This window comes from Stomoxys calcitrans, chromosome 1, assembly GCF_963082655.1.
Source record: "Stomoxys calcitrans chromosome 1, idStoCalc2.1, whole genome shotgun sequence".
Classification (NCBI taxonomy): Eukaryota; Metazoa; Arthropoda; class Insecta; order Diptera; family Muscidae; genus Stomoxys; species Stomoxys calcitrans.
In genome coordinates, this window is record NC_081552.1 from 118,721,660 (window position 1) to 118,952,192 (window position 230,533).

Consider the following 230,533-nt stretch of genomic DNA (forward strand, 5'->3'; position numbering starts at 1 on the left):
TTAAGGGGCAAACTAACATCGTGATTATTTTTTAAAGCCAAAATTTCAATAAAATATTGCATTTTGCGACACTACATTTTGCATAAACATTTAGCTGCCCCTAACAACATTTTCTTAATAGTTTTTCTATAGACAAATCTCAATAAATATTTTAAAAGAAACAATTTAACACATTACGGCTGATCCACGATTCCGTTGTCCGACTTTAATAAAATTTTATGTATTAATAATTTAGATAGTTTATGTTGACGTGGCAATTCTTTCAAATATTTTGAGATTGAAAAGTTTTTGAAAAAATAAATTCCAAGCCTCTACAACAACAAACATCAACATCTTAATATTTTATGACCATTTTGCAAAGAAAGCTGGATTTAATGATTTTGGCATAAAATCACACCTACTGTAAAAAGAAGTAGGATTATTGCTATAAATAAATTTTTTTAATATAGAAACCATCAAATGCAACAAGACATTAAAATGGAGTCCAGTAATCCCACTCCTAAGAATTTTGAGAAATTTTTTCTTTTGATTTTTGGGATATAATAAATTGCCTACATTCGACAAGCCAATTTTTCCCCAAAACATGATAGGAAAAATTGTTGTAACTGGTTTCGATCGTTCAATTTACGCCGATCAAAATTTCATTGCGATACCTCTTTCTAAGCTTGAGCTAGAATTTGTCTAAGGCAGCTCTATTCTTGGTTATTTTTTGTCGTTAATGGGTTAATGCAATTTTTGTAAAGGACAAATGACAATGTATTTTTTTAAAAAATAACAATTTTTTGATTGTTTTAAGCGAAAAGTTATTAAAAATTTCTGTAAGAACTTTCTTGCAAAAAATGTTTGTTTTACACAGAAAGTTAGTTTGCCTAAACATTTATTATCTACAAAAAGTAATGGTAAAAATATTCATTTTCACTGTGAAACACGAACTTAATACCCATTTTAAGTGAGGAAATATGTTAAAATAATATAAGTCAGCAGACTTTTATCTATGAGAACAAGTGTTATATTACACTTACGTTTGTCGCTAGGTAATATGACTTCAAATAGTTGGCAAAGAAAGAATTTTTGCTTACAGGTGTAATAATGTAGAAATCCCTTAGTGTTTCTGATTTTTAGTTTTACCACCTATTCTTATTTTACATCCAATAAATTAGGAAGTCTTGAGAACTTCTAAAGACCTGATTGATATTATAAACATATATGTACGAAAATAGTTGGATGCAATTTTTACCGGACATATTTTCTATCAAAAGCGGATTTTCGATCGATTTTAATTAAGTTCAAAGAAAAAATTAACGACATCTTTAAAGCAGAATGTAGATGGTTCTTCGTAAAAATTGGTAAAATTTTACTTTTTGAAATATTTAACATTTGTAGTTGCTTAATGACCAACACAAACAATAACGTGTTTAAATCATAAAGAGAAATCATTGAGAGCAAAAATGAGCGCAAATGAAACAAGTAAAAGCGTGCTAAGTTCGGCCGGGCCGAATCTTATATACCCTCCACCATGGATCGCATTTGTCGATTTTTTTTTCCCGGCATCTCTTCTTAAGCAAAACGGGATATAAGAAAAGATTTGCTCTGCTATTAGAGCGATATCAAGATAGGGTCCGGTTTGGACCACAATTAAATTATATGTTGGAGACCTGTGTAAAATGTCAGCCAATTCGAATAAGAATTGCACCCTTTGGGGGCTCAAGAAGTAAAATAGAGAGATCGATTTATATGGGAGCTGTATCGGGCTACAGACCGATTCAGACCATAATAAACACGTATGTTGATGGTCATGAGAGAATCCGCCATACAAAATTTCAGGCAAATCGGATAATAATTGCGACCTCTAGAGGCTCAAGAATTGAGGATCCCAGAACGGTTTATATGACAGCTATATCAGGTTATGAACCGATTTGAACCATACTTGGCACAGTTGTTGGATATCATAACAAAACACGTCGTGCCAAAATTCATTCAAATCGGATAAGAATTGCGCCCTCCAGAGGCTCAAGAAGTCAAGACCCAAGATCGGTTTATATGGCAGCTATATCAGGTTATGAACCAATTTGAACCATATTTGGCACAGTTGTTGGATATCATAACAAAACACGTCGTGCAAAATTTCCTTCCATTCGGATAAGAATTGCGCACTCTAGAGGCTCAAGAAGTCAAAACCCCAGATTGGTGTATATGGCAGCTATATCAGGCTATGGACCGATTTGAACCATACGTGGCACAGTTGTTGGATATAATATCAAAACACGTCGTGCAAAATTTCGTTCCAATCGGATAAGAATTGCGCACTCTAGAGGCTCAAGAAGTCAAGACCCAAGATCGGTTTATATGGCAGCTATATCAGGTTATAAACCGATTTGAACCATACTTGGCACAGTTGTTGGATGTCATAACAAAACACGTCGTGCAAAATTTCATCCCAATCGGATAAGAATTGCGCACTCTAGAGGCTCAAGAAGTCAAGACCCAAGATCGGTTTATATGGCAGCTATATCAAAACATGGACCGATATGGCCCATTTACAATACCAACTGACCTACACTAATAAGAAGTATTTGTGCAAAATTTCAAGCGGCTAGCTTTACTCCTTCGCAAGTTAGCGTGCTTTCGACAGACAGACAGACGGACGGACGGACGAACGGACAGACGGACGGACATGGCTAGATCGACATAAAATTTCACGACGATCAAGAATAGATATACTTTATGGGGTCTCAGACGAATATTTCGAGTAGTTACAATCAGAATGACGAAATTAGTATACCCATGGTGGATCTTATGGTGGAGGGTATAAAAAGATAAAATTTTTGTGATTGTTTTAAGCGAAAAGTTATTAAAAATGTCTGTAAGAACTTTCTTGCAAAAAATTTTTGTTTTACACAGAAAGTTAGCTTGCTTCAAAATTTGTTATCTACAAAAAGTAATGTTAAAAATATTAATTTTCACTGTGAAACACGAACTTAATACCCACTTTAAGTGAGGAAATATATTAAAATAATATAAGTCAGCAGACTTTTATCTATGAGAACAAGTGTTATATTACACTTACGTTTGTCGCTAGGTAATATGACATCAAATAGTTGGCAAAGAAAGAATTTTTGCTTACAGGTGCAATAATGTAGAAATCCCTTAGTGTTTCTGATTTTTAGTTTTACCACCTATTCCTATTTTACCTCCAATAAATTAGAAAGTCTTGAGGACTTCTAAAGACCTGATTGATATTATAAACATATACGAAAATAGTTGGATGCAATTTTTACCGGACATATTTTCTATCAAAAGCGGATTTTCGATCGATTTTAATTAAGTTCAAAGAAAAAATTAACGACATCATTAAAGCAGAATGTAGATGGTTCTTCGTAAAAATTGGTAAAATTTTACTTTTTGAAATATTTAACATTTGTAGTTGCTGAATGACCGACACAAACAATAACGTGTTTAAATCATAAAGAGAAATCATTGAGAGCAAAAATGAGCGCAAATGAAAAAATTTCATCAAAATACTAAAGCTGATTTGCCGAAACTTTCATTAAAAAACTAAGATATTCGCAAAGATATTCACACTTTGAAAGATTAGGATCGGCCTATAAATAGTGTGTTGGCAATCAGGACAAAATTCAGCTCTGACTTTATGACCAAATGTTACCACCGATGGGTCAGTCCATTCATCCAATAGCGACCACAATTTTGAAAAAAATTTGTTTTTGTTATCTTTACCAATTTCACAGTAACAGAAAAATGTTAACAATTTTCAAAAAAAAGTGGGGTGCCCTCTCCCCTTCCCCCAAATAAAATCCTCGCTACGTCCCTGATTCCAGGAATTTCTACGGAAGCTGAAAAGAGAATCAGATCTTCCGAAGAACATAACACTGCCAAGACGCTGAAGAAGAAAAAGAGCTCCACGCTTTCAAATACTCTGTGAAGTCCAATCCAGCCCCCGCAATGGAGACGCCAGACAGTGTCCTTCGGAGTGAAACAATGTCGCAACTGAAACGAAGAAAGCGCACACGGCCCCTGAGTCTTAATGGAGGCCTATGACTTCCATAAGCATGCCACAGCCATCACGGAAGGGAAAGATGGTCGCTGAGAAAGGTAAGTTTTCGCCCTCTAACACCGAAATAGCAAGGAAGCACAACAGAGATTAGCTAACTTATGCAGTCATCGATATCGGCTGCGCATTCGGAAGGATTCCACAAGATTGTCCCAGGTGAGAATTTTGTAGACGAACGAACACATGTTGAATTCTGAAGGGGGTCCATCCATACGAATTATGAGCTGCGAGTATAGAGGGGACATCTATTGAAACCGTCAGAAAGCTATTTGGATGTATCCACCCTCCCTGGAACGCGAAGCTTGACCTTGTGAGAAAGATGGACATCCTACAGCTCACAAAGGCTGTCGTCTTTATCAAGCATGTGGGCGGCGAAATCGCGACGGAACGGATGATGGAAGTCCTAAACAAGTAAAACCAAGATTTAATCGTGGAGAAATGGAGGTTTTCCACAGGGAGGAAGGAACTCCCCTTGTGGTGGGCACTAATCTAGTCTCCGTGACAAATTTGGGGAAAACTAAAGGCATGGCGTACTACGGGCTATGGCCGTGTTTTCCAAGATTGGGAAGACTAGAATAGGCAAATGTCCTCATATTGAGCCATCAAGGTGGAGTGACGGGACACTCAATGCCGCCTAATGGACAGGGGCCGACGACAGGACAATCACCGACTCTCACAATATTGGGAAGACTACACTCATAGAAAAAAGTTTGCTGAAAATAGCTAACACTGTCTGTTGACTATTAATAGTTAATTTTGCTGCTATTTTAGCAGTAGTTATGCTATTACAGCGTAGTACTGCAATTTCAGAGTAGCAGGCTTACTGCTGAAAAGTCTGTTGTTTGCTAAAAATGACTACTCCTTAATTCTGAAGGGGATGTTAGAAGAAACAATAGAACACATATGTAAAAGTGTGTCTCAGTGGAAGGTTATAATCACCATTGAAGGCATACTTTCCATAACCTTTGTTCTTTAAATTTAGATACAGTCATGTGCACATTAGTAGAGCAATAACAAGAAATGCGATATAGCTCAGCCACATTTCGAAATGTATACCAATAACTGGATTAGGTAGCTTCCCTACAGTAATATTTCACAAAATAAAATAATCTCTTCCAACAAAATTTTCAAAAAAAATTAAAAAATGCCTAAAGTAATCAAAACAAGTAATTGGCAAACATAAAAAGTAGCACACATTTTTTATTCAGTCGACTTGTGTACTCAAAACCGCAGATTTTGTTAGAGCAGCCCTACGTTTGGCGAAACAACAGTATTGTGTGCTTTTCCATTTTCAGCAGAATACTTTCTCGAGATTAGGAAGACTAGAATGGATAAAGATCCTTATGCTGAAACATCAGGAAGTGCAGTGACAACGAAGTCAATGCCGCCGGAAGTCGACAATGAGACCATAACCCACTCCTAATAACATCAGGAAGCGCAGGGACGGTAGACTCAATACAGCCTAACGAACACGGACAAGATGATGAAACCATTATCGACTTTCCCAAGTTTTGGAAGACTAGGATTTGCAAAGATCCTAATATTAAAACATCAGGCAGTGCAGTGACGAGATATTCAATGCAGTCTAAAGAAAAGGGAGCAGACGATGAGATCATCACCTACTCCCAAGATGCCCATCTACTGGAGGACCAATGATTGAGGTAATTCAGATAAACCTCCATCGGAGCGAGACTGCGACACATGTCAGCCAATTCGAAACAGCGAAACAGTCGGTAGGACGGCGAAAATTTTATTAGGTGATCCGGATCGTGAGAAGACGAGGCTATTACTGAAAGGAAGTAAGAAGGAAGTCAGTAAAGATTTTGGTATCATAACGGGACAAATAGGACTACGAGCTCATTTATACAAAATCGGTGCGGTAAGTGATAGCATGTGTGGGGCATATGGGGATGATGATGAGACGTTGGAGGTTACTTTTTAGTTTTTAGAGCGCACAACAAGCCGATTACTGGCTTAGGTGTTTGTCATAGTGGCATGGGGCGGATTAATATCTGCACCATCTCGTCAACCTAACCTATCCTAACCCAAAATTGTCATTCAATAGTAAATCAATGATCAAGAATGAATTGTATTCCCTTTCTCGCATATGCAATGCGAAAAGAAGTGCGAATGAGTCAAATATACACTCATAGAAGAAGTTTGCTGAAAATAGCAAACACAGTCCGCTGACTATTAGTTGTTAATTTTGCTTCCATTTGTCAGTAGTTCTGCTATTACAGCAGTAGTTCTGCAATTTCAGAGTAGCAAGCCTAGTAATAAAAACAAGCAACGGGCAAACAAAAAAAAAAATGCATAATATTTTTTCAAAATATTTTTGTACTTAAAACCGCATATTTTGTTTGATAATTTAGCTGACCGAAATGTTTGCTAATACGGCAGATTATGTTTGGTGAAACAGCAAAAATGTCTGCTTTCCCATTTTCAGCAGACAAAAACTGCTGTTTTAACAAACATTTTTGCTGTTTTGAATAACAAATTTGGTGGAGTGTATGTCTAGCTTCTATCACATACAGACACAAAGTGGCGAGGCTAGACAAAAAAAATACCAGAGTGTAACTATATATCCATAATATATAATTTATTTATGTATAATTCTTAAGTAAAACAAAATAATAGTGAAAAATGTTCCATTAAAATAGTGTAAAACAAAAAAATCAGAAAGTGAACAAATATAATGGATAAATTTAAAACGCAACAAATGGAGGACATTGTAGAATATAAACGTCGCATTTGTAAACATTATCTTATTTTATTGAACCCAAGCCGAATTGGGCCCGCTCCGCTACGCCTTCTTTAACTCTCTAATATCTTTTTAGGGTGGGGACACTTCGCCCTGAATGCATATATCGAATTCGTGCCATTGTAGCCTATGATTCTGAACGCGTTCGAATCCGGCGAGAACATCGAACAAAGCGGTGTTTATCCCCTCTTAATGTTGGCAACATTTGCGAGGCACAATGCTATGCATGGTCATTTAAAAAATTTTCCCCAAAGAAGCGTCGCACTGCTGGGCGCCGTTCGGACTCGGCTATAAAAAAGGTCCCTTATCATTGAGTTTAAACTTGAATCGGAAAGCACTCATTGATGTGTGAGAATTTGCCCCTTCTCGGTTCCTGGTGTAATGTTCTTCCTTAGGGTAATGTTCTCATTAGAGGAGGGATCGCACCTCAGATATTTCGACTAAAATATGAATATCGATTTAGGGGGAACAACCCCAACCCCCAAGGTTGGGGTTGTCCCCCAAACACCTAGTCCGACAATTGGATATCACATACGTTTTCTAATCTTAAAAACCTTTCATTTGAGTACAATCGATGATTGATCTATATATATATATATTTGGTAAGTTTTGGGGTGGGGCGGCCCCCCTAGGTACCCCATCAAAAATTTGGATACCAAATTTTTGTTTTTAGGTTTCTATAAGAGAGCAAAATTTGGCTTAAATCGCACCACCCATTTCCGAGATCCGGCGTTTCTGAAAGTTAGGGTAAGTGGGAGGGTCCACGCTAAAATTTGAATTATTAATATGAAATGAAATATTTTAAGAATTTGGAAACACAATTTTAAGCCCCTGTAATGATTACACAGATTAATTTACATTTTAAAATTCCATAATTCACAATACAATATTTAAGGCAATTGATACGGAGTTCGTAGTGATTAAGGGACGAAAAGTCTAGAAGAAATTTGTTATTCATTTGCCTTTAACCGTAGAATTTAGCACAGTGAAATATTATTTAAAGCATTTGAAAATGTTCTTTTTGAGTTTTTGATTTTCTTCCAAAAAAAATCTTTTATCAATTAAAAATATTTTGCGAATAATGATTTCCTTATGTGTTATGTACGAAAATCTTTAATGAAATTCGACGAGTCTAATTGCATGTTTACAAAAGTTGGTGTTTCATAGAAAAATACCCATGTTTCTTACGATTACTTTTTTGAAAAACTACTAAAATCTCACTGATGACATAACACTTTTACTTAAATTTTATCATAAACAATGCCCTTATGAAAGAAATCAGAAAGTCTTTAATTATTTGAAGTCTTAACTCAGCAGACTTTTATCTATAAGAGCAAGTTTTATATTACACTAACGTTTGCCGCTAGATCATTTGACATCAATTAGTGGGCAAAGAAAGAAAAAAGTTTACAACTGCAATTACGTAGAAATCTCTTCGTGTTTCTGATTTTTAGTTTTACCACATTTTCTTATTTTATCACTCATAAATTAGGAAAACTTTAGGACTTATTGTATAAAGACATGATGGGAATTATAAGCCTATACGACAATAGTTGGATGCATCCGGACATATTTTCCATCAAAAACGGATTTTCGATCGTTTTTATTTAAGTTGGAAGAAGCAATTAGAGACATCATTTAAACAGCATGTAGATGGTTCTTCGCAAAAATGGGTCAACATTTATTTTTTGAAATATTTAGCAGTTATAGTTGCTTAAGGTTTTCAGTTTGTTTGCGCAAAATTTTATGGAAATAAAGTCATTTAAAACTAACAGACCGAAACAAACAATAACCTGTGAAATCATAAAACCAGTTTGAGAGCAAAAATGAGCGCAAATGAAAAAATTTCATCTAAATACTGAAACTGATTAGCAGAAACTTTCACTATAAAACTGAGATACACTCAAAGACAACCACATTTTGAAGGCTTTGAAAGATTAGGATCGGCCTATTCTGCTCTGACTTAATGGCCAAATGTCGCCGCCGATGGGTTACTTCCTGCATCCAATAGCGAACACAATTTTCAACAAGTAAAAGCGTGCTAAGTTCGGCCGGGCCGAATCTTATATACCCTCCACCATGGATCGCATTTGTCGAGTTCTTTTCCCGGCATCTCTTCTTAGGCAAAAAAAAAAGGATATAAGAAAAGATTTGCTCTGGTATTAGAGCGATATCAAGATATGGTCCGGTTCGGACCACAATTAAATTATATGTTGGAGACCTGTGTAAAATGTCATCCAATTCGAATAAGATTTGCGCCCTTTGGGGGCTCAAGAAGTAAAATAGAGAGATCGATTTATATGGGAGCTGTATCGGCCTATAGACCGATTCAGACCATAATAAACCCGTATGTTAACGATCATGAGAGAATCCGTCGTACAAAATTTCAGGCAAATCGGATAATAATTGCGACCTCTAGAGGCTCAAGAAGTCAAGATCCCAGATCGGTTTATATGGCAGCTATATCAGGTTATGAACCGACTTGTACTTTATTTGACATAGTTGTTAAAAGTAACAATAAAAAACGTCTTGCGAAATTTCAGCCAAATCGGATAGAAATTGCGCCCTCTAGAAGCTCAAGAAGTCAAGTCCCCAGATCTGTTTATATGACAGCTTTATCAGGTTATTAACCGATTTGAACCATAGTTGGCACAAATGTTGGGTATCATAACAAAATACTACGTGCCAAAATTCATTCAAATTGGATAAGAATTGCGCCCTCTAGAGGCTCAAGAATTCAAGACCCAAGATCGGTTTATATGACAGCTATATAAGGTTATGAACCGATTTGAACCATACTTGGCACAGTTGTTGGATATCATAACAAAACACGTCGTACAAAATTTTATTCCAATCGGATAAGAATTGCGCACTCTAGAGGCTCAAGAAGTCAAGACCCCAGATCGGTTTATATGGCAGCTATATCAGGTTATAGACCGATTTGAACCATACTTTGCACAGTTGTTGGATATCACAACAAAACACGTCGTGCGAAATGTCATTCCAATCGGATGAGAATTGCGCACTCTAGAGGCTCAAGAAGTCAAGACCCAAGATCGGTTTATATGACAGCTATATCAGGTTATAAACCGATTTGAACCATACTTGGCACAGTTGTTGGATGTCATAACAAAACACGTCGTGCAAAATTTCATCCCAATCGGATAAGAATTGCGCACTCTAGAGGCTCAAGAAGTCAAGACCCAAGATCGGTTTATATGGCAGCTATATCAAAACATGGACCGATATGGCCCATTTACAATACCAGCCGACCTACACTTATAAGAAGTATTTGTGCAAAATTTCAAGCGGCTAGCTTTACTCCTTCGGAAGTTAGCGTGCTTTCGACAGACAGACGGACGGACGGACGGACAGACGGACGGACATGGCTAGATCGACATAAAATTTCACGACGATCAAGAATATATATACTTTATGGGGTCTCAGACGAATATTTCGAGTAGTTACAATCAGAATGACGAAATTAGTATACCCCCCATCTTATGGTGGAGGGTATAAAAAAAATTGGGGTTTTTTTTAATTTCACAGTAAAAGGAGTATTTTGGCAATATTCGATTTTGAAAAAATGTGGGGTGGGCTCCCCAAAATAAATTCTTGGCTACGTCCCTGCCTGGGACCACTATGTTAAAAATATATATTTTTAAGCAATTTATTTCACGTTTTAACCACAATAAAGAAATAAAGAGTTTTTTATTAATGTAAAAAATATTAATTATCTTATAAATAAAATTTAATTTGTGTTTCTTTGTTTGTTTGTATGCCCTTACCCCTTAAAAGTACTACCCAAAAATAAAAGTGTACCGATCGGGACAATATGGGATTCAAATGAAAAGTATTCAAACCCAACTCCAAAACTCCTCTAAACAGGGAGGTCGCCCACCCCCAAATACCCCCAAATGGGCATATTAGCCTACCATGACTTTATGGGACTCAAATGAAAGGTATTAGGGAGTAGATAACGAATATGACATTATAATTTGCGTTCAAGTCTAGGTGGCGCTTTCCTCCTAAAGATACATCAAATGGGTTATTTGACCCATTATGACAATATGAAAGATATTTGAGAGTAGAAAACGAATTTGATATCCAATTTTGGAGCCAAGTGTTTTGGGGTACGCCGTAAAGCTCACCCTAAACTGATCTTTATTTCCGTTGGGAATAAAGAACGACTTTGATATCTATTTTCAGTGCAAACTGCCGGTGGCCGCCCCAGCCCCAAAACAATATGGGGCTCAATATGGGGATTTGGAAGTGCAGCACGAATATGATATCCATATTTGAGTCGAAATGTCTGAGGTGCCATCCCTCCTCTAATGAGAACATTACCACGAGGAACCGAGAAGGGGCAAATTCTCACACATCAATGAGTGCTTTCCGATTCAAGTTTAAACTCAATGATAAGGGAACTTTTTCATAGCCGAGTCCGAACGGCGTTCCGCAGTGCGACACCTTTTTGAGGAAAATTTTTTAAATGACCATGCATGGCATTGTACCTCGCAAATGTCGCCAACATTAAGAGGGGATAAACACCGCTTTGTTCGATGTTCTCGTCAGGGGTCGAACGCATTCAGCGTCACAGGCTACAATGGCATGAATTCGATATCCGTATTCAGTGCGAAGTGTTCCCACCCTAAAAAGATATAAGAGAGTTAAAGAAGGCGCGGTGGAGCGGGCCCGGTTCGGCTAGTTTATTTATACATGTTAGCATTGGTTGCTAATTTATCATGGATGTTGTTATTGATTTTAGGTAATGGCATTTGTACTACAATTAAATTTAAAGATAGCGTTGATATTTTCCGTACAAGTGGACTGTATTCCTTTGTTTTTAGACAAAAGTCTCCTCTGATGGGATGAATGACTGCAGTTTTGTATAATATGTTGGATAGAGATGACATTTCCACATTTTTTTACGTTTATTGTCAGCGTCCCTATTGAGTAGATGTTGGTGAGTTCCAATCGTATGTCCCATACGAAGCCGGGAGAGTACGTATTTTGTTTTTATCGATGAGTGTAGGATACAATGGTTTATCGTAAGTTATGTTTACTCCAGAGTAATGGTGATGTGATGAATTTTTTTAGGTTCGTAACAAAATGATTTCAGAACACTGTTCTGATAAATGATTTAATGTCTTCTTTTTCCACCCATGGGTCTGCGATCTTTTATCAGAACTCTGTTTTGATAAAAGATTTAATGTCTTCTTTTTCCACCAATGGGTCTGCGATTTGAGGTGCGGTGCATGCGTATATGGATGCATTATCAGCATGCATATTCCCAACTATTCCTACTTTCCCCGGAATTCATACTAGTTTAACTTTTTCCTCATGTTTAGTTAAAATATCTCGTATTTTATTTACACAATTCCAGTATGTATTGGAGATTTTAAGGATAGCTTTTATCACTGACAGACTGCCTGAGAAAATTATTATTTTCTTTTTAGTTGGCTTAATAAATTGCAAGGCGCAAAGAATACCAGGGGTCTCTGCAGTGAAAATAACTGAACGTGGTTTTTGTTCCTAGTAAAAGTCCAGAGTTGTCAACTACAGCTGTTGTTATTCTTTGAAACGTAGGAAAACCGAAACTGCCAATCCCTATATCTGTTCACCAGATCAAAGTAAAATTGCTTGTAAATTTCTATTGGAGAGTCATTCTTTGCTTATTGAGAGAAAGAAACATCGCAGTTGGTTTCCGAAAACATCCACGATGGGAAGAGTAAAGGACATTTGGTGAGGCTTTCTCGAAATTCAATGATGTTGTAGTGTATTTATTTTAATAACTTTCAAATAAATTGGTTTATTGAGTTAATAATCACTTTAATTGGATTTTTGAACTTATCGTAAATCCAAACTGTAAAACTGTCAATCAATAATACAAATTCCCTCATAGGGCCGGTATTAGTAAATTTTTTAATTGAATGTACGAATTTCTTACTTAAACATAGTTTTTCATTTTTTCTGTGCCTTGGCGTATATGTATTAAACAATATAATATCAATATATAGCTGATAGCTTTTGTAGCTAAATGTGGGTATTAAGTTCCTTTTTCTCAGTGAAATTCCCATGCTCTTCACGATTACCTCAATCAAACACTACAAAAATCTCACTGATAACCTAATAATTTTATTAAAATTTTATCATCAATAATGAGGGAATGCCCTAATAAATAAAATTAGCAAATTTGCTGCAATATCTATTATCTAAAAAATGTTATTTAATTAAATTAATTTTCACTTTAAAACCAGGGCTGTAGAGTTGAGGAATTTTGACTCGGCTCCAACTTCGGGAAGATTACTCAACTCCGGAGTCGGCTGCGAACACTTAATTTTTTAACAACATTTTTATACCCTCCACCATAAGATGGGGGGTATACTAATTTCGTCATTCTGTTTGTAACTACTCGAAATATTCGTCTGAGACTCCATAAAGTATATATATTCTTGATCGTCGCGACATTTTATGTCGATCTAGCCATGTCCGTCCGTCCGTCTGTCTGTCGAAAGCACGCTAACTTCCGAAGGAGTAAAGCTAGCCAAATACTACTTATTAGTGTAGGTCGGTTGGTATTGTAAATGGGCCATATCGGTCCATGTTTTGATATAGCTGCCATATAAACCGATCTTGGGTCTTGACTACTTGAGCGTCTGGAGTGCGCAATTCTTATCCGATTGGAATGAAATTTTGCACGACGTGTTTTGTTACGATATCCAACAACTGTGCCAAGTATGGTTCAAATCGGTTCATAACCTGATATAGCTGCCATATAAACCGATCTTGGGTCTTGACTTCTTGAGCCTCTAGAGTGCTCAATTCTTTTTCGATTGGAATGAAATTTTGCACGACGTGTTTTGTTATGATATCCAATAACTGTACCAAATATGGTTCAAATCGGTTCATAAACAGATATAGCTGCCATATAAACCGATCTGGGATCTTGACTTCTTGAGCCTCCAAAGGTCGCATATCTTGATATTGCTCTAATAGCAGAGCAAGTCTTTTCTTATAGCCTTTTTATGCCTAAGAAGATAAGCCGGGAAAAGAACTTGACAAATGCGATCCATAGTGGAGGGTATGTAAGATTCGGCCCGGCCGAACTTAGCACGCTTTTACTTGTTAAAAACAAAATTGAAAATTAAAAAAATCGTTTTAGCATTTCAGAATGCTTTCAAGATAAAAGAATTACTTTCTTAATATATTACGACCATTTAACGAAGAAAAGTGAATTTTAATGGCATTGGCAATAAACCGCACCTTTTTGCAAAAGTAGTAGGCTTATCGCCATCAATTTATTTTTTAATAAAAAAAACATCAAATGCAAAAAGACTTTAAAATGGTTTTCAGGAATCTCACTCCCCGAGTAAAAAAATTAATATGGTTAGATCCAAAGATATAATTATATCTGGTGCTATATAAAATAATATCTGGCAGTAGATATAATTTGATATGAGGCTAGATATAATTATATCTGGCTTATATAATTATATCCAAAAAGATATGCTATATATAACTAAAGGGTAACTTTTAAGCTATTATCTTTTTTGCAACACTGGTTTAAACCACTCATGCACGTTTCGTGTTTTGCTACACTGTCAAACATCTTCAGTTTGGTCTATACTTTAATCATGAATCGTCTTACAAACGAACAACGCCTGCAAATTATTGAATTTTATTATCAAAATGCGTGCTCTGTTAAGAAAGTTTATCGCGCGCTTCTTCCATTTTACGACGAAGATCATTTTTGGTTTAATGGGTACGTAAAAAGCACAATTGTCGATTTTGGAGTGCCAGAAGCATTGCAAGAACTAGGTTAGGTTAGTTTGAAAAGAGGGTGCAGACATCAATCCGCCCCATGCCACTATAGACATACACCTAAGCCAGCAATCGGCTTGTTGTACGCTCTTAATATAAACAAATAAAAGCGTGCTAAGTTCGGCCGGGCCGAATCTTACATACCCTCCACCATGGATCGCATTTGCCGAGTTCTTCTCCCGGCATCTCTTCTTAGGCAAAAAAGGATAAAAAAAGATTTGCTCTGCTATTATTATATTATTACATGTTGGAGACCTGTGTAAAATGTCAGCCAATTCGAATAAGAATTGCGCCATTTGGGGGCTCAAGAATTAAAATAGAGAGATCGATTTATATGGGAGCTGTATCGGGCTATAGACCGATTCAGATCATAATAAACACGTATGTTGACATGAGAGGATCCGTAGTACATAATTTCATTCCAATCGGATAAGAATTGCGCACTCTAGAGGCTCAAGAAGTCAAGACCCCAGATCGGTTTATATGGCAGCTATATCAGGTTATGGACCGATTTGTACCATTCTTAGCAAAGTTGTTGGATATCATAACAAAACACGTCGTTCAAAATTTCATTCCAATCGGATAAGAATTGAGCACTCTAGAGGCTCAAGAAGTCAAGACCCATGATCGGTTTATATGGCAGCTATATCAAAACATGGACCGATATGGCCCATTTACAATACCAACCGACCTACACTAAAAAGAAGTATTTGTGCAAAATTTCAAGCGGCTAGCTTTACTCCTTCGGAAGTTAGCGTGCTTTCGACAAACAGACGGACGGCAGTCCTCTGGCCTTCACTGCCAAATCGTATGTCCTTTCATTCACCCTTACTCCGTTAGGCCCGGCACGATGCGGATTTTGCCTTCCTCAGAGAAGGCGTTAATCTCCTTCTTACACTGCAAGACTGTTCATGACCTTATAGTCCTGGTTGTTATTGCTCTTATGGCAATTTGACTGTCCGTAAAGATATTCACACTCGACGTCTTCGCGTTAGCACCACACCTCCTCACGCATTCCATGATCGCCTGGGCAACAGCCTACAGGACCGTATTATGGTCAGACAGTCTAAAACAGATCTTAGTCCCCGGGTTCTCAATGTAAATCCCCAGGTCCACTCTGTCCTCTAGCTTTGATCCATCCGTGTAACATGATCCTCCATATGGCGATACTAGGGTTCCGTCAATCCAAGACCTTGCCGCTGGCAGCAGTCTCTCGCACTCGACCTCAAGGATCATCTCAAGAAACTTCTTTCCTTTCTTCCAGGTCTCCTATTGTCGCCTCGATTATGCCGCGATGATCTGAGTTGCTTCCATACTCAATCCATTCTCCCGTCGCCTTAAGTTTCATAACCGCAGTGGCTGCCTCACACTTAATCTGTATGTCAATGGGTCGGATATCTAGAAAAGTCGCCAGTGCCCTAGTGGGCGTGGTCCTCATCGCTCCGCCTATGCGAAGACAACATGTTCTCTGAACCTGTTGAATGGTCCTTATGTTACACTTTTTCTCCATAACAGTCCACCAAACTACTGAGGCGTATGTAAGAATTGGTCTAATCGCGATCCTGTAAAGCCAGTGATAGTCCACTGGCTCGGACCGGGACCAGTCTATAATGATCGGGTCCACCCGGTACTGGTCTGAGGATTGGATCAGTGTGTCGGTCCGGACATTGTTAAAAGCCCGCTCGATATCAATGAATACCGCCAGTGTGTACCTTTTGGCATCGAAGGTTTCTTCTATTTTATGCACAACCTCGTGCAGGGCTGTCTTCACCGACCTTTCCTTGACATAGACATGCTGTTTGTATTTAAGCAGTTCGCTGGATGTCCTACTCCTTATCATGGTGTCCATGGTTTTGCGTAGAACGGACGTAAGGCTTACAGGTCTGTAAGCCTTTGCTGTCGCATAACTTACCTCGCCGCGCTTGGGTATAAATACCACCCTTGCATCCCGCCAGGCTTTCGGAATATATGTATTATAATATTAGCCAGATGGGGTACCAGATAATCTGAATCTTTCTGTAGTAACGCCGGAAATATTCCATCAGTTCCGTGTGACTTAAATGGTTTGAAGCTCCTCAAGGATTCCTTCACCATGAATTCCGTAATTATAAACCTTCGATCAATATCATTATTCCAAGTTTCCAAAATGGGTTTTCATCAAAAGCCTCAACATGTCTTCCGTTGTCTTTGCTCTTACTCCCATGTTGTCTACTAAAGTTTCAGTTTGGACGTGGGTTTTTTAAAGAGAACCTTTCTTATTTTGGCGGCGTCATTAACAATAACGACTTGTGCGCAGAAAAGCTTACAGGAGACACATTTTGCCGCTCTGGTTAACTTATTGTATTCCTTGAGCCGTGTGTAATACTCATCCCAATAAACTTCCGCTTTTTTACGACGAGCTCTGTTAAAAAGTCTGGGGACCTCTTTCCCAATATTACGAATCTCCCCGTTCATCCAGGGCATTTGGTCGTCTTGTTATTCAACGCTAAGATCCTGTAAAAATGTTCGCATTGTTCTTTTGAATTGCCCTTTTTTGACCGGTTTATTGACTTCCACTACGTGTACATAGAAAAAATAATTGCTAATTCTGTTTAACTGAAACAAGACGATATCCTTTCAAAGTAAGGCAACATATTAAATATGCAAATGTTGAATGTGTAATAAAGACTGTGTCTTGTAAGGACAACGACGGTGCTCCGAAAGTCATTAACGGAGTATCATCAGATTTAACTGACTTTGAACCATTTCCAAGTAATGTTATAATCTTCGAATCAGAATATGCCCCTTCTGAAGTAGAATTTATAAAACAACATTTTATGTCCCAAGGGGAATTTCATGATCTCGTTCGGAATTTCAAATTGTCGATAAGACAAGAAAATTTAAACATTACATTTCGCCAGACCGAGCAAACTAGTTTGTTTGGATCACTTTTCAACGAAAGCACTGAAAATAGCAATTTGGTCTACTGCAACGATGCGAATGTATTGTTTGAACAACTTGGATATAGCCATGTTCCAGAAGACTGGCGATTATTTATTGGCGGTTGAACAAAAAGTAATATAAACATTTTTATAAAGTTATTTATATATATATATATATATATATATATGTATATATATATATATATATATATATATATGTATATATATATATATATATATATATATATATATATATATATATATATATATATATATATATATATATATATATTTTAACATCTATTTCCGGTGCTTTTGCAGAATGTTGGATCACTTCCTTCGGTACCATTGGTTTACGCTACAAACATCAAAGAATCATATGACAGTATGTCTCTAAATAGGATACACTACACAGAAGTGGCTAATTGTGACTCATTTCAAAGTATTAACAATTTTGAATGGCTTGCACGGTGGTAACACGAAGTATTCTTACTATTTTTGTGAATGGGAGAGCCAAGACTCTTTTAAACATTACGTATAAAATATACATTTTACCTTACGTTTTACCTATAAAATATTTATAAAAAGCAAATTAATTTTAAATCATCAGGTATCTTTATAGGTCCCCAAATACGGAAATTGGTAAAAGATGAAATATTCTGTTGTATGATGAAGAAAAAAGGCATGGAATGGTCTTGCTTTAGTGTGCAAAAATTTTCTTGCAAACACAAAAAAGTGAAAATTATGAGCAGATAGTAAAAAACATGCTGTCGGCTTACCATACAATGGGTTGCAAAGTGTCAATAAAATGACACTATCTGCATGCTTTTTTGGAAAGGTTTCCAGACAGACAGACGGACGGACATGGCTAGATCGACATAAAATGTCGCGACGATCAAGAATATATCTACGTTATGGGATGTCAGACGAATATTTCGAGTAGTTACAAACAGAATGACGAAATTAGTACACCCCCCATCCTATGGTGGAGGGTATAAAAATAAAATCAGTATGCTTTCTTACTACTGCTAGTCCTTAAAGCACAATACTTACAGCGAAGTTTATAAAAAAACAACAGAGAAATACAAAATATTTTAAAATAAACAAGTAAAAGCGTGCTAAGTTCGGCCGGGCCGAATCTTATATACCCTCCACCATGGAGCGCATTTGTCAGTTCTTTTCCAGGCATCTCTTCTTAGGCAAAAAATGATATAACAAAAGATTTGTTCTGCTATTGGAGCGATATCAAGATATGCTCCGGTTTAGACCACAATTAAATTATATGTTGCAGACCTGTGTAAAATATCAGCCAATTCGAATAAGAACTGCGCCCTTTGGGGGCTCAAAAAGTGAAATAGAGAGATCAATTTATATGGGAGCTGTATCGGGCTATAGACCGATTCAGGCCATAATAAACACGTATGTTGATGGTCATGAGAGGATCCGTCGTACAAAATTTCAGGCAAATCGGATAAGAATTGCGCTCTTCAGAGGCCGAAGAAGTCAAGACCCAAGATCGGTTTATATGGCAGCTATATCAGGTTATGAACCGACTTGTACTTTATTTGACATAGTTGTTAAAAGTAACAATAAAAAACGTCTTGCGAAATTTCAGCCAAATCGGATAGAAATTGCGCCCTCTAGAAGCTCAAGAAGTCAAGTCCCCAGATCTGTTTATATGACAGCTTTATCAGGTTATTAACCGATTTGAACCATAGTTGGCATAAATGTTGGGTATCATAACAAAATACTACGTGCCAAAATTCATTCAAATTGGATAAGAATTGCGCCCTCTAGAGGCTCAAGAAGTCAAGACCCAAGATCGGTTTATATGACAGCTATATAAGGTTATAGGCCGATTTGAACCATACTTGGCACAGTTGTTGGATATCGTAACAAAACACGTTGTGCAAAATTTCATTCCAATCGGATAAGAATTGGGCACTCTAGAGGCTCAAGAAGTCAAGACCCAAGATCGGTTTATATGACAGCTATAACAGGTTATGGACCGATGTGAACCATACATAGCACAGTTGTTAGAAGTGATGGTAAAACACTATGTGCAAAATTTCTGTCAAATCGGATGAGAATTGCGCACTCTAGAGGCTCAAGAAGTCAAGACCCAAGATCGGTTTGTATGGCAGCTATATCAGGTTATAGACCGATTTGAACCACACTCGGCACAGTTATTGGATATCATAACAAAACACGTCGTGCAAAATTTCATCCCAATCGGATAAGAATTGCGCACTCTAGAGGCTCAAGAATTCAAGACCCAAGATCGGTTTATATGGCAGCTATATCAAAACATCTACCGATATGGCCCATTTACAATACCAACCGACCTACACTAAAAAGAAGTATTTGGGCAAAATTTCAAGCGGCTAGCTTTGCTCCTTCGGAAGTTAGCGTGCTTTCGACAGACAGACGGACGGACGGACATGGCTAGATCGACTTAAAATGTCGCGACGATCAAAATTATATATACTTTATGGAGTCACAGACGAATATTTCGAGTAGTTACAAACAGAATGACGAAATTAGTGTACCCCCATCCTATGGTGGAGGGTATAAAAACCCAAAAAGTTAAAACACAAACAATTGCATAGGTCATCTATATTATTATACCCTCCACCATAAGATGGGGGGTATACTAATTTCGTCATTCTGATTGTAACTACTCGAAATATTCGTCTGAGACCCTATAAAGTATATATATTCTTGATCGTCGTGAAATTTTATGTCGATCTAGCCATGTCCGTCCGTCTGTCTGTCGAAAGCACGCTAACTTCCGAAGGAGTAAAGCTAGCCGCTTGAAATTTTGCACAAATACTTCTTATTAGTGTAGGTCGGTTGGTATTGTAAATGGGCCATATCGGTCCATGTTTTGATATAGCTGCCATATAAACCGATCTTGGGTCTTGACTTCTTGAGCCTCTAGAGTGCGCAATTCTTATCCGATTGGAATGAAATTCTGCACAACGTTTTTCGTTATTATATCCAAAAATTGTGCCATGTATAATTCAAATCGGTCCATAACCTGATATAGCTGCCATATAAACCGATCTGGGGTCTTGACTTCTTGAGCCTCTAGAGTGCGCAATTCCTATCCGATTGGAATGAAATTTTGCACGACGTGTTTTGTTATGATATCCAACAACTGTGCGAAGTATGGTTCAAATCGGACCATAACCTTATATAGCTGTCATATAAACCGATCTTGGGTCATGACTTCTTGAGCCTCTAGAGTGCGCAATTCTTACCCAATTGGGATGAAATTTTGCACGAAGTGTTTTGTTATAATATTCAACAACTGTGCCAAGTATTATTCACATCAGTCCATAACCTGATATACCTGCCATATAAACCAATCTTGGGTCTTGACTTCTTGAGCCTCTAGAGTGCGCAATTCTTATCCGATTGGGATGAAATTTTGCACGACGTGTTTTGTTATGACATCCAACAACTGTGCCAAGTATGGTTCAAATCGGTCTATAACCTGATATAGCTGCCATATAAACCGATATTGGGTCTTGATTTCTTGAGCCTCTAGAGTGCGCAATTCTCATCCGATTGGAATGACATTTCGCACGACGTGTTTTGTTGTGATATCCAACAACTGTGCAAAGTATGGTTCAAATCGGTCTATAACCTGATATAGCTGCCATATAAACCGATCTGGGGTCTTGACTTCTTGAGCCTCTAGAGTGCGCAATTCTTATCCGATTGGAATGAAATTTTGCACGACGTGTTTTGTTACGATATCCAACAACTGTGCCAAGTATGGTTCAAATCGGTCCATAACCTTATATAGCTGTCATATAAACCGATCTTGGGTCTTGACTTCTTGAGCCTCTAGAGGGCGCAATTCTTATCCAATTTGAATGAATTTTGGCACGTAGTATTTTGTTATGATACCCAACATTTGTGCCAACTATGGTTCAAATCGGTTAATAACCTGATAAAGCTGTCATATAAACAGATCTGGGGACTTGACTTCTTGAGCTTCTAGAGGGCTCAATTTCTATCCGATTTGGCTGAAATTTCGCAAGACGTTTTTTATTGTTACTTTTAACAAATATGTCAAAGTACAAGTCGGTTCATAACCTGATATAGCTGCCATATAAACCGATCTAGGATCTTGACTTCTTGAGCCTCTAGAGGTCGCAATTATTATCCGATTTGCCTGAAATTTTGTACGACGGATTCTCTCATGATCATTAACATTCGTGTTTATTATGGTCTGAATCGGTCTATAGGCCGATACAGCTCCCATATAAATCGGTCTCTCTATTTTACTTCTTGAGCCCCCAAAGGGCGCAAATCTTATTCGAATTGGATGACATTTTACACAGGTCTCCAACATATAATTTAATTGTGGTTCGAACCGGACCATATCTTGATATCGCTCTTATAGCAGAGCAAATCTTTTCTTATATCCTTTTTTTGCCTAAGAAGAGATGCCGGGAAAAGAACTCGAGAAATGCGATCCATGGTGGAGGGTATATAAGATTCGGCCCGGCCGAACTTAGCACGCTTTTACTTGTTTTTATTATTTTATTGTTACTATCCATTTTGGAGAGCTTATTTAATTTCCTTTTTCACAATAGTATCTTTTAAGCAGAATATAGACCGAGGAAAATATTGTTTTGTGTTTTTAGTGCGTTTTTTCATATTACAGCCACTGAAACTTAGCTGTAACCTATTTAAAAGATCCTGTTGTGACTTTCCAAAGAGTCATAGAATTCTGTTGTGAAACACAAATTCGAAATTTTTTGTATCACGGTAAGTGATTGGTAAATAAGGCATACGTTGAGCATATTTTTAATTGCACAAATTTCAAATTTTGCACATGAACATTCCACTAAGGAACAGTGGATTTAAATTAATATTTAATAGCATAAATTGTGTATTGACCAAGATTATATTGTGCTCACTTTCACACATATGTTATGCGAGAAGAAGTGCAAAAAAGTCAAATATATGTCCAGCTTCTATCACACAGACACAAAGTAGGGTGGCAAGACAAAAAAAATATCAAGAAAATTATAAGTGTGGTTTTTATTTCTACATTAATTATTTTTTTTTTATAATTTTAAAGTTAAACAAATTTATTGTGAAACAAGTAAAAGCGTGCTAAGTTCGGCCGGGCCTAATCTTATATACCCTCCACCATGGATCGCATTTGTCGAGTTCTTTTCGCGGCATCTCTTTTTAGGCAAAAAAGGAAAAAAGAAAAGATTTGCTCTGCTATGAGAGCGATATCAAGATAGGGTCCGGTTTGGACCACAATTAAATTATATGTTGGAGACCTGTATAAAATATCAGCCAATTCGAATAAGAATTGCGCCCTTTGGGGGCTCAAGAAGTAAAATAGAGAGATCGATTTATATGGGAGATGTATCGGTCTATAAACCGATTCAGACCATAATAAACACGTATGTTGATGGTCAAGAGAGGATCTGTCGTACAAAATTTTAGGCAAATCGGATAATAATTGCGGAAGTCAAGATCCCAGATCGGTTTATATGGCAGCTATATCAGGTTATGAACCGATTTAAACCTTATTTGACACAGTTGTTGAAAGAAAAAATAAAAAATGTCATGCAAAATTTCAGCCAAATCAGATAGGAATTGCGCCCTCTAGAAGCTCAAGAAGTCAAGTACCCAGATCTGTTTATATACGACAGCTGTATCAGGTTATGGACCGATTTAAACCATACCTAGCACAATTGTTGGATATCATAACAAAATACGTCGTGCAAAATTTCATTCCAATCGGATAAGATTTGCGCCTTCTAGAGGTTCAAGAAGTCAAGACCCAAGATCGGTTTATATGGCAGCTATATCAAAACATGGACCGATATGGCCCATTTACAATACCAACCGACCTACACTTATAAGAAGTATTTGTGCAAAATTTCAAGCGGCTAGCTCTACTCCTTCGGAGGTTAGCGTGCTTTCGACAGACAGACGGACGGACATGGCTAGATCGACATAAAATTTCGCGACGATCAAGAATATTTATACTTTATGGGGTCTCAGGCGAATATTTCGAGTAGTTACAAACAGAATGACGAAATTAGTATACCCCCCATCCTATGGTGGAGGGTATAAAAATTAGATCTATATTGCATGGTATTCCACGCAAAATGCTAAGATTGGTACTTATAAAGATTCAATTTAATTATGCACATCTTATATATAACAAGTAAAAGCGTGCTAAGTTCGGCCGGGCCGAATCTTATATACCCTCCACCATGGATCGCATTTGTCGAGTTCTTTTCTCGGCATCTCTTCTTAGGCAAAAAAAGGATATAAGAAACGATTTGCTCTGCTAATAGAGCGATATTAAGATATGGTCCGGTTTGGACCACAACTAAATTATATTTATGTTGGTGACCTGTGTAAAATATCAGCCAATTCGAATAAGAATTGCGCTCTTTGTGGGCTCAAGAAGTAAAATAGAGAGATCGATTTATATGGGAGCTGTATCGGACTATAGAGCGATTCAGACCGTAATAAACACGTATGTTAATGGTCATGAGAGAATCCGTCGTACAAAATTTCAGGCAAATCGGATAATAATTGCGACCTCTACAGGCTCAAGAAGTCAAGATCCCAGATCGGTTTATATGACAGCTATATCAGGTTATGAACCGATTTGAACCATATTTGGCACAGTTGTAGGATATCGTAACAAAACACGTTGTGCAAAATTTCATTCCAATCGGATAAGAATTGCGCCCTCTAGAGGCTCAAGAAGTCAAGACCCAAGATCGGTTTATATGACAGCTATATCAGGCTATGGACCGATATAAACCATACTTAGCACAGTTGTTGGATATCATAACAAAACACGTTGTGCAAAATTTCATTCCAATCGGATAAGAATTGCGCACTCTAGAGGCTCAAGAAGCAAGACCCAAGATCGGTTTATATGGCAGCTATATCAGGTTATGGACCGATTGGAACCATACTTGGCACAGTTGTTGGATATCATAGCAAAACACGTCGTGCAAAATTTCATCCCAATCGGATAAGAATTGCGCACTCTAGAGGCTCAAGAAGTCAAGACCCAAGATCGGTTTATATGGCAGCTATATCAAAACATGGACCGATATGGCCCATTTACAATACCAACCGACCTACACTAATAAGAAGTATTTGTGCAAAATTTCAAGCGGCTAGCTTTACTCCTTCGGAAGTTAGCGTGCTTTCGACAGACCGACGGACGGACTGACAGATGGACGGACGGACATGGCTAGATCGACATAAAATGTCACGACGATCAAGAATATATATACTTTATGGGGTCTCAGACGAATATTTCGAGTAGTAACAATCAGAATGACGAAATTAGTATACCCCCCATCTTATGGTGGAGGGTATAAAAATCAATTTGTGTTTGTTTGTCAGTTTGTTTGTATGTTTGTGTGTTCCTTATAGACTCAGAAACGGCTGAACCGATTTTCTTGAAAGATGGTGCATAATGATCCCGTGGTGAAAATAGGGTACTAAATTTTATGATATTTATTTATTTTATTTTATTCTATTTATTTCATTTCATGCAATGCGAAGCCATCAGGCCTATAAATAATCACACTATGCATAAGATGTACTTTTTCTAACATAAGTTAAAAAACTACTCAATTAAAAATAAAAAACTTAAAAACTTAGAAAATGGAAAACATTTTTAACCTATGTAACACTTACTGAATCTAGATAAAACTAAATAACAAATAAAAAACAAATTACTAATAATTATAAGCAGAAACTGATTAAGAAAATCCTTCTCAAAAAAGATCAACGTAATAAATTAAAAAAAGGATTAAAGCATAATAAAAAGTAATACTTAAACCAAAATATACAAAAAAATCACAATAAAACAAATTATCATGAATTATAAACAAAACAGCTTGAAAAAAAAATAATTAAAAAAGATCACTTAACAATAAAAAAGAATTAAACAAAATAGAAAAAAATAAGTAATACTAAAATCAATAAATAAATAAATTACCAATAACACGCACGATAAAAACAATCCGTTAAAGTTGTTGACAATTTGACACAAAAATTAAAAGCGCTGAAAGTGTAGACGAAGACAATTTGATTAAGATCTTTTTGAAAAACTAAAATTTTTTAAATCCGTAGGCAACGAGTTGTATTGTACAAACGTACAACTCTTACAAAAAAAGTACTACTCAAAAAGTTATCTACCCACGGAAGAGCCAACTGATTAGTTCTGGTATCGGATGATTTTTTTGAGGTTAGGATTTTCATGCATTAGGATTTGACAGATCACGTAGGATTTCAGACATGGTGTCAAAGAGAAAGATGCTCAGTATGCTTTGACATTTCATCATGAATAGACTTACTAACGAGCAACGCTTGCAAATCACTGAATTTTATTACCAAAATCAGTGTTCGGTTCGAAATGTGTTCATTCACCGTAACGTTGCGTCCAACAGCATCTTTGAAAAAATACGGTCCAATGATTCCACCAGCGTACAAACCACACCAAACAGTGCATTTTTCGGGATGCATGGGCAGTTCTTGAACGGCTTCTGGTTGCTCTTCACTCCAAATGCGGCAATTTTGCTTATTTACGTAGCCATTCAACCAGAAATGAGCCTCATCGCTGAACAAAATTTGTCAAAATTTGAACACATTTCGAACCGAACACTGATTTTGGTAATAAAATTCAATGATTTGCAAGCGTTGCTCGTTAGTAAGTCTATTCATGATGAAATGTCAAAGCATACTGAGCATCTTTCTCTTTGACACCATGTCTGAAATCCCACGTGATCTGTCAAATACTAATGCATGAAAATCCTAACCTCAAAAAAATCACCCTTTAGAATGACAAACATTAAATTCATTAACAAGAACAAGAAAAATGGGAGACCGACATTTCAATAACTTAAAAAGAAACAAAAGCAAACGATAATTAACATAAGACGGGAAATCACAATCGAGAAAACGACACACATAGGGCGTTATATCAACACGACGACCTACACCGTAAACAAAACGAATCATATTGTCAAAAGCGACCTGAATACGATGCATGCTCCCTTGCGACGTACTGGAGTACACCTCCAGACCTAATACTGAACCCTGAGGAACACCGCTTCATACAGAAAGAACACTATTATATTTACCATCAACACAAACAAACTAGCTCCTACCTGTAAGATACGAGCATAACAATGTACATGCACTGGTCGAAAACTTATAAACGGACTTTAATTTACTAAGAAGAAGGCCATAATCCACTCTGTCAAATGCCTTTTCCAAATCTAAAGACAATAGCACGCAAAATCGTGATCCACCCATGTTTGACCGGATAAAATATCTCAAATCCAATAACAATGAGGCTGTACTCCTACCTCGCCTAAATCCACACTGGGCATCACCAATAAAACGATTATTTTCCAAATATCCAGATATTTGACATTTAATTACATGCTCGACAGTCTTAGAACAAATAGGTAAAATAGAAATCGGACGGAACTCCTTCAGAGCGTGATAAGACTGTTTTTCCCAACGGGCACTATTTTAGCTAATTTCCAATCGAACGGAAAAGAAGAAGTTAACAAAATAGAATTTACAAGATGTAACAGATGACAAGACACAAGAGGATAGACTTTCTTAAGAAATTTTAATGAGAAACCATCTACACCTGCTGCATTGGACTTAATGGCAGAAAATGCCTTATCCAACTCCAGCAAAACCATTATGTCATACTCCCCGAGAGAACTGCTTTGGGATCCAATTGGTTTCTATTAAAGGTTGTATTCAAATCCTCCACATTCAAATCACAATCATACGACTTGCAACTGCTAAGTCCATTGGATTTTAACAACGACCATAACTGCTTTGTGCTTCTATTGCCCTCAAACTGCAGTACATTCGCTTCCCTTCTAACTTTTCTTGTAACAGATTTTGCTTTATTCCTGGCTCTACAAAAAATTCGGTACTTAACATTGGATCCATTCTCCAAGAAAGATTTAAAAGCCAAATCTCGAAGAGATAGATGATATGAAATGAGGGGATTGCTAAACTAATCCTCACTCCTAGTCCTTATCACCCCTTTTTATAGGAAACGCATTATGGATAGACCTAAGACAGCTACTAAAACTACTACATAGAAAATCAACGTCACTAGTGGAATACAAAGCGGAAAAATCAGTAGACGAAACAATTTCCTGCAAATCATCACAACTCAAAGCATTATAATCAACATATTCAAAGAACTGCAAAACATTAGGGACTGAAACGTTAAGGGATACGAAAATAAACGCATGATCCGATAAACTGGGACAAACAACCTGGTGAGAAACACAGACACAACTACGATCACTTACAAGAACAAAGTCGAATAAAGAAGTAGAATTATGTACAGCACTAAAATGAGTAGGTATAGAGTTGTGGACAATTGAAACATTAAGCCACCTACAACTTTCGCGCACACTATGAGAAGACGACAGATCAAAAAGATTATTATCAAAACATCAGCAACTTCACTATCAAATACCCGGAAATTTCCCCGCGGAAGATATACAACACCAACAAGAACATTTCTAGAACCAAGTAAAAGTTCTACAAACAAACATTCAACAATCCCATATTGACTACCATTATAAACAACTTTGTACTTAATAGACTTAGAGACAAACAAAGCCACACCCCCACCTCTCACACACGGATGATCATTTCTGCAACAAGAATATCCCGAAATTTCAAATCGACTCGACGGTATACTTGGTTTTAGCCAAGTTTCGGAAACACCTACTACACTTAACAAACTGTCATCGCACGTAATATTACCTAAGTTGCAAGTATTCATAACTAATAACGCTATCACGGCTCAATGAAAAATTAATTGCTAATACAAAAAAACAATACAAAATAATAACAAGTAAAAGCGTGCTAAGTTCGGCCGGGCCGAATCTTATATACCCTCCACCATGGATCGCATTTGTCGAGTTCTTTTCCCGGCATCTCTTCTTAGGCAAAAAAAAGGATATAAGAAAAGATTTGCTCTGCTATTAGAGCGAGACCTGGAGACCTGTGTAAAATGTCAGCCAATTCGAATAAGAATTGCGCTCTTTGTGAGCTCAAAAAGTAAAATAAAGAGATCGATTTATATGGGAGCTGTATCGGGCTATAGACCGATTCAGACCATAATAAACACGTATGTTGATGGTCATGAAAGAATCCGTCGTACAAAATTTCAGGCAAATCGGATAGAAATTGCGACCTCTAGAGGCTCAAGAAGTCAAGATCCCATATCGGTTTATATGGCAGCTATATCAGGTTATGAACCGACTTGTACTTTATTTGACACAGTTGTTGAAAGTAACAATCAAAAACGTCTTGCGAAATTTCAGCCAAATCGGATAGGAATTGCGCCCTCTAGAAGCTCAAGAAGTCAAATCCCCAGATCTGTTTATATGACAGCTATATCAGGTTATGAACCGATTTGAACCATACTTGGCACAGTTGTTGGATATCATAACGAAATACTTCGTGCAAAAATTCATTCAAATTGGATAAGAATTGCGCCCTCTAGAGGCTCAAGAAGTCAAGACCCAAGATCGGTTTATATGACAGCTATATAAGGTTATGGACCGATTTGAACCATACTTGGCACAGTTGTTGAATATCGTAACAAAACACGTCGTGCAAAATTTCATTCCAATCGGATAAGAATTGCGCACTCTAGAGGCTCAAGAAGTCAAGACCCAAGATCGGTTTATATGGCAGCTATATCAGGTTATGAACCGATTTGAACCATACTTTGCATAGTTGTTGGATATAATAACGAAACACGTCGTGCAAAATTTCATTCCAATCGGATAAGAATTGCCCACTCTAGAGGCTCAAGAAGTCAAGACCCAAGATCGGTTCATATGGCAGCTATATCAAAACATGGACCGATATGGCCCATTTACAATACCAAGCGACCTACACTAATAAGAAGTATTTGTGCAAAATTTCAAGCGGCTAGCTTTACTCCTTCGAAAGTTAGCGTGCTTTCGACAGACAGACGGACGGACGGACGGACAGACGGACGGACATGGCTAGATCGACATAAAATTTCACGACGATCAAGAATATATATACTTTATGGGGTCTCAGACGAATATTTCGAGTAGTTACAATCAGAATGACGAAATTAGTATACCCCCCATCTTATGGTGGAGGGTATAAAAATAAAAGACTAGTACGCACGAGATCCATTTGTAATGGTGCTAGCCACATTTCCATTAGAATTGATCACATTCAGTCGCACTCACTGTTTTAACGTCACCATTTAGAAACGTAAGGCACACCTTGGGAATATCTCCATTTATAAAGACGTATCTCAATATTCGCTGTTGTGAACGCAGCTTACGACATTTAAAAACAAGGTTAGAGGCAGGTGCGGTAAGATGATCATTTAAATACACACGGGAATCAACCACGCCACCAATTACATCGTTTAGCCTGATCGAGTTAAGCCTAGAATAGTTCGCCATAATCAAATCCCTGGTATGAACGGAATTGAACTTGACCAGCACCATCCTACCACCGGAAATATAACAGCAATGATTAATATCACTGGGGGCAACCAGCACTCCGCACAAGCGGGCAATTTGTGTCACTGGCTCACGCAGATTTGTAATTGATCTCGGCATGCCACTAATAAGAATATCCGCTCGATTGAGACGTCTTTGCTGAACCAAATTAAACTGCTCCAACTGCCGTATCCTCTCACACAGCCTAGCATCAACATTGGCAATATTTTGCTGACAAACAAGAACATCCGATTTGACTTTCTGAATTGAAGCAATAAACTCACTTAGAAAGGAAGCAACAACACCATCCACCATTGTTTGAAAATCCTGCAAACATTTCTACATCTGCTCATCAAATTTTTGTTTCATGGACTCAACAAAGTCATCAAAAAGCCCACGAATACAACTAAGACGATCATCTGCTGCTTGCTCAGACGGGCCAACACGTATACTCTGCAAACCAGTAAGGAGACCAAGCGCACCACTCTGAGAATGCACGGCGTCAACAGAAATAAATTGACTGCTATTGAATAATGTTGTCCCCAAAACGCTGGAATTACCGACACCACTGGAACGCGCATCAGCGGCACTATCATTAGGAAATTGACTGCTATTGGGTAATGCACCCCTCAAAACGGTGGAATTAGCAACACAACTGGAACGCGCATAATTGACTTTATCACCACTGCACTTCTTACAGGTGAACTGCAACAACTTGTTTGTTTTTATTTCGTTACTAGAAATATTGACGCACTTAGTGTGGAAATAATTGGGGCAGCCAGAACACCCAATACTGTAAACACCATGAGTGATGATTTTGCCACAAACAGGACACTTCCAGGTTTTAGGAATAGCATGTTTAACAGGTGCAGGAGCCACGATTCAAAGGCGAACAATGGCAAAACAAATCAAATGAAATGCCGGGAAAACGAGGCAACACACAGCAACAACAACAAGAGCGCAGAGAGACGGGAACAAAAAACCACGAAATAAATGTGGTATCCAAGTACGAGATGCAATTAGCTTATTAGGCAGATGACAGCAGTGCAAAAATTTCGTAGATCGGACTACGATGCACTACTTTATTTTAATATTTAATTAATTTTTCACGGAACTCAATAAAAACACATAGCTTTTCATGATTATCGATAATCGGGAGGGGGCGGACCCTCCCTCTTACCCTAATTTTCAGAAACACCAGATCTAGGAGATGGGTGGTGCGATTTAAGCGAAATTTTGTGTGCTCTTATATAGTAGCCTAAAAATAAAAATTTGGTATCCAAATTTCGGGTTCCTAGGGGGGCCGCCCTACCCTAAAATCTTTCAAACATATACTTAGACCTATCACGACAATATGGGACTCAAATGAAAAGTATTTAGGATAAGAAAACGTATCTGATATCCAATTGTCGGACCAAGTGTTGGGGGACCACCCCAACCCCCAAAACACCCCTAAATCGGACATATTTCCCGTCCATGGCAATATGGGACTCAAATGAAAGGTATTTGCGAGAAGAATACGAATCTAATATCCAAATGTGGACCACGTTACTGGGGTCCACCCCTTCCCCAAAACACCCCGCAAACAGGTCTTATTTACTGACCATGGGAATATGGGCTTAAATAAAAGGTATTTGAGTGTAGAATTAGAATCTGATATTCAAATATGGGTCCAAGTGTTTAGGGGGTCGCCTCACCCCAAAAACAACCCCCAAAGGGGACAAATTTACGACCATAGCAATATGGGGCTCAAATGAAAGGTCTTTGGGAGTAAAGCACGAATCTGATATCAATATTCGGGAAAAGTGTCTATGGGGCCACCCAACCCCCACAACACCACCCAAATAGGAAGTATTTTCCAGCTATTGCAATATGAGGCTCAAATAAGAGGGTTTTTAGAGTAGAACACGAATCCGATATATATTTTCAAGGCCAACTCACTGAGTGACCGCCCATCCCACAAATCACCTCCAAGCCGGTCATGTTTGCCGACTATGGAAATATGGGGCTCAAACTAAAGGTGTTTGGGAGTAGACCACGTATCTGATATCAACATTAGGGACCAATTGTCTAGGGGACGTCCCACCACCATAACAACCCCCAATAGGACGTATTTGCTCACCAAGAAAATTTGGGTCTTAAAGAGAGTGGAACTAGATATTTATAGCTTTTAGGGCCAATACCCCAAACCGAACATATTTGCTGACTTTTGCAATAAGGAGTTTAAATGAAATTATAAAACGAATTTGATATCCAATTTCAAGGCAAATGGCAATATGGGGTTCAAATAAATGGTACATAGATATATGAGAATAGAGCACGTTGCTGATATATTTTTCCGGGGACCACCCCAATCCCCAAAACAACCATAGATCGAGCATTTTTACCGACCATGTGAATGTGGGGCTTAAATGAAAGGAATTGGGGGAGTAGAGAAAGAATTGATACACACTTTCGGGACCAATTTTCTGGGGGTCTACCCCATTCCCAAAATTCCCTACAAGCAGCAATTTTTTACTGACCATCGCAATATGGGGCTCAAATAAATGAATGTGGGAGTAGAATACGAATTTGATATCCAAATGTAGGACCATGTATTTAGGACTTCGCCCCTTCCTCAAAACAATCCCAAACGGTAACAATTTTTCGACCATGCCAATATGTCTCTCAAATGAAAGGTATTTGAGATTAGAAAACGACTTTGATAACCAATGTTGGGGCCATGTGTTTGGGGGACGCCTCTTCCTGTAAACTCCCCTTAAACCAATAGCAATATGGGTTTAAATTAAATGGTATTTGAAAAAAGAGCACGATGCTGATATTTTTTTAGGGCCAAGTGTCTGGGGGACCTTATCACCCCCGAAAACACCCCTAAAACAGATATCATGAGAATATCGGGCTGAAATTAAGTATTTTAAGAATGAAGTAGACCTTACATCCAACCTCAAATTCGTAGACCAATAAAGATCATATGGGATTCAGATAAAGGCACTTATATAGTTAAACTGTTAGTTAAACGATATACTATTTTCGTAGCATGGTATTTCACTAAAAGCTCTTTGACGAAATTAAATATTGCAAGGAAAATTTTGTTCCATATAAAATAAAAGAAAGCGCAGCGGAGCGGTGTATGTATATAAATTATACTGTTTATAATACTCTTTACAGACAGTGTCGGCAACAAGGAAGAGAGGTTTAAAATGAAATCGACCATTTTTCTTTTTTTAGAATCTTGAGACCATTGAGAAAAAATTTAATCCAATGAAATAAAAAGTTTTTTATTATTAAAACCGTAAAACCATTATTTGAAAGAAATGGCAAATTTCAAGTAAATTGGTTAATTGAGTTAGTTACCACTCTAATTGCATTTTTGAGCAAAATTGTAAATCAATAATACAAATTCCTTTATAGGTCCGATTTCAGCGATTTTCTTATTTGAATGTACAAATTTCTTAATTGAACATAGTTTTTAATCTTTTCTGTGTTGGCTTCAAAAGTTTATGTTTAATATTGCAAAAACGTTTCACTCTAAGAAGTTAGTTAGAAAAATCAAAGAAATATGTTGGAGTAACAACAGATAGTTTCCTGGAAACGGAAAAGCAACAATTTTTTTGCAAACATTTTCTGCTGTTTTCCTATGTTAAATGCCATAAATACGTTGAGAAGTTGTATATTTCACCTTCAGCCCTATTCTGAATAAGAATTCCCTAGGAGTTTTTCCAATATTCAGAATGACAATTTCTGGGAGGTTTTTCTCTACTCCCTAATTCTGAACACACTTCGAAAAAGGCAAATATTTTCCATGGGAAAAGGAGGTATTCTTAACCGAAACAAAAAGGTGAATTTGGGAAAAATCCCCCAAACAAATGGAAGGAAGTTGGAACAAAAAATTATGAATTTAATTGTTTTTGTAATAAAAAAAGAAACCAGTTTTAACTATTTACGAACAATGTATTACTTACTTTACTTTAATTGGCTATGACAGAATGTTTGTTCGACTAGCCGAACGTAGTATATTCTCCATTATCACAAACTGGTCCATATATTTTACGAAGAATCTTTCTCTCAAATACTTCAAGCACTGCCTCATCTGCTTTCACAAGTACCCATGCCTCAGAACCATATAAAAGCTCGGGTAGTATCATTGTCTTGTATAGTGTAATCTTCGTCTATCGAGAGATGGCCTTGTTTCTAAACAGCTTACTTAGTCCAAAGTAGCATCTTTTTGCCAGTATTATTCTCCGCTTAATCTCAAAACTGGTGTCATTCGTTTCGGTTATGGCGGTGCCGAGGTAGATAAAGTTACGGACTATCTCAAAGTTGTGGTTCCTAATTTTCTCCATTTCCTTTATCTGCTCGGTTGTATTTACCTGGTATAAATCCGCATTGATAGGGCCCAATTATCTCATTGACTTAAGATTTTAATCTTTTACACAGTACGCTTGAGAATATCTTGTATGCGATGGGGAGGAGACTTATTCCTCTGTAGTTGGCACATTCCGTCTTGTCGCCTTTCTTGCGTACGGGACGTAGTATGCTGAGGTTCCAATCATCCGGTATGTGTTCTTCTAGCCAGATTGCGCAGATAAACTGATGCATACACCTTATCAGCGTATTGCCTCCGGTCTTAAATAGTTCAGCGGGTAACCCGTCGGCTCCTGGTGCCTTGTTGCTCTTTAGTCTGGTCACTGCTACTTTGACCTCATTCTGACTAGGAGTTAACATTCTATAGCCTTTTCTTGGGCTGATTTCCTTTCTCGAAGAGGACAACTATCTTCGAAGGACCCCACCAATACAGTCGTAATCCCGTTGACATTTTCGTCAATGTCTTCTTTGCTTGAACAATCTAAATTATCTTGTCCAAGTCTTCTTCTGAGTAGCCTTCCAAATTTTGTCCAGTTGGTTTTCAACTTATTCCTGAAGCTTATCGGATTCGGCGCTGGCCGTACTATTCTAAACCTAATGTAGCGATGGTCTGAGAAAGAGTGTCCCATGGAGACCCTCCAATCCTGAATCTCATCGTTCAGATTTTCTGAACATATCGTCACATCTAGTACCTTCTCCCTAATCCTATTAACAAAGGTAGCGGTGTTACCAATATTAAGTGTTATTAGGTCGTTAGTATTCAAGAACTCTGCCAGTGCTTGGCTCCGCTTATTAGTGTTGGTACTACCCCACGAAATGTGAGAGTTCGCATCGCACCCTATTAGTACCTCGTTTCCTGTCTGTTTTGCTTTCCTCACCAGCCGTTGCAGCTTCGACGTGGGTGGCGGTGTCGGAGAGTAGAAAGGAAAATAAAGTGATGCCACGTATGCTCCACCATCTCCCTGTCTCACCACTGTTGCATCCGACGTTGATAACTCTGGGGAAAATATATAATTCAAATTTTTATGACAAATAACGCAGGTCCTCGGCCGAGTACCAGTGTAAGCATAGAATAATTGGTAGTTGATATGGTTCAGTCCAGAAACTTTGTTCTAGGTCGTCCATGGCTCCTGAATTAAGGCAATATGAATCTTGCCCTTACTGATTTGCTCCATCAGAGCGATTGTAGCAGTCTCGCTCCGGTGGAGGTTTATCTGGATAACCTCAATCATTGGGCGTTCAACAGATGGGCTTCTTGGGAGTAGATGATGATCTCATCGTACGCTTCCTGTTCTTTAGACTGCATTGACTTACCTGTCACTGTCCTACCCTAAACGAAATTTTCGTTACCGGTACCGTTACCGAAAATTTCGTTTGGTGGTACGCAGCTCAAATGAAATTTTCTTTGCGTAACAGGGTGACATAATGGGCATTGGTGAATTTCGCAAGAGGTTCATACAAAGTTTTATAATTTTTTTTATTATTTACTCGGGATATTTTGGCTGAAACGTTTCAGAATAACATCGTCCATAAGTTCACGACGGATCATTCGACAAAAATCATCGCTGGAGGGCTGTGGCAAGATATTTTCATTTACAGGTAGTGGCAGTTCCCCAACAACAAAATATTGATTGCACCATTTGTCAAAATCAGTGATTCACTAATCTGATTTTGTGTATGTTCCCAGTTCGCGCCATTTTTCGTTGTTTGGATGTGTTATAGTTCTAAACTACAATGCACACACACAACCAAAACTCGTTGACAGACAGAGCATTTCGCGAGAAAAAATTATACTCAACCGTTTACGGTACACTACCTAGTAATTATGTCACGGGCTGTGGCAAGACAAATTTAACAGGCAGAGCAGTTGGCCAACAATAAAAAATCGAGTGCACTATCTGTCAAAATTAGTGATTAGTGCAACCCTAGTCGCGTCGTTTTCGTTGTTTGTGTGTGTTAGAGTTCTTTACTATAATACGCACACACAACCAAAACTCGTTGACGTATAGTGCACTTCGCGAGAAAAAAATTTACTCAGCTGTTTGCTGTACACTACCTTGGTCAATATGTCTTGGGCTGTGGCATAAGGTGACACCACATATCCCGAGGAGATTTTATATTTTTTGGAGCCACCAGGTCATATGCAACTTTTTTGAGTGAGTGCATGAACCCAAATTTACAGACCGAAAAGTACTGTAGCGAGTGTTGTACTGATAGATGAAGTAATAGGTTTATCGTGAACCTTGAAGTCATCCAAAAGTCATGAGAAAGCAATATATATCTGTCAAATAAACCTATTTCAAAGCTTCATTAAGTTTTGTGAATACGGCCGAAAGGCTTTACTCACGTGGTAACATGCTGCAGTGGTCATATAACATTAATGTGGAACTCATTTTGGAAATTTAATGCAAATTATAAGTTCAGGCGATAACATTTTCTACCAGACCTGAATAACAAAAAAGTCATAATTAAGTTTTTGTTATTTGATATATGAATCGCAAAAGAACCGAATATGTGTGTTAAATATATTTGAATATAAAAAAAAGTTTATAGAGTAATGAAATAAGGTTAAATTGTTAAAAAAAAAAATGGAAATACACCGAAGGAAATAGGACATAAAAAAAACAAAACTATCTACATATAAATGTACAATCTCTATTCATGAAAGTATATGTATACATAAGAAAGGGCGCAATTATAATAATTAAATCTATTTTATATGTATTCCCTAAATAGCCCTATTTCTCTTCTACAATTATCAAGACTAGGTTAAAATATATAGGTTAAGCTTCAACAATGTGTTTTTTGGTAGATTTAATAACTTACAATATATTTTGAATTTCTAAAATTAAAAATGATTGCTTCTCATACTTTAATATGATGAAATGAGTAATTGCCAGGAGGTTAATTAAACTTGGGATATTTCCAAAAGAAGATATAATGGCAAGAAAATACCGTGGAGGATTGCGAAGTAATTAGGGGCAGGAAGCCATTGAGATAGACCATCTAGACCTCACAGATTGGAAGTATAAGTATTATATTTAAACTGAGCGGTCAGAAGGTACATATTAATTTACATCCGTTTCCATTTTTTGTTTGACATTCTAAATTTTAACTTTTAAACATGGTACGAAAAGTAATTAAGTGTGCAGGAAGGAGAACCTCCCCATCTGGCGAATTAAGCCGCAGCCAAGACCTTAGTACCATTTCCGCTTAGCAGAAAGGACTGTTACAAATATTGCGGCCAACACTCGAGCATTTAAATTTTTTCAACTCCTATAACCCAAGTTTTATAAAAAGGTTGGTACTATTTTGGTTTTCGCGGTGAAACTCCATATAAAAATATAAGCGGAAAATATTGATGAAATGTGTGTTTCGTTATAACTAGTTTTTTTAATCTAGGGAAAATTTACATTTTAAGTCGCCCAAGAAGAGCACAATCACAGTCGCTGTGCAATAAGTCGTTTTCTTATGTGAAATAAACGGATCGCCAAACTTCTATTTGTAACTAAGTGTTTGTTAGTGTTAGTGATCTTGCTCACATGTACTTACTGGGGGTGAAAAACAATTTGCTATATGTGAATGCCAAAATAAGACAGAATTTGTATATAAATATCAATAAATACATACACTTCTAAAATAAATAAAAAATGTTCCTTTCATAGCAAGCTATTGCAATAAATCTGTTCGAAGTAACAACGATTTTGAAAGCTAGTGTTTTGCCTTTGGTCTTGCAATTACAACAACATTATTTTGAAACAAGTGGAAGATGCTGGCAAAGGCTTTTGGAAATTTATGCTTATTTCTCTTAAACCAATGAGAATACTACAAAATTTAATTACATTTCCAAATAAAAACTGCACTCGTTTCTTTTTAAATAGTTTTGTGTTTCATTATTTATAAATTTCGAAGGGTTGGGTTTTGGTTGAAATTACAACAACATATGTATATGAATTTCAAAACGGTCCACACAATCACATTTGTTTGTTCACATGCACCGCATGCAGGCAACATTTTTGCCAAAAAAAAAAAAAAAACAAATGCGGTAACCTTGTCAAACCACAGAAAGAACGATTTTGGGAAATTTTTCCCCCAAAAAAAAACCTAGCACCAGCCTTAAGACTATATTTTGTTTATCGGTATTAGAGGTAGAGAACATTCGATAGCACTATCGATGGCGGCCAAGACATTTTCGATAATGCCAATCGATACTATCGTCACTAAGTTAAATTTGCGCGATAATTTGTGGCTCTTGCTATATATATATATATATATATATATATATATATATATATATATATATATATATATATTGTGAAAAAATTAACTGATAAAGTGATGCTACAATAAAGGAAAATTGTTATTATTTTGACTATATGTTGAATTTAAGGTAAACGTAGGAGCTCCCTCATAATCATTGTATCAGGCGCGGAAAGGCAGGTATGCGATTGCAGAACCACGGAATCGGAGAAAGATTTTACGACCGAGAAACGAACACAAATAGAAAGGTAAAATGTCACAAATATGGAAATACTTTAAACGGTGAGATGACAAAACATTTGCAAAGTGCATTAACTGCGGAAAGGAGTACAAAACTAGCGAAAATACTTCAAACTTGCACGATCCTCTGAGGAGATGCCAATCTGGCTTGGAAATGCATGTTTCAGATTCTATCACTCCAGCTATTTCTGCGGTTCCTGACAACATCGCATCGACAAGCAGCAGTTGTAGATCCAAATCCTCAAAACGGCAGATCGGGTTATATGGTAGCTATATGTTAATATGGCCCGATTCGAACCATATTCGTTACGAATGTCGATGGCCCTTTCCAAATTTCAGAGCAATCGGATATTTGGTTCGGATATCGGGGGCCATATCGCTGCGTCTAATTTCAGCAAAATAGGACAACAAATACGCCCGATATGGGCTTAAGACCCTAAATTGGCCTATATGGCAACTATATCCTATTTATGATCCGGCCTTCACCGTATTTAGTTTGAATACTGACAGCCTTGTAGAACTGGCTGTGTCAAATTCCAGCTAAATTGGATAACACATACGGCTTTTATGGACTTAAGACCCTAAATCGGCAATCCGATCTATAAGGCAACTATATTCAAATATGGTACAATCTCCATCATACATAGTTTGGATTTTGGGGGCCTTGGTAAAACTTGCTATGTCAAATTTCAGCAAAACTTTACAACAAATGCTGCTTTTAGGGCCTTAATACCCTAAATTGGCAGATCGGTTTATGAGGTAGCTATATTCAAATATAGTCCGATAAAGACCGTTGATGAACTTAAACTGCGTTTAGAAAACATACGGGTCTGTGCCAAATGTCAGTTAAATATCTCAATTTTTGAGTGATTTAAAACAGATGGACATACACACGAACATCGCTTAATCGTCTTAGAGTTTTACGACGATCAGAAATATATACTTTGTAGGGTCGGAATGGATTTTTCGATGTGTTGCAAACGCAATGACTACATGCATATACCTCCTATCCTATGGTGTTAGGTATAAAAAATCTTTAAGTACAAACCAACAACAAAACAAATATGTATATCATTGTGGACGGGCTATCGTCAACTATCGATGGTTGTATAATTACTATCGTCGACTATCGATGGCGCCTACAATCGATAGTTCTCCACCTCTTATCGATATCCCAGAAGGCGGTATTGAGTAGATACGCAAATGCATTCGCAGTATAGAACTACCAATCAATTAAAATGGCATTGCAACCGGAAAGGAATTATATATAAGGGCTATATAGCTAAATAATATTTGTTCCTCTTCGAAAGCAACACTCATTGGCTTTTTAAATGTAACTTTTTAGTTTAAATGTAAGTTAATACTTACCTTCAAACCTTAACCTATGACTCATGAAGGAGATAAATTGTTCAGTTTAAGATAAATACTTTATTATATACTTTTATGAGAAAATAAACTTTATTTAGTATATTAAAATACTTTTGGTTTTTAATAAATTAATTTTCTAATTCTAATTATTTCTAAATAAAACAAGTAAAAAGGCGTTAAATTCGGCCGGGCCGAACTTTTGGATACCCGCCACCTCGGGTATATATGTAAACCACTTTTCGCCAAAATCCGGTGAAAATTGCATACCTTATGTCCCATAGCAGTTATATCGAAATTTGTTCCGATTTGGACCAAATACTAATAAGTACAAGTCACTGTTCAATTGTGTATAACAAAATATTGGTCTTTTTGGTAGCTATATCTAAAAATAAAAATGTCAAATTTCAGTGAAATCGGATTATAAATGCGTCTTTTATGGGGTCAAGACTTCAAATCGAGATATCAGTCTACATGGCAGCTATATCCAAATCTGGACCGATTTCGGCCAAGGTGCAGAAAAATTTCGAAAAGCCTAACACAACGCACTGTCCCAAATCTCGGCGAAATCGGACAATAAATGCGCTATTTGTGGGCACAAAACCCTTAATCGAGAGATCAGTCTATATGGCAGCTATATTCAAATCTAGACCGATCTGAGCCAAATTGCAGAAGTATGTCGAGGGGCTTAACTTAGCTCACTGTCCCAAATTTCGGCGACAGTGGACAATAATTGCGCCTTTTATGGGCCCAAAGCTTTAAATCGAGAGATCGGTGTATATGGCAGCAATATTGAAATCTGGACCGATCTGAACCAAATTGAAGGATAAAGTCGAACTTCATAGCACAACTCACTGTCCTAAATTTCGGCGACATCGGACAATAAATGCGCCTTTTATGGGCCCAAAACCTTAAATCGAGAGACCGGTCTATATGGCAGCTATATTCAAATCTGAACCGATCTGAGCCAAATTGAAGGATGAAGTCGAACTTCCTAGCACAACTCACTGTCCTAAATTTCGGCGACATCGGGCAATAAATGCGCCTTTTATGGGCCTAAGAACCTAAATCTGAGGATCGGTCTATATTACAGCTATATCCAAATCTGTACCGATCTAAGCCAAATTGACGAAAAATGTCGAAGGGCCTAACACAACTTACTGTCCCAAATTTCAGCTAAATCGGATAATAAATGTGGCTTTTATGGGCCTAAGACCCTAAATCTGAGGATCGGTCTATATGGCAGCTATATCCAAATCTGACAGATCTTCGCAAAATTAACGTTGGACGTTCGGGGGCCTAACACAACTCTTTGTCCCAAATTTCAGCAAAATCGGATAATAAATGTGCTTTTTATGGGTTTAAGACCCTAAATCGGCCGATCGGTCTATATGGGGGCTATATCAAGATATAGTCCGATATAGCCCATCTTCGAACTTAACGTGCTTATGGACAAAAAAAGAATATGTGCAAAACTTCAGCTCAATATCTCTATTTTTAAAGAATGTAGCGTGATTTCAACAGACAGACGGACGGACATGTCTAGATCGTCTTCGATTTTTACGCTGATCAAGAATATATATACATACTTTATAGGATTGGAAATGAATATTTCGATGTGTAGCAAAAGGAACGACAAAATGAATATGCCCTCATCCTTTAAACAGATTTCCAACACATTTTTACATGTTTTACCTTCTGGCAAGACGCATTCAGTCCAAATTATAAATAACTGAAAAGAATATTATTATTTTTATACCCTCCACCATAGGATGGGGGGTATACTAATTTCGTCATTCTGTTTGTAACTACTCGAAATATTCGTCTGAGACCCCATAAAGTATATATATTCTTGATCGTCGCGACATTTTATGTCGATCTAATTCTTATCCGATTGAATGAAATTTTGCACGACGTGTTTTGTTATGATATCCAATAATTGTGCCAAGTATGGTTTAAATAGTTTCATAACCTGATATAGCTGCCATATAAACCGATCTTGGGTCTTGACTTCTTGAGCCTCTAGAGTGCGCAATTCTTATCCGATTGAATGAAATTTTGCACGACGTGTTTTGTTATCATATCCAACAATTATGCCAAATATGGTTCAAATCGGTTCATAACCTGATATAGCTGTCATATAAACCGATCTTGGGTCTTGACTTCTTAAGACTCTAGATTGCGCAATTCTTATCCGATTGGGATGAAATTTTGCACGACGTGTTTTGTTATGATATCCAACAATTGTGCCAAATCGGTCAATAACTTAATATAGCTGCCATATAAACCGATCGTGGGTCTTGACTTCTTGAGCCTCTAGAGGGCGCAATTCTTATCCGATTTTTGCACGAAGTATTTTGTTATGATATCCAACAAATGTGTTAAGTATGGTTCAAATCGGTCCATAACCTGATATAGCTGTCATATAAAAAGGTCTAGGGATTTGACTTCTTAAGCTTCTAGAGGGCGAAATTCCTATCCGATTTGGCTAAAATTTCGCATGACGTTTTTTATTCTTACTTTCAACAACTGTGTCATATAAGGTTCAAATCGGTTCATAACCCGATATAGCTGCCATATAAACCGATCTGGGATCTTGACTTTTTGACTTCTTGAGCCTCTAGAGGTCGCAATTATTATCCGATTTGCCTGAAATTTTGTACGACGGATCCTCTCATGACCATCAATATACGTGTTAATTATGGTCTGAATCGGTATATAGCCCGATACAGCTCCCATATTAATCGATCTCTCCATTTTACTTCTTGAGCCCCCAAAGGGCGCAATTCTTATTCGAATTGGCTGACATTTTACACAGGTCTCCAACATATAATTTAATTGTGGTCCAAACCGGACCATATCTTGATATCGCTCTAATAGCAGAGCAAATCTTTTCTTATATCCTGTTTTGCCTAAGAAGAGATGCCGGGAAAAGAACTCGACAAATGCGATCCATGGTGAAGGGTATATAAGATTCGGCCCGGTCGAACTTAGCACGCTTTTACTTGTTTTTTTTTTCTATTTTAGTACAAAAAGCAGAAGGGCAAAACCAAACACATACAACTATAAAAGAACAAAGTGACAACTTATCTATTTGTTTCATATATTAAGAATAACCACATAGAAAGATCAGAAATTATTAAATTGCCAATATACAAGTCAACTATTTTTTTCTCGCTCCATTATACTTGCTACATATGTATATATAGCTATATATTCAAATTGGATTATAACTCTCTCTCTCTCTCTCTGACTTTATTTACAATGACTAGTAACGACACGAATGCTTTAGCTACTGATCACCGAGCCGGATAGCAACCAGGAATTATCCTACTTTTGGTATGGTGAGTTTTACTAATGCTGACACATTTAATGCGGCAAAATCCGACCGTTATGTTGCTACAGGTACAGGTTCTTTACCCAATAATATTTTTTCGGATCCGACTTACCATACCAATCACGATATGGACAATTCAGTAGCGTCAGGAGAAGGGAATGATAAAACTGTTATTGAGTCAGACAGTTGGACACCATTGGCGACAGGTCCACGGACCTACTCTTCCCCGGAATCGGGTAGTCCAACAACTAGACCCCAATACAGCAGCATAACTGCTGGAGAGGTGAGAATGGAATTCTCTAGGACGAATCAACGAAATAGAATCCCAACTCTCAAGGAGAATACAATTTTGAATGCACGAATGAACAGTGATGATGTTCCAAGCGTAAGAGACTAAATAAACGCTTCAGTTAGGGTAGCTCGGTCAAACTCATTAAAGAAATTGGAGGACAGACTTGCTGCTGTGATACCTCAAGTAGTTATGAGTTCGATAGACTCAATGAGGAACTTATCCCTAAACGGTACTCAGGATCGAATTAGGACCGAACCCTCCTAGACCGAGCCAGAATTTTGATATCGAACCGGCGACTGTTGACTATCAGGTCAATATGATCAACCCAGTAGTTTTAGGGAACCGTATTTTGACAGTATTTGGGATAGTTTGATATACAATTTCATGTTTCTCATTTCATTTCAGAAAGTGTCGACATTTATATATCTGAGATTATGAAACTTAAGAACCATATGAGGGTCCCTATTCATGAATACAAGATTGTTTGTATTGTCAAGAACAATTTGAAAGAGGGATTAGTGCAACTCATATACGCCAAGAACATTGAGACACCAGATAAACTTTTGGAGGAGTGTAAGAGGACAGAGGCGAGAATTGCCATAGGTTTATTGTATCCTCAGTGCCCAATACAGGCGGGTACATGAAATTGATTATGAACCAACATGAGATAGATGACATATTTGAAAGGATTGAGGCACTGCTGAACGTGTTCCAACGTGTGCGTTGGAACTGCATAGCGTATTCTGCTATAAATGTGGATTCGTCGAAGTGGCGTCACCCAAATCGGATTGAAAGCCGAAAGGATTTAAATCCTGTATAAGGACAGCTGATGGCAAAGAACAATAAATTGTGGGCAAGATTATAGTGGATATACAATATTTTATCACCACGATAAAATAAGGAAGATGACGTTATATTTGGTTCCGAATTTGAAACAATGCTTTAAAATTTTTTAAAGCATGTGATACTTGCGAGAAAATCGTGAAGTTGGAGGAGGATAACAATATACATGTACTAACGTAAGAACAGAGCTTGATCTCGGAGAATGTCAAACAGTCATTTCGCTGCTACACCAAATACGGCTTGAGAAAAACTCCAAAAAATTAGGTATTAACCTGTGATTTGTATTTGTATTTCATTATGATAAAACCCATACAAAAGACAGTGTCTTATATAAAGCATGGGTTAGTAAATTGATAAATACAATTAGTTCAACAAGTTTTCAATTAAATAAAACAATAATTGGTACAAAATAATTAACAATTTAAGCAAAGTTACTGATACAATATTTAAGTAAAAAAAGGTTAAAACAATTTTTTTTTAAAGAAGAAAAAGAAACTTTAAAGGAAAATTAACAATTCAATCAAAGTTACTGAAAAAATAAATTAATAAATAGTTATAAAAAAACAAATAATGAATTAAAGTGAAAATAGACGTATAGCATTAACAAAGAACTGTTGTTTAGATACACGATATTGATGACGTATTTGTATTACTTGTTTACCTCTTGTAGAGTTGGCAAAACGCAATACAGAAGCCAGATATGAATTATTATATATAAATTATCTTGTGGATCATTTGCAACGAGCGTATCTTAAGGAACGAGTTAAATGAGACACCATATACTTGTCTGGCAAAGTCAAATACCCGGTCTCTTCTACGCAAACCAAAAATGTATCTAACGACATCGTTTAAGGCCATGTGCAATTTATTCCTATAAGGTTCATCACAACCGTAAAAAACCTCGCAAGAGTATAATAGTTTGGGCAGAATAAATGTCCTAGCCAAAAGCATTCTTATTGACAAAGGGGTATACTGTCGACTCATATATACATAAGTTTCGTAAAACGCCGTAGGTCGTGCCCACTGTCATACTGACATGATTCTTCCATGAAAGTCTATCATCAAACTCCAAACCAAGGTTTCTTGTAGATGAAACAATCTCAATTGGGGCTCCAGCAATTGCCACATCAAGATTGGGCGGCATTGTCACCCGATTCCTACCAATTACAAGGCACTTCGACTTTGTTGGATTTAGAACTACTCCGTTGGCGTTTGCCCATGTGTTTATCCTATCCAAGTCATTATTAAATCGAAGTACGCCATCGATCAGCCTCTCCGGGGAGGAGCTCATATACAGCTGTACGTCGTCGGCATACATATGAATACCACAGTTGCGCAACTGTCCAGGAGGGTCATTGCTATATACGGAAAAAAGGAGTGGTCCCAATACAGACCCCTGTGGAACACCTCTTGAGACTGGAAGATAACTAGAACACCGGCTATCAACACATACCGATTAGCTTCTATTCGAAAGATAGGAATATATAAGATCCGTTGTTCTTTCAGAAAATTTAAATAAATGTTTCAGTTTAAGGAAAAGCATATTGGGATCAACGGAATCAAATGCTTTCGAATGATCTAAAAGAACAAGAAAGGTATCTTTATAGCTGTCAATATCACTCTTTACATCTTCAACTACTTTCAAAAGTGCAGTAGTGCATCTGTGCTTTGGCCGGAAACCAGATTGAAAATCTGTTAGCAGCAAATTATTCGCAATATATTCAGATATTTTCCGGTTGACTAGAGTCTCAAATATCTTAGAGACGCATGGAAGTATTGCTATTGGCCTAAATTCCTGGTTATTTTTCGTATTGGGACTATCCTTGCCCGTTTCCAAGACTGTGGATAGCAACTCCTTAAAATAATATTGTTAAAAAGATGGCACATATACGGAAGAATAAAGGGTAGAATTATCCTAAAAATCTTGGGTCAATACCATCAGAACCAATGGCATTAGACTTAATCGATTCTACAGCGCTAACGATATCGCTTTGTTCAAAACGCTCAAGACCAAAACGTAGGTCTGGTGAGGTGTTGAAAATAGGGGTGTCGATAATTGATCATATAACTTTACATCAGTCTTGGAACTTACGAAGAACAAGTCAATAAGAGTCTCTGTTGTCGTTGTATAGTGTGTGGCAGTATTGGAATTCACAACATGCAACCCTATTGATTGCATGCTCCCCGCCAAATGTGTCTCTTCAAGCACATTACTATTAAAGTCACCAGTGACTATAATATCATTATAATGACAGTTTATATCCTCAAGTCTCTTCACCAAGTCATCATATTGCACTCTATTATTCGGACGGTATACAGCCACAACCGGAACTTTCTACGCAAACAGTGCAATTTGGCCGTGCAAGAGTTATTGTATGATGAGCTGTATCGAAAGCAGAGGTTGAATGTTATCAAAGTAGCAATGTGGAGTGGAACAATAGGGTAACTTTGTTCATGAAGCCGAACAAAAACTGACTGGGTCTGGATGCAAGGGAATTGAAGAATGTCACCCACAAAGGATGCATAGCTCTTCCCAAATATTAAAAAAAATTGTTTTGGGATTGCTGGGGCAGGTAAACTGAGACCTAATCAAGGCACTGTCGGATGCAACCGTAGATTCATCAACGATTTCTCTACTTCGACAGCACCACTGACAGACACTTTGGAAAATACACCAGAATTGAGAAATACGCCCCAGGCTTTGGATTCGTTTGAAAAATTTAAACTTGTTTTGGTATCTAGTCCGAATTTTGCTAAACCAATCTTTGTTCAGTGTGACGCTTGTTGGCGCTGTTCTGTCAAAGGGATGATGACGATGAGGAACATCTTATTGTATGTTCCTCTAATAAATTGACAGCGCGCAAAGAAATTATTCGACCACTGAAAAAGATTGTTGTCTTGTCATGGCTATTGAAAGATTCAGACAATATATAGAATTTACAGTCATCACCGATCACTCAAGTCTGCAGTGGCTAATGAAGCAGAAGGACCTCAATGGACGACTTGCTATATGGAGTCTAAAGCTCCAAGCATATAGGTTCACGATTGAGCACCGAAAAAGTACGAGGAATAGATTCACGATTGAGCACCGAAAAAGTACCTGATTGCTATTAACGTTAATTCTATTATTAATTTCGATTCGTGTGCGTATATTCGTGTGTTTACATGAGCAGAGAATATGCGAGAAAGAAGATAATTAGGAAAATGCAAACGAAAACCTGTCATCTTAATACTGTCAAACCTGGCCTGCTGTTAACAGCTGTTCGCGTGAAACCACCTTTTTAAATCAGATGATACCGAAGATAAATAAGATATTACCAAGAATCGAGTGTGCGATCGACAGTACATGCCTCAACGGGTACATTTCCATATTTTGCCCTTACAGGCTACAATATGATAACGCATGCAAAAACTGCATACAGAATATTGAGGAAATTAAATGCGCTAAACGACGATGAAAAGTTGAGCTTACCTGTATCTGACAGAATGCATATTATACATCAGAAAGTTAGTAGGAAAAATGCATGGAGCGTACGAGCGAAGCACAAGGTCATACAATAGGAGGTGCCGCATAGTGACATTCAAGCTAGGTCCGGAAGTCTATAGGGAAAATTTTGTGCAAAGTAATTTTGCAAAAGGATTTAATGCTAAACTATGTAGGCCTTGGTTGAATCGTAGAAATAGATGGACCCTAGGAAACGGCTAAAAAGAGGTGGAAACTCTGAAGGGAGCTCTAACAGGGAGTATTCATGCTCAACAACTTAAACAATAATGTGGGATTACAATACATATGATGATAACAAATTTCTCACCAAATATCATAGAATATACTGCACTGTAGATGATCGCGATGGAGTTCTTCATCGGCAAAGGCTGCCGATACAACAACGACATGCACTTATCCGTCTTTCATTTCCGAAACAACTCTGTAGATTATATGAAAAGGGTGGTAGGAAAGGAGAAAGATGGCAACCCTTGTCGTGAGTAGTCAAGTTTTTCGTTAGTCTCCTTAACCGCCAGTGAAATATACAAAATAAATTTTAAACAGCGTTAAAATCTTGTTTGAACTTTACTACTATATTAAATCAAAGGCAAGTTAAAACATATATTGGAAAAATGCAAAAAAAAACAAGCAGACAAGTATAGAATGTGATAATTGCAACAAAATTTTCCATGTAAAGGTTGGTACTATATTCGGTTTTCGCGGCGAAACTCCATATGAAAAATGAGCTGAAATTATTGACGAATAGTGTTCTTTTCGCTATAACTTGTTTTTACATTTCACGACGCCCAAAAAGAGCACAACAACTGTCGCTGCTAAACAAGTCGTTTTCTTATGAAAAACATAAATTATATCTAAATTTTTGTTAGTGATCTTTCTCACATATACTTTCTCGGGGTGGAACAAAAATATTATTTGTGCATAAATAAGAAACTGTTTGTGTATAAATATAAAAATATAAATAAATATACTTCTAAAATAAATAAAAAATAAATGTTTCTTTCATAACAAACCATAACTACTGCAATAAATCTGTACGAAGTAATAACGGTTGTGAAAAAAGTTTTGTGCCTTTGGTCTTGCTATAACAACAACATTATTTATATACAAGTGGAAAGTTGTGCTTATTTAACTTATACCAATGAAAATACTACAAAATCTTATTATTTTTACAAATAAAACTGAATTCGTTTCTTTTTAAATAGTTTTGTGTTTCATTATTTATTTATTTCGAAAGGGTGGGTTTTGGTTGAAATTGCAACAACATATATGAGTTTGAGTACGGTCCAAGCCCTTACATTTGTGTGTAAACATGTACGTGAGCAGCTGATAAATTGGTTGGTGCCATATTAATTCTTGGCCAAAGAAACCCAAAAAGTCAAATGCGGAAACCTTGTCAAACCACCGAAAGAACGATTTAGGAAAATAAACGCATATTTTGAAAATCAGAAACCCAGAAACGAAGTTTCCAATTGTAAAATATACATCCAAATACGCAAAATCACAGTTGATGGCTAAAAACCAAAACTTAAGGAAAATTATGAAACTAAAAAAGATTATGTCAATAAATATTTATGTCGTGGAACATTTGATCTTTTTAACTATGCCAAAACACTCAAAACAGTTGGTTTTCGTTCGGTTTGTAAAGTTGGCAAAAGAGTTTTCGCCAGAAGAAGCGAACTTTCAAACCTAAGGGTGATAAGAAGTGAAGAGGATGTAAACAAACTTTTGGCTGAAGCAACAATTTATCAAGCACAACACCGAAGATCCCGGCAGTTGCAGAAAAATGTTGAAGTGGAATCAGATAATGAGTGTGAATCCCCATCTTAACGTTTGTGGTATTTAAGCAAATTTCTTTAATTATAATTTCTTCAAATCTAAACGAATTTAATAATGTATTAATAACCCAAAGCAGAAACTTTTTTGAAATCATTTCTATAAATGTCAGAAGCATTCCTTCTATCACAAAGTTTAACAAAATTACAAGTACAAATTTTTCTCATGAACATTCCACTAAACTTCTCACATATCAATGAATACAGTCCGATCCAAGTTTAAGTTCAATGATAAGGGGCCTCCTTTTTATAGCCGAGTCCGAATGGCGAGCCGCAGTGCGACACCTCTTTGGAAAGAAGTTTTACATGGCATAGTACCTCACAAATGTTGCCAGCATTAGGAGGGGAAAACCACCGCTGCAAATGTATTCTGATGGTCCCGCCAGGATTCGAACCCAGGCGTTCAGCGTCAAAGGCGGACACGCTTACCTCTGCGCTACGGTGGCCAAAACTAAAGTCCTTTTATCAAAATTTTGTAAATTACCTTCCGTTATAGCATTGCAAGAAACTTGGTATGATAATGACGATGTAGATATTTACATTATTCACGCTTACATTTCTATTAATTGTTGTCGTTTTGACGGATATGGTGGCACTACTTTTTTTATTAGCAAAGGAACTGTGTAAAGGTTGGTACTATATTCGGTTTTCGCGGTGAAACTCCTTATAAAAAAATAAGCGGAATATATTAACGAATAGTGTTCATTTCGCTATAACTTGTTTTTTCTACTAGGGAAAATGTACATTTCACGACCCCCAAGAAGAGCACAATCGTTTTCTTATGTAAAATAAACGCTATCGCCAAACTTTTAATTGTAACTAAGTGCTTGTTAGCGTTGGTGATCTCGCTCACATGTACTTACTGGCTAAATATATTCATTTCCAGATAATGTACCGCAAACGGCTGAGTAAAATATTTTTCGCGTAGTACACTGTCAACGAATTTTTATAAGGATCGGTTGTGTGTGTGCCTTATAGTTAAAAGCCATAACACACACAAACAAAAAAATGGAGCGAACTGGTAACATACTCAAAATCAGAGTTGCTCCAAACAATGATTTTGACAGATAGTGCCCTCTGTTTTTCGTTGTTGGCCTACTGCTCCTACATTTAAATGAATTTATCTTGCTTACTGGGGGTGGAAAACAATTTGTTATATGTGTTATACATTGAAAAGCTTCAGACACAACAAATGGCAGCGGCATACTTCACTCGACTGACCCAACTGCTTGATGAAAGCACTCCTTGTTCCGATGATATAATGTCGCAGTGGCAAACTATTGCCCACTCCATGGAAAATGTCGCGAAATCCGTACTTGGGTACCGAAAGCCTCCTCCAAAAAACCCATGGTACGACCAAGAGTGTCGAGGTGCTACTGAAGCCAAGAATGCGGGATATAGAGCAACCATGCAATCAGTATCAACGCGCCAGATGAAGGAGAGGTATCGGGAGAAAAGGAGAGAGGAGAAACGTCTATTCCGCAGAAAGAAAAAGGAAATGGAAAGACGTGAGTGCGAGCGAATTGAGATGTACAGGAGTCAGAATGAAGTCCGGAAATTCTACCAAAGAATTAAACACCAAACCGATGGCTTTGGTGCAGGCACATCCTCCTGCAGAGACAAAGAAGGAAATCTGGTAACTGACACAGACAACATGATGAGGATATGGAAAGAACATTTTACCCAACTGCTAGTGTCCGATGTTGGCGGCGAAGAGGATACCGCAGAACCAATCCCTGATGATGGTATAGAATGTTTACCTCCTAGTCAGAATGAGGTCCAAGTAGCAGTAACCCGACTAAAGAACAACAAGGCAGCACGAGTCGACGGGTTACCCGCTGAACTATTTAAGACCGGAGGCGACAGGCTGATAAGGCGTATGCATCAGCTTATCTGCGCAATCTGGCTAGAAGAACGCATACCCGATGATTGGAACCTCAGCATACTATGTCCCGTACACAAGAAAGGAGACAAGACGGAATGTGCCAACTACAGAGGAATAAGTCTCCTCCCCATCGCATACAAGATACTCTCGAGCGTACTGTGTGAAAGATTAAAACCTAAAGTCAATGAGATAATTGGGCCCTATCAATGCGGCTTTAGACCAGGTAAATCTACCCTAGACCAGATATTCACACTGCGCCAAATCCTGGAAAAGACCCGAGAAGGACAAATCAACACCTACCACCTCTTTGTTGACTACAAAGCCGCCTTTGATACTCCTTTACGTTCAAAGATATTTCAAGCCATGTCTGAGTTTGGTATCCCTGCGAAATTAATAAGACTCTGCAGGATGACACTTGCTGATACGCGTTCCTCAGTAAGAATAGGAAAGAATCTCTCCGAACCATTTAATACCAAACGAGGTTTCAGACAAGGAGACAGCGTCTCGTGTGATCTCTTTAATATCCTGCTAGAAAAGATTATACGAGATGCAGAAGTGAATAGATATGGCACACTAATCACAAGAGAGCACATGCTACTCGCCTATGCCGACGATATCGATATCATAGGTCGGTCACCGGAAGTAGTAACTGCAGCCTTTGAAAGAATCGAAAGAGAGTCAGTGAAAATGGGTCTGGCAGTAAATGGAGATAAGACGAAATGGATGGTTTCCACTCCCAAAAAGCCTTGTACAACCGAGCAGATAAAGAAAATGGAGAAAGTTGGGAACCACAACTTTGAGATAGTCAGTAACTTTATCTACCTCGGCACCGCCGTAACTGAAACGAATGACACCTGTTTTAAGATAAAGCGAAGAATAATACTGGCAAACAGATGCTACTTTGGACTAAGTAAGCAGTTTAGAAACAAGGCCACCTCTCGACGGACGAAGACTACACTTTACAAGACACTGATACTACCCGTGCTGTTATATGGTTCTGAAGCATGGGTACTTGTGAAACCATATGAGGCAGTGCTTGGAGTATTTGAGAGAAAGATTCTTCGTAAAATATATGGACCAGTTTGCGTTAACGGAGAGTATAGGCGACGTATGAACCACGAGCTGTATGACGACGATAGCATAGTTACACGCATCAAAATACAACGGCTGCGTTGGCTAGGTCATGTTGTCAGAATGGATGAAGAAGCTGCAGCAAAGATGTCTTTTGAAGGCAAACACGGTGGTACACGCAAACCGGGAAGACCAAAAGCCCGATGGAAAGATCAAGTTGTGGGAGACACCTCGAAACTTGGTGTCAGAGATTTTAAAATGAGCGCAAAAGATCGAGGCGCTTGGTACGCTATTCTACGTTCGGCTAGTGGAAGAAATATTCTGTCATAGCCAATTAAAGTAAAGTAAAAGATCTTGGATAAGAAACTTAATTGGAAGTATCACATTCAGGAGCATACTAAGAAGGCTCACAGATGTTCGGCAATATGTAGACAGGCCGTAGGCTTGAAATAGGTCCCGAATTCGAGGATAGTCCACCACAACACTTCCTTACGCCTCAGTAGAATGATGGACTGCTATGGAGAATAAGTGAAACGTACGGACCATACATTAGGCTCAGAGAACATGTTGTCTTGGCATAGGCGGAGCGATGAGGACCACGCCTATTAGGGCACTGAAGACTATTTTAGATATCCGAGCTATTCACCTACAGATCAAGTGGATCAAAGCTAGAGGACAGAGTGGGCCTGGAGGTCTACATTGAGAACCCATGGACTGAGGTCTGTTTTACACTGCCTGACCACAATACGGCCTGCAGGCGGTGATCAGGGCGATCACGGAATGCGTGAGGTGGTGTGAACATCATCACCAGTAGTATAAGTTGGTATATACAAATTCACATTAATTACTTCTTAATTGGGGTCAAATCATGATGTTAAAAAACTGTCATTGATATGGAAATTATGTAGCCATTTTTTGTTAGGGGAACCTCATTGTACATTGATCTCTATGCTATGTCACCCTTTCTTGTTGTGGGATCCTCATTATGTTCTTATAAAACTGTCATTGATATGGAAATTATGTAGACCTTTTTTGTTAGGGGATCCTCATTGTACATTGATCTCTTTGTATGCTAGGGAGGATTCGGCCTAGCCCTTTTTTTCATTCCAATCGGATAAGAATTGCGCACTCCAGAAGCTCTAGAAGTCAAGACCCAAGATCGGTTTATACGGCAGCTATATCAAAACATGGACCGATATGGCCCATTTACAATACCAATCAAACCAAACATTCTCTTTTTTCTGCCTTGCCGCTGTTTACATCTTTACAAAACACAAGAAATGCGCAATACCCACAGGATTCATAGCATACAGTGAGGGTCACACTCAATGAATTTTTATAACTCCATAATTGACGAACCAAATAGTTTCAATCCCACTTATCAGTGAAATCAACACCATCCCTAATTAAAAATAACACCCAGAACTAAAAACGTAGTATCCCAAATTCCTAATCGAAATAGCAGCTTACATAAGTTCGAATCCCCCATTCCCCTTACAAAAAAGTGCTACATAGTTTCCATATCAATGACAGTTTTATAACAACATGATGAGGATCCCACAACAAAAAGGGCGAGGCCGAATCCTCCCTAGAATACAAAGAGATCAATGTACAATGAGGATCCCCTAACAAAAAAGGTCTACATAATTTCCATATCAATGACAGTTTTATAACAACATAATGAGGATCCCACAACAAGAAAGGGTGACATAGCATAGAGATCAATGTACAATGAGGTTCCCCTAAGAAAAAAGGGCTACATAATTTCCATATCAATGACAGTTTTTTAACAACATGATTTGACCCCAATTAAGAAGTAATTAATGTGAATTTGTATATACCAAATTGTACTACTATCACCGGACAGTCAAATTGCCATAAGGGCAATAACAACCAGGACGGTAAGGTCACGAACAGTCTTGCAGTGTAAGAAGGAGATTAACGCCTTCTCTGAGGATGGCAAAATCCGTATTGTTTGGATGCGGGCCATAACGTAGTACGGGGGATTTAGCACTAAAGGGCAGAGGACTGCCTTCAACAAACTTGGTTAACCCGAAGCCTTTCGGGTCGATGCAGTCCTCGTTAAGGCCGTGGGCGACGAACGCAACAAAACTGCGAAACAGTCGGTAGGACGGCGAAAATATTATTAGGTGATCCGGATCGTGAGAAGACGAGGCTATTACTGAAAGGAAGTAAGAAGGAAGTCAGTATAGATTTTGGTATCATAACGGGACAAATAGGACTACGAGCTCATTTATGCAAAATCGGTGCGGTAAGTGAAAGCATGTGTGGGGCATATGGGGATGATGATGAGACGTTGGAGGTTACTTTTTAGTTTTTAGAGCGCACAACAAGCCGATTACTGGCTTAGGTGTTTGTCCATAGTGGCATGGGGCGGATTAATATCCGCACCATCTTGTCAACCTAACCTATCCTAACCCAAAATTGTCATTCAATAGTAAATCAATGATCAAGAATGAATTGTATTCCCTTTCTCGCATATGCAATGCGAAAAGAAGTGCGAATGAGTCAAATATACACTCATAGAAAAAGTTTGCTGAAAATAGCAAACACTGTCCGCTGACTATTAGTTGTTAATTTTGCTTCCATTTGTCAGTAGTTCTGCTATTACAGCAGTAGTTCTGCAATTTCAGAGTAGCAAGCCTAGTAATAAAAACAAGCAACGGGCAAACAAAAAAAATTGCATAGTATTTTTTCAGCAGATTTTTGTACTTAAAACCGCATATTTTGTTTGATAATTTAGCTGACCGAAATGTTTGCTAATACGGCAGATTATGTTTGGTGAAACAGCAATAATGTCTGCTTTCCCATTTTCAGCAGACAAAAACTGCAAACATTTTTGCTGTTTTGAATAACAAATTTGGTTGAGTGTATGTCTAGCTTCTATCACATACAGACACAAAGTGGCGAGGCTAGACAAAAAATACCAGAGTGTAACTATTTATCCATAATATATAATTTATTTATGTATAATTCTTAAGTAAAACAAAATAATTAGGAAGTGAACAAATAGAATGGATAAATTCAAAACGCAACAAATGGAGGATATTGTAGAATATAAACGTCGCATTTGTAAACATTATCTTATTTTATTGAACACAAGCCGAATTGGGCCCGCTCCGCTGCGCCTTCTTTAACTCTCTAATATCTTTTTAGGGTGGGGACACTTCGCCCTGAATGCGGATATCGAATTCGTGCCATTGTAGCCTATGATTCTAAACGCGTTCGAATCCGGCGAGAACATCGAACAAAGCAGTGTTTATCCCCTCTTAATGTTGGCAACATTTGGGAGGTACAATGCTATGCATGGTCATTTAAAAAATTTTCCCCAAAGAGGCGTCGCACTGCTGGACGCCGTTCGGACTCGGCTATAAAAAAGGTTCCTTATCATTGAGTTTAAACTTGAATCGGAAAGCACTCATTGATGTGTGAGAATTTGCCCCTTCTCGGTTCCTGGTGGTAATGTTCCCTTATTTATATGGTACTATGTCCGTTTTTCGCGACATTTTTTCGTGATTACTTTTTATACCCTCCACCATAAGATGGGGGGTATACTAATTTCGTCATTCTGTTTGTAACTACTCGAAATATTCGTCTGAGACCCCATAAAGTATATATATTCTTGATCGTCGTGAAATTTTATGTCGATCTAGCCATGTCCGTCCGTCTGTCCGTCCGTCCGTCCGTTTGTCTGTCGAAAGCACGCTAACTTTCGAAGGAGTAAAGCTAGCCGCTTGAAATTTTGCACAAATACTTCTTATTAGTGTAAGTGAGTTGGTATTGTAAATGGGCCATATCGGTCCATGTTTTGATATAGCTGCCATATAAACCGATCTTGGCTCTTGACTTCTTGAGCCTCTAGCGTGCGCAATTCTTATCCGATTGGAATGAAATTTTACACGGCGTGTTTTGCTATGATATCCAACAACCGTGCCAAGTATGGTTCAAATCGGTCCATAACCTGATATAGCTGCCATATAAATCGATCTTGGGTCTTGACTTCTTGAGCCTCTAGCGTGCGCAATTCTTATCCGATTGGGATGAAATTTTGCACGAAGTGTTTTGTTATGATATTCAACAACAGTGCCAAGTATGGTTCAAATCGGTTCATAACCTGATATAGCTACCATATAAACCGATCTTGGGTCTTGATTTCTTGACCCTCTAGAGGGCGCAATTCTTATCTGATTGGAATGAAATTTCGCACGTCGTGTTTTGTTATGATACCCAACAACTGTGCCATGTTTGGTTCAAATCGGTCCATAACCTGATATAGCTACCATATAAACCGATCTTGGGTCTTGACTTCTTGACCCTCTAGAGGGCACAATTCTTATCCGATTTGAATGAATTTTTGCACGAAGTATTTCGTTATGATATCCAACAACTGTGCCAAGTATGGTTCAAATCGGTTCATAACCTGATATAGCTATCATATAAACAGATCTGGGGATTTGATTTCTTGAGCTTCTGGAGGGCGCAATTCCTATCCGATTTGGCTGAAATTTTGCATGACGTATTTTATTTTTACTTTCAAAAACTGTGTCAAATAAGGTTCAAATCGGTTCATAACCTGATATAGCTGCCATATAAACCGATCTGGGATCTTGACTTCTTGACCCCTAGAGGTCGCAATTATTATCCGATATGCCTGAAATTTTGTACGATGGATCCTCTCATGACCATCAACAAACGTGTTTATTATGGTCTGAATCGGTCTATAGCCCGATACAGATCCCATATAAATCGTTCTCTCTATTTTACTTCGTGAGTCCCAATGGGCGCAATTCTTATACGAATTGGCTGAAATTTTACACAGGTCTCCAACATATAATTTGATTGTGGTCCGAACCGGACCATATCTTGATATCGTTTTAATAGCAGAGCAACTCTTTTCTTATATCCTTTTTTGCCTAAGAAGAGATGCCGGGAAAAGAACTCGACAAATGCGATCCATGGTGGAGGGTATATAAGATTCGGCCCGGCCGAACTTAGCACGCTTTTACTTGTTTTAGATAATAGATTTTGAAACATAAAAAAAAACTTGCTGATTTAATTCTGTACGACATTCCCTCATTAAGGCTGGTACTACGTTCTTTTTTACGGAAAAAATTCCGAAAATCGTTCTTTCGGTGTTTCGACAAGGTTGATTTTTTTGGGTTTCTTTGGCCAAAATATTGCCACTTACATATAAAAAATAATATGGCATCAAAAAATGTATCAGCTGCTTATGAGCATGTGTACACACAAATGTGAGTGTATGGGTCGTACTGAGATTCATGTATGTTTTTGTAATTTCAACCAAACACAAAACAATAGACAAATGCAGAATTTATTTGTTAAAATAATTAGATTTTGTAGTATTTTCACTGTTATAAGTTAAATGAGCACAACTTTCCAAAGCCATTGTCAGCATGTTCCACTTTTATCCAAATATTGTTGTTGTAATGCAAATGCAAATTTTGCCCATGAACATTTCAATAAGAAACAGGGGCAAACTTCTCACATATCAATGAGTGCTGTTCGATTCAAGTTTAAGCTCAATGATAAGGGACCTCCTTTTTATAGCCGAGTCCGAACGGCGTGCCGCAGTGCGACACCACTTTGGAGAGAACTTTTACATGACATAGTACCTCCCAAATGTTGCCAGCATTAGGAGGGGAAAACCACCGCTGAAAATTTTTTCTGATGGTCTCGCCAGGATTTGAACCCAGGCGTTCAGCGTCATAGGCGGACATGCTAACCTCTGCGCTACAGTGGCCTTCATTGTTGTTGTAATTGCAAGACCAAAAGCACAACACATTCTTTCACAAACCTTATTATTTCGTACAGATTGATTGAGTTGCATGTTGTGAAAGATATATTTTTTTTTCTTTCGAGTATATTTACCTATATTAAAAAAATAATTTCTTATTTATGCATCCACAAACACTTTATTTTTTTTTTTCAACCAGAGTAAATACATGTGAGCAACATCACCAACATTAACTAACACCCAGTTACAACTAGAAGTTTGTCGATCGCGTTTATTTTAGAAAATTACTTGTTGGACAGCGACTGTGGTTGTGCTCTCAATGGACGTCCCAAAATGTAAATTTACCCTAGATGAAAAAACAAGTTATGATAGTTTCGTCATTTCATTCGTCACATTTCAATAAATTTTTTCGTTTATTCTTTTTATATGGGGTTTCAACGCGAAACCCGAATATAGTTCCGGCCTATAAACGAAACACTACACCAAGAAAGAGAAGCCAAATCAATTATGGAAACAATAAAATACGTATGTGAAAATTGTGATGGTGAAGATTTCAAATTTTCCACACAGATGATTTGTTATTGCCACGAAAACAACCACATAAAGCCGTAAAACGACTGTTGTGGCGTGTGTATGTCCCTATAACCTTCTAGTCAACTATGATACAACTCTGTAATTAATAGGCAGAACATAGTCAAGTAACAATTTGACATACCATTAACTTCTTTTTTTATTGTTACTTTTTTATATTGACCTTTGTTGTTGTTGTTGCTGTAGCAGTTTATTGTGTTCTATCTTTCGTCTGCTTGAATCTGTTGAGTGTCAAGACCCAGGAACTCCGCGACTAATATGGGGTGCGTCCACAGGGATCTGGGTCTGAGTCAAGTGGGTCTGGCCGGGCAGTTAAACAGGTTACATGTATCGTGCGGTCCCTGGTTACAATCGGGACATACATCTTGCACGTCGGCATCAATCCTAGGTCTGTGGGAATTGAGGCGGCTGCATCTGCCGGAACGTAATTGGGCCAGAACCACTCTGGTTTGCCGGGGGAGGTCGATTTCTTCAGGTGCAATGGGTGGCGGTCGTTCTCCAAGGACTACATTCACCCGGTAGCCAATTACCGTGTCTGCATGAATGTTGTTCGGACCCGCTTGATATGCCGCTTGATCTAGAGGTTCTCTCTTGTAGCGCTGAACCTCACGCTCTAGATCGTGTAGATCTACCTTAAGGCTTCTGGGCGGTGGGTATCTATCCACAAGATGATGATTTGGATGATTTCTGCGATAACAGCCCAAAAGGTATTGCTTAGACAGCATGTAGTTATGTCTTCGCACTGGTAGGATCTTTGTCTCCTGATGGAGGTGGTCCACATGAGAACTGAGGAGACAGCCCGTCGCAGTTCGGAGGGCGGCATTCTGACAGATCTGAATATTATTCCACTGCGTGTCACAAAGTTGACGAGACCACTGGCGCTGCATAACTTACCACAGACCGGCCAATTGCTTTCTACGTGGTCAACAAGGTTTCTTTGTCTGCACCCCAAGTGCTGCCAGCGAGTGACTTGAGGACCTTGTTTCTACTTTTGACTTTATTGCAGATTGCTGTGGCATGTGGGGAGAAAGTGTAGGAGCTGTCAAATGTGACGCCAAGTATTTTGGGACACTTGATGGTCGGAATCATTTCTCCATCGACCATCACAGTCAGCTCAGTATTCACCTCAGCGTATTTGTAGTGAACAATGTTGGTGAAGATTTGGTGGCGGATATCTTTAGATTTCTTGCAGCGAAATATGAGGCAAGCTCGTTGAGGTAGACGTTCAACCTATCGCAGATGTGATCAATGGGTGGGGGGCCTGATGCCATGATCGTACAATAGTCCGCATATGATACGATCTCTATGCCGTCTGGAGGGGGTGGAATGGAGGATAGGTAGAGGTTAAACAGAGCCGGAGATATCACCCCACCATGGGGAACTCCCTGTTTCACTCTACGGTGTTCCGACTTCTTATCCCTAAATTCCACAAATTACTGGCGACCACACAGATAATTCGGGACCCATCGTTTCAGGCCTGGCTGGAGGGACGTGTTGACGATGTCCTCCAATAATATGGCATGGCTGACCGTGTCGAATGCCTTCGATAGGTCCAGTTCCATGAGGACCGTGGCACTGGATCAACTGACCTGGGTTGATTGAAGCCACGGCAAGTGTGTGTGGTGATGGCATGCTAAGCTGTTGTTGTGCTGTGCAGTCTCCGAAAACCATGTTGATGCTCGGCGAATGGAAATTCTCCTACGAGGCTCGGGAGAAGTAACTCCTCAAGCGTCTGCAAGTACCCCTGCTTGCGCCGGGAAATTGGGTCGCACTTGGGGTATTCGACCGGCTGGCATAAAGCGAGCGGCTGCTGCGTTGATGATGTCTCGGAATTTCCTCTCGGCCACAAGCACATCAGAGGGGGGTGGCAGTTCATTGAAGCGCCGATTGGTATACTCTCTGAAGCCAGTCCAATCGGCCTTCTTATAATTGATAAACGTACGGCGCTCAGAGGTTATGAAGTCGGGTGGTCGCTCGATGGCGAGAATTATGGGGAGGTGGTCTGACCCCAAAGAGATGACAGCTTGCCAGGAGACGTCCCTCAGGAGATCAGGGGATGCAATTGAGATGTCTGGCGAGCTGCTGCACCTCCTCGTAATGCTAGTGGGGGCATTCTCAATCACCGTGCAAAACGTGGAGCCTTCAATCTGCTCTGCCAAAGCTGGTCGTTACCTAGGGGAGAATTCCATGACGTGTGATGCGCATTAAAATCCCCAGAACCAGACGATTATGGCCAGATAGCAACCCACTTTGTCGGGGTTGTAAGCCTGGCCATTAATCGGGACACAGCTACCAACCGGCTGTATATACACGTTGTATATATCTATCTCGGCAGTACCAGACCTTACTGCTACCTCCATACATTCCATGTAGGGATAGATAGGTCTATACTGCACGGAATGGTGTATAACTAAGGCCAATCCCTCACCTCCATTCCTTGAGCGATCCTTACGTAGCACATTGTAACCGTGACAACTGTGCAAGCTGCAGGTGTTGGTCAGCTTTGTCTCCTGGATCGCTGCGAACGATATGCTTTTCCGACTCATAAAGTCTACGATCTCATCGATCTTGCCACGAAGTCCGTTGCAGTTTAACTGCAAGAACGATACACTTCCCGGCACTGGCCTGGCAATGGTAGGGCTAGGATGCTGTCGTTGCATAAATTGCCGTACGGGAGAGGTGGGTGGGGGGGGGGGGGGGGGGGGTCTGCACATAGTCCGACGGCGACGCTTGTGAACCACTGCTGGCTATGTTCGCACAGCACCTTGCGACATAGCCAGTATGTCTATACTCCCGTAGTGAAGTTAGGCCAGACAAGAACGGAAATGTGCCCACTCCATGCACCGGTTACACCTCACCGACACCGACCGATGATGGAGGCGGTTTTGGCAAACCGAACAGAACCAGGATCCGGGGTTCTTTCCAATCCCGTCACGGACCAGAAGCGTGCGGAGAAGGCACTCCGGGATGTGCCTCTCCCATGACGAAAAAAGACGAACACGTACACTGAGGCGGCAGCCCTTGCCGATGAGGATTCCATCGGGTCAATCCGGTACGTACAACCGGCTGCCATGGGATTGACCTTTAATTGAATTGTATCGACCTTTAATTAAAACGTTTGCCAAATCACTGCTTGGGTCGCACATCAATTATATTTTGTGAACTTCTGTTTAGATTGTAATCCAAAAAAAAAACAAGTGTATGCAATTGAATAATATTTTGAAATTAAATTAAATGAAATTAAATATTTCAATTAAATAAATCTTACAGATTTTAGCCTGAATTGCGACGGCTAAATTTGCTGTTCTAAACTGAGCTGAAAATACGTTTTTTACTGGTAAGACACATGGTCTAACAACGACCATGCATTTTTCCTTTTTCAATTTCTCGAAACTTTTATAATTTGCAAAAAATAAACCTGAATATAAAAAATACAACCAGCGCTCAGCATTTGGTTTTCCAAGAATTTTGTTTTTATTCAAACAACACACATCAATGTTTGACATTAGGAAATTTGTCAAATTAAAAAAATTGTACTTATCTGTTCGCATGACTTTACCTTTAAGTTCTTGTACCATGAGCATATCCGTTGATTAAGGCAACCACCTTGCTACCGACTACCGATTCATGGCCGAGAATTAAAATGGATATTAAACAAGGGTACCAACTACTGATACTGGTACGAAGTTGAGGTACTCTAGTACTCATGTTTTAGTCAGCTTTGTATTTGTTTTGCAAAATCAACATGAATGTTGGAAAAAAGAATAAAATTATGTGAAAACTTTTAAAAATATAACGTGAGAGCAATTAAGATGTTTTCCCTTATAGACTTTGGCATTGAAACTAATTTTTGTTAACTACTATCTATGAAATTGACATCGGTGTGGAATTGTGTATGTTTATGTACACAACATCGAAAGACATAAAGACGAAAAATTACAATTAATTGTCATTTCTTCAATTAAGCCGTGTCTGGTAAATAAAGTCATTCAACAAATATAACCAGATATTTACATACGCGAACATTGAGAAAGCACTTTTATAGATTTTTGGTTGTGTGTATCAAGGGTTGTTTAACATTAGGTGGGGTCGGTTCTTTTAAATCTGTGTTCTCATAATTGTGTTGCTTTTGAATAACCGACCTCGCCTCACCCATATTGCATCATAACATGGACTATACGAGTGCCTTGCTATTATAATTACATGTGCGTATGTGCTTTTGTTTGTGAATACGTTCTTCCGTTTACTGTCTGCTTTTCGTTCATCAACTCTTGCATATGAAAGACTAGTATGTGTGTGCGTGCGTTGTGACCTATGAATATTTAAATGATAACGTTTTTCCACCGGTTATATTTTGGTCTACGAAGGACTTCTTAATTTGAATTTATATACCTTCGTGCCTAGTGACAATAATTATTTGCCTACAGACGTCATCTCCTCATTTACAACCCCCTTAAAAAATGTTAAGTCTATAATGGTAAAAAATATTTTAAGAAATTTTTAAATTTGATGTGACCAAATATTTTAAATATGTCAGATTTGTTTATCAAATAATGCGCCACAATATATCGAAAGATTATAGGGTAAGTGCTCCATAAGCTGCTATCACACTATCGTCCCCGTCTAAAGGACCGATCGCCGCGGAAACAGGTTGGCCATTGGTTATTTAAAGACGCCAATAACCCGCCTTGTCATATCGAGAATCATAGGCACTCAGTATTTGTGCAAGAGCCGGTGCCGCCCGGCTTCTCACTGAGACTCTCCGCTCGATGCGACTGATTGTCCGAGACTGCCGTTGCAGCTACTCCGTATGGAGTATTCCTCGCAGCTAAGCTTCTCGTGACAGCCTGTGTGGTGCTCACAGCTATCCCGTGCCGGGGAGAAAAAGATTTAATATGGGCTTGCTTGCTGTCATCCGCCTGACAACAAAAATAGCTGATTTCTTTATGTTTTTTTTCAGAAGATATAGAGAAAGCTACAATCGAATTTCAAATGTAAGCTTCATTCGTATCACACTTTGTGTGCAACTTTCAAAAATGCAAAATTTTCCATGTCATAAGATGCACGTGTGAGAGAAAGAAAATGGTCAAAAGTAGTAACAAGGTCCTCAGGTCACTTGCCGGCAACACTTGAGATGCTGACAAGGAAAACTTGTTGACCTTGTACAAAACACTTGGCCGGTATGTGGTAAGTTCTGTAGCGCTAGTGCGGTTTCGTCAGCTACTTGACACGTAGTGGAATATTCAAAACTGTCAGAATGCCGCTTTTCTAACTGCGAGGGGCTGTCTCCTCAGTTCTCACGTGGACAACCTCCATCAGGAGATAAAGATCTCACCCATGCAAAGACATGACTACATGCTGTCCACAAAATAATTTCCGGGCTTTGTGTCCCGATTGCGACCTGGGGTCACACGACACATGTCACCTGTTTAACTGCCCAGCCAGACAAACTCAACTTGCCCCACGGGATATCTATGAGCATCACGTAGGCCGGAACTTTAAGCTCCAATCTGTGTGGTGCTCTTCGTTATCACGAAAGGCTTAGCTTGCGTCTTCTGAAATGCTCTATACGGAGTAGCGCAACTGCAGTCGCGGACAATCAGCGGTATCGAGTGGAGAGGTGGAACCGGTTCTTGCTTCAATACTGATTGCCTATGATGCTCGATGCGACAAGGCGAGTATTTCCGTTCTTTGAGCAGCTAGAGTCACTGTTGCTGTATTCTATTGCCATAGATTTTATTTAGTCATATTTTAAAATCTTTGCTTTCGTGGTTCCCTGACAATATGCTTTTTATGATTATTTATTTTTTTACGTAGGGAATAGTGCGTTAGATTTTTTTTTACTTTTTCTATGTTTAAGATTTTTTATTTTTATTAATGTTTGAAAAATTCACCAGTTCGATTGCATGTTCATGTATTTAAATTCTAAATATTTATATATAGTGTTTTTTTTTATTTTGTTTATTGAAACTTCCGGACCCTCCCCATTACCCTAATTTTCAGAAACGTCAGATCTTATAGATGTGTGGGTCGATTTAAGCGAATTTGCTCCCTTTTAGTAACCTAAAACCAAAAATTTGGATGGGGTACCTAGGGGGGCCACCACATCCCAACAATCCACCAAATATATTTATAGACTAATCATGAAAATATGGGACTCAAATGAAAAGTAATTGAGAGTGGAAAACGAATCTGATATTCAAATATGGAGTCAAGTGGTTGAAGGCCGCCCTACCCCCAAACACCCCTAAATCGGATATATTTACCGACTATGGCAATATGGGGCTCAAATAAAAGGTATTTATAAGTAGAGCACGAAATTAATTTCCACTTTCGGTACCAAGTTTCTAGGCGTCCCGCCCTTCCCTACAACATCCCCCAAACAGGACTTATTTACTGACCATGGCAATATAAGACTTAAATAAAATATATTTCAGAGTAGAATACAATTTGGGTCTCAAAGAGAGTGATTGTTGATAGTTTTTAGGGCGCACCCCCAAACCGGCCATATGTGCTGATTATTGCAATAAGGGGCTCAAATGAAAGGCATTTGACATTAGAAAACAAATTTGATTTCCTTTTTTGGTGCCAAGTAGAGCATGAAGCTGATAGTTTTTCTGAGCTTAGTGTCTGGGGGACCACCCCACACCCAAATACCCCTAATTCGGACATAAATATTTACCGACCATGGTAATATTTGGGTCAAATAAAATGTATTTGGGAGTAGAGCATGAAATATAAATTGATACCCGCATTCGGGACCAAGTTTCTGGGGGTCAACACCACCCTCTATCCACATGAGAGTATCCGGCTCAAATTAAGTTTTTTTGTTGTTGTAAAGTGGAGTACATCTAACATCGAAACTTGATGACCCTTAACCCTCTGAGCGAATTCATAGACCAATAAATATCATATGGAATTCAAATAACGGTATTTATATTTTTTGTTTGGTTCTCTTTCGAGACGAGCTCAATGATCGGAGATTTGCCAACACATGCATTGGGAAAAGTACAGCTAATAGACAGGGTTGTTGAGCGTGATTAATGATTTCATGAATATAGTTAATAATATATGTAAATGTTATGAAAAAGACAACGCAGACAACGCAGACAACGACTGTTTGAGACGTCCGCATAACTATAAAGTTTTTGTTTGTGTTTTTTTCTCATTTAGATATATCATATCTTGAAAATGCATGCATGCATGCGATATATCGATGAATACAATTTGGGTCTCAAAGAGAGTGATTGTTGATAGTTTTTAGGGCGCACCCCCAAACCGGCCATATGTGCTGATTATTGCAATAAGGGGCTCAAATGAAAGGCATTTGACATTAGAAAACAAATTTGATTTCCTTTTTTGGTGCCAAGTAGAGCATGAAGCTGATAGTTTTTCTGAGCTTAGTGTCTGGGGGACCACCCCACACCCAAATACCCCTAATTCGGACATAAATATTTACCGACCATGGTAATATTTGGGTCAAATAAAATGTATTTGGGAGTAGAGCATGAAATATAAATTGATACCCGCATTCGGGACCAAGTTTCTGGGGGTCAACACCACCCTCTATCCACATGAGAGTATCCGGCTCAAATTAAGTTTTTTTGTTGTTGTAAAGTGGAGTACATCTAACATCGAAACTTGATGACCCTTAACCCTCTGAGCGAATTCATAGACCAATAAATATCATATGGAATTCAAATAACGGTATTTATATTTTTTGTTTGGTTCTCTTTCGAGACGAGCTCAATGATCGGAGATTTGCCAACACATGCATTGGGAAAAGTACAGCTAATAGACAGGGTTGTTGAGCGTGATTAATGATTTCATGAATATAGTTAATAATATATGTAAATGTTATGAAAAAGACAACGCAGACAACGACTGTTTGAGACGTCCGCATAACTATAAAGTTTTTGTTTGTGTTTTTTTCTCATTTAGATATATCATATCTTGAAAATGCATGCATGCATGCGATATATCGATGCATTAAAAATAAATAATAGAGAAAAGAGAAACCCCAGAAAAACGTCGAGCTTTAATTAAAAACAACAATATTGATTTTCATAAATGTTACGAAAGAATTTTATAAACGTTATAAAAGTTGTTCATTAATATCATTAGAACTTTTCATAAATTAAATGTTTGATTTTCATAAGTGTTATGATGTTTAATTAATCCCATATATTTGAGATTTCCTTTCATAAATGTCATGACAAAATCATAGAGGTGTTTTCGCAATAAGGCCCTTAAAGCAATAGTGTGTGTTGCAATGTCGCTTTACTTTTCCACTTGCAAAAGCAAATCTCCGATCATTGAGCTGATCTTGAAAGAGAAACAAACACAAATTGTAATATTTAATGATCTTCGCCCTAAAGCCTAGTACCGACTTCGATTTTTTATACGAAAATCTGTTGTTGTTGTTGTAGCAGTGTGTTGTACACTGAGGCGGCAGCCCTTGCCGATGAAGGACTTCATCGGGTCAATCCGGTACGTACAACCGGCTGCCATGGGATTGACGAAAATCTGTGAAAACGCACTATAAAAAATGGTAACGAAGATAATGCGAAACATTCCGTACAAGTGGTACTGAGTTCTATGAGCAAAATATTATTGGGTTGCCCAAAAAGTATTTGCGGATTTTTTAAAAGAAAGTAAATGCATTTTTAATAAAACTTAGCATAAACTTTAATCAAATATACTTTTTTACACTTTTTTTCTAAAGCAAGCTAAAATTAATAGCTGATAACTGACAGAAGAAAGAATGCAATTACAGAGTCACAAGCTGTGAAAAAATTTGTCAACGCCGACTATATGAAAAATCCGCAATTACTTTTTGGGCAACCCAATAGTAATAGTAGTAGTTGCAAGTGTAATTAAATGCTCACGAAATGGGCCGAATCAATTTTGCTTCAATGCTGTTGTTTTTGTTGTGTTTTGTTGTTGACTTTTGTTTGTGTTCTGATAAAGAAAAGAGTACGTCGGATTTCCCAATAATTTAATAGGCATTTTCGCTGTGAATGAAGTGAGTACTAGGCTTAACAGGCAAAAACTTGAAAAAGAAAAAATTCGGCAGAGCCCGGCCGGGACTCGAACCTGGGCACACGGAGCAACAGCGAGAGCCGTGGCTTTCGTCTAGCGTTCGAAACCATCAATACAACCATCAGACGCACATAATCTTGTACGTACCAAGGAGGTAGTGTAATTTGTGCAGACAGAAATTTGGCATTATACAAAAACACATGCATTGGGAAAAGTACAGCTAATAGATAGGATTGTCGAGCGTGATTAATGTGGTTATTTGTATCATAGAGGTACAAATTAAAGTAGGTACAACTACAACATACCAACGTACGACCCTTGAAGCGTTCACACCTTATATGACTGATGAGTAATTGTAACCCAATTACGGAACGCTTCCCATAGTGGTTGGTGTGTGTTGCAATCTCTGGTTTCCCTTTTCCATTTGCAAAAGCAAATCTCCGATCATTGAGGTCGTCTCGAATAGAAACAAACAAAAATTGTAAAACTTGAAATAAAGGTATTTATATTGTTATACTGTTAGTTAAGCGATATACATTTACTATTTTCGTAGCAGCTCTTTAATTGTCGAAAATAAATATTCAAAGGATAATTTTGTTCCATAATGTTACAGAAGGCGCAGCGGAGTAGGCCCGGTTCGGCTAGTAAATAAATAAATATAAATATCCATCATGTTCCCACGGCGATCGATCGTATAGACCGGAACGACGAGGATCGACCTCTCCACATGCAAATGTGGCTACGACGCTAACAACAACAACCCACTCGACTCAGACCCAGGTCCCTTTGGACGCACCCAGTTTAGACATTGATATTCAACGGAACTGAGCAGACAAATGATAGAACACAATACACTGTTACAATAAAACAACAAAAATGGTTATGATATTAATGATTTTGTCATGACATTTATGAAACAAAATCTGAAATATATGGGATCAATGAAACATCATAACATTTATGCAATTCAAACATTTAATTTATGAAAAGTTCTGATGACATTAATGAACAACTATTATATCAATAGTATGTCGTATTAACCTGTGGTGGAGAGACGTTCATTTATGTCATTTCAAAAGCAGGGAAACCGTAGCACACGAAGGCGAAAGATTTTCATCCCATTAGTATGTCATCCTTTAGGCGGAGTACTCTAGAAAGGTTGAAGAAGCATATCTCAGGGCAATGATCCCTAGAGATCGCCTGCCTCGGCAACAGCGTGAATATAATAACAGCTAGTCCACTGAAACAGCCCTTAACGACTTAGAGGGTTCTCTCACTGTCAAGCAATCTACAATGGCAGAATTTCTTAACATTAAAGTGCTTTCAATAATGGTCAACCGATGTCAATCATGAAGGAACTGGAGTTTCTAGACATCAACACTACTGTAAGAAAGTTTATTAATAACTAACTAAAGGATGCATTACGGTTGACTTGGGACGTGTTGTTGTTTTATCCTCATTCGCATGTGGAGGTGGCGATCCTCGTAAAGCTCCTGTAGGTGAGCAAGCTCGTTTCGGTCCAAATGACCCATCGCCGCGGGAACAAAGAGGCCATTGGTTATTTAAAGGCGCCAATTACTCTACTTGTCACATCGAGCAACATAGGCAATCAGTATTTATGCAGGAGACAGTGCATGGCCTCTCACTGAGACTCTCCACTCGATAACGCTGATAGTCCGTGGTCGCGATTGCAGCTACTCGGTATAAAGCAATCCGAAGGTCAACGAATGACAGATGGTCAGAAAGTTGGAGTTGTTAACACTCCAAAATTATGTGTTCCAATCTAGACTTGAAGAGGTCTTCCGCTTTGTTGTCGCTGGTTAGAACAGACGTTTCAGTCATTATGTCCGTTATGACAGGTCACTGTCTGATCGGTCAACATGCTGACAGACTGAAGGTTGCAACCAACAGCTTCTGGAGAAATTGTGAGTACGTCCAGAAAGAAGAGACTATAGAAGATCTGCTGTGTTGCAATACCATGGCAGCCGGTTGTACGCATCGGATTGACCCGATGGAGTCCTTTATCGGCAAGAGTGTATTGGTTCGTCCTTTTTTCGTCATGGAAGGGAAACATCCTGGAAAGCCTTCTCCGCGACCTTCTTGTCCTTGGCGGAATTGAAAAGAACGCCGGACCCTAGTTCTGGTTGGTTTGTCACAACCGCCTGCGTCATCGGTCGGTGTCCGTGAGGTTTAACCTGTGGAGGTGGCGATCCTCGTCTAGCTCCTATAGGTGAGCAAGCTCGTTCCGGTCCAAAGGACCAATCGCCGCGAGAACATGAAGGTTATTTAAAGGCGTCAGTATTTTAGCAAGAGCCGGTGCCGCCCGGCTTCTCACTGAGACTCTCCACTCGTTACCGCTGATTGTCCGCGACTGCAATTGCAGCTACTCCGTATGAAGAATTCCACTATCCGCAACCTGTAGTCGCGCCCGGTAGGTCGCAGTTAAGCTTCTCGTGACAACAATGAACACCACACAAATCGGAGCTCAAAGTTCCAGCTTGTGTTGTGCTCATAGTTATCCCGTGCCGGGAGGTGTAACCAGTGCATGGAGTGGGTTCATTTCCGATCTTGCGCTGGCCTTACGTCACTACGGGAGTGTAATCGCACTGAATATGTTGCAAGGTGCTGTGCGTACCTAGACAGCAGTGGGTCACAACCGTCGTCCTCGTCTTCGGACTATGTGACCTCTCCGACCTCCCCCATGCGACAATAAACGCGACAGCGCACCATAGCCCCAACATTGCCGGGCCAATGCCGGGTATAGTATCATACTTGCAATTGAATTGAATCGGACTCCGAGGCAAGATCGTCGAGATCATATGAGTCGCAAAATCATATCAGTTGCAGCTATCCAGGAGGCAAAGCTGATCAACAACAGCAACCTGCACAGTTCTCACGCTTACAAAGTGCTACGTAAGGAACAATTGACTACTAAACCAATGATCAGCCCCTGAGTTGGAAATTAATGAACAGATTTTACGCAACCTGTTCCGGGTTTCAGGGATCAGAGTAAACGCAAGAAGAATTAGAATGGTACGAGAGCTCCGGCGTGCATTGCAGATATTTGGGATCTGTTTAAACTTAAAAAAACGAATCTTACTCCTCTCAAGGGTTTGAAGGAAGGCACGGTGTGGTGGAAGAGAAACTTCATGTCATGAAATCGGTTCAGAAATGCTGTCACAAGTAACAAAATAAGAGAGTCCAGCCCCTGCGAAAATTTCAAAAACAAATTTGTAAGTCAAATTACTTCTACACTATAAAAGATATCCCTCACATTTAGGACTGGTTTTTGTAGGTCTTTTTAAACACTTTCCAGCAAAAATTTGAAAATCAGATCATAAATGCGCTATAAAATTTTATGAAGACATCTCTATCCGTTCCAAAATGACAGACTTATTACCACTCATTTTTTTCCCATTCCACTGTGCGTCGTCATACAGCTCGTGATTTAAACGACGTCTGTATTCTCCATTAGCCCAAACTGGCCCACATATTTAACGAAGAATCTCTATCAAAAACTCTAAGCACTGAGTCATCTGCTTTCACAACTACACACGCCTCGGCACCATATAACACCACGGGTAGTATCAGTGTCCTGTATAGTGTTATCTTCGTCTGTCGAGAGGTGGCCTTGTTTCTAAACCGCATACTTAATCCAATGTTTGCTAGGATTATTCTCCGCTTTATTTCAACACTGGTGTCGTTCGTTTCGGTTACGGCGGTGCCTATGTAGATAAAATTACTGACTATCTCAAAGTTGTGGTTCCCAACTTTCTCCATTTTTTTTCTATTTTTTTTTTCTACATTTACTGCCAGACCCATTTTCACTGACTCTCTTTAGATTCTTTCAAAGACTGCAGTTACTACTTCCGGTGACCGCCTCATGATATCGATGTCGTCGGCATAGGCGATTAGCATGTGTTCTCTTGTAATTAGTTGTTGTTGTTGTAGCAGTTTATTGTGTACTATCTTTCGTCTGCTTGATTCTGTTGAGTGTCAAGACCCAGGAACTCCGCGACTAAGATGGGGTGCGTCCACAGGGATCTGGGTCTGAGTCGAGTGGGTCTGGCCGGGCAGTTAAACAGGTGACGTGTATCGTGCGGTCCCTGGTTACAATCGGGACATACATCTTGCACGTCGGCATCAATCCTAGCTCTGTGGGAGTTGAGGTGGCTGCATCTGCCGGAACGTAATTGAGCCAGAACCACTCTGGTTTGCCGGGGGAGGTCGATTTCTTCGGGTGCAATGGGTGGCGGTCGTTCTCCAAGGACTACATTCACCCGGTAGCCAATTAACGCGTCTGCTACCGTGTCTGCATGAATGTTGTTCAGACCCGCTTGATATGCCGCTTGATCTAGAGGTTCTCTCTTGTAGCGCTGGACCTCACGCTCTAGATCGTGTAGATCTACCTTAAGGCTTCTGGGCGGTGGGTATCTATCCACAAGATGATGATTTGGATGGTCTCTGCGATAACAGCCCAAAAGGTATTGCTTAGACAGCATGTAGTTATGTCTTCGCACTGGTAGGATCTTTGTCTCCTGATGGAGGTGGTCCACATGAGAACTGAGGAGACAGCCCGTCGTAGTTCGGAGGGCGGCATTCTGACAGATCTGAATATTATTCCACTGCGTGTCACAAAGTTGACGTGACCACACTGGCGCTGCATAACTTACCATAGACCGGCCAATTGCTTTGTACGTGGTCAACAAGGTTTCTTTGTCTGCACCCCAAGTGCTGCCAGCAAGTGACTTGAGTACCTTGTTTCTACTTTTGACCTTATCACAAATTGCTGTGGCATGTGGTGAGAATGTGTAAGAGCTGTCAAATGTGACGGCATGTATTTTGGAACACTTGATAGTCGGAATCATTTCTCCATCGACCATCACAGTCAATTCAGTATTCACTGTATTTGTAGTGAACAATGTGGCTGAAGATTTGGTGGCAGATATCTTCAGATTTCTTGCAGCGAAATATGAGGCAAGTTCGTTGAGGTAGACGTTCAACCTATCGCAGATGTCAACAATGGGTGGGGGCCTGATGCCATGATCGTACAATCGTCCGCATATGATACGATCTCTATGCCGTCTGGAGGGGTGTTGTGCTATGCAGTCTTCGAAATCCATGTTGATGCTCGGCGAATGGAAATTCTCCTACGAGGCTTGGGAGGAGTAATGCCTCAAGCGTCTTTGCCACTGGTGAGAGAAGGGATATCGGTCTGTACGACTCCCCCAAACTCGGGTCCTTTTCAGGCTTCAATAGCGGGATCACTCTGCCCATTTTCCAGACATCGGGAACTATAAGAGTGTTCAAAGACAGGTTGAGAATAGAAGTAAGGTACTCAATTCCAGGTAAATCAAGATTCTACAACATCAATGTAGAGATTCCATCGGGGCCCAACGCCTTGGATGATTTGGCACCACGGATGACATTCGTAACTTCGCCCAAGGTAAATTGTGATGGCTGTCAATCGGCTCGGAGACCACGGATATCACTCTCGGGATGCACAAAAAATTCGGTTGAACAACCTGGTGCATCTCTTCGGTTCAGTCATGGTTACTTCGCCAAAAGTGACTAAGATCCTGTCATCCCGCCTACCGGGGTTCGAGAATGACTTAACAGTAGACCACAGTTTGCCTAAACCGGTGCCAAAGTTATATTGATCCAAGTGTTCCAGCCACAAATTCCGCTTATGTTCGTTGACTATCCTGTTTATTTCCAGATTCAGCTTACTGATTCTGGGGTTAGTGGGGTCCATGCCACGAATCCCATCACGCTCGTCTGCGAGTACCACTGCTTGCGCTGGGAAATTGGGTCGCATTGGGGTATTCGACCCAGTGGTATAAAGATAGCGGCTGCTGCGTTAATGATGTTTCGGAATTTCCTCTCGGCAACCAGCATATCAGAGGGGATGGCAGTACACTGAAGCGGCGATTGGCATACTCTCTAAAGCCAGCCTAATCGGCCTTCTTATGATTGATAAACGTCCGGCGCTCAGAGGTTATGAAGTCATGTGGTCGGCCGGTGGTGAGGTTTATGAGGAGGTGGTATGACCCCAAAGAGATGACGGCTTGCCAGGATACGTACTCAGGAGATCGGGGATGCAATGGAAATGTCTGGCATCCTCATTCACCGTGCAAAACGTGGAGCCTTCAATCTGCTCTGCCAAAGCTATGCCACGCTGGTCGTTACCTAGGGGAGAATGCCATTAAGTGTGATGCGCATTATGTCGGGGCTGTAAGCTTGGCCATTAGTTGGGACACAGCTACCAACCGTCGGTATTTACACGTTGTATTACTCTATCTCGGCAATAACGAACCTGACTGCTATACCCATTCACTCCATGTAGGGGTCACTGGATTGCTGCGACCAATATGCTCTTCCGACTCATAAAATTCACAATCTCATCGATCCGTCACGGAGACCGTTGCAGTTTAGTTGCAAAAATGATACACGCTTGTGACCCACTGCTGGCTATGTTCGCACAGCACCTTGCAACATATCCAGTATCCTGCCATGCAATCCCATGGCGGCCGGCAAACATACTATACCATCATCAGGGATTGGTTCTGTGTATCCTCTTCCTCTACATCTCAATTCGCTCACACTCACGTCTTTCCATTTCCTTTTTCATTCTGCGGAATAGACGTTTCTCTTCTCTCCTTTTCTCAGGTATCGATACCCGATAGCTGAATCTGGAAATTAACAGGGTAGTCAACGAACATAAGCGCAATTTGTGGCTGGAACTCTTGGAGCAATGTAACTTAGGCACCGGCTTATGCAAGCTGTGGTCTACTGTTAAGTCACTCTCGAACCCCGGTAAGCGGGATGCCAGAACCTCAGTCACTTTTGGCGACGTTACCATGACTGATCCGAAGAGATGCGCCAGGTTGTTTAACCGTCAATTTTTTGTGCATCCCGAGAGTGACGGGGCAAGGTGGTGAGCCATTCGCCGTATTCGTGGTCTTCGAGCCGATGGACAGCCATCACAATTTACCGTGGGCGAGGTTACAAATGTCATCCGTGGCGCCAAACATCCAAGGCGTTGGGATCCGACGAAATCTCTACACTGATGCTGAAGAGTCTGGATTTACCTGGAGTCTAGTACCTTACTACTGTCCTCAACCTGTATATGAACACTATAGAAAATGAGCAGAGTGATTCCGCTATTGAAGCCTGGAAAGGACCCGAGTTTGGGGGAATCGTACAGACCGATCTCCCTTCTCTCACCAATCAACATGGATTCCGAATACTGCACAGTATAGCACTTTGCATGTCATCAACGCACAAATTTGCCGTGGCTTCAATCAGCCAATGCGGTCCTCGGCACTGGACCTATCGAAGGCGTTTGACACGGTCAGACATGCAAAACTATTTGAGGACATCGCCAACACATCCCTCTAGCCAGGCCTGAAACGATGGGTTAAACATCAACGAACTTGCCTCATATTTCGCTGCAAGAAATCTGAAGATATCTGCCACAAAATCTTCAGCCATATTCTTCACTACAAATACGCGTAAGGTGAATGCCGAGCTGACTGTGATGGTCGATAGAGAAATGATTCCGACCATCAAGTGTCCCAAAATACTTGGTGTCTCATTTGACAGTTCCTAAACATTCTCCCCACATGCCACAGCAATTTGCTATAAGGTCAAAAATAGAAACAAGGTCCTCAAGCCACTCGCTGGCAGCACTTAGGGTGCAGACAAAGAAAACTTGAGCAGGTAGAAAGCAATTGGCCTGTCTGTGGTAAGTTATACAGTGTCAGATCTGTGACACGCAGTGGAATAATATTCAGATCTGTCAGAATGCTGCCATTCGAACTGCGACGGGCTGTCTCAGTTCTCATGTGAACCACCTCCATTAGGAGACAAAGATCCTACCAGTGCCAAGACATAACTATATGATATCTAAGCAATAGCTTTTGGGCTGTTATCGCAGAGACTATCCAAATCATCATCTTGTGGATATGTTTCCACCGCCCAGATCTAGAGCGTGAGGTTTAGCGCTACAAGAGAGAACCTCTGGATCATGCGGCACAGTATCAGATGCGGTAAATAGATACTGGGTGAATGTCGTCCTTGGAGAACGACCGGAAGAAAATGACCTCCCCCGACAAACCAGAGTAGTTCTGGCTCGATTACGTTCCTGCATATGCAGCCGCCTCAATTCTTATAGAGCAAGGATTGATGCAGACGTGCAAGATGTATGTCCCGATTGTTACCGGGGACCACACGACACACGTCACTTGTTTAACTGCCAAGCCAGACCCACTCGACTCAGGCCCAGATCCTTCTGGACGCATCCCATCATAGTCGCAGAGTTCCTGGATCTGGACACTCAACAGAATCAAGCAGACGAAAGATAGAACACAACAAACTGCTATAACAACAACAACAACCCGGCACGGGATAGCACTACACAGACTGGGACACTGAGATCCGATTTGTGCGGGGTTCATTGCTGTGACGAGAAGCTTAGCTGCGAGCTACCGGGTGCGTCCACAGGTTACGGATAGTGGAATGCTCTATTCGGAGTAGCTGCAACGGCAGTCGCGGACAATCAGCGGTATCGAGCGGTGAATCTCAGTGAGAGGCCGGGCGGTACCGGCTCTTGTATAAGTACTGAGTGCCTATGATGCTCGATATGGCAAGGCGAGTAATTGGCGCCTTTAAGTAACCAACGGCTACCTTGTACCCGCGGCGTTCGGTACTTGGTACCGGAACGGGCTTGCTCACATACAGGAGCTTGACGAGGGCAGCGATCCTCCACATGAATATGTAGCTATAACAATAACAGATTTTGCGGCATTTTCAATGTAGTGGGCAATGGATTGTCACTGGGCCTTTATCTCATCTGGAGAAGGATTGCTTTCATCAATCAGTTGCGTCTGTCGCGTGGAGTATGCCGTTGCCACCTGTTGTGCTTGCAGCTTTGTCCAGCTTCGGTGCAGTGTCAGATCGTAAGTTTCTCGCCACACTAAGATGGGTGCGAACCTTTGCTGCAACAAGGTAATGATCCCAATCGATGTTTGCCCCTCGGATCGATCGCACATCTAACACATTGGTGGAATGCCTTCCATCTATCAAAACATGATCTTATTGGTTTCTCGTTATGGTTGTTGTACCCCATTTTCATGAGGAGGTGGCGATTCTCGTCAAGCTCACTTTACGAACGATCGCCGCGGAAACATGATGGCCATTGGTTATTTAAAGGCGCCAATAACTCGCATTGTCGTATCGATCATCATAGGCACTCAGTATTTAAGCAAGAGCCGGTGCCATCCGGCCTCACACTGAGACTCCACTCGATGACTCTGATTGTCCACGACTGCAGTTGCAGCTTTTCCGTATGGAGCATTTTACTATCCGCAACCTGTGAACGCGCCCGGTAGCTCCCAGCTAAGCTTCTCGTGATAACGAAGAACACTACACAGATTGGAGCTCAAAGTTCCAGCCTGTGTCATGCTCATAGCTATCCCGTGCCGGGCTTGCGGGCTTGGTTTCTCGTGTTTTGATCTGGTGACAGCCGTGTGGCCGTGTGTCTCCTTCGATGTTGGAATCTGGTGCTGCTAATTACCATCATCTTTGCCGTGGTGAAGTCTATTAGCCTTAATCCATTATCGGAAGTTTCTTCGTGTAGACTTAATTTTCCGACTGTTTGAAGATATTTTCCTTACCCTTTTTTCGCATTAAAATCTTCCAGAACGATTTTAATATCATGGGCGTTACAGCGGTCGTAATCCCTTTTTAGACGCTCCTAGAAAATATTCTTGGTCTGTTCGTCGTTATCTTCCATCGGGGCATGGGCAGATATGGCTGATGTTGAAGAATTTGGCCGTTATGCGGACTGTGGCTAGCCCATTATTCACAGTTGTAAACTTGGAGGCAAGGTGTTTCATTCTCCCACTAACCACAAATCCACCGCCAAATGCATACCTCGTCTCATGGCAACTGTAATATAAAGCGTCACCATTCGTTGTTGTTGTGGAACCCTTCCCGAGCCATCGCACTTTCTGTATGGCAGTAATGTCTGCCATGTACTCCAATACATCCGCCAGCGCGTGCATTGCACCCTCTTTATAAAGACTGCGAACATTCCAGATGCAGATACGCAAATCATGAGAGCGATCCGTTTTTCTTTTTCGTGTTTTAGAGTATATATTCATATATTTATTAATCAAAAATCGCCCACCCGGGCTTTACATTGATAGATTGGAACATTTTCAGGTTTTTATAATACAAAAATCAATATTAAAATCTAATATAATACTAACACTAAAATAAATAATTAACAAATTTATTGAATGTAAAAAAAATAGTTTTTTTTTTTTTTAATTAGTAACATAGTCTAACGTACAATTATCCGTTCAAACACCAAGAAAAAGCAGCAAATGTGAGATATTATCAGTGAATCAATGAATTCAATTGAGTTGCCTATAAGAAATGTTGGATTAGCTTAGACTTAAAAGTTTGTTGACTTACATACTGAGATGTTTTTAAGACTAGCAGGAAGGGTATTCCATAGCATAGACAAGCGAATTACAAATGATCTTTCAAATATAACATGATTGAAACTTTCAAAACGAATTTGCGAGTTCCGGGTTGAATGCAAGAATTGAAAGTAAGGAAGAAGGTAACTGGGTTCACGGTACTTAAGGATATTGAATATAATATTGAGAAAATGCTCAAAAGAACATCCAAGTAATTGTTTCGCAAAATATTAGTAGTCTCGTCTACAACAACGACCGTAAACAGACTGTAGTATGCTGTGGAAACACTTCTGAAGCCTAAGCACATTAGTCCTATTGGATCCGGAATATACCTCAGCACCATACAATATATGAGGCATCAGCAACGAATGAGCCAGCATATATTTTATTTGTGTGGGTAAAATAACATTGAAATTGTAGAGCTTTTTAAGTATAAAGTTTAGTTTGGAGCAGATTTGTGCAATGTGCAAGGAGAATACAATATCCGAATCAATTACAAAGCCCAATGAGGTCATAGTATCCGTCGATGTGACAACAATATTTTGAGGAGAGTATTGATGACGTGATCTATTGAATGCAACGCATTTTGTTTTACCAATGTTAATTGTTAAGTTATTTAACCAAGCCCATTGACAAACTCGTCCAATATCTTCATGAAGGTTCGAAATGTAACTTTCTAACGTACCGGAGTCAATTGTACTTAACAACTTAAAATCATCGGCATATATTGCTAAGTCTACATGTTGTAACATAGAGCATAAACAAAACAGGTCCCAAGACAGAACCTAAGGGTACACCAGTAGAAATAGAATTAACATTAGAAACACGATCATGGCAGACTACATACTGCGAGCGATTTGACAAACATGACATAAGAAGTCTACAAGAAGTATGTGACAAATTGAAATCGTTAAAGAGTTTTAAAAAAAGAATGTCATGGTCAACAGAATCGAAAGCTTTGCTGAGGTCAAGTGCGGCAAGAATACAGGGATTGCCTTTATCAACAGCACGTCTGATCTCATCAGTAAGTTTGACCATAAGAGATGTGGTACTGTGGTGTTTTCTAAAACCCGATTGACAAGGTTCAATCAATGAAAAACGATTAAGATGATCCACAAGTTGATCCCTTATTATTAGTTCAAATGCCTTCGATAATGCTGGAAGAATAGAGATTGGACGAAAATCAGAACAACTTTGACCGGTAGTGTCTTTTTTCCGTAGGGAAGTAACTCTAGCTAGTTTCCATGCAACAGGAAAGACATTCGTCATTAGGATAGTATTAAAAAAATTTAGTATATGCTGCTGAATATAAGGTAAGATTAACTTAATAAATCGAATAGGTATACCATCGGTTCCCAAAGCATTCGACTTAATTCTAAACATTGCACATCGTAATTCGTCCGGATATATATTTCTAAAATTAAGGTGTTACGGCTATCAAAGTAAGTACTATTTATTTGGCTAAAATCAGGTACGTAGTTTGAAGTAAAATAATTATTCAACAAAACAACTGTGATATAGATCACAGTTGCTATCACATATAACTGAATCAAGACTGCCGGTAGAGCGTATTTTAGACCACAATTCTCTCGAATCTGTGGAACCAGCAAAAAAACGAGCACCATAGGAGCGTTTAACCCTTCTTATAGTATTACGAGCCATAGCCTTGTATCTCTTATGCCGCAAGTCATTACTGGCAGAGAGTTCTTCAATAGAAGAGCGATATGCCAAATAGCCGCACATCATTATTATTGTACTATTCTGGTTTGCCATATCTAATTATTTTCGTTTTCTCAGCAACATGCCTGTTAAACCAAATATAGAGTTTTTCAGTAAATTGACAAAAAGTCAGTAAGCAATATATCGTTTACCAAACTTTCTAAATATATTGGCAAAGCTGTAATCACGAAGAGATTTGAAAAAAGTATTACTGCTGGTAGGCAGTCGATATTGCAAAAGCATGAATGCATGTTTAGAATTAAGTGCGGGAATGTTGAACTGGCTGCTCTCAATCACGGAGGCGGTGCAACTAACAAGTGTGTTATCAATAAGAGTTTCGAACTAAATCGTAGTGCGTAGGAATGTTGTTGTGGAGGACGGAAAGATTGCAGCGAGTTAATGATAGTTTAAGACGTAAATACTTTCTAGAATCTAAGTTATCACAGTTAAAGTCTCCTAAAATTATAACATTAGAGTATCTATCAACGATATCAGAAATCACATTTTCTAAAGCATCTAAATCTCCATTCGGCAAATATATAGCTCCCACAATTAATTCATCCATTCCAGAATTGATTCTTAAAACCAAGCCTTCACAATGCCTAGGCTGAGAGGATGACAAGAGAACTTTTGCATTAAGATCTTTTGAAACATACATGCTAACAGCTTAGTAGGTACATAAGGCTTCAGCCATGTCTCAGCTACACCTATAATGCTAAGATAACCACTGCTAAGTAAATTATTTATCTCGCCAAATTTTGAAGAGTAACGGGAAGGTTTCAAAGATTGTGCATTGAAAAAGCCGATGTTCAAGAGGTTCCGATTAGAGCAAAATTGTCCTAAAAATGAGTCATCACTGATAATCTCACCGATGCAATTAGCTGCCATCATAGTGTCCGTCCAGAAAAGTGTGCGTTAGAACTAAAGTTAAAAAGATTATTAAAAGCAGTAAAGAAAATGAGACAAAAAGGCAACTCTGCCGTATACACCTGCAAGAGAGCCATTGGCAAAAGTTGGGGGTTAAGACCGCACGTCACGCACTGGGTATATACAGCAGTTGTCAGACCTTTAATGCTATATGATGTTGTGGTCTGGTGGACGGCACCTCAAAAGTCCACCTACTGTTCAATAGTCAACCGGATCCAAAGGATGGCTTGTTTGTGCATCACAGCCTGAATTTAATTCTATACCTAATGCCCCTGGACATTGTGGCTAGACAAATTGCTGCGACAACTGCTGTGAGGCTAAGAGAGCTTCCTCTCTGTGTTATCCTTGATACAATTTCCGATGTTTCAGGCAGTGTGGATTACACCCTGCCTGAGCCGCTTTTTGATAAAATGTAATTTGTAATTCATTGACACCCGTACAACTAGAACATATGTTCTTAAGATTATAGTACGGGAGTTTAATCCTTTTAAAGTTAACAATGTTGAGACAAAGTATAAATAAATAAATATAAAAGTAAAAAATTAAAATATAGTTAGAGAAACTTAAAACTAATAAAACGGAAATAGGATTTCAATTTGAGTAAAAAAACAAAAATATAAATTATATTGTTATAAATAATTTACCTTTTACAAATCAATATTAGACAACATATTTATTTTAAACAAGCCTTAACTAGAATCCCTAAAGTGATCTAGTAATTTACCTTTGAAAGATACAGTGCTACTGATAGTTTGAAGGTCATGTGGGAGAGAGTTCCAAAGCTGATCGGCGAATATGAATATATGCCATTGAGAGATTAAGCTACGGTGTATCATTGGTATCAATTTACTTTCTCGGTTCGACCTTGCAAATCTAATTCTCTCAAATATTGTAAAAGAGATGGTGCTTGTGTATATATTATCTTATGGAAAAAGGTCAAAGACCTCATGAGCAACACGTCATGAAATGATCCACCATATAAAGATCTGGAGTAGTGGAATGTGAAGTCACAGCGACGAAGACCACATACATAGCGTACTACACTTTTGTAGAACGTGTCGATCTTCCGGCTGCTTCGAGAATCGCAGTTAGCAAATAGTTCACAACCGTAGAGAAGGCTGGGTATAATATATGACTTTGCCAACAGTATTCTTATCCAAAGAGGCCCAAAGCGAGCGAAGCTTAGAATGTCCTTGACCAACAGCAGCATTAATATGGTCTGTCCATGACAAGGTACTGTTGAATGTCACCCCCAAGTTCTTCGCACGAGCCACGATCTCTGACTAGCCACAACAACAACAGGGTCGCAAGTGTTACGTGAAACCCTTTTCTTAATAACCATGCACTTGGACTTTAGGGGATTAAGGCACAAACTATTAGCATTTGCCCATTCATAAATCTGAGACAGGTCATGGTTCAGCATCCCGACATGGTCTTCTGGATATTCCTTAGGACTACTTATATAGACCTGCACATCATACGCATACATGTGGGCCTTGCAATATGAGAGCTGGTCGTTGCTATATTAAGAAAATAGAATAGGACCCAGAATTGATCCCTGGGGCACTCCTCGAATAACAGGCAAGGGACTAGAAACAGCTTCCTTCCTTAGACCAACCAGCTCTGGGGTCAATCATGGATGAATAAGACTCCTCCCTTCTAAGAATTTCAAAGCTGTAGGACAGAAAAATTAAATCATGTTTAGAGAAGCACGATGCGGAGAGTTGGTCATACAAGGAAACATTTGAAATCTCATTTACAAATAGCAAATCTAGAAGGGTGCTGTAACTGGGCGAAAAATGAGTCGGCATGGATGTGTTGGTCGGTAATAAGCCCAATGAAGACGTTTGCACGGTGAGATCTGTGTCCAAAAGGATATTAGAATTAAATCACCTGCTATAATGACTTCCGAGTAGGTAATAGTGAGGTGTTCCATTACTTCCATAATTGGTCCCATGTCAATGTTGTTGTTTGGCCACTAGACACAACCAACTAACAGCTTTCTATCCACAGCAGATATTTCGATGAACACATATTCAATGCTATCATCACCTTCCAATCTAGCACACATGCGAGTCTTTTAATTTCGGACATAAATCGCTGTGCCGCCTCCTCTGCGTAGTCTATCAGCCCTGAAGACCGTATACCCTTCAAGATTAATGAAAGAGTCAGGAGTTGTCTCTTTCAGCCAAGTCTCCGATACTAAGTCATCCGATCTAAGTTCATCAATCTTATTATTCAAGCTTTGGGCGTCAATGTGACAAATCCTCAAACCACTCCGTTGCCCTTTCAGAATTCTAATCATATTCGCCGTCAAGTCCCTAGCGGAATGGTTAGCTAGACCACCATTTTTTAGGATCAAATTACAAATTCTACCATCAGTATCGCTGCATAGGACTAAATGATCACAATTAATGTTATAAAAGGTGTTGAGTTGATGAATGGCTAAGGTATAATGTCATAACGACGATTGGCATAAATATGTTCACAGACAGCCAGGCAGCCCGCAGAACGATCTCTCAACGAGATGGCTGAACAGTTCAAAATTCACTTGTTCTGAGTGCCGGGCCACAGAGGTATCCCAGGGAATTGTAAAGCGGACGAGCTTAGGTAGACAAGGAACTACATTACACTTCCCGGGGAAACTGAAAACTGTGAGTTTGCCTCTAGCGACATGTAACATAAGTTTTCGGGATTAGGCCCGAAGGGCAACGAATGATAGATGGTCACAAAGAGGGGGCTGTGAGCACTCCAAAGCTACGTGGCCTAATCTAGACTTGAAGAGGTTTATCGCTTTGCTGTCACTGGCGAGAACAGACGTCTCAGTCATTGTGTCCGTCATGACAGGTCACTGTCTAATCGGAAAACATGCTGACAGACGGAAGGTTGCCAATAACGACTTTTGCAGGAGCTGTGAGGTCATCGAAGGAGAATAGACTTTAGAACACCTTCAGTGTGTTAGAAGGAGTTTCACTTTAGGTTCTCATTTCTTTGAGAACCTGTCTGATTTAGCGGATGTTCAAGTTATTGGGCTTTTTAAAGCGATCTGGATGGTTCAACGGTAGGAAGAAGGATCACAATGGACGAATGCGTCTAAGTGAGTCTAATGGCAGATAGTCACTTAAACCTAACCTAAGATAAAAATGCTTGGTTCTTGATATTAGTCACCAAAAAATCCTGTTGAAGCGTTCAGTAACAAAATTTTGGAGGTTTGGAAAAAGTGCTTCGACAATTGTTTTGACGGCATGCAAAAGTGTATAAATCATACTGAAGGATACTTTGAAAAACAAGAAAACCATGTTTAAGGAACAACTTCTTTAACCACGAGGTGGAAACGCCTCACACTATGGTTGATGTTGTTCTATCTTCTTGCTTTACTTTTCCATTGCATAGTAAGAAAATTCTTCAATCATTGAGCTCGTCTCGAAAGAAACAGAAATGAAAATTATAACATAGAATTATCTTAGTCTTAACAGGCAAAAAACTTAAGAAAACATTAAAAATTATATTTTCATAATAAGGCCAGAAATTTATATAGCAACCCTCGTACATATAGAAAGTAAAACTCACATATGTCACATCATACCAATTGTTAACACCAACAACCACAGAATCCCATGGCAGCAGATAGTGCGTATCGGATTGTCCCGGTGAAGTTCATCATCGGCAATGGCTGCCGCCTCAGTGTACAACACATTGCTACAACAACAACCAACATATATATTTTAGGATTACTGATGTAAATATATTACTCGCTGGGAGACAAATGTTTTTGTTTATTCTTCAAGACAAATGTCAGATGCACCTTGCCTCAAAATTTCAGGCGAATACAATTGCAAATAACAGTGTTATAACGATTTCAAAAAAGGCCTATGCCAAGTTTCTTACTTCTCGTGTAAAGAAACAAAAAATCGAGTTAGGCCCTTTTTATATTAAGCCATCCATATGTATTTCTACTCCAAAACCAATGTTTGTATTTTGGGATTTAAAATGGAATGAAATAAATAATTTTGTGAAATAGCACTGAAAGAACAAAATTCAGTTATTTGTAGTGTAAGGTTACCAAATGACAAAGTTGATGTGATCAGATCCAACTATATCTAGCATCACATACAATTGGATCCAACTATATCAAATTGGATTCAATTTTATTCAAATTTTGTCCCACATATATACTCATTCAATTATATATAATAATATCTAATTGGGTCAGCATGTATATAATTGCAATATAAAGGGTGATTTTTTTGAGGTTAGGATTTTCATGCATTAGTATTTGACAGATCACGTGGGATTTCAGACATGGTGTCAAAGAGAAAGATGCTCAGTATGCTTTGACATTTCATCATGAATAGACTTCCTAACGAGCAACGCTTGCAAATCATTGAATTTTATTACCAAAATCAGTGTTCGGTTCGAAATGTGTTCAAATTTTGACAAATTTTGTTCAGCGATGAGGCTCATTTCTGGTTGAATGGCTACGTAAATAAGCAAAATTGCCGCATTTGGAGTGAAGAGCAACCAGAAGCCGTTCAAGAACTGCCCATGCATCCCGAAAAATGCACTGTTTGGTGTGGTTTGTACGCTGGTGGAATCATTGGACCGTATTTTTTCAAAGATGCTGTTGGACGCAACGTTACGGTGAATGAACACATTTCGAACCGAACACTGATTTTGGTAATAGAATTCAATGATTTGCAAGCGTTGCTCGTTAGTAAGTCTATTCACGATGAAATGTCAAAGCATACTGAGCATCTTTCTCTTTGACACCATGTCTGAAATCCCACGTGATCTGTCAAATACTAATGCATGAAAATCCTAACCTCAAAAAAATCACCCTTTAATTGGATCTTAGGCTATTTAAAAAATAAACAGCCAGTCGTTAGACTAATGAATCAGGAAGAGACGGATAAACAAGAGGGATGCACAGTTCGTCCCCAGCCTTTATGTAAAGGTCGTGTTTCCGATTCAGATTCAAACAGCGACAGTGTCAATGAAACAGTCAAGTGAAACAAAAAGCTAAGGAGCTGCCCTCTTACGCCGAAGTGGCAATGAAGCACAACAGAGATGAGATGACTTATGCAGTCATCGATATCGGCTGTACATCCGTTAGGATTCCACCAGATCGTCGGTCCAAGGTGAAGCATTTGGTAAACGAACGGGTTATCGAACATGTGTTAAACTTTGAAGGGGGTCCGTCCATACGCATGCTGAGCTGCTAGTATAGAGGGGACACCTTAACGCTGCGCTTTGCACCAGCGGAATGTATTGATACCGTCCAAAAGCTCGTTGAAAGTATCCACACTCCCTGGGCGCAAAGATCGACCTTGTGAAAAAGATGGACATCCCACAGCTCATTTGGAATTTGTACGTTTGTGTACATTATGCACGTTTACCTAATTGAAGGTTTGCCTTTATCCGAAGTTCCATAGCTCCAGCTCAATCCGTAACGAAAATACCATTATGTTCATTCAATTATCTAAATGTACGAATTTCAGAAAACATTTTCTAGAAGCCTCATATATACTGTCAAGATGTACCTGTATCCCAAAATTCAGACCGTAACACTATATAGGTTTTAGTAACACTATATACGTTTCAGAAAGTAACAGTATATACGCTTTAGTACCTAAATATATGCATTTCAAAAAATCTTCTAGTCGCCCGATATATTCTGTCAAGGTGCAACTATATCCAAAATGTCAGAGCTCTAGCTCAATCTGACAATAAAGTACCATTTTGTATGTTTTAGCACCCAAATGTACTATTTTCAAAAAATCTTCTAGCAGCCCGATATATTCCCAAATACAGAGATCTAGCTCAATCCGCAAAGAAAGTACCATTTTATATGTTTTAGTACCTATATGTACGAATTTCAATTTTTAGCTATTATCTTTTTGGCAACGCTGGTTTAAACAGCTCACGCATGTTTCGTGTTTTGTTTCACTGTCAAACATCTTCAGTTTGGTCAATAATATAACCAAACGAACAACGCTTGCAAATTATTGAATTTTTTTTTATCAAAATGCGTGTTCTGTTAAGATAGTTCCTCTTGGACATTAAACCACTAACAAGCTTATGTAGAGTGCGAACTGAAGAAAATATCGCAGCTGTATCGGCAAACGTTAATGATGAGCTGTATCTGCAAACGAACATCAAATATAGAGTCGTCGCCGTTCGCAGCAATTGGGCCTCTGTAAATCAAAAACCTGGATAATTTTGCGGAAGGATTTAGGTGTGAAGCCTTTCAAAATACAGCTGGTGTAGGAATTGAAGCCGAACGACCTACCGCAACGTAGAATTTTTGGTGAATGGGCTTTCCGAAAGAACTCCGAAATTCGGCAAAAATGATTGTTTTTGCGAAATAAGGGGAGAAGATAGACAAATTATGAAAAATAGTACTGGAAACGGGAGAATGCGTACGTTTAGTACCGCATTTGGTACTGTTTAGCACTTTCTTTATGGATTGAACTAGAGCTCTGAAATTTAATATGTAGGTACAACTAGGAAATATATGTTGGGTAACTAAATGTTTTTTTTTTTTTGCAAATCGTACATTTTGGTACCAAAAAGTACGAAGTTGCTTTTTATACCCTCCATCATAGGATGGGGGGTATACTAATTTCGTCATTTTGTCCGTCCGTCCGTCTGTCTGTCGAAAGCACGCTAACTTCCGAAGGAGTAAAGCTAGCCACTTGAAATTTTGCGCAATTACTTCTTATTAGTGTAGGTCAGTTGGTATTGTAAATGGGCCATATCGGTCCATGTTTTGATATAGCTGCCATATAAACCGATTTTGGGTCTTGACTTCTTGAGCTTCTAGAGTGCGCAATTCACATCCGATTGGAATGAAATTTTGCCCGACGTGTTTTGTTATGATATTCAATAATTGTGCCAAGTATGGTTCAAATCGGTACATAATCTAATATAGCTGTCTTATAAACCGATCTTGGGTCTTGACTTCTTGAGCCTCTAGAGGGCGCAATTCTTATCCGATTTGAATGAAAGTTTCACGACGTGTTTCGATATGACTTCCAACAACTGTGCCAAGTATGGTTTAAATCGGTCCATGACCTGATATAGCTGTCATATAAACCTATCTGGGGACTTGACTTCTTGAGCTTCTAGAGGGCGCAATTCCTATCCGACTTGGCTGAAATTTTGAAATTTTTTTTTCGGTTTATATGGGATCTTGATCTTATAGCCTCTAGAGGTCGCAATTATTATCGCATGACCATTAACATACGTGTTTGTTATGGTCTGAATCGGTCTATAGCCTGATACAGCTTCCATATAAATCGATCTCTCTATTTTACTTCTTGAGCCCCAAAAGTGCCCAATTCTTATTCGAATTGGCTGACATTTTACACTGGTCTCCAACATATAATTTAATTGTGGTCCGAACTGGACCATATCTTGATATCGCTCTAATAAAAAATTTTCTTTATAAAATGTAATTGAAATTGAATCTTTTTCAATTAAACAATAACGAATAAGACCACTAATTTTTTTTGGTGTTGTCACTCACTTCGTTCGTCATTTCATTAGAATCATCTGAGTTTATAGAGCTGTTTTCATTGAATGGCGATCGAATCTAGTAACAAAAAGAAAAAATGTTAGTGGTCTAGGCAGTAAGTGCTTTGGATCATTTTTAACGGAATCGGAACATTTTTTAGACCCGGCAACAACAATTTCCGGTTTTGAAAAAGCATTGCCGCTAAAAATTTTGATAAATACATTTTATATCTAGAAGATAAAACTTCCCAACAAACAGGCTTTCGACTACCTTTTTTTAAGTTTCTAGATACAATTCTAATCTTCTTAATGATCAAAATATTAATATTAATGGCATAACGGCTTCTTTTGCATCGATCTAATTATAACATATTCAAGATAAATGTTTTACTGCTGGGCTTACTTCCCAATGCATGTAATTAATAAAGTTACTCCCTCGCTACTCTTTCTTTTATAGTGCGGAAAATTAAAAAAATAATTGGATCAATCAAAAAATTAATTTGATCATTTAAAAAGATAAATGGATCAATTAAAAAATTAATTGGATCAATTAAAAAATCAATTAAAAAATTAATTGGAAATTTCAATATTTTTCAATAATTTTTGTTAATAGAATATCCAATCTTTTAAACTGAAAATTTTTTGATTCACCTTTTTCAAAAATTTGGATTGATATTATCATTTTCGTGATTGTTGCAGTTTCATTTAAAAAATTAATTGGATCAATTAATTTCGTGAATAAAACCGATTTTTATTTCTTTCTGTGTACTATACGATTATCCGTAACTAGAAAGGTTTTATTTTTTGTGTTGCGTCTCTCAATATTTTTGTTTTGGTTCTAAGGCATTTGTTAAAAAGTTTTCAGATCGTCCTAAGGAATTTGCTATAAATGTAAAGGTTTTTCCTTCCTTTCGAAGCTGCTGAAATAGGTGTCTTTCTACGTCACTGCTATGACGTCCACGACCCATCTAACACTGTTTTAATTTAATTGAAATTTATTGCCAATTAAGTTGATTTCACTTAAATACTTACTTTTGTAAGTATTTATTTTTATTTTTGGCGCGGTCTATTTCACAGGCCACGTCAAAACTTCTCTACAATTGTTACTATAATCGTTTTCACTAGTGCGATTTTTATCTCTCGATTTTAGGTCTTGGGACCATAAAAGGCGCATTTCTTGTCTGATGTCGCCGAAATTTGGGACAGTGAGTTAAGTTAGGCCCCTCGATCTTCCTGGAACATGGCACAGATCAATCTAGATTTGGATATTGCTGTCATATAGACCGATCTCTCGATATAAGGTTTTGGGTCCATAAAAGGCGCATTTATTGTCCGCATTCGCCGAAATTTGGGACAGCAGATATTGTCGATTTTGGAGTGAAGATCAGCCAGAAGCATTGCAAGAGCTACCAATGCATCCAGAAAAATTCACAGTTTGTTGCGGTTTATAGGCTGGTGGCATCATTGGACCGTACTTCTTCAAAGATGATGCGAATCGTAACGTTACTGTGAATGGTGAGCGCTATCGTGAGATGATATCCAACTTTTTTCGCCCAAAATGAAAGAGCTTGCCTTGCATGACATGTAATTTTAACAAGACGGTGCCACATGCCACACAGCACACGTAGCAACACAGAAAAAAACAATAAAAACCGAAACTCCCTCACAAACAGTTTTTCGATTACCTTTTTAAGTTTCTAGACGCAATTATTATCTTATTAATGACCAAAATATGCATATTAAGGGCATAACGAAATCTTTAGTATCGGTTAAAACATACTCCAGATAAATGTATGTAATTCATAAGTTACTGTCTACTTTTATAATTCGAGAAATAATATTTTCCGTTTCATTTTTGGAAATACCCCCAGAGAGCTTTTGTTTCTAAGGAGTAATCATACACCCAAACATAAACTCGCATAAATTCGCAATGCATGTAATTCATAAGTTACTGTCTACTTTTATAATTCGAGAAATAATATTTTCCGTTTCATTTTTGGAAATACCCCCAGAGAGCTTTTGTTTCTAAGGAGTAATCATACACCCAAACATAAACTTCAAATTCGGGTTCCAGGAGGTTTTCATATGTGAACTATGTTGTGTCGAAATCGATGTTACACAATATACATATACAATATTTCAAAAATTCTAATAATTTTTATACCCACCACCGAAGGATGGAGGTACATTCATTTTGTCATTCCGTTTGCAACACATCGAAATATCCATTTCCGATCCTATAAAGTATATATATTCTTGATCAGCGTAAAAATATAAGACGATCTAGCCATGTCCGTCTGTGTGTTGAAATCGCTCTACAGTCTTTAAAAATAGAGATATTGAGCTGAAACTTTGCACAGATTCTTTTTTTTTTTATCCATAAGCAGGTTAAGTTTGAAGATGGGCTATACTGGACTATATCTTGATATAGCCCCCATATAGACTGATCCGCCGATTTTGGGTCTAAGGCCCATAAAATCCGATTATCCGATTTTGCTAAAATTTGGGACAGTGAGTTGTGTTAGACCCTTCGACATATTTTTTTCAATTTGGCCCAGATCGGTCCAGATTTGGATATAGCTGTCATATAGACCGATCCGCCGATTTAGGGCCTTAGGCCCATAAAAGGCGCATTTATTGTCCGATGTCGCCGAAATTTGGGACAGTGAGTTGTGTTAGGCTCTTCGACATCCTTCTTCAATTTGGCTCAGATCGGTCCAGATTTGGCTATAGCTGCCATATAGACCGATCTCTCCATTTGAGGTTTTGAGGCCATAGAAAGCGCATTCATTGTTCGATTTCGCCGAAATTTAGGACAGTGAGTTGTGTTAGGCTCTTCGACATTTTTCTGCAACTTGGTCCAAATCGGTCGGTCTGGATATAGCTGACATATAGACCGATCTCTCGATTTAAAATCTTGGCCCCATAAAAGGCTCATTCATAATCCGATTTCACTGAAATTTGACGCAGTGAATTATGTTAGGCTTTTCGACATCTGCATCGTATATGGTTCAGATTGGTTTATTTTTAGATATAGCTACTAAATACACAATTGAACAATAACTTGTACATATTAGTATTTGGTCCAAATCGGAGAATATTTGGATGGGGGTGCATAAGGTATGAATTTTTCACCGAATTTTTACGAAAGGTGGTTTACGTATATACCCGAGGTGGTGGGTATTCAATGTTCGGCCCGGTAGAATTTAACGCCTATTTACGTGTTTTAATTGGATCAATTAAAGAATTAAATGAAAATGTAAAAGATTTTCAATCATTATTTTAATTGAATATGAAATTTTTTTTTTAATCAACTGTCTTTTTCAAAAACTGTGATGGATATTAACATTTTCGTGATTGAAGCAGTTTTAATTAAAAAGTTAATTGGATCGATTAATTTCATTGTAACTGATTTTTATTCTGTGTGGAGCACTGTCGAGGAACAGGGAATTTACGATGAGACAAAAATTTTAATTTAAACCCAAATGGACGATTTATACAAATTTTTCATTGAGTCGAATCTCTATAAAATAAAAAAATTTCAATGTCTTCATGTCGTCAATTTAAGTTTAGTTAACATAAACATTTGTGAAGTATTAAAGTAGAATATACATTTGTACAGCGGTTGTTAATAATCGTGACATTGATTTGACACAGTTAAGTCTGGTTAACACAACTTTGCGATTAGAAATGGGCTTGGCCATTGGTTTAAGAAAATATAAAACATTGCTTGGTTATTTATTATCCTTGTTCAGTATCATTTGTGCATTGTGTGAACGGTGACAAACCCCTGTCCGCATTAATAGTTGAGTAGAACACGATAAATGGCATGAGGTATACGTCAGCATGTTTCTTATTATTTTCGTGCTTTTTGTTGTTTCTTTTTTCGGAAAGCACTCATTGATGTGTGAAAATTCCCCCCTTCTCGGTTCCTGGTGGTAATGATCTTCCTTAGGGCATCTCAGATATTACGACTCAAATATGGATATAAAATTCGTGCTGCGCCTTCAAATCCCTTTAATTTGAGCCCCATATTCCCACGGCCGGTAAATATGAACCGTTTGGAGGGTGTTTTGGGTTGGGACGGCCACCGGCACTTTGCACTGAAATTAGATATCAAATTCGTTCTTTATTCCCAACGGAAATGAATTTCAGTTTAGGGGGTGCTTTAGGGCGTACCCCAAAACACTTGGCTCTAAATTGGATGTCAAATTCTTTTTCTACTCTCAAATACCTTTCATTTGAGATCCATATTGGCATAATGGGTTATATAACCCTTTTGACGTATCTTTAGGAGGAAAAGCGCCACCTAGACTTGAACGCAACTTGGACCCAAATTTTAATTCCATATTCGTTTTCTGGTCTCCAATACTTTTCATTTGATATCCTTATTGTGCCTGTCTGACCACTTTCGGGTATGGGAGGGTCCACCTCCACCCGATATCTAAAAATTATATAGCCTATGTTTCCTTCCTGACAAACGTACACAATCTATGAAAATTTTAAGAAAATCGGTTCAGCCAAGTATGATATAGTTATAATGGGTCTAATGGCGTTTTTGAAGGTTGGCGTGACCCCCTATACTTCGATCTGATTTTGTGTGCCAGATTCGATATCTACTCTCGAATACCTTCATTTGAGCCCCATATTGAAATGAACGTCTAATATGTCTGTTTGGGGGGAATTTTGGGGTTGGGGCGGCCCGATGGGTACTTAGACTCAAATTTTTATAACACATTCGTATTATAGTCTCCAATACCTTTCATTTGACACATATATTGTCCCGATCGGTCCACTTTTGATTTTGGTTTGTGTTTTATATTATATAGCCTATGTTTCCTTCCAGACCAACCTACACAATATGCTTTTCATTTGATATCCATATTGTCCTTATCGGCCCACTTTTGATTTTGGGTGGTGTTTTTGGGGTAACGGTGTAGGGTCCGCCCCTTCCGTTATCAATACATTATTAAGCCTATTCCTACTTCCTGACCATATTCGTAATCTACTCCCGAATACCTTTATTTGAGTCCCATATTGTCATGACCGTCAAATAAACCTATTTAAAGGGGTTTTGGGGCTGGGCGGCCCCCCATGTACTTGGACCCAACTTTTACTATGAAATTCGTACTCTACTCTTGTATACCTTTCATTTGTCATTTGGGGTAAGGTATAATTCAAAATATTATATAGCCTATGCTTCCTTCCAGACCAGCCTACACAATCTGTAAAAATTTCAAGGTAATCGGTTCAGCCGTTTTTGAGTCTAACGAAACAAAAAAAAAATTAAATATCAAAAAAAAAAATTAGAAGTGTAGTTTTTACTCTACATAAAATTAAATTTTTTTATAAGATTTCAAAGTAAAATTTATTGTGAAAAATGTTGAGCTGAAATAGTGTAATGCAGAAAAATTTCGGACAATCGGATGGAGAAATATGTAGAATGTAAATGTGGTATTTACAAATACATATCCTATACATAAAAATCAATTTGTGTTTATTTGTAGGTTTGTTTGTTTGTGTGTTCCTTATAGACTCTGAAACGGCTGAACCGGTTTTCTTGAAATTTTCACAGATGGTACATATTGACCCCGTGGTGAAAATAGGGTACTATATTTTCTGATATTTGCAGGGGGTGCGGACCCTCCTCCTTACCATAATTTTCAGAAACGCCAGATCTCGGAGATGTTGCTCTCATATAGTACCCTAAAACTAAAAATTTGGTATCCAAATTTTGGATGGGGTACCTAGGGGGGCTGCCCCACCCTAAAACCTACCGAACATATATTTACACCAATCACGACAATATGGGACTTAAATGAAAGGTATTTAGGATAAGAAAACGTATCTGATATCCAATTTACTGACCATGGGAATATGGGGCTTAAATAAAAGGTATTTGAATGCAGAATACGAATCTGATATCCAAATATAAGATCAAGTGTTTGGGGGGCCGCCTCTCACCAAAAACATCCCCCAAAGGGGAGAAATTTACGACCATAGCAATATGGGGCTCAAATGAAAGGTCTTTGGGAGTAAAGCACGAATTTGATATCAATATTCGGGAAAATTGATATCAAACAACACCACCCAAATAGTAAGTATTTTCTGACTATTGCAAAATGAGGCTCAAATAAGAGGGGTTTTAAAGTGGAACACGAACCCGATATATATTTTCAAGGCCAACTCACTGAGCGGCCGCCCATCCCTCAAAACACCCCCCAAGCTTGCCATGTATGGGGCTCAAATTAAAGGTATGTGGGAGTATACCACGTATCTGATATCAATATTAGGGGCCAACTGTCTAGCGGACGTCCCACCACCATAACCTAATTTGAGATTAGAAAACGAATTCGAAAACCTATTTTGGGGTCATGCGTTTGGGGGACGCCTCATCCTGTAAACTCCTCTTCAGCCGATGGCAATATGGGGTTTAAATAAATGGTATTTGAGACAAGAGCACGATGCTGATATTTTTCAGGGCCAAGTATCTGGGGGACCACCTCTCCTCCGAAAACATCACTAAATCAGACATCATGAGAATATCGGGCTGAAATGAAGTATTTTAAGAATGGAGTACACCTTACATTCAAACTTAAAGTCGTAGACCAATAAAGATCATATGGGATTCACATAAAGGCACTTATATTGTTAAACTGTTAGTCAAGCGATATACTATTTTCGTAGCATGGTATTTCATTAAAATATCTTTAATTTTCGAAAATAAATATTCCAAGGAAACTTTTGTTCCATATAAAGTAAAAGAAGGCGCAGCGGAGCGGGCCCGATTCAGCTAGTTATTAATATTATCTTAAATTAATGTGGCCCTTCCCGTTCGTGCTCCCGATTTTAGTTTTAGTGCCCATAAAGACAGCGTTTATTACCCGCTGAAATTTTGCACAGTGACCTTTGGTAGGCTTTTCGACATTTGTGCTATATATAGCTTAGATCTGTGTATTTGGTTATAGCTGCCATGTTTTACAAACTTGAACAGAGTGAATTGTTTTTATTAGACCACTTGACGTCCGTGCCGAGTTTGGTCCAAATCGGACCATATTTCGATATAGCTGCTATGGGTTCATTAATGATGCATATCTCATCAGATTGTGGCGAAAGGTGGTTAACACACATATATACCCAGTTTCTGGGTTTCCAAAGTTCAGCCCGGCCGAACTTAATACCTTTTTACTTGTTTACTCTAATGCCTTTCATTTGATTTCCATATTGTCATGATTGATCTATGTATATATCAATTTGGCGGTTTTTGGGGGTGTTGACCCTAGGCACCCCACAGGCACAATGGATACCAAATTTTTGTATTTAGGTTAAATAAGAGTGAAAAAAATTGGTTTGACCAATTTGAATCCAATTGGAATACATGGAAAAGGTTGTGTCTTTAACGCGAGTTATTTTACGGTATGGGGAAGACAAAGCAGAAACCCTCTCTTCTTCTTTCTTACGCTCTTTGCCTATAGCAAGCTATTGTATTCATACAATTAACTGATGATTCAATAAAAAGCAACAATAATTTGCTGGGTTCAGCCATTTCAAAGTCTTCTGTATTTTTTTATATCTAAATGTAAAAATTTCGTAAAATCCTTTCTTATCTCACGTCTAGAACCCAAGACTAACATTTGTGCAAAATTTCATAACTTTAGCTATAGACATTTGGGCTGGGCGCAGATTAGTCAGTCATCAGTCAGTCAATTACGCGACTCTTTTGTATATAGAGACTAGCATCTCGAGGACTTTCAAAAACATAGGTAGTCACACCGTTTATAAGATTATGAAGTTTGGAAATAAATGCGTATAAAATTTCAGAAATCTGTCCGCTTTTGTAAAGAAAGTACCAAATAGTACCAAGAATAACAATAAACCAGTCAGTCGCCCAATATTTATTGTCAAGGTATCAATGAATCCCAATTTTTAGCGCTTTAGCTCAATTCGTAAAGTACCATTTTGTACGTTTTAGTACCTAAATGTACGATTTTGAATAATCTTCTGGTCACCCAAAATTTATAGTCAAGGTTGAACCATCTAGATCGCTTTAAAAAGCCCAATAACTTGCGAATGTTCACATCCGCTAAATCAGACCTAAAGTGGAACTCCTTCTGACTGCTAGTACGGGAGTCTCTTCTTCTTCGATGTCCTCACAGCTTCTGCAAAAGTCGTTGCTGGCAACCTTCAGTCTGTCAGCATGTTTTCCGATTAGACAGTGACCTGTCATGACGAAGACAATGACTGAGACGTCTGTTCTAGCCAGTGACAGCAAAGCGCTAGACCTCTTCAAGTCTTAATTAGGCCACATAGTTTTGGAATGCTCACAGCCCCCTCTTTGTGACTATTTATCATTCATTGTCCTTCGGGCCTGGTCCTGAAAACTTAGCTTCCATGTCGCTAGAGGCATACCCACAGATTCCAGTATCCCTGGAATGTGTAGGGTAGTTCCTAGTTTCGCAAGCTCATCCGCTTTACAATTCCCTGGGATACCTCTGTGGCTCGGCACCCAGAACAGGTGAATTTCAAACTGTTCAGCCATCTCGTTGAGAGATCTGCGACAGTTGAGGGCGGTTTTTGTGTTCAGAAATACGTTCTCCAGGGAATTAATGACTGCCTGGCTGTCTGAGAAGATATTTATGCCAATCGTCGTTATGACATTATTTCTTAGTCATTCCACCACTTCCTTAATCGCAAGGATCTTCGCTTGATACACACATTAGGGGTCGGGGAACCTTTTCGATAAGACCAGTTCTATATCTATATAAGAGCACACTCCAAAGCCCACCTGCTCGTTTAGTTTGGAACCATCCGTATAGAAGTCTGTAACTTCTATTACCAGGGATATCGTAGTTCCAATTGTTTCTATCATAATTTTTTCAAAATCGAAAATTGCCAAAAATTTTTTTACTGTAAAATTGGTAAAGATACGTCAATTTTTTTTGAAAATTGTGGTAGCTATTGATGCAGGAACTGACACATCGGCGGTGACATTTGGTCATAAAGTCAGGGCTGAATTTTACACTGATTGCCAACACAGTGCAAATATATTTTGGACGCTGTATTAATGGCTTCTATCGATATACTACGGCAACGGTTCTTGCTGCTGCTCCGTGTGCCCAGGTTCGCATTAACAATGAAAAATCTCAAGAATAAAGCTGCCTTAGAAAAATTCTAGCTCGAGTTATATTTTTATATCCCAAAAATCATACGAAAAAATTTCTCAAAATCCTTAGGAGTGAAATTTCTATAATCCGTTTTAATATCTTGTTGCATTTGATGGTTTCTATTAACAAAATAAATTTATGGCAATAATGCTACTTCTTTTGACTGCAGGTTCTATTTTATGCGAAATATTGGGTTGCCCAAAAAGTAATTGCGGATTTTTTAAAAGAAAGTAAATGCATTTTTAATAAAACTTAGAATGAACTTTAATCAAATATACTTTTTTTAACCTTTTTTCTAAAGCAAGCTAAAAGTAACAGCTGATAACTGACAGAAGAAAGAATGCAATTACAGAGTCACAAGCTGTAAAAAAATTTTTCAACGCCGACTATATGAAAAATCCGCAATTACTTTTTGGGCAACCCAATATTTCGTACTTTTTGGTACCAAAATATATAATTTGTTAAAAATTACTTAGTCGGCCAACAAATATTTCTTAGTAGAATCTACTTGTTAAATTTCAGAGCTGTAGTTCAATCCGTAAAGAAAGTATGAAATTGTACCAAATTCGGTACTAAACGTACGTTTTTTCCGTTTCCATTACTATTTTTCATATTTTTTCTATCTACCCCCTTTATTTCGCAACAACAATAATTTAAACCAAATTTCGAAGTTCTATCTCTACCCTAAATGTACATAAATTCCAAAATTCAAAGCTCTAACTCATTTAACAAACAAGGTACCAAAAAGTACCAATTGCCGTACTAAACGTACCATTTTTCCCCACATCCGGTACTATTTTGAGAAATTTTTGTTACGTAATCTTATTTTTTGAGCCCAATCACTTTAATTTGAGCCCAAAATCATAATCGCACTTTTAAGTACCTGAACATACGAATATCACAAAACCCCGTTTTATCGCGCACCTACGACCCAAGACCCACATTCGTGCCAAATTTCATGACTCTAGCTTTAGCCGTTTGGGCTGGGCGTTGATCAGTTAGCCAATCACGCGTCTCTTATATATAGAGATAAAATTTAATTTAATTTAAAATCGGACAACGGAATCGAGGATCAGGCGTAATAGGTTACAATTTTTTGTTTAAAAATAGTTATTGAAATTTGTCTATAGAAAAAATTTTAGGAAAATGTTTGGGACAGATAAGCATAATAAAAAGTCTTTAAAAATAATAATGCAAAATTTTAATTTTGGTTTTAAAAATTAATCTTGAGGTTAGGTTGTCTTTAGAAAGTTTTTCGCTGAAAGTTAATCCTTAATAAAAATTCATTAAATGTAGTCTTTAGAAAAAGTTTGATATTTTTTTTACATAAAAATTTTGTCTTAAGAAAAAATGTAAAATAATTTTTTTTATAAAAATTTTGTCTTTAGAAAAAATTTTTAAGAAATGTCTTAAAAAATAATTTCGAGAGGGCTAAAATTTTGTCATAAGAGAATATTACGCTGAAATTTTGTCTCTAGATAAATATTGAATTTTTTTGGAAAAAATTACATTACATTTTTTTTACTTAGAATTTCATTAAAATTTTGTCCTTAAGAAAAATAATTTTAAGGCGTCCCATAGCCTCAGCAAAATATTGTTTTTGAAGAATATTATAAATATAAAATTTTGTCATTATACCCAGGCCCGAGGATCCCAACCCCCTGGCTACGTCCCTGAACTACGGTATAAAACCAATGGCCAATGGCTCCCTTGCAGGTGTATAGGGCAGAATTGCCTTTCTTGCCCTTTCCAAAATGTTGGATTTGAAGTTCAATTTCCTGTCCAGCAAAACACCCAGTTTATTTGCGCTTGCTGTAAATGGAACATTCTCTCCTCCCAAGGAGATAGGTGCCACTGAACTCAACTTGTATTTCCTGCTGAAAATAACTACTTCTGTCTTGCAGGAATTTATACCTATACCACTTTCGATAGCCCACTTCGCTGTTGCACGTAGAGCTTTCTTAATTATATCTCTTAAAGTGCTGGGAAACTTTCTGCTAACCGCAATTGCCACGTCATCAGCATACTCTTTTCTTCCAGAGGCAATAATATAGTTTTAATGGCTTTATTCCAAAGTAGAGGAGACAGTACACCTCCTGGAGGTGTTCGTCTGCTGACGCATCTTTCTAGATCCACAAATCCCAATCCAGCCGCAATGCATTTTTAGTAAGTAAGTTATTAGTAAACTATATTACGGTAGAGTTGATGCCTAGAAACTCCAACTTCTTCAAGATTGACGTCGGTATTACGTACGTATGCTACCATTGTATATTCCTTGCAGCCGACTAGGTCGTGAGGGCATGTTTCAGTGGATTTGCCTTTAGTGTATGCATGCTGTTGCTGCGACAGGCGATCTTCAGCGATCTTTGCCCCAAGATATGTTTCTATCAACCTCTCAAGAGTCTTCAGTATAAGGGATGACAGACTAATAGGACGAAAATCATTCGCCTTCGTGTGGTAAGGTTTACCTGCTTTCGGAATGAAAATGAGCTTCGTGTTTCTCCATCCCACAGGATACAAGAAGAGTATATCTCCCTAATCCAAGGAACCAATCAATCAGACCTAGCTTGTAATTCAACCGATGATACATCATCAGGGTCTGGCGATTTAAAAAAGAGTCGAAACTTCTTATCGGCCAAAGGATTTTCGGCTCAGACACAATTTTGCCAATAACCTCCGACGAATGCATACCAGTGACAACCTCTTCTGGTGCCACGTTGTCCGTTGGAGAATTTTCCCAGAAATGTGTATCAACGAGTAGTTCTAATGTTTCTTCACTGACATTCACATATATTCTATGACTTCTGAATGTTACCTTCCGTAATAGGTTTCGAGGACAGAATCTTCCTTAGCCTAGTGACCTCAGATGTATAACTCACGGAGCTGCTGAATTCTACCCAGGATTTGTTCCAAGCCTTTCTCAGCTCGCATTGTATGTTCTTAGCTCATAGATGTCCTAATCGTGGGGTGCTCTTGTGGTTTTTGCTCTGTTGAAGAGTTTTCTGCAGTCCTTCCTTAGACCAATCAGCTCTGGGGTCCACCATGGCGGTCGCTGTTTGTCCCCTGGCTGGGCACTAGGACATGCAGACCCAAGCGATTCATTCAGGGCCTTCGTGATCCGCTTGACCATTATGTCCATATTCTGCGCAGTTGCCACTTTCTTTTCTGGTCCAGAAGGGATAGACGTGCAGAATTTGTGCCGAAATTTATCTTAATCTGCCTTTCTTCTGCTTAGCCGAGGGAGCACTTCTGCAGTATTTTCTCCAAGGCTGGAACTAATATAACGATGATCAGAGAAGCTGTTGTCATCCAACACTTCCCAGTCGCATATTCTTGCCCTTATTTCCTCCGATACAAAGGCAATATGTAGTACCTCCTGCCAGTTCCTGGTAGTGAAGGTCGGTTTATCTCCTTTATTACAAATCGCCAAATTGCAATTTATAATATATTCGATAAGCAGCTCACTCCTTTCATTGACATCCGAACTTCCCCATATGTGGTGATGTGCATTAAAATCTTTTGCTACAATGAGGCTCTTCTTTCCTACATAAGCGGCTTCAACCAGCAAGTCTCAAGGCGGCATCTCTGAATCATGTGGCATGTATAGGAGAACCTGCCAGTAATGACATTTATTTATTTCAAGGCCGGCTACTACTGAATCTTTCCACCAGGAGTTCATCTTCACAAGATTCGTTAGATTTTGTCATGATGAGCTTCCGTCCGCATCCAAGGCAGGTGAGAAAGTAGTGGAACCACTCTTCCTCAAGACACGGAACACTTACGGTTTGGACGATTCCTCCTTAGATGCTTCACTAGCTGCTGCTGTTGAAGTACTATTTGAGTTCCGTCCTCCCCGCTGGCGCACACTTTGAGCCCATCCCAACCGGATTACCCACCCACACAGGGCTTGTCGGGTCGCGTTTCGATGCCTTCCGCTCCTGTTTCGATCGTGGCACGGGGATTTTCAGCCTCTTGGAATCCGCCAGACTTAAGCGATGTGGTCGATAGTTCCTCAGTCAAGTGTTCAGCAACAACTTCTCTGTCGCCTCCTGATTCTCCAACCCCACCGCTTCTATAGACTTTCAGTTTCAACTTGTTGAATCCGTAGGATACAACTGCTTCAGACTGGTTGAAGTCTGCGAGACATTTTGAGTTTAGTACGAATACTGCTTGTCTTCGGTCACCATCAGCCTCATCCAAACTACCAGTTGGTGGTTGAACGATTGGGATTACATTCCCTTAGTCTTCCAAGTATAGATACAGGATCTGAGGGAATCCTTGGTAACCAAGCATGCGCCATTGGTCGACAAGGAATATCGTCCTTCTTGACTAAATCTAGTGCTGCAGCTGGCCAGATTTCAACAATCGTTTTCAGGGCGCAACGATACATTTTATTTGAGCGTTGATACCCGAAGGCAATTAGTTTAGGCACCAGCCTGCATCGTCAAAAACTGGAGGAAATCCAGGAAATTCCGCAAGGACATCGAAGTATACTGATGACAGTCCATTGACTATCCCACTCCAATTATTCCTAGATATGCAGCCCTGTTCTTGTCCCTTGTCGACAACTGCCATCACCAAACTGTCCCTAGCGACATTAGCAATGGTTGTTGGACCCATCTTACTATTGTTCGCCCCAGTTCTTTTCGGCAAGGGATGCCCTCCAGGTGACCGTAATCTTTTGGCTGGCTGCGGTGCAGTTTGTGGTAGCCTGTGCAGCGAATTCACTAGCCCAACTTAGGGAGTCTCTCTCCTTATTAGTGGAGTCTAAGGATCATTCGCACCAAGCTTCTCAATAAACCTGAGATGCGTATTCTATCATTCCATACTCTCAAAGAGCGTGTTGGTTTGCCGGCGAAGGCCGATGGTCTTAGGAAATTATAGGCATGCGAAGATAGAATACGTTCGGCCTTGTCCTTAAGACTCGAACCAAAAGCCCCTGCTGACCAGTCGTCTGGCGGCTTGTGGAGCCTGGAGCAGCTGCTCCACCAGTAGAGGCTAAAGTAACTGGCAACATTCTATGGCCTGATACCACCACCAAGCCTACTTCCGGGCTTTATATCTGCCGCTCCACTGAAAACACACGCAGATCATCACCCGCCTAATGGATACCACTATCGTAGCTATCCTTGAGTGACTTCAATTTTTCTTTCTAAAATAACCTATTACGAGTTACAGAAAAATTCGTGCGGAGTGAAATAACAAATCGTCCGCTCCACTCAATGTCTCTCTCAAATAAGAGTAGTTTGGTACTAGCTTTAATACCAAACTGGTGTTGAAGTCAATACCAATATGTTGGTGGGTTTTGGACCAAACCGTTGTTGTTTTTAGTACTAAACCTTTATTGAATATTGAACCAGCTATATCAAGTTAATGTCCGATTCCGAAGAGCTATATCAAGTTAAAATCCGATTCCGGTATCAAGAAGCAAAATCGGAAGATCGGTTTATATGGGAGCTGTATCAAGCTATAGATCGATTCAGACCATATTACACACGTATATTGAAGACCATGGGAGAAGCCGTCGTAAAAAATTTGTGCCAAATGGAATGAGAATTGCGCTCTCTTGAGGCTCAAGAACTCAAGATCCCAAATCGGTTTATATGGCAGCTATATCAGGTTATGTTCCGATTCGCGCCATACTAATCACAGTTATTGGAAGTCATATCAAAACACCTCCTGCAAAATTTTAGCCAAATCGGATGAGAATTGCGCCCTCTAGCTGCTCAAGAAGTCAAGATCCAAGATAGATTTATGTGCCACCTATACCAGGTTATGGACCGATTTGGACCATACTTAGCACAGCTGTTGGAAGTGATATCAAACCGCTACGTGCAAAATTTCAGGCAAATCGGACGAGAATTGCGCCCTCTAGAGGCTCAAAAATCAGACCCAAGATCGGTTTATATGAAGCTATATCGAAACATTGACCGATTTGGCCCATTTACAATCCCAACCGACCAACACTAGTAAGAAGTATTTGTATAAAATTTCAAGCGGCTAGCTATACTCCTTCGTGCATTCGACAGACAGACTAACGGACGGATGGACATGGTTGGTTCGACTTAAAATGTCACGACGATCAAGAATATATACATTTTTTGTGGTCTTAGACGCATATTTCGAGGTGTTAAAAACAGAATGACGAAATTAGTATACCCCCATCCTATGATGGAGGGTATAATAATGTTACACCGTGACCAACTTCGATTGGATTGTGTGCAGCAATTGATTCCATATCCATTGATTTCTAGAAGTGGTTTTTATATGAATACACCAACACAGCACCGTTTACAACATAAAAGACTTTATCTTGTTTTTGATATAAATAATGTCCATTTAGTTTGTACTATTTCAACTTTCACCGACATGTTCGAACACGTTTTTCGCACAAAAATCGTATTAAAACATTTTGTTAAATTAAAACAAATATTTTATAATGGCGTCAATATTTTAAGTACAATGCTAAACAACACTTTAGACGCTAAGTGAAGAATACAAATGTGACCCCGTCAATTCCTAATAGCCTACTTCGTTTGATATTAAATTGATGCCCAATGGTGTTAAAAATATTTACCAGTAACGCGAATAAAATTTTTCCTATCAGTGTATTCCAAATTTAATAGTCCGAAAAAAACGTACGTACGTTGTAGAACTATAATTGACGAATTAAAAAAAATCTAGCTGGACAATATTTATTGTCAAGGTGTACCTGTAGCCTTACTTGCAGACCTCTAGGTCAGTTTGTTTTGAGCTGTAGCTCAGTCTGTACAGAAAGTACCATTTTGTACGTTCTAGTACCAAAATGTACGAATATCAAAAAAAAATCTTCTAGTCATCCGATACACACCGCCGAGATGTATCTATATACCAGATTTCAGAGCTGTAGCTAAGTCTGTAAACAAAGTACCATTTTGTACGTTTTCGTACCAAAATGTACGAATATCAACAAAATCTTCTAGTCGCCTGGTACATACTGCCAAGATGTGCCAAATTTCAGAGCTGTACCTCAATCTATAATAAAAGTACCATATAGTAACAATTACAGTACTTAAGTACTTTTTCTTCCACTCCATGTACGATTTCAGCATTTCGTATTTGGTACAACTTATCGTATTTTTGTCTATACTACGATCATTTTTACCAAAATATTTAATTTTATCCGTCTCGGTTCACTGAAAAAGTGAATAAACTATTTCGTAGTTTTTGCTACCAAAATGTACGATTTGAGAAAAAATCACTGATTCAGCCAACATATGTTTCCTAGTTGAACCAACATGTTAAATTTCAGAGTCTAGTTCAAACCGTGAAGAAAGTACGAAGTGGTACCAAATACAGTACAAAAAGTACGTTTCCAATACTATTTTTCATGTTTTTTCTGTCTACCGCCTTTATTTCGCAACAACAACCATTTAAGCCAAATTTCGAAGTTTTAGCTCTACCCGTTCGCCCTATGCAAAATTAAAGTATTTCATACCTTTTTGGTACTTTTTAGTTCTTAAATGTTCAAAAGTCCAAAAACTCATTTGACCTCCCAATTTATGTTGCCATAGTGGTCCTAAGTTCTACAATTCAAAACTCTAACTTAATTACCAAAAAAGTTACAAAAAAATACCAATTGCGGTACTATTTCTCCCACTTTCTGTACGATTTAGGGAAACTTTTGTCACCAAATCTTATCTCTGACACGTTCATTAATTTGAGCCGAAGAGCATTCATTCTCCTAGCCCTATCCGTTCGCCCTTCGCAAGTAGTACCCATTTTCGTACTATTTAGTAGCTTAACGTACGAATATCACCAAACCTGGCCTTATCTCGCGTCTCCGACCCAAGACCACCATTCATATAAACTTTCATAAATAAAGCTTTAGCCTTTTGGGCTAAGTAGTGATCAGTCAGTCAGTCAATCACGCGTCTCTTTTATATATAGAGACTAGAGTCCCGGTAGTCCGTTTCACTACCCAAAAATCTAGCTAGTCACTCATTTTACAAGATAATGAATTTTTGTAATAAATGCGCATAAAATTTCAGAAATCTGTCCGCTTTTGTAAAGAAAGTACCAAGAATAACAATACATCGGAAAAATCATAAAATCAAAAGTCACCAAATATATATTGTCAAGGTACAAATGAATCTCAATTTTGAGCGCCTTAGTTTAATTTGTAAAGATAGTACTATTTGAATGCTTTATTAACTCAATGTACGATAAAAAAAAAATCTCCTGGTCGTCCAAAATTTGTAGTCAAGATGTAGCTCTATCCCAATTTTGAGAGCTTAAGATCACTCTGTAAAGAATGTTTATATTGTATGTTTTAATGCCTAAATGCACGAATGAAAAACAAACCTTCTAACCGCCCAATATTTACTGTCAATGTGTATACGTATCCTAATTTTGAGTGCTTTACATCAATTTGTAAACCATGTACCATTGTTCACCAAAATTTTATAGTCAAGGTGTACTTGTTTCCCAATTTTGAGAGCTTTAGCTCACTCCGTTAAGAAAGTACCATTTTGTACGTTTGTATACCTAAATATACGAATAAAAAATTTCTTCTAGTTGCCCAATATATTCTTTCAAGGTACTTATTACACCACAATTATTGGGTTGCCCAAAAAGTAATTGTCGGTAATATAGTAGTAATATAGTCGGCGTTGACAAATTTTTTCAACGGCTTGTGACTCTGTAATTGCATTCTTTCTTCTGTCAGTTATCAGCTGTTACTTTTAGCATGCTTTAGAAAAAATGTGCGCGAAATTTTGTTTACATTTTTTTGTTTGGCGTCAATTTTAATATGGGTACCACATGTATTGAAAGAAATTCATTTAACAAACCGAAACAACGCTTGTGATATGCACCTTAAACGCAATGAATTCGATCCGTTTTTAAAACGAATCATAACTGGAGATGAAAAATGGATTGTTTACAACAACGTTAGTCGAAAACGATCATGGTCCAAGCATGGTGAACCAGCTTAAACCACTTCAAAGTCTGATATCCACCAAAAGAAGGTGATGCTGTCTGTTTAGTGAGATTGGAAGGGTGTGGTATATTTTGAGCTGCTTCCAAGGAACCAAACGATTAATTCGGATGTGTACTGTCAACAATTGGACAAATTGAATACAGCCATCAAGGAGAAGCGACCAGAATTGGTCAATCGTAAAGGTGTCATATTCCACCAGGACAACGCTAGACCGCACACATCTTTGGTCACTCGCCAAAAACTGAGTGAGCTTGGCTGGGAACTTTTGATGCATCCACCATATAGCCCTGACCTTGCACCATCAGACTACCATTTATTTCGATCTTTGCAGAAATCCTGAAATGGTAAAACTTTCGGCAATGATGAGGCTATAAAATCGCACTTGGTTCAGTTTTTTGCAGATAAAGGCCAGAAGTTCTATGAGCGTGGAATACTAAATTTGCCAGGAAGATGGCAAAAGTTTATCGAACAAAATGGCAATTATATATTTGATTAAAGTTCATTCTAAGTTTTATTAAAAATGCATTTACTTTCTTTTAAAAAATCCGCAATTACTTTTTAGGCAACCCAATAGTACGTTTTTTCCACATGTCGTATTTTTGTCAAGACTGCGATTATGTTTGTCAAATTGCTTAATTTTATCAGTCCCCTTTTTGTTGTAAGCGAAGATAAGCTATTTCGTTCTATTTTGCACTTTTTGATACCAAAATGTAAGAATTTTGAATGGATCATTAAGTCACCCATTATATATTTCCTTCTTGTGGCTACATGCCAAATTTCAAACTTCTAGATCCATCTGCAGGAAAAGTACCAAAAGGTACCAAAATGTACAATTGTGAATAGGTTATTTTGCGACCCATCATATTTTTCGTAGTTGTACCTCCATGCCAAATTTCAGACCTCAAGCTCCATCTGAAGAAAAAGTATCAAAATGTTCGAAATGTTAAAAATTCATTTAGTCGTCCATCATATATTTCTAAGTTTTATCTACGTGCCATATTTCGGACCTCAAGTTTCATCTGAACAGAAAGTACCATAATGTACGAATTGTAAAAAGACCATAGTCACCCATCGCCACATTTTTCCTAGCTGTACCTGCATCGCAAATTTCAGACCTCTAGCTTTTGGTACCAAAATGTTCGAATTTTGAATAGATCGTTTAGTCACCCATCATATATTTCCTAGTTGTACCCACATGCCAAATTTCAGATCTCTAGCTCCATATGTAAAGAAAGTAAACGCACTATTTCTCCCACTTCCGGTACGCCTGTCCAAAAATTTTTTATCAAGTCTTCTTTTTTTGGGACGCTCTTTAATTTGATCCCAAGAACAAAATTCAAGCTTTTTCCGTTCGCGCAGGGCAAATATGTACCATTTCGTACTTTCTGGTTCTTTTTAGTACCTAAACGTGCGAATATCACCAAACCCAGTCTTATCTCGCGCCTCCGACCCAGGACCAATATTCGTGCAAAATTTCATGATTTTAGTTAGGGCAAGGCAGTGATCAGTCCGTCACGCAACTCTTTCATATACATAGAAGATGTACTAACATAAACCCGGTTGCTTCGCTGCTAACGATGGTACTCACTTCCAATGATACTCACTTCCTCAATGTGAAGGTGTAACTGTATTGGAATTTTTAGAGATTTAGCCTTATCCTTAGGTTAGGTTAAAAAGAGGGTGCGGATATTAATCCGCCCATTCCACATATGGACACACACCTAAGCCAGCCTAATCCGTAACGAAAATAAAATTTGTACGTTTTAGTGGCCAAATGTATGAATTTCAAAAAAAAAACTCTAGTCGCTCGATATATACTGTCAAGGTGTAACTGTTTCCCAATTTTGTGAGGCCTACTTTAGTAGTAGCCAGCCTTGAAATAAATAAGACTCCTTACTGGCTGAGTTCCCTATATATGGCACACGATTCAGAGATGCCGTCTTCAAACCTTAAGGTGGTGGTTGAAGCCGCTTCTATAGAGTAGAAGAGCCTTATTGTAGGAAGTGATGCTAATGCACATCACCAGATATGGGGAAGTTCGGATGACAATGAAAGGGGTGGGCTGCTTATCGAATATATATTATAAGTTGCAACCAGGCGATTTGTAATAAAGGGGATAAACCGACCTTCACTACCAGGAACAGGAAGGAGTTACTAGATATTACCATTGTATCGGAAGATATAAGCGTAGAAATATGCGACTGGGAAGTGTTGGATGACCACAGCTTCTCTGATCATCGTTATATTAGTTTCAGCCTTAGAGAAAAAAAGTGGTCCCTCGGCTATGCAAAAGAAAGGCGGATTAAGATAAATTTCGGCACAAATTCTGCACGTCTATCCCTTCTGGACCTGAAAAGGAAATGGAAACTGCGAAGGATATAGACATAATGGTCAAACGGATCACAAAGGTGCTGAATGACTCGCTTGTGTCAGCATGTCCTAGTGCCAAGCCAGGGGGCAAACAGCAACCGCCATGGCGGACACCAGAGCTGATTGGTCTAAGGAAGGACTGCAGAAAACTCTTCAAGAGAGCAAAAGCCACAAGAGTACCAAACGATTGGACACTGGATCTACTCGTTGATACACATTTCTGGGAAAATTCTCCAAAGGACAACGTTGCGCCAGAAGAAGTTGTCACTGATATGCATTCGTCGGAGGTTATAGGGGAAATTGTGTCTAAGTCAAAAATTCTTTGGGCGATAAGAAGTTTCGACTCCTTTAAGTCGCCTGGCTCTAATGATGTATCACCGGTTGAATTACAAGCTGTGTCTGATAGACTGGTACCTTGGCTCAGGGAGATATACTCTACTTGTATCAGCATACCTATGGGATGGAGAGAAGAAAAGAAGAAAACCTTACCACACGAAGGCGAATGATTTTCGTCCTATTTATCTGTCATCCTTTATGCTGAAGACTCTTGAGAGTTTGATAGAAACATATCTTAGGGCAAAATCTCTGTCGCGGCAGCGGCATGCATATAATAAAGGCAAATCCACTGAAACAGCCCTTCACGAACCAGTCGGCTACATAGAGGGTTCTCTCGCTGTCAAGGAATATATAATGGTAGCATTTTTTGACATTGAAGGTGCTTTCAATAATGTAAAACCGACGTCAATCATGAAGCAGTTGGAGTTTTTAGGCAAAACCACTACCGTACGAAATTTTATTAAAAACTTACTTACTAAATGGAATATAGCCATTAACAATATATTATTGTCTCTGGAAGAACAAGGCGAAAAAGTGGTGGCGTATGCTGATGACGTGGCAATTGCGGTTAGTGTAAAGTTTCCCAGAACTCTTAAGAGATATACTTCAGGAACAGGAACGTGCAACAGAAAAGTGGGCTACCGAAAGTGGTCTAGTTATAAATTTGTGCAAGACAGAAGCAGTTCTTTTCTGCAGGAGATACAAGTTGCCTACAGTGGCACCTGTCACCTTGTGAGGAGAGAATGTTACATTTACAGAAAGCGCAAAATACCTGAGTGTTTTGCTGGACAAGAAATTGAATTTTAAATCCAGCATTTTGGAAAGGGCAAGAAAGGCAACTCTTGCCCTTTATACCAAGAGAGCAATTGGCAAAAGTTGGGGGTTTAGACTGCGTGTGATGCATTGGGTATATAACGCAATTGTCAGACCTATAATGCTATATGGTGTTGTGGTTTGGTGGATGGCGCTTCAAAAGTCCACCTACTGGTCAATACTTAATCGGACCCAAAGGATGGCTTGTTTGTGCATCACAGCCGCACTGAGGACGACACCGTCCGATGCACTGAATTTAATGCTACATTTAATGCCTCTCGACATTGTGGCTAGACAAATTGTAGTGACCACTGCCGTGAGGCTAACAGAGCTTTATCTTTGGTCATGTGGCGGCTACGGACACTGTGTTATCCTTGATACAATATCCGATGTTCCAGGCAGTGCGGATTACATCCTATCTGAGCCGCTCTTTCATAAAAATTACTGTGCCACTATTTCTGATAGAACCGTTCCAATCGCTAACAGAAGTAACATAGACTTCTATACGGATGGTTTCAAACTAGACGGCCAGGTGGGCTTTGGGGTGTACTCTAGAGATCTAGAACTGGTCATATCGAAGTATCGAAGATACACGTCCACTGCAGCGTGTATCAAGCGGAGATCCTTGCAATTGGCATAAATTCCTTCTCAGACAACCAGGCAGCCGTTTAATACCTGGAGAACGTATATCTGAATACAAAAACCTCCCTCGACTGTCGCAGATCTCTCAAGGAGATGGCTGAGCAGTTCAAAATTCATCTGTTCTGGGTGCCGGGCCACAGAGGTATCCCAGGGAATGTTAAAGCGGTCGAGCTTGCGAGACTAGGAACTACCCTACACATTCCAGGGATACTGAAATCTGTGGGTATGCCTATAGCGACATGGAAGCTAAGTTTTCATGACCAGGCCCGAATGACAACGAATGATAGATGGTCACAAAGAGGGGGGCTGTGAGCATTCCAAAACTATGTGGCCTAATTTAGACTTGAAGAGGTCTACCACTTTTCTGTCACTGGCGAGAACAGACGTCTCAGTCATTGTGTCCGTCATGACAGATCACTGTCTAAAAGGAAAACATACTGACAGACAGTAGGCTGCCAGCAACGACCTTTGCAGAAGCTGTGAGGACATCGAAGAAGAAGATACTGTGTGTGTGTGTCTCGCATTACCAGTCAGAAGGTGTACCTGTATCCCAAATTTCAGAGCTGTAGCTCATTCTGTAAAGAAAGTACCATGTTGTACGTTTTAGTACCAACATTTAATATAATCTTTTAGTCGCCCAATATATACTGCCATGGTGTAACTGTATCGCAATTTTGAGAGCTTTAGCTCAATCCGTAGAGAAGATACCATTTTTTATGTTCAAATACCTAGATGTACGAATTTCAAAATATCTCATAGCTCAATATATACTGTCAAACTGTACCTGTATCCCAAATTTCAAAGCTCTAGCTTAATCTATAGAGAAAGAACCAATTACAGCACTTAAGAACGTTTTCTTCCACTCCTAGTATGATTTCAGCATTTCGTATTTGATACATCTTATCGCTATTTCGTACTATTTACCTCTTTTTGGTATCGAAGTGTACGATTGTGACAAAATTATTGAGCCACCCAACACACATTTCCTAGTTCTACCTAAATTTAAAATTTCAATCCGTAAGAAAAGTGCTAAATGGTTCCAAATGCGGTATTAAACGAGCGTTTTCTGCCGTTTCCAGTACTATTTTTAATTTTTTATGTCTATCCCCTTTATTTTGCAACAAAAATAATTTATGCCAAATTTCTAACCGTTCGCCTAGTGCAAAGTTCTCCTATTTGTACCTTTTTGGTACCTTAATGTACTTATTTCCATATATGGTCTCATATAGTCTCCCAACTAAGGTTGTCGAAGTGTACCTATTTACCAAAATTCATAGCTCTAGCTCAATCCGCAAAAAAAGTACCAAATAGTACCAATTGCAGCACTAACTGCACTCCCACTTCCGGTACCATGTTGAGCATTTTTTTTCACCAAATTTTATTTTTTCGAGATGCTTTTTAATTTGAGCCCAATAACATTTTTCTAGCCCTTCCCGTTCGCCCTGGGCAAATAGTCTAAATTTTCGTACTATTTGGTACTTTTTAGTACCTTAACGTACAAATATCACTAAATCCCGCCTTATCTCGTGTGTACGTCCTAAGATCAACATTCTTGCAAGATTTTAGGATTCTTACTTCAGCCGTTTGGGCTGGGCAGTGAAAAGTCAGTCAATCACGCGTTTCTTTTATATCCCAGACAAATAAATGTATGTGAGAATATATTGTAACTCAAAACTCACGATACAGCTCCACCTATATGTCAAATTTAAAATCACAATAAAGAAAACCTAGTACAAAAAATTCCTAATACAAAAGAAATAAAAACCAAATACAAATACTGAAAAATTGTAATATAAAAAGAATTAAATAGTAATAAATATTAAAAAAGTTAAAAGAAAAATGGATGTCGAATTTAATTCAAAACTCAATAGAAGAAATTGACTCTGGCCAACTGGGAAAAGTGGACTAAACTGATTAACAGGAAATATAAAATGGACTACGCTTCCGAATCTATGCAATTTGGAGCCCTAAGTATTAAGGAAATAAAGGTATTGGCAATTTTCCCTTAAAATGTCCCATTTTTCAGTAAATGGCCCACTGTAACCAACTGGGAAATAGTGGGCTAAAACCGTCTACAGAAAATATAATATGGACCACGCTTTTTCCGAATCTATTCAATTTGGAGCCTTAAGTAATAAAGAACCTTGCGGTCAACTAAGAAATAGTGGGCTAAAACTTTACAGGAAATATAATGTGGACCACGCCAATTGAAGACCTATGTGTTAAAGAAACCAAGATGTTGACCAAAACTTGATAAAACATTACCAAATTGACCTTCAGTTTTAACTTGTTGAATCCGTAGGATGCAACTCCTTCAGACTTATTAAGTTTTGCGACAGCCGGCAAGAACAGGTTCTCGCAGAAAGTAATCGGAAGGTGAAAAAACAAAAGTGAGCCATTTTCATCTCAAATTAGTCTATTTGTTAAATTTTTGAAATTGCGTTTATCTTCACCATATAATTTTTTTTTGCGGCCAGGATGGGAAAATGCTTTACACATGCATTTGTTAGTAAAAACAGCAAAAATGTTTGCTGTAATAGCAGAAAGTCAGCTGAAGATGGGACAGTAATAATTTGTTGCTAAAACAGCAAACATTTTTTGCTGTTTTCAAATGGTAGAAGTTCAAATAGCGCCAAAATTGTAAATATTAAAAAAAATTATATTCTATCTTATCTTTCACTTTTATATTACAACAAACAAAATTTTCCTTGCAATATTCAATTTCGTCAAAGAGCTTTTAGTGAAATACCATGCTACGCAAATAGTATATCGCTTGACTAACAGTTTAACAATATAAGTGCCTTTATCTGAATCCCATATGATCTTTATTGGTCTACGAATTTAATTTTAGATGTAAGGTGTACTCCATTCTTAAAATACTTTATTTCAGCCCGATATTCTCATGTTATCTGATTTAGGGGTGAGGTTATCCCCCAGACACTCGGCTGCCATTGGCTTAGGGGAGTTTTCAGGATGAGGCGTCCCCCAAACACATGGGCCCAAAATAGGTTATCAAATTCATTTTCTAATCTTAAATACCTTTCATTTGATCCACATATTGGCATGGTCGTATAATTTTTATCCTTTGGGGGGTGTTTTGGGAAAGGGGTGATGCCCTAAATACATGGTCCTACATTTGGATATCAAATTCGTATTCTACTCCCACATACCTTTATTTGAGCCCCATATTGCGATGGTTAGTAAAAAATAGCTGTTTGTGGGGTATTTTGGGAAAGGGGTAGACCCCCAAAAAATTGGTCCCGAAAGTGTGTATCAATTCTTGCTCTACCCCCCCAATTCCTTTCATTTAAGCCCCACATTGGCATGGTCGGTAAATATGACCGATTTAGGGGTGTTTTGGGGATTGGGGTGGTCCCCGGGAAAATATATCAGCAACCCCATATTGCCATTAGCCTTAAAATTGGATATCAATTTCGTTTTCTAATCTCATTTAAACTCCTGATTGCAAAAGTCAGCAAATATGTTTGGTTTGGGGTTTTGGCCCTAAAAACTATAAATATCTAGTTCCACTCTCTTTAAGACCCAAATTGTCTTGGTGAGCAAATACATCATATTTGGGGGTTGTTATGGTGGTGGGACGTCCCTTAGACAATTGGCCCTAATGTTAATATCAGATACGTGGTCTACTCCCAAACACCTTTAGTTTGAGCCCCATATGTCCATAGTCGGCAAACATGACCGGCTTGGGGGTGTTTTGTGGGATGGCCTTGAAAATATATATCGGATTCGTGTTCTACTCTAAAAACCCTCTTATTTGAGGCTCATATTGCAATAGTCAGCAAATACTTCCTATTTGGGTGGTGTTGTGGGGGTTGGGTGGCCCCATAGACACTTTTCCCGATTCGTGCTTTGCTGCCAAAGACCTTTGATTTGAGCCCCATATTGATATGATCGTAAATTTGTACCCTTTGGGGGATGTTTTTGGGGAGAGGCGACCCCCTAAATACTTGGTCTCATATTTGGATATCAGATTCGAATTCTGCAATCAAATACATTTTATTTAAGCCCCATATTCCCATGGTCAGTAAATAAGACCTGTTTGGGGTGTTTTGGGGAAGGGGTGGACCCCCAGTAACGTGGTCCCACATTTGGATATTAGATTCGTATTCTACTCGCGAACACCTTTTATTTGAGTCCCATATTGCCATGGACGGTAAATATGTCCGATTTAGGGGTGTTTTGGGGGTTGGGGTGGTCCCCCTAACACTTGGTCCGACAATTGGATATCTGATAAGTTATCTAATCTTAATTACCTTTCATTTGAGTCCCATATTGTCGTGATTGGTTTAAGTATATGTTTGAAAGATTTGGGGTAGGGCGGCCCCCCTAGGTACCCGAAATTTGGATCCCAAATTTTTATTTTTAGGGTACTAAATAAGAGCACACAAAATTTCGCTTAAATCGCACCACCCATCTCCGAGATCTGGTGTTTCTGAAAATTAGGGTAAGAGGGAGGGTCCGCCCCCCCTTCGAATATGAAAAAATGTAGTACCCTTTTTTCACCACGCACCATCTGTGAAAATTTCAAGAAAATCGGTTCAGCCGTTTCTGAGTCTATAAGGAACACACAAACAAACACAAATTAATGTTTATATATAAGATTACAACAAATAACATTTTTTCCAATTTTCTACAATTTGATAATTGTTGAACGAATTTAAATATCAATAATCCCACCTCGGAACCGCTTTCTTATTACTTTGAGGTAGACCCCATATCTGGTGAATATCCATATCATCTTCGATGTGTCTGTGTCCAGACCTCCGCATTTATACTCTATCCATCTCCATCCAGCATCTTCTGGACTATTATCGCAGGGAAAGCGTTGCCAATCGCTATTTCCAATTGCCTATGTCTTTCAACCTAGCTCTCGTAGTGGGAGAATGTGTGTTCCACATAGTCTGAAAATTATACAATAGCTCCTCATAAATACACTTGCTAGAGGAGTATTTTCCCATACCATGCAGGTAAAAGAGGATGGTATTGCATGTCTCTATTAAGAGCCTGCGCCTGCTCGGGAGAGACCCACCTATTGTATGTTTGCCATCAGTCGACTGAGTTGCGCCGGTTTCTTCGCGGCCTTTGTTGTCACGTCCAGGATATGCTCTGCATGAGTCGTTTTGTATCCAGTCGGATCCCTAGATATTTGACCGATCTCTTGGTCTTCACCAGTATTTCCTCGTTAGGAGTAGCAACTTGGTCTTCTGCATCGAAAGTTCAAAACCGTGGTTGTCCAGCCAGTATTTGCGCTTACCATCAACTGCCGTAGTTTGCGCTCTGCACCTTTCATGTCTCTTGCCGTGATGACAGTAGCGATGCACGTAATCATACGATCACTACAATACGCTCATAACTTATAATAAAGATATTATTAATCAAACACAGCTTTTAATTTTAGCAGAAATAAATATTACGCGCGATGAGAATGCACTGTACGAAATGGATGGTTTCAATTCCTCTTTTTCAATAGAGGTATTTTGGGCTTTCAGTAAATGGAATATTCTCTCCTCCCAAGAAGACAGATGCCACTGTGGGTAGCTTGTGTCTCCTGCTTAAAACAAAAACTTCCCTATTAGATGGATTTACGCCAAGACCACTTTCGGTAGCCCACTTCGCTGTCTTACGTAGAACTTCCTGAAGTATATCTCTAAGAGTGCTGGGAAACTTTCGCCTAACCCCAATAGCCACTTCATCAGTATACGTATACAATAACATATTGTTAATGGCTATATTCCAAAGTAGAGGAGACAGTACTCCTCCTTGAGATGTTCCTCTGGCGACCCATTTTTTAAGATCTACAGATCCCAGGCCTGCCGTAATGCATCTTTTAGTAAGTAGGTTAGGCTTGTAGCTTGTTAGCTTGTAATTCAACCGGTGATTCGTCATCAGGGCCTGGCGACTTAAGGGAGTTGAAACTTCTTATCGCCCAAAGGATTTTCGGCTCAGACACAATTTCCCCCATATCCTCCACTGACAACTTCTTCCGGCGCCACGTTGTCCGTTGAAAAGTTTCCCGGAAAAGGTGTATCAATGAGTAGTTCTAGTGTTTTCTCACTGACATTGTCCATCCATTATCTGACTTCTGAATATATCCCACCGAAATAGGTCTCGAAAACAGAATCTTCCTTAGCCTAGGGGCCTTAGATGTATCCTCCGAGGTGTAGAATTCCGCCCACGATTTGTTCTGAGCCTTTCTCCGCTCGCATTGTATGTTTTTTAGCTCAGTCTTATAGACGTCCCAATCGTGTGGTGCACTTGTAGCATTCGCCCTGTTGAAGAGTTTTCTGCAGCTCTTCTTTAGACACCACGGCGATCGCTGTGTGCGCCTCTGTTTGACTATAGGACATGCAGACACAATTGAGTCATTCAGGGCCTTCAGGATCCGCTTGAGCATTATGTCTATGTCCTCCGCAGTTTTCGCTTTCTTTTCTGGTCTAGAAGGGATAGTCGTGCAGAATGTGTGCCGCAATTTATACCAATCCGGCTTTCTTCTGTTTTCTCCAAGGCTGAAACTAATATAACGATGATCAGAGAAGCTGTGGTCATCCAACACTTCCCAGTCATACATCCTTTCGCTTACATCTTCCGATACAAATGTAATATCTAGTACCGCCTGCCTCTTCCTTGTAATAAAGGTCGGTGTATTCTATTTATTACAAATCGTTAGATCGCAACTTATAATATATTCGATAAGCAGGTCACCCCTTTCGTTGGTTTCCGAACTTCCCCATATCTAGTGATGTGCATTAGCAGCTCTTCGTACAATGAGGCACTTTTCCCTGCAGAAGCGGCTTCAACCAGCAACTTAAGGCTTGAAGGCGGCATCTCTGAATCGTGTGCCATATACAGAGAAACCAGCCCGTAATGACGCCTACTTCTGAATCTTCGGAGCTTAGCGGCGGATGTTTTAATCCAGGAATTCTTAGACCACGAACCATTCCTCTATACAACCATGGTTCCTGGATAAGAACCACGTCAAGTCCCCCTGCCATCAGAAGAACCTTTAGTGCCGCCGAAGCGGCATTGCAGAAACCGGACTATAGTCAGGATTAAGAATTTGGACCGCTGTTGCTCCTCGTCTCCTGAGTCCGCGAGGAGTTCACAAGATTCGTTCTGGTCATGATGAGTTTCCTTACGCATTTACTGGACACTGGACACTTGCGGTGTGGACAATTCTTTTGTAGATTCTTCATCAGCGCCTTTTATTGTTACAACCTTTTAAAGAGCATATTGGTTTGCCAGAAAAGGCCGATAGCCTATAGTGAAGCCTGGCGCAGCCGACCAGTGGAGGTTTAAGTGGCAGACAACATGCTACGGCCTGATACCACTTCCGCAGCTGTTGGGTCTTTAGAGTCTATTCCAAGCCTGCTCCTATGCTCTAGATCTGTTGCTCCACTGGAAACAGACGCTTACCTTGGGTGACTTCAAATTTGGCCCGAAAAAAGCAACCTGTTACGAGTTAAGACGTCCGCTCTACTCAGCGGTCCAATCAAACACATCTAAAGTGATCCCATTAATAAAAGATACAGATTGTTCCTTTTTATTAAATGGATCAAACAATGCTAATGACTTGTTTTATAAAATATATAATAATTTCCATACCATATATGAAAAATCTAAATACAATGCATGATTCAACGATGAAATTGTCAAATGCTGCCAAACAACAGACAGTTTACATAAAACAGGCCTTCGCTGCCAAATCTTCTGCTCTTTCATTCCCCCTTATTCCGTTATGGCCCGGTACCCAAACTATGCGGGTTTTGCCATCGTCAGAGAAGGCCTTAATCTCCTTTGTACACTGCAAGACTGTTCGTGACCTTACCGTCCTAGTTGTTATTGCCCTTATGGCAATTTTACTGTCGGTAAAGATGTTCACACTCGACGTCCTCGCGATAACACCACACCAACTCCCGCATTCCGTGATAGCCCGGTTCTCTGATGCAGGACCGTATTATGATCAGGAAGTCTAAAACAGACCCCAGGCCCACTCTGTCCTCTAGCTTTAATCCATCCGTGTAATATGATCTTCCAGATGGCAATGCTAGGGGTTCGTTAGTCCAAGACTGTGCCGCTGGGAGCATTGCCTCGAACTCGACCTCAAGTGTCGTCTCAGGTATCCGATCACAAACTTTTTCCCTTCCTTCCAGGTATCCTACCGTCGCCTCGATTATACAGTGATGGTATGAGCTGCTCCCATCCTCAATCCATTCTCCAATGGCCTTAAGTCTCATAGCCGTAGTGCCTGCCTCACACTTTATCTGTATGCCAATGGGTCGAATATCTAGAATAATCTTCAGTGTCCTAGTGGGGGTGGTCCTCATCGCTCCACCTATGCCAAGACATGGTTCCTGAACCTGAACATGTCCACCAAACTACTGAGTAAGTAAGCATTGGTTTTATCACACTCCTGTTGAGCCAGTGGACTATCCTCGGATTCAGGCCCCATTTCTAGCCTACGGCCCGTCTACATAGAGCGCAATATCTGTGAGCCTTCACAGTACGCTCCTGAATGTGACACTTTGTTTCCTATTCAAGATCACTCTTAAGTATTTGGCCTTGTCAGATATCGAACTCGTTTTATTGAGGAAATGTGGTGTGTCAAATTGGCCCACCTTCGTCTACCTCGTGTACAGGCTTATTTCAGTCTTCTCTGGGTTAACATTGAGACCCTTGCGTCTAGCCCAGTCATATGACATATTTCTCTATCAGAGCGTGAGTACCTGTTTATCTGGATGACCTCAATCATTGGTCCTCCATTAGATGGGCTTCTTAGGAGTGGATGATGGTCATCGTCTGCTCGCTGTTCTTTAGGCTGCATTGAGTTTCCCGTCACTGCACTGCCTGATGTTTTTATATTAGGTTCTTTGCCTATCCTAGTCTCCCGGATCTTATGAAAGTCGGTAATGGTTCCATCAACTGGTACCTGTTTGTTATGCTGTATTACGTCCGTGCACTACCTAATGTTCCAATATTAGGATCTTTGCCTATACTAGTGTTCCAAATCTTGAGTAAATGGGCTTCTTTAGAGTAGGTTATGGTCTCATCGTCATCGTCTCTGTCACCGCACTGCCTGATGTTTCAGCATTAGGATCTATATCCATCCAAGTCTTCCTTATCTCGAAAAAGTCGTTGATGGTTCCGTCGTCGGGTACCTGTTCGTAAGGCTGTGTTTGGTCTCTCGCCCTTGCACTGCCTGATGTTTTAGTATTAGGATCGTTAATGAAAACCGCCGTGAACTGTGAGATGTCCATCTTTCTTACAGGGTCGAGCTTTGCAACCCAGGATACTTCCAACGAGCTTCTTGACGGTATCAATACATTCCGCTGACGCAAAGCGCAGCGTTAAGATGTCCCCTCTATATACTCCCAGCACATAATTCGTATATGTGGACCACCTTCAGAGTCAACACATGTTCGTTGACCTGTTCGTTTACCAAATGCCTCACCTGGGACCGACGATCTGTTGGAATCCTACCGGATGCACTGCTGATATCGATGACTGTATAAGTCATCTCATCTCTGTTGCGCTTCCTCGCCACACCGGCGTAAGAGAGCGGCTCCTTACCTTTTTCAGCGACCATCTTCCCGTTCCGTGGCCGTGCGCGCTTCCTTCGTTTCTGTTCCGACTAGACACATGAGTGATATAAAAATAATATTTCTTAATTTTGACAGAATTCGTCAACCATGCAAACTTTTAACTGGCGAAACACTTATCGAGAGCTGTGAGACAAGCATAAAATTAGTCGAAACGTACAAAAATTTAGGCGTACACAATGAGCATAACAAAAAAGCTGTATAAATGCATATTTTTCATTGGTATAATCTCAGCTGAGGCATGGAATTACCGCTTGAGGAAAAGCAAAAGATTGTCGAATACTGCAAATGCACCAAAATAGAGAAGTTAAACTTTTTAATAAAATTAGAATTAAGGTGAATACATCAAGAAATCCACAAAACACAAACAACACGAAAAACACAACAACAACGAAGTCTTGAATCCCTAGAAATATTCAACGTCGATGGAATTTACAACACAACAATAGCTCGCGAATTTTTCAATAACTCTACCTTTTTAAAACCTATAAGCCACAGTCGAAACACACGCAGGAATGTACAAAATACCAAAATATTCAAACGATTACGGAAAATTTTCGTTGGAGGTCACCATATCCAACTTTTTAAATAAACATTAGCTGTGTCCGTTTCAGTATTTAATAAAAACATAATATACTGGTGATTATACTCCACTGTAATCTTTCCATGTGATGTCCTCGGACGTAAGGTTGAAGTCCGGTATAGTGCCATCGCACCCGGGTCGCTTTAAGGTTGGTACGTTTCCATTGTTTACAACGAGTAAACCAGCTCGTCTTCCTTTTGAATTGGTCGTTGGCATGATCCATTGTACCGCTCTAGAGTTGAAATCGCCAGCAACTATTTAAGGCCCTTGTAATCTTCGCATTGTGTCTTCGAACTCATCAAGTTTTTCTTGGAATGCGTCGATACTGTCACTAATCAACAAGGTGAAGTGATCCATCTGCACCCAAGTGTACCGCTGTTTTTGGTGAGATGTCATTGCGGTCTGGAATCCAGATAGCAGCTGTATTCGTGGGATTTTCTTGCTAGAATCCTTGATTTCTTCCTAGAATATTGTTCGCTTATACCTATAATGTCGGCACGTGCGACCTTTACCCCTGTGTATGTTGGCCTGTAGTATTCTGAGCCTCCTTTACATATTCCTGAACCAGGGCCTTTTCCGCTGCATACAGCTTTTCAGAGGGTTAGTGTACTCCTTCATCGTGTGTCCACTCATGCCACATTTATTACATAGTCCTATTTCTTTTCTATCGGGTCCCTTGCATTACCACTGTAGATGTCCTGCTCCAAAGCACCTGAAGCAGCGTTTTTCTTATTCCGATCTTTCAGCCGCCAGTTCGTCATTCCGATCAGGTTTTCAGCAACTCATTGGCGCAGATAGCTGGTAGGAGACGAATGCCCTTTTCTGCTCTTCAGCTGTTGTTCCGGTTGCCTTGATCACTGCGTCGGCGATCTCTTCGGCGGTGGAGAGGGAATCCAGGTCGCTGATCTTTATTGTCGCCTTAAGCTTTAGGTCTTGTACGTCTGCAGCCTCCTTAAGAATGCCCTTGAGCGACTCACAGAACACCTGCTTAGTCCCACCTCTGCCCATCACGAAAAGAATATCAACCGTTTTTGTCTTCTGGAAGGAGCGGATGTCCAGATACACATATATCCTTACAGACTAATGTAAATATACATATATACAAACAACATTGATATTTAATTAGGATTTAAGTACAGTACAATTTTTCTTTTTGTCTTCAGTAAGATCAAAAAGACGATAATATTTGTTAAAATCTAAACAAATACGACGAAAAGGATCATTATTTGCAAAATCGCTTTGATTATATTGAATATTAGGCAGTTGAAAATTTCTCGTCGGTCTTGAAGGAACGTTAATATTAAGTAATATTAAGCCGGCTCAACAAAAATTCGGACTTCAAATTCACGTGTAAAACATTTGAAATGAAAGTTATATTCAACATTTTCCTGCGGCTACTGAGAGTAGGGAGCTTCACTAAATTTAATCTAAACGTATAGGAAGGAAGTGTTTGATAATTCCAACCAGGATTACGAAGATAAGATAGTAGAAGTAGTATGAATAGTATGAACCGGGTCCCAAATAACGGATCCATATTCAAGTGTACTTCGAACAAGGGAAATATATAAGTTCTTAGTAACTGAAGGATCATCAAATTCTTTACTCCATCTTTTCATAAATCCAAGAGAACTAAAAGATTTATTCACCATCATAGAAATATATTGTCTAAAATTCAATTTACGATCTAAGAGGAACGCAAGTGTTGCGTTCTTTACAAAGACATTAATTAAGATTTCGAGATATTTAGTTCCATTTAATTTACATTACACCACAAACAAAAGTTATCAAGATCGAGTTGTAACAATTCCTGCTCAGAAGGAACACAGAGCAATTGGAAAATTTTGACGTCATCAGCATACATTAAGATTGAAGAATTTTTAATAACACAAGGTTAATCGTTTATAAGCAGATTTAAAAGAATTGGACCCAGATGATTGCCCTGTGGAACACCGGATTTCACAATAATTGACTTATAAAAAGAATCACCGAAGTGTAAATTCTAAACACGGCCAGATATGTAAAAACTAACCCAATTTAATATAATAATACAGAAGAAACCCCGATTTTACCGAGCTTACACAAAAGTAGGCCATGATTGACTTTATCGAACGCCTTACTGAAGTCGGTATATATAGTATCATTCTGTTTCCTTTGCCTAAATCCGTCATTGACAAAAGTTACTAACTGTAAATCATTTGTAACAGTTGATCGAGCCTTACGAAACCCGTGTTGCGCATCTGAATAAAATGAAGAAACTTGATGGGAGATGTTATCAGTCATAATATTTTCAAGAAGTTATGGTATAGTACTTAACTTTGCAATGTCTCTATAGTTTGATTCATCGAACCTTTAACCACATTTAAATAGGGGAATAATATAGGATTTCTTCCATAGTTCAGGTACAAGACCTAATTTTAAAAGTCTATTGAAAATCCCGGTTAAAGTAAATTTAAGGTGGTCAACACAAAATTTAAGTACACTAGCGGGTACCCCGTCAGGGCCTGGTTTAAAAGAGCATTTTAGAGATTTCAAGTTCTTAGAAACGGTATCAATAGTTATTCGAGGCATACTTATTAAAGAGGATTGAAGAATCTCGTACGGATATTCAGAGTTGATATCATACATTTTATCAGAATATGTCGAGGTAAAAAAGTTTGCAAAAAGTTGCAAATTTCTTTATTTCCTTTGGCGATTAGTTTAAGGGTGTTAGGAAGAGTGCTACATCTTCGCTTGGAATTAAGAAACTTATTAAATTTTTTTGGATTTGATTTTATGCTCCTGCTAGAAATTGAATACATGGAAAAATCCATAGGAGAACCAGGCATTTTATATTTCTTAAATAACTTGTTTTTCTATTCTTAAGTTTGGCAAGTTTTAAAGTATTCCAAGGAGGTCCAGTTAAAGTCCGTTTTGAGATTTTGGGAACAGAACTAGAAAAACATGTAAACAACGTATCATAAAAATTACGCAAAAACTCATTGAGATTATTAGATTTTAATACATTGGATAAAAGACCATTAAATTTTACATAATCTGCTTCTGTAGGAAAAAAGTAGGCTCTATCGGTTTTGGCCACTTGCCTCTTAGGTTTATGAAGAGATGGAAAAAATATTTTTGTATAAATAGTTGGGTGAATCTTGTCTTCTGGTAAGACTAAAGGATTACAAGAATTTATGCAAACATCATGAGGTTGATTAACAAAAATGATATCTAATAATTTGTTCCGAGTATTGGATAAACGATACACTTGAAATATACCATAATTAAGCAAAGGTTCAATTTGATCACTTCTAACAACATTAACAACAACAGGTATGAAAACATTGCTATCAATCTGTTGATTCCACGAAATTGATGGTAAATTAGAGGGTTTCGATAACTGAAAAACAGATACAGATATTATAGCAGATAAATGACTCTCATAAATAGTAGAAGAAAAATTTGGTGAAATGTAGGAGCTGTAACAAATAAAAAATAATTCTTTATAAGTACTTTCACTGCTAATAATTCAATATTATCAATATTAGGTAAGTGAATTATTTCAGAAGTAAATTCTAAAGAAATTGCGATCAAAACTCCTCCTCCGGTTTTTTTATACCCACCACCGACGGATGGGGGTATATTAATTTTGTCATTCTGTTTGCAACACATCGAAATATCCATTTCCGACCCCATAAAGTATATATATTCTTGATCAGCGTAAAAATCTAAGACGATCTAGACATGTCCGTCCGTCTGTCTGTTGAAATCACGCTACAGTCTTCAAAAATAGAGATATTGAGCTGAAACTTTGCACAGATTCTTTTTTTGTCCATAAGCAGATTAAGTTCGAAGATGGGCTATATCGGACTATATCTTGATATAGCCCCCATATAGACCGATCCGCCGATTTAGGATCTTAGGCCAATAAAAGTCACGTTTATTATCCGATTTTGCTGAAATTTGGGACAGTGAGTTGTCTTAGGCCCTTCGACATCCTCCGCCAATTTGGCTCAGATCGGTCCACATTTGGATATAGCTGCCATATAGACCGATCCTCCAATTTAGGGTCTTAGGCCCATAAAAGTCACTTTTATTATCGCATTTTGCTGATATTTGGGACAGTGAGTTATCTTGGGCCCTTCAACGTCCTTCGTCAATTTGGCCCAGATCGGTCCAGATTTGGATATAGCTGCCATATAGACCGATCCCCCGATTTAGGGTCATAGGCCCATAAAAGCCACATTTATTATCCGATTGTGCTGAAATTTGGGACAGTACGTTGTCTAGGCCCTTCGACATCCTCCGTCAATATGGCTCTGATCGGTTCAGATTTGGATATAGCTGACCGATCTCTCGGTTTTAGGTTTTGGGGCCATAAAATGCGCATTTATTGTCCGATGATGCCGAAATTTGGGACAAAGAGCTAAGTTAAGCCCCTCCACATATTTCTGCAATTTGTTATAGATCGATCAAGATTTGCATATAGCTGCCATATGGACGGATCTCTCGATTTAAAGTTTTGGCCCCAAAAAGGCGCACTTTTAATCCGATTTCACTGAAATTTGACAGACTGACATATGTTATGCGTTTCGATATTCTTGTCTTATATAGTTCAGATCGGTTTATTTTTATATCTAACTACTAAAAGACAAATATTTTGATATATACAATTGAACAATGACTTTTACTTTTTAGTATTTGGTTCAAATCGGAACATATATTGATATAGCTGCTTTGGGGCATAAGGTATGAGTTTTGCACCGGATTTTGACGAAAGGTGGTCTACATATATACCCGAGGTGGTGGGTATCCAAAGTTCGGCCCGGCCGAACTTAACGGCTTTTTACTTGTTTTGACTTACTATTATGGTCACATCGAAGAATTTGGTGTTTTGAACATAAAATTTCAGAGTTTTTAATATTACATTTGAGCCAAGTTTCAGTAAAAATTATGTCATAATAAAAACAAAAACTATTAGTGTATAAGGAAGATAATTTGGAGTTAAGCCCTCATTCACATTCTGTCAAACAGATAAAAAATCTTTAGGTGGAGTAATTTTTTTGGAGCTTCAATTGAGGATGAAGGTAAAACTAAAAAATCAGATTGGGTTCACTTTATAAAAGAATTCGTGATTAACGGTTCTAGGTGGCCGGAAAGTTGGACTCACCACGTATTCAAAAACGCCTTCAAACCAATATTTTAAATGAGGCCATTCTACGCTTCTCAGCAAATTGGAATTTTATAACTTCAACATCAACATTTTTGTTCAGTTTCCATTTTACGTACGATATGATTTCATCAGATAATGTTTCACCAACAAAACGCGAAGCAAAATAGTCTTTTTCGGTACAAGAATTTTTAGCTGTCCATTAAAGTTAGATGTTCCGGGAGTTGTAGATGGTATTGTCCCAGGTGATGTAGCAGGAGAATAAAATATGTTTCGCAAACTTTTCAACAACATTATCAAGTTCATTGCTTATGACCTCAAATTCAAGCGTTGTATTCTTAAAAAATGTGAAAAATTCCAACTCCAACGAAGTTCTTTATCCTCAAGTAAGTTGTTTACAGTGCGGGCGGCTAACCCTACGCACTTCGAATAATATAAGGATAAACAAAGCCAGCATGAAACCATGGATTCGGTTTAATTATCAATTTTGCAGTTCGACTTGGAGCAACTCATTATTACATTTAACCCTAGTGGGGTTAAAGTAGCATAGGTGAATAAAAGCGGCTTTTCGAGACAGCAAACAAATAACAAAAAAGCTTAGCGTGTTCAACAACCTCTGGTGTGGTGAGTAGAGTAGAGTTGACAAATGTAAAATAGACACAAAGCAACAACGATGACGACAGCAATGACAGTATTACAACAACACCGGAGTAAGACAATGTTTCGATGAATTGTTCAAGAGAGTACATTGACAAATAAGCTCTCACCATTGATAATAAAGAACAAACAGCAAATAAAAAAACACAATTAGCGAAGAAATTATGAAAAATAGTTCTTACCGCTGTCAAAGATTTGTGAAACACAATGAAAGACTAATGTTTTTATCTTTTGAGCTGGTTTTTAGCAACATTTAATTTATTAAACAACAGATATAGATGAGAACATTATACGGTTTCGCCTAAGGTCCCTTTGGGCTTTATTATCACGGCCTCCGATCGCTGCCTAAGTTTCCGAACGCGCTTTTCGCCGCGGAGTCCTCTTTGTCGGGCTTCTTCCTTTCGGCCGTTTTCGCTGGTGGTCTCGTTTCTACAGCTTTGTCCTTCTTCTTGCCATCTTCTTGACGTGTCATTCTATGTCGTGGGAGTGTGCTGTTCTTGTGCTGCTTAGCTCCTTCTGATTCTCTGCGGTTTTCAATTTCTGCGGTAGTTTTCTATTCCAATTTCTGCAGTAGTTTCCTCTACCTCTGACATACCTGCTGATATTTTTCAGCCTTCCTGTGGCCTGAACTTTCCTTTCGAAGGATTTTCTTGCACTTACCAAACGCTTCTTCTTCTGAGAGTTGCATCTTCAAAATTAACTCTTGTCTAAGAGAATTGGTGCTGTTCTGGCATACCTCTGCCCGAAGGTGTGTGAAGAATTCACCGGTAATCGGTGTACTTTCCATCTCCATTCAATGATAGTTTCCATCTTCTCTGCTGCTGAGTTGGTAGGTGTCTCCAGTTGGATTGGGTCCCAACTTAGAGCCGTTATCTATGGCTGAAAATGTAGTCACCCTTTAAATTGACCCCGAAGGTGTCTTTGCAAGCAGTTAGGTCCTGGCGAGGGTTGACGCATGTCCTTATGAGTACTTGCGTCGAGAGCCAGGTCGGGCATTAATCTGGCTATTTTATCAACAGAACCGACGCACATAACCAACTTAATGGTTACGAAACACAGAGCGTTCTTTAAGCCCTGCTAGGGGTTTAGCGGGACGGAGGCAACGTTGGCATTAGCCTGAAAGCCATTTTGTGAAGGATGTCATTCCCTCTTACTCAGGTAACAGAATACCACATCTGTCAGCCCGTAGCATCAATCTAAATCCGTTATCAAATCCATAAATCCGGAATCCATAGCGCATCATACCCAAATTGCATCTATCTGTAGAGCATCCCTGTGGTTGGACAACTTAGACAACTAGACGGCATACTTTCGCCATGTCACCTTCCCTTTCTGTAGGATGACCTCGGTCTCTGCCGCTCGTTTTCACAGCTGACCTATAGGTCATTCAGCTATCTGCCACCTGCTGAGCCCGGTAGTAACCTGAGCTCGGCCTTTCGATTCCCATGCAGTTACAAAATGATTATTTGCGGGTAGTAAAGTGCAAATTTGCCCATGAACATTACATTAAGGAACAGGGGCAAACTTCTTACATACCAAAGAGTGCTGTCCGATTCAAGTTTAAGCTCGATGATAATAATTCCTTGTGGCTTGATGTCTGTCCGTTCCCAGTTCGCTGATATTGCCATCTCCCTCAGAAGCTGCTTCAGCCGGACTTTCAATGAACCATCTAGAATGCTGAAGAGGTCCACTGACTTCAGAACTATACATATCTGGAACTTTCAAGAAGACAAATGCTCAGCTCCACCTAATTAAAATCGTCCATCATTTTCTTCTTCGTAAATTTTCGAGCAAAGTATGAAATTGCCTTTAGGGTTGGTACTCAATTCGTCCTTTCACTTGAACAACTGTCAAGCTCTATATAAAAAAAAAACGTATAAGTTAAAAACATGTGAAATAAATAAATACCCTTTTTACGCTAATGGCTTAAAAACAATGAATCCCAGTGTAATCTCTATATTTTATATATAAAAATCAATTTGTGTTTGTTTGTGTGTTCCTTATAGACTCAGAAACGGCTGAACCGATTTTCTTAAAATTTTCACAGATGGTGGATAATGCTCCCGTGATGAAAATATGGTACTACATTTTTTGATATCTGAAGGGGGGCGGACCCTCCCCCTTACCCTAATTTTCAGAAACGCCAGATCTCAGAGATGAGTCGTGCGATTTAAGCGAAATTTTGTATGCTCTCAGATAGTAACCTAAAAATAAAAATTTGGTATCCAAATTTCGGATGGGGTACCTAGGGGGGCCGCCCCATCCTAAAATTTTCCAAACATATATTTAGACCAATCACGACAATATAGGACTCAAATGAAAGGTATTTAGGATAAGAAAACGTATCTGATATCCCATATTGCCATGGCCGACCATGGCAATATGGGACACAAATGAAAGGTATTTGCGAGTAGAATACGAATTTAATATCCAAATGAGGTACCACGTTTATGAGGGTCCCTCCCCGAAACACCTCCCAAACAGGACTACTGACCATGGGAATATGGGCTTAAATAAAAGGTATTTGAGTGTAGAATTAGAATCTGATATCCAAATGTGGGACCAAGTGTTTGGGGGGCCGCCTCTTCCTAAAAACATCCCCCAAAGCGGACAAATTTACGACCATAGCAATATGGGACTCAAATGAAAGGTCTTTGGGAGTAAAGCGCGAATCTGATATCAATATTCGGGAATAGTGTCTATGGGGCCACCCCACCCTCACGACACCACCCAAATAGGAAGTAGTTGCTGACTATTGCAATATGAGGCTCAAATAAGAGGGTTTATAGAGTAGAACACGAATCCGACATATATTTTCAAGGTCAACCCACTGAGTGGCCGGCCTACTTCCAAACCGGTCATGTTTGCCGACTATTGAAATATGGGGCCAAATTAAAGGTATTTAAGGCTAGACCTCGTATCTGATCGACTTAAAATGACACGACGATCAAGAATATATATACTTTATGGGGTCTTAGACGCATATTCCGAGGTGTTACAAACAGAACGACGAAATTAGTATACCCCCATCCTATCGTGGAGGGTATAAAAAGACTAAATGATGACTATTCAATAGGTAGTCATATGGTATGGTGGTTGTCTATGAATGACTATTCATAGACAACCACCACATGATGATCCACTCCAAGCGTGTAGCACTTACATTTAAATTGGCGTCATCTGGCAGTCTTCAATGGATTTGTTTGATCCAATTGGATTTAGTTGATCCAATTAAAAAAATGCCAACATAAACAAAGAGAGGGCAGAGTGGTCAAAATTAATCATCAGCATGTATCTTTGTTATCGTTCCTTTGAATAAAGAAAAATAAAATATAGGAATTTCGTTGCGGTTGTTTGCGGTATTATTTGTTAACTTTCCCACCCAGACGGTGCCAATCTTTGTAATAGAAAAAATATAAATATATAAATACAAACAATTTTTATAGGAAAAAAAATTTAGCAGAAAAATCTTATTAAATAAGGGGCGGACCCTCCCCCTTACCCTAATTTTCAGGCCAGATCTCGGTGATGGGTGGTGCGATTTAAGCGAAATTTTGTGTGCTCTCTTAAAATTACCTGCAAATAAAAATTTTGGATGGGGTACCTAGTGGGGCAGCCCCACTCCTACCAAATATATATACCTACCAAACATATATATATATATATACCTACCAAACATATATATATATATATACCTACCAAATATATGTATCTACCAAATATATATATAGACCAATCATGACAATATGGGACTCAAATGAAAGGTATTTAAAAGTACAAAACGTATCTGCTATCCAATTGTAGGACTAAGTGTTTGGGGGACCACGCCAACCCCCAAAACACCCCTATATCGGATATATTTACCGTCCTTGGCAATATGTGACTCAAATGAGAGGTATTTGCGAGTAGAATACGAATTTGGTATCCAAAAGTGGGACTAAGTTTCTGGGGGTGCACCCCTTACGCAAAACACCCCCCAAACAGGACTTACTTACTGATCATGACAATATGGTTCTCAAATAAAAGGTGTTTAAGTGTAGAATACGAATCTGATATCCAAATGTGGGGCCAAGTGTATAGGGGCAGCGCCCTCCAAAAACAACCCCAAAGAGGACAAATTTGCTACAGTAGCAATATGGGGCTCAAATGAAAGGTCTTTGGGAGTAAAGCACGAATCTGATATCAATATTCGGCAAAAGTGTGTATGGGGCCACCCCACCCCCATGACACCACCCATATAGGACGTATTTGCTGACCACTCCAATATGGGGCTGTCATAAGAAGTATTTTAGAGTAGAACACAAATCTGCTATGTATTTTCAGGGCCAAGTCACTGAACGCCCCATCCCCCGAAACCGGTCATGTTGCTGACTATGGAAATATTGGGCTCAAATGATAGGTATTTGGGAGTAGACCACGAATCTGATATCACCACTCGGGATCAGCTGCCTAGGGGAGGACGCCTCATCCCGTAAACTGCCCTTAAACCAATGGCAATATGGGGTTTAAAGAAATGGTATTTTAGAGAAGAGAACGATGCTGATATTTTTTTCTGGCCCAAGAGTCTAAGGGTCCACCTCACCTCCGAAAACACCCCTAATTCGGACATCATGACAATATCGAGCTGAAATAAAGATTTTTAATAATGGAGTATATCTAACACCCAATCGTTAATGACCCCAAACCCTGCGAGCGAATTCATAGACCAGTAAAGATCATATGGGATTCAGATAAAGGCATTCATATTTTTATGCTTTTGCGATATGCATATATTATTTTCGTAGCATGGTATTTCACTAAAAGCTCTTTAATTTGCGAAAATAAATATCCAAAGATAATTTTGTTTCATATAAAGTAAAAGAAGGCGCAGCGGAGTGAACCCGGTTCAGCTAGTATGAACATAAGATTGAGTTAGTACAAAAAAATTCTTGTAATTATGTTTAAAAAAATTACGATATTTTGTTAAAATGTTTCGCAACGATTCCGAAAGCTGAACAGAACACTCTGCTTTATGGAACAAACAAATATTTAACTGTTCTATTAACCGAATTTCATGTGGTATTAGAGTTTTGCCCGATGTTTGCCTTTATTCGACACATTTTGAATCTGTCGAATTTCCAAATCAACATTTAAAAAAATTGACTTTAAAAACAATTGAGCAAATCATGGAAAAATTCAAGACAGGTTACTCAAGGGTGTCCAGCTCATGGACTAACTAAAACAGATGTGTACATTTGATTTCAAATTGGGTTATATCCCGACAAATTTCGTTTTCAAATTCTGTTAAGGACACCATTAGATCTGCTCATAGAGTTTTGCCAATCCTTGAATTTGTATAAGCCAGGGTAATTCAATTCCTTAATTGTTGACAAAAAATAGATTATGATGACAATAAAGTGCCGATTAGCGAGTTGACAAACATTAACAGCATACTAACACATGTAAGAATGCACAAATAAACGCTCGTACATACGCACATCAATGCACAAACGGATGAACACAAAATAAAAATTATTTTGGGTGAGAGATTAATAAAGCCGCGAAGGCAGTTAGCCCTCTAGCTCTACTCAAAAATTCTAGCGTCAAAGTATTCTACATCCAAGAACAGAACAAGGTAGTATGAGTTGTGTTATATGTACAAGCAAACATGTTGGGTTAATTTTTTATGTGACTTCCTCAGTTTGATTGTGGTGGCCATCGTGAATACATGTTAAGCAGCAGCAAACGGGTCGCGCTGTCACAAAATTAAATTCAAAAGTATGACGTTAACTTTTCAGCGCTTGAAATAGGGCGTTGCTTGAGTTATGACCAACTAAATGTGTTCAGTTTTAGACAGAAGTTATTTTTGAATAATTCTCTTTATGCTTCGTTACAGATTTGAAAATCGATGGTAAAATGGTGAAAATATTACAGGCCTACAATTTTGCTAAGCAAAATACTTTTGCTTTGAACGGTGAAATATTATCGGCGACTCTAATTGATTCGAATCGGATAGCCATAAGCAGCGCTGAGCAGTTTATTGAAATCTATGATATTATCGATAGGCAACGAACAGCAGAAGAGCAGGAACCAGTTGCAATACTGCCACCTGCACCTGAAGCAAACGCTCAATCGTCTTCGGGAAGTTCCGGGCAAGTAACAACAGACAGCAATGATGAGAAATCTCCAAACAAATTCACTTTGGCAACGGTTGGAGAAGTTGTCAACCTCATATATTGTGAAGCAGGTTAATATATGGATTTACATATGTTTCGCCAAACGTAACTCAATTTCTCCACTACATTAAATACATTTCAGGAAAATACCTGTTAACATTAGAAAAGGAAACCGTAGGCAGTCCAGTACATGCAACGACATCGAGTATCAGTTGCACCAGCAGCAGTAACAATGCAGCAGTGTATACGGAAGATGACACTAAAATGTTTGTGAGAATTTACGCAAACTTTTGGAAATTCCCCGAGTCTAAGCTGATTGATTTGCCCATAACAATAAGGATTGCATCAATGACCACACCAAAAGCACCCTTAGTGAAAAGCATCGATGTCATTGAATTACCATTACGCAGTCCACCGGATTTAATACAATGTTGTCAGGTAAATACAAGATACATAACTACCCGAGTACAAAAAAAAGATATGGTCAGATCCAAATATATCTCGGATAAGATATAGTTGGATCAAATTATGGTTTCAAATGGATCTACCATATCCAATTATATATAGTTATATCTAATGCTATATATAACTATATCTGGTAGTAGATATAATATGGATATGGGGCCAGCTTTAATTATACCCAAAAAGATATGCTATATACAAATATATCTGACCTTGGATATAATTATATCTGGCCTTAGATATAATTATATCTTGAGCTTCATATAAGTATTTTTTGCGCTACAAATAACTGACTTTTGTTCCTTCAGTGTTTTAACGTAGAAATGTTTATATTTTATTTTAAATTATGTAGGATATAATATATTCACATTAGTAATCCTAAAGTATTAGGCCTTTTACTAACAAGGTTTCCAGTTCTAAAAACATGAGATATTTAGTTGTTGTTGTAGCAGTTTATTGTGTTCTATCTTTCGTCTGCTTGGTTCTGTTCAAGACCCAGGAACTCTGCGACTAAGATGGGGTGCGTCCACAGGGATCTGGGTCTGAGTCGAGTGGGTCTGGCCGGGCAATTAAACAGGTGAAGTGTATCGTGCGGTCCCTCGTTACAATCGGGACATACATCTTGCACGTCGGCATCAATCCTAGCTCTATGGGAATTGAGGCGGCTGCATCTGCCGGAACGTAATAGAGCCAGAACCACTCTGGTTTGCCGGGGGAGGTCGATTTCTTCGGGTGCAATGGGTGGCGGTCGTTCTCCAAGGACTTCATTCACCCGGTAGCCAATTACCGCATCTGCTACCGTGTCTGCATGAATGTTGTTTAGACCTGCTTGATATGTCGCTTGATCTAGAGGTTCTCTCTTGTAGCGCTGAACCTCACGCTCTAGATCATGTAGATCTACCTTAAGGCTTCTGGGCGGTGTATATCTATCCACAAGATGATGATTTGGATGGTCTCTGCGATAACAGCCCAAAAGGTATTGCTCAGACAGCATGTAGAATAGTTATGTCTTCGCACTGGTAGGATCTTTGTCTCCTGATCGAGGTGGTCCACATGAGAACTGAGGAGACAGCCCGTCGCAGTTCGGAGGACGGCATTCTGACATATCTGAATATTATTCCCCTGCGTGTCACAAAGTTGACGAGACCACACTGGCGCTGCATAACTTACCCCAGACCGGCCAATTGCTTTGTACGTGCTCAACAAGGTTTCTTTGTCTGCCCCCAAATATGAGGCAAGTTCGTTGAGGTAGACGTTCAACCTATCGCAGACGTCATCAATGGGTGGAGGCCTGAAGCCATGATCGTACAATCGTCGGCATGTGATACGACCTCTCGGGTGGAATGGACGATAGGTGGAGGTTAAACAGTGCCGGAGATATTATTCCACCTTGGGGAACTCCCTGTTTCACTCTACGGTGCTTCGACTTCTTATCCCTAAATTCCACAAATGACTGGAGACCACACAGATAATTCGCGACCCATCGTTTCAGGCCAGGCTGGATGGACGTGTTGGCGATGTCCTCAAATAATTTGGCATGGTTGACCGTGTCGAATGCCTTCGATAGGTCCAGTCAGTGCCACGAAGACCGTCCTATCACATGGCCTTCGCTAACTGAAGCCACGGCAAATGTGTGCGGTGATGGCATGCATAGCTGTTGTTGTGCTGTGCAGTCTTCGAAATCCATGTTGATGCTCGGCGAATGGAAATTCTCCTACGAGGCTCGGGAGGAGTAATGCCTCAAGCGTCTTTGCCACTGGTGAGAGAAGGGAGATCGGTCTGTACGAATCCCCCAAACTCGGGTATTTTCCAGGCTTCAGTAGCCGGATCACTCTGCCTCCCAGACATCGGAAACTATAAGAGTGTTCAAAGACAGGTTGAGGACAGTGGTAAGGTACTCAACTCCAGGTGAATCCAGATTCTTCAACATCAATATAGAGATTCCGTCGGGGCCCAACGCCTTAGATGATTTGGCGCCACAGAGACATTGGAAACTTCGCCCACGGTAAATTGTAATGGCTGTTCATCGGCTCCGAGACCACGAATACGGCGAGGCTCTCCTCCTTACCCTGTCTCTCTCGGGATGCACAATAAATTGAGGGTTGAACAACCTGGCGCATCTCTTCGGATCAGTCACGGTTATTTCGCCAAAAGTGGCTAAGGTCCTGTCATCCCGTCTACCAGGGTTCGAGAGTGACTTAACTGTGGACCACAGTTTGCCTACACCGGTGCCTAAGTTACATTGATCCAAGTGTTTTAGCCACAAATTCCGCTTATGTTCATTGACTACCCTGTTTTTTTCAGATTCAGCTCGCTGATTCTGGGATTAGCGGGGTCCATACCACGAATCATATCACGCTCGTCTGCGAGTACCACTGCTTGCGCCGGAAAATTGGTTCACACTTGGGGTATCCGACCGGCTGGTATAAAGCGAGCGGCTGCTGCGTTCACTTAAGCTGCGATTATTATACTCTCTGAAGCCAGCCCAATCAGCCTTCTTATGATTAATAAACGTCCGGCTCTCAGAGGTTATGAAGTCGGGTGGTCGGTCGATGGTGAGAATTATGGGGAGGTGGTCTGACCACAAAGAGATGACAGCTTGCCAGGATACGTCACTCAGGAGATCAGGGGATGCAATTGAAATGTCTGGCGAGCTGCTGCACCTCCTCGTAATCCTAGTGGGGGCATCTTCGTTCACCGTGCAAAACGTGGAGCTTTCAATCTGCTTTGCCAAAGCTATGCCACGCTGGTCGTTACCTAGGGGAGAATGCCATTAAGTGTCATGCGCATTAAGGTCCTCTAGAACCAGACCATTATGGCCAGATAGCAACCCACTTATGTCGGAGTTGTAAGCCTGGCCATTAATAGGCACAGCTACCAACCGGCGGTATGTACACATTGTATAGCTCTATCTCGGCAGTACCCGACCTGACTGCTATCCCCATACATTCCATGTAGGGGTCACTAGCGCCATGCGCAGGCGAGATAGGTCTATATTGCACGGAATGGTGTATTACGAAGGCCAATCCCCCACCTCCATTCCTTGAGCGATCCTTACGTAGCACATTGTAACCGTGACAACTGTGCAAGCTGCAGGTGTTGGTCAGCTTCGTCTCCTGGATCGCTGCGACCACTATGCTCTTCCGATTCATAAAGTCCACAAAGTCGATCTTGCCACGAAGTCGCAAGATCGATGAGCAGTTGCAGTTTAACTGCAGAAAGATACACTTCCCGGCACTGGCCTGGCAATATTTGGGCTGAGATGCTGCCGTTGCGTAAATTGCCGTACGGAAGAGGTCGAGGGGTCACATAGTCCAACGACGAGGACGCACGACAACGATTGTGACCCACTGCTGCCTATGTTCGCACAGCACCTTGCGACATAACCAGTATGACTATACTCCCGTAGTGAAGTGAGGCCAGAGCAAGATCGGAAATGTACCCACTCCATGCACCGGTTACACATCACCGATACCGACCGATAATGGAGGCGTTTCTGGCAAACCGAACAGAACCAGAGTCCGGGGTTCTTTTCAATCTTGGCACGGACCAGAAGCGTGCGGAGAAGGCACTACGGAATGTGCCTCTCCCATGATGAAAAAGACGAACACGTACACTGAGGCGGCAGCCCTTGCCGATGAGAATTCCATCGGGTCAATCCGGTGCGTACAACCGGCTGCCATGGGATTGTGAGATATTTGGTGTTAACAATTAGTAATATGTGATATAAGGGTTTTTATTCCAAAATGTAATATGGTTACAGAATGTAAAATACTAAAAATATTTTTAAAAATTGTAATAACATTTGTTTGTTTGTTTGTGGATTTGTAAATTAGTTTGTTCCGTATGGCTAAACCGATTTCTTTGAAATTTTCACGGATTGTAGGGAGTGGTCCGGAAGGAGCAACCTCAAAAGTACCACCCAAAAATTAAAGTAGACCGATCGGGACAATATGGGACTAAAATGAAAGGTATTTAATTATACGAATATGGTATGAAAACTTGAGTTCAAGTATCCAAGGGGTCGCCCAATCCCAAAAACTGTTCCAAACAGACATTTTGGACGTACATATCAATATACGACTCAAATGAAAGGTATTCGGGAGTAGCCTACGAATATGGCATAAAAAATGGGGTCTAAGTAATTGATGGTCGCCCCATCCCCTATAAGCCCCCAAAATGGGAATATTACTCGATCATAGATTGATGAAAATCAAATGAAAGGCATTTGAGAGCAGATATCGAATATGACATTAAACTTTGTGTCCAAGAATTAAGGTGGTACTTAACCTCCTAAAATCGCCTCCAATAAGTTATTTCACCCATTAAAACAATGGGGAATCAAATGATAGAGATAGATGAGTAGAGTGCGTCATTCAAACATGTGCTCAAGTGGCAGACGGGGTGTGGCGAACAACCCTCATATAGGCGCCCTGCACCAAACGGCTGTATACACCAATCATGACAACATGGGGTTAAATTAAAGGTATAAGGTTGTTAACTGCGAATCTGATATCATTATTCTGCTCATATATCTAGCGTACCACCTCACCCCTAAACAGTCAATAAATCTAATAACCTAACAGGACAGTGTGTGATTTAGTTAATGTGTGCGGACATAAATAAATGTAGACCGCCACACCCCCAAAATGATGACGTTCAGCGTGATGCTAAGGTTGCAACCATTTTTAGCTCATCGATAGACAAGACCAAACGACTTGCTGCTGGGCAAAAATTTTTTCTTCTAAATGGTAAAAATCTAGGCGTAGCACACCACTGTGGTACAGGGTATTATAGATTTGTGCATTTGTTTGCAACGCTAAGAAGGAGAAGAGTTAGACCCACCGATAGGTATACGGATCGGCTTCGCATTTGTTGTCCGATTTTCACAAAGTAGTGCATAAGTCTCGATTTTTGGTCCAAGGACGAACGCTACTGATTTTGAAAAAATCGGTCCAGATTTAGATATAGCTCCCATATATATCTTTCATCCGATGTGCCCTTTTAAAGCTGTAGAAGCCACAAGTTTGGTCCTATCCTTACAAAATTTGGCACAAAGTGTTTTTTTGTGCAAAATAGGTGTGCGAAATTTCTTTGAAATCAGTCCAGATTTAGATATAGCTCCCATACATATCTCTCGTCCGATATGCCCTTTTATACAATTTTGGACGTCCCAATAGGTGTGCAAAATTTCATTAAAACCGGTACAGATTTAGATATAGCTTCCATGTATAACTTTCATCCGATTTGACCTATTAAGGCTGTAGAAGGCAAAATTTTAGTCCGATCTAATTTGCCAGAAGCGCGTTTTGTGACGTCCCAATATGTGTGCAAAATTTCATTAGAATCGGATCAGATTTATATATTGTTCCTTTATATATTCTTCATCGGATATGCCCCTTTAAAGCTGTAGTAGCCACAATTTAGGTCACATCCTTACAAAATTTTGCAGGAAATGTTTTATTTGACGTCGCACTATATGCTAAAAATGTCATCAAAATCGAACCAGATTTAGGTAAAGTTCCCATATATATCTTTTATCAGTTTCGATTTTTAAGGTTGTAGTAACTACAATTTTTGTCCGATCTCAACAAAATTGTTCATAAGATGTTTTAATTGACGTCCCAATACGTGTGCAAAATTTCATCAAAATCGAATCAGATTTAGATAAAACTCCCATATATATCTTTTATGCGTTCGACTTTTAAGGCTGTAAAAGCCACCATTTTCGTACCATCGTTCAGGTATGCTAAAATGTATTAAAGTCTGGTTAAGTGGAACTCTGGTCTGGAAGGAAACATAGGCTATATAATTTTTTGATATCGGAAGAGGGTGGACTCTCCCCCGTACCCCAAAAAAAAATCGTATTCAGGAGTACGAATTTCATATTAAAAATTGGGTCCAAGTAACTGGGGGGCCGCCCCAACCCGAAAAACAACCTTAAATAGGTTTATTAGACGAGCATGATAATATAGGACTCAATTGAAAGGTATTCGGGAGTGGATTACGAATATGGTTAGGAAGAAGGAATAGGCTTTATATTTCGTTGATATCGGAAGGCGGACCCTCCCACGTTACCCCAAAAACAACACCCATAATCAAAAGTGGACCGATAGGGCAATATGGATTACAAACGAAAGGTATTGAAAAAAAAAAAATACGAATATGGTATTAAAAATTGGGGCAAAGTTCCAAGGAAGTCGCCCTAACCCCAAAATTGACAAATTGAACGTCCATATCAATATGAGGCTTAAATGAAAGGTACTCGGGAGTAGATTACGAATCTTGCGTACAAAGTCAGATCGAAGTGTAGGGGGTTAATCCACCCCCCAAAAAAACGCAATCCCCCCAATTTGAGAATAGAAAACGAATTTGATATCTAATTTTGGAGCCATCAATGAGTGATTTCCGATTCAGGTTGAGCTTATCAATGATAAGGGAGCTTTTTTATAGCCGAGTCCTAACGGCATGCCGCAGTACGACACCTCTTTGGGGAGAATATTTTACATGACAATGCATGGTAAATGTCGCCAGCATTAAGGGGAGATTACCACCGCTTTAAATTTTGTCTGATGTTCTCGCCAGGATTTGAACGTTCTCCGTTCTCTTTAATGGCTGCCTCTCGTTAATGGCTGTCTAAGAAGATATTTATGTCAATTGTCGTTATGACAATGTATTTTAGCCATTCCAACATTTCCTTAATTGCAAGGATCTCCGCTTGAAACACACTGCAGTGTATACAACCCAAAGCCCACTTGGTCAATTAGTTTGGAGCCATCCGTATAGGAGTCTATGTAACTTCTGTTACCAGGGATATCGTAGTTCCAATCGGTTCTATCAGGAAAGTGGTACAGAACTTTGTATCAGTTAGGGTGTAATTAACACTGCCTGGAACATCGGATATTGTATCACGAATAACACAGTGTCCGTAACTGCTACATGACCAATGAGAAAGCTCCCTTAACCTCACGGCAGTGGTCGCATCAATTTGTCTAAACAAGACATCCTTTGGATCCGGTTAAGTATTGAGCAATAGATGGATTTTTGAAGCGCCGTCCATCAGACCACAACACTGTATAGCATAATAGGTCTGACAACTGCAGTATATACCTAATGCACGACACGCGGTTTAAATCCTCACCTTTTGCCAATGGCTCTCTTGCAGGTGTATAGGGCAAGAATGGCCTTTTTTGCCCTTTCCAAAATGTTGGATTTGAAGTTCATTTTTCTGTCCAGCGAAACACCCAGGTATTTTGCGTTTTCTGGAAATGGAACATTCTCTCCACCCAAGGATATAGATGCCGCTGTAGGCAGCTTGTATCTCCTGCTGAAAAGAACTACTTCTATCTTGCACGGATTTATACCTAGACCACTTTCGGTGGCCAACTTCGATGTTGCACGTTTACACCTTTTTCTTCCAAAGACAATAATATATTGTTAATGGCTATATTCCAAAGTACACCTTCTGCAGGTGTTCCTCTGCTGACCCATCTTTTTAGATCCATAGATTCTCAGCCTGCCGTAATGCATCTTAAAAACTCCAACTCCTCTATGATTAACGTCAGCTTTACAGTATTGAAAGCACCTTCAATGTCAAGAAATCCTACCATTATATATTCCTTGGCAGCGAGAGAACCCTCTATATAGGCAACTAGGTCGTGAAGAGCGGTTTCAGTGGAGTTGCCTTTCCTATATACATGTTGCTGCCGCGACAGGCAATCTCCAGGGATTTTTGCTCTATGATGTATTTCTATCAACCTCTCAAGAGTCTTCAGCATAAAGGATGACAGACTGATAGGACGAAACTCTTTCGCCTTCGTGTGGTTTGGTTTTTCTGCTTTCGGAATGAAAATGGCCTTCGTATCCCTCCATCCCATAGGTATATATGACATGCTGGTACACGAGGAACCAATCTTATCGCCCCAAGGATTTTCGGCTCAGACACATTTTCCCTTATAAACTCCGACGAATGCATACCAGCGACACCCGCTTCTGGCGCCACGTTTTCGGTGGGAGAATTTGCTGGGAAATGTGTATCAACGAGTAGTTCTAGTGTTTCCTCACTAGACATTGTCCATCCATTATCTGACTTCTGAATATAAGTACCCACCGTAATAGGTCTCGATGGGAGAATCTTCCTTAGCCTAGAGGCCTCAGATGTACGAGGAGCTGCCTTTCTAAGCTCGCCCTTATATTTTCTTAGCTCATCCTTATAGATGACCCAATCGTGTGTTGCTGTTGGCTTTTGCTCTGTTGAAGAGTTTTCTGCAGTCCTCTCTTAGACCAACCAGCTCTAGCGTCCACCATGGCGGTCGCTGTTTGCCGCTTGGATAGGCACTAGGACATGCTGGCACAAGCGATTCATTCAGGGCCTTCGTGATCCGCTTGACCATTATGTCCATATTCTGCGCAGTTGCCACTTCCATTTCTGGTCCATGCAGAATTTGTGCTGAAATTTATCCCAATCCGCCTTTCTTCGGTTTAGCCGAGGGGGCACTTCTGCAGTATTTTCTCCAAGGTTGAAACTAATACAACGATGATCAGAGAAGCTATGGTCACCCAACACTTCCCAGTCGCATATTCTTGCGCTTATATCTTTCGATACAAAGGTAATATCACTCCTGGTAGTGAAGGTCGGTTTATCCCCTTTATTACAAATCGCCTGGTTGCAACTTATAATATATATTCGATAAGCAGCCCACCCCTTTCATTGTCATCCGAACTTCCCCATATCTGGTGATTTGCATTAGCATCTTACAATGAGGCCCCTTTTCCCTGCATAAGCGGCTTCAACCAGCAACTTAAGGCTTGAAGGAGCCATCTCTGAATCGTCCAGCCGGGAATCCAGCCAGTAATGAGACTTATTTATTTCAAGGCTGGCTACTACTGAATCTTCAGTGCTTTGCGACAGAGTAAGAAAAACCTTTAGACTACTCTTTGAAAGAATACAGGCTCTGTGTTTCCCATTCCCCGTACCCTTGTGTAGTTTCAATCCCGGAATTCTTAGTCCTCGAACCATTCCTCCACACACCCATGGTTCTTGGATAAGAACCACGTCAAATCTCCCTGCCATCAGGACGACCTTTATTGCCGCCGAAGCGGCCTTACAATGGTGGAGATTTATCTGTAGAAACCGGACCATAGTCAAGATTCAGAACTTCCACCACTGTTGTGTTGGCCTCGTCTTCTGATTCCGCCAGAATTTCATCCTCACAAGATTCGTTAGATCTTGTCATGATAAGCTTCCACACATAGAAAAAATTAAAAACATGGTTCAATTAGGAAATTTGTACATTCAATTGAAAAATTCTCTGAAATTTGACCTATAAACGAATTTGTATTATTGTAAAGTCCAATTATAGCAGTTATTTACTCAATAATCCAATTTATTTCAATGTAGTCCCTTCTCTCAAATAACGTTATTATTATTAGTATTTTATTTTTTTGAGAGATAAATAAAAAAAACGCTTTTTATTTTTTTTGATATTTTTTTCTATTTACGCCACTATGTGTCTGTCTATGATAGAAACTAGACATACAGCGGTCAAAAAAAGTATTCATCATTCAATGTTTTTTTTTAATAAGTCTACAAAAGACAATTGGAATAAAAACATATTAAACTAATGATGCAGTAGTGCTTGTGTGATATATATGTACACAATTTCATTGTTTTTAAAGAAAAAAATAGTATTTATTGGAACAAAAAGGGCCATTTTACAGCTGAACACAAAAAATTAAACAAAAAAAAGTATTCATCATTGCAAAAAAATAAATAACATAATTTAAAAAAATTAACACTTTGTTATTCGACCACCGCGTCTTATAACTTCTTTTAAACGGTTTGACATCGATTGGACTAATTTAGCGGTTATATTTTGGTCTATATTAGTCCATTCCTCCATTATCACCTGTTGCATTTGACTCTTGCTCGAAAAATTGCGCGTTCTCAATTTGCGTTCGAGATGTTCCCAAAGATGTTCAATTGGGTTCAAGTCGGGACTTTGAGGAGGAGTTTTAATGACTTTGGGGCAGTTATACAGCATCCACATCTTGGTATTTAAAGCAGAATGTTTGGGGTCATTATCTTGATAATATTGAAAGTTATTACCAAGCCCAAGTTTTACAGCACTATCTTTTAAATTCCTCTTTAAAATGTCAATGTAATACTTATGATCCATTACTCCATTAATAATTTCAAGATTTCCCGCTCCTGAAGCCGCCATACACCCCCAAACCATTAAACCACCTCCACCATGTTTTACAGTAGCAACTGTGTTTCGTTCTTCAAGCTCTGTATTTGGTTTTCTGTACACTATGACCTTTCCATCGCACCCAAAAAGATTAAACTTGCTCTCGTCTGCAAAAATGACTGTTTTCCAAAATGATTCGGGCTGTTTTACATACATTTTTGCGAAGTTTAGCCTTTTCACTCGGTTTATTTTATTTATAAAGGGCTTCTTACGTGCAGTTCTTCCTCTGTAACTATGCCTTTTGAGTGTATTTCGAATTGTTTGTGTAGTAACTTCCTTCCCTAAATATTCCATAGTGTTTTTACGAAGAATGGTCGCATTTGTCTTCGGAGTTTTCTGAACTTGCCGCACTAGCCAACGCACATCTCCAACTGAAAGTGCTTTTGGTCGACCAGATCTTGGTTTATTGTCAACAGTTTTCGTTTCTGTCCACTTTCTGATGATGGATTGTATAGTAGATCGTGGTCTATTTAATATTTCACTGATCGTTTTTTGAGTTAAACCATTCCTGTGGTGTTTTATTATCAAAACTTTTACCTCATCAGAAACCTCGTTTTGCTTACGACCCATTTTGACAAAAACTATATTTTCAATGAAATTAAATATTTGCTGTCAAGGGCAAAGCCTCCTTTACTAAATAAAACAGAAAAGGGGGATTCCCAAATAATATTTGAATTTGACTTTGATGATAGCACATCAATGATGAATACTTTTTTTGTTCTGTTTTTGGTGTTATTATATAAAATTGCATTTTTTGCGCTAATTAAATTTATTTTTTGAATTTATTTTAAAACATATTACGAAAAATAAACTATTGCATAAAACTGCATTATTTGTTTACTTTAAATTTTCTTCAATTACCCAAAATAAGTGAATTTATTATCAATTTTGCTAATGATGAATACTTTTTTTGACCGCTGTACATATATTTATATATTGAGAGATAAATAAAAAAAAACGCTTTTTATTTTTTTTTGATATTTTTTTCTATTTACGCCACTATGTGTCTGTCTATGATAGAAACTAGACATATATTTGTCTCATTCGCAATTCTTCGCATTAGGAAATAGGTACTCACCATTTGTATTATTAAATAAGAATTTAATTCGTACAAATAAACATATGTTTAACGTATGCCTTTTTAACCAATCACTTGCCATGATACAAAAAAAATAAGTCACTACATGTTTGAGTCAATACCATGTTCAATCGGTCAAATTGAGTGGAACCACTCTTCCTCAGGACACTTACGGCGTGGACGATTCCTGCTTAGATGCTTCACTAGCTGCTGCTTTCGAAGTACTTTTTGAGTCCCGTTCTAACCCGCTGGCGCACCACTTGAGCCCAGTCCAACTGGATGACCCACCCACACAGGGCTTGTCGGGTCCAGTTTCGATGGCTTCCCCTCCTGTCTCGATTGTGGCAGGGGGATCAGCCTCATCCAATCTTCCAGTCGGTGGTTGAAAGATTGGGATTACAATCCCTTAGTCTTCCAAGCCTTTGGTCGAGAAGGAAAATATTACTTCTTGATTAAATCTAGTGCTGCACCTGGCCATATCTCACCAATATTTTTTAGCGCACAACGATACATTTCAATGGAGCGTTGATCGCCGAAGGCAATTAGTCTATATAGGCCCATACCAACCTACATCGTCACAAACTGGAGGAGACCCAGGAAATTCTTCAAGGATATCGGAGTGTACTGATGATAGTCCATGGACTATCCCACTCCAAATATTCCTAGATATGCAGCCCTGTTCTACTCCCTTGTTGACAACTGCCATCACCAAACTGTCCCTAGCGACATAAGCAAAGGTTCTTGGACCCATCTTACTATTGTTCGCCCTAGTTCTTTTAGGCATGAGAATCCCTCCAGGTGACCGCAGCCTTTTGGCTGACTGCGGTGCAGTTTCCGAATCTAGACGTGTAGTTTTTGGGGTAGCCTATGCAGCAAATTCCCTAGCCCAATTTAGGGAGTCTCTCTCCCTATTAGTGAGAGTCTTAGGATCATTCGCACCAAGTCTCTCAATAAACCTGAGAGCGATGCATCTTCTATTACTCCAACCTCTTAAAGAGCGTGTTGATTTGCCGGGAAAGGCCGATGGCCTAGGCAAATTATAGGCTTGCGAAAAAAGAATAGGTTTTGCCTTGTCCTTAAGACTCGAACCAGGTGTCTCCGTCAAAAGCTCCGTCGTCTGTCGGCTAGTGGAGCCTGGAGCAGCCGCTCCACCAGTCGAGGTTTCAGTAGCAGACAACATGCTACGGCCTGATACCGCCACCGTAGGTCTTAGGTGTCTATTAAAAGCCTACGCCGGGGCTCTAGATCTGCGGCTTCACTGGAAACAGACGCAGATACCACCTAATGGATACCACTATCGTAGCTACCCTTGAATGACTTTACTTTATTTATCCAAAATAATGACCTCTTACGAGTTACAGGAAAATTCTTGCGGACCGGAAAACCTCTGCTCCACTAAACGGTTCAAACAAAAATAATCAGGCTTAGCTTAAGCAAGCAAAGAAAATTTTTTGATACATCATACATAGAGTGCTTTCCTTGATTGGTACCGTTAATAAAAACAAGTAAGAGCGTGCCATGTTCGGCCGGGCCGAATCTTATATACCCCCACCATGGTCGCATCTGTCGAGTTCTTTGCGCAGTTTCTGTTTTAAGGCAAACAAAGCATAATTAATAAGGACGGAGGAGTAGCTATATCAAGTTATAGTCCGATTCGGGGCTCAAGAAGCTAAATCGGGAGATCGGTTTATATGGGAGCTGTATCAAGCTATTGATCGATTCTGAGCATAATAAACACGTATGTTGAAACCCATGGAAGGAGCCGTTGTACAAAATTTGTGCCAAATCGGATGAGAATTGCGTTCTCTAGAGGTTCAAGAAGTCAATACCCAAGATCGGTTTATATGGCAGCTATATCAGGCTATGGACCGATTAGGACCATACTACGCACAGTTGTTGGAAGTGATATCAAAACACTATGTGCAAAATTTCAGTTAAATCGGACAAGAATTGCGTCCTCTAGAGGCTCAAGAAGTCAAGACCCAAGATCGGTTTATATGGTAGCTATATCAAAACATGGATCGATGAAGGAGCCGTTGTACAAAATTTGTGCCAAATCGGAAGAGAATTGCGCCCTCTAGAGGCTCAAGAAGCCAATACCCAAGATCGGTTTATATGGCAGCTATATCAGGCTATGGACCGATTAGGACCATACTACGCACAGTTGTTGGAAGTGATATCAAAACACCATGTGCAAAATTTCAGTTAAATCGGACAAGAATTGCGTCCTCTAGAGGCTCAAGAAGTCAAGACCCAAGATCGGTTTATATGGTAGCTATATCAAAACATGGATCGATTTGGCCTATTTACAATCCCAACCGACCTACACTAATAAGTAGTATTTGTGCAAAATTTCAAGCGGCTAGCTCCTAAAAAGTTTTGTGGAAATACAACAACATCCCTAAGCAGTGGCAGTAATGTGTCGATTGAATGTGAACGAAACCACGAAAATAAATTCCTCTGCTATCCCAGCCAGTGATTTTAGTTGAAAATAAAAGCGAAGCACCATCGTCAACAGAAAAACAGCAACGGGCCAACATCATGAACAGAACAACTACATCAATGAACCACGAAAAAAAAGCAGCAGCAAAGGCAGCATCAACAATTAAATATCTAAGAAGCCTAAAATCAACAACAGCATTTAGAAACCCCAAATTAAACTTAAATTCTAATCTTATATGAAACTAGCTGACCCGGGGAACGCTCCGCTGCGCCTTCTTTTACTTTATATGGAACAAAATTTTGCTTGGAATATTTATTTTCGACAATTAAAGAGCTTTTAGTGAAATACCATGCTACGAAAATAGTATATCGTTCAACTAACAGTTTAACTATATAAGTGCCTTTATCTGAATCCCATATGATCTTTATTGGTCTACGAATTTGAGTTTGGATGTGAGGTCTACTTCTTTCTTAAAATACTTTATTTCAGCCCGATATTCTCATGATATCTGTTTTAGGGGTGTTTTCGGGGGTGATAAGGTCCCCCAGACACTTGGCCCTAAAAAATATCAGCATCGTGCTCTTTTTTCAAATACCATTTAATTTAAACCCATATTGCCATTGGTTTAAGGGGAGTTTACAGGAAGAGGCGTCCCCCAAACACATGGCCCCAACAATGGTTATCAAAGTCGTTTTCTAATCTCAAATACCTTTCATTTGAGAGACATATTGGCATGGTCGAAAAATTGTTACCGTTTGGGATTGTTTTGGGGAAGGGGCGATGTCCTAAATACATGGTCCTACATTTGGATATCAAATTCGTATTCTACTCCCAAATACCTTTATTTGAGCCCCATATTGCGATAGTCAGAAAAAAATTGCTGCTTGTAGGGAATTTTAGGAATGGGGTAGACCTACAGGAAAATATATCTGCAACGTTCTGTATTGTCATCTTATATATAAAAATCAATGTGTGTTTGTTTGTAGGTTTGTTTGTTTGTTTGTATGTTTGTGTGTTCCTTTTAGAATCAGAAACGGCTGAACCAATTTTCTTGAAATCTTCACAGAAGGGGGGGGCGGACCCTCCCCCTTACCCTAATTTTCAGAAACGCCAGATCTCGGAGATGGGTGGTGCGATTTAAGCGAAATTTTGTGTGCTCTCATATAGTACCCTAAAAATAAAAATTTGGTGTCCAAATTTCGGATGGGGTATCTAGGGGGGGGGGGGCGCCCCACCCTAAAACCTACCAAACATATATTTACACCAATCACGGCAATATGGGACTCAAATGAAAGGTATTTAGGATAAGAAAATTTATCTGATATTCATTTGTCGAACCAAGTGCTAGGGGGACCACCCCTACCCACAAAACACCCCTAAATCGGACATATTTACCGACCATGGCAATATGGGACTGAAATGAAAGGTATTTGCGAGTAGAATACGAATCTGATGGACCCCTTCCCCAAAACACCCCCCAAACATGACTTATTTACTGACCACGGGAATATGGGTCCTAAATAAAAGGTATTTGAGTGTATAATTCGAATCTGATATCCAAATATGGGACGAAGTGTTTGGGGGGCAGCCTCTCCCCAAAAACATTCCCCAAAGGGTACAAATTTACGACCATAGCAATATGGGGCTCAAATGAAAGGTCTTTGGGAGTAAAGCATGAATCTGATATCAATATTTGGGAAAAGTGTCTGTGGGGCCACACCACCCCCACAACACCACCCAAATAGTAAGTATTTGCAGGCTTTTGCAATATGAGGCTCAAATAAGAGGGTTTTTGAAGTGGAACACGAATCCGATATATATTTTCAAGGCCCACTCACTGAGTGGCCGCCCATCCCCCAAAACACCCCCCAAGCCGGTCAAGTTTCCCGACTATGGAAATATGGGGCTTAAATTAAAGGTATTTGGGAGTAGACCACGTATCTGATATCAACAATAGGGACCAACTGTCTAGGGGACGTCCCACCACCATAACAACCCCCAATAGGACGTATTTGCTCACCAAGACAATTTAGGTCGTAAAGAGAGTGGAACTTATTATTAATAGTTTTTAGGGCCAATACCACAAACCGGACATATTTACTGACTTTTGCAATAAGGAGTTTTAATGAGATTTGAAAACGAATTTGATATACAATTTTGAGGCCAATGGCAATATGGGGTTCAAATAAATGATATATAGATATATGAGAATAGAGCACGTTAAGGTAATAAACTTCTGTCCCACCCATTTCGACGGAGACAAAATAGTAGAAATTGTTTTTGAACTGATTCTATCAAATCAGAATGAATATTGTAGTACGGATCTCATACCACTGAACCGTACTCGAGATTACTTCTCGTCACAGAGAAATCGTTATGTTCTTTACTCCAGCGTTTCATGATGCCAAGAGCACTACGTGCTTTGTTTACTACCATTAAGATGTGTTGACGGAAGTTTAAGCGTTGATCTAGAAGAAATCCAAGGTCTTTAAAGCTATAGACTACTTCAAGTTGATTGGAACCCAAAAAGTAGCTAGTTTTAAGAGAGGTTATTCTTGAAAATGATATGTGTTTGCATTTGGAAATATTAAGTTCCATAAAGTTCTGGTTGCACCATTCGTAAAGAGTATCAAGGTCATACTGAAAATAACACTGTTCATCAGAGTCTCTCGTTGATCTGAAAATCTTTACATCATCTGCATACATCAAAATATTCGAGTGCTTTAAAGCAAAAGGGAGATCGTTTATGAACAAACAAAACAACACAGGGGCAAGAGACAATAATTGATTTGGAAACTGCCGTACCAAATTTAACTCTTTAAGTACGTCCAGTCAGATATGATCCGATCCACTTTAGTAAAGATGGATTGAAACCAATAAGATCTATTTTTCTTAACAGAAGGTTGTGGTTGACTTTATTAAATGCTTTACTAAAATCGGTATATATAGTATCCGTTTGGTAGCGTTCCCTAAAGCCATCGTTGACTAAACAAGTAAATTCTAAAATATTTGTTATCCTCGATTTCGATTTCCGGAACCCATGTTGGTAGGAAGACAATATAGAAGAGACTTGATGTGAAATAGTGTCAGTCATAATTTTCTCTAATAGCTTCGGAATTTCATTAAAAATTGAAATGCCCCTGTAATTAGATACCTCATTGCGATTTCCGGCTTTAAATAATGGTCTTATATAAGATTGCTTCCACAATTCCGGCAGATATCCATGCTTTAATGAACTGTTGAAAAGTGTACAAAGGTGATACGAAAGTTCGAGAGCGCAATGCTTTAAAATGTTCCATGGAATTCCATCTGGACCGGGATTAAAAGTTATCTACAGTGACCTTAAATTATCAAGTACTACGTTTTCGCCAATCTCTGACACGTCTATAAAAGCTGAATTGTTGATTGTGTATGGATATGTTCCACATAAATCAAAATAATTATCTGAGTAGGTAGTGCTAAAAAAGTCAGCATAGATGTCGGCAATGCCTGAATCGTTATCAGCTACTTTAGCTTTATATCTAAGAAAATTCGGTAAACTATTACAACGGCGCTTTGAATTCACAAATTTGTAGAAGGATTTAGGATTGATTTCAATTGATTTCTAATTTTATTCAAATAACTATCATACGCCAATTTGTTTTCTTTATTATATTCGCATCTTGTTAATGAATACATCGAAAAGTCAGACGTTGACCCTGAGCGTTTAAACCTTTTGTATAATTTATTCTTCTTGTGGGATAGGGTATAAGTAATTTGAGTGTCGGATGATATCTATACTCAGGACTTACAACCGGATCATTAGAACTTAAACATAGCTCAGATTTTTGATTGACGACAACAAGATCGAGTAATTTAGAAAATGAATTGTTTATGTAATTAATTTTAAAAAGACCAAAATTTAACAATATGCCGATGCATTCATTAGAAATGCCATTTGGTATCACGGGTATTAAATCATTTGACTCGGACGAATGAATCCAGTTAATTTGAGGAAGATTAAAATCACCAAGGGCAATCAATGTGTCTCTTGGTTGAGACGACTGAAATGCTGATTGGATTGTAGATACGTGTTTTAAATAAATATCCTCACATGAAGAGGGTGGGACGTAAGAACATGAAATAAATATTGAATCATTTTTCAAAAATATTTTTACGGCTACAAATTCAATATCCAAGGAAGATTCCACTATTATTTCTTCAGAAGGAAATTCAGTGGAGACCGCTATTAGCACACCACCGCCAGATTTTTTCATTTTATCGTTCCGATCACGCCTATATATTTGATATTTGGAATGTAATATTTCAGAATCGTATATCTTAGTCTGAAGCCAAGTTTCAGTAAAAGCGATGATATGATAATCGAAAATAAAGCTATCTGAGTAAAGAGACGACGGTTTTGTATTTAACCCTCTAACATTTTGATATACTAGAGAAATGTAATCAGCTGCAAATGATAAATTCAGTTTTTTGGCATAATTTCAAGGTTAGAATTAGTTGGGAGGTAAACAACATCGGATCGAGGCGTATCCTTAAAGATATATTCTCGGATAAATGCCTAAGCGGGCCAAAAATCAGGTTTTAAAACGACTTCAAAAATGTCTTCTGGAACAATGATTCGGAAAGAAGCTTTGCTACGCCTTTCATGGTACTTAAATTTGTAAACACTCAATTCGACATCAATGTCAATCTTTGATTTTATATAAAATAACATGTCGTAAGTGGAAGTTTCAGCAGCGAATTTCGCTGCAAAAATCGCTTTCTTATTCGGGGCAACTTTAAGTGGTTTAGGAGTCGTAGTTGGTAGTTTGAGTGTAGCCTGTGGAGTGTAAAATGTTGTTGTTCCAGACGGTAAGGCAGAGGCACTAGGAGCACTTGATGAAGCAGCTGTGTTCGATGGAGTCAATAGGCCAGAAGGCGGCAGAGTATTAAGTCACGTGTAGTCGGCGACTAAACTGGTTAATGGTTGTTGACCCGTTGGAATTTCAATATTAGATGGAACTGCGTTATATTAGGATTCAATGGTTTTTTTCTTTTACGCATTGAATCGATGCGTGATTGCAGAAAATTCTCCAGGCATGATGCATTTTCAAAAACTGTTTTGTATCTTGCAAATTTTTCCATTAAGGCGACGAGTTCATTATATAGTTTTAGGGATATATGGTAAATTTAGTCGCAATTGTTTTAGGTCGCAATAAATGTTTACTGAAAAGCTCTGTTCATTAAAATTAAAACAAGGAAACTCTCTATTTATTTGTGAGAGGATTACATCAGTTTCACTCTTTTATTGGTTGTTGTTGTTGTTGTTGTAGCAGTTTATTGTGTTCTATCTTTCGTCTGCTTGATTCTGTTGAGTGTCAAGACCCAGGAACTCCGCGACTAAGATGGGGTGCGTCCACAGGGATCTGAGTTTGAGTCGAGTGGGTCTGGCCGGGCAGTTAAACAGGTGACGTGTATCGTACGGTCCCTGGTTACAATCGGGACATACATCTTGCACGTCGGCATCAATCCTAGATCTGTGGGAATTGAGGCGGCTGCATCAGCCGGAACGTAATTGAGCCAGACCCGCTTGATATGCCGCTTGATCTAGAGGTTCTCTCTTGTAGCGCTGAACCTCACGCTCTTTGTCTCCTGATGGAGGTGGTCCACATGAGAACTGAGGAGACAGCCCGTCGCAGTTCGGAGGGCGGCATTCTGACAGATCTGAATATTATTCCATTGCGTGTCACAAAGTTGACGTGACCACACTGGCGCTGCATAACTTACCACAGACCGGCCAATTGCTTTGTACGTGGTCAACAAGGTTTCTTTGTCTGCACCCCAAGTGCTGCCAGCGAGTGACTTGAGGACCTTGTTTCTACTTTTGACTTTATTGCAGATTGCTGTGGCATGTGGGGAGAAAGTGTAGGAGCTGTCAAATGTGACGCCAAGTATTTTGGGACACTTGATGGTCGGAATCATTTCTCCATTACAGTCAGCTCAGTATTCACCTCACTCGTATTTGTAGTGAACAGTGTGGCTGAAGATTTGGTGGCGGATATCTTAAGATTTCTTGCAGCGAAGTATGAGGCAAGCTCGTTAAGGTAGACGTTCAACCTATCGCAGATGTCGTCAATGGATGGGGGGCCTGATGCCATGATCGTACAATCGTCCGCATATGATACGATCTCTATGCCGTCTGGAGGGGGTGGGATGGAGGATAGGTAGAGGTTAAAAGGTTGGTGTTATTGTTTTGTTTGTAGTCTTCTTTTTCAACTTTGCAAAAACTTGATATGCATTTTTGTTTTTGATTTATGTCTTCTAATGCACTTTTCAATATATTCAACGCAAGAAATGTGTCACCAGATCGATTCAAAATCGTGTTTTTATTTTTATTCGTAGTGATCACAACTGAAACTATGAAAGATTGCGTTTTTAATGCGAGCTTTAAAAGAAAAGAAAAGAAGCTTTAAATATTTCCACGTTGCTGATATATTTTGCGAGCTTAGTGTTTGGGCGACCACCCCAATCCCCAAAACACCCCTAAATCGGGCATATTTACCGACCATGACAATGTGGGCCTAAATGGAAAGTATTGGGGGTAGAGTAAGAATTGATACCCATTTTCGGAACCAATTTTCTGGGGGTCTACCCCTTTCCCAAAATACCCCACACTGGCAATTTTTTAGTGACCATCGCAATATGGGGCTCAAATAAAGGTATTTGGGAGTAGAATACGAATTTGATATCCAAATGTAGGACCAAGTATTTAGGGCATCACCCCTTTCCCAAAACACCCCTAAAGGAAACAAATTTTTCGACCATGCCAATATATGGCTCAAATGAAAGGTATTTGAGATTAGAAAACGAATTTGATAACCTATTTTGGGGCCATGTGTTTGGGGGACGCCTCATCCTGTAAACTCCTCTTAAGCCAATGGCAATATGGGGTTTAAATAAATGGTATTTAAGAGAAGAGCACGATGCTGATATTTTTTCAGGGCCAAGTATCTGGCGGACCACCTCTCCCCCGAAGACACCACTAAATCAGACATCATGAGAATATCGGGCTGAAATGAAGTATTTTAAGAATGGAGTACACCTTACATCCAAACTTAAATTCGTTGACCAATAAAGATCATATGGGATTCGGACAAAGGCACTTATTGTATATTGTGAAACAATTAGTCAAGCGATATACTATATTCGTAGCATGGTATTTCATTAAAAGCTCTTTAATTATCGAAAATAAATATTCCAAGGCAAATTTTGTTCCATATAAAGTAAAAGAAGGCGCAGCGGAGCGGGCCCAGGTCAGCTAGTACTTTATATATTTTTGTTTTATTTCTGTAATTTATGTTCTAATGTTTTGTAGTTAAAATATTTACCCTTTTAAATCAATTTTTAAATTTAACATTTTTATTTTTACCAAGCCTTATCTACACTTCATATATATTGGGTTGCCCAAGAAGTAATTGCGGATTTTTCATATAGTCGGCGTTGACAAATTTTTTCACAGCTTGTGACTCTGTAATTGCATTCTTTCTTCTGTCAGTTATCAGCTGTTACTTTTAGCTTGCTTTAGAAAAAAAGTGTAAAAAAAGTATATTTGATTAAAGTTCATTCTAAGTTTTATTAAAAATGCTTTTACTTTCTTTTAAAAAATCCGCAATTACTTTTTGGGCAACCCAATATATATATATATATACATACACATATATATAACAATACTTGATGATTTTGTATTCTTTGTATATAAACCTGACCTGCTAATCTCATAAAATCGGAATTTACGTTATATATAGCCGCTATATAGACCGATCTCCTGACTAAAGGTCTTGAGGCAATAAATTGGTAATTTTTCATCCGATTTCGATGAAGCTTAACCGTTCACACTAATTGCTATGTTTTAGAATTTGCATTTTTTCACACTCCATAAATACAAATATAAATACAAATCCCATGGCAGCCGGTTGTACGTACCGGATTGACCCGATGGAATCCTTCATCGGCAAGGGCTGCCGCCTCGGTGTACAACACACTGCTACAACAACAACAACAACAAATATTATCGTGCACTGTTGTTGAGATTTATTTTTCTTGCTTTATCTGTAAAATTTTATTTACTTTATAATTTTGTGGGAAAATATAAGATTTTTATTTTTGACATTATTCAGGGCTGTGTGTTTATTTAGCATAATTTAGGCATTTATTTGGGCTCACATGCTTTGAATGACTGGTTACTGTGGCAAACATGTTGCTTTGCCCTTATAAATTGTAAAGGAAAAACGAGTCGTTTTCAGAGAAGTTAATTTGTTACGTTTTTTACCACTTTTAAAGTGTTTAGGGAAGGCGATACATTTTATCACTACTTTAAATTATATTGTTTGCTTCTACACTTTTATTTTTAAATTGAATATAACTTGTACACTTCTGTTTTTAAAATTTCAGACTTCTGGAAATATTATTGTAAGTAGCAAGGAAAGAATTTATCTCTATGAATACACCCAATGCGTTCACGAGAGTACTCAGCCGCGATTTAAATACATTGACTTTTTGCCATTTAAATTCTTTGTCAATCTAAACTTTATACCGCTGAGATTGAATTTGGCTGAAAATGTCATTGCTTGCATGAATAACCGTTATTGCGTTGCATTCCGTGTAATCGATGTTCTTGCTAGCAATGTTTCCACAGCTGGCGATGGTGGGGTAGGCGGAACAATGATGTATGGTGAAGACTACGATATGGAAAACAATGTGGAAATCGATGCTGAGGAGGTTGCATTGAATTCAGAATCAAGTTTGGCTAGCAAAACTAGTGATGGCCCCTCAACACACAGTCATAACAGTTTTGAGACCGATTCATTGGAAACGAGTGCCAGCGGTCGTCCCTTAAATGGATTTCCCGGTAGGACGCCCATTGATTTTAACGTAGCTCGCATGGTTAATTCGGCATGTGGACGCGAATTTGAGGTGGAGTTAAAGTCACAGTGGGAACAAAATGACGCTGATGGTAACAATGGAAAACCTAACATAACATATGACACCCAGGAAATAATAATAATTCCAACCAAAGCTAACGAAATAAAAATAAAGTTAGTAAATGAGGCTAAAGCTATGAATGTCCAGGTATTTGTTTTTTTTTTTATCCGAAGAGCAAGTATTTTTCTTTCGATAGGATAAGATTAATCTTACTAATCTTTAACTTGACCCATTAACACAATCGATTCGGTAGATGCCATTAGACCATAGAGAAAGTTTCATGATTATCTTTTCAATTTAAAACATACCCTTACAGATTAATAACAGCGTATTTAGAAATTGATAAAACCTAGGAATTTAAATCTTGCTCTACGAAAATAGAACAGTAAATTATTTTTAATTTATTTTGAATTTTGCATCGTTTTTCTATATTACTTTTCAAGCGTATTTCAAGCAATGGCAAAATTGTATCTGCCTACAGTGAAGAAAACACGGTACAATATGACATTCGCAAGCTGCTTCAAATTTGTATGAAAACATCGGAGAGTGGTGGGGGCCGAGTCGTTGATATATTACGATGCATGGATCTGAAGGCTATTTATCAACGCAACGATAACGAAACGGATGAAATTGTTGACCCCGAATACGATATGGGTAATCAACAGATACCTGGTGCTATAACGACATCCAAACACATCAATCGACGAACTTTGAAATCTCACAAGCATCAGAGCTGCATTGGTTTTGCCCTGCTTGTGGCCAGTAGTGTCGACGGTTATTTGTATACATTTTGTGCTCAGGGCAAGTGGTACAATGAAAATGAGAAACCAATAGCCACTTACTCCTTCACTGCCCCCGTTCTGCATGTACACATAAACGATTATGTCATCTATGCCATTACAACAGAGTCTGTGGAAACACATACATCACGGATTGGACACAAGCTATTTAACAATCGATTCGAGTACCCATCTTTGGCAGAACTATTCCCCGAGGAGTCCAGTCCTGATGTAAATGCACCCATTGCTGTAGTGGGTCTATCCTCTTTTGTGCATGTACAGTATGTTTGTGTGAATCGCAACAACGTTGTGCTAATTAGCAACGGTGCTTTGGCCTCCAACTCCAGCTCTGCTGAGACGTCTGCGAAGCGCCGTAGCACTGGAGAAGGCAAACGTAATATAGCTGCTCGTATCATTGCAGAGGCTAAAGCCAAACATAGTCTCTTGCGGCATAGTCATGCGAATCAACCTTCTGTTACAAACGAGTGGACCTTGTATAACCTTGAAGTGCCTGCTGTAGAACAAGTGATTTTGGATTTAGAACTAATTGCTGAAACATATCGATCGGCCAGTAGCTCTAACTTTTATGATCTCATGGAGGAGGCCCATGTTATGCTGCGAATGAGTACTTCATTACAATTTGAGAAGCTGAATGAAGACCGGGAATCTCTATTGGGAGGCAAATTTAAGGACAACTGTCGCAAATTGGCAGATTTTTCGATCAGATCGAAAAAGAAAGAAATTTATATGCAAGCATCAGGATTTTATAAAATGTGCAACCTGCAGTTGTCGGAAATTTATGCCAACTATATCAATAATTTTCTATACTTGGACGAGGAAAACGTAGAAATGGTTCATTCACCCATCACTCCTGGCGATGATTCTTCCGCCACCATTGAACCTCAACAGCTTGCGGGGCTTATTTATACTGTCAAATTGTTTCTAATGAATTTGGGAACAAATCGCTTGAATGCCTCGTTTTTAAATCAGCTTGTAAAGCCTTTCTTTACGCCAAGTCGTGTTGTCAAACAAGGATTTACCCAGGTGCCGCTCTCGTTAGAGTTTTTAAATCTATTTATCAAATATTCTCCCGGTGAACTACCGCATATCATGTTGGGTTCTCCAGTTGTTGCCGACTCGATTAGTGGTGAAATTATAAACTATTTAAAGTTTTTAGACAACTTGTAAGCATGGTCCTATAAAATAATGTTCAATTATGATGTCTACCAAATTTCTCTTTTAATCGTAGAAGCCCTGAGGACAACTTATTATTTGCAGTAACGGCCGCCCGTATGTCGAATTACATACTAGCACAAGATGTAATCTCCCGCACAAATAGGCACGATTTAGCTGTGGCTCTAATCAAGTACAAAAATGTTATGTTCGATGATACCACAACTTTGTACCAGAAACAAAAGCGTAATAACACGAGTGACTATATTTGTAGCTCTCAAAAGCCTGTGCCAGCAAACCCCTGCAACAAACAGGTGAAACCTAAATCCTCGCAAAATATTGGTCAAAGTAATGAGGTGATTTCATTCTCCGACTTCACTGAAGCTATCTTGTTGGCAACCGAGAAAAGTGACTTGATTGAAGCGATAAGCGATGTTTTTATACATGCGTTATGTGTGGAACGTAGCATTACATTGGAGATGGTGTTGACGCTATTTTTAAATTATATAGCCTCACATATAGGCCAAAAAGGCTATCAAACCTCGCAAAAAGTCTTTGTTAATATTCTACAGGTAAATCGCGAGTTGCCATTTTCTCTATATGCAATTATCAATAAGCCCCACATACCTTACTTGTAGGTTTACTACTATGATATATTCGATGTGAGTCCCTTGAATACTGCCCAAGACGGGCCCAGCAATAATACACCTCCTCAGACAGACGACGAATATGAGGAAGGTGATCGCGACAGTGAGTCTATTGGAAATTCCAGCGGCGAAAGTAACTCAGTGCCTACATCTTCCGCGGAAGAAATGCGAAACTCTGGGCATTGCAATCGTATAGTGTACGATCAGTTACAGGATCAACAGTCGCCCTTCAAACGAAATTTAAATACCTCGCCTTCGCTTCTCACAACTGATGAGCAGCAAAATGAAACCGAGATAAATAGCAAAGGTTTGAAAATATTGTTTCGCATGTATATGGGCCGTCTCAGGGCGCTGAGCGATTTGATTACAGACCTACAATCTGCTGATGTTGAGCAGCAATCGTTAAATGAAGATTTTCTTAATTTACGTATGGAGTGCATTGCTTTTATGATAAGACATTTGTTGGAAATGAGGCTTCAGCAACAACATCTGAACACAAGCAAAATGAATCTTCTGTACTATGGAAAGACGGGAAACACATCTGGACGTATGGAGCCGAAATCGTTAAATCTATTATTTTTACCCGATTACAAACTAAATGGGGAAGAATTTGATCGACACATTAAATCGTTTGTACGTCCCATACCATGCTTATTGGAGAGGCCACAGTACCTTAATCGGTTACCCCCCTTTAGGCGGGGTGATTTCAGCTACCCCAATATTGATGAGGGCGAGACGGATGTGCGTTTTGTTGGCTGGCACAATGAGTTACTTACACTAACACTAAAAATTCAGGTACGCTTTTCCCATTATTTCTGGTTATGCTTTGTCGTTATATACCTTTTAATGTACGTTTATTTGCATTTCAGTCGTTATTGGCTTCATCGAAAATCGAAGTTGATATAATTGAAGAATTTATTGCTTTTGTGCAGGAGACTCCAAATCTCTTGGGAATCGACAGTTTTTTGGTCATAATATTGCCAAAGAATTTGGCCATCAACTACATGTTAAATTTTTGTCCAGAGTATTTGTGGCAATATGGAAAGGTAAGTTATATAAAGCATAAGCTTTTTATTTTATTCATTCTTCCGCTGAGTCGTCAAGCGTTACCGATATGGTAAATGCAAATTTGCCGTCACAAATGAGTGCTGTCTGATTCAAGTTTATGCTTAATCATAATTTGACAACGAACCTTCCATTATGAAACTTGGGGGAAACTTCTTACGTATCTATCAATCGGTGCTGTGCGATTCAAGTTTTAAGCTCAAAATTTCTAGACGATTCCGAACGGCATGCCGCAAGGCGAAGAAGTATTTACATGACATAGAACCTTACAAATGTTGGCAGCATCAGGAGGGGACAACCACCACTGAAAATGTTGTCTCATGTTCTCGGATTCGAAATCAGGCGTTCAGTCTCTTACGCGGACATGCTAAACGCTGTGTCACGGTGCTCTCCAACCTTCCTTAAGCCAAGAACTAAGTTCATTCGCACGAAAATTGTTTACGAGGTCTGATAAATAAATAACCGTTATTTTCAAATTTCATGAGATATGTATGTTCGATTTTCGCTTTTTTTCTGTTATGTTGGTACACATGTCTGTCATATATGTTGGTATTATCAGACATTCTAGGTTGTCAGTTTGTTTTGACAGATAAAAAAGTTGGCCGTACTTTGGTGTGCTCTTCGATGTTTTACTTTTCGTCGCCCTGCTGACCGTTTCGCTGTTACACGCGCGTTCGTAGCCACCCAAACGATGCGGATCGTGCCATTCTCAAAGAAGGTGTTTATCTCCTTCTTACACACCAAGACTGTTCGTTAATGTACCGTCCTGGTATTTATTGCCCTTATGGCCAGTTTACTGTCCGTAAAGTTGTTCACACTCGACGTCCTCGCGCTAACACCACACCACCTTACGCATTCCGTAATTGTTGTTGTTGTGTTCTTTCTTTCATTTGATTGTTGTTGTTGTTGTAGCCATATTTTCAAGTGGGGGTGGCGATCCTCGTCAAGCTCCAACGGGTGAGCAAACTCGTTCCGGTCCAAAGGACCGATCGTCTGCTTAATTCTGCTGAGTATCCAGATCCAGGAACTCTGTGACTACGATGGGTGCGTCCAGAGGCATCTGAGTCGAGTAGGTCTGGCTGGGCAGTTAAACAGGCGACGTGTGGTCCCTGGTCACAATCGGGACATACATCTTGCACGTCTGCATCAATCCTTGCTCTATGAGAATTGAGGCGGCTGTATCTGCCGGAACGTAATTGAGCCAGAACTACTCTGGTTTGCCGGGGGAGGTCAATTTCTTCAGGTGCAATAAGAGGGCAGTCGTTCTCCAAGGACGACATTCTCTCGGTAGCTATTTACCGCATCTGTTACCGTGTCTGCATGAATGTTGTCTAGACCCGCTTGATCTAGAGCTTCTCTCTTGTAGCGCCGAACCTCGCGCTCTAGATCATGGTGATCTACCGTAAGACTTCTGGGCGGTGGATACCTATCCACAAGATGATGATTTGGATGGTTTCTGCGATAACAGCCCAAAAGATATTTATTAGACAGCATGTAGTTATGTCTTCGCACTGGTTGGCGATGTCCTCAAATAGTTTGGCTTGGCTGACCATGTCGAATGCCTTCGATAGGTCCAGTGCCAGGAGAACCGTCCAATCACATGGCCTGGGCTGATATTGAAGCCACGGCAAATGTGTGCGTTGATGGCATGCAAAGCAGTTGTTGTGCTATGCAGTCTTCGAAATCCATGTTAATGCTCGGCGAATGGAAATTCTCGTACGAGGCTCCGGAAGAGTAATGCCTTAAGCGTCTTTGCTGCTGGTGAGAGAAAGGAGATCGGTCTGTACGACTTCCCCGAACTCGGGTCGTTTCCAGGCTTCAGTAGCGGGATCACTCTGCCCATTTTTCAGACATCAGGAACTATAAGAGTGTTCAAAGACATGTTGGGTACAGTAGAAAGGTACTCAACTCCAGGTAAATCCAGATTCTTCAGCATCAATGTAGAGATTACGTCGGGGCCCAACGCCTTAGATGATTTGGCAACACGGATGACATTCGTAACCTCGCCTACGGTAAATTGTGATGGCTGTCCATCGGCCCGGAGACCACGGATACGACGAATGTCTCTCCTTGTCCTGTCATTCTCGGGATGCACATTATTTACATTATTGCATTATTTACACTTATGTTTTTATTACTGCAATGCGTATTCACGCAGCCGAACAACGAATGATCAGCAGCCGAACCACAAATTATCAGATATTGAACTCATAATGACAGCTGTTGGTCCGTTTGTCAGTGTTTTGGTTTTTCTTACAAAGAGATGGTCAATACACCCAATACACCCAGAATAGTCACTTTTTAGGTCCTTTTGTACGATCGTTTGTAGAGATTTCAAGATTTACAACAACAAAATACATTACTGTCGGAATTCTATCATTCATGTTTCGCTAATTAGTTTCTCATAATCGTGCGAGTCACTAAATCTGCACTCAAGGAAGTTGAAAACAATCTCAGGCGATATCAATTTTTACTCTTATTAGTGTCTCGGTACGGGAGAAAACGTGTCACTTGGTGATATATACCCATGAGTGACTAAATAGGGACTAAAAAAAGTGTAAAATTCGATTATCAACGTCATTAATAAAAATATTTTTTTTCCTAATGTTTTTTACCTGTTAGAGTAAGGTTTAATTTTATTTGTCTTTCAAATTTATTTCTTTTTCTAATCGAGATTAATAGTCGAAGATTGTATTTGCAATAATTTTCTCTGACTGGGATTTGAACAGCCAACCTTACGATTGTAAGGCATATGCTATCCCTCTGTGCTACGGGCCTTTCTTCATTACAGAAGGCTAAGTAAACATACATTGTCTTGTGTTGAGTTTTTTGAGTTAACGCCCAAAACAACAACAAAAAATCTATTGTTAAATTTGTAACAATAACAATTGATTATGAGCAACTAATTAGCGAAACATGAATGATAGAATTCCGATAGTAATGTATTTTGTTGTTTTAAATCATGAAATCTCTACAAACTATCATACAAAAGGAAAAGTGATAATTTTGGGAGGGAGTGAGAAAGTCACTTCCAAATGTTTGGAGGGAACAATCAAGGTTCTTGTTCTTATTTTTGATCAGTTTCAGTTCATTTTAATAACAAGTGATAGTAACACGTGTTTTTTTTTAATTAATAAATTTGGAAACATGGAAACGAAAGGAAAGGAAATATGCATATCTGAAAGAAAAATAATTATTAAATTGTGGAAAGAATTTAATATTCTTCTGTCCTGCGCGTAATTAATAATTACAAAGAATCCGGCATTATAACTTGAAAGCCTCGGCCTGGGCGTCCAAAAAAATTATCCGTTAGAGAAGAGCGCAAAGTGATTAATATGGCAAGCAACAACCCTCGTATAACATCAACCAAAATTGTTGAAAATATTAAAACAATGTTTAAACAAGACTTTAAATCGAGAGCTCGGTCCATATGGCAGCTATATGGAAATCTTGATCGATCTAGACCAAATTGCAGAAATATGTGGAGGGGCTTAACTTAGCTCTTTGTCTCAAATTTCGGCATCATCGGACAATAAATGCGCCTTTTATGGCCCCAAAACCTAAAACCGAGAGATCGGTCTATATGGCAGCTATAACCAAATCTGAACCGATCTTAGCCATATTGACGGAGGATGTCGATGTCGGTCTATATGGCAGCTATATCCAAATGTGGACCGATCTGAGCCAAATTGACGGAGGGTATCGAAGGGCCTAAGACAACTCACTGTCCCAAATTTCAACAAAATCGGATAATAAATGTGGCTTTTATTGGCCTAAGATCCTAAATCGGCGGATCGGTCTATATGGGGGCTATATCAAGATATAGTCCGATATAGCCCATCTTCGAACTTAACCTGCTTATGGACAAAAAAAGAATCTGTGCAAAGTTTCAGCTCAATATCTCTATTTTTGAAGACTGTAGCGTGATTTCAACAGACAGACGGACAGACGGACGGACATGTCTAGATCGTCTTAGATTTTTACGCTGATCATGAATATATATACTTTATAGGGTCGGAAATGGAAATTTCGATGTGTTGCAAACGGAATGACAAAATTAATATACCCCCATCCGTCGGTGGTGGGTATAAAAAAGCATCTGTGCCGAAACTGCCAATAAAATATTACATAGAGCTGGATTTCATGGAAGAGTTGCTCGAAGAAATCCGTATATTTCAGTAATAAACAGACAAAAGCGGATTGCATTCGCTAATACTTTCATCAATAAGCCTCCTAAATTCTGGAAACAAATTATTTTCTCCGACGAGAGCAAATTCTGTATTTTTGGCATTAAAGGTCGACAAATAGTGTGGCGCAAGTCCGGGACTGAGCTGGAAGAACAAAATTTAGTTGGAACGGTGAAGCACGGTGGTGGTGGAGATATGATGTGGGGGTGTATAGCTGCTAGTGGAGTGGGTCAATTAGAATTTATTGAGTCCAAAATGGATAAATGGGCTTATCTCAATATTTTGAAACCAAGTGCTGCTAAACTAGGGTAAGCAACGACATTTTGGTACCAACAAGATAACGATCCAAAGCATACATCGGAGGTTGTTAGGCTTTGGCTTCTATATAACACTCCAAAGCAGCTTAACACACCACCCCAACCACCAGATCTCAACCCCATTGAGCATCTTTGGGATCTATTGGCGAAAAAAATTCGTCAGCGCATTATAACCAGCAAGGAGATGTTACGAAGTGTCATGGAGGCAGAATGGGCAAAAATAACGTCTGAGGAAATACAGAAGTTGGTAAACTCCATGCCAAATAGACTAAGTGCAGTCTTAAAACAATGCTACCAAATATTAGGAATGTGTTAATATGTTTTTATTTTGTGTTTAAATAACTCTTTTTGTTTATTTTTAATTACTGAACGCAGACTTTGTGGTGCTTATATTTAATTGTTATCATATTTAAATCGCTCTAGAGTGAAAGTGCTTAGCCAATTTTAGAATTTTGTTTTTGTTTTTTAGTGTTAGGAATGTGAAGAAAAAAACTTTTATGATTCTTTAACCAATCATAAAAGTTTGTCAGGTGAACGCAGACTTTATGGGCTGTGTATGTATGTAAACCACCTTTCATCAAAATCCGGTGAAAATTGCATACCATATGTCCCATAGCAGTTATATCAAAATATATTCCGATTTGGACCAAATACTCATAAGTACAAGTTATTGTTCAATTGTGTATAACAAAATATTGGTCTTTTTAGTAGCTATATCTAAAAACAGACCGATCTGAACCATAAACGACTTGGATATCGAAAAGCCTAACATAAGTCACTGTGTCAAATTTCAGTGAAATCGGATTATAAATGCGCCTTTTATGGGGCCAAGACTTTAAATCGAGATATCGGCCTACATGGCAGCTATATCCAAATCTGGACCGATTTTGGTTAAGTTGCAGAAAAATGTCGAAGAGCCTAACCAAACTCACTGTCTCAAATTTCAGCGAAATCGGACAGTAAATGCGCCTTTTATGGGCCGAAAACCTTAAATCGAGAGATCGGTCTATATGGCAGCTATATTCAAATCTGGGCCAAATTGAGGAAGGACGTCGAAGAGCCTAACACAACTCGCTGTCCCAAATTTCTGCGATTTCGGACAATAAATGCGCTTTTTGTGGCCCCAAAACCTAAAACCGAGAGATCGGTCTATATGGCAGCCATATCCAAATCTGAACCGATCAGGGCTAAATTGAAGAAAGACGTCGAAGGGTCTTAGACAACTCACTGTCTCAAATTTCAGCGATATCGGACAATAAATGCTCCTTTTATGGCCCCAAAACCTAAAACTGAGAGATTGGTCTATATGGCAGCTATATCCAAATCTGGACTGATCTAGGCCAAATTGATGAAGGATGTTGAAGGGCCTAACACAACTCACTGCCCCAAATTTAAGCAAAATCGGGTAAAAAATGTGGCTTTTACGGGCCTAAGACCCTAAACCGGAGGATCGGTCTATAAGGCAGCTATATCCAAATCTGGACCGATCTGGGCCAAATTAAAGAAGGATGTCAAATTGCCTAACGCAACTCACTGTCCCAAATTTCAGCAAAATCGGATAATAAATGTGGCTTTTATCCAAATTTGAACCGATCTGGGCCAAATTGAGGAATGATGTCGAAGGGCCTAACACAACTCACTTTCCCAAATTTGAGCAAAATCGGATAATAAATGTGGCTTTTATGGGCCTAAGACCCTAAATCGGAGGATCGGTCTATATGGCAGCTATATCCAAATCTGAACCGATCTATGCCAAATTGATGAATGACGTCGAAGGGCCTAACGCAACTCACGGTCCCAAATTTCAGCAAAATCGGATAATAAATGTTGTTTTTTTTTGGGCCTAAAACCCTTAATCGGCGGATCGGTCTATATGGGGGCTATATCAAGATATAGTCCGATATAGCCCATCTTCGAACTTTATACCTCTATTTTTAAAGACTGTAGCGTGATTTCAACAGACAGACGGACGGACATGTCTAGATAGTCTTGGATTTTTACGCTGATCAAGAATATATTGTATATACTTTATAGGGTCGGAAATGGATATTTCGATGTGTTGCAAACGGAATGACAAAATGAATATACCCCCATCCTTCGGTGGTGGGTGTAAAAATCCAAACATTATTTGTTTCTAATTAATTAGTGTATCACATTTAAAAAATTTGAACCATTTTTTGCTTTTTAGAAGTCTTCTCATATATTGTTTTACAATAGTTTAGGTTTGTTAGTTATTAACACATTAACTCAATATCAGATTCACCAAGAATTTTTAATAATTTATCATTTTCAATTTTACTCGTCTTCACGAACCCAAACATATTTCCAGTTAACATCTTTCCCCGTTTTTCTTTGCTACCCATAATAAACGACGTTTATATGCAGCCAGCTGATCATTCATCCTATGGATTCTACTTTGTGCCTATTGCTTTTGTCCATCACTTCTCTCTCTTTGCGAAGAGAGCAAAACTCGACCACTACTTTATTTTTACTTTTATTTTGAATAAATTCTCAATCTCTCTCTGACTATTCCCCACATTAAGTTTAGAAGCATTTTTTCGATTATTTCTCTCATTGTTAAGGTTGTTTATCTCATATTTCTTCCTATTAGTTTTTGTTCCAATTTGTTTATTGTTGTTTCCATTTCATTTATCTTTTGCTCTTTTTCATTATTTTGTAACTGTGACTCAGACACTTGGCTGTTTAAATTCAAAAGATTTTCATTTATAAGTGTTAGTGTGTCTTGTTGACTCTACAGCTGAGCGTTGATAGATGCAAGCTGCGCAGCAATTGTTGACATGTTTTGGATCATCACTTGCATTACATTGTCCTGATTGTTGGATTTTGTTTTTAGATGAGTGAGGATGGTGATGGATAAAGAGACATATCATCATCGTCATTTCTTGTTTTCTTCTGACCATCATTCTCTGTTGTTGATATTATAATTTTGTATGCAGTATTCAAAGAAGTTTTTCTCTCTCTGCACATTGGCACTTCCAAGCTGCTTTTTTGGCTGCATTGATACTCGCGTATGACGATTGCTGTAGCGAGCAACATGGGGTAAGTGGAAATGTGAATTGCAATCGCAATAAATCATATGAAAATGTATTTGCAAGGAAATCGATTGTAAATCAAGTTTTGGTAAGGAAGCATATAATGCAACCACTTCGTCTGAAGGAAGGAGAATCCGTTCCAGAGCATATAATAAAAATTTTAAAATCTTGTGAGAAATTTGAAGAAGGCGGGTGCTGATGTTTCGGACAGTGATGTTCTTACCCAATTATTGATGACGTTGCCTGAAAAATTGACCCGTTGTTAACAGATTTCGAAGCATAGACGAATCGTTTGAAAAATGGTGAAAGAAAGGCTGTTATTGGAGGAAACCAGCATTTGCAGGAAAAAATACTTCAAAAATAAATTTCCATGTCGCCGTTATAAGTGCAATAAAATTGGTCATAAGGCTCATGAGTGTCGGCAAACTGATGCTCACAGTGCTGTAAAGAGTAGCAAGTCCCAGCAAAATGTTATAGGCAATATGTGCTTTATGGCAGATGCTGGTATGTCAAACGGTAAGTCCTGTCTGAAGTTTAGTCTAGATGCCGGCGCAAGTGACCAATTGGTATATGAAAGGAAATGAACAAATTGTTACAGCACACTCACGAGCCTCTATGAAGATAATCTTCTTATCGAAAACGGTGAAGCACATCTCTAAGGTTGATACAAATCGATTATGGCACAAACGATATACTCCCATTGGTGCACCACACAGGCTGGAATATTGAGCTTCGATTTGTGTGGTGTTTATTGCTGTCATGAGAAGTTTAGCTGCAAGCTATCGGGCGCGTCCACTGGTTGCGGATAGTGGAATGCCCCATATGGAGTAGATGCAACGGCATTTGCGAACAATCAGCGGTATCGAGCGGAGAGTCTCAGTGAGAGGACGGGCGGTATCGGCTCTTGCACAAATACTGAGTGCCTATGATGCACGATATGACAAGGCGAGTTATTGGCAAATTCAAATAACCAATGGCCATCCTGTTCCTGCGGCGATCGGTCCTTTGAACCGGAACGAGCTTGCTCATCTACAGGTTGACTCACCTACTGCTTGGCGAGAATCGCCAACTCGACATGAACAACAACCACAATAGCAATTAAATTGATTGTTGAAGATGAGGCTGTTGGAGGCCACGAAGCTTTTAGCGAAAACGATGATGCTGATGAACACAATGCTGCTGTTGAAGATGATCCTGTTGGTGAAGGAGATGCTGCTGGTGAAGAAGAGGACACTAGGATCGAAATTAGTAATAACAATATTTCGGAAATGGTCAGAAGAAGCGAAAAACAACGTAAACCGCCAAGTAAGTTTTTGGGAGTTACGATGGGATACTCAGCGTATAACGACGATTGTGTTGGTCCTAGTCACCTCGAAAGTTACGGTTACGACCTGACGCCGAAAAACGGCAGGAAGCAATAAGAGCAGAATTGGAATGAATGACAAGAAACAAGGTTTGGAACATTTAAAAACCTGAAAACGCAGAAATTTTAAAATCAAAGTGATTTTCAAAATAAAAAGTGATGAAGAGGGATGTTCATTGAGGTACAAAGCTCGCTTGGTCGTATAGGCATTTCTCCAACGCCAAACTTGCACCAGTTCGAATTGTATTGGCCATTGCAGTTAACAGACGACTGGTTCTTTACCAAGTGGATGTAAAAACTGTTTTTCTACACGGTGAATTAAAAGAAACAAAATATCTGAAGGCACCAGAAGAAGTGTTCATAAAGAGCGGAATGGCTTGTCGTCTTCTAAAATCACTTTACGGATTGCAGCAAGAACCAAGATTCTGGGATGAAACTTTTTATCAATATTTAGTTACTCTGGGGTTCGTCCGATCTAAACATGGTTATTGCCTCTATGTGAAATTTGACTATAATGGAATTATGTATGTTATCCTGTACGTCGACGATTTATTAATTGCTGAAACAAGCGCAAAACTCAATGAACATTTTATTTCGCAATTTGAAAGGGAACTCGAATCATCGGAACGTAGGCCGCTAGAAATTTTTTTAAAAATTAAGTTGTCGCAAAAAGCCTGTGTATCTCGTAATTTTTAGAAATTCGCTATGCAAAATGTAACCCTGAGAAAACACAAGGGGAAAAATTATTGAGATTAGCTTAAAATACTGAAAAACAAATTGTCAACAAACCTTATAGAGAATTACTCGGAAGTCTTATGTAGGGTATCTTGGTAGGTTCCAAGAACATACCTCTGGTGAACATTAGCAAGTAGTCAAAATTATACTACGATATCTGGAGGGGACAATAATGATAAAACTTGTATATGAAAGGAAAAAGAATTAAGATCTACTGGTTGGTTAAACCGATGCTGATTGGGCAGGTGATGACGTAGACAAAAAGTCAGGGGAAAGTATTCGATGGTATGCTATAGATCAGATATTTGCTATAATGTTGGTTCCAAGAACATTTCACTGATGATCATTGGCAAGCAACAAAAGAATACTACAATATCTGAACGGGACAATAACGACGAAACTTGTATATGAAAAAGACAATTAAGATCCACTGGTTGTTTATGCCGATGATGATTGGGCAAGCGATGAAGTAGAAAGAAAGTCAGTCAGCGGGTACATCTTTAAGGTCTTTTGTTGCACTGTTTCATGGGCCAGCAGAAAGCAACAAACTGTTGCAATTTCTTCAAGTGAAGCAGAATATGTATCTTTAGGAGCCGCTGTCCCATAAGCAATCTGGGTTCGTGGTTTCTTGCAACATTTTAAAGTAATCGAGTGATACTATATGAAGATAACCGCGGTTGTATCTGTATGACATCAAATATTGAAACAATTGAATTAAAAAATATAGATATTAAGCATCACTTTATACGTGATTATATTGAAAGTATGTATATTGGAACATGCAACCAATTGGCAGACAATTGTACGAAATCCTTACATAGTTTTACATTTTCTAAATTGTTGAGATTCTATTGCTGGATATTTTTTGAATATAGACCATTTTGCTCAATGCTTTCTATTCAAAGAATAGCACAACAAATAACTCTCGAAAGTAAGGCAAACTGTGTGATGTTGCTAAAAAGCATTTGATCGGCTACCCGTACCGCGATTTCTGATTCGCCACGAATTTTCATCAGCGGGATTCGTCAAATGGATCATGGTGCTTTACATACCAAACCAATTAGAGGAGGTTGTAAGGCAGGTAATTGATTTGATTTTATTAAATATAAATGTTTTTAATTATAAACATAATCTTATACGCTTTAAAATATATTTTTTTATTTCTCTTTCTATCAATTAAGCAATATCCGCTCGAAATTTTGCAACAATGTTTTCTATATATAAGATAAAACTCGCATGTAAACAGTTTTATATTAAATTTTACATTTGCATCGTTTTCAATTAAAATTTAATTGTGCAATTAAAAAATTAATTGAAATTTCAAAACATTCAATAATTGTTTTCAAGGGGTCTATTAAAAATTTATTGCAAATTTAAAAAATCTTCAATCATAATTTTCTTAATTGGCAATTTTTACAACCTATCAATATTTCAATTTTCAAAAACTGTGATTGATGTTATCATTGTTGTGATTTAAGCAGTTTCAATTAAAAAATTAATTGGCTCCATTATTTCGTGATTGAAATCGATTTAAATTTTTATACCCTCCACCATAGGATGGGGGGTATACTAATTTCGTTATTCTGTTTGTAACTACTCGAAATATTCGTCTGAGACCCCATAAAGTATATATATTCTTGATCGTCGCGATATTTTATGTCGATCTAGCTATGTCAGTCCGTCCGTCCGGCTGTATATCGAAAGCACGCTAAATTCCGAAGGAGTAAAGCGAGCCGCTTGAAATTTTGCACAAATACTTCTTATTAGTGTAGGTCGGTTGGTATTGTAAATGGGCCATATCAGTCCATGTTTTGATATAGCTGCCATATAATCCGATCTTGGGTCTTGACTTCTTGAGCCTCTAGAGTGCGCACTTCTTATCCGATTGGAATGAAAATTTGCACGACGTGTTTTGTTATGATATCCAACAACTGTGCCAAGTATAGTTCAAATCGGTCCATAACCTGATATAGCTGTCATATAAACCGATCTTGGGTCTTGACTTCTTGAGCCTCTAGAGGACGCAATTCTTATCCGATTTGAATGAATTTTTGCACGAAGTATTTTGTTATGATACCCAATAACTGTGCCATGTGTCAAGTATGGTTCTAATCGGTTCATAACCTGATATAGCTGATATATAAATAGATCTGGGAACTTGACTTCTTGAGCTTCTAGAGGGCGCAATTCCTATCCAATTTGGCTGAAATTTTGCATAACGTATTTTATTCCTACTTTCAACAACTGTGTCAAATAAGATTTAAATCGGTCCATGACCTGATAAAGCTGTCATATAAACCGATCTTGAGTCTTGATTTCTTGGGCCTCTAGAGGACGCAATTATTTTCCGATTTGCCTGAAATTTTGTACGACAGATCCTCTCATGACCATCAACATACGTGTTTATTATGGTCTGAATCGGTCTATAGCCTGATACAGCTCCCATATAAATCGATCTCTCTATTTTACTTATTGAGCCCCCAAAGGGCGTAATTCTTATTCGAATTGGCTGACATTTTACACAGGTCTCCAACATATAATTGAATTGTGGTCCGAACCAGACCATATCTTGATATCGCTCTAATAGGAGAGCAAATCTTTTCTTTTATCCTTTTTTTGCCTAAAAAGAGATCCCGGGAAAAGAACTCGACAAGAACGAGATACATGGTGGAGGGTATAAAAGATTCGGCGCGGCCGGAACTATCTTCCAGCCAGAATGTTCAGACAAAATGATGCATACATCTTCATGATCATATCATACATCAATGTTTCGCCGTCGATCTTAAATAGCTCAGATGACAATCCATTGGATTTGATGTCTGCTATGTTGATCTCTTTCTAGCTACACAGAAAGAATTTGGTTTCCATTACTACATTAATTAGGTAAGTTTAGGTTTAAGTGGCAGTCTGCCTTCAGACTCACTTAGAAACTGAGAAATAAGATTCCCTCTAGTTCCTACCGTTAACCCTCCAGATCGTTTTAAAAATCCCAACAACTTGTCACAGGATAGTCCGAGTGGTATTAGGCTTCGCACAAATAATTAAACGTGGATTCCAATAATACTTTAATGCGGTGAATGGCTTTTAATTAAGATTAAGTTAATAAAGCTACAATACATTAGTTTCACAATGACCATGCAAACATGGTCATGACTCGACTCTATACGCAGAACTCTCTTCCTGTCGGTTGGTTTCAAATATGACAGTACAGCGTTACATAAACGCAGTGTTGCCTAAATCGTAGTTGAAAGCTCGGCCAATCCTGATCGTCAATGAAGTGCAATTCGGGGGCGATCTGGCACCAACGCTTCATCTTATCGGGGCTGACTTCCGTGAACTTATTTGCATAACCGGACTATCTTTTACAATATAGCGGTTGTTCTGAAGTACGCGAAAAATAACGAATGTACAATAAGAAACCCTTCGTCGTATACTGCCCATTGTAGATTATGCAAATCTACATCCCAATCCTTCGGTTCGTTCTCAGCAGTTCGTAGATCCGAATAGATAACCTGAATGGCGCGTTCCACCTCTCCATTACCCCTCGGTGTCCGTACAGCTGTCTTTATGTGCCGTATATCGTTTTTGTTACAATAATCTTTAAAGTTCTGGTGAAAGCGGTACCGTTATCTGAGACCTTGCATCGGGCTAACCTGAAATAACTTCGACATTCGTTAACGAGAGCATAATCGAGTATAAGCTGTTCGAAATCCACTTGAGAGCTCCGGAGCAAATAGAATTGTTTCTTGAAGTATATACAGCGGTCAAAAAAAGTATTCATCATTCAATGTTTTTTTTTAATAAGTCTACAAAAGACAATTGGAATAAAAACATATTAAACTAATGATGCAGTAGTGATTGTGTGATATATATGTACACAATTTCATTGTTTTTAAAGAAAAAAATAGTATTTATTGGAACAAAAAGGGCCATTTTACAGCTGAACACAAAAAATTAAACAAAAAAAGTATTCATCATTGCAAAAAAACAAAAAAATAAATAACATAATTTAAAAAAATTAATACTTTGTTATTCGACCACCGCGTCTTATAACTTCTTTTAAACGGTTTGACATCGATTGGACTAATTTAGCGGTTATATTTTGGTCTATATTAGTCCATTCCTCCATTATCACCTGTTGCATTTGACTCTTGCTCGAAAAATTGCGCGTTCTCAATTTGCGTTCGAGATGTTCCCAAAGATGTTCAATTGGGTTCAAGTCGGGACTTTGAGGAGGAGTTTTAATGACTTTGGGGCAGTTATACAGCATCCACATCTTGGTATTTAAAGCAGAATGTTTGGGGTCATTATCTTGATAATATTGAAAGTTATTACCAAGCCCAAGTTTTACAGCACTATCTTTTAAATTCCTCTTTAAAATGTCAGTGAAATACTTATGATCCATTACTCCATTAATAATTTCAAGATTTCCCGCTCCTGAAGCCGCCATACACCCCCAAACCATTAAACCACCTCCACCATGTTTTACAGTAGCAACTGTGTTTCGTTCTTCAAGCTCTGTATTTGGTTTTCTGTACACTATGACCTTTCCATCGCACCCAAAAAGATTAAACTTGCTCTCGTCTGCAAAAATGACTGTTTTCCAAAATGATTCGGGCTGTTTTACATACATTTTTGCGAAGTTTAGCCTTTTCACTCGGTTTATTTTATTTATAAAGGGCTTCTTACGTGCAGTTCTTCCTCTGTAACTATGCCTTTTGAGTGTATTTCGAATTGTTTGTGTAGTAACTTCCTTCCCTAAATATTCCATAGTGTTTTTACGAAGAATGGTCGCATTTGTCTTCGGAGTTTTCTGAACTTGCCGCACTAGCCAACGCACATCTCCAACTGAAAGTGCTTTTGGTCGACCAGATCTTGGTTTATTGTCAACAGTTTTCGTTTCTGTCCACTTTCTGATGATGGATTGTATAGTAGATCGTGGTCTATTTAATATTTCACTGATAGTTTTTTGAGTTAAACCATTCCTGTGGTGTTTTATTATCAAAACTTTTACCTCATCAGAAACCTCGTTTTGCTTACGACCCATTTTGACAAAAACTATATTTTCAATGAAATTAAATATTTGCTGTCAAGGGCAAAGCCTCCTTTACTAAATAAAACAGAAAAGGGGGATTCCCAAATAATATTTGAATTTGACTTTGATGATAGCACATCAATGATGAATACTTTTTTTGTTCTGTTTTTGGTGTTATTATATAAAATTGCATTTTTTGCGCTAATTAAATTTATTTTTTGAATTTATTTTAAAACATATTACGAAAAATAAACTATTGCATAAAACTGCATTATTTGTTTACTTTAAATTTTCTTCAATTACCCAAAATAAGTGAATTTATTATCAATTTTGCTAATGATGAATATTTTTTTTGACCGCTGTAGTTAAAATAAAAGTAAAAATGTAAGTCTTTGAATGTAGTTATAATATGAAATAAATAAAAACATACTTTTTCGTATAGAGGAAAAATTAATGCAAACTAAATGGACTACAAAAGGTTTGAATGACTCAACTCATGGTTATCCGAATTTGGCATGAAAAAAATCCCAATTTCTAAATAGTCAAGGGAAGGCAACATCTAAAGAACAAATGATGTCAAATCTTGGAAAAATTTAGAAAACGGCCATGGTGGACATGAGCCCTTTGAAGTTTTGGTCAAAGTCAAATCAATCAAAGTAAAACTAATTTATTATCGTTATAACATGTTGGCCGCTGTTTTGGAGCCGTGGGCAAGCATATATTTCGGTCGCAGACCATGGACGTACCAACAAAAAAAATTCAGCACCACCACAACAAAACTCGGTACCGTCACAACAACACTCGGCATCGTGGTTTAGCACATGTAAACCAAGAATGGCAAAAAAAAAATCATGTTCCGTACTTCATTTGGTCCACAAAGTGGCGGTCCAATTCGCCACATGCCAATATGACAGGCTTTTTTATTTAGGCCACTTTGTGAGCAAGGTAAGGACTAAAAAATACCCGTATGTATGCGCTGAAGAAATACGTTGTACCGGCAGATTACATTCGTGCTGCTTGTAATTCGTTTCTTTAACGACTCAGAACAAATGTGAATGGAAAAATTGGTCATATCGCGCAAAAGTGAATGGGTTCAACATTATTTCCACATAATTCCGTACTTTGAATAAAATATATTTTCACACCAAAAATGTGGTCGTTTGTCAGCTACCCGGTAAATCTAAATAACATGCATTTGTTATTCTTAATATAAATGTTTTATTTAGATCACTTTTATTTGTCATTTCTCTGCGAATACGCACAAAGTTATTGTCCTCTTTAGAATCAGAGGACGACAAGCACAACAAAAGCAATGTATTTTCGATACGACAGTTTTCGAGTGCGGTAATACATCCGATTCGATACGTGACGAAATCTCCTTCGATACAAAAGGGCACTCGATCACGTATGCGGTAATTCGGCCCCTAGTTGCAGGTTGAATAGATATATTCCTTTTCAAGTCCGGGTCGTTGTTACCATTCACAATGTGTCGTGCAATAGCAGAATCGCGTACATTCTAAAATAGTACTCCTGCAGAGTTTCATTAGGATGGCGTGTCGTTTGAGATATCTTAATGTTAATGTCTGCTGCGCTTTCGACATGAGCAAAATCTACAAGAAATTTGGCAGTAAATTGTTACCATGTTAAAAATACTTGCTATAGCGAATCGACCCAATATTTCGTAAGTTCCTGCATTTTCTGTTGAACGGCAAATGTTAATGCCTGGTCGCTCCAACCACATGCTGCCCTCAATTTTTCGATTCTTTTCACAAATTGGGATGAATTCAACGATTCATCCGCAGCTGGATTAAAATCTGGTAACAGACATATAATATCCTTGACGTGTCCATAAGGGTTGTTTTGCACAAAAGTATTCGTGGTATTTATTTGACGTGATGATTGAACAGTCATAGCGTAGTGGTACACAATCTTGCACACAAAACGTTGGTCGTGTTCCAGAAACGTTTGGTACACTCGTTGTTGGAATATTTACATATTCGTTCGCCTGTGTATAGTCCTGCCGCATGTCATAATGTACTGCTGCATAAATCGTTTGTCCCGTTTGGTGATATACTCGTGGTACACCTAACATATATTGATGGCTATAAACTTGTCGTGTAACGTTGTCTGTCGTCGGGAAGTATTGTTAGTATCCGCGTGATGTCGATGGTAACATCCCCATATGAGATGTCGTTGTTACCCTAATACTTCCATTTGATACACAAACTGGATAATCGTATGACACACTCGGTAGTACCAACCCCGTCTGAACTATCGTTGGTACTACAACATTTCCACTAGAAGTTGACGTTGCCGCTGGCCGTATGCCGTTGACCAAATTACTTACTGGTGGTCGTGATAAGGCGCAAGATGGCTCAAAATCGGCTAATCTTTAATCGTCCATTTGTACCCTCATGCTCGTTATAAGATCCTCCATATCTCGTATTTGTTTCACCATGTCACCTGCATTGTTGTTCTGGTTCTTATTTCCAGACGTTGAAATGCCCAGCTTCCTGCATTTCGCCTGCAGTTGCTTCACGGTGAGGCTCCGAACATTTTCCATGTTTTTCTCGATAAATCTTCGTGACGCTTTTCTTGGAAAATGCATCCCACTTCTGAGATGTCACAGGATAGTCCCAATGGGATAAGGCTTCGCAGAAATAAAAAAACGTTGACTCCAATAATACTTCAATACAGTGAATGGGTTTTATTTAAGATTAATTAAACTAAAATACTTTAATTTCACAATGACCAAGCAAACGTGTTCATGACTCGACTCTCTACGCAGAACTCTTTTCCTCTTCTTTTCGGCGGTTGGTTTGAAATATGACAGTACAGCGTTGCACAAACGCAGTGTTGCCTAAATCGTAGTTGACAAGCTTGCAATTGTTCACATCCGCTTAATCAGACAAGTTCTCAAAGAAATGAGAACCTAAATTGGAACTCCTACCAATGCGGGACACACACACAGCAGATGTTCCGTAGTTTCTTCTTCCTCCACGTTCTCACAGCTTCTGCTAAAGTAGTTACTTGCAACCTTCAGTCATCATCATGTTATCCAATCAGGTAGTCAACCGTCATGACGGACGCAATGACTGAGACGCCTGTTGTAGCCAGTGACTGCAAAGCGGTAGCCTTCTTCAAATTAAGATTAGGCCACATAGTTTTGGAATGCTCACTGCCTCCTCTTTGTGACCATCTATCATTCGTTGTCCTTCGGGCCACGAATGATAGCTGGCCCGCCTTTCTTTTGTTTAGCCGAAGAACCACTTCTGCAGCATCCTCTCCAAGGCTGAAACTAATATATAGATGATTAGAGAAGCTGTGTTCATCCAACACTTCCCAGTCGTATATCCTACCGCTTATATCCTTCGATACAAAGGTAACATCTAGCACCTTCTGCCAAATTGAAACTTATTATACAATATATGGGATAAGCAGTTCACCCCTTTCGTTGATATCCGCTTCTAACTATCCGCTAACTTCCCCATATCTGATTGTTGTTGTTGTAGCCACATGTGTATATGTAGACGTGGCGATCCTCGTCTAGCTACTATTGGTAAACATGGTGGTCATTGGGTATTTAAAAGCGCCGATAACTCGCCTTGTCTGATCGAGCATCTTAGACACTCATTATTTATGCAAGAGCCGGTGCCGCCCGACCTTTCACTGAAACTCTCCTCTCGATACCGCTGATTGTCCGCGACTGCAATTGCAGCTACTCCGTATGAAGCATTCCACTATCCGCAATTTATGGATGCTGGAGTTGGTTCGTGTCTGGTATTGTGTCCCCACTTAAGTGCCGGTGTCTGTTAGCCGCGAAACCGGGCAATGACATAGGAAATGCGCCAATGTGTCATTATCTTCCCGGAATGCCCATGCTATCACTTGCCGCACCGATTTTGCATAAGTGAGCTCGTAGTCCTGTGTCCTGTTATGATACCAATCTAGATTTCCCCATAGGATTTTCGTCGTCCTACCGACCGTTTCACTGTTCATCGGTGTTACATGGGCGTTCGTCGCTCACACCCTTAACTCGGACGGTGTCGACCCGAAAGTCTTCGAGTTAACCAAATTTAATGACGGTCTGCCCTTTCATTCCCCCTTACTCCGCTATTGCCCGGCAACCCAAAATATGTGGATCGTGGCATCTTCAGAGACGGCGCCAATCTCCTAGACTAGACCTAGACTCCAAGACTATTTGTGGCCTTACCTTCCTGGTTTTTATTGCCCTGAAGGCTATTTAGTGTCCCTAAAGATGTTCGCACTCGACATCCTCGCGTGAAGACCACACCACCACACTCATTCCGTGATCGCCCTGGTCCCCGCTTGCAGGACCATATTATGGTCAGGCAGCTAAATGTATACTCTCAGGCCCACTCTGTTCTCTAGCTTTGATCCATTTGTGTAGCATGATCACCCAGATGGCAATACCAGATTTCCGTCAATCCATAACTGTGCCTCTGACAGCAGTGTTTCGCACTCGACCTCAAGTGTCATCTCAGGTATCCGAAACCTCTTCTATTCCAACCAGGTTTCCTATCGTTGCCTCGATTACACCGTGATGGTATGATCCACTTCTATCGTCTATCCATTCTTCCATCGCCTAAGTCTCATAGCTGCAATGACTGTCCCACACTTAATCTGTATGTCTATGGGTCGGATATCTAGAAAAGTATCCATTGTCCTAGTGGGACATTTTCTTTGAAGCTGTTGTATTATCCTTACATTGTGCTTTTTCCCCATCGTCTGCGTAGCAGACGGGTACAAGAAAGATTCCAAGAGGCAAATTTTTACACTCTGATGATTTTATTGTATTCCTTCAGTGTATAATACATATCACAATAAACTTCAGCTTTTTTACGGCGTGCTCTATTATAAAGTCTGCAAACCTTTTTCCCAATATTGTGAATCTCTCCATCATCCAAGGTTTTTCTTGGGCTGATTTCCTTTCTTGATGAGGAAAACTATCTTCGCAAGACCCCACTATTGCAGTCGTTATCCTGTTGACATTCTCGTCAATGTCTTCTATTCTTGGATTCTGATTTGTCTTCCAAATTTTGTCCAGTTGGTTTTCAAATTATTACGGAAGCTTATCGGATTCGGAGCTGGTCGTGCTTTTCTAAACCTAATGTGGGGATGTTCTGAGTAAGAGTGCTCCATAGAGACCCTTCAATACTTAACCTCATCAATAAGTTTTTCCGAACATATTGTCACATCTGAAATCTCCTTCCTAATCCTATTAACAACGGTAGCGGTGTTACCAATATTAAGTGTTATTAGGTTGTTAGTATTCAAGAATTCTGCCAGGGCTTGGCCCCGCTTATTAATGTTGGTACTACCCTACGAAATTTGGTTAGAGTTCGCATCGCATTAGCTGTTGCAGCTCCGACGTGGGCGTGCTACTTGAGAGTGGGTGGGTAAATGGGCGACTTGGGAGTAGGTGACGGTCTCATCGTCGGCTCCCTGTTCGTAAGACTGCATTGAAGATCCTGTCACCGTCCTGCCTTATGTTTCATTGTTGCAAATTTCATTAGGTGGTATTGACTGTCCTGTCATGGCTCAATATGAGGATATTTGCCTATCCTAGTCTTCCCAATCTTGAAAAACACGCCCTTTGTCCCGTAGTACGCCATGCTTTTAGTCATAGCCAAACTTGTCACGGAGACTCGATCAATGCCACCCACAAGGAGAGTTCCTTCCTTTTTCTCCTCCCTGTGGAAGACCTCCCATTTCTCCACGACCAACTCTTGATTTTGCTTGTTTAAGACTTCCATCATGCGTTCCGTCGCGATTACGCCGCCCTCACCCTTGATGAAGCCCTTCGCCTTTGTGAGCAGTGGGATGTCCATCGTTCTCGCAATGGTTGGATAGTTTGTAGTCACGCATCTAATAGGGGTATCCTCACCATAACCCATATTTAGCGGTATTTCGATGTGTAACCAGGTCATCACATGATGCTTCATATCCAGGTTAACACCGAATGCAATCATTAAAATGAGTAGAATCACTCCTTCGTAGGACACGCCCATCTTAAATTCTCCACCTAAATGCATGGGTAGTAGATTATGCTAGGACTAGTGGTGGTGCGTGAAGATCTAGCGAAAATACACGCTTTTTGTTAGCCCCGCGCACCACTTGATATGTATAGGGATATCATTGAATGCTGTATTAGCAAACATATAACAAAATCTGCTGTTTTGAGTACACAAGTCTGCTGAAAAGAAATTAGTATGCTACTTTGTTTGGTTGCCTGTTACTTGTTTTGATAATTTAGGCATTTTTTTTAGAATTTGTTTAGAAATTTTGTTGGAAGAGATGATTTTAATTTGTGGAATATTAGTGTAAAGAATCTATCTAATCCATCCGTAGGTATACATTTCGAAATATGGCTACTAATGTGCACATGACTGGTATGGCCTTTTGTAGACAGACTTTTCAACATTAAGCCTGCTACTCTGAAATTGCACTACTCCTGCTGTAATAGCAGAACTATTGCTACAATAGTCCCGAATACCATTGATGAAGGTCTCATTCTTCATACGGTCAACCAATTAATGATTTTCTATGATTTCTCTGTTGCAAAATCCTGTAGCGTCTCGTTTGATTTCTGCACTCGACCTCTCGATTCCATTCTGTAGATGTCTTGCATGTGTTCTCCAGTATTTACGTTGAAGTGACGCTATAATTTCGCTATAGTTGTTTCTAGAGGGAGCGGGAATACTTTGTATTACCTCGGCAGCACTTTCCTTTGATACCAGCAAGAGTTCAATTGCCATGTCGTTGTGATTTTATGAATTTCGGGAAGCGAGAGTCTCGAACTGGAACTTAAATACATCAAAGGCTTTTAATCCATCTTACGTGGGAGTTTTGACTTTAGTGGCGCTGTCGATAATGCGCAATGAACCACCATTGATTTCCATTTCCGAAATTTTCTTCGTTTTTCTTTACCCTTCCACGCTTTCCACTCTTCTTTTCATAATTCTCGTTCAGATTGGTGGAGTTTTCTAAGAATTTTGCATCAAATTTTTCGGCCAGAATTGTGGAATTATCATCCATAATTTTCTTAGAATTTTTTCCATCTTACGGGAATTTTCTTCCATCTTACGAGAATTTTCTTCAATTTTTTTTAATATCGGTTAGCATTGTTGCGACACTCACACCACTTGCAGCTACTTCCGAAACATCATCACTTATCGATATCACCCTTACTGTCGAAAGGCCATGGTCAAAATGAGAATGCAACATACAGAACGGATTGCCTCATACGGAATAGGAACTGTGCCTATTTGGACGAACAGGCTTAAGCGGGGGGTAGTGTTAAATTTGGGGTTTATTAGTTTTAAGGTCCCTTTAGTTTAATTTCTGTTATTTTAAATTTCAAATTGTAACAGTTTTCTTATTACGTCATCAGACATTGTTTCTAGTATTTCCTAAATTTTTTTGTTCTTTGTTTTTATTCTCTTAGTCGTTATAATATCTGTTGTGTTGCTTTCGTTTGGCTCCACCCCTTACCTACTCAATAGATGTATGTGTAGGTGTGTTGCCTGTCAATCATGTTATCATGTTATGTTATGTTACACTGGTCAGCTTAAGCAGAGTTCAATAGAGGACTAATCGCGAAATTACCAGATTGCGTATTCTCGAAACATCGATGTTGCCAGCAAGAGGTATGTAAGGCAGTGGCACAGCGCAACATGAGTGAGTCTTATCTGAGAGGCGTATTGTAAACGTTTCAGCGAACAGCAGTTAGCGAATTGTAAAGCAAATAAGTAGATCAATAAATCATTGCTAAGTAAAATAATTGTAAACGAATTGGAAGTAAAACATCTGCAGTAAAAACGTAACAATATTCTTGATCGTCTTGACATTCTAAGTCGATTTAGCCATGTCCATCCGTCTGTCCGTCGAAAACTCGCCAACTTTCGAAGGAGTAAAGCTAGGTGCTTGAAATTTTGCGTAAATACTTGTTATTAGTGCAGGTCGTTTTGGTTGGAAATGGGCTAAATTGATTCATGTTTTGATACAGCTGCCTTACAAACCGATATCCCGGTTAGATTTCTTGAGCCTCTAGCGGGCGCAATTCTTATCCGATTTGGCTGAAATTTTGTATGAGGTTTAAATTGGTTCATATCTTGATATAGCTGCCAATAAAGCGATCTCGGATCTTGATTTCTAGAGCCTTAAGAGGGCGCAACTTTTATCCGATTTGGCAGGCCTTACCACCTTCAACATACGAGCCAAATATGATTTGAATCGATCCATAACCTGATATAGGAGATCCCATATACAACGATTTTTGGATTTAATAGGGCGCAATTTTTCACAATGACTTCTGCAGTGATGAGACAGGGAGACGGTGGAGGATACCTGACATCACTTTATCTACCTCTGGACTCTCCGACACTGCCACTTACGTCGGAGCTGCAACGGTTGGTGAGGAAAGCAAAACTGTCAGGAAATGAGGATCAAATAGGGTGCGATGCGAACTCTCACCACATTTCGTGGGGTAGTACCAACGGGGCCAAGCCCTGGCAGAGTTCTTGAATACTAACGATCTAATTAAACTGAATATTGCTACCTTCGTTAATAGGATTAGGAAGGAGGTTTTAAATGTGACAATATGTTTGGAAAACCTAATCGATTGGATTGGAAGGTCTTCATGGAGCATTCTTTCTCAGACCATCGCTACATTAGGTTAAGAATAGCGCGGCCATCGCCGAATCCGATAAACTTCCGTAATAAGTTGAAAATCAACTAGCAAAAAATCGGAAAACTACTCAGAAGAAGACTTGGGTAAGACAATTTAGATTGTCCACGCATAGAAGACATTGACGAAAATGTCAACAGGATTACGACTGCACTGGTGGGGTCCTTCGAAGATAGTTGCCCTCTTCGGGAAAGGAAATCAGCCCAAAAGAAACCCTGGATGACCGGGGAGATTCTCAATATTGGGAAAGAGGTCCGCAGACTTTTTTAACAGAGCACGTCGTAAAAAACCGGAAGTTTACTCGGATGTGTACTACATACGTCTCAAGGAATTCAATAAGATTACCAGAGCAGCAAAACGTGCCTCCTGTAAGCTTTTCTGCGACCAGGTCGATAGCGTTAATGACGCCGCCAGGGTGATAAAGTTTCGCTCAAAAACCCATGTCTAAACCGTTAATAGACGACATGGGAGTGAGAGCAGAGCCAACGAAGGACATGTTAAGGCTTTTGATGAAAACCCATTTTTCACAGGATAAGACGGGACTCACGGAGACACCGGAATCTTGGAATAATGAGGTTGATCGAAGGCTTATCATAACAGATTTTAAGGTCAAGGAAGTCTAGAGGAGCCTCAAACCATTTAAGTCACCCGAACCTGATGGAATATTTCCGGCGTTATTACAGAAGGAGGCGGACTATATAGCGCCCCTTTGGCCTGTATTTTCATAGCGTGCCTAAGACTTGCATAAACACCGAAAGCCTGGCAGGAGGCAAGGGTGGTATATATACCCAAGTCTGGCAAGGCAAGTTATTCGACACCAAAGGCCTACAGACCTATAAGCCTTACGTCCTTCCTATACTTCTTCTTAGTGGTAAGGATTCGAACCAGCTATGCAGAAGGCCAGAAAGTTCACGAAGAAGACGAAGGTGGGCCAACTTGACGCACCACGTTTCCTCAGCAAAACGATTTCCATACTTAGAAGTAATCTTGGATAGGAAACTGAATTGGAAGTTTCATATTCATGAGCGAACCGATAAGGCTCACAGATGTTAGGCACTATATAGACGGGCCGTAGGCTCGAATGGGGCCTGAATCCGAGGATAGTCCACAGGCTCTACAGGAGCGTGATTAAACCGATACTTACTTACGCCTCAGTAGTTTGTTGGACTGCTATGGCGAAAAAGTGCAACATAAGGACCATACAACAGGTTCAGAGAATATGTTGTCTTGGTATAGGTGGATTGATGAGGACCACACCCACTAGGGCACTGGAGACTTTTCTATATATCTGACCTATTGACATGGAGATTAAGTGTGAGGCAGCCGCTATGGCTATGAGACTTAAGGCGTTGGGGAATGTATTGAGGATGGGAGCAGCTCATACCATCGCGGTAAAGTCGAGGCGACGATAAGAAACCTGGAAGGAAGGGAAAAAGTTTGCGAAGGCACTGCTGACAGCGCCACAGTCTTGGACTGATGGAACCCTATTATTGCCATCTGGAAGATCATGTTACACGGATGGATCAAAGCTAGAGGACTGAAATCTGTTTTAGACTACCTGACCATAATACGGTCCTGCAGGCGGAGATCCGGACGATCACGGAATGCGTGAGGTGGTTTGATGCTAACGCGAAGACGTCGAGTCTGACCATCTTTACGGACATAAGGGCAATTATAACCAGGTCGGTAAGATCACGAACAATCTTGGTATATAAGAAGGAGATTAACGCCTTCTCTGAGGATGGCACAATCCGCATCGTTTGGGCACCGACCATAACGGAGTATGGGGGAATGAAAAGGCAGACAATTTGGCGCATTGATTTATACTGTTCATTATACACATTGATTTATACTGTTCTATAACGAAAAGAAATACTCTTTCCTCTTGCTTACACTGAGCTCGGTGCCTTTTCACTTGACATTTGATTTTAAAAGCGCTCCAAATGTTAAATTCAAAAAATATGGCAAGGTGTTCCAAAGACAACAATTATGCAATGGTTAATGGTTCTTTCGAAGTAATGTCAGCGATTGAAATTGTTGAGTTCAGATTTATTTTTATGATCTCCGGGATCGAGATATGACTGATGGATATAATTTTCATAGGGCCGATAGATTTGGACATGCGATTTATGTTAGAAATTGTATTACAGCTAGCCTAAGGCTGTTCTTATTTTTCTCCAAATTTTTATTGAAAAAGTACGCGAACAGACCTAATGGCACTGCCTCTACTAAGTTTACGCATAGAATTTTTTTTAGCAAACTCTCCTCAGAAATGCATTCGATATGACCAATTTTTTACTGCTCATTTTTTCTGATATGACAAGATATTTCTCAAATATGATTTTGATTTATCCTAAACGGAGGAGACCATCGCATATAGAGATTATGGTTATATTAGGTTTAAGTGGCAGTCTGCATCAGACTCACGTTTTCGTCCATTGTGATACCACAGGAACAGAAGAAGGAAGACGCCTGATAGTTCCTACCGTTGAACCATCCCGATCGCTTTAAAAAGCAAGACAGGTTCTCATAGAAATAAGAACCTAAAGTAGAACTCCTTCTGACTACCCATGCAGGACACACACACACACAGAAAGTGTGCTATAGTCTCTTCTTCTTCGATGTCCTCACAACTTCTGCAGCTTCTTCAGTCTGTCACCGTGTTTTCCGATTAGACAGTGTTTTCCGATTAGACATGCGGACACAATAACTGAGACGTCTGTTCTAGCCAGTGACAGCAAAGCGGTAGTCCTCTTCAAACCTAGATTAGGCCACATAGTTTTGGAATTCTCACAGCCCCCTCTTTGTGATCATCTTTCATACGTTGTCCTACGGGCCTGGTCCTGAAAACTTAGCTTCCATGTCGCTGGAGGCATACCCACAGATTCCAGTTTCCTTGGAATGTGTAAGGTAGTTCCTGGTCTCGCAAGCTCGTTCACTTTACAATTCCATGGGATATCTCTATGGCCCGGCACCTAGAACAGGTGAATTTTGAACTGTTCAGCCATCTCCTTAATAGATCTTCGACAATCGAGGGCGTTTGTTGTGTACAGAAATACGTTCTCTAGGGATTAAATGGCTGCCTGGCTGTCTGAGAAGATATTTATACCAATCGTCGTTATGACATTATATTTTAGCCATTTCACCACTTCATTAATTGCAAGGATCTCCGCTTGATACACACTGCAGTGGTAAGATAACCTTTTCGATACGACCAGTTCTAGATCTTTAGAGTACACCCCAAAGCCCACCTGGTCGTCTAGTTTTAAACCACCCGTATGCAACTTCTATTACCAGGGATATGGTAGTTCTAATCTGTTCCATCAGGAATAGTGGTACAGTACTCTTTATCATGAAGCGGCTCAGGCAGGGAGTAATCCACACTGCCTGGAATATCGGATATTGTATCAAGGATAACACAGTATCCGTAGCCGCCACATGACCAAAGAGAAAGCTCCCTTAGCCGGTTAAGTATTAAACAGTAGGTGGACGTTTGAAGCGTCGTCCACCAGGCCACAACACCGTATAGTATGCTATAAGTCTGACAACTGCAGTATATACCCAATGCATGACTCGCAGTCTTTTGCCAATGGCTCTCTTGCAGGTGCCCCTTTCTTGCCCTTTCCAAAATGTTGGATTTAAAGTTCAATTTCCCGTCCCAGGTATTTAACGCTTTTTATAAATTGAAAATTCTCCTTGAGGTATTCCTCTGTTAACCCATCTTTTTAGATACACAGATCCCAAGCCTGCCGTAATGCATCTTTTAGTAAGTACGTTATTAATAAACTTTCTTACGGTAGAGTTGATGCCTAGAAACTCCAACTCCTTCATGATTGACGTCTGTTTTACATTATTGAAAGCACCTTCAATGTCAAGAAATGCTACCATTTTATATTCCTTTACAGCGAAAGAACCCTCTATGTAGCCAACTAGGTAGCGAAAGGCTGTTTCAGTGGATTTGCCTGCCGCCACGACAAGCAATCTCCATGGATCTCTGCCCTAATAATTGTTTCTATGAACCTCTCAAGAGTCTTCAGCATAAAGGGTGACAGACTTATAGGACGGAAATCTATCGCCTTCGTGTGGTAAGGTTTTCCTTCCTTCGGAATGAAAATGACCTTCCTCTCCCTCTATCCTCCAGGTATACATGAGATGCTTATACAAGCAGAGTACATCTCCCTTCCGGCAGATGCAGCCGCCTCAATTCCCACAGAGCTAGGATTGATGCCGACGTGCAAGATGTATGTCCCGACTGTAACCAGGGACCGCACGATACACGTCACCTGTTTAACTGCCCGGCCAGACCCACTCGACTCAGACCCAGATCCCTGTGGACGCAACAGAATCAAGACGAAAGATAGTACACAATAAACTGCTACAACAACAACAACAACAACATCTCCCTAAGCTAAGGAATCAGTATAACAGACACAGCTTGTAATTCAACCTGTGATACATCATCAGGGCCTGGCGACTCAAAAGAATCGAAACTTTTTATCGCCCGAATGTATATAAGTGACAACCTCTTCTGGCGCCACGTTATCCGTTGGAGAATTTCCTGGGTAATATGTATTAACGAGTAGTTCTGCAAAATTCTATTCAGGATTTTTTCTGAGCCTTTCTCAGCTCGCCCTTATGTTTTCTTAGCTCAGCCTTATAGATGTCCCAATCGTGTGGTGCTCTTGTGGCTTTCGTTCTGTTGAAGAGTTTTCTGCAGTTCTTCCATAGACCAACCATCTCTGGGGCCCACCATGGCGGTCGCTCTTTGCTCCTTGGCTTGGCACTAGGATATGCTGACACAAGCGAGTCAGGGCCTTCGAGATCCGCTTGACCATTATGGCTATATCCTGCCCAGCTTCCGCTTCCTTTTCTGGTCTGAAATGCAGAACTTGTGCCGAAATTTATCTTAATCCGCCTTTCTTCTGTTTAACCGAGGGACCACTTCTGCAGTATTTTCTCCAAGGCTGAAACTAATATAACGATGATCAGAGAAGCTGTGGTCACCCAACACTTTCAGTCTCATTTTCTTGCGATTATATCTTCCGATACAAAGGTAATATTTATTACCTTCTGTTCCTGATAATAAAGGTCGGTTTATCCCCTTCATTACAAATCGCCAGATTGCTAGCAATATATTCGATAAGCAGGTCACTCTTTCCATGAAATCCGAACTTCCCGATATCTTGTGATGTGCATTAGCATCACTTTCTACAATGAGATTATAGACTTTTGACCAATTAATAGCTGATATTAATGAAATAGTTTGGGATGATGTCTACTTTATTAATGGAGTTGATTGCAAAAATTCATTTGTTGAATCTAATATTGAGAAGTTGTTAAACAAGCATATACCAATGACAAACCAACCAAATCACGAGAAGCTTAGATGCGAGCTACCGGGCGCATCCATAGGTTGTGGATAGTGGAATGCTCCATATGGAGTAGCTGCAACGGCATTCGCGAACAATCAGCGGTATCGAGCGGAAAGTCTCAGTGAGAGGTCGGGCGGCACCGGCTCTTGCACAAATACTGAGTACCTATGATGCTCGCTATGACAAGGCGAGTTATTGGCGCCTTTAAATAACCAATGGTCACCCTGTTCCCGCAGCGATCAGTCCTTTGGACCCGCTCACCTACTGGAGCTTGACGAGGATCGCCATCTCCACGTTAAAAAGTGTGTCCCAACAACAATAACCAAAACACTGAGGCCCACAGAGAAGCCGTGGATGAATAGTGAAATCATTGAACTTATGGTGAAAAGAGATGTACACAGAAAATGTAAAAAAACTAGGTTCAATTAAGAAATGTGTATATTTAAATAAGAAATTTGCTGAAATCGGCCCTTTAGAGGAGTTTATATTTATATTGATTAACAATTTTGGCAATTTGGACTTGTGATAAGCTCAAAATTTCATTTAAAGAGGTTATTTATCCATAATCCAATTATTTGAAAGTTGACCTTTCTTTTAAGCATTTTTTTTTTGCTATATTAATAAAAATAAATAACTGATATTTTTCACAAGAAAAAAATCTTTTTTTAATCCAGCTGATTGAAATGACTATAATGATTTCTAAATACAATGTTTTGAGATTGACTACCACCGTTTGTCTTTTGAACTCAACTGCCTTCTCCAGTCTTCTTTAGCCGTTGTTGAAGTCTTCCATTGCTGGCAGAGATGCCGGAATTATGCTGCCGAATTTGTTTCCCACAGGTGTTCCATGCTGACGATGCGTCTGCTCCACAGGTTCAGTAGCCGTGTGAAAGTGTCATATTGCAGTTTCACAATATGTGGAAAAATTATTTCAAAGTGCTGACTTAGCGGCGCTTGTAATGAAGAAGTAGGGCAGCACAGTGGTTTGTGGTGTCTGAGATGTGTTAACTCTTCCCCCTCTAAAAATCTGCGCCCCGTTGCAGTATAGTTAGGTTCCTCTTCGTTGTTACTTTCCTGCAGGTTAACATAACGAGCCCAGCTAGTAGGAACAGGCCCAATGATCCTGATATCATGACCCTTGTCGTCTTCTCCTTAAGGTAGCCCAGAAGCCGTATATTTGTTGATGCTATTTCATGTACTAGATTTAGGTTTATAAATAAATATTGGGTTGACACATAAAGTAATCTATATTCATTCCGTTTTATATATATTCTATAATAATATGATTATGATGATTTAGTTTCGAGACGATGATGTTGTTTGGTTCGCTGTAGGCCGAGTCTACATATTTTATACTTTTTTTTGTAGCATTTTGAGAATTTAAATCCGATTTAATTTCTTTTGTATGAAGTCATGGCTCATTGACAAGCAGCTTTTTACATTTATAAAACTCTTTTAGGAATGAGTTTCGAAATTGTATATTTGCGTTATATGTTTTCCGACTTCATACCAAATTTGCTTACTTTGCTTCATTCCACCTGAATTGGGAGTTTACTACCAATAGTTATATTTAGGTCCTAACAGCATCAAATCAGAGCTTTACAACATTGACTCAAACGAAATGTCAATGCAATATTTAAATCTGTCGCCTGAAAAGCGACAATACATGACCGGCACTTAGCGCCAAATAATTTTTTTTTAATTTCCACTTTATGACGTTTGCATCGATAAATGGTTGAAAGAATTGTCGGATACGAATCTTGAAGTCATTAAATCTGCAAGTCTAGATATGCATAACATTTGATTCCGTAATTTTAATACTAAGTTCTTGCAACAAATAGTAGATTGATAACTTCTATAGCAATATGATTTGATGTGTATGTGTTAAACTCCAGGCAGAAAAATAGTGAAAAGTGTAATTATTGTCAGGTATAAATAGGGTTCATCCAAAATGAACGACCACGAACCGAAAGTCCTCAAAACGAGAGCCCACATAACATTCGCTTGGACAAAAGCGAAAATAAAACTTAATTACTAAGAGTAAAAGTAATGTGTCTGGTTGATACTTAAAACAATAAAATTAATTTTTCTTTTCCTTCATACATTTCAGTTACGATCAGATCGAAATGCCAGCATGTTTTATAAATTCAGCCAGTATTATGAACATTGGATAGTCCATGGATTTAAGAAGTTCATCCACTTAGTACTTAGAACTTAGTAAAGACCTCATAATTATTCCTTAATTGTTCATTCATTTGCATCAAAAATCACATTTTACGCCATCCTTGAACAGTGTCCAGTAAACAGCCTGTTAAATGACTTGATAGTGTGGGGACTAACATAAAAGTTCAAGAACCGGGGTCTGTTTATAATTTCCGGAAAGAAATTCGTCACACGTTGTCCTTTATTTATTGTATCTTTCATTCATTCAGTATGAGCATTTCAGCTGGGGTGAGATGGATGTCAAGAGGTACACCAACATTAACAGCAATATTTCCTATATATTCGACTGTTTCATCAAACGAAATCCCCGAATGACTTAGTGACCATACCACATGACAGTTTTCAATTGACGATGAGTTCAAAGTAGCATGGAAGAGCGAAACAATAAAATTGTCCGTACATTCACACGACAAGGCCTTGCACGCCGCAAGGCTGTCCGTGAAATTCATATAATCCGTGCAATTGTCCTCACAAATAATTTGAAGGGCCTTTACCAGCGTCAAATAATAATTTTTTGTGTGCCAAATAGTACTTGTTGGTACCAAATAGTACTTATTGGTACCAAATAGTACATTTTGATACTAAATATAGTACATTTTGGTACCAAATAGTTCTTTTTGGTACCAAACATTACTTTTTGGTAACAAATAGTACTTTTTGGTGTCAAAAAGTACTATTTGGTACCGAATTCCACCGTTTCCATACAAAATTTTTAGTGTTACAGACCTATACATATACCCAATTTCACATTTCCAACTCCATTCGTTAAGTGGTACGGGAAGAAGTACAATTCGTAAAGTTGTACGAAAAATAGTACATCTCGTACCTTTTTAGTGCAAATGTGTTGAGTTCAATTTGTTTATTCAACTAAAACTAGTGACGATAGGTTACAAAGCATTGTAATGAAAGTCACGGTTGTAACAAATAATACATAAGAAATAAAGTAGTTTCTTCTCTTAAACGAACATTTAGTGCCATTACACGTTAATGAATTTCACATTTAACTAACAACACATTCCTTGAAAGTTAAATTCAAACATAAACACCAATAGGTAAAGTAACAAAACATAAACTTCAATTTTAAGTCGAATAAATGTCTTATCTAAAATATTCCTAGCTTATCTCTACAATGATTCATCTTATTTGGGGTTACAGCTTTCGCCAGAACATCGCCAATCATCTCGGGTGTAGAATGGTATTCCAGTCGAACGTCTACATCGTCAATTTTCTGCCGTATAAATTTGGTTTTGATATCAACATGTTTCGTTCTCGATTAATAGCTACTGTTTAGTGGTAGTAGAATTTGCACTTCCAGGATAAGTTCGGCTTCCAACCTTTTTATCCAAACAGATTCTTGTATGGCTGCGGTAATTGACATAAATTCCGCATCCGTAGATGATAATGCAACAGTCTTTTGCTTTCTTGTTGCCCATGTAACGGCTGCATACTGATGTATAAATACATACTCGGTGGTAGATTTGCGGTCATCTACATTACCACCCCAGTCAGCATTACCAAAGCCTTTGGTTGTGTCGTTTGGTCGCTTTCTTTACACCAAACTTTTGTCCAAAGTCCCATTTAGATATCTCATAATCGTTGTCACTGCTTCCCAATAGGGTTTACCGGGATTTGAGGCGAAACGACTAAGAACATTGACTGCATAGCAAATGTCCGGACGAGAAACCTTCGCTGCAAATAGAAGGCACCCAATTTCTTGCATGTATGGCACCTCCGACATTCGTGTCTGTTCATTGGCATCTTTTGGGGACATATTGGATGATATTTTTTGATTGTAGTCCATAGGTGTAGATGTTGGATTGCAATCGCTCATACCGAAATGGCGTAAGACATCAGAAATATATTTAGTTTGGTCAATATAATTTTCATTTTCTTTCAGTGAGATGTTCAGGCCCAGTATAGACGAAGCCTCGCCTAAGTCCTTCATTCATAAGTCCTTCATTCAATTTACAGGCGAGCTCTTTCAAATACGTGATCGATTGCATGCTGTTTGAGAATATTAATGTGCAATATACAACATAATACCATCAGCAACTTTATGGTATATACATTGGTCAACGTCACTTCTATTGAGACCCATAGCGACTAATTCATGATTTAAAGTCTCATTCCATACGCGACCAGATTGCTTTAGGCCGTATATGGACTTGACCAACTTGAAAACATTGTCGGACCCTTCAGGCCGTTTCACACATACAGTCTCTTTTAATCATCCATTTGATGAATGAAAAAATCATATTTGACAGCTAATGACAACAAAAAACGCATCATACCTGACCACCGGAGTGCATGTGTCATTATAGTCGACGCCTTTTACAACTAGTCTGGCTTTCCAAGTGCATGTCATACTTTGTTTTAAAAACCCATCTTGAGTCGATAGCTCGTTGATCTGCTGGCAGCTTTGTTAATATTTCCACGTTTTGTTAATACTTAACGAATTCATTTCATCTTCCATAGCTTTTGTGCACTGTGATGAAACTCTGTGGATAGAGCAACTTCTACTGATTGTGGATCGTCCGAAACAAAATCTTTTGCACAAAATAGGTTCGTCGTTTGCTTTTTTCTGGCTATTCGATCGGATCGCCGTACAACTACATCTTCAATAACAGATAGCTTCATAGTTGCATTTGGAGTCCATTCGTCCTCGTTGGTCATTTGGAGGCCAATTATCGTCATCATAGTAGTCACTATGATGACGATAATAACTTTTCCATTCTCCAAAAATACTACTTCGCAGTTTATGATGATCATGTTGTCACTTGGATTAAACAATCTATAAGTTTTGCTGGTTTCGCTGTATCCCATTCTGTTGCATTCCACTGATTTCGCATCAAGCTTTTTGCGCTTTTCTTTTGGAATGTGAACAAGCGCTGTGTAGGCAAAAACTCGGAAAAAATTTAAATTTGGACGACGACTAGACCAGGACTTCTAGTCTCGTTTCGACAAGGTACTATGTTTATTAAATACCCTCCGATACCAAAAAACGATTGTCCATGCATCTTACATGTTCAACAAGCGTTCGGTTTATACGCTCGGTCACACCTTTCTGTTCTGGTGAATAAGGACATGTTTTTTTATGAATAATTCCATTGGCCTTCAAAAACTATGAGAATTCTCCGCTTAGGCACTCCTTTCAATGATCTGTTCTTAAAATCTACATCTTTTTCGAGCACTGATTTTCGACAATTGTCTTGAAACTAACAAAAGTTTTAAAAACATCAGACTTTCTGCGAATAGGATACACGAACAGTTTTCTTGAAAAGTCGTCGACAAAGGTAACAAAATATCGTGTGCCACTAAATGAAGCATCTTTCAGTGGCCCGACTACATCGCTATGTACCAAGTTTAACAATTCTGTAGCACGAGTGCCCTCATTTCAATGTGGCCGCCTAGTTTGCTTGCCTTTCAGGCGTGTAGTGCAAGGCTTGTTGCTTTCCTTCGAAAACTTAACGCCAAAGCTTGCCTCTTAAACGCCACGCAGATTTTTATTACAAATATAGCCCATCCTACGTTGCCATATATCAAAATCGTTACTTAACAAAAACGACTGGCTTTTCCTGGTGATCGCTTTGGTATTCAGTTGGTATAAATCGTTATGCAGAAAAGACTGTGTTTTCTGCTGAAAACGACATGTCAACATCGCCCGCACATTTCACAGCGATTTCATTGCCGTTAGTCACAACAACTTTTTTCTCAGTTTCGCTTCTGTTGTACATGTACATTGTTCGCTATGTCTCTTTCTCGCAAATACACGCCACAATGAGGAATAGATCCCGTTGCACGAAGAAGCAATAAGGTAGAAGCAAAAAACTTAATTGTTTTTGTTGGCTTTTTTGCTTTTAGCGTTTGCACCATTGCCACATTTCTTGCTGGGACAATTTTTGGAAATGTGGCCGTAACCTTTACAGTTTTATCACTGGAATTGCTTTTTCTCTCGTTTGGAAGGCTTTGTGTACAGAGTAGTTTGGTTTTTGGAGGGTATCGTCGAATTTTGCGACTTGAAGCAGGAAATTTTTTTCCATATCCACAGTCAGATTTTCTTTTGAATTTTCGACGGCCATAACTAGTGTTCGGAAATTGTCAGGCAATCCTCTAGCATCAATGGGGCTGTTATTCATTAACGATGTTTAATCTAGCATTTTTTACTTTTAATGCAATGATGACCAATTCGTTAAAATATTCCTGTATGGAGGAATAGTTCTGCAGTTTTAAATTAACTATGTAGTTGTTTTAGCAGTTCCACCTTTCTCGTTAGACCTGTGCCCTCATATGCCGCCATAAGTGTATTCCATGCTTCCTTAGCTGTTGCTATATGACCATAATTGCTGGGGTCGATCATGAGGGTAATTTTAGCCAATGAACGTTAATTGATGTTGGCTTCCTTAGCGTCTAGTTCGTCAGCCTCTACAACTTTGCAGCATCCCTTTATTACTATAAAAGACTTCGCCTGTCTTTTCCAAACGTCAAAGTTTTCTCTTCCTCGAAGAACCTCTAATTGGAACGTCCATTAGTGCCATTAAACGTTAATAATACGTTAATGAATTTCACATTTAACTAACAACAATATGTATACAAATCAAGATCTTTCTGGCCCATCGATCTATTGCAACCTTCATGCTAAATTTCAAGATGTCATTTCATGCCCAACTTTTACTATTTTTTTTTACCTTTGTGCCAATGCCCTATAAAGTGAATGTCAAGAGTTCAACTAAAACTATTTTAGTCCACCTTCCCAAACAAATGGAACCAGTGTGCGCTGCATCCTAGACCAGAGCATGATCGCAATTGACTGGAGAGAGATAGAAGCTTGGGGACTTCTCCCTCCAGATGCGTCCATCGTGTTGTGGGGATGTCAATCCCTCTAGATTTGACAATCGCAACTTAACGTTATGTACTTGTTTATTATTACTCTATTTGCACATACATATGTATTATATACTATTTAGTTATTTCAACCAAAAATATTGCTTCTTTTATCTTCGTTGCAGTCTAACAATTTTTCACCAAAGCAATGGGAGTCTCTGTTTAAAAAAATTTTGAGTAAAAAGGAACTCTTACCCAACTGGAAATCATATGTAACTGGTGAGTTAAACGACACTTGGAAATTGGAACATTTCAACAACATAACATCACAAGTGAAGTCAATAACATTCATCACCTTTCTCGTTGTTGTCATTCCCAGAAATTCTTAATAACTTGGTGGCTGATTGTAATTTTGAAGAATTATTGCAATGTTTTCCCAGCGAGGTGATTCCAAGCCGTAACGCCGAATTATGGACCAAAGAATTCAATACTGAGTGTGTAGCAGCAATTGATACAAACAATGGAGGACTGATATTTGAAGAACCCAACGATAATATTCTTAAACGGGTTCACATGCCCATGGATAATGTCGACGAGAGCAATGTGTTCGAACTGATATTGAGGAAAGCTGTCTCAAAACAACGTAGCATTGCTTTACGTTCCATGATCGAGTCCACTGGAAAACAATTATTCGACGCCACTAGTAATCCAATGTATAATCTTTAATTATTAAACAATTTATAGATTGTGAGATGTAGGGATGCGGAGCACGTTTATAGTGAATGAGAAGAGCTAGTTCTGAAGGTTGTGCTACAACGAATATTTTCGTTTTTCTTCAATATTGGCTATGCCATATTAACCCATAACAAATAGTCATTAATACGATCTCAAATGTTTAGGAACAAATAGATGCTGAATATCGAATTCGCTATATGCTGTTCTAATGAATGTGTAGTAGTTAGAAAATATTAAATTAGTTTATCTTTGAATATCTTGCAATAGATTTCAAACAAAAAATGTTACATTTTAAATATCCAAATATTTACATTATTCTATATTTATTCTTTCGATAGTATACGTATACCTACTACAACACATATGCAAGTAATATTATTGATCTTAAGATTCCATCAACTTTACAAATTATTCTACATCCTTAAAAGTTTCGTAAATTTCCATGCATTATGTAACCGACAAATGTGTGCGGAAAATCTAAGATATTAACTAATACATACAACTTAATGTATTACAACACTAGTGCACAATGTTTTTACAAATTTATTTTTTATCATTAACGGTTTATTATTCATATTGATTCCATTCCAAACATGCTGAAGGAACATGTATTAAAGGTATTTTTTGTTTTTTATACCCTCCACCATAGGATTGGGCTATAATAATTTCGTCGTTCCGTTTGTAACACCTCAAAATATTCGTCTAAGACCCCAAAGATGTATATAACATATATTCATGGTCGTCATGACATTCTAAATCGATCTAGCCATGTCCGTCCGTCTGTCCATCCATCTGTCCGTCCGTCGAAGCACTCAAACTTTAAAAAGAGTAAAGCTAGGCACTTGAAATTTTGTACGAATACTTTTTATTGGTGTAGGTCTGTTGTGATTGTAAATGGGCCATTTCTATCCATGTTTTGATGTAGCTGCCATATAAACCGGTTTTGGATCTTGGCTTCTTGATCCACTGGAGGGCGCAATTCATATCCGATTTGGCTGAAATTTTGCATAAGGTGATTTGTTATGGCTTCCAACAATTGTGCTAAGTATGGTTCAAATCGGCCCATTTCCAGACTTAGCTGCCATATAAACCGATCTGGAAGCTTGACTTCTTGTTTTGTCTCGCAGCAACTATGCCATGTATGGTCAAGTCGTTTTATAACATGATATAGCTCCCATATGAACCGATCTCCCGAGCCCTTACTTGAGCCCCTAAAGAGCACAACTTTTATCCTAATTGGCTGAAATTTTACACAATAACTTCTACTATGGTTTCCAACATGCAATCCAATTATGGTCTGAATCGTACCATAACTTTATATAGCTCCTATAAAAAGATACCAGGCAAAGAACTCGACAAATGCGATCCATGGTGGAGGGTATATAAAATTCGGCCCGGCCGAACTTAGCACGCTTTTACTTGTTATAAGCATACAAATACTGACGGACTTCAGGTCATACGGAAGCTGCCATTACACGATGAGACATGTCGTATGTAATTTCAAATATAACACAAATTTAATATGAAAACTGGATATTGGAATAAATATGCAACGTTTTCGATTGAATCGAGCTTTTATTTCATCGAATATACATGTAGACACATGTTTAAAAAAAGTACAATGCATATGACAATACATGCCGATTGGAGCGCGCTCTAATCGTATATGACGGACATAGGACAAGTCTTATGAATACAGAAAGTGACAGCTCATATGACATGTCTAATCGTCTAATAGGAGTTTAAATTATACGAGTATATATTATCAACATCAACATACAAATTCGTAATTATGTATTTTGAGTGTTGATTGGTTTTTTACGCATGTTATTTATATTAGATTGACTGCGACATGGATTTTGTTATACATTCCCAAGGAAATCTTAACTAGAAGATCTTAGATCTTGCTGTGAAATGGCTTCATGTATGACCAAACAGTTTGATTTGTTCGGCCAAACACTTTTGTATTCATACTTATAATTAGTTTTACTTAAGTTTTCTTAACGAAAGTTTTTGCTTTTAATTTATTTTTTTTTAACGATAATACTCTAAATTTGTCAATAAAGTGATATTTCAATTAGATAAAGTTCATAATTTTCAATGTCTCCGTATTATTTAACAGTAAAATTGCTCATGAGGGCCTGGTGATTCAAACATAAAATGAGCAATCAACAAGTGCCGTTGAATCCCGATAAGCCATCATTGAAGGAATCGGCCAATTTTCGATTTAAAGGGTTTTATATTTAATTATAAGCGGCTTTGTGTGCCGAAATCCCCATATAACTTCAATGGTAACTGGAGGGCGCATTTTTTTTTTAACGATTTAGCTAAAATTTTGCATTTGGTGTTCTATTGAGATTTCAAACTTGCGTGTCAAAAATGGCCTGATTCGGTCAATAACCTGATAATTTAACCAATCTGGCAATACTAGTTAGAATTCTAAAAAATATCCGTACAGCAATTTATATTGACAATAACGCATTTTCTGCCTAACTTAAAAAAAAGTTGTTCTATTTGAAATTGAAACAGAGAACCCTATGGTCTGCAGCTGAACAATATCCGATTGTATGAATTGTTTGAAGACTGAATGAATGTAGCGCAAATATGTGAATGAAGGGAATGGCACGCCGCAAAAAGTATAGGCTGCTGCAAAGTGCCGTATTCACAAAAAGTTTTGGAGCCTTTATAAACTACTAAAAAGCACACGGGATAGCTGTGAGCACCACACAAGCTGGAACATTGAGGTCCGATCTATGTGGTGTGCACAGGTTGCGGATAGTGGAATGATCCATCCGTAGTAACTGTGACTGCAGTCGCGGACAATCAGCGGTATCGAGCGGAGAGTCTCAGTGAGAGATCGGGTGGCACTGGCTCTTGCTCAAATACTGAGTGCCTACGATGCTCGATATGACAAGGCGAGTTATTGGCGCCTTTAAATAACCAATGACCACCCTGTTCCCGCGGCGATCGGTTCTTTGGACCGGAACGAGCTTGCTCACCTACAGGAGCTTGACGAGGATCGCCACCTCCACATGAAAATGTGGTTACAACAACAACAACTAAAATGCATTTGCAATAAAAACCGTATTCACGAACATTTAATAGCCTATTAAGGCCTAAAAAAGCTTTGATAAGTGAGCATAACTTATTGTAGTCTCTGACCTACTTTTACAAAATAGTAACCTCACTTAACCTTAAGTAACCGTTGAGAGGAGCGGACGTGTTTCCATTTCGCTCCTCGAAGAGAAAAAAATCCGTATCTCGGAATAAAGCCTTTCAGAAGTAGGCTTAATACGGACTCCAAAGACCCAACAGCTCAAGATTGGGAAGATTAGGATAGGCAAATATCCGCATATTGAGCCAACAGGTGTTGCAGTGGAGGAACACTTGATACCGCCTAAAGGGCAAGGGGTCGAAGAAGAGACAATCACCAACTCTCTCAACATTGGGAAGACTAGAATAAGCAAAGATCCTAATACTATAACATCAGGCAGTGCAGGGGCGAGAGACCCAACACAGCCTAACGAAAAGGGACCAGACGACGGAACCATCAATGACTTTCTCGAGATTAGGAGGGCTGGGATGCATAAAGATCCCAATGCGGACATATCAGGCAGTGCTGTGACAGAGAACTCTATGCCGCCTAATCACAGGGAGCAGACGATGAGACCATAACCTGCTCCAAAGAAGTATGTAAGAAGAAGACCCTTATTTTGGAACATCAGGCGGTGCATGGACGGGAGACTCAATACAGCCTTAAAAATTGGGAGCAGACGATGAGATGAGATCGCCCATCTAATGGAGAACCAATGATTGAGATCATCCAGATATACTCCCACCGGAGCGAGACTGCTACACACGCTCTGATGGAGAAAATCAGCAAGGGCAAGATTCATATTGCCTTAATTCAGCAGCCATGGACGACCCGGTACAATGTTTCTGCCCTGAACCATATAAACTATCAATTATTCCATGCTATCACAGGTACTCGGCCGAGGACCTGCGTTATTTGCCATAAAATTTTAAATTATATATTTTCCCCAGAGTTGTCAACGTCGAATGCAACAGGGAGACTGTGGAGAATATGTACATGTGTACATATGTACATGTACATCACTATATCTGCCTTTCGACTCTTCGACACCGCCACCGCCACCTACGTCGGAGCTGCAACGGCTGTTGAGGAAAGCAAAACAGACAGGAAATGAGGTACTAACAGTATGCGATCCGAACTCTCACCAAATTTCGTGGGGAAGTACCAACATTAATAAGGGGGGCCAAGCCCTGGCAGAATTCTTGAATACTAACGACCTAATAACACTTAATATTGGTAACACCGCTACCTTTGTTAATAGGATTAGTGAGGAGGTTTTAGAAGTTCGGAAAATCTAATAGATGAGGTTCAGGATTGGAGGGAGCATTCCTTCTTAGACCATCGCTACATTAGTTTTGGAATAGCACGACCAGCGCCGAATCCGATAAGCTTCAGTAGTTGAAAACCAACTGGCCCCCCTAGGTACCCCATCCGAAATTTGGATACCAAAATTTTTACTTTAAAAGAGCACACAAAATTTCACTAAAATCGAACCACCCATCACCGAGATCTGGCGTTTCTGAAAATTAGGGTAAGGGTCCACCCCCTCTTCAGATATCAAAAAATGTAGTACCCTATTTTCACCACACCATCTGTGAAAATTTCAAGAAAATAGGTTCAGCCGTTTTTGATTGTATAAAGACCACACAAACAAACATACAAACACAAATTGATTTTTATACCCACCACCGAAGGATGGGGGTATATTCATTTTGTCATTCCGTTTGCAACACATCGAAATATCCATTTCCGACCCTATAAGGTATATATATTCTTGATCAGCGTAAAAATCTAAAAAAATAGAGATATTGAGCTGAAACTTTGCACAGATTCTTTTTTTGGCCATAAGCAGGTTAAGTTCGAAGATGGGATATATCGGACTATATCTTGATACAATATATCGATCCGCCGATTTTGGGTCTTAGGCCAATAAAAGCGACATTTATTATCCGATTTTGCTGAAATTTTGGACAGTGAGTTATGTTAGGCCCTTCGACATACTTCTGCAATTTGGCCCCGATCGGTTCAGACTTGGATATAGCTGCCATATAGACCGATCCGCCGATTTAGGATCTTAGGCCCATAAAAGCCACATTTATTATCCGATTTTGCCAAAATTTGGGCCAGTGAGTTGCGTAAGGCAACGCATCTGGTCCTCCATGGACTACAACTAATCTAGGCTGAAGAATAAATTATATAAAAGGTTTAAACGCTTAGGGTCAACGTCTGACTTTTCGATGTATTCTTTAGCAAGATGCGAATATAATAAAGAAAACAAATTGGCATATGGTAGTTATTTGTATAAAATTAGAAATCAATTGAAATCAATTCCTAAATCTTTCTATAGATTTGTAAATTCAAAGCGCCGTTGTAATGGTTTACCGAACTTTTTTAGATATTAAGCTAAAGTAGCTGATAACGATTCAGGCATTGCCGACATCTTTGCTGACTTTTTTAGTACTACTTATTTAGATAATTACACGCAATCAACAATTGGTGAAAACGTAGTACTCGTAGTAATTTAAGGTCACTGAAGATAACTTTTAATCCCGGTCCAGATGGAACTAGAGAAAATTCTGACTGACACTATTTCACATCAAGTCTCTTCTATATTGTCTCCCTACCAACATAGGTTCCGGAAATCGAATTCGACGATAACAAATATTTTAAAATTTACTTGTTTGGTCAACGATGGCTTTAGGGAACGCTACCAAACGGATACTATATATACCGATTTTAGTAAAGCATTTGATAAAGACAACCACAACCTTCAATTAAGAAAAATAGACCTTATTAGTTTCAGTTCATCTTTATTAAAGTGGATCAGATCATATCTGACTGGACGTACTCAAAGAGTTAAATTTGGTACTGCAGTTTCCAAATCAATTGTTGTCTCTTCAGGTGTTCCACAAAGTGGTCATCTTGGCCCTGTGCTGTTTTGTTTGTTCATAAATGATCTCTCGTATTAAAGCACTCGAATATTTTGATGAATGCAGATGATGATGAACAGTGTTATCTTCAGAATGACCTTGATACTCTTTACGAATGGTGCAATCAGAACTTTATGGAATTTAATTTTTCCAAATGCAAACACATATCATTTTCAAGAATGACCTCTCTTAAAACTAGCTACTTTTTGGTTCCAATCAACTTGAAGTAGTCTATAGCTGTAAAGACCTGGGATTTCTTCTAGACCAACGCTTAAACTTCCGTCAACACATCTCAATGGTTGTAAATAAAGCACGTGGTGCTCCTGGCTTCATGAAACGCTGGAGTAAAGAACTTAATGATTTCTCTGTAACGAAAAACTTATATACGTCGGTAGTCAGAAATAATCTCGAGTATGGTTCAGTGGTATGGGATCCGTACTACAATATTCATTTTGATTTGATAGAATCGATTCAAAAACCATTTCTATTATCTTGTCTCCGTCGAAATGGGTGGGACAGAAGTTCATTACCTTCGTATGAGTACTGAATAAATTTTATAAAGCTTCTTACATTAAAAAGTCGTAGAACCATGCTAAACTTTACGTTTTTGACTCAATTAATTCATGGTCAAATAGATTCCTGCTTTCTTTTGAGTCGAATTTTCTTTAACGTTCCGATCAGACCTACCAGATATTTTGATCTTTTGAAATTTTCTTATTATACAACCAACTATGCCAATATTGATCCTTTTCGGCACCTATGTTATCAATTTAATCAACTGAAAGATATAATATTGGGTTGCCCAAAAAGTAATTGCGAATTTTTTTAAAAGAAAGTAAATGCATTTTAAATAAAACTTAGAATGAACTTTAATCAAATATACTTTTTTTACACTTTTTTCTAAAGCAAGCTAAAAGTAACAGCTGATAACTGACAGAAGAAAGAATGCAATTACAGAGTCTCAAGCTGTGAAAAAATTTGTCAACGCCGACTATATGAAAAATCCGCAATTACTTTTTGGGCAACCCAATAGATCTATCTGAGAATCGAGAAAGTTTAAAAGGAAAATTATATTATTTTTAAATTCATAGGTTAATACATTTGTAAATATATTGTTACTAGCTGAACCCAACCCGCTTCGCTGCGCCTTCTTTAACTTTATATGGCGCAAAATTGTCCTTGGAATATTTATTTTCGACAATTACAGAGATTTTAGTGAAATACCATGCTACGAAAATAGTATATCGCTTAACAAACAGTTTAACAATATAAGTGCCTTTATCTGAATCCCATATGATTGTTATTAGTCTACGAATTTGAGTTTGGATGTAGGATGTACTCCATTCTTAAAATACTTTATTTCAGTCCTATTGTATATTCTCATGATGTCTGATTTAAAGGTGTCTTCGGGGGTGACGCAGTCCCCCAGACACTTGGCCCTGAAAAAATGTCAGCATCGTGCTCTTCTCTCAAATACCATTTATTTAAACCCCATATTGCCATTGGTTTTGAGGGGGAGTTTACAGGATGAGGCGTCCCCCAAAAACATGGTCCCAAAATTGGTTATCAAATTCATTTTCTAATCTCAAATACCTTTCATGTGAGCGGCATGGTCGAAAAATTTTTACCCTTTGGGGAGTGTTTCGGGGAAGGGGTGATGCTCTAAATACATGTTCCTACATTTGGATATCAAATTCGTATTCTACTCCCAAATACCTATATTTGACCTCCATACTGCGATGGTCAGTAAAAAATTGCTGTGGAGTATTTTGGCAAAGGGGTAGACCCCCAGAAAAGTGGTCCCGAAAGTGGGTATCAATTCTTTTTTTACCCTTTAATTCTTTTCATTTAAGCCCTTCATTGACATGGTCGGTAAATATGCCCGATTTAGGGGTGTTTTTGGGAATGGGGTGGTCCCCCAATCACTAAGCTCTGAAAATATATCAGCAACGTGCTCTATTCTCATATATTTGAACCCCATATTGTCATTGGCCTCGAAATTGGATATCAAATTCGTTTTCTAATATCAAATACCATACACTTAAACCTCTTGTTGAAAAAGCCAACAAATATGTCCGGTTTCGGGTATGGGCCCTAAAAACTATGAATATCGAGCTCCACAGTCTTGAAGACCCAAATTGTCTTGGGGAGGAAATACGTCCTACTTGGTTGTTATGGTGGTGGGACGTCCCCTAGACAGTTGGAGACAGTTGGTCCCGAATGTTGATGTCAGATTCATGGTCTACTTCCAAATATCCTTCATTTGAGCTCCATTTTTACATAGTCGGCAAACATGACCGTTTAGGGGGGTGTTTTGGGGGTGGGGCGGCCACTCAATGATTTGGCTTTGAAAATATATATTAGATAATATTGCAATGGTCAGCAAATACTTTCTATTTGGGTGGTGTTATGGGAGTGGGGTGGTCCCATGAACACTTTTCCCGATATTAGATTCGTGCTTTACTTCCAAAAACCTTTCATATATATATATATATATATATATATACATATATATATATATATATATATATATATATATATATATATATATATATATATATATATATATATATATATATATATATATATATATATATATATATATATATATATATATATATATATATATATATATATATATATATATATATATATATATATATATATATATATATATATATATATATATATATATATATATATATATATATATATATATATATATATATATATATATATATGGGAGCTATATCTAAATCTGAACCTAACTTTTCTGTTAATTTTCATCCCTGAATGGATCTCCATTTTGAATACCCCACTGTGCGAGATGCGGCATTGGTCCCAATCGTCGATTCGGGTGTCGATTTCTCATAAGTAGATTTTAGGCCTTTAGATGAAATCTTCTGTTTTTGGATACCTTTTACGAGTAATTCTCGGTCTTTCGGATTCATGGCAGATGCTTTAAAAGCTGTATGTTTAAAAGGTGTAAAAAGCTCTTAACAATCACTTCATTATCATTCTCTAACTCTATAAGCCGTATTTTTTAGGTGAACGGTTAGTTGAAAATAAAATTTTCTTGAATTGTGACACGTTTTCTGGGTTCCAAATGAATACTGAATAAGTCAGGTTAGGTTTTAGATCAGGGCTGCGGAGTCGGAGTCGAGTTTTTGAGACCGGAGTGGGACTTCGGTTCGGATTTGAGCACGCTTGCCCCGACTCCGAACCGGGGTCAGAGTCGAGGGATAGACCCCGCAGCCCTAATTAAGATAAGCATGTTTCTCCATTTTTTTCCACTTTAAATAACCAAAGGCATGGCACCCCCAAAACATTTGGATGTAATGTGAAATAATATTATTTTATTTCAAAGTCTCTTTAGTATTTAATACATTTTATTAAACCAAACCTCTCAGATATGTTCTATTTTGACCCGTAGCTAAGCCCAGAATTTACTAAAAGCTCAAAACAATTCCTTGTGTTGCTTTTGGAAGTACAGGTTTTTGACGTCCCTATGCAGAATATTCTGAACAGTATGGGGATTTAATTTGTATACCCTACACCACTACTGTGGTACAGCGTATTATAACTTAGTGCATTTGTTTGTAACACCCAAAAGGAAGAGAGATAGATCTATTGATAAGTGTACCGATCCACTCAGAATCACTTTCTGATTCGATTTAGCTATGTCCGTCTGTCTGTCTGTCCGTTTGTCTGTCCGAATGTCCATGTTTATTTGTGTACAAAGTACAGGACGCAATTTTCATCCGTCTTCAAATTTGGTACGGACATGTTTTTCGGCCTAGAGACGAAGCTTATTGAAATTGAAAAAAATCGGTTCAGATTTGGATATAGCTTCCATATATAAATTCGTCCGATTTGCAGTAATACAGCAATAAAATAGTCATTTGTTAACCAATTCTCTCGAAATTTGGCAGGAAAGCTTTTCTTACAACTTTCAATATTATTGGTAAATTTCATAGAAATTGGTTCAGATTTGGATATAGCTCCCATATATATGTTCGTCCGATGTGCAGTAATACAGCAATAAACTGGTCATTTGTAGACCGATTCTCTGGAAATTTGGCAGGAAGGATTTTCTTATGACTCTCGATATTACTGGTGAATTTTATAGAAATCGGTTCATATATAGATATATATATCGCCCGATTTTCGCTCCAAGACCCACTGCAAGCGATTTCATTGACCAATCTTCACAAAATTTTGTACAACGGTTTCCTCGACGACTTTTACAATATCCATAAAGTTTGGTCAAAATCGGTTAAGATTTAGATATAGCTCCTATGTCATTTGCAATTTAAATAATCTATTTGGATACATCCGCCGAGGTCCATCTAAATTGGTTCAGAATTAGATGAAGCCCCCTTTTGTTTTTATAGTGTAGGTGTAGGGTATTATAAAGTCGGTACCGCCCTACTGTTACCTTTCCTTACTGGTTTATTGTTACATTTATACAAGTGGAACGTCGACTTAACCGACGAAATTTGTGGAACGGGACATTATGACCAAAGTGGAGCGTCCTTCTCTGAACCGTAACATTTAAGGTCTCCCCGATCTCGGCTTGAGAGCAATACGCAGCATTTGCCGCCGACGAAAAGGCGTAAGCAACATACAAAGGTTACAGCTGAAAACCATGCAAAACATTCCCGTATCGCACAATCAGTATTACAACGCTCATTCTGTTCAAATAATGTTTTTCTGTTCAAATAATGTTTTCCTTTCTCATCTCAGAATACAATAACTGGAAGAAATTTAATATGCTGCAGTGGTATAGCACGAATGTGATATAATGGCTACTGCTCAGAATAACCCGAACTTACAGCGTGGCACGGCCTTAAATTTTGGTAAACATTAGAAATTAAATAAACAAGTAAAAAGGCGTTAAGTTCGGCCGGGCCACCACTTCAGGTATATATGTAAACCACCTATCGTCAAAAAAAAACCCCATCCTTCGGTGGTGGGTATAAAAACCAAAAAATGTTCTGTTGTTTCACTGGTCTTTATATAACTTTGTTTGCCGGAACCTTTAAAATTCAAATGCGATCTACAATTTATACACCGTTGGAATATTTTAACTCAAATGATTTCGTAAAAGATTTATACTTCTAATTACAGACGGACGCTCACCATTCATGGTAATTATTAGGCTGAAAATGAAACCTGGTTGTTTGAGAAGATATTTATGTCAATTGCCGTTACGGGTAACCTTTTCGATATAACCAGTTCTAGATCTTTAGAGTACACCCCAAAGCCCACCTGGTCGTCTAGTTTGGAACCATCCGTATAGAAGTCTATGTAACTTCCAGGAATATCGTAGTTCCAATCGGTTCTATCAGGAATAGTGGTATAGTACTTAGTCGCCACATTACTAAAGAAAAAGCTCCCTTAGCCTCACGGCAGTGGTCGCAGCAATTTGTCTAGCCACAATGTCCAGAGGCATTAGATGTAGCATTAAATTCAGTGCATCAGATGGTATCGTCCTCAGTACGCCTGTCATGCACAAACAAGCCATCCTTTGGAACCGGTTGAGTATTAAACATTACAGGTCTGGCAACTGCAGTATATACCCAATGCATGACGCGCGGTCTTAACCCCCAACTTTTGCCAATGGATCTCTTGCAGGTGTATAGTTGCCTTTCTTGCCCTTTCCAAAATGTTGGATTTGAAGTTCAATTTACTGTCCAGCAAAATACCCAAGTATTTTGGGCTTTCTGTAAATGTAACATTCTCTCCTCTCAAGGAGACAGCTACCATTGCAGGCAACTTGTATCTCCTGCTGAAAAGAACTACTTCTGTCTTGCACGGATTTATACCCAGATCACTTTCGGTAGCCCACCTTGCTGTTGGTTTTACATTATTGAAAGCACCTTCATTGTCAGGAAATGCTTACATTGTATATTCCCTAACAGCGAGAGCACCCTCTGTGTAACCGACTAGGTCGTGAAGGCCTCTCTTCGTGCTGGTGAATTTTACAACTTCTTTATCCAGAGACAATAGTATACTGTTAATGGCTATATGCCAAAGTAGAGGATACGTGACACCTCATTGAAGTGTTCTTCTGATGACCCAGATCCCAAGCCTATCGTAATGCATCTTTTAGTAAGTAGGTTAGGTTAGTATAGGTTGAAAAGAGGGTGCAGATATTGATTCGCCCCATGCCACTAAGCCAGTAATCGGCTTGTTGTGCGCTCTAAAAACTATAAAGTAACCTCTAAAAAGAAAATTTTAAGTTAGGAATTCCGTGCTACTTACAAAATCCTTAATTGTTTTCAATACCACTCCCCTAAGTTGGTTCATGTCTGGTATTGTGTCTCCACCTAAGTGCCGGTATCTGTTAGACGCGAAAGCCGGGCAATGACAAAGGAAATGCTCCAACGTCTCATCATCTTCCCCGCATGCCCTACACATGTGTCCTATGTGTTCCGTTATAATACCAATAGCTATACTGATCTGCTTCTTGCTTCCTTTCAGTAATAACCTTGTCTTCTCGCGATCTGGATCCCCCCATAGGATTTTCGCCATCCTACCGACCGTTTCACTGTTCCACAATGTTGCATGCGCATTCGTCGCCCACTCCCTTAACTCGGACTGCGTCGACTCGAAAGGCTTTGGGTTGACCAAGTTTATTGACGGCATTCCTCTGGCCTTCACCGCCAAATCGTCTGCCCTTTCATTTCCCCTTACTCCGTTATGGCCCGGCACCCAAACGATGCGGGTTTTGCCATTCTCAGAGAAGGCGTTAATCAAGACTGTTCGTGACCTTACTTGGCAATTTTACTGTCGGTAAAGATGTTCATCTCAGTCCCTGATCCATCCGTGTAACATGATCTTCCAAATGGCAATAATAGGGTTCCGTATCTGTATGTCAATGGGTCGGATATCTAGAACAGTCTCCAATGCCCTAGTAGGCATAGTCCTAATCGCTCCGCCTATGCCAAGACAACATGTTCTCTGAACTCGTTGTATGGTCTTTAGGTTGCACTTTTTTCCCATAGCAAACTACTGAGGCGTAAGTAAGTATTGGTTTAATCACGCTCCTGTAGTTCCAGTGGACTATCCTCGGATTCAGGCCCCATTTGGAGCCTACGGCCCGTCTACATTGTGCCCAACATCTGTGAGTCTTTTCAGTACGCTCCTGAATGTGACACTTCCAATTCAGTTTCCTGTCTAAGATCACACCTAAGTGTTTGACCTTGTCAGATATCGAAATTGTCTTATAAAGGAAACGTGGTGCGTTAAGTTGACCCACATTCGACTTCCTCGTGAACAGCCATATTTCAGTCTTCTCTAGGTTAACATTGAGACCTCTGGGTCTAGCCCAGTCATATGCCATATGCAAGACCCTTTCGGCCCTTCTGCACAGCTTGTTCGGATCCTTACCCCTCAGAAGAATTATAACATCGTCTCCTCCTCACTCCTCAGTCAGCATCCGTAATAGGTAATTTATGGTGGTTACCCATAGGAGTGGCGATATAATGCCCCCCTGAGGCGTGGCCTGGTCCACTTTCTCCCTTATATTTATCCCATGGGACACACAATTTATCCACCTGTTCCTGAGCATATGGTTTATCCAGTCTCTAAGGACCCGGTCCACCCGGCACTGGTCTAAGGATTGGATCTGTGTGTCGGTCCGCACATTGTTAAAAGCCTTCTCGATGTCAATGCATACCGCCAGGGTGTACGTTTTGGCATCGAATGATTCTTCTTTTTTATGCACAACCTCGTGCAGGGCAGTCTCCACCGACCTTCCTTTGATATAGACATGCTGTTTGTATTTGAGCAGTTCGCTGGTTGTCCTACTCTCTATCATGGTGTCCACAATACGTTCCATGCTTTTGAGTAGGAAGAACGTAAGGCTTATGGGTCTGTAGGCTTTTGATGTCGCATAACTTGCCGTGCTTGGTTATTAACACCACCCTTACCTACTGCCAGGATTTCGGAGTATATGTAAGTCCTAGGCACGCTGTAAAAATAATGGCCAGATGAGGCGCCAGATAGTCAGCCTCTTTTTTGTAGTAACGCCGGAAATATTCCATCAGGTCCGGGTGACTTATATTGTTTGAAGCTCCTCAAGGTTTCCTTCACCATAAATTCCGAACCTCCGAACGTCATTATTTCAATATTCCAGTGTCTCCGTGAGTCCCGTCGTATCCTGTGGAAAATGGGTTTTTATCAAAAGCCTCAACTTATCCTCCGTTGTCTCTGCTCTGCACTCCCATGTTGTCTAATAAAATTTAAGTTTGGACATGGGTTTTTGAGAGAAACTCTTTTATCTTGGCGGCGTCATTAATGCTGTCGACCTGTTCGCAGAAAAGCTTCCACGTTTTGCCGCTCTGGTAATCTTATTGTATTCCTTGAGCCATGTGTAATACACATCCCAATAAACTTCCGCTTGTTTACGACGTGTTCTGGTAAAAAAGTCTGCGGACCTCTTTCCCAATATTGCGAATCTCTTCGATCATCCAAGACTTTTCTTTGGCTGATTTCCTTTCCCGAAGAGAACAACTATCTTCGAAAGACCCCACCAGTGCAGTCGTAACCCTGTTGACATTGTCGTCAATGTCTGCTTTGCTTGGACAATCCAAATTATCTTGCCCAAGTCTTCTTCTGAGTTGTCCAGTTGGTTTTCAACTTATGTCGGAAGATTATCGGATTCGGCGCTGGCCGTGGGATTCTAAACCAAATGTAGCGATGGCCAGAAAAAGAGTGTTCCATGGAGACCCTCCAATCCTGAACCTTATCAATTAGAGCAAATTGTCACATCTAAAACCTCCTCCCTAATGCTATTTATAAAGGTAGCGACAGGTCCTTTGCCGATAAACATGAACCCATTTTTGTAAGGTAATGCTTACGTTCTTGTTCGACATGTCGTTTGATAAATTCTTCGTTTAAAGTGAGATACACAAACCGAAATCCGTTTTCTCGTTTGCAGGCCGAACGAACGCCTGCGTTCAACGTCGACAAACAAACTATTAATATTTTGAGTATATCGGGGTTAATGTCGCTTACATGATTTTTCGCGGGCTCGCTGGAATGCTATCTTTCAAAAAAAAATGTCGGTTTAAAAATGTCATTTAATTACAGCTCGCATTGAGGCCTAGAGTCTATGTGTCTAATACGAGGAATCTGAGAAAACCCTTAGATAATCTTCTCAAGGAGGACACTAGTTTCAATTGGTCAACTGAGTGTCAATCAGAATTGGATAAATTCAGAGAAATTCTGCCTTCGGATTTATTCCTCACTCATTATAATCCAAGTCTACCGATTCACGTAGCAGCTGACGCTTCGTGGAATCGGTGCCGTCATGTGCCACATTTCCCCTGACAAAAGCATGAAGGCCATATACCATATTTCAAGTTCACTGACCCAGCTGAGAAAAACTACAGTCAAATTGAGAAAGTGGGCTAGCATTGATGTTTGGTGTTCAAAGATTCCATCGTACGTAATTTCTGCACACGGACCATAAGCCATTGCTTACCATATTTGGGCCAAAGAAAGGCATTCCTGCCTACATAGCCAATGTAGCATACAACGGTCTACTTGTACCAGAAATAGTAGGTTTGTTAAACCACTGTGTCTTTTGTGGCTGATTAAGGCAAAAGCACGCATAATTTTCCGGTCTACTTGCTCGGCGGTGGGTTGGGATCTTGCCATTTCACTATCTTACTTCGCTACAGTAAAATTCGAACAAGTAAAAGCGTGATCGGGCGGGCCCAATCTTGGGTATCCACTACCACGGATTTCGCTAAAAATGTACCCTTATTAACTGAGTTTGTATTTGAATTATTTTGGTCTCAAAAAGTCATATCGGGATATCGGTACTTAGGGACGCCTATATCACTATATTGACTGATTCGGATAAAACTACGCACTGATGTTTTAAGTCATAAGATAAGTTTTTGGGTTAAAATTCAGCCAGATCTGGTGAGAATGTAGGCTTCTAAGGGCTGAAGGAGTCAAATCCGAGGATCGGTTTATATGGGGCTTAGATATAGGAAGTCATAACTCAAGTTTTTGTTTAAAATTTCAGCCAAATCGGATCAAAATTAAGGCTTCTCAGGGCGTAAGAAGTCAAATCCGGCGATCGATTTATATGGGGGCTATATCTGTTTATAGACCGACTCGGATCAAACTTGGCATGGATGTTGGAAGTCATAACATATGTCTTTGTTCTAAATTTCAGCCAAATCGGATGTAAATTGAGGCCTTTAAGGGCTCAAGAATTTTCCCTAGTAGCAATAGATCCATGGTAGAGCCTACTATGCCACAACCCCTCTGCACCTTCGGTTAGAAGAAATCAAACGACAACGGTATATTTAGCACATAGCTGCAACTAAATGACCTTTATTTAATAAATATTTACCAAAAAGTTTAATTTTGAAAATACAAAGTTTTAATTCTGCTGTTGTTGTTGTTGTAGCAGTGTGTCATACACTGAGGTGGCAGCCCTTGCCGATGAAGAACTCCATCGGGTCAATCCGGTACGTACAACCGACTGCCTTGTGATTGAAGTTTTAATTCAATCCCATGATTGGGATCAAGACTTTCGCATTTTCCCTAATTCAATCCTACAATTAAGATTAAACCAAAAACTTCATAAAAATGTGCTTCTACAATTCGTAGCTATTGTAGAAATTAACAATGCAAATTCAATAATAATCGAAAACTACAGCTATTTATCTCAATAGGTTAAGAAGAAAATATATGGGGGTGTAAAAAAATCTTTTTACAAAAGTATAAACTAATCAGTTTTTTTTTATTTCAAATGAAATTGAAGTCATATACGATAAATTTTTATGTTGAAAGACCGAATTACTTTATGTCGCGCTGTGCTGTAGCGGACATAGCTGCATACCGACGTTATGAAATTGGTAAAGATCCCTTTTTTTTGTAAATTGTTGTAGAACAGAACTGAATTTAACACAGTGCAAATATCTTTTGGAAGTTGTATTAATGACTTCGAACGCTAGACAACGGCTCTTGCTGCTGCTCCGTGTGCCCAGGTTCGCATTAACGACAAAAAATACCCAAGAATAGAGCCGCCTTAGAAAAATTCTAGCTCGAATTAGGAAAAAAGGTATCGTAATGCAATTTGGATTGGCGTAAAGTAGACGACTGAAACTAGTTATCACAATTTTCCCCCATATGTGGGGGAATGAAAAATTTTCTCAAAATTCTTAGGAGTGAGATTTCTGGATTCCTTTTTTATGTCTTGTTGTATTTAATGGTTTCTTCGCTAAATGGCCATAAAATATTAAGAAAATGATTTTTTGTTGTTGGGGCATGAGAAATAAAATGTTTTTTTTTTTCAAAAATTTTTAAAATTCCAAATATTTGAAAAAAATGCGACGTTAATATAAATTCTCAAAATTATGAATATACTAGCATATGCCCGGTCGCTTCGCTGCCTCCGATGGTACACCCAATATCAAGGTGTAACTGTATCGCAATTTTAATAGCTTTAGCCTTATCCATAAAAAAAACCTCTAGTCGGCCGAAAAATACTGTCAAGGTGTAACTGTATCGCAATTTTGAGTCCTAAGGCTCAAACCGTAAATAAAATACCATTTCGTACGTTTTAGTACCTACATGTAAAAATTTCAAAACAATCTTCTAGCCATCCGTTACATACTGCCAAGATGTACCTATATGTAGCTCAATCTGTAAATTAAGTACCACATTAGTTCAATCCGTAAAGAAAGTATGAAATACGGTACTAAACGTACGTTTACTCCGTTACCATTACTATTTTTCATATTTTGTCTATATACCCCCTTTATTTCGCAACAACAATCATTTAAGCCAAATTTTGAAGTTCTAGCTCTACCCCTTCGCCCTATGCAATGTTCACCTATTTCGTACCTTTTTAGTACTTTTTTAATTTAAGTTCCCATAATGTACCCAAAATTCAAAGCTCTAGCTCAAATAACAAACAAGGTACCAAAAAGTACCAATTGCGCTACTAAACGTACCATTTTTCCCACTTCCGGTACTATTTTGGGAAATTTTTGTCACCAAATTTTATTTTTTCGAGACGCTCTTTAATTTTAGCTCAAACTGGGTAAAAAGTCACCATTTCATTCTTCTAGTACCTAAACGTACAAATATCATAAAACCCCGTCTTATCGCATGCCTATGACCCAAGACCCTGCCAAATTTCATGACTCTAGCTTTAGCCGCTTGGGCTGGGCGTTAATCAGTCAAGTTGTCAGTCAGTCAATCAAGTGTCTCTTTTATGTATAGAGATAAAATTTCATCAAAATCGGATAACGGAACCGAGGGTCAGGCGTAATGCGTTTTTGTTTAAAAATAATTATTGAAATTTGTCTATAGAAAAAATTTTAGGAAAATGTTGTTGGGACAGATAAGCATAATAAAAAAGACATTTAAAATATTTATGTACAATTTAATTTTTGGTTTTAAAAAATAATCTCGAGTTTAGGTTGTCTTTAGTTTTTCACTGAAAGTTAGTCCTTAAAAAATCATTAAAATGTAGTCTTTAGAAAAAATCTAATAAATTTATTTTTACAAAAATTTTGTCTTTAGAAAAAATTTTAAAAAAATTTTGTCTTAAAAAAAAAAAATTGTTTCGAGGGGGGTCCGGCCCGTGCTGAAGTTTTGTCATAAGAGAATATTACGCCGCAATTTTGTCTCTAGAAAAGTATCATAATTTTTTTTTTTTTAGAACAAGTTCACTAACATTTTTTTTATACTTAGAATTTCATTACAATTTTGCCCTTACCTCCACACCTTCACAGCAGTGTCTTTCAAAGTTTAAAACTTGTGGGCGTTGTTGTGCGGTAGATGCCAACTGTATATGCTTGACTATTTCGTATGCATTCGCTCAGAAGCAATCTAATTTCTTTTTGCTACTTCATATTAAAGACATTCCAGATACCTATTCGAATTTAAATTTTTAGTTATTAATTCGAAGCAAGGAGTGACAAATCTTTAATAAATGAATGTATTTAAATGATTCTAATTATCTATTGAACAAAGTTCTCTCAGCGAGGTAACGGTTCTTGGTAACATTCTAAGAAAGCGAGTGCCAAAGGTAATAATAAGAAAAGATAAGAGAGTTAAAATCACTTACCCGAGCTACCAGGATCCTTTTCAATGTGATTGGTATACGAAGCTGACTGCCCTTTTTTAAAGGCTTTATGCAGAAACCTTTGTGTATGTACGGATGTACATACACTTAAAATCACTTGTCTGCATGAATGTAAAAGTCTTTTGCTATGACATCGACGGTTTTGATTTATGTCATGTGGCGGCCACGGACACTGTTATACTGAATACAATATCCGATATTCCAGGCAGTGTGGAATACAACCTACCTGAGCCGCTTTTTGATAAAAATTACTGTACCACTATTCCTGATAGAACCGATTAGAACTACGATATTCCTGGTAACAGAAGTTACGTAGACTTCTATACGGATGGTTTCAAACAAAACGACCAGGTGGGCTTTGGGGTGTACTCTAAAGTTCTAGAACTGGTCATATCAATGGGGTTACCCGACCGAAGATCCTTGCAATCAAGGAAGTGGTGGAATGGCTAAGATATAATGTCATTATGACGATTGGCATAAATATCTTCTCACACCGCCAGGCAGCCATTAAATCCCTGGAGAACGTATTTCTGAACACAAAAACCGCCCTCGACTGTCGCAGATCTCTCAACGAGATGGTTGAACAGTTCAAAATTCACTGTTCTGTTCTGGGTGCTGAGCCACAGACATATCCCAGGGAATTCTAAAGCAGACGAGCTTGCAAGACTAGGAATTATCTGATACACTCCAGGGACACTGGAATCTGTGGGAAAGCCTCTAGCGACATGTAAGCTAAGTTTTCAGGACCAGGCCCGAAAGAAAAAGAAATGATAGATAGTCACAAGGAGGGGGTTGTGAGCATTCCAAAACTATGTGGTCTAATCTAGACTTGAAGAGGTCTACTGCTTTGCTGTCATTGGCTAGAACAGACATCTCAGTCATAGTGTCCGTCATGACAGGTCACTGTCTGATCGGAAAACATGCTGACAGACTGAAGGTTGCCAGCAACGACTTTTGCAGAAGCTGTAGGGACATCGAGGAAGAAGACACTCCACTTTAGGTTCTCATTTCTTTGAGAACCTGTCTGATTTAGCGGATGTGATCCGCAAGTTACTGGGCTTTTTAAAGCGATTTGGATGGTTCAACCGTAGGAACTAGAAGGCATCTTCCTTCTTCTGTTCCTGTGGTATCACAATTGACGAAAACGTCTAAGTGAGTCTGATGGCAGACTCCCACTTAGACCTAACCTAACATCTCACTTTCATTTTTCTTTACAAATAGCTTTTAACTTTTAATTAGATTTTAAATAATATTAAACTTCCGTATGTTTATCCCGAAATGTAGGAATTAGGTAGAATATGCAAATCACACAATGGGCCCTTTTTCGCAAAATAAATCGAACCTATATGAATATTATTTTACCATCAGGGAATTGAAATTTATTGGCCGCCTCACAGCCTTCAAATTTTAAGGGTTATGATGAGCCAAAGACTCGGAAAAATCTCGTTGTAAACTTAGATTGATTCCCCTGTTTCCTTCTTAACCACACTTTACTGGGTGGTTTGCTGATTACAAAACTTTACGACGGCAGAAATAAACGGATTGATCACAGCGAAGCCAATCGATAATGAAGAGAGCATAATCTGGTGGCCTCAGACTCCAAAGCTGAAGAAGCAAAATACACAACCAACGTCACTATTAGGAAGGAAAAACAGAACTCGCTCCGTGGTAATTAAGGTTATTACAGTCAAAAAGGGAACGAATTCTCTCTTTTAAAAAAATTACTGCAACCACTCGCGTGAATGACTATTTCAACTTGTAAATTTGAATTCTAAATGTAAAATCACTCGCGACTTTGATAAATTACCGATAAATTTTGAAACAACTATAGCGAATAACAACGCTTATAGAAAAACTTATTAAAAAAAGACAAAAAAGTTAATGAGCGACTATTGCTAACAGTTCGGCAACAATTGGTTTCGGATAACGGAATGCAATTCTGTTCCAGCAATTTCAAAGAATGCTGCAAAGGAAGAGTATACTCGCAAAGTCCGCTTTCATCCGAGCTCAAATGACCAAGTTGAAAGCTTCGTTAACAGCTTGAAAAAAACATTCAAAACATTGAAGGGGAAGGAACGACCATACAAATATTTCACACATTTCTGGAGGTATACTGATCTACACTCAACCCCAACTCACCAAATAAGTCAACGTCAGCTGAAGCTTTTATTGGCCGCAAAATAAGAACGATATTGGATGCTCTCAAAACGCCAAAATCATCTCCGGTAAAAAGGAATAAGCGAATGGAAGATCAGTACAACTCCAAACATGGACAAAGTCAAAGGCATTCAAATACGGTGTTTTAGTCTACGCAAGATAATTCAAGGGAAGCAAATCATTTTGAGTTCCAGGAAGAATTCTTCGTAAAATCGGACAAGTCACTTACGATAGGCTAGTTTGGATTGGAAATCGTAAGAAAATCGTCAAAGCTCATGTATATCAACTGAGACTCAGACTATCAGATGTAGCAGATTCAACAAAAGTTGAAGACAGCATATTACCACTACATATGTTACTCCAGGACTTCAACACTCCAACAGCTCTAGTGGAAAACACAAATCGACCACAAAATTACCCAGGGAAGACAACCAGTAGGAGCACTCTCAAGAAGACCGGTTTTAACTTAAAAAGAGGGAGATGTAACAGCAACCCTGGTATTGTGCAGACATTCAGCGGAAAAGTATGACAACATATAAATCCTTTGATCTAGAGCTGCACTTTTGCACATACCTGCGAAGTGAACACGTTTAGCTCAACATCAAAAGACGTGAATTTCATCACAACCAATTAATCTGTCTTTTTTTATACCCTCCACCATAGGATGGAGGGTATACTAATTTCGTAATCTGTTTGTAAATACTCGAAATTTTCGTCTGAGACCCCATAAAGTATATATATTCTTGATCGTCGCGACATTTTATGTCGATCTAGCCATGCCCGTCCGTCCGTCCGTCCATCCGTCTGTCTGTCGAAAGCACGCTAACTTCCGAAGGAGTAAAGCTAGCCGCTTGAAATTTTACACAAATACTTCTTATTAGTGTAGGTCGGTTGGTATTGTAAATAGGCCATATCGGTCCATGTATTGATATAGCTGCCATATATACCGATCTTGGGTCTTGACTTCTTGAGCCTCTAGAGGGCGCAATTCTTATCCGATTGGAATGAAATTTTGCACGACGTGTTTTGTTATCATGTCCAATAGTTGTGCTAAGTATGGTTCACGTCGGTCCATAATCTGATATAGCTGTCATATAAACCGATCTTGGGTCTTGACTTCTTGAGCCTCTAAGTGCGCAATTCTTATCCGATTGGAATGAATTTTTGCACGACGTGTTTTGTTTTCATATCCAACAGTTGTGCCAAGTATGGTTTAAATCGGTCTTTAACCTCATATAGCTCTCATATAAACCGATAATTGGTCTTGATTTCTTGAGCCTCTAGAGTGCGCAATTCTTATCAGATTTGAATGAATTTTGGCACGTAGTATTTTGTTATGATATCCAACAACTGTGCCAAGTAGGGTTCAAATCGGTTCATAACCTGATATAGCTGTCATATAAACAGATCTGGGGACTTGACTTCTTGAGCTCCTAGAGGGCGCAATTCCTATCCGATTTGCCTGAAATTTTGCATGACGTATTTTATTCTTACTTTCAACAACTGTGTCAAAAAAGGTTCAAATCGGTTAATAACCTGATATAGCTGCCATATAAACCGATCTGGGATCTTGACTTCTTGAGCCTCTAGAGGTCGCAATTATTATCCGATTTGACTAAAATTTTGTACGACTGATTCTCTCATGACCATCAACATACGTGTTTATTATGGTCTGAATCGGTGTATAGCCCGAAACAGCTTCCATATAAATCGATCTCGATCTCTCTATTTTACTCCTTGAGCCCCCAAAGGGCGCAATTCTTATTCGAATTGGCTGACATTTTACACAGGTCTCCAACATAATATAATTTAATTGTGGTCCAAACCGGACCATATCTTGATATCGCTCTAATAGCAGAGCAAATCTTTTCTTATATCCTTTTTTGCCTAAGAAAAGATGCCGGGAAAAGAACTCGACAAATACCATCCATGGTGGAGGGTATATAAGATTCGGCCCGGCCGAACTTAGCATGCTTTTACTTGTTGGTCTTAACATCTTATTGAGATTCCAGGGCAGAATATTGTCCGGCTTTAGACCACTGTTTAATGCTTTCTGTTCAAATATGTTTTAAATGTGTTTTGCTATGCTGTTCTTTGAATAGAAAACATTAGACAATGGTCTAATATCCTGCAATGGAATCTCAATAAGATTTGAAGACCAAAAAAAGAAAGCGCAAACAGTCAAACCAAACGAAAGGCACGTCGCCCGCGGTGTAGGTATCACTATCTATACAAAAAAACAGCACTGGCAGCATCAACCGTTGGGCGATCGCCGTGCGAAGAGCAAAAGATTTTTGCTATGTTTTCTATTGCGCTTGTGAAGCAAGTCGTCTTAAAGAGCCCTGTTCAAATTCAGATGTATGCCTTACAACCTATTCTAGTTGGTACCACCCCAACTAGGAAGTGTATCGTTTTTGCAGTTAAACTGCAACGGACTGCGTGGCAAGATCGATAAGATCGTAGATTTGATGAGTCGGAAGAGCATATCGGTCCCAGCGATCCAGGAGACAAAGCTGACCAACACCTGCAGCTTGCACAGTTGTCACGGTTACAATGTGCTACGTAAGGATCGCTCAAGGAATGGAGGTGGGGGATTGGCCTTCGTTATACACCATTCCGTGCAGTATAGACCTATCTCGCCTGCGATTGACGCTAGTGACCCATACATGGAATGTATGGGGGTAGCAGTCAGGTCTGGTACTGCTGAGATAGAGATATACAACGTGTATATACCGCCGGTCGGTAGCTGTGTCCCGATTAATGGCCAGGCTTACAACTCCGACATAAGTGGGTTGCTATCTGGCCATAATCGTCTGGTTCTGGGGGATTTCAATGCACATCACACGTCATGGCATTCTTCCCTAGGTAACGACCAGCGTGGCATAGCTTTGGCAGAGCAGATAGATAGCTCCACGTTTTGCACGGTGAATGAGGATGCCCCCACTAGGATTACGAGGAGGTGCAGTAGCTCGCCAGACATCTCAATTGCATCCCTTGATCTCCTGGCAAGCCGTCATCTCTTTGTGGTCAGACCACCTCCCCATAATTCTCACCATCGACCGACCACCCGACTTCATAACCTCTGAGCGCCGGGCGTTCATCAATTATAAGAAGGCCGATTGGACTGGCTTCAGAGAGTATACCAATCGCCGCTTCACTGAACTGCCACTCCCCTCTGATGTGCTTGTGGCCGAGAGGAAATTCCGAGACATCATCAACGCAGCAGCCGCTCGCTTTATACCAGCCGGTCGAATACCCCAAGTGCGACCCAATTTCCCGGCGCAGGCAGTGGTACTCGCAGACGAGCGTGATGGGATTCGTGGTATGGACCCCGCTAACCCCAGAATCAGCGAGCTGAATCTGGAAATAAACAGGGTAGTCAACGAACATAAGCGGAATTTGTGGCTGGAACACTTGGAGCAAAGTAACTTAGGCACCGGTGCAGGCAAACTGTGGGCCACTGTTAAGTCTCTCTCGAACCCCGGTAGACGGGACGACAGAACCTCAGTCACTTTTGGCGAGATAACCGTGACTGATCCGAAGAGAAGCGCCAGGTTGTTCAACCGTCAATTTATTGTGCATCCCGAGAGAGACAGAGCAAGGAGGAGAGCCATTCGCCGTATTCGTGGTCTCCGAGCCGATGAACAGCCATCACAATTTACCGTGGCTGAAGTTTCAAATGTCATCCGTGGCGCCAAATCATCTAAGGCGTTGGGCCCCGACGGAATCTCTACATTGATGTTGAAGAATCTGGATTCACCTGGAGTTGAGTACCTTACCACTGTCCTCAACCTGTCATTGAACACTCTTATATTTAGTTCCCGATGTCTGGAAAATGGGCAGAGTGATCCCGCTACTGAAGCCTGGAAAAAACCCGAGTTTGGGGGAGTCGTACAGGCTTCAATCCGTGGCTTCAATCAGCCCAGGCCATGTGAGAGGACGGTCCTCGTGGCACTGGACCTATCGAAGGCATTCGACACGGTCAGCCATGCCAAATTATTTGAGGACATCGCCAACACGTCCCTCCAGCAAGGCCTGAAACGATGGGTCGCGAATTATCTGTGTGGCCGCCAGTCATTTGTGGAATTTAGGGATAAGAAGTCGAAACACCGTAGAGTGAAACAGGGAGTTCCCCAAAGGTGGGGTGATATCTCCGGCTCTGTTTAACCTCTACCTATCCTCCATCCCACCCCCTCCAGACGGCATAGAGATCGTATCATATGCGGACGATTGTATGATCATGGCATCAGGCCCCCCACCCATTGATGACATCTGCGATAGGTTGAACGTCTACCTAAACGAGCTTGCCTCATATTTCGCTGCAAGAAATCTGAAGATATCCGCCACCAAATCTTCAGCCACACTGTTCACTACAAATACGCGTGAGGTGAATACTGAGCTGACTGTGATGGTCGATGGAGAAATGATTCCGACCATCAAGTGTCCCAAGATACTTGGCGTCACATTTGACAGCTCCTACACTTTCTCCCCCCATGCCACAGCAATCTGCAATAAAGCCAAAAGTAGAAACAAGGTCCTCAAGTCACTCGCTGGCAGCACTTGGGGTGCAGACAAAGAAACCTTGTTGACCACGTACAAAGCAATTGGCCGGTCTGTGGTAAGTTATGCAGCGCCAGTGTGGGCACGTCAACTTTGTGACACGCAGTGGAATAATATTCAGATCTGTCAGAATGCTGCCCTCCGAACTGCGACGGGCTGTCTCCTCAGTTCTCATGTGGACCACCTCCATCAGGAGACAAAGATCCTACTAGTGCGAAGACATAACTACATGCTGCCTAAGCAATACCTTTTGGGCTGTTATCGCAGAAATCATCCAAATCATCATCTTGTGGATAGATACCCACCGCCCAGAAGCCTTAAGGTAGATCTACACGATCTAGAGCGTGAGGTTCAGCGCTACAAGAGAGAACCTCTAGATCAAGCGGCATATCAAGCGGGTCTGAACAACATTCATGCAGAGACGGTAGCAGGCGCGGTAATTGGCTACCGGGTGAATGTAGTCTTTGGAGAACGGCAGCCATCCATTGCACCCGAAAAAATCGACCTCCCCCGGCAAACCAGAGTAGTTCTGGCTTAATTACGTTCCGGCAGATGCAGCCGCCTCAATTCCCACAGAGCTAGGATTGATGCCGACGTGCAAGATGTATGTCCCGATTGTAACCAGGGACCGCACGTCACACGTCACCTGTTTAACTGCCCGACTCAGACCCAGACCCACTCGACTCAGACCCAGATCCCTGTGGATGCACCCCATCTTAGTCGCGGAGTTCCTGGGTCTTGACACTCAACAGAATCAAGCAGACGAAAGATAGAACACAATAAACTGCTACAACAACAACAACACACTTTTGCTGACTTTTAAATGCTTTTTGCTATGCTCTTCTTTGAATAGAAAACATTAAACAATGGTCTAAAGCCGGACACAAAATTTTGAACCTCAATATTAGTTAAAATGAACTAACTTTGGGAAATATTGAACTTCCTATGTCGCTAAAGAATTGTGTGCTCTCTGCGAGTTCAATAATTGTATAACAGTTACGAAATTGGCTTTACATAGTATTAGTAACTTTTTTCTACCCACTGGTAAAATATGAACTAACGAACTCTTCGAAGCAATTACAGAGTCACAAGCTGTGAAAAAATTTGTCGACGCCGACTATATGAAAAATCCGCAATTACTTTTTGGGCAACTCAATAATTGGAGATTGGCGGACACATCTTAATAACATAACCCAGTTCCGCTCGCCTGTTACCCACCCCCACGCTATCAATTGCTCAGCTGTTTTGAAGAAGACAAATTTAATATGAAACAATGCAATTATAAATTAAATTAAACTTACCTCTTGTCGCAGCCGAGTGTTGAACCAAGAACCTTCCGTTTCCAAAACAGACGCATTACGCATTCGTCCACATGACTATTATTTGAATCCTCGACTTTTTTTCCTTCAATGTTTGCTAATAACACAAAAGCAAAACATTTTCTAACTCTTTTCCATCAAAGATGGCCATGCGTTTTTGTTTTGGTTTGACTTATTTTATTTATAGACAAAATGGTATCAGCAGTGGATGCTCACTTCCAATTGAAATTACATTTAACCGGAGAAAGTGTATAAGCTTTTGAGGCACAGAGCATGTGTTTCTGCTTCTCAATACAAAGGTCCCGAGTTCGAGTCTCGAACCAGCAAAATGGTTTTTAATGATTTCATTGTTTAAAATTAGGTCCCGCGTTTGTAGCGAGCCAAGAGAAATAATAAAATAATTTATTGTAGTTGACACAGTCAGCTAATTCAATTTTAGTTAAACACTAACTAACAGTTATTAAATTATGCTTAATTCCGAGAATGTTATTGTGAACTCATGAAATAGTTCATTCAGTAATAAGTTTCAGAGGAGGTATCGTTGACGACAATATGCCTTTACTTATGCTTGATAAAGTGCTTACTTATTCAAAAGGAATAAGTTAAAGTAAAAATACTAACACCACCTGAGTTTTTAACTATTTCACCTATCCTCATGAAAAGGTAGTTTTACTTGTATAAAGCTAATTTTCTAAACCCTTATGAAATTTTAATTAAGCGTGAGTGATTATCATGAACTAAAGTGCATTATGTAATCAACTCATATCAACGATAAGCTTTTTTCTGAGTGTGCAATGCAATCTCAATAATCATTATATTTTATCTATTGTACTTCATTAATATCAGCTATTAATTAGTCAAAAGTCAGACGCCAGCTTCGTAAATAAATGAATTGATGGTTATAGTTTAATATCATCGGGTTTTCCTCATAAACACTAAAATATAACAAGTTTTCTATGTCACTATCCGGCTTTTGCGGCGAGCAGACACCGGCACTTGGTTGAGGACACAAAAATAAACTTGAAAAAACTTGAGGCGTGGTATGAAAAACAATTGAGGATTTGAAAGTTGCAAGGAATTCCTGCCTTAGATATTCTTGTTCGAGGTAACTTTTAGTATTTAGGGCGCACAACAAGCAGATTACTAGTTAAGGTGTATGTCAATAGTGACATGGGACGGATTAATATCTGCACTTTCTTTTCAACCTAACGTACCCTTAATCTTGTTGTGACTTTCAATTGAACTCGCCTATAAAAACAATCAAAAGAACTTTATAAATGTCAAGCAATATAAAGGTACCTACGATTCAGACCGACCGAACTTAATGCACTTTTACTTCTTATATTCTATTATATTTTTATACCCTCCACCATAGGATGGGGGGTATATTAATTTTGTCATTCTGTTTGTAACTTCATCTGAGACCCCATAAAGTATATATTCTTGATCGTCGCGACATTTTATATCGATCTAGCCATGTCCGTCCGTCTGTCTGTCGAAAGCACGCTAACTTCCGAGGGAGTAAAGCTAGCCGCTTGAAATTTTGCACAAATACTTCTTATTAGTGTAGGTCGGTTGGTATTGTAAATGGGCCATATTGGTCCATGGTTTGATATAGCTGCCATATAAACCGATCCTGGGTCTTGACTTCTTGAGCCTCTAGAGGGCGCAATTCTTATCCGATTGGAATGAAATTTTGCACGACGTGTTCTCTTATGATATCCAACAACTGTGCCTAGTACGGTTCAATTCGGTCCATAACCCGATATAGCTGTCATATAAACCGATCTTGGGTCTTGACTTCTTGAGCCTCTAGAGGGCGCAATTTTTCTCCGATTTGCCTGAAATTTTGTACGACAGATCCTCTCATGACCATCAACATACGTGTTTATTATGGTCTGAATCTGTCTATAGCTCGATACAGCTCCCCTATAAATCGATCTCTCTATTTTACTTCTTGTGCCCTCAAAGGGCGCAATTCTTATTCGAATTGTCTGACATTTTACACAGGTCTCCAACATATAATATAATTGTGGTCCAAACCGGACTATATCTTGTTATCGCTCTAATAGCAGAGCAAATCTTTTCTTATATAATTTTTTGCCTAAGAAGAAATGCCGGGAAAAGAACTCGACAAATGCGATCAATGGTGGAGGGTATAAAAGATTCGGCCCGGCCGAACTTAGCACGGTTTTACTTGTTTTAGATTGTTTTATCGTTGGTTAGATTCTTCCTAGGTAGCTCCAAGGCCCGTCTCTAACTGTGGTATCGCTTTGGATTGAAAATTTTCTAAGTAAGACTGAATGCAGGTTGCCACAATGATACCCATCCAATCGTTTGTCACGGCAAACCGCCATACAGTACATAGGGGGATGAATTAGTTAAAATCCCAAGGAGTATGGTTCATGGTAGTCATTGACTCGTTGACATTTGTGAACATGAAGCTCAGTAATGAAATATTCTTGGAACTATATGCTCTTGCAAAACTTTGCGTTCATACGCGGTACTCCGTTTGAACCATCTAGGAAGAGTTGATAAGAGCTTTGTACTGGTATTTCACTCACTCAGGCTAAGACCGTAAGCACAAGCATATATTTATATCGGATTTTCTTTCCAATACACCTTGGTGTATCGCAACAATTGCAATTGCTTGTAACATTGTCAAATTATTTAAGAAACATGATATATATAAATCATGTTATTTAAGAAACATGATATAAAAAAAAAATGAAGAATGATATGTTGATAAACTCTTATTTAGATACTGTCGTGGATATACCACGAGATCCTTGTTTAGTCTTATTTTTGTAGCAACACTTTATTTTTCTAGTTATTCTATCTCTCATTTTTATCCAGTCTCAACCCTTTCTCAACATAACAAACCTCCGTTGTACGTGTATTCGAAATACGTGTATTCGAAGTGGAATCATACCGAAGTTCATTTGCTGTAATTATATTTTAGAAGTGCATTAACTAAAAACGAATAAAATGGTTTTCAGCGCTATTTGAAGTTCAACTATATTTGAAAGTAGTTTATTTTAACTCAACCATTGGGTCACTTTTTTTTAGAGTAGTTGGGTAAAGTTCGAAGGTTGGCTATATCGGACTATATCTTGATATAGCCCCATTTTGTACATTTTTTGATTTTCACGCACGTTTTGCGTATTTTTGCACTATCAAACATCTTCAGTCTGGTTATAATTTAACCATGAATAGTCTTACAAACGAACAATGCTTTATTGAATTTTATTATGAAAATGCAGTCTCTGTTAAGAAAGTTCATCATGCGTTTCTTCCATTTTACGACGTTGCTCATTTTTGGCTCAATGCACACGTATGCTACGTAAATAAGCAGAATTGTCAATTTTGGAGTGAAGATCAGCCAAAAGCATTGCAAGAGCATCTAGAAAAAGTCACAGTACGGTGCGGTTTATGGGCTGGTGACATTCTTTTCCCGTACTTCTTCAAGGATGATGCGAATCGTAACGTAAATGTGAATGTTGAACGCTGCCGTGAGATGATATCCAAACTTTTTTTTGCCCAAAATGCAAGAGCTTGAATTGCAGGACACGTGGTTTCAACAAGACGGTGCCACATGCCACACAGCACGCGTAACATTGGACTTATTGGGAGGCGAGCTCGGTGAACATTTTATTTCACATTTAGGATCGGTCAATTGGCCGCCTAGATTGTGGGATTTAACGCCTTTAGACCATTTTTTGTGGAGCTATGTTGAAGCTCATGTCTATACACAGATAAAAATAATTTTGAAAAACAACGACTTTGGTTAAAAGACAACTACGAAAGTTTTAATTTTCCTGCAACAATTTATTTTGAATCTCAACGATCCAAAGTAAAAAATTGTTGTTGAAAAGCACTCTTTGCAAGATAACATATAACAACAACAATATATCCATAAGCAAGACAAAAACCATCTAACACCAGCCAACACATGTGCTTTGCTTCGGATGGTGGTGTTTTCATTTTCTTTTTTCGGGCTCGCGCTGCTTTGTCTCGTTCGTTTTATTGCTTGCCTTCGGGGTTTTCTCTGTCACTCTCTATTACCTTAAAAACAAATTTAATTAATGTTGGTGCCGCATAGTATTTGAACTCATGATCTCATGTTTGGTAGTCTTGCATGCATCATCTAGCCTACCGACATCATCTTCTTTATGATGAAATAAATTAATAAGTACTACTGCACAATAATAAGTGTTTCAATTAATTAAATTAATTACCCACCAACGAAGGATGGGGGTATATTCATTTTGTCATTCGGTTTGCAACACATCGATATATCCATTTCCGACCCTATAAAGTATATATATTCTTGATCAGCGTAAAAATCTAAGACGAGCTAAACATGTCCGTCCGTCTGTCTGTTGAAATCACGCTACAATCTTTAAAAATAGAGATATTGAGCTGAAACTTTGCACAGATTTTTTTTTGTTCATAAGCAGCTTAAGTTAATTTCGAAGATGGGCTATATCGGACTATCTCTTGATATAGCCCCCATATAGACCGATCCGCCGATTTAGGGTCTTAGGCCCATAAAAGCCACATTTATTATCCGATTTTGCAGAAATTTAGGGCAGTGAATTGTGTTAGGCCCTTCGACATTCTTCCTCAATTTGGCTCAGATCGGTCCAGATTTGGATATAGCTGCCATATAGAACGATCCTCCGATTTAGGATCTTAGGCCCTCGAAAGCCACGTTTATTATCCGATTTTGCTGAAATTTAGGACAGTGAGTTGTGTTAGGCCCTTCGACATCCTTCGTCAATTTGGCTCAGATCGGTTCAGATTTGGATATAGCTGCCATATAGACCGATCCCTCGATTAAGGGTCTTAGGTCCATAAAATACACATTTTTTATCCGATTTTGCTAAAATTTGGCACAGGGAGTTGTGTTAGGCCCTTCGATATTCTTCGTCAATATGGCCCAGATCGGTCCAGATTTGGATATAGCAACCATATAGACCGATCCTCCAATTTAGGGTTTGAGCCCATAAAAGGCGCATTTATTATCCGATTATGCTGAAATTTGGGACGGTGAGTTGTGTTAGGCCCTTCGATATCCTTGTCAATTTGGCTCAGATCGGTTCAGATTTGGATATAGCGATATTCAACAAAAGGGTGTAAAACGGTGCCAAAACTTTCTGTTTCAAATTTCACCAAAATCGGATGAAAAATACTCTTTTTGCAGGCTATATCGGGAGGCCGGTCTGTATGGCAGCTATATCCAAATATCGTCCGATCTGTATCACATTTGACATGGAATGGGTAGGGGTCTACCAGAACACCCTGTGCCAATTTTCATCGAACTCGGGTGATAAAAGGATGTTTTATGACCTTAATACCCTGTATGACCTTAATACCCTGTATCCCCCTGGCGGTCCCCACCGCCTGAGTAGGGGCCTATCAGAACTTACTGTGCCAAATTTCATCGAAATTGGATGAAAAATTACCAATTTATTGCCTCAAAACTTGATATCTGTAGATCGGTCTATATAGCGGCTATACATAACTAAATTCCGATTTAAACCAAATCATCAAAAATTGTTTGGAAAATGTTTTTATACCCATGATATCTGCAAAATTATAAATACCCAGATTTTGGGTATAAAAAGGTATAAATAAATACAAGAACTTCTAAGGTAACATTTACGCGATAAAGATATACCCCTCACAAAGAAGGTATTTAAATGTGCGAACACAATCATTTTTTGTTTTATTATTAGCAAAACGAATACAATAAAACCATAATGGAGTTGTGCGAAAATGGAAGGCTTTTAATATAATTGTGTTATCATAACATCGAAATTAATCCAAATATACTCTAAAAGAGTTTGAATTACACAACTGAGTTCTGCTTATAATTCTTACAAATTTGAGTTTGAATTATGTTACACCATTTAATTGAACTTGGCATCGTTTTCAATATGCACAATCCATTTTAAACGTTTGACGTTAAATTAATTTAAAAATAAGGAAAAATTAGTTGAAACCCCGAATATATACAAGGAAGAATGAAATGTATTGTCCGGGTAAACAACTTTATATTTGTCACAAATTCTTGAAAGAATTTGTCTCAAAATAAAAATGTTCTTTTGTCGTAAACAAAACTCAACGTTTACTTGGCAAACATTTCCTTAATGTCAAACGAACTATTTTTTTTGTGTGTGGGTATTTACCCAATTTACCGGGTAAATACCTTTGATTACTTATCCATCGCCCATCGCTAATAATATGCGAAGTAATATTTATCGCACCTTC

The 230,533-nt window shown here is 39.1% G+C and overlaps 1 protein-coding gene across 5 annotated transcripts; it reads left to right on the forward strand.

Annotated features, from left to right (window-relative positions):
• Nucleotides 1–63,212: 63,212 nt before the first annotated feature.
• On the forward strand, nucleotides 63,213–199,165 carry LOC106094038 (uncharacterized). Of its 5 annotated transcripts, none has more exons than XM_059360875.1 (10): nucleotides 63,213–63,300; nucleotides 133,383–133,733; nucleotides 133,805–134,100; nucleotides 156,326–157,003; nucleotides 157,300–158,819; nucleotides 158,885–159,380; nucleotides 159,447–160,250; nucleotides 160,325–160,501; nucleotides 196,522–196,615; nucleotides 196,716–199,165. In XM_059360875.1, exons 2-10 carry the CDS (start codon nucleotides 133,403–133,405, stop codon nucleotides 197,060–197,062), a joined length of 4,743 nt encoding a protein of 1,580 aa, XP_059216858.1. In that variant the 5' UTR covers nucleotides 63,213–63,300; nucleotides 133,383–133,402; the 3' UTR covers nucleotides 197,063–199,165. The 5 variants fall into 5 exon arrangements, with proteins under 5 accessions (XP_059216858.1, XP_059216857.1, XP_059216860.1 ...); XM_059360874.1 differs by having other exon boundaries at nucleotides 63,217–63,478; XM_059360877.1 differs by lacking the exon at nucleotides 63,213–63,300 and adding an exon at nucleotides 64,004–64,086.
• Nucleotides 199,166–230,533: the final 31,368 nt, after the last annotated feature.

Bases quoted from the DNA above. Each gene is read 5' to 3' on its own strand.
- LOC106094038 (XM_059360875.1), top strand. From the start codon at position 133,403: ATGGTGAAAATATTACAGGCCTACAATTTTGCTAAGCAAAATACTTTT. The intron at 160,251-160,324 runs GTACGCTTTTCC...TTTGCATTTCAG, and splicing joins CACTAACACTAAAAATTCAG to TCGTTATTGGCTTCATCGAA. The intron at 196,616-196,715 runs GTGAGTTAAACG...TGTCATTCCCAG, and splicing joins CTGGAAATCATATGTAACTG to AAATTCTTAATAACTTGGTG.